Raw genomic sequence first — 270,541 nt, forward strand, 5'->3', positions numbered from 1 at the left:
CTTTCATTTTTAAAATAACTTCTGCTTTTCTAAAAAACCGTCAATCAGAAAGTTGACTTTGAGAATTTTGTCAGGTCGTGATATAACAAAAGGTATCAAGGAAAAAATAAATAAAAGAATCACCATTTGTGTATAGGACATGACTTTTAAGCTATATCAACCCGACGTTAGTAGTTTATTATCAAGATTTTAGTGGGTTATTGTCAAGATACTATAAATTTGACAGCATAAAAATGTGATTTTTTTTGACCACTAAAAAACTGCTTCAGTCATCCCAAAATTTTCACCCAAAAGAGTTACTGGAAATAGTGCCTAAACATGAGAACAGAGAATAGAAAAAAAAAAATGACATTTATGTAATATTAGATTCAATCTTGACAAAAATATTCTTTTTTAAGTTTTTTAATGTTTATTCATTTTTGAGAGAGACAGACGAACCGCAAGCAGGGAGGGCAGGGAGAGAAGGAGACACAGAATCTGAAGCAGGTTCCAGGCTCTGAGCTGTCAGCACATAACCCGAAGCAGGATTGAACTCACGAACTGCAAGAAGATGACCTGAGCTGAGGTCAGACTGAACCACCTAGGCGCTCCTTGGCAAATATATTCTTAATTCGTTATCTATTTTTAAATTAATTATCTCTTATTTTTTTAAATGAAAAGAGAACCAAAATATAAATACTTAAGACCTAAAGTTTACTTTAGGTTCTGGAAACTATGATTGGCGCACTGCGGTCTAAAATCAATATTTATTTTTGACATAAATTTACAATGAGCTACCAAGACTATGTGTACAAATCACAATGAGTGAGTCCTTTTGTCAGATTTTCCAAAGAATAAGATACAATGAATCTATTATGAAAATCTCCCACGTCATATTTCCCCTTAAAATGTAACAGGCATATTTATAATTTAAAACCAAAAAATTGTTAACATTTTACAAGTTTTTCAATAACTAACAGTCTTACTCAGCAGAGAATTCACTGTGATTTTGCAAATGCTTGTAGTGTAAATTTTGTTGTAGCTTTTTAGCTACTGAGTTTCCTCACAGAGGTCAAGTGTGTGCTTATATTCTGCTGAGTCTTCTATGCAAAATATGTCCTTACTCTTTAAGAAGAAAAGTGTATAAAAGAAGAGAAGAAAACTACAATGTACTTAATTCCTAAGATACAATTGCCAGTAAACTGTACACATCAAGACATTTGGAATTAGAGTCTAGTCACTTTAAACCCAGATGTGTGTATTTTGAGCACATTTTTTTGAGCCCTGCATAGTCATAAAGTAACCTAAAATAACAATGAAAGAAAACTGAGCTCTGCTGATAAAGTACACTTTACTTTTTATGTGGTGTTAACAAAATGACTTAGATGGAAAATGAAATCTGCCTTAGCTTAAGACAGAAGCACAAAGACATTTCCCTTCTGGACAGCAGACTTTGGCATTGAAAGATCAAAGGAACAATTTTATCTGCATTGTGACTACAGACCCAAAAATTTTACAGTATTCCTGTCTCCATGCTAGAGCTTATGTGTCTTTAATGGCATTTAAATTATAGCCCTTCTACAGTCAAGCAGTCAAAACACCACGTCATCTGATGAGACACCATATTATAATCTGTCAGTATGTCTCATTTAAAAATTCTCCTATACTGTACTTGTCCTCATTTTTCTCTTTTGCTAGAAAAATTGAGCAAATTGTTTTTTAGACAGGGTTTATGAGTTGACCTAATCAAGCTAGATAAAAAGCATACTTTGGTTTATGTTATTTTAATTTAATTAATTTAGACCAATTTGTAATTTTTTTCTTCCTTTCTATTATGATAACCCCTCTCCATAGTTGTTGGTTGTTTGTTTTTAGGGTTTTAATCTTACATATGAAATGATATATGGTTTATTATAGACAGATATTAAATGAAAACAAAGAATGAGTATCCATTAGAGAATAATAGCTAAAATATTTTTTCTTAAAGCAAAGTATTTTATGCTAAGCTAAAATATAATAGAGTGACTATTATGTATAAATGAAATGAGCTGTTCTTTGAATTCTTGTGTACAGTGCAATATAGATGGTGTTTCAAATATCACTGGAAGACAAGTTTTGAATGTGTAGTTTTAAGGTAATGTTTATTATAGTGATTTAATAATCAAAACTGCCTGAAAATGAGTATTTCACTTAGAATGTTCCTGCAGACAGGAAAATAAAATGTTACATTTCAACAAAAACAGTGATTTTTTCCCTCAAAAATGTAAAAATTGTAAGAAGTTTGTTAAAAAGATATCAGCAGGAATATGTAATCAATTATCTTTCACCTTAATTACTGGTATCTAATATTTTATAAATTTATAGAAATAAGTTGATTCTGAAATTTCCAAACAACTTTGAACTTATATTGCTAGTACATTCTCTGTGTAGAAAATCACAGAAGAGTATGCTATGTGATACATGCTGAATAGTAATGGAAGGAATCACCAAACTACAAGAGGTTTCAGGAGTTAGGTTTCTTTCCAAACCTAGAAGTGCCACGGATCCTTCCAGATATTTTACTTACATGAGGAATTGCAGAAGATGCTTACTGAGCATGGGATACTTTAATATATCATTTTTTTGTGGAATACAGAATAGATGTCTCTATACTTAGTTGACATTTGACAAGAACTCTTGACAAGCATTTTATTTTCAGAATTTGATGTAGCTAAATGGGGCCACATGGTATAATATTTTGATTTAAAATATGTATTTTTTATTATGTAGCAAAAAATAGTGATTTTTAGGGGTGAAAGAATAGAGTAATATAAAAAATTCTCCATGTATGCAAAACAGTTGACTTTATATCCCCACTCTCTTCTATTCTGAAGCCCAAAATGTATCCTAGAATTATTCTGGAAGTCTATTATTTGATAAATACTAAAAATTATACACAATATAATAAATATTTATAAATCTACTACCCAATTTAAGAACTAAACAGTACCCAAACTAGAACAGTGCCAACAGTATTCTCTCTCCCTTCTTCCCCAGAAGTTACAGTTATCAAGACTATTGCATACAGTTGTACAAAATGTGTACTTTACAAATATGCAAGATGTGAACTTTCATATGCAGCTGGGCCTGAGATGAATGATACCATTTTAAGTGTGCAGTGTAACCTACACAGATTTTCACAATGGCTCTGCCGCTTTTGTGACTTGTTTTGGTATTATCTTTTCATGTATCTATGATAATTTTGTTTATTTAAAGCTTTGCGAAAATAACAATATTTTCTATATAGCGTTCCTAGATGTAGCCTTTTTCACTCAAATTGTGTTGCTAAGGGTAATCTACATTGTTGCATATAAGTATGTTTGCTTACTTCACTGCTGTATAGTATTCAATTATGCAAATACCCTCAATTTATTTTTCTCTTCTTTGACATTTGAGTTATTATCTGCTTTGCAATTGTGTATGCTGTTGCTATAATTATACATGTATATGTCCTTTGGTGCACATGGGCAAGAAGTGTTCTAATGGACTAGACTAGAAATTTCTGAGTCTTAAAACTTGTGGATAGAGTAAAGGCATATGTGAAAAGTAAAGCTTAAAAGTTTTACACTGATGAGTGTATGTAGAGAATATTATGATACTCGGCTATACCAGCTTTCTTTAGAAGATCTGAAGCTGTAATACTTGTAGCATTTGTATGAACACTCTTTGTATTTAGACATCAGTTTCATTTATAGGTAGCTATCTGGGCGTTCTATAAGATTCCTGCCTTGCTGAATCAATTAATTATTCTAGTCCAAATCCATTAGCTAGAAGATGAAGCAAACCAGAAGCCATTTTGGTTATCTTAACATGGATTAAATGAATTTATTTTAAACTCAGAAAATGGGGATTAGAATGAGACAATTTAATCAAAGCAAAAATGGTCAAATTTACTCCCCTTTCCAAGTCCCATTCAAATTATCTTTGGAAATACTGAATACACAATGAAAACTGAGGATTGTGGTTATAATTCTAAGTATGAGGAAGCAGAAAAATATACAGACAATTAATAGATGGGAGATATTTCATGGCGTAAAATGTATGTAACATAAAGGTTGCTCCCACCTTTTGGGTCTTGTCAATAGTTTTGCTAAGAACATGGATGTACAAATCTCTGTGTTCCGGCTTTGTATTAGGTTTATTTATTGATTTTGAGAGAAAGAAATAGCAGGGAAGGGGCAGAGAGAGAAACAGAGAGAACCCAAGCAGCCTCCACACTGTCAGCACAGAGCCCAATACAGGGCTCTAACCCACAAATTGCAAGACTATGACCTGAGCCAAAATCAAGAGTCAAACACTCTGAGCCACCCAGGCACCCCACTGAGTCCCTGCTTTATATTCTCTTTAGGTATGAAAAGTTTTAAGAACTCCCATAAGTCAGCCTCTTGAGCAGCTACTGACTTCCCTTGATGTCAAAAGAAAGCCTAAAATTACTTCCTTTAGATTGACAGAGGATAGAGACAATACATTCTCTCTCTCTATATATATATATATATGTGTGTGTGTGTGTGTGTGTGTATACATATATATATATTTGCAATGTTCTCAAGTTACTTGAATGCATCAATTTCTTTTAGAAATGATAGATATTTAGGATATTGATAGAATTTCCAATTTGCTATACTCTAACTTAAATGATATGTAATTGCTTGAGAATTTTAATTATAGACATAAAGTTGTTACTTTGAAGGACACATTTGAGAAAGACAATTTTTCTCATGCTACTTCCATTATTAATGGGTTATATTTTCATGGAACGCTGATCTGCAAAATGCTTTCTTCTACTTTATTAATATTTTCCAGCAATCACAATGTGATGATTACTTGGTAGATGAGTACATATGTAGATAGAAAGATAGATGATTGATGGATGGATGGATAGATAGATAGATTATCAAGAGATAGATAGTCATTCTGGCTCAACTTTTTTATACCCATTTGATAGAAGGGAAAACTGAGATTTTTGAAAGACCCTTCAATTAGAAAGTGGCTAAAGTCACCCTTCAAACTTGGTCTTCCTGGTACCAAAGCCCTTTTAACCGTTATAGATTTTGTCTTCCCTTAGCTAACCTAATCCTCACCACAGCACCATGAAGTCCATTGGGAAGTTGAGAACTATTTATTTTCTTTTGAGGAAAGGAGTTCTGAGAGATTAAATTATTTGTATAAGATTTCAGGGGTGCCTGGGTGGTTCAGTCAGTCTTAAGCAGCCAACCTCAGCTCAGGTCATGATCTCGCAGTCTGTGAGTTTGAGCCCCACATCGGGCTCTGGGCTGATAGCTTGGAGCCTGAAGCCTGCTTCAGATTCTGTGTCTCCCTCTCTCTCTCCCCTCCCCTACTCAAGCTCTGTTTCTCTGTCTCTCAAAAATAAATAAAATGTTAAAAAGTTTTTTAAAAATTTCATAGCTGATTGGTGATACATCAAAGAGGTCTTCTGTTCCATTCTTTATACTTCTTTCTCTACCCCCATAACCTATGCCCCCCATGATTGCCACTAGTTTTTGTTGAAGTGAACATATTGGATACCAAAAGTTAAAGTCTGAGCCATCTACCTTAAATATACATTTTTAAAAATAGGCAAAGTATGTAACTTGTCCTATGCCATGCTTCTTTTCAGTGGAATGAGCATCATATTTTAGAATTGTTGAGTTTATTTTTTTCGTTTACTTATTTATTTTGAGAGAGAGAGAGAGTGCACACAAGCATGGGAGGATCGAGAGAGAGAGAGAAAGAGAGAGGGAGAGAGGGAATCCTAAGCAGGCTCCAAACTGTCAGTGCAGAGCCCAAGGCAGGGTTGGAACTCACAAACTGTGAGATTGTGACATCAGCTGAAACCAAGAGCCAGACACTCAGAAGACTGAGCCACCCAGGCATTATCTGGACTTTAATCTCATTACACTTAAGAAGAATTACTGTGAGAAATTTTCTTAAATATAAATTTAGGGTTCATTTATGCTTTGGTAATATTAAAAATACTTTTAAGCTTTGATGCAAATCCTGCTAGTCCTGAGCTGATATGATAGGTGCTTCAAAACTGGATCCTTCAAAGGGTTCCCACCAAAGCTTGTCTTCATAGATAACCCTGGATAACTAGCACTATTCAGTATTTTCCCATGTGCTAGGTTTTAGTCCATGGAAAAATTCAGTAGTTACTGCTAGAACTATTTGTAACTTAGCTATCTTTGAATTTTAGTATATAGAAATGTTATTTGTGCATCAACACACAAGGAGGGGGGTATCACTCATTACTTTGAGTTAATCCAGTTTTGTGTCAAAGAACTGGGCTATAATTCCCACACATTCATATGCAAATGAAGAAGTACAAATGTAATGAATTTACGTTTCTTTTTATATAGCCTAAAAAAACTCCTCCTGTAGTCACTTCATCAAAATATCTGCACCCCTTTTATTGTAACGTCTTTTCAAATAGAAGGGGGAGAAATGCATTGTGAATATTAAAATACAAGCTATGTAAATGAAGTGCTTTAAAAAACAATCCAGACCCAAACCCTCTTAGGTTTCTATAAGAAAACAGATATTACACCCTCTTAATACAAGTGTGCTTGTTACCACCTCTCCCACTGATGGGCTTCACTTCCACCTAAAAGCATCTGTATCCTAATCCCAGCAGTAATGTCTATGTTCTAACAAGCCGACGCTCACATGGCCCCTCTTTCCTGGAGGATGAATTGTTATTATTTAATGAATTATTAAAATAATCTCTACTTTTATCCAATTGATTTCATGTCCTCTACGTTTCAATTTCATTAGCATAAGAGAGAACAGAGCTTAGCAATTACTTAAAACTATAATCAAGAAAAGGGAAAAAATATATTGTTGGTAAAAGATGGTTGGTAAGAATATAGAAATATTTCAGATGCAAGCAGAGTACTAGAGAAAGACAGAAACATGCCCATGTTTATACTGTCAATATATACACTACTTTAAAATTTAAACATTCTGAAATATTTGTATAACACAATTTCATTTCCAAAGGAGAATAGATATTTGTTCTCATTTTTCTCCATTTAAATGAATAAACTTTGTTCGTCTCATGATGGATTAGATAATTGAGTAGATTTTTTCCCACACAAAGTATAAATAGTTGTCTCCCAGACATCAACTTTACAAAAAGCCTGCCATTGACAGCTGATACAGTCATGTATGGTTGGAAGAGCTATGTTCTGATTTCCAGAAGATACTTTACTAGACTCCATTTGTTTTCAAGTTTGTGAACTGGCCCTTCCATTATAATGATATTCTTCCTGTCCTTTCCAAATATTCACTGTACAAAGGTACACAAAAAATGAGAACCAGAATGTTTTTACAAGTTTGAGCAATTTGAAGGGGTGGCATATTCTAAATATATATATATGGGGATAGATGAGTAAAAGAAGGCATTAATTAAAACAAAATATGGATGGTAGTCAAGAAGACAGAGAAAGGGAAACAATATTGGGGAACTAATGGGGGTTTCTGTGGTCACTGCTTAGGAAATATGAGGATCTATTGGGGAGGGGAACATTAAGTTGATAGATGACCTGTTAATTTACTTCTATAAAGCTCACTTCTTAAAGCAAAGCAATGATATTATTTTAAATATATACAAGTACGTTACAAAAATGTAGATATATGTGATCCACGCATACACACATCAGAACCATCAGTGCAACAATCCCTTTGTTTCTCAGAAACACTCACTCTGATACACATGAATGTCGTTTTCTGAACCCGGTGCGTTAGTACGCACTGTAGTAATGTCTAAAACTTGGCCACTCTTCTTTATAGTGATAACTTGGTTTGGCTTAGGCTTTATTGGTTCAGTATGTGTTAACTTAGCTACTGAGATCTGAAAGTGGCTGAAATTTTCTAATACAATCAAAGTCTGGAGTACCTATGCTTTTTTTTTTTAATCTATGTTAAATGTATTTTTTTTTAATTTTTGACTTATCTGTCCAGAATTGTATTTCTACTATTTTCTTAGGTGCATTTTACAAGCTATTGCTGAAAAATATATATTAATTTTGTATTGACTTATACCATAGATGTACTAATGTGCTACCAGCAATGTGAATGATATACAACAACTCTAAGAGACAAACACAATCTCCAGTTACAAATGAAGGGCACACATGGGGTATCCAACATATGAGTCATCAAGAAATGCAATACTGTGCAAACACTGGCAAATCACAGTCTGTAAAGGCAGCTTTTGAGCTTTTCACACAGATGGCTGTTGCAAAGCATAATAAGGAGTAAGGAAGAGGAGGAGGTTGGGGAAAGGAAGGGAGGGGAAAATACATGGTGGGGGGGGGCTCTCTGGAAGCAGTTTTTATTGTTCCTTAATTTGTTGACCAATGAACCAACCACAGAAGGGAAATTTCCAACTCCTTTTTACAATCACCATTCTCATATACTTAGTGCCATTTAAAATTCTAAAATTGATCTTTTTGTTTTAGAATTATTCCTTTAAGTCTTATACTCTATACACTATAAGGTGATTTGGGGTGTAAATATCTGTGTTGCTTATTTAATGCTGTCCTCCACTCTGTGCAAGTTACATGAGAACACGGACCATATGACTCACAGTGTACAATGACCTAGTGCAGGAAAGAAAGAGGAGAGAAAGGAAGGTCTTCTAACAGTATTTTAATATCTGTGAAATTTATTCAGTTTTTAAAGCTCCATCCCTTCCCTGTCCTCCTCATCTTGTAACAATTCATGTCAAACAAAGCATCTTAGCACAAAAAACAGTAATTGTTGCTGCAGCCCATAATGTAGATGTACCACTGACCATTCGAAATATAGACAACAAGCCTGGTGATTCTGTGTAGAAACTGCCCATACATCCAACTACCTGTCGAATAGGATCCAAACTCCTTACCAAGATGCTGAAAGCTCTTCATATTCTAAGCTCTGAAACTGAGCACCTTCAAACATTCCCTTGGCCTCTCTCCTCACCTCGTGACCCAGCCATATTGGTCTAATATCTGTATACTATTTCCCTAACACATGAATTGTTATACCCTGTTGCCTTCTCTTCAAAACTCTTTCCCTTTGGAATGGCTCTGTGTGTACATTTTTCTTTGCAGGTAATTTCTACTCATCTTAGTGGATAAGAATTGATCAAAACTTTCCAGAGTATTTTCAGGGACTTTATATTTAGAGAAAAGAAAACATTAAAATAGAAAAGGATTTAGGGACTTTCTAGCCCAGCCTTTCCATTTTGCAGCTGAGGAAACTGAGGCCCAGAGAGAGGGTACTGCCCAAAGTCATACACTAATGAATGATATGGATGAGACTACCTACCGGTCCCTTTATCAGTCTCTTCAGTGGTGATCACAACTGCCTTCAATTCAGACAATTCTGGACTTAACCTTAGGAAAAGTGTTAACTTTTCTGAGTCTAAGTTTAAAATTGGACATAAAAATGGGTAATCTGATTAGTTTCTTTTTTTTTGTTTCTTTTCATAGCCTTTTGCGATTCCAAGTTCAGCCATTTGATGCCATGTAGACTTTCTCACTTTCAAAGAGAACTGGATTATGGCAGCAGAAGACAGTAGTTAGCACATAGACTACGGGCTTAGATTTTATTTATTTATTTTTGGTTCAACTTTTAATCCACCTGGGTACTTTGGGCAGGTTACTTAACTGTTGTGACTCGGTTTCCCCATTTGTAAACTGAGAAAAATTAGCTAATTCATTCGAACATGCTTAACGATAGCTTTCTTTCTAGACAGGGAACCACACAGATAGAAGCCCTGCTGTAATAGAAGTTCCACTCTAGAGGAGAGAGAATCAGCTGATAAACTATTCCTACCCTTCCCTTTCTCCAGCCCAGAGTGTTCTTTCTTCTGCCTGGGGGTTCCTTCCTGAAGCTGTCTCAAGGGCTAACTTCTTCCCAGCATTCAGATTCTAATTTACAAATCACCTTCTTTGGAAACCTGCTTTACATTTCAATCCCACCTAGTCCAAGAGTTCAATGCCCTTTCCTGCTCTATTTTTAAATTTAATGATTCCTTATTGCTAACATATAATATTTTTAAAAATTTATTTTTCTAGTTTATATTGCATCTTCCTTACTCAAATGTAAACTCCATGAGGTCAAGGGCTTTTGTCTATTTTATTATCTGCTATATCCCAAGACTCAAGGCCCATCTTAGTATGGGCTTATTGTGGGCCTGATATCTATCAGGTATTCGTTATCTATTTATCAAATAACTGCATTAATATCTATCCGAATTTCCTATGTTGATATTTTCAGTTAAGCAAAATAAAAGAGAGTAAGTATGCAGAGAGATCCAGGCGCTATTTTAGAGAGAGTGGTGAGGAAGGCCTTACTAAGAGGATAACCTTTGACAAGAGACATGAATGGAGAAAAATAAGCCATAGGAATAACTGATGGTCCGACATTCTAGAGAGCAGGAATAGCCTGTGCAAAGGTCCTGAGGCTAATTCACATTTAACATGCTCTCTTAATGGCAAGGAGACACAAGTGACTAGAACAGAGTGAGCAAGTAGAAGAGAGGTAGGAGACAAAGTGAGAGAAACCATTTAGACCATGCACGTACATCCCAGTGAAGACTGTGGATCTGATAGTAAGAAAGTCAACCAAATTGAGGTACAGAGAGATGTTGAGAGTTGAAGTAAAATGTTTGACATGTACACATATTCAGTACAAGTTATTTACTGTATCCTAGGGATGGATTCACATGTATAAGTTACAAATGAAGGCAATGAAAAGAACAAAGAAATTAACATTCAATTTCCTTCCCAGTTTCTACCCTTTATGACAACAACAACAAAACGCACAGAAGGCAACTTAGGATAGAAAGGGACATGTGGAAAGTTTTATTTAAAAAAATTATATATATGTATAAAGACTGGGTCTATATATACACAAGATGGGCTATAGTTTCATTTTTAAAAAGGCATATCACATGTAGCAGTCACACTCAAAAAACCTGAAATGTTTTAGTTCTAGTCTGTTATGGATTTTTCTACACTTACATTATACTCTTACAATATACAGCTGTATTTTATCAAATAATCAGTTAATGAAATGACAATAGTTTTCCATCGCAGAATTTGTTTATTCCAAACTATTGCTTGATCTCACAAACACACCAAAACATTACCAATCAGGCCATTTAACCTCTTTAAAATATCCCCCCTTGGAGGAAATGATTTTCTACTGTTGATAATATCAATCCAAATTCAGTATATGCTCATATGCATCTTAAAGCAAGAAAGCATGTGGTAACATTAAGGGCTGTGCTTTACTATATACCTTATTGATCAAAATTTCCTATTAATTAGTTTTTATGTTCACCACTTTCTCTGGAACTTTCAATAAATATGATGGCATTTATTAAGAGATAATTTTCAAATCACCTAGTAATTATTTCATTGTCAAGGTGGCAATAGATTCAGTGTAACACCAGAGCAAGTTCTTTCAACCTCACCAGAGAAAGAAGAAACTGCTCTCTTGACTCAAACTAGGACTTTTTGAGGGTTTTTTAAATTAAGGACATGCTTATACTTCATTATTTAGTCCAATTCTTGTGTAATAGCAAGCATCTAATACATTTAACAAATTATATTTGTCAAGCTAAAAAAGCATATGCTATATTTAGTCCCATCAAGAGTTGTAGAAATCAGTTGAAAAATTCACTTAGAGCTGGTAGGACATGTAGACTTTTAATTATTTTACTTTTGTCCAAAGGGCACAGCAATTGGGCAGACTGCCTACTATACATTATAAATTAATTCCATTTGTCCTGAAAACTTATTCATTATTTCAGTACTTTGAATTTTGGCTGCCCTAATTAATCTCTGTGTTATAATTCAGGCGCTTGAACCTCCAGAAGGGCTGTGTTTTCCCAGCCTATAATCACACCCTCAATAGACAGCCAAGTGCTGCAAACAATGGCTCCTTTACCCTCTCATCTGTACCTTGGCTTCCGCGGAGACAGACTCTCTGTCTCTGATTTATGTGCGAAGTCCTCCTTGCGAGAAATGCCTGGGTGAGGAAATGTACACCCTTAAGGCAGATGACTTGCCTTGGTCTTTGGAGCTATCGCCTGAACTCTGTCATTGCTGGAGAGCTAAAAAGGCGCCTTGGAATATTCCCTGGAAGACACAAGCCACCCCCCACCCCCATCAGCCTTTTCAGGTTACATACGCTTTTTAAAAAATCCAAGCGCTGTGAAGTGTGTTGTACTCAGGAGTCTTAATGCTGCGTTTCCTCACCACAGCCAAGCAGACTGGAGCAAAGAGACATGGGTGGGCACCCCCGGCCGTCTCAGACCTTGCAGCATTAAAGGATCAGAAGTTGCCATCTTTCAATTCATTTTCAAAGTTCTCTTACTTCATGTGAGTTCTTTTTACGTGGAAAAGTATTCTTAGCTTCAGCTATTGTTCATTTAGAATGAAAAAAAAAAAAGTTTCATCTGACCTTGTCTGATTATTTTCCTTTTACTTCATATAATGATGCAGAGAAATTCCTTACAATGATTCTGTGTTCAAACAAACAAACAACAATTTACTTGTCACCTAGTACGTCATTTATTTCTGGAAAATCTATTCCTTAAATCTTATCAAGAAATCATGGAGAAAAGCTAGCATGTTGTTTTGCTTATTGATTCTTCTGGTAATTGTAGTGGTAAGAATAAGGGCATGACTCTGTCACAGATAAGCACAGGAGTCCAGGACGGCTCTTGATGCCTGATGTTATAGAGGATTGCAGACCTCTGAAATGAGTTTTGTTCTTGGTCAGACAAGGCTACAGAAAATTTGTTTTTCCTTATTTCTATGGACTTCCCACTTCTCTTCCATCCTATTTTCCTATATATTTAGAATAGTTTTATATTTTAAGAATCTAATTTCTATAATTTGTTGGGTATAGATTGGATTGAGGGTAAAAGGCAAGAGACACAGCCATAAAAAGCAAAATTCAAACTAGTGTAATATAATAGCTAACCCATAACCTAAGGATCTATATTAATAATAGAGGTTGGTGTCTCTCATAATATATTTTTTTAATATTTTTATTTANGAAGAGGTGGAGGAAGAAAGAAGATAAAGTATCCAGGGATTTAAGAATTAGATCAAATAAGTGTTTTATTATTATTATTTCCTTTTTGGGGGAGAGAGAGAGACACACACACACACACACAGAATCTGAAGCAGGCTTGAGGCTCCCAGCTGTCAGCACAGAGCCCAATGCAGGGCTGGAAGTCATGAATCATGAGATCAGGACCTGCACCAAAGTTGGATGCTTAGCCCACTCAGACACCCAGGTGCCCTGATAAAAATTGTTTATTTATTATAAAATATAAAGCATTCAACTTCTTGCCCCAAAGAAAAATAGCAAAGGAAAAAGTCCGTTAAACATCCTTGCATCCTAAAGCAAAATGAATGGAAGTTTGTTTTATGACATTTTGAAGTCAAATGTATGTCCTGTAGCTTTTGGGAGATGCGAGGGAAGGGCTGAAGGGAGAGATTGGCTGTCCATGTGGCATGTGACACCAGCGTGATGACACTAATGTGAAGGAACTGCAAAGTTCTAGATTCTTAAATGCATTTTTTTTAAAAAAANCCCTCCCATAATATATTTTTTAATGATCTCCCATATAAAGCAAGTAGAACTTGAGCTTTATAGTATTTTTTAAGAAAATCAATATAATAATAGGAAAATATACTGAGAAAATTTAATTTTAAGGTCCAATGTATCATTCTGTGGGTAATGTATTCTTTTGTTTCCAAGTTATGCTTTATTTCAAATATTGAAAACTAATGTAGCTATTTTTGAAGAGGAGGAGGAAGACGAAGAAGGAGGAGGAGGAGGAGAAGAAGAGGGAGAAGAAGGAGGAGGAAGTGGAAGGAGGAGGAGGTGGGAGGGAGGNTGGCTGTCCATGTGGCATGTGACACCAGCGTGATGACACTAATGTGAAGGAACTGCAAAGTTCTAGATTCTTAAATGCATTTTTTTTAAAAAATTTAAAAACAATTTGAGTAGGAGATAAATGATATTAGAATTAAAGATTATAAAACCCTAGGTGTTATCTTTGATAAAAAGATATTTTATGAGACAATGTTTGTGTTTTTATGAGACTGTATGTCTGTGTTTTTTGTGAATATGAGATCGTCCAAATTTATACTCACTTCAGCTAGAAATCGATCATCAAAGAAGTAGTGCATATCTGTTTACTTAAAGTATAATATATACTGTATGTGACGTCAAGTCCTCCTACTAATAGCCTCTGAAATTAAACCATAGACTATTATAACTTTAAAGTTTACAAAGGAAAACCAAGATAAAGCACGTTTAAAAGGGTTTTTTTTGTTGTTTTTACTTTTTGTTAAGATAGATTATTGTTGTTAGAACATTCCATTTAAGGGGTGCCTGGGTGGCTCATTCAGTTAAGCGTCCAAATTCAGCTTAGGTCATGATCTCACGGTTCGTAGGTTCGAGCCCTGCATCAGGATCTGTGCTGATAGCTAGCTCAGAGCCTGAAGCCTGCTTCAAATTTTGTGTCTTCCTCTTTCTCTGACCCTCCCCTGCTCATGCTGTTTCTATCTCTCTCTCAAAAATAAATAAAACATTTTAAAAAGTTTTTTAAAAAAAAGAACATGCCAGTTAAAAATGTTTCCTTTTCTTCCCTCCCTCCTTCCTTTGCTTCCTTCCTTTCTTTTTGGTTTTTGTGTTTCATTTTTGGAAGAAAACGTTCTAAGTTATGGTAAGTTTAGATGGAAAAGAATTTTATTTATTTGTATTTGAGGCTTTGACATGCAGTTACTAAATTAGCAATAGAAGTAAATCCTTCAAATTTCATCTTTGCTTCTAAATTTAAGAAAAACTGGTTTTTCTTGCTTGGAATTTCAAACTTCAGTTTCCTGCAGACTTTCCTTATGTTTGTATGGTTTTGTAACAACTACCTGAGAATTCCATTCTACTGAGAATTCCAAAACTAACTTTATAAAACCATAGAGTAAGAAAATTGATGCAGCCTCCACAATCAGCCTTATTCTTGCAGAAAGATACTTGAAAACAGCTCTGGCATATATTTTTATGCACCAAGCCCTGAAATCATTAAAAATATAAAAACAAAGGAATGAGCGCTGAGCAAATACTTTATAGATAGACATGTACAAAAGCATGAAAATAAATCAGCTTGAAGCAAATTACCAACCTTTATTCTCTCAAATATTCCCTCAAATGGAAATGTTCTGTTACACTTGGAATAATTGTGAAGACGCAACCTTATGAAGCTTTCATTAACCAGAGAACTTTGAACAAAATATATCTTTCTTCTCCCTCCTGCTCACCATCCGACAGACACACAAATTGTCCTAAAGAAGAAATGTCATGTTTTTGGAAAATATACTGTTTACAAGCATGTAAATATACTGAATTTCAAGAGACATCTGTTATGAATTTCTCGGTGTGCTCTATACATATATTTTTTATTTCATTATTTTTCCTAAAGTATTCAAAATTTGTGATAATGGATGTACATCTAATTTTAAATTTTATTATCCATTCCAATAAGATATCCTTAGAAACTATAGAAATTTATGAAAATTGTACATTCAATATAATACTGGTTTTAGCTAAAATAAAAGTGATATTTAAAGACTGTAGGAATACTGAAGCCCCTTCTCATTTCTTCTGCCATGTGCCTCAGGCTATTTCCCATAAGAGAAAGGAAAGCTTATTTATTATCTTTTGTTTCCAATCGGCCTTTTTTTTTGCTTTTGCTTTTTGATACTAATTTTATATCCCAAAGAAAAGATAATATTTCTTTGGAAAGCCTCCCAATATTTCCAGTTTGGGATGGAAAAACTGTGGGAAGCCTAAAAGTACTCATGGAAAGATATTTCGTGAAGCTAATCTTGTTTATTAGAGTTACAGTCTTGTAATTTGTGTCCATAGAATTGTGTGCTTTTATGGTTGTTTTTTAAGTCCTTGTAAGTTAGCAAACATTTTATATCAGTTAGGTGATCTTAACAAAACTGAGAAGAGTATGGGATTGAGAATGTGAAAGAACCTATTTTTAAATGAATACTTAGGTCAGAAACTCCATTTCGTTAACCTAAAACAACAAAAAAGAATTGAAGGGACTCTTTAACAAGTTATTGCCAAAATATTTTTTTTTTGCCAGAAAATAAAAGCTGAAAATAGACTGAAGCATAATATATTTTTATAGCTCTCACTCTAGAATGACAGAAATTTCTGTAAATCTCATTATATAAAATATGCCTTCCCTGTGGTAAGTATGAGGTATAGGGAGAAGCTAATTGGATTGCTTAAATTAGTCAGTATGTTTGAAACTATTTTGGGGAATAAAAACTATAGTTACCCTCTTGGGTAACTATATAATACAATTTGTTGCTTTCTTGTGAGAATTTTTCTTCTGAGCAACAAGGAGATATCCAGTGTAAACATGAAGAAATGCATTTTTTCCACTGTTGGTGATACATTGATTTTTTAAAAAAATTTTAATATAATTTATTGTTGAGTTGGCTAACATACAGTGTATACAGTGTGTTCTTGGTTTTGGGGGTAGATTCCTGTGATACAACACCCAGTGGTCATCCCAACAAGTGCCCTCCTCAATGCCCTTCACCTATTTTCTCCTCTTCCCTGCCCCCAACCCCTCTCCCCACATCAACCCTTAGTTTGTTCTCTGTATTTAAGAGTCTTTTATGGTTTGCCTCTCTCCCTCTTTGTTTGTAACTATTTTTTTCTCCTTCTCTTCCCCCATGGTCTTCTGTTTAGTTTCCCAAGTTCCACATGTGAGTGAGAACATATTTTAGACACAAGAAGATGACCATGGATGACCACAAAGTTAATAGACATCTCAAAGAGAAAGCTGTACTGAAAGATAAAGAGTGGTACCATGATGATGGAATTATTATCAGCTTTTCAGACATAGATGTAAACTGAATTTAATAAAACCAAAAGAAATGTTAGAGAAAGAACACTTTAGAATAACTTAATTTGTGATTTGTTAAGGTCTTTCTAATGGTATCTTCTGGAGAAATATTTTCCAGCTAAAATGATTTTAATTAAAATAAAACCAAAAAGATAGAATGTTTTCCTTTAAAAATATTATAATTGATAGCTACTTAACTATTAGTAAATAAGCCTGTGTTTCTTTCAAACAGCTGTGGAGGTGTGCCTGGATGACTCAGTTGATTAAGCATCGATTTGGCCTAGGTGATGATCTCACCTTTCCTGAGATCCAGCCCCACAAGGGGCTCTGTGATAACAGCTCAGAGCCTGGATCCTGTTTCAGATTCTGTGTCTCCCTCTCTCTCTCTGTCCCTCCGCAACTTGCCCTCTGTCTCTATCTCTCAAAAATAAATACACGTTTAAAAAAATTAAAACAGCTGTGGAATAAATATCCCACTTGCTGAGATTTTTAAATAACAATATCTATGTTAATATGAATGACTCTTGGATAAACATAGTCCTTCCTATATACACATCAGAACTCCATTGGCCCCTTGGAGTTAACTGTCTTGGAAGATGACACCACAGGCCAGAGAATGTGCTGAGCAATCACACTTTCTGGGAACTGTCTTTAAATCTAACTCCACTTATTCTTTATTTTATTTTTCTTGTGGCTTAAACAACATAAATTTATTTTCTCAGACTACTAGAGGCTGGAAGACTTGATCAAGGTGTTACCCAGTTGTCTCTTCTGAGTCTTTTCTCCTTGGCTTGTAGATGGCTGACTTCTTCCTGTGTGTTTTTTGTTTGTTTGTTCGTTTGTTTTGTTTTGTTTTTACTTAAATCCACGTTAGTTGACATAGACTAATTGTGGTTCAGGAATAGAATTTAGTGATTCATCACTTACATATAACACCCAGTGCTCACCCAACAAGTGTCTTCCTTAATGCCCATCACCCACTTAACCCTCCCCCCACCCAGCACCCCTCCAGCAACCCTCAGTTTGTTCTCTGTATTCTTATGGTCTGTTGGCCTCTCTGTTTTTTATCTGATTTTTCTTTCCTTTCCCTAACGTTCTGTTTTGCTTCTTGCATTCTACATATGAGTGAAATCATATATATTTACCTTTCTCTGGATGACTAATTTCACTTAGCATAATATATTCTAGTTTCACCCATGTTGTTGCAAATGGCAAGATTTCATTCTTTTTGATCACCAAGTATTATTCCATTGTGTATATGTACCACATCTTCTTTATCCATTAAACCCTATTTCTTAAAATATTGAAAGAAGAAGACAAGTTTCCATCCTTTGAGGGTGATTCAATTTTTAAGACTAGCTGGAAAACCTATAATGTTACAAAATTTTGTGCATAAAATAGTTTGATTATTGACTCACAAGGACTAGAATAAAACAACTAATCTAATTTTCATCTGTGCTGAATGAAATACTTCTGAAGATCATTTTGGTGAACAGAACCAGATTAGCTGGATATTTGTCTTGAATACTCATCTAGAGAATACTAAAAAAGTAATGAAATGGGAACATAATATTTATTGGATCTCAAGGAGGGAACAGTATGTGATTAATATATTTAGATAGAGGGCATGAAACTCACTTATACTGAAGGTATGTTTTGGTAAGAACAGATGTAGGTAAGAAGAACTTTTATCTAACCAGAGCAGGTCACTACCTCTCTGCTCTCCTTTATACTGCTTTTTACTAAACAAAACTTGGGAATGGTTAAAGAATAGCTTTGAAAGGGTCCTCAAAAGATTATACTTTTCATTGTATTCACATGTCTTGTTCAATTGAGATAATATATATAAATGTTTTCAAAAATGAAAATATTAACAGAAAAAGTATACCTTCCTTCAAGAGGTATTTTAGGGCTAGAGACATAATTATGACTGCAAGGTTTAAAAACATGATTTTCTTTGTTCATGTCATTTGAAGACAATATATGGCCCTTTGCAGAGAAGAGTAAAATTCTTAATTTTATGAAATACTTTAATAAAGAGAAAAAAAATTGTCTGAAATTTAGCCCTGTGCACTGCTTTATATCAAGGATTCTGCTGGTCACCAAGATCTCTGATGAGTATTAACCTGTTTGAATTTTCCCATGTCAGAATCTTTGAGGATGATTAGCTTCTGTGACTTAGATTGTAGATTCCAGACCATTCAGATACCTAGGGCCCCAACACGGAAGCTAGCTGCTTCTACACTTTTATATAAAGCCAGGAAAGTGAGGGATAGACAGGACATAGATCGTGTCTGGCAGAGCAGCTAGATATAGATGTGTGCCAGAGAATTAAGGAAGAGGCAACAAGTTCACATTGAACACCTACTGTGTTCAAGGCAATATGTTAGGTCCTCAGGGTCCATAGATGATTAAGGAACAGTTCCTGACCTCAAGGGTCTCACTGTCTAGTGGGTAGAAATAGAAAAAGAAAGAGAGAATACAAAAAGTACTACCATAAAATTATTTGTGTATCTATTTTTCATTTTTAGAGTCCATTTTACAGAGAAAAAATATATAGTATTGAATCCTGTGTCTTCTTGGTGTACGTGTTTTTAATCCATTATATTTCCCTATTCTCCCGTCATTTTAAAGTTCAACAGGAAACATCAGATGGTCTTTAAAAGTCTCAGAGTATATATATGGAACACTTTATTGTCTTCTTGTACAATTAACATCATTCTTAGCTAATAATTAACTAGCAAAAAGCGTTAAAAATAGATGTAATTATATACAGAGAATTTGATAAGGAGGTGAGGTGGGCAGTAACCATAGAACTCTGTCACTGCTTGTCTGAAATCATTCAGCGCTTTTGAGTCTGGTGAGTATATAATATAATTTAATATTTTTTAGAAATAAATATTTGTCTTTATTCTATGGTTATATTCTAAGTTTGACTATTTGCACAATAATCATCTCTTTTTCTAAAGTGTTTAAAATACTTGTAGGTATATCTACAGTCGTATGTCTGAAATTCTTTGACTTCTGGGCTTGTTTCCTCCCCTCCCCCAAATCCATGTCCTTATAGACCCTTATGCAGAAGAAATGTAACAGTATTTGCATTTGTGTAATTTACTCATTGCTAGCTTCATGCTTGGAATGTTGCAGCTGTTTAACAACTTCCAGGCAACACTAAAAAACAGTTTTAAGACAGGAAACTGGGAAGAGTAGTATATTTAATTGGAGTTTCAGAGGGGATATAAAAAAAAAGCACCTAAATTGACTTTGATCCAAGAATATCTGATTAATACCTTCAGTGATTAAAAATTATAAGCTACAAAGCCAATCCATTATTAATAGTAAATAACTAATTGTTAAAAAAACAATTCCAACGGCATGTCATTGTGTTGGTTTCCCTCAACATATTCTCTAATAACCATTTATGATTAATACAGGAGAGAGGTTGCTCATACATTGAGTCCAAAAGGAATAGTTTCAAAAAATATACTACAATTATATCATATCTTTACCAGAAACTACGAGTTTGCTAGCAGGATTAGTGGTGGTGGGAGGGTGTCTTTTTCGAGTTGCAAATAATAAATTCATAAAGATCGCTTAAATCAAATCACAATTTTCCACTTTAACCTAACAACATCAAAGATGGCTTACTTCCATTTCTGATTAACTTTCATATATTTCATGGTACTTTTCTGCAAATTTAAGCCATCCAATTTTCTGTAAATATGTAAATACGAAAAGAAGGCAGCCCCAAAGTAAAGATTTGAAGATTGAGATGTAAGGAAACTTTCTTACTATGAAGTCGCTTCCTCATCTCTCTCTCTCAATCTCAAAACGTTTTTTAACATGTAATAATTTCCGTGTGACATTTTTTGAAGAAGAAATAGTTATAAAGAATGTAATTAGGAGTATAAAATTATCAACATATCTGAATTATTGCTACACAATTAATAAGGAAGATTCTTACCTTGGTACAAACGTAAAGCAACTCTGAAAGAGGGTTTGTTTTTTCTCTCTAAGTTATTATTTTAGTGATTGAGTAGACACTGGTCCTGTTGTTCAAAAAACAAACTGATCTATTAATATTTCCTAGAAGAGAAAAATACTGTGAATTTTTAACTAAATATTGGAGTTTTACCTGTTTAGTCTTTTAAAATGTAGAGTGGAGGAAATATTAATTAAGCTCCATAGAAATTGTTCTCTTTGACTAAGAAAAAGAAAAAGAATAGAATAAAAGCTCTAAAAAATCACAGAATCTCGGTTTAGACAAGGTTATTTTTCAGGGTTCAAATCAATGCATAAATCCTTTAGACAATTAATCCACATATGTCATATGGCATATATTTGATGAATAACTTGTGCTAAGGCATTTCATTTTCATAAGATTTATTAAGCCATATCATATTTAGCTGTAAGGGACTCTTGACTTTTGGCTGGAATCCTTTCTCAGCCCCAAAGTCACCTATGGAGAGAACATAGCAACCTGCTGGTTATATTAGGTAAGGTTCTTGGATGTCCAAGTTTACTTTAGATTATTCAGTCTTAAAGGATAAATACTTATAAAGGTGATTTTGATGGAGTAAAACAAAATCCATGTAATGCATATCAGAACTCAATATCCAAAATATTTAGAAACTTCCCTATTTTCCAAATATAAGGAATTATATAATATAGGAGCCATAAAAAGTAAATGTTTATTAGAGATGCAGTTTTGTAGTTAAAATTATCAAGTTCTGCTAATCTCATTAATTTTTAAATCTCTATGTAGAACAGAAAGCTAGAAAAGTATAGTATAGCTACTTTTAGACCATAAATTCTTTTTAAAATTTTCTATCTTTATTCTATTTATTCTATTCTATTTATTCTGTTTTACTTTTTCAATGTTCCCAGATTGCACTTTGTAATACATTTCTTATTTATAATTTTTTATCTCCTCTCTACTATCCTAATAATTCAAACATTTTTTTTTTTACTTCTAAGTCGGTGCTTATTAAAAGCTCATGGGAAATAAAATAGCATTATATACATTGTTTCACACAAATTGATGTAAAAAACATTTGGTATCCTGTTGATTGAAAGAACAGATGCTTGTATAATTTATGAAGCCAGAAATACCTTCACAATATCTTCCAAAAATAGTAAGGTATTTTAATAACAAAGTTAGTGGGGAATGAAGTCAAAAAGCTTGGAAGAATTTAAATTGTAGGCTGAATTTTGAATGGAACCTAAACAATTTGAAAGATGTTACCAATACTCAAAAAATATTATTGTAATCATTTGTGTGTAATGTAACATAATAAATCACAAATTAATATTTGATTGTTTCACATGAAAAATTTAAAAAGCCTCACATTTTTTTTGTTGTATTATGCATCTCTGGTCTCCTCCATTTACAAATTTTAAGCAAGAGGTCTGCCTCTTTTCAGAAACTGATATATTTTTCCTGGAAAAAAATATTTATTTTTTATAATACATCTGTTACTCTTAATTTTCCACAATTAATTTACATGATTAATATCAGCATAATAAGATAAGTTGTATAACTAACATGGTTGGTTTACTGGGGTTAGTTCTCACATTATTTTAAATATTAGTCAATATGTCCATTCTTTACAAACTAGGGGATTAATCAGCCACTCCTGCAAAACTCTTAGATCAAGGGCACTATATTTTCTATTTTTTCTTGCCAAAAATAAACACTGCTGACCATGGTGTTGACACAGTTTGTGGAAGTCACGATGTTTATACTGTTGTCAAAATGAATCTTCATTATGAAAAAAAACCTTTTTTTAGTTTAAACTACAATTCAAATTTTTCATTTATTCTGCTCACTCCAAATTTCACGTTATCATCGTGCCTTTACTGTAAAAAAAAAAGAGGTTTTATTCTAGTAAAAAAAATACATTCTCTGATAAATTGTTTATTTACATGATTTACATGTTTATTTATTCATAAAGGGATAGTTTAAAAGCCCAATATAATTTAATTACAAAATATGCTCATGATTTTTGGAAAAGTGTAGTAATGTATATATTTTCTTTTCTTTTTTTTTTCATTTGCTTCAGGAAGAAGTTTAAATTTCAGAGCAAAGAAATACTGAAATATCTTTCCATAGACGAGCCTTCAAACATTACAAAATATGAAGATTTGATGAATGTTTAAAAATACAGTGATACTTAAATACAAATCTGATTCTATGGATAGCCAATTGCGTACTTATTTAATTTAAAATAATTTAGGACATCAGCTCAAAAACAAGAAACTGTATTGAAAGTTGAAAAATCATCCTGAATACACTGTAGTCGCCACACAGTGCTAATGTTGGAGATTAAGACATGGATGCATTAGGTTAATCTGGGCTCCTAACTTCAGGAGAGTTTAAGATTAGTTGTAACTTTTAAAGTAGACATCAATCCTCTTTAAAACTCACCTACCAGGTAAGGAAGTAACACAGAGAGTGCTGATCTTATTGGGAATGTTATTATGCTGGTTTTTTTAATGCTGTATTTTGAGGAGAAGTCTAACATGTCTCTCTTCTTTTTTTCATCTTAGAAATGGGAAAGCAGCTGTTTTTAAGGAGAAGAAGCATTAGAATCTTAGAAGACCTAGATAGAAGTCTTTATCCCTTAACTAAAAAGGAATGTTATGCTATCCTTTGCAGAATATCTATTATAAAGGATTATTTGGAAATAAATTGAACTACTGTAGTGAGGATGATTCTATTATCCAGATTGTGTGTAGGAAATTAAAGCTCAGAGAGTTATGTAACCAAACCCAGTGAGTGGCAAATCCCAGTCCATTGACCCACTTATTTTGCTCTTTGGTTATCATACTGTGCTGTCCAATAAAGTATATCTTTCAAACTGCTACAATTCACATACATGGAAAGCCTTTTTATATATAAACATAGTTTGTATACATTTTCTGCAAAAAAATAGAAGTTTTAATCCAGCTTGTGATAATGGTTAGTTTAATGAAAGTAAGAAAAGCAAAAAAATATCACTAATCCTAGACTTTTATTAAAAGTGACATTTGTGTTGGAGTTATGCAATTTCTTTTTTAAGCTTCTCTATTAGATTTAACTTTGATTTGAGATAGTATATAGTTTTTTTAATTTTTTTAATGTTTATTCATATTTGAGAGAGAGACAGAGTGTGAGCAGGGGAGGGGCAGAAAGAGAGGGAGACACAGAACCCGAAACAGGCTCCAGTCTCTGGGCTGTCAGCCCAGAGCCCCACGCAGGGCTCAAACTGAGGAACAGCAAGGACCTAAGCTAAAGTCGGATGCTTAAACGACTGAGCCACCGAGGTGCCCCAGTGTTTTTAAGTAAACACACAATATTTATGTATGAACACTCCCAAGAACAAATACCACAAAGATGCCTAGTCCATAGATTTCCAAATCTTCCCAGAAAATAAAATTTTCTTTTAAAATTATAAGGGCTCAATAAGTGTTAGTTGGACTGATTTGTCTGTGAAAAAATATTTTAAAATCATTCACAGTTTATTTTGGAACATATACACCACATGGGTTACTTATGTATAAATCCAGCTAATACATATATTAAAAGGCAATCAGTTTTTATTCAATTGTTAGTAACGTTGCCAAATAGTACAAAGGTTGTGCTGGAAATGTTTCTCTTCTCCAAAAAGAATTCATAAAACATTTTACAAAGTGAGTAGTGTTGAATTATTTCTACAGTATTGAGGGGGAAGGAAAACTAGGAATGTTCAGGCCCTTTCCTGTCACCAGGGGAAGGGCTATCAGGAATTACAAAGCTGTTGGAAAACAAAATTATAGGCCCCTCTGGGGTGTCAGTATTTCAGTAGTAAAAGATGTCTAATCTGTGCCAAATTCTGACATGACTTGTCCCAAGTTTTCTGCTTTCTCAGTGAAGAACCAGGTCTAAGTGTTCAACTTGGCTTTCTGTCCATTGAGTCCATTTCTGACCTCTTTGATGCTTTCACTCTTCCTACCAAAGTTGCCGGAAGGCCCAACAATTGCAATCATAATTACCAAGAATGAACATTTTTGTAGTAGGCACTTTAACTGTGTAATTGAAAAGGTGAAAACGTTGGTGCTAAAACATTTTATGAGATTTCATATCCTAAATACAGAAAGAAATCTTCCAAGAAAATAGGTAGGAAAATGGAAAAGGGATCTAGGTCCCCCCCTCCCCAAAATACCACATAAGCTGGCATCTCATTTATTAGGGGTGTCAGAGATAGTGTCATTTTCCTCAAGGGGAACAGGGGAAGGAACTGCAATGGCTATTTTTCTAATGCAATATTTTCATTTCCTTTTTGAAAAGATTCATTTCCATAAACAGTAAATAAGGCTGATTAAAATATGAATCTATTCGTGGCTATATGCTGTCCCTAAAATGTTCAAACCAACGAGAATTAAGAAAACTCATGTGGTAGCAAATATCTAATTCTCTTTCATTTGTCCAGATCAATGCCCACATGCTCAATTTAGGTCAAGGCATCAGGCAGAGGAAAGGACTGGAGGCTGACAGTGAGATGCTCTATTTCACACACTTGCCCTCTGGAAGGACTGGCAGAGGCAGTCACTTAAATTAAATACAGGTCATCAGACAAGATATATAATCTATTCTTAAAACAGACAACTTCAGCATCCCAAATCCCTATGGCCTTTTACTGAGGCCCATCACACTACTTATTCCTGTTCCTCTGTCAATTCATGTTAGTGTTTGCTGTGTTTAAAAGTGGTATTTCATGTATTCTGTGACCCTTTTGCTCAAAGCAAAGAAATTGCTTTGGTTTATTTATGACCTACTAACCTTAAGCAAAACTGAAATATTTAATGTTCTTGCAAGGCTTGAGATGAGAAATAAAGGCTAAAATAAATCTGGCCTTTTGCAAGTTGGTCTTATTCTGTCCTCCAAAATCATGAGAAGATGGATAGAAATATATTGATCCATAAGGGAGCTACTGCTGTAGCTCCTTTTATTTAAGAAAAGCTGTGCAAGAATGCAGATTGCCAGCATCAACTTAGAATCCAGGAATTATGAACAATGTGTTCTTAAAGAATGACACTGCCCATTATCTTCCAGAAAATGTAAAATTCTGGTGCTGTTGAATCGCAATATTTTAAAGATCAATGTTTTATAGCCAAAGATTAAGTCATGAAAATAAAGATGTGGAGGACAGAGAATTAGAAGATAAGAGATAATAATTGGAAGCACATGTGAATTAGCAGAAAACTAAGTTGGCTAGCACGTAGAACACTTTTTCCATATGGAACAAAATAATCTAAATTGTAGGGCCCAAAAGTTTATTCTCTTGTCTGATAGTAGGGAGCCTGCAAGCAAGAACACAGACATCATATTTCTAGTCTTGGAATGTTTACACTGCTCATAGAAGAGATTTTACCATCCACAAACTATAACCATATGAAGCATGCCTCTAGTTTATCTTAGAGAAAGAAGAAATTAATCACTTTATGTACCATTGCTATATTATGTGTACATGACATGATATCTAATGCAATTTCTTATTGTCATAAGTGAATCATTTTTATAGTTAGGAATTTTAAGTTTAAGTTAATTATATTCTGTAAAGGACTTGTAGGAAAATATTTTAGAAAACAAATAGGAACATAGCTATGCATCACAATTAATGTTAACTGCCTTAGAGTTTTGCATAAGCCAAACTCATATTTTGTGTTAATGCAAAATACACAACTTAGAGTCTTTTATCACAGAATCTCTATTATACAAATATTAGCAGATGTAGCAAGAGACACATAGGCATGATTGAAAATGGTTATATATTGACCTGACACTAATATCACAATACACAGGCGACAGAACAGGAGTGATATGCCTTCCATTGTGACCGATAATGCAAACAAATGAATCCCCAATCCCTTGATAATACTCTTTCCTGCAGCAGCACAGAAATACCTACTGATAAAGCATTCTCTTAAAAAGTTTTATTCTGTAGGAAAAATTTGGTTATTTCAAAAGAATTAAACATTGCAAAATTTCAGATTAATCACTGCTTTATATTCTAAGATTGTGACCTTAGTACATGCTCCCTGTAGATCACTAATCCTTCTTCCCCTAAAAAATCAGTTTCCACATAAACATCTTACCTAGAAAGCATTAAACAATCTGTGGCTATAAAATATTCCATGTGAGTAAATTATTAGAATGTATAACCATTCAGAGTACATATTTCACTTATATTTTAAAAACAATTGACTTGGTCCAAAGGACCAGAGTCACCTTCAAAGCAATATTCCAAGTTGTGGTGGTGAACCACCCCCAAAGATCATTGTAACCACACTGGGTGCCAGTTAAATGCATGAAGTAGTGATTCCTATCTTGGTTTTGATACGTCCAAAGCAACTTGTTTTTAATTAATTATAGAAAACTATTGTAAGTGATCCTATAAAAGCATTCAATTGAGTTTACAATAATTTAAAAATAAGCATAAGTCACAAAGCACTCTTAGGTAAAGGAAACATAAAAAGAACCAAAAAAAAAAAACTGTTAAGATTTTCATATCCAAAATAATTAGAAACTAATGGTGTTAGAACATACCTGGATATTTTTCATCTTCCATAGTTTTAATGCAGCCTTTGTGACACAAGCTAAGGGAAATGTATTGAGGTGGATTCTTCACTTATTATTTTCAGTAGTTTCTTAATAAGAATCTTTAAGAAAATGTACTAAATTTTATTATCTTATTTTAGAAAAAATAAATATAAATAGGTAACACTAACATTATTGTGATTTTTTTAAATTTAAGAGAATTTGGTTTAATTTATGTAATCTAAATACCCCATGTGTAAACATGATACTATAAGCATCGCGATATTTAAATTATAAGATATTGTTTTGATTTGATACTTCAAGCTACTTTGAATAACCAATTCTNATTGAGTTTACAATAATTTAAAAATAAGCATAAGTCACAAAGCACTCTTAGGTAAAGGAAACATAAAAAGAACCAAAAAAAAAAAAACTGTTAAGATTTTCATATCCAAAATAATTAGAAACTAATGGTGTTAGAACATACCTGGATATTTTTCATCTTCCACAGTTTTAATGCAGCCTTTGTGACACAAGCTAAGAGAAATGTATTGAGGTGGATTCTTCACTTATTATTTGTTCAGTAGTTTCTTAATAAGAATCTTTAAGAAAATGTACTAAATTTTATTATCTTATTTTAGAAAAAATAAATATAAATAGGTAACACTAACATTATTGTGATTTTTTTAAATTTAAGAGAATTTGGTTTAATTTATGTAATCTAAATACCCCATGTGTAAACATGATACTATAAGCATCGCGATATTTAAATTATAAGATATTGTTTTGATTTGATACTTCAAGCTACTTTGAATAACCAATTCTCACTGTCATTAAGAGTGAGATAATTTCATCTCTGGAACTAAGCCAAGGTAGGCATTTTTTTTTAGCTCAATGAAACAGATCCTTTCCTCTCACATAGTGTGATGTGGAGGTTTGCCAAACTGTTGGTTGGAAGAATCGCATTCTTCTTGCAGATTTTTTTAAATGGCTTAAAATGCATAAAATGTGGGACTAAAATTACTCTATTGTTTCTGTCTCCCACCCCCTTCAGATACTTATAGATACTATAAAGTCAGCGGGATTCTGAGTTGAGGTTGCTTCAGTGAACATTCAACGCTGTCGGTGAGTTTGGAATTAAAATCAAAACCATCGACCGTTGATTGTACCCTATGGCTAACCATCATCTACTACGCCATGGCTTGCAGAATTTGCTGAAGACAGGAAACCAAAGCAGGACACACCAGGATGTTCTCTTCCTTGTGCAGAGATTATTTTTTAAAAGGTCACAATCAACATTCATTGCTGTCGGTGGGTTGAACTGTGTGGACAAGCTCACTGAACAATGAATGCAACTGTGGCCCCGCTTTTTGCCATCCCAGTCAAGAAATATTCTCCTTGTGAAAGATGTAGTGAATGTAGTAATGTTGTTCTGTAACTTTTCCAATCTGCAGCATCTTCAGGATTATCTAGTCACTTTTTACCATCTGATCAGATTTAAATGAAAAAGGTACTGGTGTAAACAAGAATGATAATTTCCTACATTTCTGAATGGTACGGACAGAGCACTTTCTTAAAAAAGGTAACCCATTTTATTCATGGAATCTAGAAGATAATCGTCTAAGTTAGCACACCTTCCTACTGTCTTGGTGTGGGTGGAAAAGAAGACACGAAGAAGCACATCAGCATCCATACCATCTGGCACTCATGCCTTCATAACAACAGCACTTAAAAATATCATTCTATCTTTTGTTAGATGTCCTGGTCAGATTAGGACAGAAACACCAGGTAATTTTATATTTCTGCTGCACTGAATGGGGTCTGACTCAAATAATCCTTCCTCTTGTTATAGCATTTGCTAAGGAGGGGAAAAATGTATGAATAACTATGTAACTATCAGAATACTTGTGAGAGTCATATGTTAGATTGATTTCTCTAATTAAATCTAACTTTAAGATAGAACTTTCCCTAGTCTCTATGTTTTGCCTTTCAAATTGCTGATCTGTATTATTGGACTTACAACTGGGGACTATTGATTCATGTTACTCATCTGACTTTTCCACAAAAAGACTTTGTATGTCATGGTTTTCCTGAACTGGTTTGGCTCTATGTTTTTACACTGAACAAATGTCATTCCATTTTACCACAGCAGTTTTAAGCTTATCATTCGAAGTAACAGTTATTCAGGCACCTGGGTGGCTCAGTTGGTTAAGTGTCCTACTCTTGGTTTCAGCTTAGGTCATGATCTCACAGTTCATGAGTTCAAGCTCTGCATCGGGCTCTGTGCTGACAGTGTGGATCCTGCTTGGGATTCTCTCTCTCTCTCTCTCTCTCTCCCTCTCTCTTGTCCCTTCCCCTGCTCGCTCATGTGTCTCTCTCTCTCTCTCTCTCAGAGTAAAGAAATAAGCTTAAAAATATTTTGAAATAATAGTATATTGTTATCTGTAATAATAGTAATTATAATAATATAAATACTTCAAGAGTACCTACATTTGGAATATTTGGAAAGTTTGAATATTCATATTTTAAAATCTGTCATATACATTATTATTTTTCATTCCTTATCCTTTTCAGTTATATTTTCCATCAAGTCTCATTGCAGAAACCCATTCCTGAGACCCTGCTCCAGATCTCATTTTGACCATAAAATTTTTCACCACAACCAAGATTGAAACTGTGGTATCTCACTCTCTGCCTATCATTTCCTACCATTGTAGTTTCTTACTCTCTTATCCATGAGGCAACTGTCCTTTCAGTTTTGATGTTGCTGGAAAAAACATTCTAATAATCATATGGATGTGAGTCAGTACATATCCATGGGCTTTCAATCCCTTAGTCCCTCAATTCTGACTAGCATTCTTCCACCCCACTCCCCCATTGTCAGCCCAAACATCTGCCTCCTCTGTCAACTGCTTCTCTCCACCATTCCATTTCCAGCAAATGAACTGACCTCTGGTTTTCACTGAGCAGCTTTAGTTCATCTAATTGCTCCCTGCACTTCCTTGGTTGCCGTCTACAAAACTACAGGCTTCTGCCCCATGGTTATCTGACTTCCTCCTGCTTTGTTTAGTACCTACCTTCCTCTATGATATCCCTCTCCTCATTCATGTGCTTCCCATTTAACATGTGACAGGTTATAGTTTTTTCCTTTCTCAAACAAAAATCAAAAAAAGTTTAATAAAAATCTTCTCTGTACTTGCTTTATCGCATGTGTTTTCTCCTCTTTAAAGCTGAGACTTTGAAAGTAGTATACAGCACTGTCTAAAGTTGTTGGCTTTCTATTTTCACCTCAACTCTCTGTAATTTGTCTTCTCCTCCCATTCATCTCTCCCACTTAATATATGATATTATTGTACTGTTGGTTTCCTATTTTCACCTCAATTTTCTGTAATTTGTCTCTTCTCCCATTCATCTCTCCCACTTGTATATGATATTGTTGTACTGAAACTGCCCTTGGCCAAATCGTCAGTAAGCTCCATATTGCCAAATAGAAGTCATACTTTCCTGCTTAGGCTCCCCTTGATGTCCGTCACTGCTGACACTTCCTCCTTCCTTAAACTCCAGTCTCCATTGACTTTTGTGACCCTGTTCTCATTTGAATTTCTGTCTTCATAAAAGTGATGTCCTTTTTTCTATTTTAGAGGCCTTAGTCTGTCATTATGTTCCCTTGTTATTTTTCAGAGTTTCTTCTCTTTTCATGCTTCTCAATCTTTGAAGAAATCTCAGCACATGCATGAAGTTTATATCTACTTAGAAGTGCTGACACTCAAATCTTTATCTCCAGTCTAGATATCCCAAATCTGTGTGTCTGTCTCCTGCTCTTCCCATAAACCTACATCCACTCATGACAAGAACAAACGCATCATCTTTTCCCCAAGGACAACACTACCCTTCATCTACTTAACTAGCAACCTGTATATCATGGCATCTCCTGCCTCTTGCTTTCTGTTCTCTTCTGCACATATAATCACAATGTCTTAAAAATGCTTTTTTCTTGTTATCCTGCTAAGATTCCATTTGTTCTGTATACTTCTACTATGTAGTTTAGAAACTCATACTTCTTCCTTGGGCCATTTTAATAGCGTCTTAACTAATTCCTGTCTACAATTGAAGATCTGTTCAATATTTTCTCCACAGTATTTTTTTAATTAAAAACTTGATTATGTTGTGGAACTCTTTAATTGTTCTCTAAATAAAGTTTTCTAATATATTTAATAGATGGATTGTTCTGATGGAAAAATGTAACTATTAACCAAGTAGGGAAAAAAGAAATTTTACCTGGAATTTCACATAATCTCTCAAGATTTAGTTCAGAAAATTAAGGAATTCATTGAAATTGTAAAACTGTTTCTAAACTAAATGCAGTTGAAGATTTACTAATCTTGAAATGGTGAAGAACTTCCTCAATATTAACATAAAGCAAAAAGAAAAAAATTATGGGAAGATCCTAATCTTCAATGTGTTTGTAGCATGTTAAAATATATAAAAATATTCTTAATATAGAAAAAACAATGAAGGAAAAATTAACATCTCAAGAGATAAATGAATAACAGATCTGGACAGAGAAGTCACAGAAGAAATACAAATGGGTGATGTAAATTTTATGTGTATTATGTAAAACTCAGCTATTGAAAATTCAAACTTAAATGCTGAGAAGTAATTTATCTTTAGTAAAGCTAATTGATAAATAAAATGAGACAGAAGCTATTCATGCTGAAATGAATGTTCTCATATCCTAAATATGATTATCTTTGGTTTCTCCTGATAATTACTTCCAAGCCTGATCTTATTGCCTCTTTTAAACATGTTATCTCCCCAGCAATGCCTCATTGGAAGAGGGGTCTTTACCTGTCCCCAAAGAAATCAATTCATAGGCTTTGCAGAAATTCTTATGCCTTTTTTTTTTTTTTTTTGGAATTTGAGCTAAAATATACTAAATCAGTCACGAGGTAGTAGGTATGTACAAGATCCATAATGTCACAAAAATATGGAGTGGACTGGCCTTTTACCCCACTTATAGATCCGTAAGTCAAAAATAGAAGGTGATCAATGAAGAGCAACAATAAGAAACAATTATGAGATGTTGTGGAGTTCCCTGGAAGACAGGGCAACTTCAGTCCACAAAGTGCCAGGTCTAGAACTCATTTTCCCAGCTGTCTGCTGTTTTTTCATGGCTTTTCAATGTCTATAAAATGACTGAAGCCTTGAAATAACCCTAGTTTATTTGTAAGCTAATGCCGTGTTTATTCTTTGCCGCCAGAACCATACATTACTCATGCGAGTGTGGACTGATACCAGCTTTATGAAAACAATTTGGCATTATTTATCAAGAATTGTAAAATGTTTTAAACTTTCAACTATTATATTTCCAGGATTCTCTTTAATGTATGTACATATGAAGATATACAAAGCAACATTACTTTTAGAAATTTAACAATGTTACATGTCCAACAGTGGAGAATCGGACAATGAATTATGACAGGAATATAGTAGGAAGCAATAATAACCCAAAGCTGTTTTAATGAATGGAGAGTCTGCTTATAATTAAGCAAAACTCAGAATGAGCATTAAATCCCAGCTTACTAAAGAAGAAACCATGAAGAAAATAGTTAGCCTTCCTAATCCTCAATTTTCTCAGCTGTGTAGTTGGTATAATATTCCTTACCTGATAGTGTTGTTTTGAGGATAAATAAAAGTATTCATGTGGTGACTTTAGCATAATTCTTGTCAATTAGTTAATAATAGGAGTAAGTAATAGCAGTAAATTTTATCCTATGTATTTCACTTATTATTTTTATTTAACTCAGTGTTGAAACTTTGATCATCTTTCTTTTCAAATGCATTTCTTCTCCTTGTTTTGCTTTGTTATTGTTTGTTTCGTTTTATTTCAAGCTGATAACACATACATCTTTACTGTCTTAAAAGACAGTAGGTCTTGGCCAATTGCAAAAAACAAAGTTAACTACAATTATCACTTGATTGAATTTACACAATGATCTAGGAATGCTGTGTCCTTTAATCTTTTTTTTTTATTTTTTATTTTTTACAAATAGTTTATTGTCAAATTGGTTTCCATATAACACCCAGTGCTCATCCCCACAAGTGCCCTCCTCCATGCCCATCTCCCCCCTCCCCCCAACATCCATCAGTCCTCAGTTTGTTTCTCAGCATTCAAGAGTCTCTCATGGTTTGCCTCTCTCCCTTTCCCCCACCATTTCCCCCCTTCTTCTCCCCCATGGTCCTCAGTTAAGTTTCTCCTAATCCTCTTATACGTGCAAACACATGATATTTGTCCTTCTCTGCCTGACTTATTTCACTAAGCATAACACCCTCAAGGTCCATCCATGTTGCTACACATGGCCAGATTTCATTGTTTCTCATTGCCATGTAGTATTCCATGGTATAGAGAAACCACATCTTCTTGATCCATTCGTCTGTTGATAGGTGTGTCCTTTAATCTTTACAAGAACCATTTGAGGAAGGAAATACTATTTTGAAGATGGGGGACAAGACAGTAAATCATATGACTGCTGTCATAGAACTAGTTGAGGGATGACTCTAAACTATACTACTGAGTTTAAATTCAAATTTTAAGAATCTAGTTTTCAATGAATAACTATTGTGAGAAAGAATAGTGTATTTCCTTGAAAATGATAGATTGGCCAAAATTAGTTTTTGTTGGGATTTATGTAAAATCCTAAGACATGATCTGAGAACAAGGTATATACTCCCAGACTCCATATTTGGAAAGATGATACTATAATATAAGTGATTTAAGGTATGGCTTTTCTTGTTCATCAGAGAAAATAAGTCAGAGAGCCTTAACTTATTTTGTGTGTTGCTCCAGTTTGGCACTGAGAGCAATGTCAAACACATAATAAGAGCTCTATAAATATTAGTTGAATGAATGAGTCATGAACATGACTACTCAGCAAACAGTATTTTCAATGACTGACTCATAAAATATAATACTTTAGACTAGATGCTGTGAGTCAAAGATGAGTCTTTTGAAAAGTAGTTTTTTCAGAAAACTATATACAGAAGCAGCATTTATTTGTAGTCTCTAGAATGGAGTCCTATCATTTTACTTATGTATTTACCACATATGAATTTAACTACTATATCTCTCAATCTAATAGATTATTAATGACAAAACATACTATTGTTGTCTAAAGTAATAAGAAAGGGAAGAAAGAAAGAGGATAAGAAAAAGAAAACAAAAGAAAAGAAAATAAGAGAAGAGAAGGGGAAGGGAGGAAAGGAGAGAGGAGAAAAAAAGAGGAAAGGGAAGAGAAGGGAAGGGAAGGGAAGGGAAGGGAAGGGAAGGGAAGGGAAGGGAAGGAAAGGAAAGGAAAGGAAAGGAAAGGAAAGGAAAGGAAAGACAAAACCTTATGGAATGCCCTAACTTCTTTCATCATGTGAGGACACAATAAAAGGCACTGACTTGACCCAGGAAGAGGGCTCTTATCAAAATGCAACACTGCTGGCACCTTGATCTTGGACTTCCTAGCCTCCAAAACTGTGAGAAATAAATTTCTGTTGTTTTTAATTAACTCAGTATTTGGCATTTTGTTGCAGCAACCTAAATGAAGTAAGACAGACAAATGATTCAAACTAGATTTTAAAAACATAATGCAGAGAATTCAGTTACCAGAACCAGAGTAGAACCTAAAATTTAACCAAGATTTCAATTAGTTTATCAAAGCTATTCCATGATTCAAATGAAAATTCAGAACATGGAGGATAAAGCAAACATTCTTAAGTCTGCCAGAGAGAAAAATTAGCTGACATATAGGGATCTAGAATTTAAGTGACCTCAGACTTCTCAACAACAATTCTGAAAGTCAGAAAACAATGGAAAATTGTTTTCAACATCTTGGAAAAAAAATGAACCATTCCAGAATTCCACACTTATAAAACTATCATTAAGTAGAAGGGACAAATAATGGTACTTAGTAGAAGCCAGCTTGAGGGTATCATGTTGTGAAGAAGCCAAACTAGATCACATAGAAAGACCAAATACACAGGCCTTAAAGTACATAGAGAGACGCCTGACCAGCACCCAGCTACTAGAAACCTCCTATAGTTCCAACCGCAATCTAAATGCCACTTCAATGAGCGACCCCAGGCCAAAAGTGCCCAGCTGAGCTTTTCCTAAATTCTTGTCTTATGGAAAACAAGAGATAATAAGCAGATGTTGCAGCATAAGGCCAGTAAATTTGGAGATGGTTTGTAATATAGCAATAGCGATTAGAAGAGTAACTCAAAATTTTTACAGTGTATGAATTGTGATCCACCAACATGAGGAACTAAACCAAGAAAAAGAAAATTTTTAGAGACAGAAACCCCAGATTGGAAATCTGGGCCTGCAGGCCTAGAGGGCTGCTGGTCCAGATTGGACCAAGAGAACAGAAGATTCTAGGAGAGAGCAGGATGAGAAGGGAACAAAGCTGATAGAATACCTGTGACATTCACTCCTCCGATGAGGATTTAAGTGCCTTCTCTATGCCAGAAACTATTCTAGACACTGGAGCTACAACAGAAAACAAGCCTGTGTTCTTTGAAACTTGCATTTTGGTGGAGGGTGAGACGCAATAAAGGAATATATGAATAAATTTATAAATATATCTGAAAAAGAACAAAGGAAGGAACAAACCTTGACCATGATAATCTTAAAATGCAATCAATCATAAGACACATCTCAATTTCAGATACATTAAAATAAAAAAAAAAGATGCATCTTGGAGTCAACTAAATACAGTGTTTTTCCTCCACCATTGATGGAATGCATTCCTTATATTAAGAGATAAGTACAGCTAAATATGAAGAGATAATGCAAGTAAGAAAATGGTAGAGAAGTTTTGGGGATGATGTTAACCTTTCTCCACTATTGATCACAAATTAAATGCATGGTTTGAACTTTACACATGGTTTAAGGATTTTCAAGGGTTATTTTAGCTATACATGATTTTTATTATAGGTGCTAGCTTTAAAATCTGTTTCCTCTTGACCTTAAGGTAAAAATAACTCCTGGGTATATAAACAGTCTTTTTTCTTAATATCTAAGATGATACATTACAGTCTAGAAAGAGAAGATTACATTTGTTTAGCAGCCAAATTTGTATTTCACAAATCCTTTCTTTTACTTTACACAATGCCATCACAATTCAGTGTAATTTTAACAGGTCTTAGTCACATTTTCCAAGTCATGCCCCATCCTCTTTAGACAAATTCACTTTTTGTTCCTCCTCCCTCTAAGAAAGCACTTGTGAATGCCTTCAGACTCCTTTAAATCACCCCCCCATGCCAATTTTCCTGAAAAATCAACACCAAGTAATAAGAATAAAAGATTCCACTATATTCACTGCCTGAATCTCTCTCAACCCCGGACAGACAGATTGGACCCATGCACGCAAAGCCTTAGCTAGTGGCGCCAAATCACACAAAGCCATTTTTAAGATGCCTGGTCTATGCTATCAATCCTCTTACCTTAGGCAACCCCCTCCTGCTGGTTAAGTGCTAACACATGCTTTACAGCTGCAGGAAGGGATATGGTTTACAGATTAAAATTAGATGCAGAATTAAATTGCTTGAACACAGCAAAAAAGAAGGGGGTAGTAGAAGGGGTGGAGAAGACAATTTGGGCATGCCAATACTCACACACACTTAATTCCAAGACTTGTATTTCCATGAATTTCCATTAGAATTCTTGGGTTCAGGTTCTACTTTATTACTGAGAGTCACTTTCAGAGCATTAAGACATAGGATCTGTCAAAGAATATGCAGTCCCATGAAAATGCATGTTCAAAATGTGGAATTTACAGTCATGAGAGATCTCTCAGTCAAATACCAGAGCTCCTTTTAGAAAGCCAAGTTGAGTAATTTAATGACTACTAATGACATTTGTAACTTTTCAGGCCACTATAATAAGTGTAATCAGATCTCAGGCTTCGGGGTGTAATATGATCACCTGTGCTTTTCAGAAAGGAATTTCTGTACACATGGACAGTGCTGCACAGCTGGCCAAGCACATTATTGGTAATGTCAGAAGGAAGGGGAAGAGGGATCACCTTCTCCGCATCATTACATGCCTTTTGCAACTGGTAAACACAAACTAACAAGCAGTAAAGATAGAGGTGTCTTTATTAAATTAAAAAACAATGCTAGTTGTTGCCTGAAAATCTAAGACCTAAACAATTAATTTAAAAAAAAAAAACATAAAAGAAAGAAGTTCACAGTATGTACTTTCTTGGTTTAGAATATAAGGCCATAAAATGAAAGTTATTTACTCATCCGCTAAACAAATATGCATTGAGAGCCTATTTATTTACTAACATTTTGCTAAGTGCTGGGGGGATACCATGGTAAGCACAGTTATTACTTCCTAGGAACATGAGGTCTAGTGACAGAGAAAGATATTCATCACATAGTTGTATAATTAGAGGGCTCTAAAGTAAATGGCTAGAAAATAAAAGGAAGACCACCAGAACTTAGAAAACAAGAAAGAAAAAAAGATCAAAGTTGAACCTTTCTTAATTTCCAAAGTAAGACAATACATACCAGTGAAGACATTCACTAGATCATTCACTGACATGGAAAAGTTACAGGTTTTTAAATGCTAGACAGGGGTATTCTTGCTGACGTGCCGAGTAAGGCTTGAAAACTAGCTCTCTGGATAAGAAGATGAATAAATCCAAGGTCTATACCCATGTTGAGTAAGAAAAATTCTCATAGTTTGCTGGTCAGTAATGGGTTCTCAGGTCAAGTAAGGGTTTGGTATACCAAGGTCATTCAAAGTTTATGATTTTTACAAGCTTCAGCTGGTTTGAGCTAGTTATGATTAAATTTAATTTTGGTGTCTTTCAGGCAAGTGCTGCTGTAGTGGAAAAATTTCCATTTACAGATGTAAAAGATAATTGGTAAAGGAGTTAGAGATAGGGGGTCAGGGAAGGAAGACAGAGCATCCCAGGCAGAGTGAATAACATGTGAAGACATCAATTGTGGGATAAGGACAGTTCAAGGAAAGGTTAGGGGCCAGTATTTTGTGACTGCAAGGAGACTGCTTTCACTTGAGGCTGAGGAGGTAGGCTATGGACAGGCCATATAAGATATATAAGTCATGTTAAAAATTTTGTTCTAATGTCCTAGAAGCATTAAGAGTCTACTGAAGGATTTTAAAACAAAGAGTAGGAGTGGGGATTAGAGAGAAATGGATGATCTGATTTGTGTTTCAAAAAACCCACTTGTTACAATATGAAAAATGAACTGAAGGGTTTGCTAATTGGGCTGATTATGACTACCTGGGAAGAAGTCATCATTGTCTACAAAAGAAATGACAATTTAAGAGAGGGTTCTGGTAAATCCGAATGGTTTCAGCAATGAAAGAGAGTAATGGTGTGAGAGGGAAATGATAATTAGGGCACCCAGATCTCAAGCTGCCCAATTATTCATCAACATAATGCTTAACCCTTGATCCAGTCCTTTCCCTGTCTTAAAGACTGTGGTTGGAAGCTTCTAAAAATGGGCTCCAAAGATCCTCATCAACTGGTATTTATACTCTTGTATATAAACATACACAAATCTCCTCTTAAGTGTGGGCTGGACTTAGTGACTTAATTCTAACAAATTAGATGTGGTGGTGGTGATGGAGTCACTTCCAAGATTAGGTTGGATATTATATATATATATATATATGGTTTCCATCTTGGCTGTTCTCTTTTGATTTCTCCTGGATCACTCCCTGTGGGAAAAACAACCTGCCATATCATAAAACAGTATCATGGAAAGGTTCCTGTGGCAAGGGACTGAGGCTTGTCAACAGCCACTTGAGAGAGCTTGCAAGTGGATCCTCCTATAGTCAAACTGCAACCAAGAGGAACCAAGAGGAACCCAGCCAAGCCAAGTCAGATCCCTGACTCCAGAAAATGTGAGCTAGATAATATGTTTATTCCTTTAAGCTACAAAGGCTTGGGGTGGTTTGTTACACAGCACTAGATGACCAACATTAAGCAACCAATTTGTCCTTATGTCACTTTCATTTAAAAAAAAAAGCTCCATGTGCACTTCATTACACTCCTTCACTGTTTTATTGATTTTATTTCTTATCACTTTTCTTACTGAATCTTTTCTTAAAATGTTATTTTTACTGAAATCACCATACAGCTAAGACATGATAGGAAATTTAAATAGTTTAAGTTTTAATGATTTAAAGAGTGGTTAAAAAAGAGAAGAATAGGAATGTGATATATTTATAAATTCAACTCTATTAAAAGGCTAGGAGGTATTCTGTCTCAATAAACTCAGCACTTTTAAAGAATAGATAAGCTGAAAGAACTCAAAGTATATTTATGCTCTCTGTTTTGTTAAATTTGAGTTATTTTTAGTAAAAACTCTAGTTGTACTAATTGAGTAAACATAACCGCCTTCTATATTCTGCTGTAATTATATAATGATAGGAGAAAGACCTTTTTTTGTATCTCATTCACGGTATTTGGCTACTACAAAATACGAATGAACTTTGGGCATTTATAAAATATGAAATTAACTTATTTCCATAAAACTATTGCCCTCTGGATACTGCAGGAATTTAGTCTTCAGTAATTCCCTCCCTCTCTCTAGGCTGACCTCAAAATATTTCAAGGAGTTTCTAGGAGATTTGACAAACCCAATCAAATTTTACATTGTACTAGCCACCTTTTTCCACATCTCCTTTCTGCTGAATTATAGCCATTCCCATGTAGCATCACTGTTCTTTTGGCTGCGTGTAATCACACCCAGCAGACACGGATTTCTCCTGCTGACAGAGCAATCTCATTGGGTAACAACAACATGGCTGCCAAGTTCTGCCACTTCTGGGTACCACCTCTCCCCTGCAGTGCTGACTCAAGCTGTCAAAGCTTTACAATATGGAGAGTTAGAAAGTTTCTTTCATTTCTCAATGTAACCCTCCAGTAAAATGCTACCAAAGAACTGCATTGTTTTTCAATACCACAAAAAGCTTTAATGGAGTAGCTCTTTATGTTTATTCAGAGAATCAAGCATAAATCCATAAGGTGAAGCCAAAAGACTCCTCTACATACATGTCAAGCACCTTACTAAATTCAGATTGTCCTTCATGTTAAGGCTAAGGCTGAGGGTAAGGTTTTATGATTGGGCCTAGCCTAAAATATTTTTGTTTTCTCCTTCTTAGAATGAAGCTCTGTAAGGAAGTTCCTCAGTTCTCGATACAGAAGATTTCTGGGAAAGCATAGCCAGAATCATCTGAATCTCAGCAAACACAACTACATGGCCTCAAACTGTTCTGCAAAGGTGACTACCTGACCTCAAAGTGGTTCCACACAACAGCAAAGTAAAATAATCCTTAACTCTTTAATTTCTCCTCTTAAGAACAATTAGATACAAGAGCTACAGTGAGAACAGAAATAATAAATGTCTCAAGATTTCCCAATAAGAGCACTGAATTAGGAAAATAGGAGATTTGCACAAGCCTAGTTCTACCATGAACTACTTCTTTGATGAAAATCAGACTGACAACTCTTCCAGAATCTTCCATGCCAAATGATTTCCTCATCTCTACATAAAATATCTGGACTAGTAGTTCTCAAAAGTGCCTTGCAACTCTAAATCTCTACAATTGAGGAAATAAAAGAAAAATTTAGAAAAATTATTTAGGCAAAAAGTTATATATCTTAGAAACTTTGTTTTGCATTTGTCTTTATTGATATCAGGATTTTTAATTTTCAGTCATTTGTACCATTTATTCAACTGAGACATAGAGAAGAAAGTATTAGCTGGTTTGCATCAATAATCAGATTGATCACTTATAAATATATAGATGAGATTTTTTAAAAAACAAGAACTTCAAATAAAATCAAATAGAAAATATATATTAAGGCAGGGCAAGTATAAAGAGGTGTGAAAACTGACAGTAAGAGCAAAGGGAATAAAGGGTAATCCCAAACTTTGCATTTTGGGATCCATTTCACTTCAACACTGATGAAGTCAGTAATAGGTTATTTATATATATATATTTTTTTTCCTGTTTTCTTCACACTTATTATTCCCAATGTAGTTGAAATCTCATTCTAGCCTAATTGAAAAAAAGAGGAATGATTCAGATTCTGGATTTCAAACACAGGCATCCAATCTGACTTATAATGCTTTTATTACTAACTTATATTCTACAAATGGCAGCCCTAAGGGAAATAAAACATGCCAAATAATTATACATGTAAACTATCAAGAAGCACATTTCTTTGTTAAATATTTACTTGATCTTGTATAGTATTTGCATGGGTACACAAGCTCTCCCTGGGTAATAGAAACACTATGTGTCTTCTATTCTATTTGACTCAGTGCCATCAGAAGGAAATGTCAGACACAGGGGAAAAATTGGCACTTTTATTCAACAAAAGTAACTTGCTCCCCCTTGCAAATCTTTACTGAAATGTCCAAAAAAAACTAAGAGTAGAGCACAATTGAAAAAAAATAGGGAATAGAAAATTTTCATACTCCAAAATTTTTGAAGAATTCATTCTTTTAATTAGGAATAGAGGCCAATGAGTTTAGACTGACAGAAAGATTGGCATCTTCATACTTTACAGATGGAAATGCAAAATAGTGCAAGCCCAGTGAAAGAGAATTTGGCAATGTGTAATAGAATGATATATGCATTAAATATAATTAAAATATTTAAGAAACAGTTTATAAAATTAAAAATGAGCTGAAATGGATGAAAAAAATTGCATATCCAGTTGGTATAAAAATAATTATTTCCTACTGACTGTACATAATACATAATGTTATGAAGATACTACCTTTGTGGAATATATTCTATACAGAGTTACAGAGCTCTAAATAGGTGTTAAATTTCACACAATAGTTTCATTTTTAGTATTTGGTATTAGAAAACTAGTTTATATAAATTATAGAATAATATAAGTAATTTACACTCATACATAATAATGTTAATGTTATTAGAACCAAGATTTTCAGTATAAAAGGAAAGAGGTACAAATATAAAATCAAAGAATTTAATTACAATTATTTAATGCTATATTTTAATTGGAACTATTGGTATAAACACATATTAAAAGCCAAACAAACATGTGCTCCCAAACTTGTCCACACCAAAGCCTAGAAGCAACAAAAATCTTGGTAATTTGCATTATTAATTCAAACCATTATCTGTCCCTTTCTACTCAATCTATTCCTTCAGGACCCCTCTCACACACCCCTTCCTATTGGAGAAGCAAACTTTCAAGGAAGAGCACTACCACAGCTTGGAGAAACACCTGCATAATGTCCAAAGTATTCAGCTGAAAAGAAATAGGCAATGTCAGCAGAATACCCCCAACAAATTAGGGACCTAATTTAAATGTGAAGGGATACTTTGGGGTTCAAATATATAAAGAAGAATAGAAGAACTGGTAAAGACATTTTAAGTTTTTCAAGGAAAAACTGGTTCTTTTTCCAATTATAGTTTCTGAGGAGAGAGTATGTACATAGAATGGGCTTGCTGTCTAGGTGTGGGAAAGATGAGAATCATCTCATCATTCATCCCTTGATTAGAGAGTTTTCCTCGTTGAGCTTTATGATTATAGCTGGTAAACCTGATCAAAAGACATTGATTTTTTCTTTTCTTATTTTTCTCTTCCTTCCCATTTACTTACATATAACACTAATCCTCCCCAGGGACTATGACTAAATTTAAGTTGTACTAAATTGTGTACTGGTATTATATAGAACATAGCAAAGCATGTTCATTTGATCTCTAGGCATAGCATGCTTACTTGATAAATATTACTGAAGGAATTAGTAGTTAAATTTTCAATAGTTGCCATGGCATCATTGTTACGAAGATGTGATTGTGTTTTCTAAATGTTGGGCAAATAGGAAGGGTTCCATGGATCTTTTGAGGCTCTGGAGCACAAGGGTAACTGAGAGATGAAGAGATGCTGAAGGAACAATCCCTTTCCCAGTGGAAGGTAATTGTGGCTATATCTGCTGAAGAAGAAACCAGAAATCATGTAGGCACCTCAAATAAGATTTGTTTTGATGAAGGCAAAGTAAGAGTAAGAATAAATGATGATTTTACACATATTATTGTATTTTCACATCTTGGCTGTAAAAATGGAAATAAATTAATTTTATCAGATATTTAGACTTTCTTAAAATAAGAAATTCATCCCAAATATAAGTTGATCCTGACCTCATTTCTGTCAGCAAAAAAAATCCTCAAGATGTGTTTGAACTACTTTAAATATCTAAAAAATTTAAGTGACTAAAAAAGATCTGTGAAAAATATGTAAGTTATTTTTTTAAATTACATATCCTCTATTTTCCCAAAACGTTTATTAACATTCTAAGACACAGGTGTCCTATGGGCAAGTTTAGAAAATGTCTTTCTAGAGGAATGTCTTCTGCTGGGGTGGACTAGGGGTCTCCAGTGAACTGTTAGTGTCCATAAGAATACCAGCCTGACACCTTCACATGTGATGTTATTAAACTTCATAATTTTCAAAATAAAAGAGGATCATGGTGAAGGCTTGTCAGAAGATAATCCCTGCTTGCTAATTATTTTTAACTATATTAAAACATTCAATATTATAAATTAGGCTAAGATTTCAATAAAGTAGGCTAAGCACAAACCTTAACTGTTAGTGGAACAACTATGGCCACATGGAAAACAATGAGTCCAGACATAGTCCTTACATCCTTCACAAAAATTAACTTAGAATGCATCACAGGTCTAAATGTAAAATGAAAAACTATTACACTTCTAGAAGATAACATGAAAGATAATCTGATAATCTTGGATTACGTTATAATCTTGGATAATGACCTTGGGTTTGGTAATGACATGTTAGGTACAACACCAAAGGCATGATCTATGAAGGAAGAATTGATAAGCTAGACTTCATGACAATTAAAAACTTCATAAAAGTAAAGACTTATGCTTTGCAAAAATTTCTGTCAAGAGAATGACAAGATAAACCACAGACTGGGAGACAATATTTGTGAAAACCATATCTGATAAGAACTGTTATCCAAAATAAACAACGAATGTAAAAATCAACTGTGAGAAAAAAGACAAACATTAAAAAATAGGCCTCACTGAAGAGACATATAGATGACAAAGAAGCATTTGAAGAGATGCTCCACAACATTGCGATCAGGGAAATGCAGATTAAAACAACAATGATGTATCACATCATACCTATCAGAATGGCAAAGATCCAGAACACTGGCAGCACCAAATGCTGGCAAGGATATGGAGCAACAGGAAATCTTATTTATCGCTGATGGAAATGCAAAATGGCGCAGCTACTTTGGAAGACAGTTTGGCAGTTTCTTATAGTAAATATACTTTTCCTATACAATCTAGCAATCAAGCTCCTTGGTATCACCCAAAGAAGCTAAAAACACATAATACCACACAAAAACCTGCACATGGATGTTTATTTATGTGAATAAAGTTTGGCACATCCAGACAATGGAATATTACTCAGCACTAAAAATGAATGAGCTATCAAGCCATGATAAGCCATATAAGCGAAAGAGACCAATCTGAAAAGCCTACATACAATAATATTTCAACTATATGACATTCTGGAAAAGGCAAAACTATGGAGACAGTAAAAAGATCAGTGATTGCCAGGGGTTAAAGATGGAAAGGGTGAATAGGTAAAGCACGGAGGATTTTTGGGACAGTGAAAATGCTCTGTGTTATAATTATAGATACATATCATTACACATTTGTCCAAACCCATAGAATGTAAAACACCAAGAGTGAACTGAAATGTAAACTATGAACTTTGGGTGATAATGATTATCAATGTAGGTTCATCAATTGAACAACTGCACTACTCTGGTGGGAGATGTTGGTAATGAGGGAAGCTGTGCATGTGTAGGGACAGGGATTTTATGGGATAGCTCTATACCTACCTCTTAGTTTTGCTTTGAACATAAAACTGATACAAAAAAAGTCTTAAAGAACGATCATAATAATTAATCTTGCATTAAATTTCTTATCAATACAAGGTACTAGAAAAAAATGGGAACAATACTTTCATGACATGAGAGGTAAAATACAATTTTCAGTCTTAATGTCCAAGCCCAGACAAATATATCAACCATAATTTAAGTATGAGACTACATAAAAGACATTTTCAGAATCTGAGGACCAGACAGCTCCCTCCCACATACTTTCTAAAATGATCTACAGGAATCATGGAATCCAAAACAGAACAACTATTATAGATGGAGAAGCCAGATAGCAACTATAAGGGGAAGGAGGGTCTGAAGAATACAACAGAAAAGTGTTGTTGGAGAGAATTCTGAGTATTCTAATTTTTAATTGAAATCTGAGGGGTAAATCTGAGTTTGTAAAAACACAGAATACAAGAAAAAAAAGGCATTATAAAGGAGAAACTTAAGTGAGTTTAAAAAATTTTTTTAAAGTTTACTTATTTTTGAGAGACAAAGAGACAGAGCACAGGTCCAAGAGGGACAGAGAAAGAGAGGGAGACACAGAATCTGAAGTAGGCTCCAGGCTCTGAGCTGTCAGCACAGAGCCTGACGCAGGGCTCAAAGTCATGAACCATGAGATCATGGCCTGAGCTGAAGTCAGACACTCAAGTGACTGAGCCACCCAGGCACCCCTCAATTGAGTTGTTTTTAAGTTTATTTATTTATTTCTGAGAGTGAGAGAGAGCTTCCACGCATGCACAAGAGTGCGTGTGAGCTGGGGAGGTGCAGAGAGAAAGGGAGAGAGAGAATCTCAAGCACTTCCTGTGCTGTCAGCACAGAACCTGATGTGGGGCTTGATTCCATAAACCAAATTATCATAACCTGAGCTGAAATCAAGAGTCGGACTGAGCCAAACCAACTGATGGAGACACCCAGGTGCCCCATCAAGTGAGGTTTTTTTGAGGCTCAAAATATGATGTAAACAGCTCAGAATGAGACAAGCATTCAAAGGTCTTCAAAACAAGAATGGAAAGCGTCCCATTAAGTAGGTAGAATTAACAAGATACTGGAAAATAATATGGATGTGATAAAATATATAAACTCACACAAACTCTTCCGACTTAAGAACAAACAAGAAGACAAAGAAGGATGGTGATCCAATTTTGAAGGAATAACAGAAACTGCAAAGGAAAAATATGTTGAAAAATTAAGCATTTGTCTTGATTTTGAGCAATCGGTAGACGGCAAGAATAGAGAACCCATATGGTTGTTTTCCTTAAAGAACACGTTAAGGCAGTAAAGAAGGATCCTTATAGTCTATTATACGACTGTATTCCAACACACATAAATAATACTAATAGATTCATAGTAAGGTGAATGTTATTTTCAGCTTCGAGGTGATGCACATAAGATTCAGTTGGTTTTCCAGAGCTTTTCAAAGATGTGTGTTACCATCCTTGATGATTTGAAAGTAGCCATAAGCCTGACAGAATGCGGGAGGCATAAGAAAAGCTAGAGAATAGAAGTTTGGAGGCATTTATATCTTCCTTTGGAGAAGTAGGATGTTATGATACACTGTCACTGATGATGGAAAAAGAAACAGCATTTTCAGTATATAATTTAAAGCCATAAAATTACCAGTCGAGGAGCCATATCCTAAAAGGGTGGAGAGGAAGAAGTTAAGGAAAATCACAGCAAAGAATCAATAAATTATGCTAAAGGTAGATAAATCAATAAGTAGTTGCATAAACATATCATTTAAAAATATAGGAAAGACAATAGAAATTTTAAAAAAACAATTATTTCTGAGAAGTGAAACTTCAGAAATTTAATATTGCTTTATTTATGAACCCCTCTATACATGTTAACCTTTTTAAAACCACAGTTTATATCTTTTTCTGAAAAAAATATTTTTAAAAATACAAAATATATTAGACTGGTATAATCTGTGTTTTCCTAGTTCTCAATGAAAACAAATGTGCCATTAATTTTAATAACTCATGTTTGCATGACACTGTTCACATTAACTAAAGAGACTTTTCCACGCCCCTCCCCCATTATCCTGCATTCCAAAACTTCACAAAATTATTCCTGGGAATCTCTAAGACATTTCACATGATTCCAATAACAATTACGTTCTCATTCTCTCTGACCCCTGCTGTCCCCTGCTGTCAATATCAACTATGAAGGTTCTGGTGTCCTTTCCAATGATGCTATTGCCAAATCCACTAATGACTTGACTCTGACTTGACAAATTAGTGTTAAACAGACACCATATGGTCCTCAGGAGTAACTGGGGTGGCTGCCCCTCTTTCCTACCCTCTCACACTCATACCTCAAGGTTTCAGAATTTTCCTCGTAAAGAGAGAATTCTTTCAGCTTCCAGCTGCAGTTTTTCTCCACATAAAACTCAGGGAGAGGTGGATCTAAGGGGTCCAGCAGGGGACTCCCCTGGGCAGGCTCTGCAGCTTGCTTTCAACTTGCAGAATGACAAGGGTGTGGCTGGCCTCAGTCCTTTGAAAGATGCCAGAATCTACCAGTTCCCTCATTTCAGATTCTCTCTTCAGATTGGCTTTATTTTTTCAGACACAAGTTCTCTACACAGTAGGTGTTATGACCTCATAGTTACCAAAACATACCTCTCCCAGCTTTGCAAACAGAATGGGGCTAAGAGTGACTCATAATATAGTCAAATTCAAAAATCTTAGGGTAGGATTCCTGCTGAATCAGTCAATCTAGGCCAATCAATGACCACAATCTAAGTGGCTGAGAAGGCAGTCATGTAAATCCATTACAGTTCCAACTGAAATCCTGTTATCAACAGTGTGGGGGAGATCATTTTCCAGAAGAATGGCAGGGAAGGGGCCATGTTAGTTCTCTGCAGACAAGAAGATGCATCTCAGTACAGGAAACGCCCCAACTGCAAGGTCTTAGAATGAAAAATTAAGGAATATAAGTTGAGTGGTTTATAAATTGAGTGCTTTTAGGATATGAGCTTCCTCATAGATAGCAGATATGTGTTCAGATGGTGTAATTTGAGATTGGCAAAGTTAGAACTATATTCATTTTCGATCTTATTCTGGAGCCTAAATTTTCCACAGCTATTTAGTGTTTGGTTTAAGTAAAGGCTCTTTTCAAATGTAATAAAGGGCAAGTGCAAAGTAGAAGGATATTACATTATTCTATTATAAATATTAATAACGTCCCTCATATTGGTTTCTTAGATTAGCTGGATAGTCAAGGAGAGGCTTGGATGGAACGAGTTATATAGCAAGAGTTTTAATGCCTATTTTTGTGATGCAATGCTTAGAGAAAATATCAAAGTATTAAGTCGTATAAAAAATAAAAATTGAGCCTTAGAAAGAAGCAGCTCAGAAAATATGAAGCATGTGGTAGGGCTCAGGAGGAACAGGACGGCCCCCACATGCACATACTGGTTAAATGTCAGTCTTTCGAATTAGAATATCAGATTTGAATTCCAGTGATGTGAGCTTAAGCAAGTTCCTTCACACTCTGCTTCAGTTTCCTCACTTCTAAGCTACAAGTGCTTTTAAAAGTAACCTCAGGCGGCTATGGTGAATTTAAATAAGGAACATATATAAAACACAGAGTAGTGCCTAGCACATAAGACTTGAAAGGTATTAGCTATTACCATTAGCAGGAATCAGGTACTCTAAAGCAGCAGTGGAGAAACTAAAAGGGAGGGGAGGAGTTCAAGAGTCTGAGAGGCACCCATGGTGATGTTTTCCCACAGTATTCCATTTCTGTGGGGAGCTCGAGCGACTATGGAATTGGCCTGGGTGCTATGGTGCCCAGGGCTTCCCATGACAGGTTGTGAGATGGACTTTTGAGGTTTTTGCCATGCTGAGGGAGCAATGCCTTATTAGGCAGTTTACTGCAGAAGTCATACTTTCATGTAAACTGGATACTTTCTCTCCTGAATGTACTCAATAGCTGCTTTTAACTAAAATCTAACATGGATGTTATTTAGCCAATCAGTGAGAATTTTGCAAGAGTCTTTTAAAAGAAAAAAAAAAAGTGTAGGGTTTCCCCACTTCCCCATCATGTGATAAGAAAGTAGTATGCACACACACACACACACACACACACTGCACTTGGGATGCTAAGATTGAACTGAGTTTCAGACCAACTATTAACAGCCATGATATTGCACGAGTCACAGACTTTTTGGGCCCTCTGTGGGTTTTTTGTTTGTTTGTTTGTTTTGGGAAAATAACAAATTGTATTAGTAAAAATTGTTTATAAGCATCTTTAGAGGACAAAAATCTTACCCGGAGGCCCTGTGTATAAAATAGATATGAGTGATGTTTCTTTGGTTACAATGGGAAAGAGGTCATAGAGTCCTGAAAATTTAGATCTCTTTAAGCCCTCTCTGTTTTTAGTCAAGAATTTCAAGGAGAGTGCCCACTTCTCTGAAGTTGAGTTCAATTAAGGTGCTATAGAAGTTCTTTACCACATCTTTTGCCTTTTCTGTTCTTTTCTGTATATTTTGTCTCTTCTGCACTTCAAGCCTTCTTAAAATATATTTTTAAATACATCTTAGTATATTTTAAATAGAATAATCAGTAAACCATGATAAGAAGCCATTTTAATGTATGATAAAAATACAAAAATGTTCATATTAAGCAATCATAAGTGGGTCACTCTCAATAATCGGATTATTCTCAGTTTTCTGGCCAAAAGTTGGTTTGGTTTTTTTTTTTTATTGCAGATAAGAAAACACTTTTCTCTTGTAATTCATGTTTGTAGGGTTTTTTGTTTTGTTTTTGTTTTTTACTTTTGGAACAAGTATGGTTTATCCTCTAGGCTTCCAGAGTTTGGAGGAAAACACTTGGATTTAAAATCAAAGAGCTGGTTCTAAATCCAATTTATACTACCTACAAGTTCTCCAAAATTTAATACTATTGTTAAACTTTTTAAAAAATGTTTATCTATTTTATTATTTTTTGATGTTCAGTTTTGAGAGAGAGGGAGAGAGAGAGCAGGCTCGCACATGAACGAGCACAAACCTGGGATGGGGAGGGGCAGAGGCACACACAGAATCTGAAGCGGCTCCAGGCTCTGAGTTGTCAGCACAGAGCCCAATGCCAGGGCTCAAACTCATGAACCATAAGATCATGACTTGAGCTGAAGGCAGATGCTTAACTACTGAGCCACCCAGGAGCCCCATGATTGTTTAAGGTTTTGATCCATACATATCCATAAATAGTGTTCTTCTCTGCACGCAGGTTCCTTTGAGAACACCATACTCCTGGTCATCCTCATGGCCTATCCTCCTCTCTCCTTTGTCGCTCCCTCCAGCCCTCTTTGATGGTTCTTCCTTGCCTCTTGTCCTGGCATGTCCCTGGGGCCCAGATCTTGGCCATATGCTTTGGTTGTGGAAATCACTTGGTGATCTCACACAGACTGAAGGCTTTGAACAGTATGTATATCTTGGCGGTTCCCAGAGTTCATCCGTAGCCCAGCCCTTTTCCTCACTCCAGACATGTATATCCAACTGCTTCCATAGAAGTTCCAACGATATCATATTTTTGCCATATTCAAAACAAAAGTCCTTGATTTTCACCTCTAAATCTTTTCCTTGTACAACTTTTCCCATCTTAATTCAAACAACTGTGCCATGACTGTGGTTTAGGTCAAAACATGAGAATCATTCTTAATGCCACTTTTCCACCCTTGAAATCAGCTCAGTCATGGAATTCTATTGGCTATTCCTTACAAAGGCTACCATTCTGGTCAGGGCTACCCTCAGTTCTGCATGTGTTGTGATTGCTTATTTATTTTAATTTTTAATGTTTATTAATTTTTGGGACAGAGACAGAGTGCAAGTGGGGCAGGGGCAGAGAGAGAGGGAGACAGGGAATCTGAAGCAGGCTCCAGGCCCTGAGTTGTCAGCACAGGCCAAATGTGAGGTTCAAACTCAGGAACCTGAGATCATGACCTGAGCCCAAGTCGGATGCTTAACTGAGCCACCCAGTCACCCCTATTCTAATAGCTTCTAACCTTATCTTTTTGTCTCCCTGTTTCCTTTGACTACCTATCTATAGTCTCCTCTTTATAAGGCAAAGATAAAAATATTTTTGAAGTATAAATCTGATTATGTCACTCCTCTCCTTAAAAGCCAGTGACAGTGCCTCATTTTAGCCAAAAAGAAAGTCCCTGTAATGACCAACAAGACCCTACATGGCATTCTGACTTCTTCTATTGCTCTTCACCTTGCTTACTTCCCTCCAGCTGTACTGGCCATCTTGCTTTGTTATGCTTACAGGACAGTTATACTTTTGATTTAAGATCTTTTGTGAGCTATGCCCTGTACCCATAGCACCTTCCCACAGATAATCTTATAGCTTATTTCCTTGTCATTTTCAAAATATCACCTTGCCAAAGAGACCTATTCTGATCATGCTATTTTATTGGGCAGGCTATTCTCCACTCTATTCTCCAAACCCCCCTTACTTATATTTATTTTTCTTTGTTTCATATATTCAGCCTTTCTTAATATATTCCATAATTTATGTGTTTATTAGATATACTTATTGGATATTTTTCTCTCTCCTACCACTAGAATGTAAGCTCCTTGAGTGCAGAGATTCTTGTTTTCTTCACTGATACATACTAACGTGAGTAGTGCCTGGTCCATAACAGGAAATGAATAAAATCTTGGTTGACTGACTGAACAAATACTGAATTATTAAATAAATATATTCTTTGACGTGATTTTGTGAGGCTTAAATAAAATAATACCTCTCACGGTATCTACCACAGTGCCTGGCACAGAGAAAATATTAACAAATATTTTTGTTCTTAAGCAATTTGCTCAGAGTAAGTTTTCCGTCTATAAAGCTTTATACGAATCCTGAATATTGAATCCTGGCTTTCAATGAAAAAACTTAATTTGGTGGATTTTTGTTTATCAAATCTTGTTTGATGTCATCATGCTTGTTTACATGACGATAAGATTTTTGTTGTAAAAAAGATTTTTCATGAGCATTTTCTCAGAGCAAGATTGGTTGTACTGCAATTTTTCTGCCTGGAAGTGAATAGTACATCATTTGGCTGTCTTGCAGCCTGTCTTTATCTGAACTTATTTAAAAGACAATGTCTCAAAAAAAATTTACCACATTTTGAAGATTTTGAAGAAGTAACTGTCAACATTTCTTAGATGTATTTCATTAGGAGACTGACAAAGGAAAGAATTTCGCATTTTGCTGTTTTGAAAAAAGAAAAGATTTTCTTAACGTCAAGCCACTACTCAACTCCTCACTGTTTGTGACAGGCAATGCTTGTCAGATCATAGGAATCATCATCACCGGCACTTTGGGGTTTGCAGCCCTTTGGTTTTCCACTTGGAAACAATGTTTAGGTACATAGGATAAAGAACAGTTTGGAAATTCCTCTGTGGAGATGATCCCAGAATGGGTGATGTCAGTATTACCTGCAGCTTTTCAGGAATGTTTGTAAGTATTTGGCAGGCTGCCAGGTGCGCCTCTTCCCAGAGTTCTTTCCAAGAGAGACTGGGGGTACCTTGTAGGTAGAAAAGTTCAGTAAGGGAAAGGCCCCTCTACCAGAGCCTCTGTTGTGGGAGGAGGGTAAAATCTCACATCTGTCAGTTTCCTTCTCTTCCCTGACAATATGCAAGACTTTTAAGAATGAATCAAATCCCCATGTTTATTTTAGGTATTAACATGATATGGACAGGGCAGATAACCGATGTGAATCTTTGCAGCTACAATAAAAAGACACACACAAAAAGCAACTCACTGTCACCTTTTCTATTGTTATAGATATTTAGAGCTGATAGCACAGATGGAATCAACATGTGGAAAACAAGATCCTGATCTAAAACGCCTTATTGAAAAAAAGGAGCATTTATCATCAGTTTAAAGGGTAGTGAGTTAACAAGGCTCTAGTGTGAACACGGCCTGACCATGGGGCAGAAGGTTTACAGCAGTGTCACTTCCAGCTGCCAGCAGGTGCTGCTCTGGATGTCAGTCCCAAGACCTGATTCATTAAGTTCTGCCACTCCAGTACTGGACTCTTTATGACAAGAAAAACAAGAAGGAACAGTGAGTCGCTTATATTTAACCCATAAAACTTAGCACTCTGACCTCAACCATATAAACCAGAAATGAAAGAGGCAATTGCAAATCTGACCAATAAAACTGGTAAAGCACTTACATGCTGGGATTAAAAGACTATATGTCTAGGTTCATGGGGAAAAGAACAATTTGCAAATTCCTCTGTGTAGGTGATCCCAGAACCAACGTAGTCTGTATTCTTTACAGCATTTCAGGCATGTTTGTGAATTCTTGGTTGGCTGCCATGTGGCACTCCCAGGACCTGGTTTACACGAGGGACTGGGGAAACCTCTTGGATAAAGAGACATGGTAAGGGAAAGAAAGGCCAGCCTGCCAAGCCGCTGTTGTGGGGAGAAGGTAAGATATCAAGTCAGTCAGTTTTCTTCTCCATGTTGGGAGACCCATAAGTGTTCTAGAAAGAGGAAGACCTCCAAATAGAAATGAGAGAACTATTGTATAGTAAAATGTTGACACAGGTTACATGGCAATGCTACAGGGGACATGAGAGAACACAACGGTGTAGAGAGGAATTTTCCAGGCCTCTCAACAAACATTAGGCTTTTAGTGCACAAGGGCTTCAGCTTGCACTGTTCCACTTAAACACACTTAAAAAACTGATCCTGAGTTTCTTTGCTTGCAAGAAAACAAACAAAGAAAATGTACTGTTCTTAATGCTTTGTTGCATACAGGGGTAAAATAAATATTTTTGAAAACCCCTTTCCATATTCTACTGGAGAGGAGGGCAGGGAAGGAAATCATTGATGAGAATGACGACCTGGCTGATGCCTCTTTTGCTCAAGAAAACTCCAGAATGTGCTTGGGTAACTTGATAATTTGGGTAGGTGATAAGCTGTAACCTTGTCTTCTAAAGAAGTCTTAGGTAGCTAGAGCATGGGAGAAGGAAGAAAGGGTCTTTAAGAAGAAGAACTTACCTTGAAAAGATGGTCATGAAGCAAAAACTAGGACCTGACCAAGAAGAAAGTTTAGTAATTTCTCATGTTTATTTAATTTTTTTTTTGTATTTTTAAGCTCTGATATAATCACATAGTAATACCCCAGCTGATAGTAAAGCACACAATGTATAATAATTTTTTATTGGCTGTACCACTGATGAATCTAGAAAAAATGTTCAGTATGGGACAAGGCAATGTGAGGAAGAGGTGAGTAGAGCCGAGGGGCTCAGGAGAAGCAGGCAGTATGAGCTGAAGTAAGCCTCCTCAAAGTACCTGTGTAGTAAGCAGCATTTTAAAATGACTCTCTGTGGATTTAATAAGGTGTCACTATCATGATTACATTACATGGCAAAGTAATTTTAAAGATATAAATAAGGTAATTAGTCAGTTGACCTTAAGAAAGGAAGATTCTCGGAGAGAGGGCAAGATGGCTGAGAAGNTCTCAAGGTTGGCCCAGTCTAATTACCTGAGACTTTTAAAAACAGAAAGTTTTCTCCAGCTGATGGTAGAAGAGGAAGTCAGGGAGATTTGAAGTTTAAGAGATTGGATTTGACGTAAGGTTGATTCATTGTTGAGCCAGGTTGGTGGGGAGACAGATGGAAAGATCTAAAAGCACACTTTGAGGAATTAAAGTGACCCTTAGCTGACAGATAGAATGAAGACTGGAACCTCAGTTCTACAGTCACAAAGAACTAAGTTCTGCCAACAACTTGAAAGAACTTGGAAGTGGATTCTTCCCCAAAGCTTCCAAAAAAGAGTCTAATCTGGCCAATATTTTTATTTCAATCTTGTAAGACAGAGAGCCCCACAGAGCCTTCCTAGCTTTCTAGGTGTCTGACATACAAAACTGTGAACAATAAATGGATATTGCTTTAAGGTGCTAAGGTTGTGGTAATTTGTTATGCAGCAGTAGAACGCTAACACACCTGAGTAGACGTGAAGGGCAAAAGTGCTGGTTTCCTTTAATAAGTGGCAGGTTTTACCACTGTAATCGTAGGACAGGTTGAATCAAAGCATCCCCACCAATGCGAGAAGAGCAGGAGTCAAAGAGAAAGATTGAGAGCAAATATCTGCCCTTCTGCCTAGAGTTTAGTCGGTAGTAACTCTGCTTTAGCTGCCAAATGGGTCAAAATGGTAAAACCTTGGGAGAGAGAGAATGACTGACTCTGTCTAGACTACCTCAGCTCCTAGTCTGGTTGGATGGAAAGAGGAAAGAAATTACGATGAGAATTTATATTTTTATTTTCTTTAAAATATCATCCCATAGAAAACGTAGCCCAATTCGTGGGTTGAAACTGACCAATCTATCAAGATTTCTCCTTCTTGGGGAAGAAGTGGAGACAGGAGTATAGAGAAGTCTTGAGACCTTTTTCCCTGGGAGTTATTGTGTAGCTTGAGACTTCCAATGCTTTAGCAGTCCCAGCACGGGTATTTCCCATAGTGACATGAGAAGACAAGGCTCTGTGAGAAAACTGAGTCTTTTATCCACCTACCAACAGCAGTATTAAGGTGAGAGCCTCTCACCCTAGCAAGCAGCAGGGTGTCAAGAAGATGCTCTACCATCTCAGGGGCCCTGGTCAGGAGAGGAGGAATTGCTAAATATGTGAGGATAATGTAGGACTGGACACACGCAACTCACCCTAGGAACACTGATCAAATGACAACTTAAAGGAAACCCAACATCCCGAAGCAGCAGACATGGGTTGAAACCGGGGTTCCATGAATTATACTTATTTTGAATAATCCTTGGTAGACATAAAAGTATTTATCTGCTCATAAATATATTTGAATTTCATGAATCTCACACTTTAAAACAAATTCAGTAAATACACTTTCAAGTACCTACTCCTCAGTTCAACACAGGCATATTAATCAAGACATTATCCTTGGGTGAGAAACGCAGCACAAACTCGGTGCTTCCTTCTTCCCTTCAGACTTAGCAGGAATTCAGTTCTCCTCCCTAAGATGGTAATTCCTATGTTTTCCAATAATATATATGCATTCAAAACTGATTTGGCAACCTCTTTCTTTTTATCAGTCACAACTACACTTTATACAAATATTTCCAAATGGTAAATGTTTTTGAAAGATGAGATTTTTAACTGAAATCTATGCCCAACTCTGAGAGAAATGCACCACACTGAACCATTTTATATAGTAGGATTTTTCTTTCTTGGCCACTGGCCCTAATTTTCTTGAGTAGAGAGTAAGAGTCAGAGGGATATAGTAGGGAGGAACCCATGCCAAGATATTGGATTGAGAAACTGGTACCATCCATTATGTGTTCTGTGAACTTGGAGTTTTTTAATCCTTCTCAGCCTTGTTTTCCCCATTTACAACTGTGAAGATTAAATATTATAATTTAAATGATGGCTTGGTACTACACAAATGTTAGCTTCTATTATTAAAAAAAAAAAAAAAAAAAAAAAAAAACAACTCTGGGGTGCCTGGATGGCTCAGTCAGTTAAGTGTCTGACTCTTGATTTTGGTTCAGGTCATGATCTCATGGTCATTGGATCGAGCCTTGCTTTGGAATGGGCTCTATGCTGGGCATGGAGCCTGCTTAAGATTCTCTCTCTCCCTCTCCTTGTGCCCTCCCCCGCTTGCACAAATGCATGTGCACATGTGTGTGCTCTCATTCTCTCTCTCAAAAAAAATTTTTTAATTAAAAACACAGAACTCTGTAGTTGAATGATTAATTATTTCATTATTCAACTATTATTTTCTGGGAAACTACAATATTCTATTTAATTCTTTTCATAAAAATAGTATGAATTCACAATCTATAAAATATTTTAATGAAAGGAAATAAGAATACATCAACCTTATCCTAGAATTCATTTCTGAAAATCATTTGCCTATTGACATCTCTAAAAATGTCTTAATTTTTAACTTTAAAACAATAAATGATGTTAACACATCATTATGAAAAAAGTCAAATTTTAGTAAGTGCCAACCAACTTTTAGCATGGTGTCTTTGTATGAAAATGGCATTTCTCTTTATTGCAGGGGAAGGGACGGGGTGTTCATATACTACAGTTGACAAGATAGTAAATTATAAATTAATAGTAGAACTATTGAAAATATACTTTTGATGAGAGAACCAAATTTACCCCTTAAACTCAATCTAGAAGGCATCTCATCTTTCAAAGACTCTTCTGCATATTATCTGACTAAGCCTACTGAGAGGAAGTACATTATTTGGACAATAAAAGTTCACTTTCAAAGACTGTTTTCTAGTACATTCTTACCAACATACATTTTAAGTAATATGTGAAAACACATGTATAACAATGGGGAAAAATAAACTTTGATTTTGAGACTAGATCAAGGCTTCAGAATCTGAAAGATCAACAAAACCAAACTTGATATGAATAGGCACCTTAAGAGAAATTGTTAAACCTGATTTAATATTTACTGCTACTGTTGTTCATTCTCACAAGGAATCAGCCTAGAGGCAAGTAGAGAATGCTGGCTTGCTGTAGGGTACAAATCACAACTCTGCCATTTGCCTTGTGTTACCGTCTAGAATTCAGTGCTGCTATGCTTCACCCTGAAAGCAAAGGAGGTAACACATATGAGGATGTCTGACATAGAATGAAGGGTAACTAGTCCCATGTTTTGGGTAATGCTATTTTTTCTGATGCCACTCCTCCCGTTCTTCAGTGAACTCTCATTCATAGCAATGGGGTTAGTTTTGGAAGCCAGGAAGGTGGAGGGAAGTAGGAAATGCTGAGTAACTGAAACTGATTGAAACTTCAAGATTCTTAGAACCTGCTTTAACCTAGACTTTAATAAAGAAACCAAACAAAGAAAAACAAACAAACCAAAACCTAAATGTTTTGTGTTTTTTTTTGCTTTTGTTTCAAGTTCACTTATTTATTTTGAGAGAGAGAGAGAGAGAGAAGAATGAGAATGAGTAGGGAAAGGACAGAAAGAGAGGGAGAGAGAGAATCCCAGGCAGGCCGCCCACCGTCAGTGTGGAGATCGTTGTGGGGCTTAAACTCACCAACAACCTGAGCAGAAATCAGTCAGAGGCTTAACTTGACTGAGCCACCCCGGCACCTCGTTTTATTTGTTTTTACTCCATTTCTGGAGACACCAAAGCACAGTCAAGGCAGAAAGAAAACAACAAAAAAACTAAGAGACAGGGATGGTATGAAGGGAGGAGGGAAGGGGGAAATGTAGTGTATGTAATTCACAAACTGATTATCAATACTAGACATTTGAGAGTTGACTACATTTATAGGATTAAAAGTTGCCAGAAGGCTAAGAGGGTCCCCCTAATGTAAAGCAAATTGTATACATTTTGCCAATTTTATGGTGAGCCAAGAGAGATAATTCAACTAAATAATTTCCCTCCATAGGCATGTGATTGAATTGTTTAATAGTAAAACAGTAAAATCATTTTATGAGGTTGACTTCATGTTTGCAGAGAAGCCAGTGTACTAAGTAGTAATGACCAGGTATTATACATTCTATTACAGAAGAAACTATACAGAATCTAATCTCTTTTTCTTCTTATTTCTTTATTAAGCATGAAAGATATTTACTTTGAACTGAGCGTGTTTTTGTTTTAGGCTTTTCTGATAGATTTATGATAAAAGACTCTTTGTTCCTTTCATTTAAGGTATTTGTAAATGTTTTTATTTACTGTCTGAGCAATTCTGGGAGCTATTCACCTGTAGTTCATGGTATTGACAGGTCTTTATAACACAGCACAATTTTCAGGACGATTTTGAAGCTTTTGTAATTTTCTGAAAAATCTCTGCTCTTGTGGTAGGAGTACTAGAAAGCTGCCCTGCTCTGTCTGATACTCATAAAAGGAACCTGCCAATTGCAATGTAACCGTAAGTACTCAAAAAACCGTGTGGAAATAGGAAGGAAAATATTTAAGCTAACAGATTTAGTATGGAGATGATGTATATGGAAGTTTAATGGGATGGGTGCCTACTCAGAAGTTGCTTCTGATCAATGTTGAGCTTATATAGACATAAACCTCAGCTTAGAGGAGGGAACCTCTTTGCCCAAGAGGGGCCTTTCTCCCTCTCACAATGGTGGGAGCCCTGATAATTATTGAACTCAGTACATTAGTTGGTAAACTCAAATGAGGATTACAAAAGTTTCTTCAAATGGACCTCTAGCAAACCACTCCCAATCAATGACAATTGGAACTTTCAATAAATGAAGATTCAATGCTTTTCTGAGATTATGATAATCTTTATCATATAAACAATGAGCCTACGTGGATCAATCTTTTATTTGGGGAATTAAAAGCAGACTTGGGGCTGATCTGATGTTAGGACTAGATTTTGAAAAGAACAGTGGTAGGTTTTTCTTCCACAGTGTATCATATCTACCCAAGCCATAAGGCCGACTGACACTGGTATTGTTGAATCTTAATTTCCTGATTTGTTAGAGTGTGACCTATACATGCACTGATTTATCTATATCCATCTACTTGGTCACTCTGGGCTTCCAAAATTCACAAAACTCATTTGGTATTTCCAAGGAATCAATGCACTATGAGTTTTTTTTTTTAATCGAAGTATAATTGACATATAACATTATTTTAGTTTCAGATATACAGTATAGTGATTCAGTATTTTTATGTAGTATGAAATGATCCCACCAGAGACCTAGTTTCCCCTGTCATAATTCCGCTGTGTCATTAACTAGAGTCACCATGCTGTCTATTATCTCCCCAAGACTTCTCTACTTTATGACTGGGAATTTGTACATCTTGACCAGCTTCTCCCATTTTGCCTACCCACCACATTCTTCCCCTCTGGCAACCACTAATCTGTTCTCTCCATTTGTTAAGTTTTGTTTGTTTTGTTTTTTAGATTCCGCATATAAGTGAAATCATACAGTATTTGTCTTTTCTCTGTTTGATGTATTTCACTTAGCATAATAATATCTATGTTGTCCCATATGCCAAGATTTCATTCTTTTTTAAAATGTTTTTTAATGTTTATTCATTTTTGAAAGACAGAGAGAAACAGACCATGAAGGGGGAGAGGCAGAGAGAGAGGGAGACACAGAATCCGAAGCAGGCTCCAGGCCCTGAGTTGTCAGCACAGAGGCTGACATGGGGCTCGAACTCACAAACTGTGAGATCATGACCTGAGCTGAAGTCAGATGCTTAACTGACTGAGCCATCCAGACATCCTAAGATTTCATTATTTTTTATGACTGAGTAATATTCCAATCTTATACATATATATATATGACATATGTATATGACATTCATTCCTCCATTAATGGACACGCTAGTTATTTCCATATCTTGGCTATTGTAAATAATACTGCAATGAACATAAGGGTGCACATATCTTTTCAAATCAATGTTTTCATATGTTTTGGATAAATACCCAGAAGCAGAATTGCTGGATCATACAGTGGTTCTATTTTTAGCTTTGGGGGAACCTTCATACTGTTTTCCATGCTGAGGCACCTAGGGTTGTGATAAAACCTCTGGGTTGTCTCTGACTCCTCTTCTACCTCTCACATGACATTTGTTGGCTGGTTGTGACATCCTATCTCCTCCTCTTCTATCCTCATTTTTAAAATATTTATTTATTTTTGAGAGAGAGAGAGACAGGGAGAGAAAGAAAGAGAAAGGGGGGAGAGAGAGAGAACAGGGGAGGGGCAGATAGAGGGGGAGAGAGAGAATCCCAAGTAGGCTCCACATTGTCAGCACGGATCCTTACGTGGTGCTCGATCCCATGAACTGTGAGATTATGACCTAAGCTGAAATCAAGATTCAGACGCTTAACCAACTCAGCCACGGAGACAAGCCAGGTGACAGAATGAATGATAATAAGTACTATATTTTGAATTTCAACATTGTGCCAGGTTTTGTAAGATCAGTCTCATATCTTATTAGTCATACCTTCCAGATTACTAAATAAAAACTCAAAGAGGTTAAGAAATTGTCTAGATCCATCTCACTCCAGAACATTCATGTACCTACAGACAAGTGCTGTGGAAGGAAAGAGAAGGTGCCATAATTAAAAAATTAAGAAAGTCTTGGTGATAAGATTTTCTTGCTTTCAGTCTTGCCCAGACTCCCAATCTGTCCATTATACTCCATGAGGTACATTAGGAGAACTCGTTTTTAACATGAGAATTATATTTGGACGAGCAATAAAAAAGAGTACCGAGTTAGACTCTCACTAGATAAAATTATTCACACACAAAATTACTTTCCTTTTTTTATTTAAAAAATTTTTAATGTTTATTTTTGAGAGAGAGAGACAGAGTGCAAATGGGGGAAGGGCAGAGAGAAAGGGAGACATGGAATGTCTCAGGCTCCAGGCTCTGAGCTGTCAGCACAGAGCCCAATGTGGGGCTGGAACTCAGGAATGGCAAGATCATGACCTGAGCCAAGGTCGGATGCTTACTCGACTGAGCCACTCAGCCCCGCCCCTGGCCACGTAAAATTACTTTTTGATTGTAGAACTGCCATTTCAGTTTAGATGTACATAAGTATGCATGTGTGCATGTATATGTTTGGAGACCCACCATTTGGACTTCTTCAATGGATTTAACTGAAAAGTCCCCTGGCAGAGAAAAACCAGTACTACACATATGAGAATGGCTAGAATTTAGTGCAGTTTGCTCATTGCATTTTGAGAATGCTGTGAATTCTTTCTACTCTGGACTTGATCTACTAGCCGGTGCCTAAAGTTCATTACATGATGCGTTCTAGAGTATTTAAAATAGCTTATTTGTATCTCATCAGGTGTTGTGAATGTTGAGAGTGACAATTTGAGATTCTTTCTCAGACTGAGAATTCCTTTCAGAATCAAATCATAAACTCTCATGTACAACATGTGCTCGAAGAAGTTTTGATCAATTTGTTTTGTATCGCATATTTTGGAAAAGTGTTAATGTCTGGTATATTTGCTCTGTTAGAATTTACTTTAAAAATAAAGTTTAATTCTATAGGCATCCTCCTGTTGTGTATTGGTGATTCTGGTTTTACTTGCTTGGTCAACAAAAAATCCTAAGTCAATCGATTTGATAACACTGGTTGTAGAATCACCCCATTTCCACAGAGGAGTTTGCTATCATTCACCCAACATTTCTTAAGAGTTTTCAGTATAGTAGGAACTGTTTGGTATGTTTTCATCTCATCTAATCCCCAGCAAACCTGTAAGTTGAGTATCATTATTTCTATTTTACAGATAAGGAAGCTGAGACCCAGAAAACTGAAGGGATCTGACAAGGTCAAGCATTTAGTAACAGTAGGAATCCTACCCGGGGCTTTTTGAGAACAGAAGAGAATTATATACATTGTTTCCGTAAACCTCAAGGCCTAATAGCTGTTACATATCTGTTTTAGCAGTTCCTTGTGGGCTCTGAAGTGTAAAGGCCATAAAATATCCAAAACACTTTGGGAACTAAACAGAGCCAGATTCCTAGCCAGCTAAATAGACCAGAGATTTGAATAACATAGCACTGTAAGTACAGATTCAAGAACACGAAGAAACACAATGCATGTTTAATGTGCTTCCTCAATCAGTGATTAATATTAAACCTTATCTACCAGTAATATAAAAGAAAGTTTTTAACTGTGAAGCTCACTGATAAATAGCTCGAGCTGTAGGGCCAGAAGTTTAAGGGATCATCTTGACTTTGATACTTTTTAGCTTTGTGACTTTATGCAAGTTTCTTAAGCTCTCTGTTTCAATTTCCTTTTGTGTAATATGCAGATAATAATAGTACTTATGCCATAGAATTGTTATAATTATTGACTGAATCCTCAATGAGAACTATTGTTATGATGGTTATTAGCATTTCTTTAAAACTTGGAAAATATAAGTTAGATGATAAAAATTTTTCCAAAGGCTATTATTATATTTCAATATACATGGCTGTAACTGTGGTATAAATAATCTATGCAATGTATTACTTTTCCCCCTGCAATTTACATTGCCTAGGAGATAGAATTACTCCTTTACTTTCTGTTTCTCACAAAAAAAACATTTATGGGGAAGTTAATGCAAAGCACTCTTCTTATCTCTAAGAAGCATTTTATAAACTATTCTGAGAGGTCAATAATTTCCAATAATTTACATAGACTTTAAAATTTCTTGATGTGTTTTTACACACTTTACCTTATATTTACAAAATCGCTGTGATGTTGGGAAGCTAAATATTACAATTCTTATTTACAAAAATAGAACGTGAATTTAAAAGAGAAGTTTCAGCAGAAGGAAGGTTGCTTTGCCTTCTAATTCCTCTAGTCCCCTGTGTCTTCCTCTGAGAGGAGAAATGAAATAACAATGCCTTGTTTATCAGTAAACTGAAGTATCCCCTCTTAGCCCATCTCAGTGAAACATTTCTCCTAATGAGGAAAAGAGAACACCAGAAGAAAAGACCTTAAAATCACCTCAAATCACCTTTAAAAGTACTGGAATTTTTTCTCTCTGATGTTAAAGCCTTCTGAAAGCTTCTCAAGGAAACACAGAATTAATTATAAGAGCGAGGGCCCAATATATTAACTATAGATAAATTCTTTTCTCCTCAAAATCATCATTCGTAATTCCTTCTCTTATTGACTAAAGATCATAGGAGAAACCAAGCTTACAAAAGAATTCTATAATAAATCTTCCCAAGGAACATCATTCTAGAGTTACCTTAACTTGCATCTTATAGAAGCGCCTAGATGGCTCAGTCAGTTAATCGTCCAACTTCGGCTCAGGTCATGATCTCATGGTTCGTGGGCTCCAGCCCCACATCGGGCTCTGTGCTAACAGCTAGCTCAGAGACTGGAGACTGTTTCAGATTCGGTATCTCCCTCTTTCTCTGTCCCTCCCCTGCTCACACTGTCTCTCTCTCTCTCTCTCTCTCTCTCAGAAATAAATAAAACTTAAAAAAAAAAACCACATTTTATATCTTTGCATTTTGCTTCAGTGTCAAAATAAAAAGGTAAGATATTATAGAGTAAAACAATATTGCAGATTGGTAGCTTGAGAGATTGCTACATTCTCCTGGGGGGACTGAAAGTTGCAGGGTCATGTGTTCAGCTTCAAGTGTACAAATTAATAAGAAAGTAAAAAATGTAAACATTGAATATAATAGGTCATGAGGTGAAGGAGTGCACATGCTGTGATGAGCCCCAGGTGTTGCATGGACCATGTTGAGTCACTATATTGTCTACCTGAAGTACGTATTACACTGTATGTTAACTAACTGAATTAAAAAAAAAAAAGACAACGAAAAAATGTAAAATAAAAAAGTAAATAAACACACAACCAAAAAAAATTAACAGAAACAAATCACAAGTGTTTCTTGCTTCCTTTGAAGCCAAAGGAAGCCATTATATTCTCACCAATAAGATATAAACAGAAGAATCTGGATAGGTTTGCCAAGATATTTATTTATTTATGCCAAGAAACATTTTATTTTATTTTATTTTTCTTAAATAGTTTATTGTCAAGTTGGTTTCCATATAACACCCAGTGCTCATCCCAACAAGTGCCCTCCTCCATGCCCGTCACCCCCCTTCCCCTCCCCCCACCCTCATCAATCCTCAGTTTGTTCTCAGCATTCAAGAGTCTCTCATGGTTTACCTCCCTCCCTTTCCCGAGCTAGTTTTCCCTTTCTTCTCCCCCATGGTCCTGAGTTAAGTTCTTCCTAATGCACTTATATGTGCAAACATATGATATCTGTCCTTCTCTGCCTGACTTATTTCACTCAGCATAACACCCTCAAGGTCCATCCATGTTGCTACACATGGCCAGATTTCATTCTTTCTCATTGCCATGTAGTATTCCACTGTATACATAAACCACATCTTGATCCACTTGTCAGTTAATGGACACTTAGGCTCTTTCCATGTTTTGGCTATTGTTAAGAGTGCTGCTATGAACGTTGGGGTACATGTGCCCCTATGCACCAGCACTCCTGTATCCCTTGNGTTTTGGGTCTGGAGTTTGGGGAGTTCCTTATAGATTTTGGATACTAGCCTTTTATCTGATACGTCATTTGCAACTATCTTTTCCCATTCCGTCAGTTGCCTAATAGTTTTATGGATTGTTTCCTTTCCTGTACAGAAGGTTTTATCTTGATGAGGTCCCAATAGTTCATTTTTGCTCTTGATTCCCTTGCCTTTGGGGATGTGTCAAGTAACAAATTGCTACGGTTGAGGTCAAGGAAGTTGTTTCCTGCTTACTCTTCTAGGGTTTTGATGGTTTCCTGTCTCACGTTCAGGTCCTTTATCCATTTTGAGTTTATTTTGATGTATGCTGTGAGAAAATGATCTAGTTTCATTCTTCTGCATGTTGCTGTCTAGTTCTCCCAGCACCATCTGTTAAAGAGGCTGTCTTTTTTCCACTGGATACTCTTTCCTGTTTTGTCAAAGATTAGTTGGCCATACATTTGTGGGTCCAATTCTGAGTTCTCTATTCTATTCTACAGATCTATGTGTCTGTTTTTGTGCCAATACCATATTGTTTTGATGATTACAGCTTTGTAGTAGAGGCTAAAGTCTGGGATGGTGATGCCTCCCATTTTGGTTTTCTTCTTCAATATTACTTTGGCTATTTTGGGTCTTTTGTGGTTCCATACAAATTTTAGGATAGTTTAGTCTAGTTTTGAGAAGAATAGGGATTGCACTGAATATGTAGATTGCTTTGGGTAGTAGTGACATTTTAACAATATTTATTCTTCTGATCCATGAGCATGGAATGTTTTTCCATTTCTTTGTGTCTTCTTCAATTTCCTTTGTAAGATCTCTATAGTTTTCATCATACAGATCTCTTGTATCTTTGATTAGGCTTATTCCTAGGTATTTTATAGTTTTTTGTGCAATTGTGAATGGGATCAGTTTCTTGATTTCTCTTTCCGTTGCTTCATTATTGGTGTATAAAAATGCAACCGATTTCTGTACATTGATTTTGTACACTGCAACTTTGCTGAAATCATGGGCTTCTGGTGGAGTCTGTGGGGTTTTCTATGTAGATATGTAGAGTATGATGTCGTCTGCGAAGAGTGAAAGCTTGACTTAAGAAACATTTTAAAAGAGAACCAACTCATGTCCTTTGTTTTTCCTTTCTGTTTGTCTGAAATGTTGACCGGATGAGGTGCAGCAGAAATAAAGGAGAAATCAACAGAGTACAAACATGTTCAGTCAGGGTATCACTAAGCTACTGCCCCAGCCTGGAATTGCCTGCCTCTCAGTTTCTTATTATCACAAAATGAATGAATGAATTTGTAAATGAGTGAGAGAATAAATAAACTCTGATTTTTATTAAGGTCACGAACACTTGGGACCTCCATGATATAAGGCCACTCCCAATTTTTAAGTGAAATAACACACCTAGACAAAAGGGCCCTCTAACAGTAGCTCAAGGTCAGTGAGTCCATCCCCTCAACACACACTCACCATCTGTGCAAAGAGACAACACAGGTCAAGCTCTGCCATTTGTGGGAAATTCTCAAAGACATTCACAAATGTGGTTTCCCATGTAAGAAAAAAAAGACACTTTTAAACATGTGTTTTCTATTCCTAAGAAGATTAGCTCTGTAATGACTGTTCGGACTACAACATAGCAATTAATATTTGTTTTTGTTGACTTTAAATAGGATATGGCAGGCAAATGGTACAAAAAGCCTTTTTATTATATTAAAGTGGTACAAAGACAATATGTTTGAGAAACTCAGCCCAGAAGCCTGGTTTCACTTCTAATGTTTGCTAAAAGCAAAGATTGGCTGGGCCTGTGAGCAGTGAACACTTTGTTGGGGACCTAGATGCTGACATCTCTCAGGTCAGCTATTGTTCAGTGTGCTGCTCCAGCACCCATTCTCTAATTGGCAGTCCCTCTCATTTCCAAGGACATAGAAAAACTTCAAAGGTTCCTCAATTTTATCAGAGCAAACTCTGGGTATTTTTTTGGTCTCTTTTGAAATCTTGCTTTAGTAAAAGATTCTACTACCCTCAAGGTTTTAAAATAATATTAAGCTTTATCACAGATAAATAATAAAGTCTGCAATAAATGAAAACAGGTTGAATTTAAATGGATCTTACAAATGATCTATTCTTCATATACAATACTTGGGGAATGTAGATCTGTATGTGTCAGATTATAAAATAAGAGGCTAATTTGGGGGGAGCTATTTGATAATGAAGAATGAGGATAGGAAGATTACCTGGGTGGGTCCAGTGTAACCCCAAGGGTTCTCATAAGTAGAATAGAAGGTCAGAGCTAGATAGAGAGCTTTGAAGATGTCATGCTTCTGGTTTTGAAGATGGAAAAAGGAATTCATCCATTCCATGAGACAAGGAGAGCAAGGGACCTCTAGAAGCTGGAAAAGCAAAGGAAATGCATTGTTCTCCTAGGGCCTTCAGAAGGAAGATAGCCCTATTGACACCTTGATTTCAGCGCAGTAAACCCATTTTCCACTTCTAACTTTCAGAATTGTAAGATAATACATTTGTATTCTTTGATGAATCTAATTTAAGGAATTTTGTTACAGCAACAATAGGAAATGAATATAGGGCTTATATCTAATTTGAATTTTGAAGTTTGAATTCAGTAGAAAGTATGTATTCCCATTCAATGGAACAATAAGTTCTGAAGCACTGAGGCTAGAAGGAGAATGATGAGTTTACTGGAATGAAATGAAGATACATGTGAAAAAGAAATACACATGCACAGGATGTGAAATTAGGCTACAGGAGGTGTTCACATCCCCCCAAAATGTATTTGACATTCTAAGGAATTTGAACAATAGGGAACCATGGAGAATGATTTAACTGGGTTTGCATTTGAGCAGATTTGAAAAAAAAAGCAATCAAGTGAAGTGAAACTAAAAAGCAATGATACCAGTTAAAACCCAAGGTGCATCATACCTAATGAAAACCATGTATAGGAACTCCAGGATACAGCAAAGGTAGAGCAAAGGTGATGGTTAGACACTGAAGGAAAACTTGCTTCTCGTTCTGATTTGTATTTATAGTAACTGAGAAGACCTGGGAGGATCAAAGGAATAACTGATATCCAAGGTCTTTAGAAAGCTCTCTTAGGGCCCCACCGCCACCAAAGATGACACACAGGAAGAATGTTCAATAAGCTGGAGACTTCACTTTGCAAAATCAGTCTTTATTTATTTTTTTTTTTTGGAAATGTTTTATTTATTTCTAGGAGAGAGAGAGCGAGACAGCGTGAGCAGGGGAGGGCCAGAGAGAGAGGGAGTCACAGACTGAAACAGGCTCCAGGGTCTGAACTGGCAGTCAGCACAGAGCCCAACGCGGGGCTCAAACCCACGAAGCGCGAGATCATGACCCAAGCGAAAGTCGGACGCTTAACCGACTAAGCCACCCAGGCGCCCCAAAATCAGTCTTAAAAGTATACAGTTTAGGGGCACCTGAGTGGGTCACTAGATTAAGCATTCTACTATTGGTTCAGCTCAGGTTATGATCTCACAGGTTTGTAAGACTGAGCCCTGCTTCAAGCTCTGTGCTGTCCGTGAGGAGCCTGCTTGAGTTTCTCTCTTCCCTCTCTGTCTGTCTGTCTCTCAAAATAAATGAATAAACATTTTTTAAAAAAGTTTAAAAGTACAAAGTTTAATTACTATGGACCAAGAAAAACAATACTATTTGTGATTAGAATTCATGAACATCTACAGGCAAAACTTTAATTTTCTAATTATCTTAAACTTTTAACTTGTTGAAATGGATAGGTGAATTATATCAATTTTTAAACTAACATAAACAAATAAAATGTCATTTTTACAAGTTTTTAAGTACTAATTAGTCAAAATAGCTACTACAACAACCCTCCCCAGGAGAGCTTTCTGTCTTATGTATGTCATATACACAATAATTGTAAGTCATTTGTTTTGACATATAACATAATTTGAATCTGCAATAGTTTTTCTTTAGTTGAAGAGATACACATGAGCACATGATACTAAACCATGCCTCATATTTATTCTTTGTTAAAAGAGAATTTCAAAATATTTAACCAACCTTTCTTTTTCTACAACTGAAGCCCAAATTTTTATTTTTCAGGCTTTTGCCAATTTCCAAAATGCCTTGACAGAGAGCAAACACGTACTCAAATTCCCTCTCAGGGCACATGTCCATGGTATATGTATTTGTGACAATCTATTTGAATCTTTAACCTGCATTTTGAAAATCACTTATCAATGCAACATATTATCTAAATAATTTTAACCTTCTGTCTTCTCTACATCACTCATCAACCTATCTTTGCACTCAATAGAAGTGTGGGGCAGTAATTTGATAGACCTCGGTTGGTTCGACATGCTTCTAAGACTTATGGAGAATGTGTCAGTGGAAACGTTGTTTACTATATTGAAAATTTTTTTCTTCTCCACAGATCTCTGTAAACTATCAATAAGGTTAATCCTCTCAGCATACTCATTTACTAAAAGAAATTGCCATTATGTCCACTTTGCATAATGACAGAACTATAATAAGATGAATTAAGACTTATTACGATGATTTTAACCTCATGATAATGATATAAAAATGATTAGACAGAACAGAAAATTGAAATTAGAAACATGTGGAGACCATCTCTCTGGTCCTCGGGTTAACTTTAAATTTTCTAGGAGCATTACTCAGCTGGTTGCCCTACTTTCTATAGTCCTATTAAACTGTTAAAATCAACAAACACATTTCCCCAAGGAATCAGGCCAGGCTTAGTTCAGTCCTCCACTCAGAGGATTTGCAGATTGAAAAAGAGCAGAGACATGCTTGAATTTGACATATCAGAGCTTTCCGTGTGGTTTTAATAAATATGAGCAACTGGATTAGGCAGTGAGTTAAGGGAGGATATGATGTGGATGGATGGATGATGATGATAGAGAGAGAGATAGATAGATAGATAGATAGATAGATAGATAGATAGATAGATAATAGACAGGTAATAGATAGATAGTAGATAGATGATAGATAAATAATAGATTATAGATAGATGATAGATAAATAGATAATAGATGATAGATATAGATAGATAGATAGATAGATAGATAGATAGATAATATATAGGTAACCAATAGGTGATAGATACGTAGACAAATCTAAGAATAATCAGCCAGGGCCTAGGTAATGCTCTGAGTTGGTAAAAATAGGAGAACCCACAAAGAATGAGGGCAAGTGGAGGTCACCAATTTCACTATGATGAGAGATATCACCTTGGAACTATTATGGCTCTCATTATTGTGTTATCTGTATTATGCTGTTTATTATCTTCTATTTGTCCCTTTCACAAGACAATAATCTCTTAAGATAATAGATAAGAAAACAGGTTTTAAAGTCTAACTTAACTGACTTTGAGTCCTGACCCCACCTCTTTTCAGTTCAGCAACTTTGGCCAGATTATTCCAAAGTTTAATTCTCAGTTTTCTAATCTGTACTGGAATGGAATGATAATACATGAGGAGTCAGGGCTTACTGTGAGCTGACATTAGAGGGAGTGTTGAATAAGAGAGTTTGGGGCCTAAATTTCCATTCAGCTTCAGCCTAGGTCAGTGGAGGACTGCATAGCCTAAGTACGCGTACAGCATTCTCATCAGAGGCCATTGATGTGCTTGTGTATGATCAAGGATTGTGTGATCACTGAGAATGCCATCATTACTGCTAGACATCTCAACAGTAGTAAGATAAATGAGGCATAGCTTACAATTTGTCACTAATATCTACTCTCTTTCAATTATAAGTAGATGAGCAATCATCTATAAAGTATTTGGATTGACCAAAAAAAAAAATCTCTTTATGCATTAAATAGATTGAAATTCTATTGATCAATTGAAAAATATATACTATTGATTAGCAAAATGATGTAGAAATTAATGATGGCAAAAGCTAATCTCATATGCAAAGCAAGACTTTAATTGGTTTAATAAATAGAGAATAAACCAATGGTTAATACAAATCTTAAGTAATTTGTTGATACATAACTTTATAAGAAACAGTATATTCTTTAAGCCAAAAACTGTTATGAAGATTCTTATGAAATAATAATCCAAAGCAGAATAATAGAGAGCAGATTATATTTAATTCTAAATATTGTAGAATCTTCTGATGTAATAGCATTCATAAATAAAGCAAAATGCTTTCAAGAACTCAATTTAATTTCATTAAAATCAAGTTAGGTCCTGCCTCTTTTAAAAGAAAAACTGTTGGGGGGCCTGGGTGGCTCAGTCAGTTAATCCATCGACTCTTAATTTCTGCTCAGGTCATTATCTCATGGTTCAGCATTGGGCTCCATGCTGACAGTGCAGAATCTACTTGAGATTTTCTCTACCTCTCTTTCTCTCCCTCTCCCCTGAATTCACTCTTTCTGTCTCTCTCTGTCTCTCTCAAAATAAATAGACATTTAACAAAAAATTAAAAAATAACTATTTGGGAATTTTACACATCTAAGGATCTATAAAAGAACAATACGTGCTTTGTTATTTTAAAATTTCCTAAAGAAAAAGTTCCAAATTTTTCCAACATCTATGATAAATCATCTTTACTGAATCATAAAAAAGAATGTAGAGAAATATAACAACTAATTATTACAAATAATAATTTATTAATTTTATTAACTTGTTTTTTATAATTATTAATATAATAAAAGCAGAATGCATGCGTTGTTATTTTAGAATTTTATAAGAAGAAATATTTCAAAATTATGTAACATCTATGATACATGATCCTTTATTGAAACAAAACGCAGAAGAGAGAACATGAAGAAAAAAGGTGGGCTTATGACTGTAGAGAGCATGAGAAGTTGACAGAGTAGAGGATTTTGAAGCTGGATGTGGATGCGACAAGAGAAAGGTGACATTTACATCTGTGGCTTAGAGTTGGGGACATGGTAGTGTCATCCACTCTAGCAAAGAGACTGCTAGAGGAAGATAAAATTCAATGGGAAAGAGCATGAGTGTAGATTGAGTGAAGCTAAGATAAATCCACCTATAACATAGTAAGATGGCTGGAATGGATGCATGTACTTTGCATTTCTGTGTAGACATAATAAATTAAGCCATGAGTATAAATGACATTACAGAGATGATCAGGCAGAGCCTACAGGAGCTGCAACATTTTTTCTGAGAGTGCCCATGGGTTGTGTCCACACTTACACAAAATATTAATAAGCCATTAAACTCAGATGTTTTCAGGTGTATTTTAGCTCTCAGTAGGAGCTGCCTAAAAGCTGTGCACCTGGGTGGCTCAGTCAGTTAAGTGCCCGACTTCGGCTCAGGTCATGATCTCCCAGTTTGTGAGTTCAAGCCCTGCATTGGGCTCTGTGCTGATGGCTAGCTCAGAGTCTGGAGACTGCCTCTGATTTTGTGTCTCCCTCTTTCTCTGCCCCTTCCCTGCTCATGCTCTGTCTCTCTCTCAAAAAGAAATAAACATTAAAAAAAAAAAAAAAGCCCGCTGCTACAACCTAAAACTCTTGAGTATAACGGCTTTATCAGTCCATACGTTTGCCTGAAGTTTCCTTCAACTCATTCATTCATTCATTCATTCATTCAGCAATACTATTTTTTGAGTAGTTGTTATGTACCAGGTAATCTTCTAGCATTTGAGCCATAGCAATTTAAAAAAATATACATAATTACCACACTCAAGGAACTTACTTTTTTTAAATAAGGAGTTGTACTATTAAAACAAATAAACAAACAAACAAACAACTATATAATGTATCAGGTTAAGTCTAAAGGGAAAGACTGGGATTGGAGGTATAGGCTATGATGAGGATGATACTTTATGTAGGGTCAGAGAAGGTATCTCTGAAAAAGTGATTTTTGAATAGAAACCTGAATAGAAGTGAGATGGTGAACCACCTGGGCCATGACTAAATCTGTAGAGAAAGGTATATCTCTCAAATTGTAAATATGGCCTTTACACAATTCCAGTTGGATGGAACCAGATTCATAGACAACCTAAAACGTTTTTAAGGGAGCTATATCAGCAAAGTGCTGCCACACTAAAATGGAAAGCATTCAACAATCAAAAAAGCCTTGGCATTTGACTTTCTATTGGCAAGAAAAAACTGTAAAATGTCCTCCAAGGCCATATTTTCCCGTGTTGTCTTCAGAAGTGATCAAGGAGGGGTGAAAGGGCAGCAATCTTAAAGAGCAAAGCCAAGATCCTACAGAGGAAGACAAAAGCCATAGAGAACAATTGACTAAGGGAATATTTCCAGATGCAAGAACCAGGGCCCAATCAAGGAATACTCCCCACTATCAGAGTCCAGAATCTGATAATATTTTCAGGATGCTATGAATCAGTGACTCATATGCCTCTTATTCATAAGCTTTTCAAATGAGAATGCTTGTTAAAGGTATCAAAGTCCTTTTCCACATTTGTATGTTAAGAGGATGTGGGGAGATATCTTGTCTTTCTGGTTCTTAAATCTCTGGATCAAGAGATGCCCACTGAGGACCTGATGTAGAATCCAAGATCCTGAATTTTGCACCTCGCGCTGCAATGGATTAGCAATTTGGGGATACTTGGAGGAGATGAGGTAATTTTGTATGTAGAAAGGATATGAATAGCTATGCCGGAGGTAGATTGTTTCATATCAATGACAAAAATGGCCACAATTCTTCACCCTGTCCTCTATGCCCTTTGTAATGCAAAAGCTACTTCAATCTAGAGAATGTTGTAATTTCCAAGGACATTTCTAACTTTAGGCCAGTAAGATACTATTTTGATTACTGTTGCTTGGTAGTTAATTTTGACATTAAGAAGTGTGGGTCCTCCAACTTTGTTCTTTCTCAAGATTGTTTCGGATATCAGGTATTGAGCTGTAATCTGAATATACAATACCCAGGGTTTAGTTAAAAGTAAAATCAATATCTGATCAAAGATATGTAATTTACATTGGGAAAGATAGTACTTTTTTACTTTCTCTATAAATATGAAAACGTTTAACACACTGCCAGTTACATGATATACGTATAACAAATGCTAATTCTCATTTAATTGTACTTTCTTTTCACACACAAGATAACATTCTCTAGCGTAGGACAGATTTGGGCAGCTATTGAATATTTTGTGTGTATAGACATTAGATAATGAGGTTTTCTATCTTTCAATGCAAGAAATAGGCGTAACCGCTAATGAAAGATTTGAGATCATAAAGTTAAAACATGGGAGGCTTAGCAATACATGGTGAGAACTTATATCATCTGGTCTGGATGGACGGTACCCCATGGAATAAGGCAGGGCCAGATACCCACAGTGCTGACTGAGCTAGGAATGATAATATCTGACTGGACTGCTTTGCTTGTCGATATGGAGATCCCAAGAGAGCTGTGAGGCATTTTATGCCTGGTGAACTGTAGAACAGCCTGCGCTTTGCTGACTGTGTTTTTCCAGTCTGGGATGTGGGGAAATAACAGACACATAAACCCTGGAAGCTCTATTTAGTGGCCTGGAACACGGAGTTTCTTTCTAGGCTGATTTCTGGGTATTGCTCAGATTTCTTAGAGAAAGCAAGAACCACTAAAATCAATTAACTCTGCCTAAGGGTTTCTTCTTGTTCTTCAAAGTCCTTTTTTCATCCCCACTTTTTTGGTCAATACCCATCCCTTTTTTGTATTTTCTTCTCTTTCTTTAAGGTTTACTTACCGTAAGTACATCTTTCATTGGATTTTGTTGTACTCCTCCTCTTGGTCTTTATCACTACAAATACCCTGGCCCTCCATTTTTCCTTCCCATTTCCACCCACCCCAGCTGAATGTCTTCTTTTTGCAAAGGCTTCCTGAAAAGGAATATTTATAATGAAACCTGAGGAAGACGGTGACAATTTTGTAAAATAGCCACACATAAAATGTGCTTTTAAGTAGCTTTTCTAGGCATTTTGCTAGCTGCTGGAGACACATCTATAGACAGGATGGCTACCTCCCTTTCTGCACTATTAAACATATATATACATGTAATAAATACTGTGAAATGTGTAGGATTCTACTGGGTGAAGCATTTGGCCAGAGATACCTAGAGGAAATTGAGACCTGAAGGACAAATAAGGGGAAGATGATGGAAGAAACATTCCAGCCAAACAAAATAATGTATGAAAACCCTGGGGTGAGAGAAAACAGTCTGTTTGAAGACCTGAGAGAAATCCAGTATGGCTGGAACTTAGAAGAGAGAAGGAAGATGAAGCTGTGTTTTGGGAAAGAGTTAGATGAAATCAGTACTTGGAGACCACTTGTAGGATTTTACCCTAATGTCTAGGTGAAGACTGATGGTTTATCCAAAGGCTGACATGATAGGAGTTATATTTTCAAAAGAGTCTTTGACTTGTGGATGGACCAAAAGGGGGAAAGATTTGGTGTAGTTAGGAGGCTATTTCTCAAGTCTAGAGGAGGAATGACAGTAATGTATATGTGTCGTGCAAGTGGATATAAAGAAAAAGGAATATATTCCTTAACTCCTTCAGATTGCAATGGCAAATATGGAGTTTGGGGGAGGAGAAGGTGTGTGGGTGTGGGAGAATAACACACCAATGCTAGCCTGAGAAAGTAGGGGCATATAAAAATCAGATATGTCATGCTCTGAAGGTTCCAGAATGCCAGAATAAGAAGGATGTGCTTATTAGCATAGGCAGTTGGGGTCATTAACAGTTTAGGGTATGGGAAATGGCATGACTGGAATAATACTTTATAAAAGGAAAGCACACACTTTAAAACATTCTTAAATAGTAAAGTCTATTGCGTTTAAGCTTTTACTAACTTCGAAATGTTTTTTTCCTGCCTTACCTCATCTCATATTGGACTTCAATAAAGTAGACCTTTCATTTGGGTAATAAAACTCAGTCTGCATTACTTGTAAAATTTGAGGATGTATCCCCACAAGGCATAGACTGAGGAAGGAGACAGCATGAGCCAGGGTCCTTGAAGAGAATCAGAAGACTGGTGACTGGGAAGTCTCTGAAAAATATATTAATTTCTATTTTTACTCCAACTGGACCTTGGAAGAGATGGCTGTGAGACCAAGGATGAGCCAGAGCAGTGCCCTTTACTGACAGAACTTGGAAGTCCTGGCCTTGGACTCCTAATAGAACTGTCATGGTGATTCTCATGTTTTGATTCTCTGGAAGAAGGCACAACATTTAAGGGCAGGTCCATGTCATGTCATATAAAATAATATAAAATAATTGTGGGAGGAGAGAAGGGTTGAAAAATAATAGTGTCAACACATTTATTGTAACAATCAGAGAAAGACATTTAATTTTCCCAAGTGAGAAGTGAAACCAGAAAATGGGTCTTCATTGTACATTTGTGTTGCCTCCTCTTTCTTTTGTGGTAGAGAAATAACTGTATAGGGTGATTCATATGTTCATAGGCTCTACAGAGTTTGTTTTGATGAGCTGTACTATTTGATCCAGTAAGGGTAGGTAGCCAATAATGCTTGCCTTCCTGCCTCTCCAGTGTCTCCTCTCAATTCCTGGAAACATACTGAGAAGTTATAATTTTGTTCCCTAAATCCTTCATGTCTGTTTTCCTGCTGTGTCTGTTATATATATGAGTCATTTTCCAAATGTTTAAAAGACAAAAATATTGTGTCAGAGCTCATTGCAGCATCTTGAAATTCCTTGAGGAGACTGAAGCCTCTAATGGAAACAGTCCTGGACCAGAAGCCTTGATATTAGCCTTCTAGTTTACTTTGTCACTCCTTGCTGCAGGAACTTGGAAAAACCAATGTGTCTCCGGAATTTAGCTTACAGTTCTATGTGCAATGAAGGCATCAGATCAAATTAACTCTAGACATGTTTTTATAGTGTGTGTGTGTGTGTGTGTGTGTGTGTGTGTGTGTGTACTCCTGTGAATCCACTAGATGTACTCAGGGACTATAAACATACTAACACAGAGGTTATCACTCCAGAACTGTTCATAGAAAGCAAACTGAGAGGGAAAGAAAGAAGGAAAAGAGGAGGCGCAGAAGGAGCCAGACCCTAGGTCATGTGATTCATTTTAGTATCTGAACTATATTTGGACCAAATTAGATATTTCATTAGGGAAGTTGTATCAATCAACTTAAACTAGATTATGCTCAGTAATAAATGACCCCCAAATTATCAGTGGCATACAACAACAACAAATTTTTTTTCACATTTATATTACATATCCAGCATGATTTGGTTTTGTGTCTGCTTCAAATTTTCTTCATTCCTGGGCCCAAACTGAAGGAACAGTCTCTATCAAGGATATGCCATTCCTTCTCACTCTCTCTCTCTCTCTTTTTATAATAAAACCCATTTTATTTTTAAGTGTTTATTTATTTGTGAGAAAAAGAGAGTGCACATGTTTAGAGAAGGGACAGAGAGAAAGGGAGACAGAGAATGCCAAGTAGGCTCCATGCTGTCAGTGCAGCAGACATGGGGCTCGAACTCACTAACCATGAGATCATGACATGAGCCGGTGACCTGGGCTGAAATCAAGAGTCTGACGCTTAACCCACTGAGCCACACAGATGCCACCAGGACATACCACCTTAAGCTAAAGGAAAAGAGCAAATGGTGATACCACATGAAGATTCTTTAAGTTGAAAGAAGAGCTTTTTCCTTCCACTCCCATTTTATTTGTCAAAATGAGTGACATAGGCAAATCTGAATTTGATGGGTCAAGAAGTACAGTCCTCTTACAGGGAAAGCATCAAATAACTAGTCACAAAAATGCAGTCAACTACAGTAACATTTTTATGAGCGCCAAACAAAATGTAGTGGTACCACAAGAAAAGTTAAGGCCTTTGACCACTGACATTTGATAAAAGTCAAGTTGTGCCCTACACAAGTGTCAATTGACTGTCTTTATATAGAGTAAAGAAAGTAGTGTTAAGTTTTCCTAGTCCAGCTTTCTCACAAACTCTGGTTAAATTATACACCAATCAAAGCAACAAAACAACCATACTCTGTTCATTGGATTGTCTTCAAATGTACAAAAACCCCCACCATGGCTGTCCCTCATTTCCTCCCAATACGTGGTGACTGTTCTTACTTCTTTCTTACATATATTACTTATTTGGATTATGTGTACATTTTTTAAACTCAACATTTCACAGTTTTTCAAAGATCTATGAAGCACAGTATTTGTTCAATACATGTCCATGGACTTGGCTTACTGCAAACCAGTAGCAAACCAGCCTTCATAGGAAAGCTAGCACTTGCATAAATGGAAAATGTGCAATTTATTTTGTATATCATTATTTTAGGTTTGCAATACTTGAGTCTTTAATCATTTATATCACACCTGAAATACTGAAAATATTAAAATAATTTAGGGTCCTTTAGCTTTATAGCCTTCAGAAGACTTAAGTTATTTAGTTGAATGAGAGGAAAAAATTATAGTGGAGGAAAATGGACTTAAAGTTTTGCTACATATTCAAAGCCAACCAATAATGGTCTTCCAGTGTTTGTTGTTGTTTTGTTCTATTTTTTAAACAGGGAGGAACTTATATATGAACACACACAAATGTACTCCCAGAAAACATTCTTAGCAGGGCTGTTTAATATTGTTTTACTTATAGGTGTAAAGTGTAAATCTTCTACTCAATCCATATTAAACTGTGATATACTTTCATTAGCCAATTTAAAAACTTAGAATGATCAGAAATTAGCCACTTTTCCAACACAGTTCTCTAGAAGAGGCAGGGTTGGAGTCCATTAGACATTCTTGCTCTTTTCTCTCTGTCACCTGATATTTAAAAAGCCTCATTAACAAGGTTCTGGGGGTGGGTGGGTATATGCCCAATTGTGTTAAACTTTCTGCTGATTAGATGGTTATACTGCAATCTTTCCTTTACTGCCTCATTTCTCATCCCCTTTCTGCTTCAACTCCTGCAGATGTATTTGAAAAATTATCGGCAGACAAAATATATCTCACCCTTTTCCCAATTTAGTCATATTCTTTTCATTTACTATGTTTTTGGTATTTGAAGTATGATGCCCGTGAGGCCAAGGTCAGATATTGGCTCATTGGAAGACTTCCTCCAGTGAAACATTTCCAACTGTTATTTCCAACAACTCTGCATTACTTGCTGGCTTTATTGTGTGATGATATTGTTTTCAACTTCCACATATTGATTTGTTACTGGCTGCTGTTTTTAGCTGTGTGATCTTGGGCCAGTTATTTACATTCCTTGTGTCCCACTCTCCCTATATGTATAATGAAAAACATATGCGTATGTACCCATTTGTGTTGTTATGAAAATAAAATAAACACTAAGAAAGTATTTGAAGTAGTACATGCTCAATAAATATTAACTGTTACCATGGAGACAAGTAGATGTAATAATCTCGAGCTTTAGCATTTGACTCCCCCACTAATTGAGCCCTTTCCATTAATGCTTTTGAAAATAAGAACATTTCCAATAACATAATAAATGTTTTAAACAATTTTATTTATAAAGCACTTTGCGTGTGATATTTGCATGAGCTCTATGAGCTTGGCTTCCTGTCTTGGTTACTGTGATGGCATGTACCTTGGTATCTGTTTGTTGACTGAATGAATAATAGAATAATTTATTTTATCCTTGCAACTCTGAGTCTCGTGGAAAAAATGATGATACATTAAGCTAGTTACAAATAATTTACATAATTTGGTAGGGCTACTTAACGGAGTGCAGCAACTGGATGGTTAAGACAAGAGACATTTATTTTCTCACAGTCCTAGAGGCTTAAAGTCCAAGATCAAGGTGTGACAAGTGTTGGTTTCTTCTGATGCCTTTCCCCTTGGGTTAGAGATGGGTGCCTTCTCCCTGTGTCTGCACATGGTCTTTCCTTTGTGCATGTCTGTGTCCTAATCTCCTGTTCTTACAAGGACACCAGTCATGTTGGATTAGGGTCCACACTAAATGCTTCATTTTAATTTAATCACCTCTTAGAAGTCCTTATTTCCAAATACAGTTACATTTTGAGGTACTGGGGTGGGGGGTGAAGGATTAAGACTTCAGCGAATGAATTTGGGGAGAGGGGACAGTTTTCAGCCCATAATACCATGTGACTCTCTCATTAGAGTCTCATGTGGAACCAAATCTCTTTAATCAACAGTTTTCTTTTTCCTCCATCCAAATGTGCTTTATCCCAGTAGCAGGGGGTATTGGTAGGCAAACATTTAGCAAAATCAGGCATGGGAATAGAGGTAAAGAAATCAAATCACAATAAAGACACATAGGAAGAAAGATGATAGAAACAGCATAAAGTGAAAGGAAGGAAGTAAAAGAAAAAGGAGGTGAAAAAAAAGAAAGAAAAGGATTGGCTAGAAAAGTAATTTATTGAATGTTTTAAGAGTATTTTCTTATTACTTTTCTTAAAGGTTAACACCATGCAATCTGAAAAGGAAGAGTATCTATTTTGTGCCAGGAATCTAAGAATTAGGAGAAAAGGTCACTTTGGCCATGAAATGTTCACCATCTTTCCCTACCATTAATTCAAAACCTCCCTTGCTACTTTATCTTCCCATTTAAACCATTTCTGTTATTATTACAGATCTTAGTCTGAAAGAATTGAAGAAATTCATTTAGGCCATCTTACATACAGCAAACATCAACAAACAAACAAAACTAATTTGTAGGGTTTCTGTTAACTGCCCTGTTACTGGCTCTGTTCGTGTCGGCCGGCAGCCTGTCACAAAGCCACCACCATCATGTTCAAATCATACAGCTGAAAGCCTCAGCCCTTGAACCAGTGGTCTACACACAGCTTCTGCATTAATCCATGAACTTAATAAGCATGTGTCTCCCTGGTGGTGCCTCGCTGTCTAACTGAACTACTTATATCCTGTAAATTTGCAGTCTGTTTGACTTCTAGAAAACAAAGCAGTCAGGCTTGCCTGATCTCATCAGTTTAATCTCAGAATATCTAAGCTACTCAACAACCCATGTATCTTTATGTAAGAAAAAAAAAGTCACAATGAGAGCTGTTATTAAAGACATGTGTTCCAGACTGTGATCAGAAACTGTTAGTCTTTCTGGATGAACAAGAAAATGGGAAATTAATATATTAAAAATGAATGTGGCTAGTGAATTACTGTGTGCTGAAATTACCACAGTCATCTACAGTGTGATGTTGTTGTTGGGGTCTTGAGGATCGGTCAGAAAATGCACTTTCCCAGGAAAATGGTTAGTCAGGAGATCTGTCAGATAAGCCAAGAGAATGAGTATATGTGAGTGCTTCAGATATATTAATTATTCTTCTATCTGAAAGTTTCTTAGTCCTGTTAAGTCTGAGAAGTCAGGAAATAGTATACACTAACCAAGGAGGCTTGATCCCAGAGATACCTGTGAACAAACTTGTACCTTTTCCTGAATTGCATCCTTAGCGGCTTGTACCTTCTTGGAAGCAGGCAAATGGTACTGTTATCATATAATATTACAGGAAAGTGGAACACTGAAAAGAAGGAGTATCACTCATTATAAAAAGGAAAACCTTATCATCTTCCTGTTTTACCATTTGGGAAATACATCACAGAACTCTTCCCTGTGTTGTGCTTGGTGCAGGGAAATAAAAAGAATGGCTAGCATTGATCAGATCACTTCCAATTACAGGATTCATCAAATGTAATCCCCATAATCATTCTGTAAATTGAGTATTATCATCCTTATTTAAAAGCAGAAAAGGGAAGATTAAACAACTTGCTAAAGATGGCATACTCAGTGAGTCGTAGATCTTGGACTTGAACTCAAGCATTGAATACAGGAGCATCATGTTAACCACCATGCTATATAGCAGTTTGGGGCATAAACTTCCAGTTAATGAGGACTTGACTAAAGACAGAAAAATTCTGAAATGGGAATTTAAAATGTCCCGCCTATACCACTTTCCACACACAGTAAGACATGTGTGAAGCAGTCTGAGTAAGACAGAGGTCAGTTTCTTTCAGAGAAATAACAGTCGGATTTACTCCATATGGGCCACTTATTCTGTGAACACTCCAAGTACCTTTTATTTTATTATGTTTTAAAATTTTAAAAAAAAATTAATGTTTTTATTTATTTCTGAGAGAGAAAGACAACATGAGCAGGGGAGGGTCAGAGAGAGAGGAAGACACAGAATCTGAAACAGGCGCCAGGCTCTGAGCTAGCTGTCAGCACAGAGCCAAATACAGGGCTCGAACCCACAAACCATGAGATCATGACCTGAGCCAAAGTCAGTCGCCCAACCAACTGAGCAACCCAGGCTCCCCTGTTTTAAAATTTTTAAATGTTTATTTATTTTGAGAGTGAGAGATAGCATGTGCATGCATACATGCACGTGGGAAAGGTGCAGAGAGAGGAGAGAGAGAATCCCAAGCAGGATCCACACTCACTGCAGAGCCCAATTTGGAGCTCTGTGAGATCATGATCTGAGCTGAAATCAAGAATCAGACACTTATCCGACTGAGCCACCCAGGCGCCCCTCCAAGTACCTTTTACACATCCATAAATAGTAAGGGCTCGGGGGGGGGGTCACAGGATAGGAGCTCTGCCTCTCTACCTGTGGGACATTGAGCAATTCTTTTACCTCCTTTGAGCTTCAATTTCTTCACTGTTTACTAAAAATAGTATTCCTCTGCTACATTGAAAAAGTAATAAAAGTTTCCTCATTTCATCTTCTCATAAATAGTGCAAATACTACCAAGAGGCAGACTTTGTAAAATTTGTTTGACTGATGAGAAAATTAGGAAGTAACAAAATTTAAATTAAACTCAGTAATTTCTATATTTCATGCTTTTCCTCCAAAATCATGTAGCCTACCATAAGGCACTTTTTTTCCCCTAAATTTCTAAAAACTTCAATGGGCTGGGAACCATCTGGCAAGGAACTAGCATTTAATTGAAACAAAAGATATGTGAGCCTCTTCTGAACCTGAGATTCCTTCACTTTACGACCACCCAAGGTCTGACCATGTATGGTCCTGACTTCTTGGAAGTTCCCTCATTCTACTGTCAAAGTTCTTTCATGTAAGCAGAAACCGGTTGTTACAGAGTCTCTCTGTAGCAAGTTAACTGGTTATTTCATGCTTCTAATTATACTGAATCACTGAGTCCAGGAAAATATATTTATTGTACTGTGAGCCAGAAGTTTTGTATTCCATGACTTTAGGTTAAATCCTTAAACTCATCGAGATTCCTTGAAACACAAGTGTGAATGGATTACCTCCAATCTATTTCAAATTCTGGGAAACAAGGGAAGATATATACACCACTAAAGGCAATTTGGTAGCCTTATATTATTTCCTTACCAAAGTATATTATTAACCCTTTGGTAGAAACAGCTCACCGTCAAAAAAGCTACATTTTATGGAAGGTTGTTTCAGTTTTATCAGTCAGTCCTAACGTGGATCTGCTTTCTTAAAATCTAAAATAAACCTGCAAGTTTATGAGTTTATACTTAAGCTACACCTGCCATCCTATGTGAGTTTATTCTTAAATAGAACTTGTGAGGGGCATCTGGGTGGCTCAGTCGGTTAAGCGTCTGACTTCAGCTCAGGTCATGGTCTCACATTTCGTGAGTTTGAGCCCCATATCCAGCTCTGTGCTGACAGCTCAGAGCCTGGAATCTGCTTCAGATTCTGTGACTCCCTCTCTCTCTCTGCCCCTCCCCTGCTCATGCTCTGTCTGTCTCTCTCTAAAAAATAAAATAAACATTAAAAATTTTTTTTAAAAAAGAAGTTGTGACCAAATAAATAAATAAACATAATACATCAGAACACATATTTTAATGTAATTTACCATCTAATGCCATCTATTGCCTTTTGTAGGTGTTATGAACATGTCAGGCTGAAGGTTGATTCAAGAAGAAACCAGAATTCACTTTAAACTATTTTATTGAAACTGTGTCTTCTGTTTCCATCAGGTTATCTACAGTTCATATAATTTTTTTTTTGAAGAATCAAGCTTCTCATGAAAGCTCTATTTTCTTTAATTTGTATTTATTTTTATTCTTTGCCCTTGTTATTCTCATGCTCAGATGCCATCTTCAGTAACCATTTCAAATAAACAAGAAACAATCAACTTGCAAAAATTGGAGCAAAGAAGAAATATGTACATACACATACTTTCTACCTACCAAGATACGGTGGCATCAACTTTGCTCTAATTTTTAAGAGAGTTGAAAGTAAGATTCATACCTAAAAAGAGGGGCAGATTCTTTAACATCCAACAATGTACATGTTTTAACTTCCACTTCCAGACATGAGGGAGTGCTGCTATTGGACTTGACCACCTACTCACTCTTTGCCATAGAAAATCATTTTAGAACTAAATAAAATGTGCAAAGCAATGCTGTAAGCTCTTGGACAACAGAAAACAGAAGCGTGTGATCCTTGAGAAAAGAAAATACACAAAGGAAACTCCATGCTCCACTCAGATTTTGCATGAAGGATCTTATAAGACTGTGGTGCAAGAAGGTAGAGACAGGGTCGGTTCTAGCAAAGAGGCTAAGATTGGAATTTGTGGGGTAAGGTATCAGAAAGCTGGGAATTATCCAGAGTGTGAGGTCCTTTAAGTTTTAATGTGATTCCCTCTCGGGCTTTCAAGTGAGAGCCAATTTACACACACACACCAACAGGCTCCACAGACTGAGCAGAGTGCGGTGCTGAATGGAGACACCAGATGTCGTGCAGTGCTGAGAGATGCCAGATTTTTGGCCCAGATGTAGAGAATAAGGCTTGCTGAGCACATGGGCATTGAGCTGAGACTCTGGAAAGATCACACCTTAAGAATAAGGATCATTGTCTAGTGTAAGGGATGAAACCCATAACCAAAATCAAAACCAAGATTGTGAATTTTATTTTTTAGTTTATCTAATTATTTTGAGAGAGAGAGAGAAGAAGAGAGGCAGCTGTGAGTTGGGATTTCAGGGGAGCAGGCAGAGAGTGAGAGTGAGAGAGAACCTCAAGCAGGCTCCACACTGTCAGTAGGGAGCCCAATGTGGGGCTCGAACTCACAGACCCTGAGATCATGACCTGAACTGAAGTCGACACTTAACAGACTGAGTCACTCAGGTGCTCCAAGATTCTGAGTTTTACCATGACCCATCACTTTTGTGATGTCATTTTGCATACATATTCTTTACTTTTGATTCATTTGATAAATAATTTAACAAGTTTTCAATAAGTTCCTATGATACACATCAGGGCACCACAGTAAGCATGCTTTATTTTAGTGCAATATGTAAAACACATAAACAGATATACAAATATAGTATACATATAATATGCATTATTTATATGTTATATATTTATATATGTATTTATATAAAATATAATTTTAATATAAAATTGTATAAATATAGTACATATAAAATATATGTAATATTAAATGTCTAAAGTATCTTCATGGTATTGCCTTCTTCTCATCCATTTATTCACTATCTGCCCACAAAAACCCAAAGAAATTCATCTGAGTTCATCTGAATTCATCTTTTCACATTCCAATTTGGACACGGTTAATCTGAGAGCACTGTCCCCAAACTGGAATGATGCAACAATCACAAAGGCAACAGGGAACCAGTCATCATAAGTCAGCATATCATGCATGTTTGTTATGTGAATAGAACCCATACCTGACTTCACTGTCAACTATTCCAGGCCACAAAAAAGCAAGCCTTTTCACCCAATCTGAAATGACAAAATGGGAAATAAAAACTTGTATTTTAGGGGTGCCTGAGTGGCTCAGTGGGTTGAGCGTCCGACTTCGGCTCAGGTCATGATCTCACAGTTTGTGGGTTCGAGGCCCGCGTCGGACTCTGTGCTGGCAGCTCAGAGCCTGGAGCCTGCTTCACATTCTGTGTTCCCCTCTCTCTCTGACCCTCCCCTGCTCACACTGTCTCTCTCTCTCTCTCTCTCAGAAATAAAAAAAAAAAAAAGACATTTAAAAAACCTTGTATTTTAAATGCCAACTTAAGAGCAAAACAAGTGAGGTGGTATTTTGAATTAATTAAAATTCTCACAGTCATTAGAAGACGTGTATTAAGCAGATAAGTTCAACAGTCTAAAATTATTGGGTATGTTCTCTTTATGTGTACGAACATAAAGAGAATGCAATGACTATTGCTTCTCTTTGGGAAAGTTGAAAGCAGAGGTCACACATCACAATGATCACATTATACTCCCTTAACATTTTCAAAGCAGATATTTTTACCATTTTACAGATGGAAAAACTGAGATTAATTTTGCACTAAGTAATAAAATTCAGATTTCTCAAATCCTTCGCAGAATGCACTTGCTTCCAGCAAAACAGCTGCTTGGCTTTAGATTTTCAAAAGAACTGTTTTTTATTCCAGGCTTACATGCATCTGTTGTTGGAGAAATTCAAAAAGGCAAAAGGCTCTTTGTGTACAAGCTTCATTCTGGCAAATGTATCAAGTGGATTTTGCCTTAATGTGGGATGTAACCAGAGAAAGATTGGAGTTTATTGATTTTTTATTTAATGCAATGATAAGACTTGGGTGAGTCACCTCTTACAATCCTATAAACTATAGTGATATATTTCAGTAGAAGAATAATACAACTAAAACTGCATAGAAATCAAATGAATTAGAAGTCATTGGCTATTAGGAAAAAAAATGACAGTTTGTCTAATTTATTATGAAACTTCCCTAAATTTATCAAACTTTTATAATTTGGTGTTTTTAACTGAGATTTGCACATTACAAAGTGTTTAGTCTATACACATGTTAAATCACAAGAAATCCTAACTTCCGGAAGCCATCGTGTATTACTTTAGCATTCAGTTCTATTAATTTAACAAACAAACAAACAAGAATCCCTGAAGCTTAAGCCTGATTGGCTAAAACCAATCAGTGACTGTTTCTAAAGCTATCTATCTATGATGACATTTGGGAACAACTGTGGCTTGGGATTAGTGTTATAAGGACAGAAATTAAAGTCTTATATTTCTCTTTGGAAATCCATGCACCTGTGGACCAGTGGTCTTGAAGCACCCTGACAATGTAGATGCCATATATTAAGGGAGGATACCAACAGTGAACACTGCAAACAGAAATTTACATATTAGACCAGTGATTATCGGCCTGGGGTAAATCTGTTCCAGGGGGACTTTTGGCAATGTCTGGAGACATTTCCGATGTTGCAACTTGGGAGCTGTTTCAAACAAAACAAAACAAAAAACAAAAATCAAAAAAAAACAAAAAACAAAAAGCAAACCACAAAACAACTGTCCCAAAAGGGAGTCGCTTATGCTAAACTCCAACTAACAAGTGATTTAACCTAACTGAACTTTTGACCTTTTGAGAAATAGAGTCTTAAACCATCACCAGGAATCACCTGATGGGCACTGAAGGATAATCTGCCTGATAGACGCTTGCCATCCCCTAAAGGAAAGTAACGTTGCAATAACCAACCCTTTTTTTTTTTTTTTTTTGCCTTGTATAACTTCCTTGTTCTCTGCTCCCTTGTGCTTATGAAAATATTTCACTTCGTACTTGGAGCTCTTTTCTGTTAGCTTGGATGCTGCCGAATTTGAATCAATTTTTGCCTAAATAAACTCATGCAATTTTTAATATGCCTCAGTTTATTTAACCATGTGTACCCAGTATCTAGGGGATAGATAGAGGTCAGGGATACTGTTAAGTAACCTTCTTTTTTCTTTCTTTCTTTCTTTCTTTCTTTCTTTCTTTCTTTCTTTCTTTCTTCCTTCCTTCCTTCCTTCCTTCCTTCCTTCCTTTCTTTCCTTTCTTTCTTTCTTTCTTTCTTTCTTTCTTTCTTTCTTTCTTTCTTTCTTTCTTTCTTTCTTTCTTTCTTCTTTTCTTTCTTTCCTTTCCTTTTCTTTTCTTAGAAAACTCCTATGAGCAGGCTCTCCTCTCCAGTGAGCCAAGAAGAAGAGGGAGGGAGGGAGAGAGAGAGATTGATGGAGAGAGAGAGAGAGAGAGAGAGAGAGAGAGAGAATCTTCAGCAGGCCCCATGCTCAGTGCAGATCCCAACTAGGGGCTCAAACTCACCACCCTGGGATTATAACCTGAACCAAAATCAGGAGTTGGATATTCAACTGACTGAGCCACCCAGACACCCTATTTTTTAGAACCTTCTGTAAACAGGAAAAACCCCTACAACAAAAATTATTCAGCCCTAAGTGTCAATATTGCTGAAGTTGACAAGTTCTGAAATGAAACTTACCAGTCACAAGGTTTGCTTAGTTTTAGCATTGAAATAAACCTATTAAATGTAAATAGAGTTTGTGGAAAAAGGGGATTTCTATGGCTCTTTTGCAGGTAATTAAGACCATTATCAGCTATGGTGCAGAGGTGAAGTAATTGGGATTCTTCCTTGATTGAAATCAAAGGAGTCTTTGAATAAGAACAATGAGATAGTGAATTAGCTATGGTCAAAGTGTTGCAGTTTAGGATTGTATTTAAATTAAGTTCACTGAAAATTGCAGAAAAAAATAAAGTGTTAGTACTTTTTAGTATGATCTTTAAATATAAAGCATATTTTAAAACATTTGATTTCCCAGCTAACATACTTTAAGAGGCCACAACCTCACTAAAAGTGCCAGGAAATCGATGCAGATTAACCAATGCTCAAAATAATGTGTACTCACTGATCAGGTTGGAAATGGTTTCTTGCAAAGCTCAGACTTCGCTTAGATGCCCTTCTGAACACATTCTTTGATAATATGCCTGGAAAAAAATCTTACTCTATCAACATTTGTTGTTGAAAATGGTGTTATTGATGATTACTACTCCTTCTATTCTTGAGAGCAACAATAAGTTATTAGTCCCAGACCAAATATTGCAATTGTCAAAACAAAACCAGTAGACATAAAAAGGTTGTGTAAATTTTTGAAAACTGCTCTAAATTCATCCAGACTGAATGAAAACTAATTTTGAGGCTGAGGATAATAGGAATGACATGAGTAGAGACATGAAATCCGTGTAAATTACACACAGCTTATGCATGCTGATGAGGAAGGAGCAAGACGTGCTGAATTTCCCCCTTAAGCTGAGTGTGTACATTCTTGCTTTTCCTTTGAGACATTGTTTTTTAAGACCTGAGATAAATTGATAACTTGATTTTCAATAATATATTTTTATTCACAGCAAACTTCAATTATTCAGTCACTTTGATAAATTACCATTTCACTCTCTGTATATGAAGTGGGAATGATATTGTGACTTTCCCCAGACAATTCAAGGGTGAAGGGTACTATGTAAACGTACAGTATTTATCATGAGACTAGGCCTTATAACTTTCATGGTGATTTCATTTGGGCTTAACTAATGGCTTTTCCATTCTTGCTGGCTAACCAGTAGAAGGAGGCAGGATACCATAGGACTGCCCAAACTGAAATAATCTAAGGTTTCAGCCACCAGGGTAAATGTGCTGTCCTAGAATCCGGTGGGCCCTGTGGTTTATGTTGATTAATCACCTTTCACTCCTGAGCTTTTACATTTAATATCAAGTGTTTTAAATATTCTCTCTGAAGTCATTTCCAAGCTCTTTGCAGTTCTAACATGCTGAGATTCCCCATACGTACAATCGTTTCTCTTTTTCCCCTGCATAATTTCTTCCCTCTAGTAGATACTACCAGATGAATCAATTCCTGAGATATCATCAACATCATATTAGAAATCACCCTGTTGTCATAAACTCAGGCACAAGAATTTCAGGAAAGAGTCCACAGGATCAGGATGAGGCTTACCAAAGTCTGAATGTGAGAGCCATTCAAACACAATGGTTTTAAATGTTCAGAAAGTGTTTGATGTAAGGCATTTGTCATGTCTTCTAAATATTTCTCTAATATGAGGGCTAATATGTGAAAGAGTACGTTAAGAAAACCATAACAGGGAAAACTGGAGTTATTTAGACATATGGCTTCTAATGAACATTTATTCTGTTCTAGGGCAATTTAGGCCATCGAGAAACTCCCCAGCTGGAGCCATACATGGTTACTAGAATCCACTGGATCCGTGTTCTTAGCCAGAACCTAAAGACATTTTCTTAAAAAGGAATTTATGAAACTCTTCACCACCAAAGATGGATTTCATTTCAGTCCTTGGTTGGAAGAATGAAGGGGATTGCATATATCTCTAAGTAACTCGCTTTATTAAAACTATTTCTGCTTGACAATACAAAGAAAAAGAAAGATAAGCCAAGAAGAAAAAAGATAAGAAAACAGAAAAAAAAAGAAAAAGAAGAAAATGTTGAGTGGAGGAGAGAGAACGAAAGCAAGAGCCATTCAAAAATATTCATGGACTACAGAGAAATCTGGAGGGCTCTGCTTTTAATACTCCACATCTGTCTTTAAAAACATATCAATCACATGATCACTAACAGCTGTTGCATTAGACTTCTAATCAGCCATGATTTTCAAAAGGGAGAAAGAATGCCGTTGGATCAGTTGATGGAAAGTTATTGCTTAGAATGCACCAGCTTGGTACCGGCAACCAATGCAAAATTTAAAGAGACAAAACTTTACTAAGCACCGTAAACACTATTCATGTGTAAAGTGCTATGCTATGAACAGCATAAATGGTCCCACATGTTTGGAAGCCTGAAGAAAACAACACAGGTTGCACCATGTATTCAAACTGATACATTTAATGTGATATGAAGTGTGTTAAAAAAAGGGCGGAGGGAGGAAAACAGTCTCTACATTCATAAGTCAGGGAAACACAAAAGCACCACATATTTTAATCAGTGAACAGAATGGGTCCCCCAAGTTTGGGAACCCTTTTCCTTCCTAGGCCTCACACCCATGCTATTGGGAATTAATAATCCATGTGGGAGCGAGACCATCAGGGATTTTGGCAATTTTACATTTGGTGGGGAAGAGGTTATTCCTGTTTTGAATTAACTTCAAGCTTTCTTGGAGACAACTTGTCAGGTCTGTAACATTTACCTTTTCATGCTAAGATATAATGGCAACACAGGAAAAATTCTTGCATTGAAGTAGGGCATGTTGTTCCAAATTAAGAGGGAGAAAAGTATTCACTTCCAGCACAGGCTATTTCTTAATTCATCAATCATTTGCTGCTCGAGCTGGTCACAGTCGAATCACTGGTGTCTAATAAGATTGAAAGAGAATTAAATGGACGTGTGACTTTCTCTGGAAAACCAACTCTGTTTATCACACCCCAGGAATATGTAGAATGGGCCGGTTTCCTCCAGTGTCATATTCATTGAGACCATGGAGGTGTTAATATCTCATGTGTGATGGCTAAAATAAATTGCAACTGAATTCCCTTTTAAGATAGATTTCTAGTCAGAAAGTTTTCCTCTTCAATGACCAAAACTACTAATTTATCTTTCCTCTTATTTATTATAAATGAAAGGCTTAGAATAATTATAGACATGAATATTGCATGGTACTTAATTTCTTTGTTATAATATGAAATTATTTATTGTAATGACTCAATTATCCTACAATATTTATGAGGATAATCATAATTGCTAACCATCATATTCTGCTCTAGAGCACAGCAAATATTTATTGCAGACATATGTGTCTGGGTTCTATATTTGAAAATGATGATAGACAAAAGTACGCAAGGACATGGGCTTCACATCTCTGGAGTTCAGGCATAAAACAAACCAACAATTGCAATCAGGATGCAAATGGAAATGAAGAGAAAATAAGAGCTTCTGTCTTGGAGAGGTGAGAAAATAGTGGGAGGAGAACCTGACAGAGCTCTACTAATGATTGGATATTTGTGCCAGACTTGGCGCTGGATCACAAGGGTGTCCTAGAGATAGGAAAGCGTGCAACCAGTGGCAAGGTAGACCACTGTGAGCATCCAATGTGGCTCCAGTGTGGCACTCATCTCCACGGAAGGAAAGAGAAAGGATGGACCTGAAAGTGAACACCTAAATTGGAGATGGATTATATATAGTCATCAGTGCCATGCTCTCATATTTTAACTTTTTAAACAGACTTTGAGATTCCATCTGAATAAATCATTTACAAACTCTGCTTTGAGTTTGAGAGGCCAAAGGATTTATCAAGGGACTCACCAAGGACTCCCAAGTGGGTGAGATGAGAAGAGAAATAAAGTCCAAGGATCCCAAGCCCCATTCAGATTTCAGCCTGAGAGAGATGAGCCATGTTCACCCACGAAATGTTACTGAAGAAAGGGTTCAGCTATGTCAGAAAAACAAATAAGAGAAGGAAGAAGTTGAGAAATCATTACATTAAATATTTTGAAGTGGGAAAACCACAGATACACAAAGTTTCGGTTTGTGGTTGGTGGGTTAGTCTGTAAAGCCCTTCTGACAGCTGTATGAACAATGGATTTGAGGAAGACAGACCACTTGTGAAGTCAATGCAACAATTAATGTGAGAGGGAACAGAAGCTGAAAATAGGCCAAGTGGAAATGGAAAGACAGATTTTCGGGATAAATCAGAGATACACTACTTAGCACTCAGCAAATTGGAAGGTGAGGTAGTTTGGTGGTACATGCAGGGCTCCTCACAGTGTCGACTCAGTGAGCTTGCCTGAGTCTCAATCCCCACCCTAGCCTCTCTGAACTGGAATCACTGGGGCCAGGGAGGGGTTGGGGAGAACCTTAAATTGGTGTTAGGACAAGTCTGCCTGTTGATCCGTATGCATGCTACAGTTGTAGAAGTGCTGGTAGAGAGGGTGAGCCAAAATTCCTAGGTTGGTATGTGCGGAGTGAATAGTGATTGAAAATGAGAAAGACATGTTAGGAGACCAGGATAATTGTTTCAGTTTGGATATGTTGTACTTGACTTAAGTAAAGAATAGCCAAGTAAATATTTAGAACTATGGGTCTGGAGCTCAAGACAGGAGTTGGGATGGACTATTGGTTAAGGTAGTGCATGTTATTTCAAGGGGTAAACTCCAAAATTTCAGCGCCTTAACTTGCAGGCATTTTTGTTTTCCTCATGTAAAGTCCAAAACAGATATTCTTGATCAATAGGTCACTCAAAGTTTCACTGATGGGTGGTGTCACCAGTGTCAACACTGACTCCTGAGCCTCAGGCTGCAGAAGAGGAAGGTCCTGGACAACCACACATGGCCAGCCTAAAAGAAGTGTATGTCCCTTGCGTTCCTGTTCAGAAGGGAGAATATAACCACTTGATCTCATTCTACTGCAAGGAAGATGGAGAAATCTATATTCTGGCTGGGACTTCCAGAAACAGAATTGATGAGAAATTGGCCAGTCTTGGCCACTCTTAAAGATAGCTATTTGGGAATCAGAAATACACAAAGTGCTTTCTGAAACCATGGAAGAGGCCAAGATTGCCCATGGGACATATATTTTGCCAGTAAGTGACATAAATAACACAGTAAGACATGTTGATAGGCCCATCAATGACGAGCCATGTTGCATACTACTGAGAAATAAATTCACAACACTCAAAAAAAGAATGTACAAAGTTAGGAAACTAAAGTAAGGTCAGCAATATTTGGAGTAACAGACTCGTTTTTGTACTCTTTAGGAGGCAGCTTGTTAGCAAGACATTTGTGATAGTTTGTGGAGGTTGAAGAAAATACAAGTAGTCTTTAGTCTTATTCTAAAGTTGATTATTGAAACATAAACAGTATATACTGTTTTCTTGAATAGATACAACATTTATTTGAAATACGCCTTTCCATAGTATTGTATATGTTTAATGCTCTTGAAGTGCTAGTTTTTTTTCTTATATTATCTCATATATATATATATATATTTAAATCGTATACTTGATGGCTAGGATGGTAGATGATTTGAAAGATGGTAGAAAAAGGGCTTAACTGAAAAAGATTTTTATCTAAGGCACAAGGTAAGTGCAAATCAGTCCTATTCATATGAAAGGGGATTGAGAATTCCAGTGGTGATCTAATTTGATAACTGGAAACGATGATCCATGAAGCATTATGTTTTCTTCTTCAGAAAACATTCCACTTAGCGGTAAGCAGGGGGCTAAGGAAGCTAAAATAATTCCTTTATACCGTACGCAGAGCGTTTTCTACTGTTAATTTTCATCTGTCTCTGCAGACTTGCTCACTTTCACAACAGCTCACTGGTTTCTCACTGGCATTCTATGACCCCTCTCACCTGCCCCCACAGCCTTGAGCTGAAGCTTCATGAAGCTCAGACGGTTCTGCACAGCACCTTCAAAAACACCGAGCAATTGGGGTGCCTGGGTGGCTTAGTCAGTTAAGCGTCCGACTTTTGCTTAGGTCATGATCTCGTGGTTAGTGGGTTCGAGCCCCGTGTCGGGCTCTGTGCTGACTGCCAGCTCAGAGCCCGGAGCCTATTTCAGAGTCTGTATCTCCCTCTCTCTCTGACCCTCTCCTGCTCACGCTGTCTCTCTCTCTCTCCTAGAAATAAATAAAACATTTAAAAAAAAAATACACCGAGCAAGAGAGGAAAACAGACAAACACGCAGACCAGACTTGCAATACACATTTGTAAGATTTTCTCTGTAACTTTCCCTTGTAAGCTAAATATCCAAAGGAGTTCACTCTCCTTACACGCTGAATATATATATTTGAATATGTTGTATTTATATTTGAATATCACTTGATTTTAAATCCTTTCCTATACATGGGATGATACGGCTTTCAGACGTGTTGTAAAGTATAATAGAGAGACAACAACTGGCTGAGACAAAATAAGAACTCAGTAAAGACCAAAAACGACTTCTGTTTTATTATTCAGCTCCCACGACATCACTAGATGGAATCTCCCAGGAGAGGGGGCTAAGGTTGATTGGAGGGTTGTCCCGTCCATCTCTACAGCGACAGGCCATGCTGCTTGCTCACTGTGGGAGAAGGGTTGCTATGGTTATCTTAGGGGGCTGCTGAACTGGGAAGGAATTGTGGCAGCTGTTGCAATGTGGAGGAGCCCTTAACCTCTATAAACTTTTGTAAAAGTGGTTTCCTTTGTGATGGGCTTGAGATGTTACAGCGCTTAATTTCATGTTGCCAGTGTATACCATGAGGTCAATAAAGTTTCCTTAGACAGTGTGAGGCAGGCTGGTGTGTGCCTTCAATGCATTACCCAGGCAACCAGAGAGAAGCCACAGCCACTGAGAGGGGTAGGGGCATCCTAGTGACCTTTTGTCTAGAATGTGCTTTTCTCTGTTCCTGAGAAAACTCTAATCACATTTCAAATATCGCTTTTTTCCTCAGGTTTGCCCTACTCCTTCCCTCATGCTATTCTCACTCCCCACACCACCAAAAAAAAAAAAAAAAGTACTTCCCACTCAGGATTCCTATTGCACTTCATTCTAAATTGCAAACATAAAACAACTATGTTAAGCTATGGTGGTAGAAGGGGCTGCTTAAGAGTTTTACAGGTTCAGTGTCATCTCATCTTAGTGTCTCTAACGCAAGCAGTCATCTGTTCTTCCTGAAAAACCTGGGACAGAATAAAACTCATTTCAACTATAATGCAGGCCACAGTGAGTACAGGATGTGGGTGACAGTGAGGTGGGGAGATATAAAGCAGAGAGGAGGTCCACACAAATAGCCCACTCCAATGTTGATAATTAACCAGTGGCAGCCTTTCGAAGATTTACTGGAAGAAGGTTACAAACAAAAGAGAAATAAATGGAATGGGCAATTTTCTTTTGTTTGCAAATAATCACAAGAGCCCTAAAATAAGGAACAGGTGTTCCAATCTAGATTAATATCTATCCAGGAAACTTTGGGTTCCGGCAGGTAAAAGAAAAGGAAAAATCTTGATTGGACCAGAAAAGGAACAATACTTTTACCTGTGAAGACAGTGGGGTTTTCTTTTCTTGTTTGTTTTAGTCGTGTCATTATTGTTTTATTTTTTTCATCAATGTTGAATAAGGAATATTAGAGTAATAACTAACATTTATTAAGAGCTTACAATGTGCCAGATACTATGCTAAGGGTTTTATATTTCATACATACATACATATATGCTCATTTAGTTCTCAAATCAAGCATAAAACTAAGTCTTTTTATTATCAATATTTTACAAATGGGGGAACTGAGGCCTAGAGAGGCTACATTACTGGCTGAATGTTACAAAGTGAGGCCAGGGATGAAAGCTGGGATTTGAATCCAAACAGTTTGGATGCAGAATTTGCTACCTTCACCTCACCGTCATATTGGATTTATAAAGGATTGTCAAAAATTCCATTTGCCATCACTGTATCGTGGGTGGAAGAGAAGATGCTAGTAGCAAGCGCCAGAGCCAGAGCAAAGCAATGGAATCGCTGATGGGGTCAGGTCTCCAAAGAGAGAGAAATGGATGGGAACAGAGGATGATGAGTTGACTAGGGATAAAAGAATCTTCTAATCCAAAGAGAGAAGTGAGTGAGTGGGTGTGTAAGTTAGTGCCTTCCAAAAGGCAGCAGGTTGAGGCATGCTACTGCAGAGTCAGAGTCCTTATCTCCAGGCTCATGGTTGAAAGAAAGAGTGTGGAAGAGGTGTACCTTCATTAGTTACATTGGCCAGAAGGGCTCTGCTCACAGTCTACTGGTAAGAATTACTCATACAACCTTCATTCATATGTATGTGGTAGAAGAACACAAGGAAATTCAGAGATGGTCTCTAACAAACTCATTAATGTTTTATAATCCAGAATTAGATTTTTTTTTTTTACCAATTTTTCAGCCTCAGTTCAGCCAAATGGAACTTCTCTTATCCTCTTATATAACACCAGGATTCCACTCTACAGAGGGCCTTGTCACATACTGCTTTCCTTCCCATTTTGAGTAGCCAATTCTCCTGTATTCTTCAGAGTGACATTTAATTCTATCTTCAGGAAAGCTTTCTTGAGCTTTCTTTGCTAGATCAAATCCTAGGACAAGTTCTTACAGCATCAGTTACTACTTTTGTTACAGATAAACTTTGTAATTGACCAATTTTTATTCCTCCCCTTTCCCGACTGTAGTTTGAATAGAGGCTCTCTTTTGCTTCATTGTTTTATGTCCCAAGATTTACAATAACAGGATTTACAAGAAATGCTAGTTAATTGAGTGACTGGCTGACCAACTGACTGACTAGCTGAATAAATAAATAGACAATGTCTTTAAGAACAATTCTCTGTGACTGGAAGTCTTCAGAGACTGGAAACTCACCTGTGGGGAACACTGTAGAGGTGTTGGTGTTTTAGCTCAATGGATTATTCCTTTACCCATCCTATACATACATACTGCATGTCTAGTGTATACCAGGGACTATTAGGCATGAGCTCTCTCAGACTCAGTGAAAGTTTCCATGAGTTGAGATACTTGTCCTCATGTCTTGATCTTTGCATACTCTTCCTCTTGCTTTACCTTTTTATCTGATAATTCTTAAACATCCTAAGAGTCCTAGTTTATTTTTTACTTTTATTTTTTAAGTTTATTTATTTGCTTTGAGAGAAAGAGGCAAAGACGGAGGGAGAGAGGGAGAGAGAAAGAGAGAGAGGAAGAGAGAGAGAGAGAGAGGGAGGGAGAGAGAGAGAGAATCCCAGGTAGGTTCTGCTATCAGTGCAGAGCTCAGTGCAGGGCTGGAACACACAAACTGTGAGATCATGACCTAAGCCAAAATCAAGAGTCAGACGCTTAACCAACTGAGCCACCAAGGTGCCCCAGAGTCCCAGTTTAAATGAGTTTCATTCAGGTAAACTTCAATGGTCCCCAAAAAGTGTAATAAAGGCATAGATCGCTATATATCACCTATTATTGTAGCTCTCCTGGGGTTTATAGGATGACAGGCAAGAGGTGCCACAGAGTACTATTGATCACCCAATCTCCATTCTTCTCAATTCATATACAATAGACTTTTAGCTGCCCCAGACCCAGCAGGTTAAGGATCACATTTTCCAGCCCTCTTGCAGCTAGGTGACACCATGTGGCTACATTCTCATCATTCTCATCAAAGGCATATGAGTAGATGCATGTATGATCCTTTCAGGTCTTTTCCACATATATGACTGTCCTCATGGTCTCTCCTTGTGAATTCTCCCTTTACATTAACTGAAATATGGCAAAAAAATTGGAGCAGACTTCTTGGGTCTGTAAGTGTTGACAGTGATACTACCAGTCCATGAATAGAAATAAACACTTTCTAATTCATTTCTCTATACTTTGTCTCTTTGTTACAGAAGCTTAGCCACTACCCTACAAGTACAAGAGGACATATTTATTTACTTTACCTTTGTATCCCCAGCTTTTTCCACTGTATCTGGCATATAATGGGCACTCAATTATTTACTAAATAAATGAATGAGTGAATTGCTATTATCCAAATGAATGGTATAATTATTCTGGCTAGGGAATGGTCAGTGATCTGGTGAATGTCTGAACCAAGAAATAATGATTGGGCTTGTTTATGAAGACATATCACCTGGCCATTATATACATAAATATAGATAAATAGAGATAGAGATAAATAGATGGGTAGTGATGTATAGATAAAATTTGAATAGATCTGTATCTATAATTTCCCCCTGAAGGAAATCAGTTAATTACTTAAGGGCTGAGAGACAAATGGGAATAATTAGAATGCATAGGTCCAAAGGGGGAACAAAAAACAGAGTTTAGAAAGTTACTGAAGTTTTATTATCTGGTTATCTTTTTTTAAAAAGGATAAGATTCTTTTTTTTAATTTTTTTAAAATTTATTTCTGAGAGAGAGAAAGAGAGAGGATGAGCAGGGGAGGGTCAGAAAGAGAGGGAGACACAGAGTCCGAAGCAGGCTCCAGGCTCTGAGCTAGCTATCAGCACAGAGCCTGAAGTGGGGCTCGAACCCATGAACCGTGAGATCATTACCTGAGCCAAAGTCAGATGCCCAACTGACTCAGCCACCCAGGCACCCCTGGTTATCTTTTTAATATACATAAATTCATATTTGGATAAGCTTAATCTGTGAAAATTTTGAGGGTAAACATGGTGGTTTCTTTCTTCTATAGATAATTTGTGTTTTCTTTGACCAATTTGAAGCTCTTGCCATAATTTTGGAGTCCTGTATTTACCTCCCCAACTTGGCAGCTATACCTTGTCCATTCCTAGACACCGGAGCCTCAAGACACAATTGAGTATTATCATATGCAACAAAACAATGTCAATGTCTTTCATTCAGTTTTCTTCTATTTGTATTTGGACTTCATTTTCAACTGGTCTCTATTACCTCCTTCTGAGTCCAGTAATATTTTTAAGCACAGGCCTGCTTATCCAGGATCTAGTTAATTGTAGTAGAAAGGACCTCCAGAGTTGTCTTACTTTTCTGGCTACTTTTTATCCTCTAGATATAGTTTATTCATTCTTCATAATCTACCTTTAGTGGTGTTCTCTCCAATGTTGGTCACTACTACTTCTGTGCAATTACTTCCTTTATCAATCAATCCACTTGCTCATTTGACAAAAATCTTAAAGATCTATGCAGGGGATCACTGCAATGTAGTGAATACTGAAATAGAAGTATGCACAGTTCACTGTAGCTGCTGAGCATTAGGAAAATCCTTACTCTTCCCTGTGAGGTCAGGAAAAGAACTCTTCCCTGAGGTGGTACTCTGAACAGAAGTGAAAGTGGTGAGGTCTCTTAAGGCCAGGGCATGGAAGTTCCAGAACATCACTTCTACCAACCACAGGTTTATGGTAGAAGCTATTCACAAGATGAGCCTTGACTCCAGTGGATATGAAATCCCCTCCACCTGTTGATGTGAGCAGTGATGTGTGTACAGGGAGGGAGTGTGTGGTTGGCACCCAACATCACTATTTACCACGTACAGTATACCTTACAGATCGCAAAATGGATCTCCCAGTATTTCAGAACTGTGCTTCAATAGTCATTCTCTTCCATTTCCCTCTTTATTAACCACTTTTTTTTGTACATTGGATCCCATTGTTTATTTTCTGTAAGTGTCACATTTCCCTATTACTTAAATAATATTAAAATACGGATTTTTAACTTTTATGTTCTCTCTTAAAATTTCCCCATGTTCCTAATTAGATTTTCAACTCATTTTCCATTTTGCTTCTTGATGACTTTATTTTCCTCCTTTAATACTTTCTGGCATCTGTCCATTCCACAGTTTAAATGGCTTTTTTTCTTCAAGCTCTACTTTATTTTTTTTTTAATTTCTTTTTTTTTAAGTTTTTTTTTTTTCAGAGAGAGTGCATGTGCAGGAGGGGCAGAGAGAGAGAGAGAGAGGCAGAGGCAGAGACAGAGACAGAGACAGAGAGACAGAGACAGAGACAGAGAGAGAATCCCAAGAAGGCTCTGCACTGTCAGTGAGAGGAGCCTGATGCAAGGGCTCAGACTCACAAACCTGTGAGATCATGACCTGAGCCAAAATCAAGAGTCAGATGCTTAACTGACTGAGCCACCTAGGTGCCCCTTCAAGCCCTACTTTAAATAAAAGTCTTCCTTGGCTTACAATGGGGCTATGTCCTAATAAACATATTGTATGTTGAAAATATCATAACTCAAAAATGAATCTAATACACCTACTTATTGAACACTATAGCTTAGCCTAGGATACTTTATTTTTTTTCTTCCTTAAATAGTTTATTGTCAAGTTGGCTTACATATAACACCTCGTGCTCATCCCAACAAGTGCCCTCCTCCATGCCCATCACCCCCTTCCCCTCTCCCTCACTCCCGTCAGCCCTCAGTTTGTTCTCAGCATTCGAGTCTCTCATGGTTTGCCTCTCTCCCTCTCTCCAATTATTTTTCCCCTTCTACTTCTGCATCGTCCTCTGTTAATTTCCTCCTAATCCACCTATATGTGTAAACATATGGGGTATTTTTCCTTCTCTGACTGACTTATTTCACTCAGCATAACACCCTCTAGTTCCATCCATGTTGCTACAAATGGCCAGATTTCATTCTTTCTCTTTGCTAGCCTAGGATACTTTAAATGTGTTCAAAACACATTAGTCTACAGTTGGGTAAAATCATCTAACCCAAAACCTATTTTATAATAAAGTGTTGAATATCCCTTGTAATTTACTGAATAATGTAGTGAGAGGGGAAAACAGCATGGCTGTATTGGTACAGCATGGTTGTAAGTGTATCAGATGTTTACCTTCCTTATCACATGCCTAACTGGGAGCTGCAGCTGGCTGCCACTGTCCCATAGCACGAGAGCATCAGATAGCATATTGCTATCCCAGGAAAAGATCTAAATTCAAAATTCCAAGTATGATTTCCATTGAATGAGTATCACTTCCACACAATTGGAAAGTTGAAAAATAATAAGTTGAACGATCATAAACCAGGGACCAATAGACATTTTCACAAATCCGTTTGAGTTACTAGGGAATGTCTTGAAGTTTGTTATCCAACTATTCCTTAGTGGTGATATTTTTTCATATCTGTATTCTTCAATGATCACTTTCTGTTGCCATTCCTTCAGCTCTTTCTGAGTAATATTTGTGTATGCATACTACATTGCTCTTTTTTGAGTATTTGGAGGCACCACCATTTTTTGGAAGAATATTCTGAGTGAAGAGTCAGGGAATCAGGAAATTTATTTGCCCTCTGGAATGTTCTTCAGTGCAAGATTTTATGTCTATGTATTCAATTAAACTTTTCTTATATTGTCAACTGACAAACATCAGCAGCTGCTCATAGTTTATAAATCCCATCTTCTCCATTCTGCTTCTCAGTTGCACAGATGACACACCTGCACTCTTCCTCTGTCTCCCTAGATGTGAGCTTTCTTTTTTAATTTTTTAAATGTTTATTTTAGAGAGAGACAGAGAGAGAGAGAGAGACAGAGAGAGAGAGAGAGACAGAGAGACAGAGAGAGAGACAGAGCGTTAGTGGTGCTAGGGGGCGGAAGGAAAGAGAGAGAGAGAGACGCAGAATCCAAAGCAGGCTCCAGGCTCCGAGCTGTCAGCACAGATCTGGATGCGGGGCTGAAACCCACAAACTGAGCATGAGATCATGACCTGAACTGAAATCCAACATTTAGCTGACTGAGCCACCGAGACACCTGAGATGTGCCCTTTTGGAGCATACTCCGCTGCGGTCCTTGGTTTCTTGCTCTCTCCTGTCTTCTTCCTCCTCTGTCTCCTCTCCCTTCTTTACCCTCAGGTCTTCCCTACAGACAGCAACATGGTCCAGTATCATTTTTCCAAACACTAAGTCGTAGTTTTATCCCTGAGGACATCCAGTACACTTGGTAAAATCGGTGCTTTTCCACTGATTTCCTGAGTGGTCTATCTGAATGTTTTTATTTGCCCTTGTTTTCCTATATACTGAAGTTCAATTTTTTTTCAGAATCAGTAACATCAATACTTTTTAAAGCTTCAATTATTTCTTGAAATATTTTTGGATTACAACTTCAAAATAATTCTTCTACTCTATTATGTATATATGTATTTACATATATTACATAACATTTCCATATATAAAAATATATATATAACTTATACACATATATTGTATATACACATACACACACATTAAATATATAACATAAATAGGGGCACTTCAGTGGCTCAGTCAGTTAAGTATCCGACTCTTGGTTTCAGCTCAGGTCATGATCTCACAGATTTGTGAGTTTGAGCCCCGTATTGGGCTCTGTGCTGAGATCAGGGAGCCCACTTGGGATTCTTTCTCTCTCCCTCTGTTTGCCCCTCCCCTACCTGTGCCATTTCTGCCTCTCTCAAAGTAAATATACTTACATTTTTTTAAATAAATAAATACATAATGTAAAGGAAAGAGGGCACAAAATGCATGAGTTCAACTCAAAGAATCATAAAATAAATACTCAGTACCAACATCCACCTTGCAAAATAAAATACTAACAGTACCATTGAGGCTGCTGTATGCTTTCATTTACTGCTTGCTCCTCTCCCCTTTCCAAATGTAAGTGTGCCCTGGAGGTTGTATCAAGAGTTTGTTTGATTTATTTAGATAGCACATGTCTGTAGACAAGCAGAAGTTCATACATACGTAGAATCGGTAAACTGTATGTTATTTACTTTTATTTGTTTTTGGCCTGTATAAAAATTAAATGATTCAGTAAGCATTCCTCTATAGTTGCTTTTTCTTTACTTTTTTTTCATACCTGTAGCTGTCCTTCACTCATTTTCATTCATTTTATTATTATGCAAGAGATTTTCAAGTGTCTATAAAATCACTGGGTTATACAGCATGTACATCTTCAAACCTACACATTTAAAACTAAGCATTTGTTAGAGTGGTTGTAGCAAGGTACATCACAGCAGTGGATGAGAGTTCTCGTTCTTCACCAGTGTTTCAGTCATACCTTTAATTTTTTGTTTTCATTATTACTAATAAGGTTAAATATTCTCTCATATGTTTAGAAGCCATTTATTTTCCACTCACTGCCATATAAAACCTTCTCAATTTGTTTCTTTATTATTTTTTCCACTTTTCATGAGACTTATAAATATTTGTGTGTTTATATGTGTGTGTGTGTATTTAGATATTAATTCTGTACTAGTCATATATGTTACAAGCCTATACTCTAAGTTTGTAACTTTTCACTCCTAACACAGTATGTTTCAGTGAACAGAAGTTTATACTTCTAATCTTCTTTTTTAGTTTTATTTATTTATTTTGAGAGAAGGGGAAGAGAGAGAGAGACAGAGAGAAACAGGAAGAGAGAGAGACCATAAGTGGGGGAGGCGTTGAGAGAGAGGGAGAAGGAGGATCCAAAGCAGGCTCCATGCTGTCAGCACAGAGCACGACACAGGGCTTGACCTCACAAACTGCAAGATCAGGACCTGAGCTGAAATCGAGAGTCAGGTGCTTAACTGACTGAGCCACACAGGCACCTCTAGAAGTTCATACTTGTAATGCAATGGAAATCCTTCTCTATCCTGTTCAGTGAAGTTATGCCCCTATTTGTTTATCTAAAAGTTTAAATTTCTTCCTTTTGCATTTGAATCCTTATACTAAATGAAATTAATATTTGTGTATGATATGAGATAAGAATCCAATTTAATTCTTTGTCTATGGCTAATTAGTGACCTCAGTAGTTGCTCCCTTGATCTGCTTTGCCAGGTCGACCATGAATTATGTTTTCTACCTATCCACATATCTATTCTACTGGTCTAACCTAGTTCACTGCCACAGTCTGTTAAACTGAATGGCTCTAGTATATATGTTTATATCTAGTGATATGTTCTTGTATTGGTCTTTTTTGATGATCACCTATCTCCTTCATCTTTGTGGTCCTACCCCGTCTCCCCAACTTATTCTTCTCCATCCATTTACCTTTCTCTTCTCTTCTCTTCTTCCCCACATCCCTTCTTTCCCCTTTTCTTCTCTTCCTACAGTTCATTCTCTTTCCCTTCTCCCTATCCTTTTTTCTCCTCCTTTCCTCTTTATTCCCAGATGTCCATTCCATTAATTTATTCTTGAAGTCAGTAAGAACTGGATCACCACTCAAATAAATTTCAACTGAGATAAAAACACGAGTGAGATTTGAGTCGAGGGAGAAATTACTTCCAAGATGGATAAATCCAAAAGGAGATGGAAACAGGATCCAGAAATGATTCTCATAGTAGATAGCATTTGAGTTATGACTTAAAATGACAGGTCATTTTAGAGTTCACATCTCCAGGGGCAAAGCTTTCCAAGCAGGACAACACACTGAAATGAGTTCTATGAGCATAAAGGATAGGTGATAGTATGCAGTGAGTAGACAGTTCAGCTAGTACATAGGATGCAGATGGTAGGGTGTCAAGTCAGCAAAAGAGGGTGTGGCCTTGGTGACCTTCCCTGTGAGCCACTGGAGAACCACAAAAGGATAATGTTATGATCAAAGTTGTGTTACAAGAAAGTTATTGGACAGCCAAGTGTTAGATAAACCAAGGATGAGAGCAAATGGCATCAAGGAGACCATGAAGTGGTATTTAAATATTCTAGTCAAAGGGTAATAAGGGCTTCTATGGGGCTTCGGCAGCAAGTAACAAAATGATGGACACCAGCCAGACCCTTTGCAAAAGGAAAGTCAACTAGTTTTGTTGACCATGGGCAGTGAGGGAAAGGGATACATCAAAGAAAACACTGGGAAATTTTCAAGTCCATTTCCAAGCCTAAATGGAAATACCCAGTAGTGAATAGAAAATGTAAGTTTGGTCCCTCAGAGCAGTAGTTGATATCATACATTTTGGTTTAGAAGCTATACATATAAACAAGATACAAAGGGCACCATGCCCAAAGGAAAAAAAAGATCATACATTTCACTATATTAAAAGTAAGAACTTTTGTTCATTAAAATATATCGTGTTAAAAGTAATAGTATATTGTAGGGGAAGCTGAGGAAAAATTCACCTCATCATTGAATGTGGTCAAAATTGGTGTCATCATCCTACAATTAGGAAAGTGCCAGCAGAACATATTGTTCCTGGAGAAACTGATGTCCTTCTTCTAGGTCCAATGCTCAATGCCAGGCCATGACATTGAAGAAGGAGCAGTGGGTTGCTGGTGTCTCTAGGTCCAGGTGGGTAGGCATCTGGGGTGGAAGAATCAGTGTGTATGGTGCCATCTGCTATAGGAATCATGTAGCATAAAGACTAAAAGGAATCATTAAATTTGAAAACCATGAGGTTATTATTAAATTTGTAGAGGCTGGTTTCAGGAGTGGATTTATGGATAGATGTTAGATTTCAAAGATTTGAAAAGTGGTTAATGAAGAAATCTACATAGTTGATTTACGCCACTATTTTCAGAAATTGGAGTTGATCAAGAGGAAGCTGCAATGCGTGGAGCTAGGGGGAATGGCAAAGTAGACCATTGTTCTTAGAAGGGGAGAAAACTTGTTTGCAGTTCATCAAGAGCAAGAGAAGAACAACTTTGAAGAAGTAGAGCCTCATGAAGCTGTCGAGAGAATGTAAGGCCCTGGAACTAAGAACACAGGTAAAAGGGCCTGATGTGAAAAAGGATAGAGAAGTAACATCTACTTGAAGAAGAAGGAAGCTGAAGGAATTAAGACAGAGGGATTCTGAGTTAGGAAAAGGCTTGCCAAGGAGACACATGGAATTATCCTGCTCTCAGTGAAGCAGAAGGAGGAGTCATCTGCTTCTAGTGGTAATGGGGCGTGAGGACATGATCTCGGAGAATCACAAAGGATTGCAAACAATAGCTTTGCAAACTGTGGTAGAGATTTAACCACCTATCTGTGGCAAATCTACGAGAACACCTCTATTTCTCTTTTTCTTTTATTACTGCTCTTGATTTGCTGTTATCGTTATTTTTTTTCATAATTTCAGAGATTTACTTCCCTAATAATACCAACACTGAGAGGTGGAGGGAAAGAGTTCAGTTTTCTGCCTCACTGCTTATAGAATGTGTTAATAGGCAAAAATAGAAATCAAAGCCATCTCTCTCTTTTTTTTTAAATGTGAAAATACAGAGTACACATTTAAAAAACAAGTTCTTCTTTAACTTTAGAAGCAGACCTAAATCTTGAGGGGTATTAAAAAAAGGTTTCACATGGGAAGCTGGATTTTTAGGCTAATGAATACAACTCTATTTTTGATACTATGCTGTGTGTTTATATAAAATCGAGGAGCATTTTAGGCCAATTAGTGGCTTGCAAACCCTATACTTTTTCCAGCAAGGGCTAAGCTTGACGAACTTGAGAAGTTAATACAGAAAAGTGTTGGCAGTGAATCATGTGGTTGGCTTGATTCAAGGCAACAAAGCTTTAGCATAAATTAGCTTTTATTTGTTAAAAGAAAAACAAATTCTGTTTGTTTTTGTAATACAGTTTGTTAGTTCTTTTAATTTGGGGGAAAATTTGGGGAATTCCAGTTCTCACAGAAGTGAGAGGCTCAGGCCAACGTGAGCCAGGCCCCAGCGCACAGGCCCTGTGTAAACACCCACACGCGTCTCCCTCAATACACCTCGGTCAGAGGCAGCAGGGCGGGCCTGTTATGCCTGGACCTCAGCTGAACCAAGAGCACCAGCCAGGCGATGACTGCTGTGTGATCCACACTAGATTATTCAGACCACCAAAACGGAGCTTCTGGCACTTTCCCCCTCCCCGCCCTTTCATCCTGACTCTTATGTAGCGGCTATTGAAACCAAGATTTATGGATAGCTATTGCTCTGGTGGAATTTAAAGAGGGAGTCCCTTCCCTTAGTTTTGGAGATAAGAAATGTGAGAATCAGACACACAGTTAAGCGTAGTCAGAGCAGATTAGTGTGATACTGGACAAGGTCAGTTCCCAAGTGGAAGGCACTCTGGCATAAACTGAAGCATCAGCAGCCTCCTTTGTTTAGCTGGCCACGTGAAGAGAACAACAGGAAACAAGAGGTTTTTTTAGCTCCAATCCAGAGAAGATGACATACGTGAAAATCAAATGAGTTGCAGCACAGCTAACGGTAGAAACTTCTAAATTCAGAACTCCTGGGATCATTTTGCCCTTCCCTCGGCAGCATAGATCTGGGCCTCTGCTACACTTCCCAGCTGAAACGAAGTTTGGTGCTCCTGGGGGGAAGCTTGATGCGACTCTTGCTACAGTTTACCTATTTTTATGAGTTGGTGAACTTTCAGGATTTGTGGCACAAGGTGTCTTTAGAAGAAGCCTACACCTGGGGCACCTGGGTGGCTCAGTCAGGTGAGCATCTGACGTCAGCTCAGGTCATGATCTCACAGTTTGTGAGTTTGAGCCCCGTGTTGGGCTCTGTGCTGACAGCTCAGAGCCTGGAGCCTGCTTTGGATTCTGTGTCTGCCTCTCTCTCTGCCCCTTCCCAGCTCATGCTGTGTGTGTGTGTGTGTCTCTCTCTCTCAAAAATAAATAAACATTTAAAAAATTTAGAAGAAGTCTGCAACAGGACTTAGTTCAGTGTTTTTGCTTCAGGGTCACAAAGCACCCTCACATTTATAGTGTACTTGCTACTCATGACAACACTGAAGTGCTGTGGCAGAAATTGCTAGTTGTCTACAATTTCTGTGGGTTTTTTTCCTATGGCAATAGAATTTCTGTATTTGTCAGAAGAGAAACAGAACCAGTGGGTTATAGATATAGATAAGTATCAGTTTAGATACAGGGATAGGTACAGAGAGATGTAGATACAATTATAGATATATAGATAAAAGAATTGTAGAAATTGGCTCACAAGGTTATGGAAGCAATGAAATCCCCCATTTTGCCCCTGCAGGCTGGAGAACCAGAAAGTCGGTGTTCTAATTCAGTCTGAATCCAAAAGCTTAGGAACCTGGAGTTCTGATGTCTGAGGGCAAGAAAAAAAAACAAATATTTGGACCCTTAATGAACAGGATGACATCTGCCTACATTGGTGACAGTAGACCTATTAACTTGGTCAACTGAATCAAATGCTTGTCTCTTCCAGAAATGTCCTCACAGATGACCCCAGAAATAATACTTTACCCACTCGTTGGGCATCTCTTAGCTCTGAGAAGTTGACAAATAAAATTAACAATCCCAATCCCTAATTTTGATATGGACACAGATAAAGACCCCATGTGCTAACTTTTTCTGCCGCTGGGTGTGAGCATATAATTAAGTTCTGGCTGATGGGATGAGAGGGGAGGCAATGAAATGTGGGCGTAATCCATGTGTTATACTTCTGCATTTTGCCGTGAAAAGGCTGAGGCACACTCTTCTCCCCTTCACACTTGCACACCAATAGCACCCAGCTTGAGAAACTTTGTTCTAGGTGATTTAGATACATCAGTGAATAGTAAATGCAAAGATTGTTATAAATGTTAATAAGTATGTGACTTTGGGAACATTTATTTAATCATTCTGTTTGTTTCTTCAATTTAAATTTGAGGTACTAATTGTTCCCTTGAGGAAATAATTCATACGGGAGGGGTTGCATACCAAGTGCTGATCATAGTCACACTCTTGTTAACAGCAAGCTGAGCCTGATGTTGCGAGCTGCGCAATGGGAAGGACTGGATGGGAAAGATGGGGAGGGTACTGGCGGGTGGGACCAGGCGCTATGGCCAGGGCTGGAAGGTTTTCTTCTCTTCTGTGAGACCACTGCGGGGGTTTCCTTAGTGAGCAAGACAGGACTCTGTGGTCAGTGCTGGAACTCTTTGTCCTGAATTCACAGTAACAGGAAGAGTGAGTCAATATCCAGCCTCAAAGGATGGAGAAGCTGAGTCTGGTTTGGAACTTCCTCCCTCGAGTCAGGATAGGTCTGGAAACCAGAAGAGTATAGTGGAATGTTAGCATGATTCATAGAGAGCAGTGGGCCTGACTAAAGTAGTGGGGGATGGGAAATAAGGCAAAGGGAGTGAGCGGGTTCCCACAACAGGGATTTTAATAGCCAGTGGACCTTAACTTGAATCCCAGATCTATTACTTAGCAACTGTTATTGATACCAACTTCCACGCCTTTAAAGTGAAGATAATAACTATCTTTTGAGTGCTGTTAGTAATGACCATTATGTACTGGGTTCTCATTATGAGTCAATCACTCTTATAAATATTTTTGCACATTTTATCAGGTATTCACAACCGTGGGAGGTAAGAACTCTAGTGATTTCCAGGTTACAGATGAGAAAACTGGGGCTTGGAGAGTCAAAGCATAGGACCATTGGCATATTCTACTGCCTGGTTGCCTTTTCCATTTGGGATTAAATAAGAAAATAAAGTGCTTAACATAGAGCTTAGGTTATTGCCGTATAAAGGATAATTTTTAAATATTGTCCCAATTTCAAAGATGAAAAACCCAAAGCTAAGAACAGTTAAGTAACTTTCTCCAGATGATATACTGGGCTGGTAGAATGAGGCTCAAGCTTCAGCTGCAAAGCCTTAACCTGTCCCCACATTGTGCCTTGTACCTCAAGAGCGTCGAGCTGCCTCAAAGCAGCCACCTCGCCCAGGACAGAGTAGCCATGTTCAACCAGCTCTCAGAGCTGAGAACAGATGCCCGATTTCTTAAGGACATGACCTTACCCTTCTTAGAGAGGATGTTTTTGTTGTTTGATGCATCTCAAACACAGCAGCCAAGAGCAGTCTCCATCCCACTGCCCCTGACGCCCCTCCTTTCCACAGATCCAAGCTGCCTGGAGTGCTCCAGTCACATGATCTCTCCTCACTTCTGTTTATGGAGTTTCTCAGCCAAGAGGAAAACCATTAGGTGTCAAATTGCAAGTAGAAAGCATCCAAGAAGCCGCCTATTCCAGCACAAGTTCCTGCCAAAGAACCTTAAATAAACTTAGTGGAGGGAAGATGTCTAAACCTATTCTGTGTGCCGTATATTTAGTTTGTGAGATTAATACATAGAACTCGATTTCACTTAATTCATTAATTTGCATTCTAAAAGCAGATAAAAACTGTAAGCTTTTTCTTTCTTTCTGATTCTCTTTGTGGGTTTCTTTTGGGTAAAATGCTGGTCAATACACTACTTTGGGTAAAAGAAAAATCTATGTAAAGAGTTAAGTAACTATTTATTTATATTTTTAGCCAAAGGTGAGAGGTAAGTCAAGCAATTTCTCTAAGAATCAATGGCTGTATACAGCAGTAATACAGGCAGAAAAGAAGATTTGAACACATAAGAGGAAAAATCAATACAGTTGAAAACTATAATTAAACACTTAAGATGCTTTTCTTGCATTGAAAAAAGTCTATTGTTTCTACACAAAGGTTTACAAAGGAATCTGAACAGTTACACTCTTTAAAATATATATATTTATAACATATATGTTAAGGTCAAATTCCATTATGTTTTATGTGATTTAATGAATTTCATGCTACCTGACTGCTTTCCCTACCCCAAAGTGTAATAATAGAAGTGACTCTCACTAAGCTGTGGCAGCTGGAGTCAGACACCCCTGTGCCCTCTCGAGCTTCCCATTAGGAAGAGGGGGTGAGCAGAAGCCAGGCGAGTCCTGGTTCCTAAAACTAGAAATGAGGGAGAGCTGGCAAGGAAATGGAAGAAAACAGGATCTGACATTTTACCTTTAAGCAAAATTTATTTTCTCAAAAGAAAATTCACATGGGAGAAAGCAGATTTCCTCTACACTCATTTATCTAAATACTCCAGGAATCATTTTTGGAGGAACCTGGGTAGAGTTCAAGATAGATGCTTAGCCTTTCTGGAAAACCAGAAAGTAGTAAGTGATTATTCAGTAAGGAGAAGTCAGAGAGACTAAAAGGAGATGCTCCAAGAAAAGAAGGCAAGAGTTAAAAGTTGCAAGAATCAAGTGCAAAAGAAGTAGAAACGTGGATATTTAAATAGTAAGATGTTAGGGTATACAGTCAAGAGTGAAGCAGTGGACAACTACTTGAGTATAGAGCAGATAAGGTGTCAGAAGGGCAAATAAAACCCTAAAATAATGGAGTGGGAGGGTTATAAACACAAAATCTGTGAAAGGTCTAAAATCCAAGCTGTGAAATCAGTTGGTTCAAAGTGCCAGTCATGTATAGTGCATTAAGGAAAACTTAAAGTACTTAACAACTGATAAAAAGAGTATTCCTCTCCCAAGACAGCAGCAGTATGAAATGGAGAAAATGCATTTGTATGGAAAGCAAGGTCATTTTCCTTTTTGGCATGAAACTGTGGAAAAAGGGAGAAGGTTTGTGAAAGAAGAAAAGAAAAACACCTTAAAGAAAATGATCTCTCTCCCCAGGGCACGCTCTTCTGGGTGGCAGTCTCGCTCCTCCCCTGGTCTGAGGGCAGTAGGTACAAATAGTTCTCAGCACAGATGGAAAAGGCCAGAGGCTCTCAAACACAGAGTCTGCATCACTGGGATCTATAAATCGAAAAGGCCACATATAGATATATATATATGCAAAAGTGAGTCCAAAATCAATACAGTTCTTAAGGACAGATGGATTGATCCTAAGATGTTCTGCAGACTGCAAGCACTTGACCCAAATGATTACTGACCATGTGACTGAAGAATCACGCTCTCTCCTAAGGTACTGCTTCCCAAACTTGGCCATCTCATGAGCATAGAGTTAATGGAAGTAGTTAAAAGGCACAATGGAGTAAACAGCAAACTGAAGAAGTTGTAGTTTTTAAGTGAGGATTCTTATCCTGCAGGTGACGAGCCAGCAGATTCTGTCATCTTCAGAACCCTGTGAGGATGATAGAGATTAATGTCAAGGTATACTAACTTGTCCAGCTCAGTTGTTTGGAGAGCTTTGCCTTAGGGGAAGGTTTGAGATCTTCTGAGATAATTACTCTTAGAGGCAAATGTCCACGCATTAAAAGAATGGATAGACACAAACATCCAAGTTAAATAGCAAGTCTTGAAAAAACTGTTGTATAGAGAAACTGAGCCCAGCACAGATTAAAGTGATGTCTCAAGTGCAAAGTATAGCAAAAGAAGTCACTGTTTCTTTGAATGGAAAGGAAGACCCTCCTCTCCTCCTTTTCTCTTCCTCTTCCTGCTGTGGCTCGTCTTCAGTGCATGGAACGTACAGACTGGCCAGATGCGCAGAGGCAGATGAGGCGAAGAACAGAAGCAGTTTCATACAATAGAAATAGCATTTGTAACATGGAGTGCCGAGATGGCAAATGTTCAGGCTGCTGATGTGTTTTCCCGTCCCAGAGCCATGTTCTTAAAATAATTGAATTTGAGTGCTTTTAGGGAGGGTATGAGGTTTTTTTTTTTATGTTTTTGAAGCTGCCACCACTTAATATTTTATCAACATTTTTTCATTCATTTTTTAAAACCTTTTTCTAACCTTTGAAGATATCTGAGTCTGAACACCCCAGCTCTTGGGCAGTTCTGGGAAGACCTTGAAGCCAGCATTTTTAGAGGAATGACCTCTAAAAATGGTCAGCCCAGCAGAGATAAATCTGGAACCCAAGGAAAGGAATGTACAAAAACAAGATGAAAGCTAGTATGAATACAGAAATGACTTCTAGTAAGGAAAGGCTGTTATTAAGATTTATGATAACAGTTTCATATTTTTTATAATAAAACATACGGGTTTATACATAGATATTTTTTCCTAAAGACTATAGTCCTAAATTATATCTAATTTACCATCATATTTTATTTAATTATTTTTAATTCTTTTGTTTCAAAAGGTATCCAAAGAGGATGTTGAAGTATCAACACTTACACGAACTCAGTCTACCATCTAATAAATGTCTAATTGTCATGGCAGAAATCCTTGAGTGAGTCTTCCAAGTAGTCCAAAATATACAGTACAAGTAGGCTTCAGTGGATGTATTTCTATATGTGTTAGATACACGGGCTTTTGTAACATTGTTCTGATTTGGGGAAAAGTACAATATGAGTCAACCTGGAGCTCTTTATATGTTTTTTGATAGAAAGAAGATAACATATAGGATAGATAAAGGCATATGCTTATAGAGTAGGGAGAGTTATGGGGTCTACATAGGCAAGCTCTGATCTTAAAAGGCACCCTCTTCCCAGTGGTTCCCACAGTTAAAACAGAGGATAGGAGTGGATTTCTGTAATGGGTAAATGTAGATGTCATACCTCGCCCACATTGGAATGCTTGTATGGAATATGATCTAGTGAAAAATAATTTTCCACTGAAAAGGATGTGATTGATTTATCTCAGTAGTATCCTTCCTAAGCAAGGGTGAATGAACTTCATGTTATACAATACCAGCATGCACATGGAAACCTGGAATTCAAATGTGTATGAACATAGCATATAGTTTATTGACATAACACACACTTAAGTTGTAGCATTTAGAAGCACCCCCTCCCAATTCAGCTGAATAAAACCATTGCAAAGCTTTTAGCACAACCTGGTGGTCATTCTACAGTCTACAATAAGGTGATGGAAAGATTTCAAATATATCTATGTAAAAATACTTCAGCTTAAGAAAATTATACCAGAAAAAACGCAAATTGTTCCCACAAAATTTACTATTCGGTTACCTAATAGTAAAATAGATCAGTAAAATAAAACACACATTTTTCTCAAATTTGTTTTTATTCAGCATTCATGCAAAAGGAAATATGTATTTTAAATGAAAAAGTATCTTTGCCTAAAGTCTAGACTTCACACACAAATTTTTTTTTTTTTTGCTCAGAGAGGAAGTTATTTCCATAGAATTTATTTAAAAAATATTTTAAAGTTAATAATTTGGTCATAGTCAAAGAAAGGAAAAGTTGGAGTTTAAAATAAGTTAATGATAATTTGTTTATATTAAGAAAAAGTCTTAGTTCAAATTTAAACACTGAATATTTGTATTTTGTTTCACTAGTAAATGAACATTGCATTTAGGCTAATAAAAAAGTATAAAGTAATTCTATAATTTCTTTGTCTGCTTTTCTCACCCTAGCATACAAATTCCACTGAATTAATTTATGTATATGTAAAGTCCATTAATTTCAAAAATAAAGCTTTCTATTTTATTTCTCATAAAGCAAGGGATAGAATAACCAATATGGTTGAGGTAAGGATCAGATTACGAATGTAGAGATTTACTTTCCATACAATATTCAGGGACTTATTCCTCTGACATTTTGTATTACACATTATTGAAGTCCAAACTGTTTAAGTATAAGGATTTTGAGTCTGCTTCTAAGATGTTTTTTATAATTTTTGAAAAATCATGTTATTAAGCAAATGTATACATAAAGCTCAGACTTTTCTCATTGCGTTTATTGTGACTCCACAGGTACACCTCGTTGGTGATCTTTACATTTTCTTCAAAGATGGCCTGATGTGTAAAGGATTAAATACCAGTTTATTTCCAAATTAGTGAATTCAGGTTAAGAAATACTAGTAATATGACTGTTTCAATAATTCAAATATGACTATTTTACTAAAATTATATTCTATATAATGGGCTTGCCCAATGAAAAAGAATACAAGCTTCTTTTTTTAATACTATGAGGAAATCATTCTTTCTCTTGGTGAAATTCACTTATTTTGGAACTTATTTCTATAAAAGTGAGATATTTCAAACTGATAAATGCTTCATTTATTAAAAATACTTATGAAAAAATGACCAATGTTTTAAATGCCTATTCAGTAAAAGCCACTTCATTGAGACTGTAAAACTCAAGAAACATTATATTATTTGTACTATATGTTAACTGCAATAGTAATATCTGTGTAGTTGGGTAAAGTGGAATTAAGTGTGCTTCCAAATGGAAGTTAGTCACATAATTATTTTTGCATATGTCTGATGGAAAAACACCCCAATTGTGACATGAGGCATTATATTTTAGTAGTTGCTTCCAAGCAATCCTCATTTTTATTTATTTATTTGTTTGTTTATGAGAGAGAGAGAACACATGCTGGCATACAAGAGCATGTGCCCGCAGGAGAGTGTGCTGATANCATGCTTAGCACAGAGTCCAACATGGGGCTCCATCCCGAGACTCTGAGATCATGACCTCAGCCAAAATCAAGAGTCCAACACTCACTGAACAACCCAGGCACTCTCTCTCCCCTTCCATTTCTTCTCTTAAAACTTGGCAAGGAGAATGTGAAATTATTTGTGAGGTAAGAAAACTAGGCAGAAAGGACTTAAAACCAGATGCTTCCCTCCAGAACAAAAACTTCTAACAGAGGCAGGTCTCAGAAGGGCAATTCTAAGTGTATTTAGCATCATTCAGTCACTCCTTCAAGTTCCTCTCTGAGTTCCCCTCACTGAACCTACCCCTTCCTGTCTTAAGGCATAAAGAAGGCCTGCACACCACAGTGTCTCCTGAGCAGTTAAGCTCTGCTCTCTGGATGGGGTTTGTGGCAGACCACAGAGTCCCCCACAAAGATTCTTCCTTCTACTGAATAACCTTTTCATCAAAATGTCCCTGGAGCCTACCATGTGACAAGTACTTGAAATACAAGTGACAAGCTCATTGAGGCTTGAGCTCTGTCAAGGTAAATCAGGACAAAGAAGAGTTGCAGGGGCTGAAGGAGGTGTTGGAAGTGATTAGAGGAAGAGAAGAACTAGAGTAGTCAAGAACTCTAGAAGCTGGGGAGAACACCACAACTTTTGTTCTAAAACACAGAACTTAAATGTGGGGTACTTGGTTGAAAAAACATGATAATCAAGTTGAGGATCATCTATAGTAAATATTTCACATGAATTTGATATAAATTTATACTTACAAAAAAGTAACGCAGTGACTGAAATGTAAGGCAACATACAGCTCTTAAAATATGCCTATAGCCCATTGCAATGTTCTTGCTTCTGCAAGTTGCTACAGAAAGGATACATGGAGAGGTTCAGATATAGTTCCTGGTCTTGAGGAGCTATGTTTCCTGAGAAAGACACTTGTAAAAAAAAAAGTTACAGTGGAATGTGATCTGTACTATGGTGGATTTATAATCACTGTGGTGTAAGAATCAGATGAAGGGAGCAATAAACTCTGGCTAGGGTAGTAAGGACATATTTACATGTTTAGTGATATTTGGAATGTATCTGAACATAAATATTTACCAATCAGTGAACAAAGCCAATATCTGGAATAGGAAAAATAATTGTAACAAATATGCCTAGAGAACTATTCCCATCATAAAGTATCAACATAAGTTGATTAAAAATAAAGATTCTGAGAATAACTAAGAATCCTTGTAAATAAAATTATATTTCAGAGGGAATAAGTCAAAAAAGCTAGAAAAATAAAGTTGAAGACACTCACAGAAGTTATCAAAAGGACACAGAGATTAGAAAAACAGTAAAGTAGGGGCACCTAGGTGGCTCTGTCAATAGGGACTCAGACTCTTGATTTGGGCTCAGGTCATGATCCCAGGGTCCTGGGATCAAGCCTCACATCAGGTTCCATGCTGAGTGTGGAGCCTGCTTAAGATTCACTCTCCCTCTGCTCCTCTTCCCCACTCCTGTGTGCTCTCTATTGCGCGCGCGCTCTCTCTCTCTAAAAGAAGAAAAAAAAACAGTAAAGTAAATGTAAGACAGTTAGAAAATTTGGGGCTCAATTTAAGAAGGAAGGTCATCCTCACCCACCCCCAACACACACATAAAACAATTAAGAACCAGATGGAAGTAGGGAAGAGGAAAGATTGAGAGCTAGAGAATGGGAAGGAGGTAGGGACTGAACAATATTCATATAAATGGGCCTGCTAAGTGAGCAAAACAATGAAATTAAACATAAACTAACAAAATCTGTTCATATCAGATCACCTTGTGAAAATCGATTTGATGGCAAAGAACGATCCCCAAGATTTTAGACAAAACAAAACAAAAAACAAAACAACAACAACAACAACAAAAAAAACAAAACCAAAAAACAAGACAAAAGAAAGACCAGAAACCAGAATCAGGAATGAAGTGGCATCAGGAACTTAGTCTCAGAAACAAAAGTCAGTGTTGGAGAACAAGAGAGATGCCTTTAAGAATCTGAAAGAGGGGCGCCTGGGTGGCTTAGTCGGTTAAGCGGCCGACTTTTGCTTAGGTCAGGATTTCGCGGTTCGTGGGTTCGAGCCCCGCGTCGGGCTCTGTGCTGACTGCCAGCTCAGAGCCTGGAGCCTGTTTCAGACTCTGTGTCTCCCTCTCTCTCTGGCCCTCCCCTGCTCACGCTGTCTCTCTCTCNTGTTCATTGCATGAAGCCTCTATTTAGTATGTGCTTATGTGATTCATATATGAACATGGAACACAATATGTTACATATAAGAAAGGATAATGATTGGATTTTATTATGATTATTGATGTCAATCTCTGGTAAAAAGCAGTCTGAGAATTTTTTTAAGTTTTATTTAAATTCCAGTTAGTTAATACACAGTGTAATATTAGTTTCAGATGTACAATATAGTGATTCACTTCCGTACATCACCCTGTGCTCATGACATATGCCCTCCTTAGTACTCATAGCTTATTTAACTCATCGTCACACCTACCTTCCCTCTAGTAACCATTAGTTTGGTCTCTGTAGCTAAGAGTCTGTTTCTTGTTTTGCGTGTCTCTCTCTTTCTCTTTTTGTTTCTCTGCTCATTCGCTTTGCTTCCCAAATTCCACATATCAGTGAAATCATAGTATTTGTCTTTCTCTATCTGACTTATTTTGCTTAGCATAATACTCTGTAGCTCCACCCAAATCGTTGCAAATGGCAAGATTTCATTCTTTTTTTAATGCTAAGTAATATTCCATTGTGCATATATATCACATATTCTTTATTCATCAATCAGTGGACACTTGGGCTCTTTCCATAATTTGACTATTGTAGTCTACGCATTTGAGAAATTCAAGGTAAATGCACTTCTGTTGTGATGAGCACTGGATAATGTGTGGAATTATTGAATCACTATAGGTACACCTGAAAGTAATACAACAGTGTATATTAACTATACTGGAATTAAAATAAAGTAAAATAAAATGGATAAAAACAAAATAAATGTACTCGGGTGAAAGTCAAGGATGAAATTTAACAAGGAAAATATGCATGTGTTATATTACATTTCTCATATTAGGGTTCCATTCGATAAAAATAGCTAGATTGGGTTTCAAATGTAAATATTTCACACAATTACATTTGCATAATTCTATTTTTATCCTATGAACATTAATATATATTGGATTTGTTTAAAGATGTTTATTTAAATTCAACTGCAACACACAGAATTTTTGGTCAAAAGTATCAAGCAATGAATTTCACATATTATACAGAGATTAATCCATGCTGCAAAATTATAAACACCATGTGAATATAACAAGATAGGCTTGCTTGAAATTTTTAAATTAGATTAAATGAGCTTGAAAGATATGAACTAAATGCTAACATATGGAATGTAAGATTTCCAAATGTTAATATAGTTAACTTTCTTGTAGTAACTACACACACACACACACATACACACACACTACTTTTATGTCTATTTCTAGAAGTAAAACAGTAAACCATAAGGTATATATGAGTAGAACAAGGAGGACATCTTGAGGTCATTCTAGAAATGTACATTTTATTCTTAGATCCCACACACAATTTATGATTTGAAAAATAGGTCCTGTAAGCTAAGTTAATATGTTCAATATAAAATGTATTTTTTCTTCAAAAAAAGGCAAAGTTTCTCAAAAGCACTTAAATTCACTTAAAAGCACCCTCTCTCTCCCTTCATGTTGCTGTCTCTGTCACACACACACACACACACACACACACACACACATGCACGCAAAGTATAAAGAAGTTATTTTTTGTTGCACGGTGGGTAAAATTTTAAAATATGCAAAAGACTGTACAAAACATTTTAGCAAAACTGTCTTAAATATGTTTCTACTGTAGTAAAATAGAAACTTCTCACAAATATTGGTCCAATGCACTTCATTAATCCACTGTATATCTATTTTGTCTTCCTACTCCTAGAAAAAAAGAAACACAACACAATGAGTCCTGTATACATCTTTTCCTATGCACTTTGAGTTAAACTTGGACTTGCAGGACCATTGGCGGAATGTTCTGGCTCCTCAGGGCTACTTGTGATTTCAGCACTTTCATCTTCTTTATTTTCTTCACTGGCTTTATCAAGGGTACCAGGTGAACTAACACAATTAGCATCCTGTTTTGCTTTGTCCAATTCATTATCAAATTCAATTTTATCTTCTTGATTGTTGCTTTTCTTTATTTGTCCATTCTGGGCAGGATAGGTGCTAGCAATGACATCATATAGGAATTGGTATTGCTCCTAGTAAAAGAAAGAAGCAAGAAAGCTCATGTAATTAGTACAAAAGAGGTTTATGTAATTATTTTCATATCAGAGAAAATTAGCAAGAACTATTAATTTACTTGGAAGTATTGCTCATGCTTACTTGTTCATTCCCCTCACAGGCCACGAGATATCTCATTTCCATGACTTAGCCCATGATGCCATTCTCTGAGGTTAATGCTCAGAAAGCCTATCCTGATCCCCGTAGGTTAAATTAAGTGCTCTCATTTATGTCCTTCTTATACTCTCTGTCATTTCAACTACTACGTTGTTAAATAAATATCTGCATTTTCGTCACCCTAAACAGTGAGTCTCTTCATGGCAAGAGCACGTAAGAGGCACTCAGTACACTTTTAAAATCAATATATGCAAGCTCAATGTCATACATAATTAAAAGCTGCATATATTTGAGTGAGTAGCTAAGTTTATATGGTGACTGGTTATTAATTTCCAAACGGCCCTCTACTAGCTGCAGAAAATCCATGTTTGATTTATTACAAAACTGCCACACTTATTATCCTCTTTGAATCCACACTTCTTTTCAATGTGACTTTGCAGATCTTTTCGACCAGAGGTGGAGTCGATCTCCCTATTCTTGAAGCTGAGCTAGCTGGCCCTGTGACTTGTTTACATAAGAAAATGCAGAGGAGGACAGGTTGTGCCAGTTCCAAGCCGGGGCCTCAGGGGTGTCACACGCTGCCACCCTACTCCTTGGAATTCTACCGCTTTTGTGTGATTATGTGTGGACTGGTCTTTTAGAGCCAGAGACCTGCCTTCTACTCATCTCTGTTGCCAGAACTAAATTCCAGGGACTGTCAATCTGCTGGTAGTAGAGATCATTTGGACAAGCCAAAGCCTAGTAGACACAGCAGCAGCAGCAAACCTATGAGTGAGCCTGGTCCAGATGGGCTGAACCTGACGTCACTGGCAAAGGTATTTAGTTGTTCCAATAGACTATTGAACTATAATAAATGTGTTTTTTTTTCTGCCACTAATTTTGGAGTGCTTTGTTACACAGCAATACAAATTAATACAGGAGTAAAGATGGGGGAAATTAGAGAATTCATGAGCGCTTGAAGAAATGTCCTACATGAATTTCCATAACAAATTGCTAGGAAGCTCCAGTTAGCTCTCTTATTTATATTAATAATAGTTTGGGGCACCTAGGCGGCTCAGTTGGTTGAGCTTCTGACTTTGGCTCAGGTCATGATCTCACAGCTTGTGAGTTCGAGCCCCACATCTGTGCTGACAGCTCAGAGCCTGGAGCCTTTTTTGGAGTCAGTGTCTCCCTCTCTCTCTGCCCCTCCCCCATTTGCACTCTGTCTCTCTCTCAAAAATAAATAAACATTAAAAATTTTATATTAATAATAATGTGAATTGTCATATAAAAAAGGAATATAGGAAAGAATAGAAGAGTGAATAGAAGAGAAGAAAAGGAAAGGAAAGGAGAGGATTGGAAAAGAGGGAGAAGGAAGGAAAGAGAGAAGAAATCATCAAAATAAAAATATGAAACACATCAAAAACAGCTGTAAAGTCTACTTACAAATGTGGGAACCATTCCTGGTCTAGCTCTGCGTAGAGATTTTACTACTTGGAAAACATCTATCACCTCTTCTGTTTCTGCACTTTCCAAGAGATTTAACAAAGCACAAAATAGTCCTGTTTGCTGAGATCCATCTCTACAAAAGGAAGAAAGGATTTAAAAAGAAAAGAATTCTACATTTTATGGAGAAAGTGATATTAGAATAAAAACTGAAAGAGAAAGAGTGCATTATTCACTTCTTGTTTATTGTAATTATAGTATTCCAATCTCATAAGAGCAAAACATTTCTGCCAAAACCATTTTTTGGACAAACTTTTTCAGTTTGAGAATATAGTTAATAAATAGTTAAAAAGTACTTATAGTTAAAAAGTACTTGTCTTAGGTTTTAAACATATTTTTTCTTCTGTTTAGTACCTTATAGATTATAATGCATTTTTAGTACATCTGACACTATTAGTATAAATGTCATAATTCTAACTTGCAGATGAGGACATTGAGATTTAGAGAAAATAAAGACATGGCTACAAATCAAGAAAGCCAGAAATATTGGACCCAATATTTTGTATATTATTAGACTACATGCTTTTTATCCTTCTCTCTTCTGCTTCTCTTATGCTTTTTACAAATGTTCACATTTTTGCATGTATAGAAAAATGATACCTGATGAAATTGTTCATTAAAAAGAGGACAACTCGATAATTTATCTGGAGAAGCACATTATGTTATAATAAAGATTTAAATTAAAGAATATGTTATTAGCAGGATATTTATTAGTCTTTCAATTAATATATAACTTGAGATATGTTTGCTGATGGCAAAGTACTCATTCTTCTGGATTCTGTTAACACCTAATAGAGTGGATCAATGCATAAAAGCGTAAATAAGATGTAATATCCATCTGTCTGTTCATGCATCCTTCATTCATTCACTAATTCATCCAGGACATATGATATTCCAGATTCAGTGATAGGCACTGGGACTCAAAGATGATATGACCCTGGTAGTACAAAACTTACAGACTAAAACTATTACACTATAATTTTGTCATTGCTATCATATTTCTATAAGAGTTATGCTGTGGGAGCAAAACTGAGAGTGTGACTGATTCCACAAGAGGCTTTCAATGTGGTCATGCACTTTACGTATTAGGATAAATAGAATCTAGGATGCTTGAACCATGAAGTCAAGCATTATGAAGATTTTTTTTAGAGAATATCTTATGAAATCCCACCCACCTGCAGTGAATGAGGAGAGGCACATTCTTGTGATATTTGGATCCTTCAGTGGAATTCTTCTTGGGAAGTTTTTCCTTGAGATTCTGGATCATAGAGATTAATTCTTTGGGTTCTGGAGGAAGTTCACTGACATTCCAGTTATTATACTGGTACTGGTACACAGTCCGAGCATCTTTCCTCTAAAACCAGAAGAGAAAATTAACTCAAGTAAGATTCAGTCCATCTAATAATTTGATAGTCACATTTTCTTCACAATTATTTTCATTTAACTCATCTTAAAGTTATAATAAAACATTATATAAAATTTGCTTTACTTTTAGAGAGTAATGTATATTAGTTCTTCTACCAGATCAATCATCCCATCAAAAATATATATTCTTGAAATTATTTATGTACCTTAGAATGTCTCAGTTCAAATACACGGAGGGTATAAGCTGAAGACTGGTTGGTGTCTTTCATAGTAACTTGTATATCTCCATATGTCTGTTTTTCTTCTCCCCAGTACTGAGCACAGATTTCCTAGATAAGAAAGAGCATGAATCAATACCTTCTCCACAAGTGTTCTGTTTGTTTTATAACATATTCAGATCATCTCTTACTGTCTCCATCTCTCTCTCCTTTCTTTCTTTCCATTCTATTAAATTGAAATGACTAATTGTGTTCTAAAATTGAAAGCTGTCCCTAAAGCTCTAAAATCTATCTTAAGTATCTTGGACATCCATTCAACAATACCTGGTGTTTGCTTGTGCAAATCAAGGGAACTGAGAAATACCCAAAGTGACCAGGACATCACAGAAATGGAGAAATGGCTCTGTCACTGCTAGTGTAGGTCTTTGAAATTTGTTTCTCCCTTCCATACCCTTATTATCACCTCTTCAAAATTTATAGGTTGAGCTGATGTTGATCATGACCCCTGTGATAACCAGTCTCACTGTCCCTTCAGTGGTCCTTGAAGAAGGAGACTTCATCCTTTAGTGCTTTGTCTCTGTATCTTGATGACCCCCACCATGAGCAGCTTTATATAAATAAACTGAATATCTAAGTAAAGGGTCAGATTGAAGAGTCTGTGGACCACAAAAGTGTGTTCTCTCTCTGCAAATGGTTCAGTACCAACTGTCGTCCCACAGCTGCTAACAACAGGCAAATGCCTAAACTGCCATTTCATTTTCTGGTTTTCATAATTTAGATGAAAGAAAAAATTGCTAGAATGCCATGCTGGAATTCTGAACAAGTTATTTAAAAAGAGAGAGAGAAAAAAAATTCCACAAAATAAAAAACAAAGTTCTATGTCCAAGGACAGGGAAATAGAAAAGACAGAGAAAAAGAGAACACATATAACTGCAAACTTCTGAGAGTGTTCATTAAATAAGCTTTAACATATGACAGATAATGTGTTAGGTGCTAAAACTAAGTAAAATATACTACCAGAGAAATTTAGATAACTCAAGGTATTAAGGGGAAGATCAAATGCATGTCATAGGCATTAAGCAGATCAAATTAGATCTTAGGTACATGTCAAACTATAGAATTTTATAACACTAAATATTACATGAACATAAAGAAGGCAGGATTTAGATAAATTTTTCAGGAGTTCTATCTAAGTTAGAAGAAAAGGATCAGCATGGGGATAGAGGGCATGTTTAGATACATGAAATGCCAGTAAACTATGTTTCAGTGATAAAAATGCAGATGGCGTGTTAAGATTCAGTCAGGAAATCTTCTTGTCCAGAATAGAAATTATGGGAAACATAATAATACAAAGAAAAGGTAAAGATATATGACTGTCTGGTTATTGAGGGTCTCAAATATCAAATGAGGAGTCTGGTTTTCATCTTGAAGAAAATAGAAGGGAAATGTACTGGAACCTAGTTGTTTGACACAGAAACTGCTGTGGATTAGATGATCAGCAGAAGAAGGTGCCTGGGTGGCTCAGTCAGGTAAGCATCCAACTTTAGCTCAGGTCATAAGCTCACGGTTTATGAGTTCAAATCCCACATCGGGCTCTCTGCTATCAGCACAGAGCCCACTTCAGATCCTCTGCCTTCCTCCCTATGCCCCTCCCCTAATCTGTCTCAAATAAATAAAACAAGACAACAATGACAAACAAACAAACAAAGATGATCCGCAGATGGTGTACCGGACTAGAGAAAGGCCACGTGAAAGATGACAGACCTGAGTTGCTGGAGGCCAACACTGGGATGGAAGATGGTAAGAATGAACAAACACAACTATGTGACAGAAGAGTCAAAAATACTTGGGTATATCAAGCAAGTAATCCAAGAATAGAGAATGATATTTTATGACAGAAAGACAAAAAATATTCTGAAAAGCACAAACCTGGTCTCCATTCATCAGCTCTGTCAGCATGACAATAACTTTGACTCTTCTTTGGAATATCATCTGCCAAAAGTCGCTAATGGTCTCTTTTAGTGGTCCCTGAGTAGCAATCATCACTTCAGGTTTCCAGTAACTCTTTAAAAGAGAGAAAGAGAGAGAGAGAGATGGAAAGAGAGAGAGAGATTCTGTTATTCTCGCTAACTGGTGAGAGAGTAATGGGTTCTTAAAATAACTATTTGGGAGTATTTTCACTCAATTTGATATCCATGATGTTACATAACAACCTTAAGCTACTTAGGCCCTAGAAACAATGTGATATCTTTATGTAAAACACTTATTTAGTTTATGATAATACTCAGCTAATCGTGTGAAATCAAGTTTAGAACAAACTATCTTAACAAAACTGACAAGTTTTCCCTCACAAAAAGAAGTTTAAAAAAGTTAATGTGGGGGATGCCTGGGTGGCTCAGTCAGTTGAGTGTCCAACTTCGGCTCAGGTCATGATCTCACAGTTCCTGGGTTCAAGCCCTGTGTCGGGCTCTGTGCTGACAGCTGGCTCAGAGCCTGGAGCCTGTCTTTGGATTCTGTGTCTCCCTCTCTCTCTGATCCTCCCCTGCTCATGCTGTCTCTATCCCTCTCTCAAAAACAAATAAAATATTAAAAATTTTTTAAAAAGTTAATGTGGTTGAAAAACAAAATACATAAGCATTTCAAATTCTCTTTTATCATGTCTCTACTTAATTGATGTATTTTCTCATACTGTATTATTTTTCAGACCAATATGAAGAGTCATATTTGTCATAAATTATAACTAATAAGCATTGTTTTATTTTGTATCAAGCTATTAGGTTTTGAGATCTTTAATTATTTCAGTAAATTAAAATATATTATTAAAAATTGGCACTTTTTGTCAATCAATATATAGTTATGGCTAAGCTCATAATTCTTTTATAAAGTCACTTAACAAATGTCCATAATAATATAGTAGATTGTTTAAAGGGTTAGACCCTGAGTTTTGGAAATTTAAGTACCTACCATTATAAATGATGCATTGATGTATTTACTTGTTTCCTCTGAGTCACTGTCATCATCAGAAGATTCATCTGAATCATGCTCACTCTCTTTGCTCATCTCTAGTTCATGTTTAAGTGGCACTCTGTTAAAGTCATCTATGTAAAATAAATTAGTAGTAAATCTTTCTTTAAAAAGTCTAATTGTTTTATTTTCATGTAGAAATTAGAGGAGACACAGATTGTATTGTATAAATACACTAATCTACAAGAAATGAGACGCTACATAAAATTCAGTTCTTATTGATTAACAGATGATAAAAATGAAATCTAATTTAGATTTAAGTCTAATCCATAAAAGTTTTCTGGAAAAATATTGGATATAACTCCGTGTTAAACAGCAGATAGATCATAATATTCTATATATCATTGAATCTTTGCACATATGCTTTAGTTTTCCATGAAATATCATCATTTGGATAGATATAAATTTAAATATATATACATAATATAATACATATATTAAAGAGATACACAGTTTAGGTAGAAACCTAATTTCTCAATTATATCAATAACATCAAATTAATCATCTTAATTAAATAGGTATCTCAGGTGACTTATTATTCAATTAAGAAAATTATTTAGTTCCCTAATTTCTCACTTTCTCAAATTATTTAATCTATAATATCCTGATCAAATGATCTGATTAGCTAGATAACCATCAACTCTAGCTTTTGAACTAATATTTATAAGGACATCAGAAATTAAGTAGGTCAAGCACATACTGACATGATTTGTTAGGTTGTCTAGTTTATTAGTTGGGGGGATATTTTCTCCATGCTAATTTTAGGTTATGCCAATGAATAAAATTCTAGTTTTATCAGACATGATCCTATCATCATTCTTAAATAACAGAATTCAAGTATTGAAACTGTACATGTGTTGACCTGTTAAAATTGATGATTAACAGTTTATAAGGTAGTTTCTACTCACTATCAATCTCCCAGATAGAAGGAAGGGGTGAAGAGAAAACAGAAAGAAAAAAAAAAAGAAATAATTTTTGCTATTGGTAATTACCCTGAAGCAAACAACTGAAATTAACTAAAGATAAGAGAGAACTAGAAAAGAGGACTAGGCCTTTTTTTCTTCTAGTTTCAGAGATTATGTTTTTCTGACAACCCATTTCTGAAATAATTAGTAGAAAAAATATACTGAATATAGTCTATCCTCCAAAGTCCACTGTGAATGTTTGGGGTTCAAAAAATTTGCTATACTTAAATTAAACATCCTATTAGCTATACTCTACTGTCAATCCAATGTTGAAAATTTGCTTCAAAATAACTTGGTGTGTGTACATGTTACATTAAACAAGTCCAAAAGAGAGTTTAATTTTATCTGATACAAAAAAATAGCATAAAATGAACTACATACATGGAATGATGTTAGAACTTCTATTTTTACTTTTATTTTGTTCTTGATTTCCAATGTGCTGTGTCCTCCAGGTCCTATATGAGGGAAGTCTCTGAGGGTACAAAATAGAATGGAACACTCCTGTTAAAATGTAAATATTGCTACTGTTTATTATTGTGACATCAGATGTTTCCTAAAGAAAAGTATTTCATCAAGTTTTGTGAAATATGCATACATTCCCTAGAGTCCACAATTTTTACCTTTGCCTCTCAACTTTTCCTTTTAATTGTTCAAGTGTTTAATATTTTTTAAATGGAAGTTTTGAACTAAATGTATACAATTATATAACAAAATATGTTGCCTACGTAAGAGCTGTTGGAAAACAAAAGAGCATGGTTTGTTCTTGTATAAGTTGAAGCACTATGCAGATGTTGATTATTATCCATATTGCAAAAGGTAATGGGAAATTATTTTAAATGATCAGCAATAAATTCTCCGGATACAGCATTCACAAGAGAAGGCTCAGGCTTCAAATAATTCATAATTCATTTGTTTATTCCTTCCCTACTGCTTTTCGTCTCACTCACAGTTGGTAATCAGTCAGCAAGACCAATCATTTCTGCTGGTGAAGCTCTCAAATCCTTTTGCTTTCCTCTCTTTCTGCTTAGTACAGTCCACTTTCGTTTCTCACTTGAAAACATCAACAGTTTATTAACTGGCCTCTTTATCTTCAATATTTCTTGCTCTAATCCTTTTAAAACACGAAACAGAGTCCCAACAACAATTTCCAGGATTCTACAATCTTTGCGTAGGGAGGTGGCTTTCTACTTTGATATAGCTACTTCATATACTTTCCCCTTTCTTAAGCATAAACACTTCTTTGCCCTTCTCACTCCTGTCCCCACAAACTTTTAACTGATGATCTTGCTTCATACCTTTTTTAGAAGGAGAAGGCAATTAGATGAGAACTGCCTCAACTTCCTATCGCCAAATCTACCAACTAGCCAACATCTCTACTCTCATCTTCTTTCTACCTTTACGCATAGATGGAATAATTTCACTGTTCCCACCAGTTATAGTCTCTGGGTTCCACTCTCTCACTATGTCTACCTACAAATCACTTTTACTCTTAGGCCCAAAATTGTACTTGAAACAAATCAAAACCCCAATCATATTTGTTCAGTGAAAGAAGTTACTCTTTCTTTTAGTGACTTTACGTAAGAATGTTTTAGATGGCATTTATGTGTTTCCGAACAGCATATATGTGGGCCAGCAGAGTTCATGTACTGACTATGGTTGATTTATCAGTTAAAAGAGCAAGAAAATATCAATTAAACATCCTTCCACTCAAGACTACTCTGGTAACGTACTAGTTCTTCCACGATACTACAGGCCTTCTGGTGGGTGCGTTGTGTTACTTGCTGATTATTAGATGCTCCACCTCCACCCTCCACCTCATCCTTACTTTGAGCCAAGATGTTAAACAATTCTGCATCCAACTAAAAGCATGTTCCTGGTCTTGTGAAACTCTCCAACTTGACCAGTTTGGTAGTTCCCAGAAAGTTTCAGTAAACTTGATATCAGTAGTAAAAGAAAAAAGATACAAAACATTTTGTTTGGACACCTGAGCAATCTAGAGATAGCTCCATGAATTCTCTAAAAGTGAACTACATCCTAGGCTGGCTAGATTAATTGCCTAATAAATAGGTTAGGACACATGTATTTATCCTTTAGTTTCTGTCTACCAGCTCCAGCCAGTTAAACTTCCTAAGTAGTCATAAACTCCTCTAATTATTTCCTTTACAAATCAAAACCAGATGTAGTTTTAAAAGATGAGATGCTACATTGCCTTTAGCAGACCACTTTTATTTTGACACTTTGTTTTATACCAGGTTAATGAGAAATGTTTAAGGGGAGAAGGGGCTGTGGACACATGTCTAGGCTTAAACAAGTCTCCTGCATAATAACTGTGTGCTTTTAGATATTTCTCTTAAACTCCCTTTGTCTTAGTTTCCTCATCTGTTCTCCATTGGTTATGTATGGTGAGGCCCAAAATCAAGAACCATGTCAAAAGTACAGCACAACACCAGAAAATAACCTTCAGTGAAAGTTATCTTTTGTAACTATTATTACTGCTATCACATTATTACCTGGAATTCAGCCTCTAGGGGAGATGGTTCACTGGGGGGATCTCTTTTCTTCATGTTAAATAGATATGGATGTAATTCAGACAAACTCACTTCTGTTTCCCCAAATTGGTTGTATTCCACTAAAGCCTGATGGATCAAGATATATTGCGCCTACAATTTTAAAGAAAAATATGGATAATTAACTTATAACTTACAGTCTTATGAATCACATTTAAATAAATTACACATCTCTATAACTTTACTCAGATTAGGACAATGTTTGCAAAAGAAAACTAATGCCTATTACATTTGAATATTAGGGAATTTGGCCCTCACAATTCTCTGGAATGTGAGCAAATCCCATTTCAGATCATTTTTCCAGAAAAAAAAATATTTGGTAAATAGATTAAACTATATAGTGCACAGCTTTCATTTTATTCCTAAAAACTAGAAAGCATTATCTGTTACTTCCTTCAGTGACTATTATTGAGACAGTAAGTCAAATTACTAGTGTATAAAACTATAATAAATTTCACACTGTATCTAAGAGGAAAAAAAGCAAATTGATACTCCATACAGCACATTAAAATGTGTTTTCTAGAATCTTTGAGAGGCACCTGGGTGGCTCAATCAGTTAAGCATCAGCTCAGGTCATGATCTCGCAGTTCATGGGTACGAGCCCCGCGTCAGGCTCTGTGCTGACAGCTAGCTCAGAGCCTGGAGCCTGCTTCAGATTCTGTGTCTCCCTCTCTCTCTGCCTCTCCCCTGCTCATGCTCTGTTTCTCTCTGTCTCAATAATAAATAAACATCAACAAAAAATTAGAATCTCTGAAAATAGAGATGATTATCCAAAAACCACAACATGCTAAATCCACATTTAACAACTCTTACTACTTTTGTCATTTTTGAATCCACTATTTTTAAATAGGTGACAAATTTGTGATAAAGTTCAAGCTGCTTTAACCTTTAATGCTAGTTTCCTGAGTTTGACGGTATCCTTTTAGCCCATTTACTTTTTCCAAAGGAAATGATTTTTCTTTTGTTCCAGACTGACAATCCATCTTTATACTTCTATACTAATACCCGTGTAGTTATAAACATTGTACAAGTTTGTGTGTTTTTTAAAAATTCTGTAACTTGGGGTGCCTGGGTGGCTCAGTCAGTTGGGCATCCGACTTCAGTTCAGGTCATGATCTCACAGTTCGTTAAGTTCAAACTCTGTATTAGGCTCTTTGCTGTTAGTGCAGAGACCACTTCGGATCCTCTGTCTCCCTCTCTCTCTGCCTCTCCTCTGCTCTTGTTCTCTCTCTCTCTCTCTTTCTTGGTTTCACTCTCTCAAAAATGAATTAACATTTAAAAAATAATAATAAATACAATAAAATAATATAAATGATATCTTACACGTTTCATTAGGTGACTTTATTCACTCACTGTTTACATCTGCACATCTAACCAGATAGATAGATACAGACTAAGACTATTTTTTTCAACTGCAGCATAGCATGCATTGTGCAGAGTCCATCTGTCCACAGACTTTTTGCCCTTTATCCCATAGATATATAGTGTTTCCTTTTTTTTCCTTTTGCTACTCTATCAATGCTGAATTTAACATTCTTTTTTTTTTAAGTTTATTTATTTATTTTGAGAGAGAGAGAGAGTGTGTGCGTATGTGAGCAGGGGAGGGACAGAGAGAGAAGGAGATAGAGAATCCCAGGCAGGATCCTAGCTCAGAGCCCAATGCAGGGCTCGAACTCACAAACCATGAGGTTATGATGTGAGCCAAAACCAAGAGTTGGGCGCTTAACTGAGACACCCAGTTACCCTAATGCACATTCTTGCACATTTCTAGTTGTGCACGGTTACAAGTGTTTCTTTTGGGTATATACATACATGTGGAATTGCTGGGTCAAGTGCAGATATTTTCAATAATAACCATCACTTATAATAACTGGGCACATTCTTGTGCCAGACACTTGCCTATGTACTTTCCTTGGATTACCTTTTCCTCATAACTCTATAGGGTAAACATATCATTATCTCCATTTTACAGATGACTTAAATGAAGGCACAGAAACATTAGAAACTTGTGAAAGGGTATATAGCGTTAAGAATTAAAAGCAAGATAGGAACCTAGTTCCAAAATCTGGGCTATTAATCACTATCCTACCTCATCTCCCTAGTTTTAATTTCATGAGATGCTGTCAAATTAGTTTTCTGTGTTTTTGTTTATGTTTTTCCTTTCTGACATGTGTAAATGGTATTTTATCATTAATTGAAGTGTTTATTTATGTTTATAATCATCCTTCTTCTACAGTACTTTCAGCCACTAACACAAAATGCTTCTAACTATAATTGGTACTTATCAATTGATTTAGTTTCCATTAAATGAAAAGAAAACTATTTTCACCCACTGTTTACAGTTGAGAAAAATTTGGATTTCTTGTAAGATGCCTATTCCTACCACAAAAAGATTTCAGTCAAAAAGGAAAAGCGAGGACAGATACTGAAGTTGAGCACATACCTCCACTTGAACCATCAGGCACCTCTGTCGCCTTAGCTTGACGACATAACCATAAACATCCACTTTGTTCTCTGCCTCCAGGCCTTCTAGCATGGCATCAATTCCAATATAAGTGCCTGTGCGTCCAACACCAGCACTGTCAAAACAACACACAAAGTGAAGGCGTGATCATGGTGGGGAAGTGAAAAGACAATGGGAGTGAAGCAGAGGAAAAAACAAAAGTTTCTCCTCACAGACTATTTTCCAAAATAGCAATAGCCAAAGGGAAGGCTGTTTCCTAACAGCTCAAGAATTGGAAGAGCCCTGGGGCCCGCTGTGGGAGTTCTCCACGTACCTGCAGTGCACCACAATGGGGCCACTGAAGAAGTTACTGAAAGCATTCACTCTCCTCCGCAGCTTGAGAAGCAGGTGAGGGTCCTCAGGCACCCCATGGTCAGGCCAGCTGGTGAACTGAATGTGAGTCACGTCTCTTCCAGTTGCTTTTTCTTTTTTCTAGGTGAGAGGTAATATTTTCCTTGAGATGATTTTTTTTCCCAAGCAAATTACCTGATATAAATAACTGGGCGGGGGGTCGGGGGGAGAGTGTATGGGAGGGACCAATATCAAAAATTCTTCATGCAAGGTTTTCAGCCATTATTACATTTTTCTTTCCAGTTAATAACCAGTAGTTGAGGGGTCATGCAAGGGTGGCATGCAGTAATCAGCAAACAATAACTTACCAGTATAGTAAGCAAGGTACGGTAAGTTAGCGGAAACTGCTGGGAACTTTCATGTGGCCATGCCAAAAACAAACAGCAAAAACAAACACACACACCAAAAAATAGGAATGTGGGTGGGTGGAAAAAGATATAAAGTAAAGGCCATTCTCACAGCTCTTTGAAATACTTCCACTTGGTAGGCCAGCAAATTTTCTTCATGTGAAGAAAGTCTGATTAATTGTTCCGTTAATGCTATATTTCTTAGGCCGTCTTATATTAGAAAGGTCAGCTCAGACTATAGAGAGACAACTGAGGAAAGTCAGCCCCAGACTACAGCTTGTATTTGTCCCAACTTCAAGATAATCGCTACAAGATGAGTAATTCATTGTTTTCTGACCTGGTATGAAGAAGAACCATCTACATTTAGATAACAGAAGGAACAACAAGACTTGGGTGATTGTAAATTTCTGATGGTAAATAATTACATTAATTAAGATTAATAATGAGACCAATTAATGCAACCAGATCTACATATTACCCATATGTACAAACGGAGCGGGGGTCTCATGCCTGAGTCCATCATGTATTTAACCATGAACTATTGATGGCAGAACCATTGTTCTACAGCCCTCTGTGGCCATAGTAGTTAGTAATGCTGTGGGAACATAAGAAGGCCTTGGGAGAAATGTACAATTGAGAGAAGTCTTTTCTGCATCTTTAAACAGTTTTAAGATATATTCACATACCATAAAATTCATTCACCTGAAGTATGAAATTGTTTACTATATTCTCAGAGTTGTACAATCATCACCACTATCTGATTATAGGACATATTCATTACCCACTCCCAAAAGAAACCCTTACTGGTTACAGCCATCCCTCTTCCTGCTTCCCCTTGCTCAGTTCCAAGCAGTCCTAACCAGCTTTCTGACTCCATACATTTGCCTATTCTGGGGATGCCTGGGTGGCTCAGTCGGTTAAGTGTCTGACTCTTGATTTGGGCTCAGGTCATGATCTCGCAGTTTGTGGGTTCGAGCCCCACATTAAGCTCTGCACTGGCAGTGCAAAACCTCCTTAGGATTCTCTCTCTCTCCCTCTGTCCCTCCCTACTCTTATCTGTGTGTGTGTGTGTGTGTTGTGTGTGTGTGTGTGTATCTCCAAATAAATAAACTTTTAAAAATTTGCCTATTCTGGAAGTTTTCATAAAAACAGTATCCTAGAATATGTGTGAGGACCTCTCTTTTAACTATTATCTAAGGCCTCACTTTTTTTTTTCCGAACTAACATTTTATCTTTACTACGTAGTACTTTGTATTTCTTAAAGTAATCTTTAATTGTGCCATTTGTATATTCTTTCCCTAATGGTAATAGCCCATAGAGAATAAGGGCCATTTTATCATTCATTTGGTAATTCAATCATTTATTCAACACACTTAAAGTGCTCTCTTCTTTATATGTCAAGAGTCACAGCATTACAAATAAGTTTTGATATGACTTGGACAAATAGTACTTTCACCAGTGATTTAACTTGACCTTGTTGGCTTGTGTTCTAACCCAACTCCTCCCGCAGGCTGTTAAAAATAATTTTTCTTAGATATAATTTCTCACATTTAATTCCATAATTGTATTTTTAGACAAACCAAATGAAAATTGTAAAAAAAAAAAACATGTGATAAAACAAACTCACGTTTGTAACGTTCAACTTCTGAATGATATAATCGGGACATCTTTTGTGCTCGGTGATCTTTACAACAACATCTCCAAAAGCCCGTGTGCCCTCTTCCATGGAAGGCCAGTATTCTGCACACTTGTTCTGTATTTTTAATTAAAAATATTAATAATTTTTGTTTTTCACTTAAACAAATTTATTTACTAAAACTCTTTAAAAAACAGAACAAAAATTATTCATCTGAAATTCTCAAAATATTCATGTATTCTCCTTTAAGTACATATACACCGAAAACTGTGATGCTTAAAATGTATTTCATTTCCCATTAATGGTCCTGAAAGATTTCCTTCATACTACGTAGCCAGAGGATGATCTTCCCAGGCTCAGCTGCATATTAAAAAGAGATGTGCTCGGTTGTCAGCAGAAATGATGTGGTTGCATGTGGTTAATTTCAGGCAGGAAGATAGGGAGGCTTTCATGCTTCCTAAAGTCCCATTACATAAATTGCCACCTATCTGCACAAGCACAGTTTTTTTTCAAGTATTCACATATACTTGTGAAATTATTTCACTGCAATGTACTAACGTTATAACAATAGTGCAAAGAAATAGGACTCAAATGTAAGTCCAGCAATTAAGCAGAAACACTTAAATTTTATTCATTTATACATCTATTTAGGTATGGACACAATTTATTTTTCTACATGTATAAAAAGTTCAAGTCAAGTGTCGTACCGATTAAAATAGAGAACTGTCTGTTTTAGTCATCCAGCACATATATGTGTTTTTGTTTTTGAAATGTGATTCAAAACTCTCTTTTCCTAACCCCAACCTTTTTTTCTAATAGTTTATTGTCAAATTAGTTTCCACATAACACTCAGTGCTCATCCCCACAAGTGCCCTCCTCCATGCCCATCCCCCCTCCCCCCCACATCCATCAGTCCTCAGTTTTTGTCATCATTCAAGAGTCTCTCATGGTTTGCTTCTCTCCCTTTCCCCCACCATTTCCCTCCTTCTTCTCCCCCTTGTTACTCTGTCAAGTTCCTCCTAAGCCTCCTATACGTGCAAACATATGATATTTGTCCTTCTCTGCCTGACTTATTTCACTCAGCATAACACCCTCAAGGTCCATCCATGTTGCTACACATGGCCAGATTTCATTGTTTCTCATTGCCATGTAGTATTCCATGGTATAGATAAACCACATCTTCTTGATCCATTCGTCCATTGATGGACACTTAGGCTCTTTCCATGTTTTAGCTATTGTGGAGAGTGCTGCTATGAACATTGGGGTACATGTGCTCCTATGCATCAGCATTTCTGTATCCCTTGTCCTAACCCCAACCTTTAACCTATGAATCTTACCCTGTTTCCTTCTTCACATCGAGTGACCATGACAATGACTGTGGCTTTCTGTTCCCAGATCATCCTCCAGAAATCATCAACAGTTTCATCCCTGGGACCTAGGAAGTAAATAAACACAAACTGATAAGAAATATCTTCCTAAAGTGTTACGAAACAATTTTCAAGAATAATTTTAGACTATCAGATAAATTACCTTGGGCAGCAATGTATTTCCTGGGTTCTTTGAAGCCCTGTTCAAAAAACACACAAAGGTATATCATTTACGGAACACTCAATTACTTACTTATGTGCAAAAGATCATGAGTTAGAGGAAGTTAATTTAGAAACACCATCTCTTGGTTGTGGATTTCTCTGGACATTTTCAAATCATAAGGGGCATTTTTTTAACTCATGGTCACCCTTTAAACTGCATCAAATGTGTTAGCACTCACAAATAATATTCATGGCCTTCATGTGTCTTTGCTATATATCCAAAACAATTTTGAAAACTAGACTTCATTCTCATCTGGGATGGTGTAGCCATTTACAAAAGTAATCCAGACATTCTTATATTTTATGTCCTGGCAACTCTTAGAGCATTGTCTGTTACAGTTTAAACCTTTAAGCCCTATATTTGGTTTTGGGACTTTACTCAGTTTCTTTCAATAAATCATTGTGAAATTATCCTCAAACATCTACCTTTTAACTAGCTCTGGGATAGACCACCGATTCCCTAGACTCCTTTTCTGCCATTGTAGATAAGAGAAAGAGTGACTTTAATTTAATTACCTACAGTATTTGCTTTCTCCACTCCTATTACCAAGGCAAAGAAGGAGAACAGAGGCAAATAAGAGATTGTGCTAATTTCTTCCAAATTATCTCATATTCCTTAAATTCACCTCAACAATCAGAGAAGCCCTTCAGAGAGATAACCTTTGCCCATGAGATGAAATATTGTTACGTTGGCTACAAGAATTCAGGATTAATATTAGTAACTTCTTGAAACTTCTATCTCATGACATAGTATTACTTATACATTAACTCATTCAACACTTATTTATTGAGGGGCTACAACATGTCAAGTACCTATCTAAAAGCTGAGACACACTTTTCAGGAGCTCTTAGCTCTGCTGGAGACAAATAAGTAAAACTCAATACCATAATTCCCACATATATATGAATAGAAAATATAAGGTTTTTTTTAAGAGATTATATAAATCTTTATACAATCTGCTCCCAATTATTATACTTTGAAAAACAATGTTTGGAAGAAACACTATATACTAAAATAAAGTTTGTCAATGCTAATTGTGAAAGCCTACAGAAGTCACCTGCAGAATTGATTAAGAGGTCAAAACTATGACACAGTACTAGTAATTATCTTTAGACTATGACCTCACATTTGTAAGTGTTGCTTGTGATTATAAACAAGCCTTTTGAGGATCATATTAAAAAGGAATGAAATAGGAAATCGTATTGTGAATATCACGAGCACGTGTCATTTATTGCTTGGGATCGAGCTTACAAGAACAACAGTAAGCAAGTATACAAAAAGTGTCATGTATCAAACAAAGTTGATGGAAGGCAGGACATTAGTACAGGTTAGAGTGATGTCTCTACAGACAGAATACTTGAGAAGAAAAGGCTTAGCCCTGCTTCTTTTGCAAAAATGTTGAAGATGCATGTTTCATAAATGATCCAAGTAAAAAATATTTTTAAATGTCGTTTTCATTTTACAGAATATGCATGTAGTGGATTGAATAACATTTTACAAAAACTCACATCTACTCAGACTGTCAGAGTGTGAGTTTATTTTCAAATAAGGTCTTTGTGGAAGATGAGGCTATACCCTTCTGAGGTTGGGCCCTATATCTAATAACTGCCATCTTTTTTTTAAATGTTTTTTTAAATTTATTTTTGAGAGAGTGAGAGAATGAGTGGGGGAGGAGCAGTGAGAGACGGAGACAAGAATCTGAAGCAGGCTCCAGGGTCTGAGCTGTTAGCACAGAGCCTGACATGGGGCTCGAACTCATGGACCACTATCATGACCTGAGCAGAAGTGGTAGGCTCAACCAAGTGAGACACCCAGGAGCCCCAAATGACTGTTGTCTTTATAAGAGAAAGGAGACACAGGGAGATAGAATCATACAGGGAAGATCTTGTGATCATGGAAGCACATTCGAGGGTGATACAGGCACAAGCCTAGGAAGGCCAAGGATTGCCAGGAGCCACTGGAAGCTAGGAGAGGCAAAGAGGGATTTCCCAGACCCTTCAGAGGGAGTATGTCTCTGCTGACACCTTGAGTTTGGACTTCTTGTCTCCAGAACTTTGAGAGAATACCTTTATGTTGTTGTTGTTGTTGTTTAATTAATTTATTTATTTATGTGAGACAGAGAGACAGCGTGAGCAGGGGAGGGTCAGAGAGAGAGGGAGATACAGAATCTGAAGGAGGCTCCAGGCTCTGAGCTGTCAGCACAGAGCCGCACACAGGGTTCGAACCCACGAACTGTGAGATCATGACCTGAGCCGAAGTCAGACGCTTAACCGACTGAGCCACCCAAGCACCCCACCTTTATGTTGTTTTAAGTCATCTTGTTTGGGGCACTCTGCTATGTCAGTCCTAGGCAACTAATACACCATCTAAATAAATAAATAAATATACAAATATGATTTAACAGTTTTACCTTCTCCATTAAAAATGTATATATTCAAGTAAATTGAAATAAGCAAACCTCAGTTTCAATTCTTTTTCTTTAAGAAAAGTTTGTGAATTACCATATAGCATAATATATAATTTGTCTACTATTTGTCAAGAAATTTCTTTGGCACTCTTCATATATTGCTGGTGGAATGTAAATCGGTATGACTCCAGTGGAAGACCATTTGGAATTATCTTTTAAAATTGCAAATGTATATTCTCTTTGACCTAGCTTTTCTTCTTTTAGGATTTTACCCTACATATACTAAAACCCATTGTAAAATAATGAGTCAAAATTTTTCATTGAACCATTGTTTGTAACAGAAGATTAGAAAACACATTTAATGTCCATTAATGTGTCCATTAATGTTTTAGTTTAATAGGCACTTATTAACTAAATCACAATGCAGCTCTACCATGAATGGCTTATACATTATAAAAGATGTAAAATGCTCTATGTCCACAATNTGTATTTTCTATGGAAGTTGTGGCCACTAAACTTTAGAGCTAAGTAGTTGTGACAAAAATAGTATGTCCTGGAAAACTTAAAATATATGTTGCCTGGCTTCTTATAGAAAAGATTTGCCAACCCATATTCTTGTAATAATATTACTATAAGTATATTACTAATTCTTATAATAATATTATTGTAAGTATATATATTATGGTAAGTATAAGTCTTTATTGCATCATTTATATATAGTACATAAGTTTACAGGTTTTAAAGCATGGCACAGAAAGATGTGAATATTATGTTAACATTTTTGGATAAAGAAGAAGAACAAATATTGGTGTTTCTGGCTGATCAGTAAGAAACAATATAGAGGTTACCTTGTGTGGTAGGTGGAGGAATTGGGCAAATGGTGGATTGGGTGGAAAGAAGGTTTGTTTTCAGTCTCTCTGTTTTTACATTGCTTATTTTTAAAAAATGTGTTATGCAATACTTATTTAGCAATTATAATAAATAACATTTTAGAATCTTTTGGATAAATTAATCATATGCAACATTTATTTTTCGATAAATATGATGAACAAATGACTCGGGTTAATGAAGAATATCTCTGCTGAAATGCAATGTTTTATAACCAAAGCACAACAGTTTGGAGTCAGGTAGACCTGAGCTTGAATCCCAACTCAACCTTTTACTGATTGAACAAGGGTAACTAATTAACCAGATTCTCCCTGTCCTCACCTCTACAGTGAGCATGGTGCACATGGTCGGGGCAAATGTCTGGTTCTTATGAGAAATACATATGAAGATCATGTAGTTTAATATCCAACACACAGTAGGCACCAGAGTACTTTAATTGTTAGTATCATTTTCGGTAAAAATAATTCTATAATATAGATAGTATGACTAACAAATAATAAATAACTAAATAACTATTCCTACAGACAATACTGATTTTGTTGTTTATGTAAGTGACATTAGGAGTTTACTTCAAACTACTTCTAATAATATTTCTAAAATTTTGCCATGGCAAAGAAAGATGCATTTTTACTCACATCAATATAGCTGGCATTTATATAATTTGACCCTGCATCTCCATTTATATCAGAGAGTTCAACACGGTTATAATCATCTGTTCAAAGAAAAGAAATATAAGTAAGTGAAATAATGAATAATCAAATAGCCTAAATATATGGAAATCCAATTCTCAGTGAGTACTTACAAGGAAGGATGTCAACATAACGATTTTTGTTCTGGTTAAAGGGTTTTCGAGCATCCTTGATAGAAAACTTGCTGAATACCCGTGGAATGCTCTGAAAAACATAAAGATCCTTTGGGTCACAGCAGTTCCAGAAAAATAATTTTCCCCTTACCACTTACCATTTTGAGCAAATGAGACATCCTGGAACATGTTTCTTTTAGGTTGAGGAACAAGTTGTATGGAGTAAATGAAATTAACATTATTAGGAATCATGCAACAAAACACTTAAAATGAATAATAGGCTACGTTGAGAATAAAACTTACCAGTGAGAGCAAATTCGGAATTAATCACCTCTTTAAAATTCATTTAAAAACACGTACTTGGATAATTACCTGGACTACAAGTACAAAACCAGCCAAATATGTTTTGTGACACAATTTCATAACTAGTAATGACACACTAATGAATTATTTTGAAATATATACTAGTTTCATGACTATGAGTATCTCTTCTGGTCCATAAGTACCTGCTGATAATATCTGCTTTGACTACGTTGCGGTAATACTTAAGATAAATTATAAAGGCAAATCATTATAGAATACATTTAAAATGGAGTTGTCCTCATAATTGAGTAAATTTCTCATCATGTATCAAGAGAAGCACACACCTGAAATTCAGCCAGAAACAGTCTTCCTTCATCAGCAATCTTCCTCTTATAAGTTTCCAACAAAATATCTGCATGGATTGGCTCCACACTCATCAGTTGTTTTTCATCATCTTTAAACATATTAAGGATTCATGACTAGGGTTATGTCCATCTTTCAAGTGTTCATACAAATTTCATTAAATTTATAGCTTGGATTAATCCTTCACTTCTTCTCTTCTCACACATACTACCTGGAAAGTCTCAGTCACATACAAAGATTCACCTTTGACTCCTAAGCCTTGTGTTCCAGCCCTCTTCTGGGCTTTATATTAACTTTTCAGACTATCTCCCAGATTTTCCATACGGTTATCCCAGATGTACCTCAAAGTCAAAATGCCCATGGCAAAAATCATTTTTCCTTTACTCTAGTATTTCAAATCTCAGTAAACAAGATCACCATTCACAAACTAATTTACGATGCAAACTTCCACAGTTATACAAGATTTCTCCCTCCCTCTCCACATCCAGTAGGTTACTGGGTACTTTCCATCCCTTCTGCCAGTGCTCAGGAGCAGGCAGGCTTCCACATCCTTGTAACTACATCTTCTTAACTCCTCTCTTATCTCTAGTGTTTCCCATACTGATTTGTCTTTGAAACTGCTACAAATTAGTCTTCTGAAATACAAATGAGAGCATGTAACTTTACTTGTTAAAAAAAATCTAATACTATTATTAGTGTTTCATTGACTAAATGCTAAAGTTTGAATACATAATGTTATATAACAATTACCATACTTATTTATCTATATTATAGTTACTATTTTTTCCTTTCATTATTTCCCTGTTTAAGTTATCATGAAATTTTGGGGGCACCTGGGTGGCTCAATCTGTTAAGCATCTGACTTCAGCTCAGGTCATGATCTCATGGTTCATGGGTTAGAGCCCCGAGTCAGGCTCTGTGCTGACAGCTAGCTCAGAGCCTGTAACCTGCTTCAGATTCTGTATCTCCCTCTCTCTCTGACCCTCCCCTGCTCATGCTGTCTCTCTTTCTGTCTCAGAAATAAATTTAAAAAAATAATTAAAAAAAAGTTTTTAAAAAGTTATCATGAAATTTTGTAAACAGACAAATAAGAGAATATGATTAATATCCTTATACTCAGGACTCAGTTTAATTTGCTAATCCCTTTACACTAAGCTACTAACAAATCATTTTCATTTTTTATGCCTCCTTCATAAGTGTTATGAAACACTTTATATGCTACCCTTGCTTAATAGCTTACTAAGGAGTAAAAATACATATTAACCGTAATTGTGTATGGCTCCTAAAAAGCAACAGTTTCAGAAGATTAAGAGAATATAAACTGCCTCCCCCTCATAAAAAATATGTTTCTGCTGTTCATGTCAATGTTCTCCATCACATGTGAAAGTAGATGTCCATTAAGGTTGCATATTTATCTTACTGCCTTCAGAAATTTTCATCCAAATACAGTTATCAAATTGGCCATGTACGGTCACTTCTTTGGGTTGTTGGGAATCTCTGGTATTCATTCATTCTGAACTCAGGGTCACCTTTGAGGTTTTATAGGGTTTGGGTAAGTTTTAATGCATGCCAATGGACAATTAGTATGAACTTTGAGATAAAAGGCTTCTTTGACACTCCCTAGTCTGCCCTGACACCTCAAAATTGATTCCTCTTCTCTGCTCAGGTACTTGTTACTCTGTGCTCTTCATTTTTCCCTCAGGCTATCCAAACTAATCCTCAGAACATTTCTTCTCATTCATGTATGCATTCATTGACGTTTATTGAATTCCACATACTCACATAGGTACTGGGGATAGAGCAGGGAAATGAGAAAAAAAAAAAAAAAAACTTCTTACTTTTGCATCCCTAACTTACATTCTAGTCAAGGGAAGATAGTTAACAAACAAATAAAATATTTAATGCAAAATCGAGTAGTGATACATTTTGGAATGGAAAATAAAGTCAATGAGAAGTTCCAAAGAACCAATCCTAAAGCTTTTGCTTAATGATTTGGTACCTGCTTTTGCAGAGGGAAACCTTTCAGAGATAAGTTAAAATAAGACAGAAGTATTCTGACATTTTTCCCGTCTTGAATATGAGGAGACAAATCATTTTATTATTGTAAACAATTTCAATCTTTACCTCTGTCCCCTTTAATAGATCAAAAATCACATTTAAAAAATAAAGAAATAATGTAAAAGTTGAAAAAGAAGAGGAAAATGGGGAATTTCTTTTCCTCTCTTAAGTCAAATTGCAATCTTTTGTCATGTCCTTAAATGAGCCTTTTGCGGAAACAGCCACTACCCCTCCCTTGCAGGGACTTGAGCATACTTACTACTTCTATCTCTATATGACTTTTCATCTGCTTTCCCACTCCCTCATTTGTTGGTCTAATGTGTCCCCACAATCCTAAATGACTTAGAGGCCAGCCTTTGCCACTCACAGTCTTCTATCTTCTGTCTTTCTCTAGAAACATACACATTCAACCACTATGGCATTTACCAAATTGTTGTCATATTTGTCAATATTTCTCTCTTCCTCTATTGGATTTTCAACCCTTTAAGAGGAGAGTCAGTGGCCGATCACTGTCATATATTCAGCGCTGGCACAATAGTTGGCATGCACTGGGACATTCATAGTACTTACTGATTGAATAAATAGGTAAATGAATTTAAGTTTCATTATTGTATCAACAGAGGAAGTCTAGGTTAGATAAAAAATGTTGAATTCTTACTTAAAATGAATAGACTCAAATATGAGAGAGGTATTCATCAGTAAAAATTTGTATACTTACCCCTTTCAACAAGTTCCTGCTGTTCATCTATATCGCTGTGAAAATAAGAAACACGAGTGTATTTTTTAAGAAACACAGAATTCAGTTGGGATTCTATTTATAGTTAATGAATGTATTCAATAAAGGAGGGAAGGGAAGCAGGGAGGATAAAGAGAGAAGAAAGGAGAGGAGGAGGGGAGGAATGAGGATTGGGGAAGAGGAAGGAGATGGGTAGGGAAAGGAAGAAAGAATGAAGGAGAGAAGAGGAGAGGAGATGGAGGAGAATGGGAGGGGAAGAAAAAAAAAGTAAGAAATCAGCCAAGGGTTTTCTGCTAAACTCAGATAAGTGATTAAATTATTTTATATTAAAATTCTTGTTTTGCATAAAATGTAGTTGTTCCTGGCCAAAGAGGTACATATACTTCCCTAGATACTTCTTTCTTTTCTTTTTGCCTCTACCATTTCTACATTCTTTTAACCCGTTTTGAACTAAAAGAATAAATACATATTCTTTTCCTATGTTATTATTTTAACAAATCTATAGCAGTATTAGTCAGTGTAGACAATATTACTATTTACTGCAAACCAACAAGACCTCACGAAGTTTTTGATCAAAAGTTCCCTGATGAACTGGACTTCATCCTACTTACTCTTTACTTAACTGGTTATAAACTTGCCTCATAGACAGATACTTTCATCATTATTACTATTATTTTTCATTTTGAAATCAACTCTTACCTGGATCTTTTGTTGCGCAGGTCATAGATTTTGTAGAGAACAAAAAGCAGGGCTAGGAATGTCACAATGATCAGAAATACCAGAAATCCAATCAGTGCTTTAGAATTATCTAGATACAAAACAACACACGAAGAGAGACTATTATGTCAAATACTTTGCTGGGTTCTTTGAATAATCACCTTTAAGGTACTTTGATTTCTAATATGTTCATGTCTTTTGAGGCTTTCAAAAATTGAATTTTTAGAATAAAACCAAACACAATAAATTCCTGATATTGTAGTTTGTCTATATTATCCAAAACAAATAAAAACATCTTATATTTTAAGAAAGCAATCAGAATATAGAAGAGAAACTCTCCTTTCTTCCACAAAAAAACTATTCTTTTATGTGATCTTATCACTTCGATTTATTCTCTTTCTTTCACTCATTCCATTTTGAAGGGATCAGAGAGGGAATCTAGCTATTATAAATCTCAGAGAGAAACTCATATGGTTTAACTTTATGTGCATAAGTGGATAGCCTCCCAAAAAGATCAGAAAGTCTTCTGTCCCACACAAACTTTCTTACCTACTCATTGAAGTATAAAAGCAATTAATGGAGGGACAAAATCGTTTCATTCTACCATTAGGATTCCTTATCCTCATGTAAATGTTCACCAAGGTTTAAGGTGAAACCACACCCTTTCCTGGAGAAAGGGCAGAGAAAAGACAACATACTGGGAATATCCTTTGCCCTGTATTAATATCTCTTACTTTTCATATACAAAGGGCAGAAAGAATGCAGTGAAATTAGGGCTTCACTTCTGGAGATCAACTGCTTAGGTTCTAAATTCTATCTCTACCACTTCCTAAGTGGCGGCTTGGCTAGAATCTTCATTATTTTTGTGCCTCCATTCCCCATTTCCAAAAATGAGGCTAAATGAGTTGATTCACAGTAAACACTGGCACGGTGTCTAGGATATATAAGGACTAATTACTCACTATTAAAAAAAAATAGTTTTGAGTCTCACTGTATGCCAAACACCGATTTAGTTACTTAAGACACCTTGGAGAGCAAAACAAGGATCCCTGTCCTCATGGAACCGACCTGCTGAGGTGAAGACACTTAACCTGCACACAATAAATAAGCAAGTGGTAAAGTTGGTTAGAAGATGATAAAGACTTGAGCAGGTAAGAGAGTTAGCTAAGCAGATATCTGGAGGCTGCATGTTTGAGCGGAGGAAGGGTAGGGCAAGAACCCAAAGGAAGGAGCATGTCTGGCATGTCCAAGGAATAGTAAGAATGCCCCTGCAACTGAAGTGGAGCCAGCGAAGGGTGAGTAGCTAGAGCTGCCACCTAAGAGTATGACAGGGAGAGGGGAGAGGCAAGGGCCAGATTGGTAGGGCCTTGAAGTCATGTTAATGATACATTATTTTTTTATTTAAACAGGCAGCACTTGCAGGATTTTTGGGCAGAACAGGAATATACTCTGACTATGCATTTTACACTCATTTATGACTGCTTGTTGAGAATGCCATAATCCAGGCAAAATATGACAGTGGTTCATATCAGGTTAGTAACTCTAGAGTGAGGAGAAATAGTTCCATGAAGTTATAATTAATGGACATGAGGAAGATTGTGGGTACAGCGGAGAACAGGAGCTCCCTTTTGGATTTGTGAGTTTGAAAAAATATACATCCAAGTGGAGATGCCAAATAGGAAGCTGGATGTGCAAATCTGGAACTCTGATACCATAAGTCTTTCAAGAAAGAGTTTAGGACGGGACATAAATTTTGAGTATCTTCATCATGGAGCTGTTATTTAAGGCTATAAGATTGAATAATTCACCCAGAAATTAAAATTAGAAAGGAAAGAAATACCAAGACTAAGTCTTTGAACACTCCAATATTAAAAGCTTAGAGTGGAAAGATAGAACCAGGAAAGGAGAATAACAAGTGAAATAGGAAGAAAATCAAGAGTGTGTACAGGAAGCCAATTTAAAAGGAAGTATTTTAAGGAGGAGGGGGTAATCAACTATGATGAATGTTGCTGATAAGTCAAATTCAATGAGGACTGAAGGTGACCTTTTGATGTAGTATCAGAGAGGGCATTGTTGAATTTGACAAGAGTAGCTTCAGTGAAATAGGCAGGCCCAAAAGAAAAATAGCAGAAGAACCAGAGACAGTCAAAATACAAATCTCTTTCATAGAGCTTTACTGTTGGGGGGTGTGTGTGTGTGGAGATGAAATAGAGTGGTGGCTGAAGAGGAAATAGTGTCAAAAGAAATATTGTCGTTGTTGTTTGCTTTTAACAATTGCATACTAATTAGACTTCTCTAGCACGAAAGGGAAATAATGATGCAGGAGAGGAAAAAGAAAGCTGTTGGATCTGAGTATTGGGTGGTTGATGGGATCAAAGCATTCAAGAATAATTTCAAGAGTGATCATAATGATTGATTATGAATTTACATTGTAGATGGACATCAAGGGGATATAGAGTAATGCACCAGTGTTAAATATTGCTACTACAGTTTGCTATGGTTAATGTAGATAGGAAAGGAATTGATCTTCTTACTATTTTAGATGAGGAAATTGAAATTCAGTCATCCTAAATCATGTTTTTCAAAATTTTTTAACTTTTATTTACTTTTGAAAGATAGAGAAAGAGTACGAGCGGGGGAGGGGTAGAAAGACAGGGAGACACAGAATCTGAATACACCTATTTTCTTTTCCTTCTGAATCGGCTTTACCCACTGTTCAATGTAGCCATTGACTACATTGACTGAGATAAAGGTAGAAGTGAGGTACGCCTAGCGTTTAAACCCTCTGGAGAGATGCTACACTCTCTCTTCTCCAGGTGGCTGTATGGATATTGGCAGCCATAGCAAAACTTGAAGCCATATATGAAAAATGCAAACCCTATGTCAGTCAGTCTGAAGTTTTGAATGAATATGTAAAACAGAACCCCACCACCTACATGCACACAGACACCTACCAATTGGTATAGGGTAAGAAATAAATTTCAGTTCTGTTATGTCACTGGGATTTGGAGGTTTATCTGTTAAAGCATCTGTCATTACATTAATTCATTGGTACTTCTCATTCATCCCATTCTTACTGTGCAAGTGCTATGTGTCTACACTAGCATAGTCTCTAGGGATCCAACAGAATATAAGGCGTGAGAAGTTACCAGTTCTAAGGAAATCTTCGTTCTTTTGGGGGAAGGGGAAACAAATGCTAAACAGGTAAACCAACAAATAAAATAATTATGTATTTTCCTTAGATTTATGAAAAAGTGAGTAGGGTGGAAAGAAAGTAAGGGGAACCTATCTACATGTTCAGTAGCAGTCTTCTTGACCATGAGACTTTCTATAACCTGAAAGATGGAAATGACACAGCTAAACAGACAGCTGCCAGAGACAGGGTGCCTCATGTTCAAAATGTCTGTAACTGGAAATCTTAAGAGTCTGAATATAGAAAATTAATTTCAAATAGAGACTAGCAGATGTTGGACTTGAGTTTGAATTCTGGCTCCACCATTTTTTTTGACTCATAACAGAAGATAAATTGATTGAATTATCTAAGTTTAATTTCCTCATCTATAAAATGGGAATGATTTTTTCTTATTTAAAAGGATATTGTGAGGCTATATGGGTTGTATTGAATACTTTAGAGAAGAAGTTCTTATTGCAATAGACTTCCAAAATGACCCAATGTGTTTTTCTCAAATTCTTTTCACTAAAATTATCAATATACCCGTGATTAGTGGCAGATATATTGATTGACATGATTGTTTCCAGAATTTGTGGATAAAAACCTCATCAAAGGGGCAATCATCTAAACTCATCTACCTCAAGTAAATTACTAAAATGAAAGCATGTTACTAGAAAAATAGAACACCTTGAACTGAGGTTTTGCAAGAAACTGCCCCAAATGACTATGAGTAAGCATTCCAATCGAGAGCAATTAATTTGGGTTGGTTCTACAGAAACATTAAGTAGCCTTGATAAACTTATTAATGATAAAACAACCAAGCCTTCAGATTTATCTCATGACCTAAGAACACATCTCTCTCCCTTCTTTCCAGGAACTCTGCTAGTTTAAAGACCTGACAGTGGCATAGACCCATAATGCCAGCTAGAATGGGAGAAGGGAAACTAGAGTTAGAAAGATTTCAGCAAGTTTTGGAAGGTGGAGAATAAAGGAGAGAAAGCCAACACCAAAAGACCATACTGCATGGGATCTATACCAGTTACCAGGAATGCTTGAGTCTCAAATTTGGAGGCACATATACAGTGGAAACAAATCATAGGACCATAAATGGTAGTTGAATGTCTAGTTACAGAAAAATGAAATACCCTTGAAAAGGCCCTTGAGGGAGCAGACAGAAGTTTATTCTCTGAGAAAATTAAATGGAATAGGTTAAGAGACCCAACGTAATTTCAGACTCAGAACAGAGCAGGGATGAAGCCCAGGACTGAAATTAGGAGGGCAAAGTCTACGTCTGCCTATGAAATAGTTGGACACCTGTCCCTCTGCCCTACTGTGGGAAGAACCATTTCTCCCACACTGTAACCCTACTACAGGAAATAGTACATTGATTAATTTCCAGAGATAATAAATGGTACTGGAGAAAACAAATCATAAATAATACAGGGAATCTCCTCAGTCAACAGCCTCTCTAAGAGCCACAGAACTTCTAATCAATCTTCTCTATTGTCTCGCCATAACTTTGATCAAACTGCTGATAAGAACCAAACTGTCAAAGAAACCCTCAACAATAAAAGGAGGATTCCAAAATAATAATTTGACTTAGGAGTTCAAAAATGTGACCAGCGGGAGCTCCAGAAGGACTTACAGGAACGAAAAGAAAATGGAGTGAAAAAACATTTCTCAGAGGTAGAAGTCTCCAGGTCACAAAGTCCAATAGTATACAAGAAAAGAAGTGAACAAGACTCATGCAAGACCAAGAATAAAGAAGAAAGCCTAAAAGTCCCCAAGAGAAAAAAAAACTATGATAATACAGAAAAGAATGAGAAACAGGATGGCATTTGAAAGGAATGATGGATGCACGAGAACAAAACAGAAATACTTTTTCAATACTAGATTTTTTTTAATGTTTTATTTATTTCTAGGAGAGAGAGAGAGAGACAGCGTGAGCAGGGGAGGGTCAGAGAGAGAGGGAGACACAGACTCTGAAGCAGGCTCCAGGCTCCGAGCTGGGTGTCAGCACAGAGCCCGACGCGGGGCTCGAACCCAGGAATCGCGAGATCATGACCTAAGCGAAAGTCCAACTAAGCCACCCAGGCGCCCCTCAATACTAGATTTTTAAACTTGGAATTCTATGCCAGGTCAACGTAGGGATCAAGTGCGGGAGTAGAATTAAAGCATTGCATTTTTGAGTGCACGAATTAGAATACGTTCTTCTTACGCTAGAGAATATATACCGGTAATTTTGTTTAAAACAAATGGGACCCAGATGTAGCAATTCTAAAACAGGAAAGTAATGAAGGAAAATTTTACCACAGCAGCTAAGCTGTACACCTAGGTAGTCCAAATCAGTACAGGAAGAAAGGGGCCCCAGAAGCTCTCTCAGGAATGTTGTCAAAGTGAGGATAATGAAATCTTATGCTCAGCGATCCATTTCTAGTAGGTGTATTCTTGGCAAGTCACAACCCGAGACTTCGCCTGGTGAAGACATTACTATAACAAGTCATTCTATCATTTGCTTCTTATAAAAATGCCATTGTGAGTGAAGAGTCAATAAAATTTTTTCTGCTTTATGGAAAAGGGACCATGGGATAACACTCTAGCTCCACTGACATGGAAATCTAATAAAAGTGGAATATTAGCTGTGTTCCTAGGCAACGTCGCCAATGGTGAAAATGATCCCTGATTGCTAAACTGTATCTGGACAGGAAGGTGTATGTATGATCTACAGTGTCATGGTGGAAGCCACAGTTTAAGGTCTTCCTGAGTGGAGTAATGCAGTGCACATCTTATTTCTGGGCACATCCTTTTGTCATGTCTGGAAGCTACTCTCATGTCTGGAAGCTACTCTCTATTCTAAGAAATACTGACTCCTTCCCTAACATGGGACTTCCGAGCAAGGGCAGCTACCACCCCCACACATGTGACCTGGTTCTCTGACATCTCACTTGCCTCTGGGAGGGTCACAGAACAGTTCCGGGACTGCCATGTGCACTGCTATGACTATTGCCACTCCCTTGCTGGCACACTGTGTTTCCTGTTCTGTGTCTCCCTGAGTGAACTGGCGTCATATCTGGCCTATTCAGATATGAGTGAGTGTCAAATGTCAGACTGAGTCTATGACCCCCAAGAGTAGATGCTGTAGCTAGAAGTTATCTGCATAATCAGGAAAAAAATTCAATGGAGCTGTTTTTATTGTAAGGAATTATAAAAGAAAAGTATTTATATGGAAATAAAATCAAAGCTATCTGGTTGAATTTGGTGGACATTTACTATTAGGAGCTTTAAGCGGTCTCTGGGTGGCTCAGTCAGTTAAGCGTCCGACTTTGGCTCAGGTCATGATCTCACAGTGTGTGGGTTTGAGCCCCATGTCGGGCTCTGGGCTGACAGCTCAGAGCCTGGAGCCTGCTTCAGATTCTGTGTCTCCTCTCTCTCTCTGCCCCTCCCTGACTCATGCTCTGTTTCTCTCTGTCTCAATAATAAATAAACATAAAAAATTAGAATATTAAAATACATTAGGAGATTTTATTTAATAAATCTTAGCAGAAAGAATAGCAACTTTACAGAGGACTTTGGACAGCACTTTGGAACATAAGCTTTTATATCTTTCTTCTTTTCAAAGACTCTGGAAAATAAAGCATCAACGCTTGCACACAGGCATATGTGTGTAAGAGAGTAAGACCCAGACATTGCAAAGATAGCATCAGAAACTGTCTACAGTCAGGGCACCTGAGTGACTCAGTCAGTTAAGTACCTGACTGCAGCTCAGGTCATGATCTCACAGTTCGTGGGTTCAGGCTCCACACTGGGCTCTGTGCTGACAGCTCAGAGCCAGGAGCCTGCTTTGGATTCTGTGTCTCCCTCTCTCTGCCTCTCTCCTGCTCACTCTCTGTCTCTCTCAAAAATAAATAAACATTTAAAACTTATTTAAAAAACTGTCTACAGTTGGTACACACAGAGACTTAAATCACTTAATTTAATTTATAAACATGCAAATGGCTAACAACCTGAAAGACTTAAAACAGTGTGTTGTCTTCTTCCTCCATAGGATGAAATTTATGGGCAATGTTAATAAATCAGACAGAAGAGCAGCTAATATTCTTTGCACATATAGAGATACTGTAACAAGAACTGAAAACAGAAATGGTGAAAAGTGGTTGCTTTGGTGACCAGGACAAGGAGTGGGGAGTGCTGACACAGAGCTGTTATTTTCATTATTATAATGACATTTAAATTTAAGAGATTTTTTTCTATCTCCAACTTTATTTCAATATAAATAAAATATTTTTATAAATATATAAATATAAATAATATATTTAAAATAATAGTGATAAAAAATTAAATAGTTTTCTTGTTATTAAGCAATGATTATCTTAGCTGTAGTTAGGTAAATCAGGACAGATTTGTGTCTAACACCTGCTTCTACCAAACTTAGCTTTGAGGGACAGAATAAGATAAAATAGGTAACAGTCTCCAAACTGGTACGCAAAACAAAACTTATTTGTCAACAATCATGAAAAATGTCATAAACATAGTCATAATTGAAGTGTATACAGATATATCCTCTTATAAATTGTTTTTATGAAATCCACAATCCTTTAATACTTGAAACTCTTCATTGAATTTTAAATACTGTATTTTACCAGGGACAAAATGATGATTGTCAAAGGGAAGAGAGGTGGGGAAAGGGCAAAATGGGGGAAGAGCAGTGGGAGAGAGAAGCCTCCAGTTATGGAATGAGTAAGTCCCAGGAATAAAAGGCACAGCAGAAAGAATGTAGTCAGTGATACTGTAATAGTGCTGTATGGTGATAGACGGTAGCTGCACTTGTGGTGACATAGGATAAATTGAAGAGGAGTTAAATCACTACATCGTACAGCTGAAACTAATGTAGTACAGTGTGTCAACTACACTCAAGTAAAATATTAAAAATAAAAAATATTGTGGTTTATTCATCTATACAGGTTTTTTTTCAGAAAATGTAAAATATTATGTTTATGGAAAATATATAAACATTTAATAATTAAATATAAGCATGAATGTAAAATAACAAAGATTTGTAAGTGTTAATGTATATTTTAATATAATATAATAAATAGCCACATAATGACTTACAAGCTGTTGATTGAGACACAATTTCTGGAGGTCCTTTATAGTGGTTGTTGTAATAATAGACCTGAATTCCAGTAATAAAACAGAAAAAAGTTTTCTAATGTAAATTTATGTATCGTAATGAAACACATACATTATTTCTCATACAATGCTGTCTATTTTAATTTAAAGTGTACAGGTTAACTTTAATTTAAAATGGAAACCTCAAGATTATGTCAATATCTTATTACCAAATAGTTTTTAAAAGAAAATATGTAATAGTGGAAAAGACATAAAGAAATCTTAGCTTATTTAGCACAACAACAATAATAATATTTATAATCAGCAAGAGTAAGTGAAACTGAAGGAATAACTCCAACACATCAAAATATTCAAACTTAAAGTTATAATTCCCTAGTGATAGGCTAATATCTTTACATTTTATTTAAAAGAGAAACTACCATATACTGTTTATAAAAGTTACACACAAAATGAACATACAATTTGTAAAAGAAAATAGAAACTATTTTTATTATCACGATGCTTATAATAAAGTGATATTTAGTTCACAAGGGTTAAAATGATAAACATTGATATCCCCAAGTGATTAAGGATAAAATCTACAGTATCAACCTAACTACTAATACATCCTGTGTCTCATAATGTTGAAGACAAATAAAGCCAAAACAATTTAATTATACAAAGGAAACTGCAAAGAATAAGAAAGCAATAAGAGACTTTGTTTGGCAAAATAAAAAACAAATTTAGGTAAAACAAGTCCAAGTAATATCATTGAAAGATAAACGTGATAAATTTGGACAATATATATCTAAGTTTTTACCCTTTGGAGGATATATAATTTCCTTAGTAGTCACAGAATATTTATAAATATTCATTGTACATTGAACTGTAAAGCATACTCTATAAATTCCAAAAAAACAGAAATTGTAGGGCTGCGAAGTGGCTCAGTTGGTTATGCGTATGACTTTGGCTCAGGTCACCATCTCGTGGTTTGTGAGTTCGAGCCCTCATCAGGCTTACTGTTGAGAGCTTAGCATTCTCTGTCCCCTCTCTGTGTCCCTCCCCCACTTGCATGCACTCTCTCTCCCAAAAATAAATAAAACATTAAAAAATAAAAAATAAATAAATATTTAAAAATGGCAGAAGTTGTAAAAGCTAATTATCTTTTAAAAGCTAATAACTAATAGCAATAAAAATCCAAGCACTAGAAATGTAGAAGCACTCTCTTTAAAAAAAAAAACAAACAGATAAATTAAAAGTTCTTTGTAATTGCAATATAAATTCTTGGGAAATAATAATCAGAACATTCTACTCTAAATATCACTTATTAAATTTTATGTAGTCATTGAAAAATTAGCAGTAAATAACACAAGCATGGGATATAGTCAAAATTTTACCAAAGGACAATTCATAGTTTTAATTTTTCTTTTTTTGTTTTTTTTTAAATAATAAACAAAAGAAATTGGTTAAAAAAACCCACTTTCAATCTCAAATTATCAGAAGAACATAAAAGTAAATCTACAAAAAGAAAAGTAATAAATGAGCAATGATAAAAATTACTTTATCAATCTGTTAACCAGAGATCACAATGATAAATAAAGCTAAAATGATTGGTTCCTCGTGATGGCATAAATGTTGTAGTGGAGACAGAAAGAAACATTAAAATGAATTATGGTGCATGCAATGAAAAAAACAAGAGACGATCTTTTGAAGGCTGGGGAAAAGAATGAATAACTAAGTAGTTATCTACTAATTTGAATTTGAATGTTATATTTTAATATGATGTTTGTCTATATTTTTTCGGAATAACCTATCATATTGATGAATGGAAAAAGAAAATTCTAGAAAGAAAGAAGAACATCAGGTAAAGTACCTATAGAAAGTAAATCCTAGGTGCACTTGAGAAACTGAAAAGAAACTGAAAAGAAATAGAGCTTAATGGGTGCTGGAAAAGTAATGGGAGATGAAGTTTTATGTGCGTGATATGCAATAACAAAATATTTCTTTTCTATGGACTATGGGAAAAATATAAATCACACATTCACAAAGTGTAAAATGTCTGAAAAGAATAAAAGAACAAAAAAAACCCACATTCCTTTCTAATCTGCTTTATCAGGTTAGCACAACTTTTATAGCAAAATATACTAATGATTCCTGCCCACACCTATACCAAATGCCTATGCCCACCATCCCTATCCACTTATTGAATGATCTCATTTATGAATGTCTATTCATAAAGACTTAAAAAGTTAAGCCTTTGAATTCAATAATGCTTTCAATAAATAATACACAATAACAGAGCAAGACTTTTTTCTTGGAATGAGACATGGTTTATAATTACAAAACCTATCACTAGAATTCATCATATAAGTAAATCATATCATGCCATCACAACCATGGCATCATCTAATATAGTACAATAAAAACATATGATAAAGTCTAAAGTATGTCTGATTAAACAACCAAACAAGAACGATTATAAAATTGTATATATATGGTCAATTGCCAACATTATTTTGAATAGTCAACTATTGACTGTTGAAATTTTCATTAAATCAGAAATGCAACTGACAGATCCAACTGAATAAAAATAAAAGGAAAAGTTGTGTATGTTAAGTGAGCCTGAGTTCTGTGAGCAACAGCAACTAAGCCTGAGGAAAGGGTCATAGGAACCCCTGATTTGTAGCCAAATCAGACAGAAGTTGAGTGTAACCTAGAGACCAACTACTTTCAGTTGGGTCTGAAGTGGGGTAGAACAGTCTTGTGGGACTGAACCCTCAACCTGTGGAATCTGCCACTATCTCCAGGATAGTGTCAGATTTCAATTAAATTGCACGACACCCAGCTGGTGCCACAAAGACTTGCTTACTGTGGGAAGAAACCTCCACACAAATTTGGCAACCAGAAGCGTCCAAAGTGTGGTGTTGCATGCGAATTTTACAGGAGACTCACAGAGAAGAACACACAAGAGAAGACTGAGGTGCAGTTTTTCCCTACAACCAGAACAAAGATAGAGTTTTTCCATTTTAGAAGCAGATTCATAAGATGTAATCAGTAGACAGTAAGCTTATAGATGAGGTTTTTTTTCTTTTTAATTCTCCATGTTCACTGGTATTTCCTAACATTTACTTCTACTGTTTTCTAACCTCAGTGTACCTGAAAATATTTTGAATGTCATGTTAGTAAAGATAAAAAGTCAAGATTAATAAAACTTTTGGGGACAAAGTGATGATCTACTGTGCATAAAATGTTGTGGTTCTTGACACGGGCCCAATACTTTTGTCGTAAGTAAATTACATTAAAGGTAAAAAATATTCCAACAAAATATTTGCTTGAAACCATTGTTCTTAGAACTAAGGATAAGAAGTTCAGAATCAAACATTTAAGACTTTAAAGTGTGATTTCGTTAGACACAGAGTTTCTCAAGCTCATGTGAGCATCGATCAGTCTTAGTATTACTTAAGTATGACATAATAATCACTATAATGTATATCAGTACTATAGTTGAGTATAGAAATTATAATCTTACCCTAAATTCATATGTTGTTGAATATTGAAGATTTTCTACTTGGAAGTTGCAAACTTTAAATGAATCATTTTCAACCAAGGCATCTCCAGTTTTGACTTCCAGATAGTAGGAGCCATTACTGGGGCCATTCAAGTCCACAGGACGATCACAAGTCACAGACATACTATTATCTGACTTCAGAGAAACACGTAAGTTCTTGACTTTGGTTGGCTCTATCAAAATGAAGAAAGTTCTGTTACTTTAATCACTTTGTACAAGTATATTTAAACCACTTGGCAATATATGTGTACAATATAAATTATTATTTAAAAATATTTAATATTTATTCATTTTTGAGAGACAGAGACAGAGCATGAAGGGAGGAGGAGTAGAGGGAGAAGGAGACACAGAATCTGAAGCAAGCTCCAGGCTCTGAGCTGTCAGCACAGATCCTGAGGTGGGGCTCAAACTCACAAACCACAAGATTGTGAACTGAGCTGAAGTAGGTTGCCCAAACGACTGTGCAACTCAGCCGCCCCCAATATAAATTATTTTAAACATTAATTTGGGGGTTATGGATGATGAAACTTACAATAGTGCATGTATCAAAAAGCTGCAACAAAACATCTAAAAATAAACTACCCAAGCATTCAAAGAATATTAGCATATATGTTATACTTGAAGTCAAGGGAGTTTATGCCACCCCATAAGGAGAGCATATACAATTAGAAAATAGAAGGAAAGAGAGGGTAGAGAAGAGGGGAAGAAAAGAGCAGGGAGAGAAAGAAAGCTGGGGGGGGGTGCGGTTATGAAGGTCCACATACCGTTGAGCTCTTCCATTCTTCTTTTTAAAGATTTTATTTTTAAATAATCTCTATACCCAATGTGAGGCTTGAACTCATAACCCTGAGATCAAGAGTTGCATGCTCTACTGCATGAGCCAGCCAGGCGCCCCCAGTTCCCCTATTCCTGAGGTGATTACATTATCCTAGTAACCACCTACCTGGCTGCATTCGTTAGGAACAGCAACAAATTATCTTTGTTTTCTATGACTTTACAGAAATTTAGGAAAATAGCAAAACCATAAAGTTCAAGGATCTAGACTTTTAAAACCAGAATCTAAATTACATTAAATTTCATGAGTAGCATTCTACATCCAGCCCTGAATAAGACAATTTTTCTTTATGAACTTGGTGCCAGCTAAGGTCTTTGGACTACAGATATGCCTTACACAGGGGCGTTTCTTCTTTCCTGACTTAATGGAGTTAACATCCACCTTGGAGGTAGATCTAGCATTAGGTCTGGAAACTATGGAGACATCATACAGGTGGCAACAGGTAAATGCCTTTGAAAGGAAACTTCAAATGGAAAAATGTGCCATAAAATAAAACAGGTAGCTTGATGTACCGAAGAGAAGAAAATGCCAATAAGATATTATGTTTTATAAGGTTAGTGGGTAAGCAGAAGTTAGGAAGTGAATGCTTTGTGGGTGAGGTGTTATTAGGTGTTTCATTGGCAGTTAATAGTTCTAGATAATAAAGGAAACAATAGATAATGCATTTTTACCTATGTTGGTTAGGTGCTTAAATTGCTTGAAATCTTAAAATTATACCCGTTAATATGCCCTCAAGCTTCATTTTTACAATTCTATGATTATATATGAAAACTACTGAGAATCCAGGATAGCAGTTTTTAACATTATTGTATTTTAAATTATTATAATCCCTTAGATGTTAATAAATGTGCCAGGTCAATGTGTTTCCCCAATGAAGCATAAAGAAAGATGGACTGTATACTAAAAAGTTCATGCTTTGCCTCTCGTCACTCACAGAAAGCATCAAGGCTTATAACTTACTGTCTGGGTTTGTTTGAAATTTACATCTCACAACAGGTCCATCACGTTGCACTTTTCCCGTGGTGTAAGCATTTAATGACACAAAATATACTGTAAAAGCTTTCAAATTTGGAAAATTATGTATGGTCTTCTCTTTATCCAGTATGCTGCAATATTGATCTTAAGAAAAAAATGAAAACATTTAAGTCATTAAAACTCAAAATTGTCACATATTTAACTTGGTGTCTACATTAAATCATTTTGAACTGACTCTAAACTGAAGAATTAATACATATTATATCCCTGGTGCTCAGAAGTACTATACATACTATTATCAGCAAGTGTTGAACAAATTCATTTCCTAGAATTCAAATATTCAAAAATTACTGTCTCACATAGTTGCTTTGGAACATAATATATTCAATAAGGTCTAGTACACTTGTGAAGGTGGTCTCTTTCCTTTCTGAGAAAAGAGCCCACAGTGATACTTATGAAAGCCTTGAGTTGTATTGTTTTAGAAAGATTATCTTTTAGTGAGCCTTTTTCTAATACCTAACCTTCAAACTTTGAACATTGATGTTAGCTATTCTTATGGATTTTACACACAGGATCCATTCGAAAACTAATAACTAGGTCCAATCTACCATACTAATTTAAGCACTAAGTAATTCAAAGGGCAACAACAGAGAGAGAAAATTGCACACTGGTAGGAGACTGAGCTGCTCATTGACAAAGGAGTGTGTCTGAGTTGGTGTAAGGGGTAAAAGAAAGCATTACAAGTGACAGAAGGAGCATTCTGGTTTTTTTAAATTTTTTTAATGTTTTATTTATTTCTGAGAGAGAGAGAGACAGCATGAGCAGGGGAGGGTCAGAGAGAGACGGAGATACAGAATCTGAAGCAGGCTCCAGGCTCTGAGCTAGCCATCAGCTAGATGCCCGACGCGGGGCTCGAACCCACAAACTGTGAGATCATGACCTGAGCCGAAGTCGGACGCTTAACCGACTGAGCCACCCAGGCACCCCAAGAAGGAGCATTTTGAATATGGGAACAATGCGGGCTAGGAGAGCAGATTCTGGCCGGGAGGGCATATGAGAGATAGGACTTGGCTGAAATATGTTTTGACATTCAGGTAGCCATGCAGCATCAATCAAGTTGTATTAACGGAAGATTAGAGTTGGCAGCATGATGCTGGATAGCAGACACACTGATAATAGTGATGATGATGATAAGGAGGAGGAGGCGGGGGGGAGGAGGATGGGGATATAAACAATGAATAGTCACTCAGTGTGCCAAGCACTGTATTACATGGTTACATGAATTAATTAGTCGTTACCACAACCCTATAGGTTGGCTAAGCAATCAGTCCATGATCTCATGGGAAAGGAAGAACGCAGCCATGATGGGACTCAGGCACGGAGGTACCAGAGGCTCTCATCGTCACCACTGTGCATACTGTCTGGCCTGGAAGAAGGGACAAGGTTTTGCAGTGGGGGCAAGGTTTTTGTTTGTTTGTTTGTGTTTTGGTCTTGGATACTTCACTTCTCCGCTCCTGCTTGATGTACTTATGGACTTGCAGAAACAGAATAAGAAAAATTCTAACATGTACTAATTTCTTTTCTGTTACTTATTCATCATATGGAGATTACAGTGATATCTCTACCTCACCATGGCATGCTAAATAAGAAGTAAGATAAACTGATCTAACCTGATTAAGTGTCTATTTTCTCAGAAATCTCCAAAGCTGGAGTTAATTGATTTACACCTGCCAGCTCAATTCTCCCCTGTCCTAGTGAGAGTTCTCTTTGAGGGCAGGAAAAGTGTGAGCTCTAGAGAGGGGCAGGCAACACACCTTGACTCACGGCTCCTGCTAGCTCCCGATGTGGGAAGTGACTGCGAAAACAATGCCCAAATTCTTACTCAGCTGAAATCTAAGCCTCAAAATGCTGTTCTCAAGGTCACTCTGACTTCCATTCAGTGACCTAATTTTGTATGTTTGCATATGTAACCTGACAATCATTCTGTATCAAAATGATTCACTTATGTAGTTCTATGAAGATTTTATCTCAGCTAATTTCATAAGTCAAAACGTTGATTTGATTTTGAAGAGTATGCTGTTCAAAAGATATTGCTGTTTGGGGATTAAAGTCTCCAGTGCTTAGAAAGGTGGTTCAAAATGTTCACTTCCAATTGCAAAGAGTTTCAAGCTTTGTTTGAAATGGCAACATAATTTCATGAATATTCTTGCCTCCTCCATGGGTTTGAACACCTTTGCTGGGGAGGGACTCTGACAGCAGAAGCACAAGCTGTATGGAACACACTGAAAATTTATGTGACGTAGTGCTTGAAATGTCTTTTCTTAGAGCAACACAGACATGCCTAACCTTCAAGTCATGAATGTGGCACTGGAAAGGGTTAGAAAGATACTGTCTTCCTCACTTGCCACTTCTTTGGTTTTTAAAAAATACCTCAGGAGGAGCATCTGAGTAGTTCAGTCAGCTAAATGTCCAACTTTGGCTCAGGTTATGATCGCACCGTTCGTGAGTTTGAGCCCTACATCACGCTCTGTGCTAACAGCTTGGAGCCTGGAGTCTGCCTCAGATTCTATGTCTCCTTGTCTCTCTCTCTCTCACTGACACAACTCACACTGTCTCTCTTTCAAAAATAAAATGAACATTAAAAAAATGTATTTAGAAATATTTCAAGAAACTCATTAACTACCTAGACTACTCTAAAGTGTCTTCTTGAACACTATGCTAAATAACCAAATAATATAAACCTGATGTACTGGAAGAAAAAGAAGTAACTTTGTTTTCTTAAAAAAAAAAAAAGTATTACACAAAATTTCCAGCACCATCATTGTGATCTTGAAGAGTGCACACTTATTTCAGTAACTTCTTAAAAATATTTATTTATTTATTTTGAGAGAGACAGAGTCCAAGCGGAGGGGGGTTGAGGGTCAGAGAAAGAGAGAGAGAGGGAGGGAGGGAGGGAGAGAGAATCCCAAGCTGGCTCTGCACTGACAGTGGGGCTCAATCCCATGAACTGTGAGCCAAAATCAAGACTTGGACGCTTAACCAACTAAGCCACCAGGCACCCTTGATTTCAGTAACCTTTTAAAATAGTAATTTGAATGCAACAAAGCATAGAAGTCTCTTCCCCATTAGTGAGGGAACTTCATTGTCACTCAGCATCCTTAAGTTAATATAAAATACTTCAGTTCCATAAAGTATTTAATGTTAAAAACATGAAAAACATTGGGGTGCCTGGGTGGCTTAGTCGGTTGAGCGTCCGACTTTCGCTTAGGTCATGATCTCGCGGTTCATGGGTTCGAGCCCCGCGTCGGGCTCTGTGCTGACTGCCAGCTCAGAGCCTGGAGCCTGTTTCAGAGTCTGTGACTCCCTCTCTCTCTGACCCTCCGCTGCTCACGCTGTCTCTCTCTCTCTCTCCTAGAAAAAAAAATTAAAAAATTAAAAAAAAAAAAACATGAAAAACACAGTAGCAAAAAGAGCACATTTCAAGCTGTTAAATTTGAACACTTATCTGAAGGTCCGTGGTGTTCAGTTGTGTCATATGAGCTATGAACACACTTATGCACCTCCTCTTTCAGAGTTATTACTAAAATGTCGAACAAAATCTCAAAACATTATAAAAACATCCAAAGTACAGAGGAAACGAAACAAATACTAGTTACATTTTCCTCCTCTTTCAATCCCTAGCCTTCAGAGACACTGAAATGATCGAAAATAATGAAATCAAATGCAATCCCTAATTTAAAAGTAATACAAGCTGCAATAGTACTTCATAGACTATTCCTGTGGATTTTTAATAGTGATATTATTTGAAATAATGAAAGTAGGTAAAATAATCGCTTTAATAGTGTTAGGACCCTATCAGCTCTCTGACTCAGATAAAAAGGGAAAGGATCTGGTGGCACATGTTTGAGGTGAATGGGAACAATAGAATATCTTGCATGAGGAGTGGATTTTGATTGCTGTAAGAGAGAATGGACTATATACTGGCTGGTTCCAAAAGGTTTGGTAAGCACAATCAGTACACGATCTAGGGCAGAGGGTGGATTCAGTTACCAAACAACAGTTTTGGAGGAAAGGACACACATAGCCTGATATTGGCCAGCTCCACCTTCTCTTGCCCCAGTTCTGTTCAAGTGTTATACTTAGATATCCATACACTTGGGTAGCACTAAATAAAAAAGAGCTGTACTTGTTGCAAAGAAAATAAAACTAAAGTACAACAGAGCTTTCAGATTGCTAATAACTAATTACATCCTCATTAACCTGATTATTAAAATAGAAGACTTTTAAAAAGCTGTACAGAATGCAAAGGAACAATAAACCCTGCTTATAAATTTTTACCACATACTCTTCCATACAAAATACTCTCTAGTAAAGAACATGGAAAGGGAAGAATACAGCAAGGCCTACTGAGAAGAAGATTCAAAGAAGAGAAAAGAAAGCCACACCATGTGTTCCTCCAAAATCCAGGCCAAGAGAGACTGTACATTAGAGAAGGATGAAGCAGCAAGTATCTAATGGTCTTGCTGTTTTGTCTTCCTATAATTTCCATTTTTCCTTTCCCATAGACCTAACTTGAAAACACCACAGCATCAAATACATGGCATGTATTTCTCCATAGCCTTTGAGTCCTCTTATGCTAATCTGAAAACTACATGTATACTTAACTTTGCTTTAGTAATTTTATTATTAAGCTTCAAACAACCAGCAGAAACAATATTTTATTAAAATCTAAAGTAACGTGCTGAAGACAAGCAAGTTCAGAATATTAAATTTATGTCTGTTTCTTTCCCAGCAAACAAAGAGATAAAACTCTGTAGGCTATTAAGCTCAAACCTTCTCTAAGCTACAAGTAAAAGACAGGCAAGCGGGCTATCTCATGTGCTGAGTCTGCTTGGACAGGGTCCACTGATGCTCACAGTTTTCTTCAAGCATTTTGGATACTTTAAGTTATCCAGGAGATGTTTTTCTTCTTAAATAGTCTCTCATTTGGAGGAGTCATGGTTGAACTGTCATAGCACATTTTTTTGGACTACATTTGGATTACATTTGTTTCTGTAAAGTTTAACTTTAACTACAACCATGATCCAAGATTCCACCTGCCATCAAACTGGCCTCCGTGGCTAAATAGGTGTATGTTCATTTTTATTCACCCAATATTTTGTGTATATCACCTGGAATAAACTTTGAAAGGCATTTGTTTGTTTCTTTGTGGGCCTGAATAATGAGTTCAAACTGTGCAACTCATATAATATTTGGAAGACAATAATGAGTATTATCTTCCCGAGGTTTCATTTTTCCGGGCTTTAGCATGTAAAGATTGGAGCTAAGACAGATAGAGAAAGACAAGAAAATACTGGGGGTATTCTGGACTTTAGTCATGTCAGAAGCAGGAGAGTCCATAGTGAGTAGAAGCAATACTAAATGCATCATATTTGTACGAGACATCATATTTGTGTTGTTGCTCACTAGTTCAATCCACATTTCTAGTGCTTTCCACTTCTTGATTTATCTTTCCTGACATGAAATTAAATCATATACAAATTACCTGAAATATTCACAAAACAAAGAGAATAATTATCAAAATAATCTTGGGGGCTTGCCCAGGTGATCATTCCTTCAGTTGAACTTTTAGCACTGCATTCAACATTCTGAGGTTCTTTTGGACCTGTTAAAAATAAGAAAGAAATATGAAAAATAAAACATGGGAAAACATTCTTCATATTATAATTATGATTATCAGCAGCCACATCTTAATTATGAGTTAGTTATGAAATTAAAAGAAAGACATCTGGTCTTATTAAATTTGCTTTAGAGGTCACTTAACATAGGAAATATAGCTCTAGTGGCACTGTGGAGCTGAAGCATTCCACTGACCTAAAGATGTCTGAGAATACTCTCATATGTATTATTATTGTTCAGGTATCTTGGGATTTCTAGATTTCACTGTGCTGAAAATCTGGCACTGGAAGTACTAATAAACTTAACGGTCATTATTTGGAAATTTCCAATTTGAGATGAAGAATGTAATAAATGCTTAAATCAACTTGTGAGGTACAATTTACATTAAAACACACCAATTTGAGGTAAAATGTATAACTTTAGACAAATATATGCATCTAAATAACCACCATCACAATCAAGATATAGAACATTTCTATCATCCCCCCAAATTTCTTCTGTCCCACTTTCCAGTCGATTCACATTCCTTGCCCATCCCCAAGCACCCTCTGAATGGCTCTCTGTTACTATAGATTCAGTTTGTTTTTTCACCCACTTCACATAGGTAAAATCAAATAGTGAGTGCTTTTGTATGTCTATCATACTGCACTCAATATAACGTTCTAGAGATTCATTCATGTTGTTACATGTGTCAATAGTTAGTTCTTTTACTTCATGAGCAGTAGTCCATTGTAAGGATCTACCACATTTTATCTATTCACTTAACTGTTGGTGGGATGGGCATTGGGACTGTTTCCAGACTTTTGGCTACTAGGAGTGAATCTGCTATGAATCTTTGTATAGAAGTCTTTGTGTAGAGATTTTTTTTTTCTCTTTGATAAATACCTAGAGTAAAATTTCTGAGTTATTACTTTACATTCACAAATAGTATTGTCGGTCTTTTTAACGTTAGCCATTTTAGTGGGTGTGTCATCATCTTCTCATAGTTGTTTAAATTTTCATTTCCCATATGGCTAATGACATTGAGCATGTTTACATATGCTTATTGGCCATTTGCATATCTTCTTTTTTGAAGTAATGTTCAAAATATTTGCCTATTTTTAATTTGGTTACTGGATGCCTTATTTTGTATTTAGAAGAGTTCTCTATATATTCTGAAGAAATTTCTTTTGCTGAAAATTAATTGTGAATATTTTTCTAATCAAGCCATAATGTATGGCTTGATTATTTTTATTTCCTTAATGGTTTTATTTGAAGAGCAGAACATTCAATTTTGATGAAGTCTAATTTATAAAATTTATAAAATTCTTGCTTTATGTGTCCTAAGAAACCTTTTTCTACACAAAAGTAGCAGCGACTTTTTCTAATGTCTTTGTCTAGACATTCTATAGTTTTAATCTCAGCGTTTAGGTTTGTAAATCACTGACTTAACTTTTATATTTGTTGAGAAGTAAAGACAGAATGTTCATCTTTTCTTCTATAGGGATACCTGGATCATTTATTGAGAAAAAAATAACCTTTCCCTCACTGAATTGTCTTTACACTTATATATATATATATTCCCCCCATTTCTATTTTGTTACATTGATTTATAAGAATTGAAAAATTTTTAGCACCTACTATTCAAAAAGTATTAATTTTTTCTAGGTATGCTGGGGACATAGTTATAATGTACTTTAATTCTCTTCTTGTGATTTTGTATTGAAGGGTTCTTGGGAGGCAGAAGTAGGCAGCTCCCTTAGTCCTTACCTAACTCCTTCCATATGAAATTTAGAATAACTTTAGTATGTTCTATCAAAAATTCTATAATATTATCATTAATAAACAAGTTCAGTAATGTGACTGACGACAAGCTCAATACAGGGAATCAATTGTATGCTTGTAAAGTAGCAATAACCAATTTGAAAATGAAATTAAGAAAAATACTCGCATAGAATCAGGAATAAATTTAAAACTGGAAATAAATTTAACAGAAGAAGTACAAAATTGGTTCACTAAAAACTATCAAAAATTTTTGTTTAATAATGTAAAGAAGGCAAATAAGTGGGAGGACACCCATATTCATGGACTGGAAGACTAACATTAGTCTTTTTTTAACATTAGTAATTAACTAGTCTTAATAATTTATTTTTACTAATTAGTAATTAGATGACATTACTTCCCAAAGTGATTTTTGCAGGTTCAATGCAACCCGCTATCAGAATCCTAACTGGCTTTTCAGGGCAGGGGTGGTTCAATTATTTGAGCATCCAACTCTTGATTTTAGCTCGTCATGATCTCAGGGACATGGAATCGAGCCCCACATTAGGCACCATGTTGAGTGTAGAACCTGCTTAAGTCTCTCTCTCTCTCTTTCTCTCTCTCTCTCTCTCCACCTACACCAGTCCTCCACTCAGGCTCTCTTTCTCTCTCTCTCTCTCTCTCTCTCTCTTTAAAAAAAAATCCAGTTAGGCTACTTTGTATAAATTGACAAGTTGATCCTAAAATTCATATGGAATCCCACAGAAACTTGAATATTCAAAACAATGTTGAAGAAGAACAAAGTTGAAGGAATCACACTTCCTGATTTCCAAAACGTATATAAAGTAGCAGTAATCAACAGTGATACAAGCATAAAGATAGATATGTAGATCAGTGGAATAGAGCTTAGAATGCAGAAATAAGCCCATCATTATGATTAATTTTTGACGAGGTTGGCAAGACCATTCAGTGGGGGAAAGATGGTCTTTTTAGCAAATGGTGTTAGAACAAGAGAATGGTGGGCGGGTCACCTGGGTGGCTCAGTCGGTTAAGCACCCCGACTTCCACTCAGGTCATGATCTTGCGGTTCGTGAGTTCAAGCCCTGCATCGGGCTCTGTGCTGACAGCTCAGAGCCTGAAGCCTTCTTCAGATTCTGTCTCCTTCTCTCTCTGACCCTCCCCTGCTCATACTCTGTCTCTCTCTTCTCACTCAAAAATAAATAAACATTAAAAAAGAAAATAAAGAATGAGAGAATGGCCACATCAAAAGAATGAAATCAAACTCTGACCTCAAATCATATACAAATATTAACTCAAAATGGATCAATAGTGTTAAATTTAAGAAGTAAAACCATCACATTATTAGAAGAAAATGTAGGAATAAATCTGCATGACTTTGGATTTGGCACTGGGTTTTTAATGTGACACCAAAAGCATAGGCAAAAGAGTAAAAATTGATAAGGTTGACCTCATCAAAATTAAAATCTTATAAGTTTCAAAAGTTATCAACAAAGTAAAATGAAAATTCACAGAATGAAAAAAGATATTTGCAAATCATATGTCTGACAAGGCACTTGGGTCTAGAATATATAAAGAACTCTTATTACTCAATTTTTAAAAAATCTAAAAATAGACAAAGGATTTGAATAGATGAAAGATATACCAATGGCCAAAAAACATCTGAAAGCCATGCTCAAAATTATGAGTCATTATTCCAAGTCACAAGGGGGTACCATTTCACAACCACTGAGATAACTATAATAAAAAGAACAGACAATAAATGAGTGTTGGTGAAGATGTGGATAAGGTAGAACCCTCATGGATTCTTGGTGAGAATGTAAAGTGATGCAGACACTTCAGAAAACAGATGGGCTGTTCTTCAAAATTCAAAACACTAGGTTGTCATATGAGCCCCACATTCCAATCCTAGGTATGAATGCAAGAGTAATGAAAACATATGTATACACAAAACTCGTAAATGAATATTCTTGGCAGCATTATTCATAATGGCCAAATAAAGTGGAAAAATTAACCAACTGATGAATGAACAAACAAAATAAGCTATATCCATACAATGGAATATTATCAGGCTATAAAAAAAACCCCTAAAGTATTGATACATTTTACAACATGGGAGCACCCTGAAAACATTATGCTAAGTGAAAAAATCCAGTCACTAAAGACAACATATTATAGAATTCCATTTATATGAAATATCCAGACTAGGCAAGAGGAAGGCAAAATCCGTTGAAGCAGAAAGTCAATTGGCAACTGCATAGGTGTGGAAAGCAGGTGTGGAAAGAGAAATGAAGACAGACTGCTAATAGATATGGGGTTTCTTTCTGGTGTGATGAAAATGTTCCAAAGTTGATTCTGGCGATAATTGCACAACTCTTAATATATTAAAAATAACCCTCTGAATTATATACTTTAAATGGGTGGATCATAGTAGAGGAATTAACAAAGTTTTTCATTTTGTTTTTAAGAATGTAGCTTTTTGGGGTGCCTGGTGACTTAGCCATTTGAGGGTCTAACTTCAGCTCAGCTCATGATCTCATGGTTCATGGGTTTGAGCCCCACATCAGGCTCTGTGCTGTCAGCTCAGAGCCTGGAGCCTGTTTCAGATTCTGTGTCTCCCTGTCTCTCTGCCTTCATGCCCTGTCTCTGTCTCTGTCTCTCTCAAAAATAAATAAACATTAAGAAATAAAGAAGGTAGCTTCTTTTGCAATGATCTTGCAAAAATTCCCCCTTTCCTGAAGTAAATGATATGTAAAATGGTTGAATTGCTATTTTCTAATGCTGAAGGATTCTTACATTATTGGGATAAATCTTATTTCATGATTTATTATTATTCTTATTACTATTATAGACCTAACTTTTTAAGAACATTTTTAGGTTCATGGAAAAATTGGGCGGAAGGTACAAAGATTGCTCACATTCCCCTGCCTTGACACATGCATAGTATCCCCCATTACCAGCATCCCTGACCAGGGTTGTACAAGTCATGAACCCACATTGACACATCATTATCTCCCAGAGTCTATATTCATATTAGGGCTCCCTCTTCATGTCGTACATTATATGGGTTTGAGAAAATGTGTCTTATGATATGTACCCATAATTATGGTATCATATAGAGTATTTTTATTGTTCCCCAAATCCTCTGTGTTCTATTTATTTCACCCTTCCCTCTCCTCCCAGGAGCCACTGATCTTTTAACTGCTTCCATAATTTTGCCTTTTTCAGAATATCATATAGTTAGAACCATTCGGCCTTTCCAGACTTTCTTCCTTTCACTTAGTAATTAACATTTAAAGTTTCTTCATGTTTTTTCATGTCTTGATAGCTCATCTCCTTTTAGTGCTCAGTAATATTCCAGGGTCTGGTTGTACTGTGTATCCACCTACTGAACAACATCTTGGTTGCCTCCAAGTTTTGGCAAAAATTATGAATAAAGTTGCTATAAACATCCCTGTGCAGGGTTTTGTGTACCTCAGTACACAAGTACTAAGTACTTGACTTAAGTACCAAGTAAGTATTTGACATAAGTATTTGGCATAAGTATTTGAGTAAATACCAATGAGTGTGATGGCTAGATTGTAAGGTAAGAGTACGTTTCGTTTTGTAGAAACTACAAATTTCTTCCAAAGTGGCTATACCACCTGCATTCCTCCTCTCTCTGCCTTTCTTTCTTGGTGGTTACTCATAAACTGTCATACACATTATTAACATACTTTTTCTAGCAGATTCTAGATTGGAGTCCACTGAAAAAAAGTGGAATTTTAGCACTTTTCACTTCCTTCTTCCCTCCATCTCCCAAATGCTACTATTTTCCAAAATGTTTTTTTGCCAATTGTTATTAACTTTATAGTCTTGTTATTATTTGTATTGCTTGCATTTTAGTAACACTAATTATCATATTGCCACCAATACTTAGATTCTCCACTGCGTTTTAATAGCCATGTGCCCACCTCTATCAAAGGCAGAGTTTGCTTGAAGGGCAGAGGGTGCTGTAGTGCACCAAGAAAGGAACATGGCTGCAGGAGGAAATGGGAAGGAAGTGAACAAACCATTTCATGTACCTCAGTTTTGTGTCCACCACAACCTCACAATGGCCTATAATTTGCAGTTAAAAAAAAAAAAACCCAAACAACCAAACAAAATAAACACACAACATAACTTGATAAAGTTTGGATCTTCTATCATCCATTTTGAAATTCTACTTTAAAACTTGATACATATCCAATTTCTGAAACCCTTTCTCCAAATCTACAACATTATTTTCTTTGATTCTCAAACAACTATAAGAACATAAAAAGAAATTTTACATATAAGGTAAGTAATATACTCACTTCCAACATCTGTTTCAAAGGTTTCATTTTTGTTCAAAAACTCATGGGAATCGTAGAATACTTTGAAATTACAGGAATAATTTTGTTTAGGTGAAAGGGCTTCCAAATAAATATGATTCTTATCAGTTGAAGGAAATTTATCTGAAAGAAATAAGTATTGTGTACCAGTACATGTACAAATACAATAATCACATTTAACTTTCTCTTTAGATTTCATATCTGTAATAAATATCTATTACACTGAAAACTATAGCAAATAGGAAATAAGTAAAATATAATAAAAACTACTAAAATTATGCATGATTTTGCCACACTCAATTTTTTTTCCAGGGGAAAGTGGAAACATAGTCCCCCACTACCACAAATTGTGCATTCGAGTTTCCCACATTTGCGGAAATCTCAGGGGTCAGCACATCCGGAGTGCGATAGATAAGCCTCGTCCTGCGAAAACCACCTTTGTGATGATGGAATCTCCCCTTCCAGATAAGGGTGATACCCCTAATATTAAAGAAAATATTAAAAAGTTTAACTGAATTTGACAGTGTCTCTAATTTCACTGATGGAATGAGTTCTCTGCTCAGAAACTGATAATCCACCTGAGTTAGCCTTTGCCTAATAGATATTTTAACTACATCATTATTTTATCATCAATTCATTATAAATCTGTTCTTGCTTTCTTCATACCGCTCGTATCATAGTTGTGAATCTTCTTTACAACATGATGATTACATTCAGTGTCACACTGCATTCTTTGTGTAGTGTGTATGTGCCTCTGTGTGTCTGTTTGTCTTGCCAAATATGACTTAGCAAATGGCTTTACACCAAGGGAAGAGCTTCCACTTTAATAAATTCAAATAAAAAGAAAATAACATTAAATCATTAATTATTTAAAAGAACTGGTATCTCAATTATTGTCCCCAATTTGAACCCAAATCTATTTTCCTAGCGGCATTGACTGTGCTTTTCTCACTTTTCTTTCATGTAAATGTTCCTCAGGTCATCTATGAATTTTGTTGATGGAGGGCTGACCACATAAACTCTTGAGTCATATGATCTTACGTTTGTTTTTCTTTTTATTCTAACAGTATGTGTATCATAATTTTTCTATGACACCCTCCCCTGTAACATTTTCAACAATGCCTTATGTATAATAGTTGCTAAGAAAATTCTTACAAATTAATTGACTTTTGTTATTTCAAAGATTATTTTTTAGGGAAAGTATTTGTCTATTTTGTGAATTTGAGTGGTATAGTGAATACAATGTTTTGACTCCGTAAAACTCATGGACCACAAGAGAGTGAAAGAAGGTAGAGGGGAGAGGGAGAGTGGGAGGAAGAGGAGAGAAAGAGAGAGAGACAGGGAGAAAGAGAGAGAGAGAGAGAAAGAGAAGAAAGGAAAGCAAGAAGAAAGGGAGGGAAAGAAGGAGGGTAGAAAGGAAGAAAGGAAGGAAAGGAGGATTAGATAATATCTAGAACAACTTTCTACCATAAAAGTACTCCAATCAAAGTTATATTCTTACCACATGTAAGTTTGTATCTAATTTTATTTTCATCACAAGTAAAGTTTTTATTTTTTACCACTCTTAAACAAAGAGAAGTATTTGCTTTTATAGCCTCTGTACAAGTTTCCAAAGAGTAACTTTCAGGATCTGTCAAAAAGAAGGTATAGAAATAGATGATTAATGATTCATAATATGTGTCATATGCTCAATTAAAGTCACTGAGACTATATTCATGATATAGTCTTTGACAAACATTTAGTTTTGAAAGTTTTTAAAAACTCCAATAATTCAGGGTTTTATATGCTAAATTATATAGCTTATTCTTTTTTTAACATCACACATTCTGGAAAGCATTTAATTGGCAGCATTTTATTTAGAATTTATCTTACCTTTAAAAAATGGAACTCAAGCAAGTTTCTAGATGAAATTGGGTTTTTTTTTTTGCACATTTTAAAGCACTTCATTTTATCTTACTTATATCTTCAATTTTTTAATTTACTCTATGATTTTTTATTAAATTATTATTACATAGGTATAGGGGTTCTGTCTTGGTGACTACATCTTTAACTGTCGTTTTCTGTTTCTAAATAATAATTTATTTCAGTAATATTTAGAAAAAATGAATAAGTTAAATGTCATTTTTCAAAAAATACCAAAATTTAACCTAGTTTTTAAGTTTTTCTTTTAATTCCAGTTAGTTAACATACAGTGTAACATTAGTTTCAAGTGTATAATATAGTAGTTCAACACTTCCATACATCACCCTGTGCTCAACACAAGTGCAGTCCTTAATCCCTACCCTCTTCAGCCCATCCCTCCATCCCCTTCCACTCTGATAACCATCAGTTTATTATTATAGTTAAGAGTCTGGTTCTTGTTCTCTCTCTCTCTCTCTCTCATCTTTTCCATTTTCTTGTTTGTTTTGTTTCTTAAATTCCACATATGAGTGAAATCATATGGTATTTGTCTTTAACTATTTCACTTCGCATTATACCCTCTAGCTACATCCATGTCATTGCAAATTACATATCTGATACAGGGTTAGTATCCAAAATACATATAAAGAACTTACACAAATCAACACCCAAAAAGCAAATGATCCAATTTAAAAATGGGCAGAACACATGAACAGACATTTGTCCGAAGATGATATGCAGATGGCCAACAGACTCATGAAAAGATGCTCATCGTCACTTATCATCAAGGAACTGTGAATCAAAGCTATAAGAGCTATCACCTCACACTATCAGAATGGCTAAAATCAACAACACAATAAACAACAGGTGTTGGTGGAGAAAAAGGACACCTCATGCACTACTGGTGGGAATGCAGCCACTGTGGAAAATAGTATGATGCTTCCTCAAAAAGTGAAAAATAAAATTACCTCATGATCCAGCAATCTCCCTGATGAATATTTCCCCAAATAATACAAGAACGTTAATTCAAAGGGATACATGCATCTCTATGTTTAAAGCAGAATTATTTACAATAGCCAAGATATGGAAGCAAACTTTAACCTATTTGAATTTAACAAATCAATGTTCTTGAATTATTAGGTGATGTGAAAGAGCTGATAAATTTACACAGTTCCTGAATCCCTTTTCCAAAATGCATTTTGTTATATTCTTCAGTGGAGCGGGCTTGATTCCCCCATCCCCTCTTCTTTCCCAGCAGTAGGTGAGCTGGCAAAAGTGGCTTGATCACCGTAACATGATTATAACTCTCTTTTATTGTGTGCAAGTATTTTTGTTCTTTACACAAACATCGAATCCTTGACTTTGGGTTTTACCCCAATATACTCCAGGCACACTTGTATCTAGAGGAATAAATATGTGCACATATATATTCAATGACATGAACTAAGTAGGGAGGGGAAGAAAGATTGTGGGTAATCACTTATCCACGGTGGGATAAATAATACCTAATCTACACGAAACACTCTGTAGAAGGAGTATAGGGAGGGGGAGTAAGGGGTAAAGAAGGCTTATGAACTCCTAATTTCACTGGGTTAGAAGACCAGAAAGTTCACCCACTAGCATCCTGCTGACATCCTTTCCCTCATGCCTGTGCATTTACCTGAAAGATTCCTTCATCCACTAGAATGCAAGACGTGTAGAATTGTACTTTTTTGTAAAAATACAAATAGAAACCAATTTATATTTACCTGGTGGTACCTCCAATTTTAAAAATTTATATGGAGGAACACATGAAGAATGACTTATAGTAACATTCTTATTTTCACATGCTGCTAGGTTAGGGATCGTATTATTTGAACATGGGGGATTGTTACACTCCACTTCATCACTAACATTTAGTTTTGCTGTAAAGGAGTTAGCTTCATAGTCATAAGTCACATGGATATCTGCATATTTGTCACCTGAAAGAAAATAAAAGTGAGGATTCCCTTTTTAAAAATTTTTCAGAACAAATAAGCTTACTTCAAATGCAAGAGTCTCAACATAGATTTTCAAAAATATCAAGTATCTAACAAAATATCCCCAGAAACATGAAAAAAAAGAACAATCACATCAGATGTGTCCATATTTATTTTTTCAAAATTCCCTTTACATCAAGGACCTCAGCTTTTAAGTTTATACTTGGATGATTAATAGATTAATGTCTTATCTTCCTAACTCGATTATATGTTCTATGACGGCAAAGACCAGTCTAGTTTGAACATCACCACAAACCCAAATCATTACATAAAACCTGTCATTAGTAGGGGCACACTTGCTTGAATTACTTGTTGAAATGACACACGAATGAAACATCTGATGAATTTCTTCTTCCTTTATCATTTCCCTTACTTCCTAAAATACAGTTGTTGTTTACCTGTTTCTCCAAATATGTGGAACATTGATTCAGGGACCACAGGCCTCATTATTCTTTTACTTACGTAAAATTATTGATAACGGACCCTCCTAAGTACTACTCCTTATCACTACGTCACATTCTCTTCTTTATTTAAAAAACATTCTGTTAAATGGTAAAAATATCTTTCCAACAAATACTAATTCATTCCCTCATTTTTAATCCAAAGAACACTATTAAGCCCTTATTTTATGCTTGAGACACTGTCCCAAGCACTAGGAATACAAATGATCAGCTTTGTAGAGGCTAACGTGGAGACAGACAGATGAGTTGCTACAGATGTGCAAACCCCTAAAATAAGATTATGTGCAACATAACAATAAGGGATAAAGGTAGGGAGAAATCTAGTCAGAGTGTAGGGATAGGAGAGGCTCTCAGAGGAGGTGGGTTACTCAGTTTATATTTTAAAATATGAGCAGGACATAGAAAAATAGATGGTGGGAATCGGTGTGCTGGATGAGAATGGAGTGGAATTCTGAGTAGAGAGGAAGAAGAGCAGGAGAGAACACGGAGGCAGGATGTAAACATTATGTGTTCAGGAATCTTTGAGTAGTTTCATATTCGTTAAGTGAAGAGCATCAAGAGGCAATAATACAAGAGGAATATGATCAGAAAAGACCATATTTATTAAGAAAACATATGAAGGCTGATCTTTACATTTAATGCATGGGCAACTACTGAAGGCAGAGACTTCAGTGGTGAGATTTAGAAATGTGTGGAGGGTTAAGCCTTGACCATGAAAAACTCTACTTTCTCTGAGAAGAGAGTAGGAACATGGGAAGAGGGTTGTACAAACTGTTCTCAAACATCTGCTTTCACCCACACCCTGGCAAGACAGAGACGAAAACAGATTTTTATTGATAAGCATTGAAGGTATTCTCTACATTTCACATTTATCATTACAATATACCCTTACCTCCTGCCACCCCAAAGCAAAATTGCTATCTTCCACTTCACACATACCCAAACTGAAGTGGCTTCACCAAAGTTGTTTAGCTAGTAATTATTAACTCTGGTGTTCAAATCTTATGTCTGAATATGACCTCAAAGTTTCTTGCCTCTGAAGGACACAGGCTCTTAAGATTTGGAGCTAATCACTGATGTGAAATGAGAGCCAGTGAGTCCAGTTGCTAGTGGGTCTTGGAGATTTGGAATGAAGAAGCAGATAAGGAAAGTGTTATTCTAAAGTGATATATACTGTCACCAAATTAACAAACTTACCACATGATTGCTTAGGTGTAGTAGTAACTGTAACAGAAGAAAAAGAGAGAACGAAAATTATTAAGGTTTTATTTATAACATTTATAACATCTCTGCTATAGTCATTTTGGGAGAGGGGGTTTATAATGTTTCGACTTCAAAGTCTATGAGTTAGGTTTAACAGACAACTCAGGGTTTGCAGTGCCTAGGACCATGTTTTAGTCTCAAACTTCAAATGTTGAAAACTAATGAGCTAGTTATATAAGACATTTTCATGAGTTTAACCCATAATGATTGTAATAATAATAATACTTAATAATAATAATATAGAGATTTTTTTGAGCACACTTTTGATTATGGTGTGGTGACATGGCTAACTATTCATGTAACCAAACACATGTAAAGGTCCTCATCCCCTTGATTACTCTCAAAATAGATTTATATCATTATAACCCCTAGAGAGTTCAGTTGACACCTTTGTTGAAAAAAATCAGAAAATCAGCAAAGGCTGCTTCACTCTCCAGTTTAACTTTTGTAATTTCTTTGTACATATACTGGATGCAGGGTAATGAAGGGTCTTTCAACAAATTGAAACATATCGTGGGTGAAGCATATTTGTATTTAACTGAAGAAAGAGCGGAAATGTGCTTTGTGAAAGCTAAGAGATCCTGCTAATCTGGCCTTTGAGTTAGAAAAATTTGGGAGAGAACCATGGGCTTGCAGGCTCTGCCATGGCCGACCCACTGACTGTCTGTCACTGCCAATTGCCAAGTTCATTCAGATCCCTTGCCTTTGCTTTCATGCTCCATGACTGGAGCTCTGCAATCAACCCTCTGCGAGTCACCACTTGGAAGGCAAAGACCCGCTGACAGAATTGTTCTTTTTCATACTAATACCTAAGCCCACTCTTTGAGAAAGAAGTCCCAGTATCTTTGATCCTTTTTCTATGCATTTGCATAAAGTACACAACTCTTGGGGGATGTTATAATGATATGATATCACAGTAACATTATGCGCTGATCTCACCAGCTGTTCTACAGCTAAAATATGTGTTGTAAGATGAACTGCTATTCCATAGCCCCCCCATGATTAGAATACTCAAATGAACTTCTCCAAAAAAGGAGCCCACTGGAGAGCAAATGGAAGACCCTTCTATGAGCACATCCCAGGTACGTGGTAGTGGTATGATTGCATGGCTGAGGGTAAGGTTGTCACCTATTGTTGTGGGAGCAGTTGTTAAGGTAATGCTTGTTGCGGGTGAAGTGGACATAAGATTCAAATCTGCAAGGAAATGAACAGAGAAGACAAGTTAATGAGTTTGTCATAATGAAGGTCAAGGGAAAAACTCTTCAGCAAAGATTCTTTCTTTCCTCACTGAATCATTGGAATTGACACTTGCTTGTTTTTAAAATAAGAAAGTGAACCAAAGCTTTATCTACCAGTGGCCCTTTAAGATAACCAATAGTTCAAATAATTAGAGCTTGACATTCAATAAGTTGAGAGAAACTCTTCATCCGTTGGGGTAATTCTTACCTGATGTGCAATCTTCCTGAAACTACTCCTTTCTCCTTCAATAACCTCCTTATTTTAATTACCAATAAGGATCCCACTTAGTCTTTTTAAACATTCGCTGCCTCCCGGGCATTTTACATATTCAGTCCTCACATCCACCCTCTAAAATGAATATTGTAATATCCATTTTTACAGAAGGGAAAACCATCACACAAAAACTATTAGTAGCTTGTGCTAAAAGTCATCCAGAAGCTTAACGGGAATGGATTGGATCCCAGGGCCATATGACTCAAGTCTATTTTCTCTCTTCCTTGCCATGAGCATTCATTATATGAATAACAAAATAAGGTACGCCAAGAAACAAAGCTTACTGGCAAGTTTATTTTGGCTAATTTGATGTCAGTATGTGAAACATCACTGCAAACAACATGTGGTATGAAATACATAAAAGAACTGCATTCAAGCTTCAAATTTCCAGTTCGTTATCCACAACCTACAACCCCTAGGGCACCGTGGCCAAACCTGAGGAGTTATCTTTGGAGGTGATGCTGGAGATGAGTGAGCTAAGGGCAGCAGGGCTGCTGTGTGCGGGGCTGAGGGTCGCTACTGGTGTGAAAGCTTTGTCTGCAGGAAAGGTGCTGAGTGGAATCTTCTCTCCTGGAAAACCTGCAATCAGAAAGGCCACCATCACGGTCATCCATTTCTGCCACAGAAGGGCAACAGCCAGACACTCAGCGTAAACAGGGGTATCGAGGCTAAGCCAAGCAACAAGTGAGCACTTAGCTGTCTGCGTTCTGTAAAACTAAATGAAAACCAGCCGGGTTTGCAGAAAAAAAATAACATCATGCAACTCAACGCCTAGGCAGCTCTGTAATCAGAACACCACTTGTAAAAGTATTTGGCACCTGAGGAGATAGCTTGTTTGCACAAGCCAGCGAGGCCAAGCTTTCCAGCCAAGGGATGCCTTAGGTGATGGAGGAAACGCACCCAAGTGACAGAGTGGGGCGCTGGCTTGCTGGTGCTGACAAAGACGGGCCCGGAGCTCTGGGTGGAGAAGGGTGTGTGAAGGTTGGGAGAAGAGGAAGTACAATGTACCATGTGCCGGAAACCTCGCCTCGGGGGCACCTCCCTGGGGAGGCATTTCTGGGTGCAGGTGCTTAGGTCTAATTTTCTTACATTAGAGCTGAATGGGCTTCTGCCTGTACAGCTGCTGAGCTCAGGGTGTTTTCCTTTCCAGATGGAGGTAACAATTCTACTTTCACTATGTTGACTGCCCTTCCCAGGAAAAAATCAAATTGGTTTAGAACCAAAGAACTTCCACATCATGCAGACACCCTTTCCTTATTTTCCAAGCACACCTAGGCAAATACATATAGAATTAGGTGCCATTGCTAAAGAAACCGCACAGTGTATTTGGTTAGAATATGTCATTGCCAAGGTTCAAAGCACCTAAGGCGTGCTACACCCTCCTGCAGACATCACACGCAGAATTCCGGCACAAGAAATCAGTATGTATTCACTGGGTGCCTTCTAGAGGACTGGAACTCTGGAAGTTGCCATGGGAAAAAAAAAAAAAAAAAGAAAGAAATACTAACTAGCCTCTACAGGAGATTGTTTGGTTATCTCACTGTCATGGTCCCTGGGGTCTTCGGTTCAATGATATGAGATTAGTCTTGCGTTTGTAAGATTCTTAGGGTTTCAGCAGAGTGAAACAGGCATGCACATTCTGAAAACGGTTTCAGGGCAAGCAAGTGGGCATTGTCCAATTACAAACCGAGCCATTAGCATTGAAAAGGCATCTTCCAAAAATTTGAGTTTAGGTTCTCAGCTCAGTCTTCAGAAGCCACTACCTCCCCTGCATTTAACTAAACCATAGAGTAGAATGAATAACATAAAGATCTGTTCTGCAGTTCTGTATCCCCAGAGAAGGTCTCCAACAGAACATAGAGAAGAGTAGGAGGGTTTAATTTTTCCTAAAACAAAGTAAAACTTTAGATGCAGAAATGACCCTCTGCTGAGTTTTAAAAATCAGAGGTTTGGGGCACCTGGGTGGCTCAGTTCGTTAATAGTCCAACTTCAGCTCAGGTCATGATCTCGGGGTTCCTGAGTCTGGCCCAAAGTCGGGCTCTGGGCTGACAGCTTGGAGCCTGGAGCCTGGATTCTGTGTCTCCCTCTCCTTCTCTGCCCCTCCCCCACCTCTCTCTCCCAAAAGTAAAATAAAAAACATATTTTTTTTAAATTCAGCTGGTTTGTCTTCCTCGTTCCTCCACATTCTTTCCTTTCTTCTCTTTCACATGCTTGTTCCCTTGGCCTCCCCCAAGAGCCCCCTGTCCTCATGCTGTTCTAAAGCCCCTACTGTCTCTCCCCAACTTCCCTGCCTTCCCCCTTCGTGTGAAAACTATTTCCTTGTGCAGGTAATCTCAGTGCTGATTTAGGAGCGGCTTTTTCAATTTTCATTAGGTTAATGAATCCTAATCAGTTTTTAATTAGTGGAATCCACCACTATGAGAGTAAGCATTTCTTCAGGAGGACAAATGGAGTGGGTTTTGCGACAATCAGCCGCTGCACGCCAGTCCTCTAGCTATTTTACAGCTCCATCTCGTCCACAACTTCTGAGCCTGTGGCTTTGCTAAAAGCTCCAGAAATTCTTACTGTAGCTCCGCAGCTGGAGTGGATGGAACAGGGCAGGGCGGGGAGGGCAGCTCTTTCCCCAGTCACTTCAAGTTTGTGCATTGCCTGTAATGATTTTGGTGCCAAGGGAAGAGTTTTAATACCTCATAATTCTTCTGTTTGATATGTCTGGCTTCCCTATTTGATTCATATTTAAAGAAAGGCCACTTTAGTGCCTGCTCTGTGGGCTCTCCCATTTAATCTTTAATTTTCAGGCATTGAAGCCACTACGTTTTTATATATATTCGTGTGGATTTTTGTCTTTCAGGATTTTAAAAAAAGGCACCATGAAGCCACTTAGACCCTGATTTTGGAAAGATAAAGGAGGAGATATTTTGCACTGTTTTATATACAGAGATGGAAAGCTGAAAGAATCTTAATGTTTGGATGGGGAAAATGGAGCCGCTAGTTTTTTCCATTCATTTTTTTTATGTTTTATATTATTTCTGAGATAGAGAGAGAGAGAGAGAGAGAGAGACAGCATGAACAGGGGAGGGTCAGAGAGAGAGGGAGATACAGAATCTGAAACAGGCTCCAGGCTCTGAGCTAGCTGTCAACACAAAGCCTGGCTCAGGGCTCGAACCCACGAACTGTGAGATCATGACCTGAGCTGAAGTCGGTCGCCTAACCGACTGAGCCACCGAGGCGCCCCTCCATTCTTTTAAAAAACAGTTAAACTGTGGTTACAATTTCTTAGTGGCCTTCATTGATAATGGAAGTCATTTACTGTTCATGATTTTGTTTATTGGTTAGAAGTCTATCAGTAACATTTCCTACATATTATTCTTCATTACTAGCAAAAGTTTTCACTGTGCAGTGGTACTTGCCCCAATATGAAGAAACGTACAGAATACCCTGAATAACTGTTTATTCCAGAACAGGTTTTTCCTTTATTCTCCTAAGTCTCATTCTTTATTATTTCATCTGTACTACAAGGGCCTTAATTAGGTTTCCTCGTAAATCTAAGGCTACCCAGGAAAGTATGAAATCCCAAATTAACCAACTAGCAAGTGCTACACGTTTAACAAGTGGTTGGATTCCCTGACACCACTCTGAAACACAGGCAGCTGTCATGCTCTCTTCACAGTTGCACAAATCTAAAAGCCCGGCAAACCTGATGTGTCATTCCTCCCCGGAGCAGGGGTGAGTGCGGGAGAGGCAGCAATGCTGCTAGGTGTCTGCGTGTCAGATCCGGCAGAGGGCGCCTGCGAGTCTGCGTGCGTGGAGAAGGGAGCCGGCTGTGTAGCTCCTAAGGTAAGAAAGTGAAATCATTTCAGTATTTCCCTACTGCAGAGGAAACATTTAAATACTGAGACGTTATCAGTATATTTGTTTACTAAACCGTGAAATGACCCAATCTATTAAAATGTGTGTCTGCCTCTATTTAAGTTTCCTTGGCAGGAAGGTGGCACCTGAGTTCTTCATTTACATATTCCCAGAGGCTCCCTGGGGCCCAGTTGACCCTGATTAAGTCATAGATGACTCAGGTTTCCAGGTGGCTTTCTTTCTTTCTTTTTTTTTTTTTCCTCCAAATCTCTGTGAGCTTTTTGAATTCTCCTTCAACTTTACAAACTGAAAGTTGGGGTATTTCTTCGTGGGCAGAATCAGTAAAGAAGTCCTCAATATACAATATGCAAATCATAAAAAAAAGAAAAAGATAGAAAAATGGACAAGACATGTAACAGATATCTGATATACACAACGACTAAAAAGTATATGCAAAAATGCTCATCACTATGAAATTTTTTAATGTTAAAATAAAATATTTTAACTATCACACTGGCAGAGTTTTGAAAGATTAATAATATCTAGTATTGTAAAAGATGTGGGGTAACAGTTCACACACACCCACATTCTCTCAGAGACTCACATGTCTAGAGTCTGGAGGAGATATCACCACAGATAAAATTGGATCTTTAAGGGTCAGGGTTTGGAGAAACAGTATTTTCATTGTGTATGTGTGTAAAAAAAAAATACTTTATATGTAAACTAGTATATATAAGCATGAAGTATATACTTTATGTATACTTCTATGTTGATGTTTTGCAACATGCATAAAATATTTTTGTAAAAATAATATTACATAATTAAGTCTAATGTTATGCAAAAGCTGCTTATTGTATTCATTTTTGAAAATGCTTGAAAATATTATAGTGTTAGAAACATTGATTAAGGAAATTTCTACTTATATATATCAGTAAGCAGGAAAATTGGATTGTATTCCATAATACAAATCAATTACAATCATAAATTAAATCACACATACAGATTTTATCCCAGTAGATAATTCAAGTATCACTGGGTAGCAAAGTTATTTTGTAGGGGGATAAAATGTCTTATTTTATCTGAAAATGTAGGAAGTCTTCCAAGCTAACCTCACCATCGTATTATTGTGTCAGTGCAAGTTTGTATTTTAGTATTATTCATCCTTATTTCCAGTCTATTCCATTTTAAACATTTTCTCCTCACATTCTGCTTCATAAGGAATAGGATATGTGTGTGCTTGTGTACATGAAGCAAAATGAGGAAACTTTAAAATGGAAAACTGTGTGACATTACTCAGCCAGTAAAACAGTTTAGCCTGGAATGTTCTACCTAACCATTAACATCCTCGTTCTCCCATTTTTTTTGTTAATATTTTGGGCGATGGATCCAAATGTTTGCAATGTTTAGATAGATCCTAGCCACTACTCTGCTAAGGTGGAAGGAAAAAATGGAGCAAAGACTGAATTTACAGTTCTGTAATCAACATAAGGAGACATTTATCATTTATTTAACTGCTTATTATGGCCAATAAACTTCATCATTATGGTACTCAAAACATTACAATGTACCCCTCTGCCAAATTTCTGAGATAGTGTTAAATTTACTTGTTTTTCAAACTAAGATTAATAGTACTGTTAGGCAAATAGCTTATTCTCTAATCAAAGTATGTCTATAAACCTGTTTGCCTCCAAAAATGACAACATAGCACGTTATTTCAGAAAAGGCATAAATAACCCTCATGATGGTTGACTTATGTGCCAAATACACTGGCAGACCTAACATTAAATATATAACGAGCAAATCACAGATTTACTGGAATTCTGAAGAGTGTCAGTGGTCTTCCCTGGTAAAACTACCTCCCACATCACTGGTATTTTGCTATGAAAGTGGCCACATTACCTAAATTCCACCATAAGACCCACAACCTTGATTATTTTTTAAATGCCAATATCTCTGGAGGAAATTCAAACAACTAAGCTGGATTATTGATCCTCAGTGTGTTTTTTAAAAAATAAATTGTTTATCTCCAGTAATTTTCTGATATTGAGATTTTGGAGTTCAACAATGAAAGATTCTACTTTGGAATTACAGCCAAGGAGGGAAGACTGACAAAGTCCTGAAATGAGTTCTGACAGATCTGGCATCACAGAAATCCCACGTGAGCAGAAAGGGGATGATGACTCAGGGCATGTAGTTCAGTGGCTACTGAAGAAACTCCCCTCCCTTTTCCAACCAGTCTTCCTTACAGGGGCTTCCCTGTCTCCCTAACCATCATCTCCTTAACAACGTGCCTTCATTACTTTGATCAGTCAAAATTTCATGAACACCTGGATGTTCTACACTTTCTGTGTTTGAATGAAACCACATATGTAGAAATTGCACACTTATTTGAAAGAAAAACAGTTCTGATAACTTTCAGATTCAAAAAGAAAGACAAGTTCTCCTAAACTCATTTCAGTTAACACCTCTGTGCCGACCTGTCACATTAAGAGTATTAGCATTATCTGAAGAGTTCAGGAAGTCTTCAGTTGAAGGATGGTCTGGACTAAGAGTAGGCGTGGTCTCTTCAGTTGAAGGATTGTCTGGACTAAGAGTAGGCGTGGTCTCTTCAGTTGAAGGATTGTCTGGACTAAGAGTAGGCGTGGTCTCTTCAGTTGAAGGATTGTCTGGACTAAGAGTAGGCGTGGTCTCTTCAGTTGAAGGATTGTCTGGACTAAGAGTAGGCGTGGTCTCTGAGGAGTTATTTTCTCTTTCAGAGATGCTTGCAAGTGAGAATGTAGTGATGCGGGCAGGTAAGGGGTCGCTTGGAGTCAGAATATTGGGCTCATCTGTTGAATTCAGTCCTATGATATTCATGGGAGATGTAAAAAGGAAAGCAAAATAAATACATGAATCATATCCTGCAACATATACTCATCTGAGTTAACTAACTCCCCAGTTCATTACAGTGTGTATATAAATATATATATATATATATGTGTGTGTGTGTGTAAATACACAAAACATATAGACATGATTTTTACCATGTATATTTTACCAAATACATATATACATATGGATAGAAGACAGATAGATAGATAGATACATACATACATACATACATACATACGTACATACAAAGACTTAGATGTAGTGGCTAAAGATACAAATGGGGAAATAAAATTGAAAGCAGCTTCCCTAACCTCTTCCCTTTCAGTTGCTGGTTTCCTAACTGTCCAAAGCAGTTGGGTTCAAAAGGATGGAGCAAACATATAAAGAAAATTGATAACAAATTGTAAAAAAACAAAACAAAACAAAACAAAAAAACTTATCAATGAGCACTAGAAAAAGATAGTTTAAAGGAGATTGNACCCTCACACTGATTCATTTTCGGAAATCAAAAACAAAGCAAAATTGGATAGAAGACAGGGAAACAAAATTCTCAAACAGATACACAATGGCCCAAGTCTACAAAAATGTTTTCGACTTTGTGATAATATAAGACACACAAATTGAGATATTGCAATAACACTTTCCACTGTTTCAATTCACTTCAGAAGACAAAAACAATGTGACCAGGTAGTGCTGAAATAGGGAACCCATAGCTGATAGAAGTATACAACTGATAAAAGCCTTCTGCAGGGCACATTAGCAACGCATATTAAAAGACTTTAAATCTTTTGTGTTCTTTTACTCAGAAGGTGTATTTCTTTATAGAAGAATGGGGAGAAATACACCAAAATTGTTATTTAAAAAAAAAAAACACATTGTGATCTCTGGATACTAAGCTTATGAAGATGTGGGTTTTTCCCCTAAATTTTCTATGTTTAACGTATATTCATTTCAGTGAATCATCAAATTTATGTTTTTCAATATTTAATTAACAAAAAATTATATATCACACAAGTATTTTAACAATTCAGTCCAACAAAAATGAGTAAGACAAAAGGGACCAATTATGGAAGGAAATTGAGGATGGGAGGAACTGGAAGAGATGAAAGGATTTTAAGGGAATTAAGAAAATGGAAGTAGAAAGGACACAGAGAAGTCCTGGCTTCATTCAAGGTGAAGTGAAATCAGTGTTGACTAAGTACAGATAAAAACCATCCAAGCCATAGTGAACTGCCCCAACGCCCCAAGCACGTAAAATAATGTAGAACTCTTCTGTGGTTACTGAAATCCAAAGTGATAGTACATTTGTTACGGTTGTTGTTTTCCAAGGAAAATTTTCAGTCTCTAGAATTTCGTAATCTAATAACACACAAAGCCACGTATTTACTAGCAAACCTCTGCCCGTAACACACGCCAACGTATCTAGTGAAGTGATAGGCAAGTCACTCCTTCCCGTCTTCAGTGTAAAATCCTAAATCCTACTTGACATATTCTCTCACCTGCTCTATGTTGAATAAAAAGAAGGGGCAAGGGTGGCGGCGGCGGCGAAGACAGGAAGAAGAAAGACAGGGAGAGAGATTAAGAAGATGAAAAGGAGAGGAGGAGGTGCTTAAAATTCTGTGCAAGAGCATTAATGTAGTTTCCTCACTATAGACTTGAACAATTATTAATTTGTTGTTTTTCGGTTAACCTGTCTTTGGTTTTGGCACAATTCCAACGCTCCCCTTTGCTCTGAGAGAAATGTGACATTTTCCCTTTATCACCCACGCCCACTTATCTTTTAGAGTTGAATTACAAAAAGACTAGAAGGAAAATCACGCCAAATACCTCCCATAATAGTGTTATGCTTTGTTGAAGAGCAGCATTCCTAAAGATTGTATCTCATCAAGTAACTTCAGTCCAAGGTCTATGAAAAAACAGTATTCAGAAAACTACCTTTCCCCCTAGAAGCCTTAATATTCTTGCACACATCTTAACCTCAGTTCACCTCCCCTGGTTAAATAAACAAGACTTTAATTCAGGATGAGAAAACATGCTCCAATTGTACATTGTCCTTTATCTTCATTTTGGAGATATCACTGGTTTCCACTGATCACATTTCCTGTTCATAATATTTGCAAGAGGCCATTCTCATTTGCATTTGGGGGCACTATTTTGACTTACCTGATGTCATCATTTGGAGGCTTTTTATAACAGTGCAAAGATAATGGAAACTTTCTCAGTAAGGTGATGAGCCATCTAGCATTTTAAGCGTTCATCCCCTATTTCTACCTCATTCCCATTCCCCTCCTGCAGCAATAACCAGTTTATATGATTGGAATGAACTTCATCATTTGTAAAAGGTGGAGATGCTAAAATGCACGAGAGTAGCTGGCATAAACCAATCATATCTTGCTATGCATTAATGACTTTCATGTATTTATAAAACTTCTCTGCCATAGTATACAAACATAAATTCCAATAGTACATATTTTAAAAAATAAGAGAATGTGCTTCTTATGCAGGTTCAAGAGCATTTTGTTAGTATTCACATACTTCCTTGTTTCCATAGTTCAGAATGAATTTTCGTTAATTACAAAACCAATTCCTTTAATAACTCAATTCTCAGAACATTTTGAATGTACGTAACTACAACTGTGCATTATAATTATTAAATCAGAATTGTCTTAGTGGCTTTACTTACCTTCTTAATGCATACTATCAACTGTATGATGAATCAGGAAATCAGTAATACATTTTATATTACAATAACATTTAAGTGATATAACTTATTTTTAACCACATGAAATGTACTTTCCTCTCTTATTTTTGAGTGTAATATGTACGCATTTGTTTTTAACATCTTCATTGTTTAAATTTAATCTATCTCAGGATTAGAATACTCATTATGACTATTAATTCCATTGTGACAATAGAATTTGGAAATGATTATTATAAAACATCTTACTACTCTCAAAGTTTTTTTTAATATATTATATATATGTATATATGTATTTAAGCATTTATATATATACTTAAGCATATATAATATATTTAGAATTCTAATTTCTCAGAAAATTCCTATGCCAATTTTTGAGTATAAAATTTTGCAACCTAACTTGAATTATTTGTAATGTTAAAATTTAAAAAGAGATTAGAATCCTGTTATGCAATTTGTTGTCAAGTTTAAGAAAAGTTATAATTTATACACAATAACAAGTATACAAATAATACATTCAAGTAGTTATCAAACTTTATATCTTATAAACAGGAATATTAAGAACAAGAAAATATCAAGAACATTTTTGTAATTCAAGAAATAATTCATAATTATAACATGTGTCCTTATAAAATTATTTTACTAGACAATAATGGAAAACTCTATTAACATTAAATATATATATATAAACTTTGCAACAAAATAATAAAATAAGTAAAATGAAAATATTAATTCTTACCAGTATTGGAGCGAGTGCTGTTTTCTCCTGAAAAAAGGAAAACAAACATCTCTTAGAAAATTTGAAATTTCATTATATATATGTAAATATGTTAGATTTACATATATACATCATCTCTAAGTTAGCATTCACAAAGTGACAATTTTCTGTACCTTTTACCACTGAAACTATATTCCTCCTCTTAAGATCATGTTTACAGTGTCCAAGTGTGTCAAAACTATGCTATTAGTTTTTTAATTCTCAGGTAAAATAAAAAAGTATTAGAGTAAAGGAGAGCTATTAGAATTAATTTCAAGCCTGCAAAAGATTTTGGACTTTTTCCTCAAATGCATTCATTTATTTAGATAATAATGATTATTTATTGAGTGCCGATTATGTGCTATATGCCACATACTAGTGATATAATATGACCATGATAGAGAAATTTCCTGCTGCCAAAGAGCTCAGTTCAGTGTGAGATACAGACCAAAAAATAAAGAAAAGGAAGGAAGGAAGGAAGGAAGGAAGGAAGGGAAAAAGAAAAAGTCTTACAGTGTGATGGCCAATGAGACAGAATGCACTATAGCAGCACAGTGGGGATGGGGGCACCTGGGTGGCTTAGTCAGTCAGTTAAGCATTCGACTCTTGATTTAAGCTCAGATCATGATTCTAGGATTCTGGGGTTGAACCCGACATCAGGCTCTGCACTGAGCATGGAGCTTATTTAAGATTCTCTCTGTCTCTCCCTCTGTCCCTCTCTCCAACTCACACTCACTCTCTCTCAAATAAATTTTTAAAAATTAAAAAAAAAAAGAAGCACATAGGGAGATCACCTAATTTAGACTTCCAAGGTTGGTGGCCAGCTGGCAGAAAAGGTGACGGAGAGGGTTTCTTAGATACATTTAAGGCGTGACTTAAAGGATTATGGACAGCTAGCTCAGTCCTAGAGGAATAAGATGTTGACATTTATCTTAAAGGCTTTAAACAGCCATCAGAAGAAGGTGTTCAAGGGTAGGTCTATTGGAGAAGAATTTCAATTTTTGATTGACCTTGTTGTAAAATGGGAAATAGATTATCAGAAGGCAAAGCTTGGGACAGAACCATCAGGAGACTAAAATAAAAGCTTATGAGAAAGATGATGTTCTACGTGAAGAAAATCATGAAAGAAAGAAAGAAAAAAAGAAAGAAAGAAAGAAAGAAAGAAAGAGAGAGAGAGAGAGGGAGGGAGGGAGGGAGGAGAGAAGAAAGAAAGAAAGAAAGGAAGGAAGGAAGGAAGGAAGGAAGGGAGGGAGGGAGGAGAGAAGAAAGAAAGAAAGAAAGAAAAAAGAAAGGAAGAAAGGAAGGAAGGAAGGAAGGAAGAAAAGAAAGAAAGAAAGAAAGAAAGAAAGAAAGAAAGAAAGAAAGAAAGAAGGAAAGGCAAGAAAAAAATCTGAAACCCTTTGGAAGTAGTCATCATGACCTTGTAAATCTTTAGAAGTAAGAAAGGCAGAGAATGAGTAATAAGAGAAACAAGATTGATAGTTTAATATACTAGGCAATTGCAGTAGGTACATTGTGGAAGCTTTCACTAAGCTAAAGAAGAAAAGCAGAAGAGACAGGGACAGGAAATTTTGATATTCTTGAGACCTCTATGTAAAAATGTTTAGTAATATTTGGAGGTGGAGGTTGGCAGCTCAAGATATCCATCTGGGCTGAGGCTACGGATCAGCATATAGAAGGATATTGTAGCTATGGTGGTGCAGGAGACCCCCAGTTATACAAAAGGAACGTTCAGGATACAATTCTGAAGTTGAATAAGCATTTAAGGAAAAGGCCAGCAAAGGTGACCTAATCTTCTATGTAGGAGGGAAATCAAAGTCAACATGAGTTACTAATAGAGGGTGTTTCAAAAAGGGAATTAATGAAATCAAATAAGATGAGAGCTTAACATGGATCACTTAGGTTTATCAGTGAGTTTGTGGGAATGTTGCAAAGGCCGGTTTTATTGCCGTGATTGGAACTAGATTCAGTCTGCAGTGAGTGAGACATGTTTCATCCCCCCTCTTAGTAAATGACTATGAAAAAGGTCATAAAATCCTTTCCCAAATGACAGTCAACTGATGTGAAAAAGAATCAAACATCAGATTAAAGAAAGGGTTGGCTAGTATTTAAGGCACCTTGAGATTTTATTTTTTGAGGATAAACTGATCCGAAAACCTTGTCACCCCTCAGAAGTACCATCAGATGGCTAGGACCCAGCATTTTTCAGTGACATTCCCTGGTTTATTCCTTGATATAAAAAGTATTTTTGTATTTTATATTATATTACATATATTATATATAAATGTGTATTAAAATATACATCATTAAAACATATACTGTATCAAATATTTTCTTATTTTCTAATTATAGTTCTCTATTTTTCTTAATCATTCATACTTAATATTGTTTTTAATGTACATGATTTGGATTTTTGTCCCTCCTCTTGTTTAGTCAGCTATTATCTTTCTATCCCATATAAAATAATGTTTTGATTTTTTTATATTATTTTTATTTTCCTGTTAGTAGTTTTCTCTGTTTTATTTTTATTTCCTTCTAAGTTAAGTTCTTAGAATTTTTTTCGATTTGCAATAGAAGTATTAAGAAAAATTTTAAAAAGCTTACTATAGGAGTGACTAACAGCTCTTGTGTTTTAAGTGAAAGAAGAATAACCCTCATGATAATTGTAAAGAATTTAGCAGATTGCCACATTCAAAGTATTCGAGTTAGTTCAAGTGTATAAATACACTTCATAGAATACACCTCTCTTCTTTATTTAGGAAGTATATAGGTTTTTAAATATCTAAAACTATTTTGATATATCCCTTCTCAATATAAACACCTAATTCCTTGGAACTTCAAACAAGTTAGTTTTATTTAGTTAAGTTCAAAACCTGTCTATTGTTTTGCTGTCCTGATATTAAGCGCTGGGTTTGAACATGTAACATGCATGGTCCTTTGCTCTAGGAAAAATTACAAACTGTAAGATATGTAAGCATAGTTAGATATCTACATATATGTAGCTCCAATGGTTTGAAAGATAGATGACAGATGATAGATAGATAGATAGATAGATAGATAGATAGATAATAGATGATAGATAGATAGATGATAGATAGATGATAGATAGATAGATAGATAGATAGATAGATAGATAGATAGATAGATAGATAGATAGCTGATAGATAGCCGCTCCAATATTGTGCAAAGACATTTAAGTCATAGGTGAATCTGATTATGACTAATAATTAAAATTCCTTTCTTTGGAGATCAGCAAGAATGACACAATATGAGGAGGAAACGAGGCAGCTGAAGCTTCGTAGCTAAAAGTCTTGCAGGTAATAAGTGGTAGATATGTAATTGTTGAATGGCTTTGAGTATGTGTAAATGCAAGAGAGAAATCAAACAGAACTGAGGACAATACCTTTGGGAGAAGAGCCAAGAGCAAGCCCTTATAGACCATGAAAAAAGATTTAATTTTTTCCTGAGAGTGATGGAGGCCATTGAATCAATAAATATGAAAGAGAAAGTGAATAGATTTGATGACAAAGAAAGGAGGAATTTTAATGTTGCCCTTACTAGACCCATCACTAACTCCACAGACCACTATACTCTATTATTCTGATTTATTAGTTACCACCAAAACATGTAGCATAAATGATATAGAACATGTTATGAAAAGGAATTATGATTTGTCACATATTCATTATGGAAATAGAAAAAGACTATTGGGATAATAAGGAAGCTTTCTTTTTAACATTAAAACCATGAATAGTAGAGTTAAATATGCTAGAAATGTTCCAAACAGTAGACTATTCATCAGGCCGCATACATGTTAAACGCCCCAGAGATGTTAACTTAATTCTAAGTGGTTCAAAACCCATGAATGTTTTTAAAGAAAATATGTGATATATAGTATTTCAGTTCAAGTTTAGAAAAGGAGACAGGGTAAATTACCAAAATGGGGAAGATGATTTCTACAGATGTATCTTTTTAAAGAATAATTTAGAAATGATACGTTATTATTATTAATTGCTAATATGTATGGAGAGTTCATGGTGTACAAGGCACTATTGTAAGCCTGTTGCTTGTATTTTCTCTCTTAAGGATCACAACACGCTAAGCTAAGAGGCTTAGTCAAGTGTCTTGGCTAAGTTCGCAAGGCTAGTGTATGCTAGCCCAGGCTTGAACCGGAGCTTGTCTGACTCTGCAGACATTGCTGTCAGTCCTCAGGCCTCCAGCTTTCCTCATCAATTTATCCTTATCACCTTTCTTCTACATCTGACCTTTCAATGTGAAAATTCTTTTAGTCAATGCTTTAGGCTACACAGAGATTGATTTTTTTTAAAAGCTCATAAACTAAATAAAGAAGCCTCTTAATCAGGATTGGACTATAGAATAAATGACTAATAGTATTACAAATGCTAAAATAAACTTGACCCTAAATACAGACGTTTGGGCTAAATTCGTTTTCTGGATAAATGCTCTATGTATGGTATAGACAAATGATAGAGAAAAATCAGAAGTGTGTCAATTTAAGTTACTAAAAAATATTATTTTGACAGGAAAGTCAACCAAACTACAGTGACATCAAAAAAAAGTAATATAACTAACAGACCTTGTGTTTATCTGTGAAGGGACTTCCATAGCTTAGAAACAGCAAAACAGCTTATCTCTATATGTGTATCTACATCTATGTATTTCTGTTCTAATCACGGCCCCATTCAACAGTTCCCTAAATCCTTTAATCTCCAATGCAACAAAATTTAACATCCATGGCAAATAACAAATAACATATCTAAGGATGGATCATATTCCTTTCATGCTTACTTCCCATAAAGCTTCTCAAATTGAACATGCATTTTCCTTTACACCCCTTTATCTCAGAATCTGATTCTAAATTCCTCCACTGAGTGATTTTGAGATGATTTTGAAACCTGGGAGCTTATTTTATGTTTTACTTCCTTCTCTTTATAGAGTGTCACACACACACACACACACACACACACGAGTCTTTTATCTGTTTAAAAGAAAATCCACAGTTTAGACTCAATATAAGACTAAACTTACTTATTCTCATAGTCACAAAATCCCTATAAACAGATTTTCAATCTCTGTAACACTTTTAGTTAACATGATAAATCACATGAAAATTACTTGGACACTCAATAAATCTCACAGAAGTACACTAAAATAAAAATTTCAAAGATGCAAACCACTTCCAAATTCAAGTTGATGTCCTCAAGTAAATATTCAGGAACTACAGCAGTGTGATTGACATTAATTTCAACAAGCCATATCTCCTAGATTACATAAAATACAAATTTTTTCAATTATTTTTATTTATTTATTTTTAGTGTTTGTTTTTGAGAGAGAGAGAGAGACAGCACAGACACGCACACACATTGGGGAGGGGCAGACAGAGGATCCAAAGCAGGGGTCCCGATGACAGAACAGATCCTGGTGTGGGGCTCAAAACCCATGAACCGTGAGATCATGACCTGAGCTGAAGTGGGACACTGAACTGACTGAGCCATTCAGGCTCCCCAATTTTTTAATTTTTTTAAACTTTTATTTATTTTTGAGAGAGAGAGAGAAAGTGTGTGAGCGGGGAAAGGGCAGAGAAAGAGGGAGACACAGAATCCAAAGCAAGTTCCAGGCTCTGAGCTGTTAACACAGAGCCCTACCCAGGGCTCAAACCCATGAACTGTGAGATCATAACCTGAGCATAAGTCAGCCCCTCAACCAACTGAACCACCCAGGTGTCCCTCATTTATTTTTTAAAATATCAAAAACCTACAAATTCAAAGTCGGAACATATGTAAAGACAACCTACATGAAAGAACCTAATTAAATATCTAATATCTAAAGGAACTATCCCCTCAAAAAAACATCTAATGACTTCCATAAATGTAAGCGTACAGTAACAAATACTTCCATTGAGACTGTTTCTACATATCAGGTAAGATAAATAGGTGAAGTTACTTAAATATATAGAGGAAACTGCACTACCAAATGTCTGCAGTACTTTGTTGATATCTCTATCACATTTTGCAATTCTTCCTAAATTATATGAACAATGACTTTAATTGTTTATTATATTTCCATATGCAGACATTATCAGAACATTACCGAAACATAGGAAGAAGCAACTGTGATGTAACCTCATCATTAAACAAGAAGACCCTTTCAGACTGGTTATATGAAATATTTATTTCATGACCTACCCATTCTGCTGCAGTATATGGTCAAAGAGTGATCTGCTTGGCCGATGCAAAGCAAAAGAACTAATGTAGTTATCTCGGCTGTTTGCGTGGGCAGACAGCCCTATACTCTTTATGCTCCAGTTCACATATAACTTAAAAGCAGTCATATACTGTTAGTGGAGTCAAATAGACTTGGAAAAAGCAAATAAATGTCTGCATAAAGTACTTAATAACTAGTGCATAATAAATACCTATTTAATATTAGGAGATTGTATTAATATAAATAGCATTAGAATACATGTAAACATTCTATAAGGACAATTCTGGGAAGGTGTGGAAAACAGGTTAAGAAAATAGCAGTGGGGATTAAGAGGGTGTGTGTAACCATGTACCCCAATGTTTNAAAGCATTAGTACTTCTAAAAGCATCAACTGCATTGAGCGCTTTTAAATTCTATAAACACAGGAAACAAATATAATAAAATAGAGCATAGTAATAGACTTAGTATTTCTATATGTTATCTTTTGACTTCAGTCTTCTGGGATAACATTTTCTACATTTTTTTTTTTTAAAGGAAGTGACTGTTTTCATGATTTAGACAAGGGAATATTTAGAAATATTCCAGTAGGTGGCACCATAGCTCCAAAAATCTGTAAATCATGGTACAAGTGCTCTTTTCCATTATAATCCTATTGTGAATCACCAGTGGAATTGACTCAGTACATTATTAAACAGATGAACATGCAGATAACAGAGCACTTGATCTTCAAAGCTGTGTTATTCTAACACATGTATTGTTGCTGAATTTACCTTTCCCATTATGTTTCCTTTACAACTCAAAATGTTTAAGTGATCACAAATCAAAGTTACCTTGAAGTCACGCCCCTAAGCCCCTGATCAGAAATTTCATCAAAAACTGGGAATCAGTAGAGTGAAAATGACATTTCAAAAGACATACTTGGGCTTTAAATACCACCCGTTTTCAACCCCATCCCTACTGCCACCCTACCAAAAAAGGAAATGNTGACTGTTTTCATGATTTAGACAAGGGAATATTTAGAAATATTCCAGTAGGTGGCACCATAGCTCCAAAAATCTGTAAATCATGGTACAAGTGCTCTTTTCCATTATAATCCTATTGTGAATCACCAGTGGAATTGACTCAGTACATTATTAAACAGATGAACATGCAGATAACAGAGCACTTGATCTTCAAAGCTGTGTTATTCTAACACATGTATTGTTGCTGAATTTACCTTTCCCATTATGTTTCCTTTACAACTCAAAATGTTTAAGTGATCACAAATCAAAGTTACCTTGAAGTCACGCCCCTAAGCCCCTGATCAGAAATTTCATCAAAAACTGGGAATCAGTAGAGTGAAAATGACATTTCAAAAGACATAGTTGGGCTTTAAATACCACCCGTTTTCAACCCCATCCCTACTGCCACCCTACCAAAAAAAGAAATGGAGTATCATTTCCAAAGGGATTTAAACATGTCTAATTCTAATTCAGCAAATTGAAGAAAAGTGCAAGGACAGAAGGGTGAAANACCACCCGTTTTCAACCCCATCCCTACTGCCACCCTACCAAAAAAGGAAATGGAGTATCATTTCCAAAGGGATTTAAACATGTCTAATTCAGCAAATTGAAGAAAAGTGCAAGGACAGAAGGGTGAAACAGAACAGATGAAATAAATACTTATTCTCATCATCTGCCGTAAAAGAACAATGGCATGTTTTGAAGGTTAAGAATGCATATCTGACCTCTGCAAATGTAAAGACCAAACAAAAATGAAATAAGCACATCATGATAAAAATTAAGGGTCAGTTAAAACAGATATGCCTGGTTTTCCTTGTTTAGTAAGGCATGATAATAATAAAGCACATAAAGAAAAATGAAAGGATTCTACTTTTACTTACTCTGTTAACCTAGTATATGGTCCACACACAGCAAATCCTACAAATCACATCAAATTAATAAGTATCTATGGAGTAAGCACTCTGAGCAAGGGACAAACAAGGTTTTATCTAGATTTCAGAGAAACATAGGAAATAGTCTGTCCTCCATTAGCTTATCAGTAAATATAGTAACGACAGCAGCAGTTTTACTGAAATGTTATTATGTATCAGACACTATGTTAACATCTTTGCATGTTTGTGCATTTACCCATCCAAACATGTCAGTGGGTTAGCAATTATTTTTCCTATTTTGTAGAGAATGAAAGTGACATGTGGCGTTTAGTAAATTGCTCATAGTCACACACCTAGGAAGTGTTAGCTTTGAAGGAGTGTCTGCCTAATCACAATTTTCTTCTGCTTCACCCAGACTTTATATTAAAACATTGGTTGTACTGTTAAAATGCTTGGAATCTCATAAATGAAACAGCTACTGTTTGTCACCAAGAAATAATTTCAGAGATTTCAACTTACACGGAAACATAGGATGTTAATATCTATTGACATGTAGTACATTTGATAGATAAGGAGACTAAAACTCAGTGAACTTAAATGTCTTTCTGATTTCATGCAATTTAATAAGACATGTGATTTCCAAGCTCTGCCAATTATCACAGAATTTCAACACACTTTAAATAGAAATGGACATTCAGGGGGGACCTGGGTGGCTCAGTCAGTTGGGCTTCCCACTTTGGCTCAGGTCATGATCTTGTGGTTCCTGGGTTTCAGCCCCACAGCGGGCTCTGTGCTGACAGCTCAGAGCTGGGAGCCTCCTTCAGATTGTGTCTCCCTCTCTCTCTGCCCCTCTCCCACTTGCGCTGTGTCTCTCTCTGTCTCTCAAAAATAAACATTATAAAAAAGAAAGAAATGGACATTCAAGAAACAACTAGACCAAAGTCTCTAAAAAGAAAGACAGCAGCACAGATAAGCAGAAGAAAGACTTGGGACAAACAGGAAATGCAAGGGAGCAGAAGAAAGCCTGAAGCGAACTGTAGTTCATATTGTCAGAAATGAGACAACATGGCATCCATGAACAAAGAACAGGGGATTATAAAAAAGCAACATTTCAAGATTAAGAAAGGAAGCTAATAGATACTGGATAAAATATTTGAAAATAGAAAAAAAAGAAACAGTAGTACAATAGAAAATATCATTTAAATATTTAAATGTCAAAATATCTTAAACTATTTATGTTTGCTTCTGGAAAGCAAGAATTGAGGATAGGAAGTGGGATGGAGACAAAGGATTGACCTTATTTATTATAAACCGTATAGTACTATTCAAACTTTCAAATTACACACACACACACACACACACTTGAATAAAAATACAAATAAAGTTATCAGTATGTAAAATTGAGGATAAAGACGGCAAATCCATAAGGCTTGGGGTAAAGAAAAATCAAGAAATTCATTATTTTAAATATAGCCATCATTTCTAGGTGTTCCCTAAAGAATTTTTATGCGAAACATCACAGATATACTTGTTCGATTGTGAGTACATATAAGTTTTCAAACACATTCACCTCTAAAACCAGATGTGCATTTATATGTTTTTTATATCTGGCTTAAAACATCATATTACAGTTTTAACCATGTTGATTAAACAAATAACAATATTAATAAATCCAAGATGGTCATCTATAAAAGACTGGTTACTTTGCCTTATTTTTTAATCTTAAAATATTTATTTATATGCCACTGCAGGAGGGCAGAAGGGTTTACAAATAACTAGATTATCACTTCCTGTATAATGATGGTCAACCCTAGATCTTTGATTTAGATTCACAAGTCTTAAAATGTCTCACAGTCAAATCTGCTTCAGAAATATTTCATACTACATGTCACTCAGAGACATGTACAAAGTGTTAACATGTTAAGGGCAAAGAGAAGTTTATATAGCTTTGTTTAACCAGATTCTCCCAGAGGTATTTGCCACCAACCCATTTTTTCCCATGTACCTACTGTAGATACTGCCATGAAACAAAAGCACTGTGGAGCCTCAGTGGAACACAGTTTATGATCCTGCTTTGTACTCATTACATGTAACCTCACATCTATATAAAGAGAACTAATAACCAGTATTATAATCCTGATTAATATAAAATCAGGATTTGTATTTGCCCCAGACTAAACATTCAGGTTAAATCCAATGAACAGTTCTGAGCTCCATCTCTCCACATTCTGATTCAGTAGGTTTGAGGTGTGATTTGTGGTCTAGTAATTTCTCAAAGCTCTAATGGCGATTATGGTGGGAAACAAAGCTTATGAATGATTGATAAAGCCACTTTCCTTATGCGTGTACAGTTAACCCTTGAACAACACAGGTCCACTGATATGCAGATTTTTTACAGTGCAGTGCTGTGAATGTATTTCCTTCATATTTTCTTAAAAACGTTTTCTTTTCTCTAGCTTACTTTATTGTAATAATACAGTATATAATACATGTAAACATACAAACTATGTGCCAATAGACTGCTTTTGTTACCAGTAAAGCTTCTGGTCAGAGTTGACCATTAGTATTTAAGTTTTGGAATAGTTGAAAGATTTACTCTGATTTTCAACTGCAGGGTGGCCAGCACCCCTCATCCTCCTGTCATTCAAGGGTCAGCTGTAATCTAAACAAATTTCCCAGGATAGGTTTACAGGGCATACCTCAGAGATATTGCAGGTTCAACTGTAAACTGCCACAATAAAGCAAATAGCGCCGTAGGAGAGTAAATGACTTTTTTTAGTGCATATGCTATGTTTACACTACACTGTAGTCTATTAAGTGTTCAATGCCATATGTCTAAAAAATGTACATACTTTAACTAAAAAATACATCAGTGCTAAAAAATTCTAATCATCTGAGCTTTCAGTGAGTTATAATCACTACTCAAAGGTCACCATAACAAATATACTACTAATGAAAAAGTTTGAAATATTGCAAAAATTACCAAAATGTGACAGAGGGACATGAATTGAGCAAATGCTGTGAGGAAAATGATGCCAATAGACTTGCTGGAAGCAAGATTGTCACAAACCTTCCATTTGTAAAAAAAAAAAAAGAAAGAAAAAAAAATCCAGTATCTGCTAAGTACAGTAAGACAAAGTGCAATAAAATGAAGTACACCTTTATTTTCCCATTAAATATCTTTTTGTTTCTTATGAAAATGTCTGTTTTTATTTCTCTAAATCCAGGGATAAGTATCTAATTTATAAAATATACCTCAAGTAGCAAAAACTTTTTAATTATATTAATCCCAGGGGCGCCTAGGTGCCTCAGTCAGTTAAGTGTCTGACTTTGGCTCAGGTCATAATCTAAGGGCTTGTAAACTCAAGTCCCCACGTCAGGCTCTGTGCTGACAGCTCAGAGGGTGGAAACTACTTTGGATTCTGTGTCTCCCTCTCTCTCTGCCACTCTTCCACTCACACACTCTCTCTCTCAAAAATAAATACACATTTAAAAAATAATTATATTAACCCCTTAGTAAGTGTATGTTTTTGTAGCTTTTGGCTTTCTCTGGGATAGAGTAAGATTGTAGGCAAAGAAATACAAAGAATCACCAAAGGATGTTTGTATAAGTGGTGAAATAGTTTGATTAGTGTCCTTAGTAGTATTGATAATATTTACTATTTAATAATCAGCTACTATGTTGATGGCATTCCTCTTTTTACAGATGAAGCCTCAAAAAATAAATTTGTGCAAGGCTAAAGAACTCAGAGCAGAAGAGTTTGATTTCAAATGCACGTCTGTCTGACACTAAAAGCCTCATGCTGATTCAACTATACTGTGTTTGAAGGGAAAAATATTTATGCTAAATCCAATAATTGTGCAAAAGACCCATCAGAGACCCAAATATGAGTAAAATATCACGGATGAACCATTAAAATGGGATTCAGAGTTAAGACACACATTAAAATGTATTTTTAAAAAGTGCAAATTGCTGAATAATGACTCTAAAAGAGTTAGAAAAAGCATTTCTTTAGGGAAAAAAGTGGGGGAGGAAGTTATGAACAGGCCTGTGACAAAGTAAAACCGGGTATGGACTTATCCTTCAGTATTTTTACCCAAATCCTCAAGAAAGGAAAAATAGAACAGGTTTTGAAATGGTTTACTCTTATTACATCTGTGCTTAAAAACAACACAACACAGCACAGCACAACACAACACAACATAACACAATAAGCCTGTGCTGATCAAGCCTATACCTTGTAGAAGAAGTGAGTACAGGAACGAATGGGTGGGTGAGTGAATGGGGTGGGGGTGTGAGTGAATGTGAGGATGAAGGAGTGCTGGGTGAGTGAATGGAGGGTGAAGCACAGCACGAGGAAGAAGTCTACAAAAAGTGAGCACTGTGTGTTTACTCCGGGTCTGGAGTCAATGACTTACAGCATGACCCACAGACCTCTCTAAATGAACCAGGACTGAACTGTATATGATAGTAGTGTGTGTGCATGTGTGTGTGTGCGTGTGCGTGTGTGTGTGTGTGTGTGTGTGTGAACCAAATACAAGACAATAAAAAATAAACAGAAAATAAATACTAGGCTGTAGGGAGTCCGCCTACCGAACTAGACTCTTATCTCACAAACAGAATCACATGTCCGATGAAGCTGCACAAAAATCTTCTAGAACTCCTGAAGGATTAGGCAATAAAAACAAAGGCTGCTAAATGCACCACTAACTTTTCATTTCCCCTTAATGAAAACTCTGAACAGAAACCTTTGATTTACTTTCAGAATCATTAAAGGAATCCCAGGCATAACGGGAAAAGCTACCCTTTCAAATAGAAAAGGTTTTCAAAATGTTGTTCTCACAAGTGTGCTGTTTGCACAGCTAAAAGCTAACAGCAGTGTCTTGACTGCTTTTGTGGTTTCTTCTCTTCGGTGCACTTCTGTTTTTCTGATTCGAAGTCTTTATAGGAAAGGAAGAGGCACAGCTCCTGCGGTTAAGCACACAGCGCTTCCAAATGGTGAAATGGGTTGCTATAGCACCAGCATAATCAGCCCTATCTCAGGGTTAAACCACAACTTCTCTAGTTTATGTTGAAGCTGTCTGATTATACATTTAACTGCTACCAAAAAAAAAAAAACAAAAAAAAAAAACACTGAATTTCAGGTTGATTTGTTTTTGTTTCACTGAACAGGTATTTCACAGGTAGGCTGATTATTATGATAGTGATCTATTTCACTGAGAAAGCACTTCATTTGAAAAGCATTTGCAAGTGACATTTTAATGAGGAATTTTAAAAAAGTTAGATCCAATCATATCCTTCATAACATAAAAAGTCACCATGTCTTTGGCCAGCAATTAATGTTGATTCATTAGTCACATAATGAAACGAAGAAAATAGATTACGAAAAAAAGACAAATGTGTTTGCTTATTTGTAAATAGATTTCACATTCCTTTTACTTCAAGATTATGAAATGACCAAACAGAGAGAAGGCAAGGACATTTCTCATAACATCACATGTGAGCACTGCTCTACCACTACGACCGTCTACATCACGCCCTGTGCAGACAAATGTAAATGAGTTGAGTGATTTCCTTAATATCACACTTGAAGCCTTATGAAAGGTAATGCCCAAAAACACAGGAATGGACAGGAGTAGTTTCCTGCCTTGACACATTAGCTGGCATGCTTCAGCCTTGGTTGGTAACAATTTTCTAAGCAGAGAATTTCTACCAATTATCTCACATTCTGACTAAAAACAATTGTTTCATGGCACAGAAAATATTAAAATAATATATTAACAGCTTCTGCATTTCCTACCAACTACATAATGCCACCTCGTGGGAGGAGAGAGTTTAGAACATTTATTTCATGTCATTCTCTGAACTTCAGAACCTAGTCCTTGACACCTGGGGTCTGTGCTTCTTTTTTCCTTTCCATCTTTTTCCCTAGTCCAAGGAGTTCTGTTTCACTGACTGTCTCGCTCTCTCGCTCTCTCTTTCTGTGTGTGTGTGTGTGTGTGTGTGAGAGAGAGAGAGAGAGAGAGAGAGAGAGAGAGAGAAAGCTTTATGCCCAACATGGGGTCAAACTCACAAATGGACATCAAGTTTCATGCTCCACCAACTGAGCCAGCCAAGTGCTCCTGTTTCATTGACTTGTATACTTAGTTTCTAAACTGCAACTTCCTCCCTCCCTTCCGCATGCATGTTAGAGATCACATCAGTCTACTTTTTAAATGTACTGCTACGTTTTTTCTGTTGAAATATTTTAGTAGTAAATTCCAAAATGTTTACTATTAAAATGGAAAGCCCTTGACATTCCATCTCCAACATGCCTTTCCAATGATGTTATCAATATGTTTAAATGAAGTCACTTTTTTCATTTGAAATTTAGCTCAAAGTCAACAGTTATTGTTACTGGTTATTGTAACCCAACAGAGTTTCAGCACATGACCTCTCTCTCCCTTTCAGTTTAACATTATCTTCACCCAGATTATCTTTCGTTCTTTTAATGACTCTAAATCATAGTCATTTTCAAGACACGGTTCAAATTCCAACTTCATGACCATTGTTCTGGTCTTCCCAGGCCACCGAGGTCTCCTAAAGTTTAGAGCAATAATCATGTGTACCACTCACAAGGATGCATATCATAAATTGACTTTTGTGATTAGCTATTTTTTTTACATAGAGTGTTCCAGTTAAGATCATAGACTTTGGAAACTGCACACAAAAGTTTGAATCTCTCTGTTGCAGTTCCCTCACTATGTGACCTTGGGAAAAATGACATACTGTCTCCGAGCATCAGTTCCTTATCAGCTAATCTATAATATCTACTCATAGGGTTGTTATAGCTTTTAAATAAGACAAGACAATGTTTGTGAAGTCCCTTCTAAGGAAGTAAGCACTGAGCACTTCCTCACTTAGGAGCTCAACAACTGGTAGCGATCATTGTTATTCATCATCATGATTACCTCCTTTAGGCATTTGACTTAACTCTAATTGTGTTTCTGAAGGGCATTGGTGAAATCAGTATCCCTCATATCCTATGCAATAGATAATTTATTGAAGATAAATAATAAAAATTCTTGGTTTTAATCTTAATATTGTTTGGACCGATGGTCCCATGTTAACAAAACTTTGAGCAATATAATTTTGAAACTCATTGTAAGATGTGGCATGTGTAATTTCTTATTTCATAAGATGGTATTGCATTTCCTCTTAGCATTTTCATATGCTTTCAGATTTTCATATATATCTACACTTATGTCATGCAAGGAAGAACAAAATGCAAAACTATACCCAGAAAGAGCTGAGCTTTGCATTGTACTCAAACCAAGGTGGGTTTGAATCCTAGCCCAGCCAGTTAGGGCCTTGTGTGGGTGAAAAGATGTTTGTGAGCTTTATTCTCCTTGTATGTGGAGACAAGATCATTATACACAGTGAATGTGTAGTTTGATAAGAGGATTAGATGGAGTAATACTTGCAGAGGACTTCACAAAATGGATAGCAGGCACACAGGTGGTGTTAAATAAATGTTCATTACAGTTAACACCAGTCTATCCCTCTGCCTTTTCCACTGAATGTCCATCGATGGACACTTTTCAAATGACATTCAGGAATCCAGTGATATCTTAAGAACCTATCGGGGCTGAGCCATCTATTTGTAGAAGTGGTACACAAAATCTCATTTTATTTTTATGAGAATCTATATGTGCCTACTATCTTGAATTCTAGATTTTTGCATAATTTTTCTATGATTATGCAATTCTTGCTCAGCAAGGAAGAAAAAAAAGTGAGTTACATTCCTAGATTATAGTATTTAGTGTGCGCCTTTGCTTGACTGTGCTTATCACATTCAATTGCTCTATTTTATCATATTCCTTTTGCACTCTCCCTCATCCTTTGGAAGGCTTCGAAGAAGTTTTATCAAAACCAAGGCTTAATCAATGATCAAACAGAATGAAAACTTGCCCTTTGAAACAATGTGGATGGAACTAGAATGTATTATGCTAAGCAAAATCAGTCAGAGAAAGACAGATATATGATTTCACTCATTTGTGGATTTTAAGAAACAAAACAGATAAACATAAGGGAAAGGAAGGGAAAATAGGATAAAAACAGAGGGGAAAGCATACCATAAGAGACTCTTAAATAAAGAGAACAAACCGAGGGTGTTACTGGAGGGTGTTGGGTGGGGGAATGGGCTAAATAGGTGATGGGCATTAAGAAGAGCATTTATTGGGATGAGCACTGGGTGTTATATGTAAATGATGAATCACTAAATTCTACTTCTGAAACCATTATTACACTATATGTTAGCTAACTTGGATTTAAATAATTTTTAAAAAAGGATTTTGAGTCACAATGATGATCTTAACTTTCAAAAACACGTGATTTTCCAATGACCTATCATCTATGATTCTATCCTCAAGCAAACAATGGAAATGGCTGCATCCCACAGATTCTGAATCCTAGGCTTCCCCTAACAAAGGTGCTCAGACAATATATGTGCCTTGTAGTCTTGAGGACCCAGCTTCCTGGCAACCATTCCCCAAATTACCTCAGAACCCCCTCATGGACTGATAGAGATCTACCATCTGTTTCTTAGGTTTGACAACTGTACACAAAAAGTATTTCACAGCCAGATGGGAAACGGTGTGGCCTCTTTTTAGACTCATACTTAGTTTACCCTTTCTCCTTATTGATTGGCTAAGGCATTCCCAAAAAGGCAAAAGAACACCTTAGGCTTATGGTACACCTATGTTTAAAAAGTCACCATTTTAAAATCTCAGGACATGACTCCTCTAGGCTTGGGTCCTCCATAGTGTCCAATGTTAAACTGGGCCTCATCCAGCACATCAATGCTCTGTGTATTAAATTAAAACTTGTTGTAGTAAATTAAGTAATTTTAAAAACAACCACAACAATTATAAGTCCCTCAATAACATTTGGAGAGTGGACATATAATGGCCTAAGTCAAAGGACTTATTACTAGTCTATTTCTTATTTCAACCATTTCTTTTACTTATTTGTGCCCTTAAGGTGAAATTTTAATCTCATATGTCACCTGTAGCCTCAGTTGTGAGGTATGCTGGTCATTGGCACAGTTCTAGAATAATGCTTCTAATATTCTCTAGTTATCCTTTTAAATGAAATCAGCAGTGACAACAGAAATTACCCCACTCATTTCAGATCCAGGAATGTAGCCACTGGTGGATAAACATGAAGGAAAGGGATACCTGCCTTCCTTTCATAGTAATAAAACCTCCCAAGAAAAAAGGACCCCATACTTTTTAATTGTTAATTCATTAACATATTTTTGTCACTTATATGTAATTTAAAGAGGTAGAAAATCTTGATACAATATGTCATTTCATGGCGTTAAACCAAGAGTAAATTTGGACTGAAATAATTCTTATGAGAAATCTTATAAGAAGTTCATGGATTTAGTTTCTTTTTTTTTTGTTTGTCTGCATTATTTTGTCTGTTATGATGATCTACTCAAGTTGATCATAATGAAGGAGGAAGTGAGGCTAAAATTAAGTAGGCTCTCATTGTTAGTGGGATATTATCAATGTCATATACTTTTTAAAAGAATAAAAGCTAAATGTTGACAATGAAATAAAGTTACATTTGAGGCACATTTATTTAGAAAGCTCCAGAATTTTTCATGTCAAAATACTTTTTTCATAGTCTATTACCTACGTCAACAAAATTACATTCTCTTGAACATTTTTTTTTAATTTTATTAATGTTGATTTAATTTTGAGAGGGAGAGAGAGAGAAGTTGAGGGGCAAAAAGAGAGGGAGAGAGAATCAGAAACAGTCTCCAGGTTCTAAGTTGTCAGCACAGAGCCCAATGTGGGGCTCAAAGCCACAGACCCAAAGTCTGATGTTTAACTGACTGAGCCACTCAAGCACCCCCATTCTCTCAAAAATATAGATGTTTGTTACTCACAAAAATTAATTCCATGTCAAAAACTACAATTATTCTATTCATAAAGTGAATAGAACTGAGAGAGAATCAGAGTTTTCCAACGATGACTACACAATTTGTTAAGAGTCATTTTATTTTGCTTAAAACCCTTGAAATCAGGCCTTCAGATTAGAAATTGGTGAGCTTCACACACTATATGACCATTCACAACTTGTTTAAAGAGTTGTGCAAACTAATAGTGGCAATGATCAGTCTCTGAAAGTAGAGTGTAAATTCCATGAGTCTTTTTAGAATATATGGTATAATTAAAATTTTTGGTATGTAAAATACAGACACATTGATGCATGCATGGGGAACAAAGTCTAGGAGCATATGCATCACTCTATTAACATCAACTATGTAATATTATTAACCATCAACATCATTATCCCTCTAACTCACCTATTTCTGTGTTTAAATTGTTAACCTGAACCCATTGTATTTATAATTAGAAAATTAATACTGAATGTAGGTGTCCAAGATAAGTGTCTTTAAAATTATATTTAATCTCCGTATTTTCTGCTAATTCTTTTTGATAAAATGATTGAAAGAAAAGAAAAAGAAAGGCACCTGGGTGACCGTGTCAGTTAAGTGTTCGACTTTTGATTTCAGCTCAGGTCATGATCTCAGGAACCATGAGATTGAGCCCCATGTCTGACAATGCCAGAACACAGCCTGCTTGGGGTTCTCTCTCTTCCCTTCTCTTTGCCCTTCCCCTGCTCATGTTCTCTCTCTCCTGTTCTCAAAATAAATAAATCAATCAACATTAAAAAAAGAAACATAATTTTTTAGAAGGTAAGGAACATGTTATATAGTATCTTTAATTTGTGGATGCTTAAATAATATGCTGACACATTTATAATAAGTCAGAACAGTTGCCTCATTGAGTATCAGAACACAAAACAACATCCTTTTAAAATGAAGCATATAAAATAGCAGAGTTAGGAAAATGAGAAAATACTTAAAGCCACTCAGAGCTTCTCCCTTGTAGTAGAAATAGTGGCAATAATAATAATAATGACGATGATGACAATAGCTAAGATTGAGCCCTCCCCATGTGCTAACATTACACTGACATGCTTAAACAAGCTCTCCCTTTATGAAGCATCACGCCACTCTCCATACATTCTTCAACCAGTGTTGATGATCTCTCCCATATATGTCCCAACCGTCTCTCTTCAAGATCATGATTTCTTTAATATATGTCCTGGGAGAGGCAAGGCAATATATTAAAATCGCCTTCTTATCTGAAAAGCCCCTTCTCTTGACTACATAATCCATATCTTGCTGTGGTGTGGTAAAGATTAGAGATATGTAAAGCATCAGATACGTAGTAAGCATTCCAACCAATAAATAGAGTTTTTCATTGCCAGGGAAGCAGAAAAACTATAGCAAATTTTGGTTGGAAGTTTGTGTAAGGAAATCGGAATTGACTAATATCTGTGGAAGGGGATCTGTGATATATGCTCAACTGTGTGAGTTTCACAGATGGAGAGTGGAATGTCAGTGAGAAAAAACAACTATGCTAATGATACAGCTGAGTGGAAAACATGAGACCAGGAGCGACAGATCCCTGAGCTTCAGTGTCATTGTGAAAATCAAATGACATACTGTTAGTGATAATACTGTAAATTACTCAGTCCTAAAAAATGATAGTTTAATAAAATTCTCTTGAAAATTACTTATGATCAGCATTTCTGTTGAAGAAAGAGCCTTGCAATTCAATTCAATTTGGACATCAGAAAAACCCAAATTCAAAGATGTTCTACAAAATATCTGACCAGTAATTCTTCAAAAATTTTCATGAAAAACAGAGAAAGACTGGAAAATTGTTGCAAATCAGAGGAGCCCAAAGAGACAGGAGAAAGAAATCCAAAGTGGGGTTCTAGATTATTCTAGATTAGATGAAGCAGAGTAAAAATAACATTGATGGGAAAATGGGTGAAATCTGAATGATTATTTCCTATTTTTAACAAGTGTCTTGTGAAATGTTAACATTAGAGAAAGTTGAGCAAAAAGTAAATGGGAACTTTCTATGCAATTTTTCTGTGAATCTGATATTATTCTTAAACTAAAGGCTACTTTTTGTTTCTATAGTTCAGAGAAAGATGAAGCAACTTTCATTTCGTTTAAAATAGAATATTTTTGAGATAGGCCATTTTCATCGCACATCTGATAAATGCAGTCATGGCCCCAGTCATCACACAGTCGTAATGCAGATGCTATAAGTGACAATCCTAAATTGTGTATATAATGCCATGTTTAAGGAATCCAAATTTCATGACTGAGAGGTATAATAAAGCTGACCTAACCATCTACCTAATGCATGAAACTGCTTTATAAAATCCCTACGGAAGGGAGGTGAGTGGGGGGATGGGTGAAAAAGATTAAGGGCATTAAGAGGTGCAAACTTCTAGTTATAAAATAAATACGTCACAGAGATGAAAAAGTACAGCATAGGGAATGTAGTCAATAATATTGGTGTATTGAAGTAATGTATTGCATTGAAGTATTGTATTGAAGTAATGCTGTTTGGTGACAGATGGTGACTATATCTTTGGTGGAGAGTACTGAAGAATGTATAGAAGTTTTGAATCAGTGTATTGTACCCCTGAAACTAATGTAACATTGGGAGTTAATTATACTTCAATATAAAAAAAGGAAAAAAATCTCTACTCACTAATTGTGAGTTCATTTTTTTTAATTGTTCATGTGTTTATTTATTTTTGAGAGAGACAGAGTGTGAGTGGAGGAGGGGCAGAGAGAGAGAGGGAGACACAGACTCCGAAGCAGGCTCCAGGCTCCGAGCTGTCAGCACAGAGCCTGAAGCAGGGCTCAAACCCACAAACTGTGAGGTCATGACCTGAGCCAAAGTCAGATGCCCAACCGACTGAGCCACCCAGGTGCCCTTAATTGTGAGTTCATTCTTAAACATCTTTATTGAAAATTCATTCACAACTGTTTGTGGATGTCTATAGCATTTCATTATCTAAATCTGAAATAACAATAAACATGAGATGCTCCTCCAGTCCCCATAAAAAAATGATATGATCTTTAGGCCAAAGAAGTAGTGTCATTTCTACTGTCCAGAAGGAATAAGCAATAGCAGGGAGAAAAGGTCTTTGGTTTAAGAAGATAAATCTAAATTAAGTTGAAAGCGTTTAAACAAAATTTTTTTCAAAAAAAATTTGTTTGCTGCTTTATGGTATACCAAATGAATACACAGAAGTTTACTGATCCATGAAGGAAGCCTCTTTTTAGGGTTTTTTTCTGCCACATGAATACATGACTTACCCAGAGCATAAAAATCATTTAGTTAAGACAATGTGTGGAAAGAAGTATATTGTGGATATCTCATGACTTCAGAATTCTTAAATTTGAGTTTGCTGTTTAAAAAGTACCAGCAAGCAGGGATGCCTGGCTCACTCAGTTGGGAGAGCATCCTACTCTTAATCTCAGGGTCATGAGTTCAAGCCTCATGTTGGGTGTGGAGACTTCTTTAAAAAAGAAAGAAAGAGAGAGAGAGACACAAAAGAAAGAAAGAGTAAAAACAGTAGCAAGTAAATTTATATATAAGTAAATATATATATATATATATATATATGTATAGATAGATAGATATTTATTCTACAGTATTCTTGGGGAATTTTTTTCACTCTGAGAGTATGTTATTTTGTAGTCTTTCATCATACTTTGTTTATTTTCCCAAAATATCGTTTTCCTTAATAACACTGGAAGAGTGAAAAAAATTAACTCTTTCATTTTTGTGAACTATAAACTGAGTGTGAAAGGGGGTTTTGCCTCCGTAATGGAAACAAAAAACAATGTATTTTCATTTATTTAAAACAAATACTTTACTCTTTATTCACTCAATAAATATTTTCAAACCTCTATTCCATATAAGTTACTATTGTTGGTGCTATAGACACATAATCCTTGACCTCAAACAACTCACAGCTTAATAAAAATAGCAAGTTATATAGCTGAAGTCATAATAAAAACTAATGTGTACATAGCACTTATTATGTATCAAACACTATAATAGGTTATCTATAATACCTGTAAATATTCCATATATATTAGTTTCCTCAATCATTGTAATCACATGAGGTATGAATAATGACAGTCCTGATTTAAGAGATGAGGAAACCACAAAAAGGCATACCAGATAACTTGTCCAAGATCATTCAGCTTGTAAGTAGCAGAGCCAGTATGGTTCATAGTCAATTCTTTAAACCACTAGGCTATAAGCAACCACATTGTGAGATGCTAAGTGCTATGGTGGAGTAAGCACAGTGTGCGATGAAACCCAAGAGTGCCTAACCCATTCTTGGGTTAAAAATGGAAGATTCACTGAAACAAAGGAATGTCTAATTTGAAAAGGAATTAGGCAGAGAGGAAAGATGAGTCCTTCAGAGAAAGAGAACAGTGTGGTCCAGAGCTAAAAACCTCATACATTTCAGAAAACAAAAGTTCTTCTTGGCTAGAAAGCACAATGTAAGGTAGAAAGGGGCTAGAAATGATTCTGGAAGGGAAATATGATGCTGCTGATAAAGGACATCCTATTATATGCTAAGAAGTTTGAACATTATTCACAGGCAACAGAAATTATCGTAGAGCTTTAAGCGAGGAGTAATCCAACTCATGGAATACAGGGTAGAGTTTTGGCATGCAAAACAAGGATATTGGTTAGGAGGCTGTTAGATGTTTTTAAAATGCTGTTGACATACTTTGGCCACAATTAACAGAAAAAAAATATGTCAAACAGAATACACACTAAGGAGTTTATTATTCCACAAAAAAGGTGAATTCAGTGGTTCAATAATGGTATCAGAGCCAGGGTTTCTTCCATATTTTTCCTCTGACATTCACAGAGTATGGGCCTAACTACCCTGAAGGTCTCAAAATGACTGGGTGTCACATTTTCATAAAATAACAGCCAGAGACAGGAAGGGAGCTTTGGCTTTCTTTTGTTTCCTTTTAAGACTAAGGAGGGCACGTGGGTAGTTCAAGGGGGCACCTGGGTGGCTCATTCATGTTAAGCATTTGATTCTTGATTTCAGTTCGGGTAATGATCTCACAGTTCATGAGTTGGAGTCCTGCATTGGGCTCTGCTTGGGATTCTCTGTCTCCCTCTCTCTCCCTCTCCCTCTCTCTCTCTCTTTCTCTCTCTGTGTATCTCAAAAATAAATGAATTTTTTTTAAAAAAAGGCTGAGGACAGTTTCCCCATCCCTTTTTATGTTTGACTGTTCTAAATTGCATCATTGTCAAAGAGAATATAGTCACCATGATTCATGTTGACCAATCAAGACCTAAGCCTAGGTCACACAGAAATAGCAAGATCTGATTGAACTTTAAGTCACATAGAAAAGCAGAAATATCTAAGTAATTAAATAAATGCAAAATAAATTTATTTTTTAAAAAGGAAGGTTTTATTAGTTAGAAAGAACAGAGGTATGAGGGATAGCAATCTCAGAGGCTACTCTAGGAAGAAAAGTGCTCTGTAGCAAGGCAGTGACAATGGAGGTAAACAAAAGTGAATATTTCAAGAGATATGAAGAAATTCAGAATAGGTCCTAAGGTTCTGGCTTGGGCAATAGTGTGGAAGCTGATAAAATTCACTAGTATAGGGAAAATTAGAGCAAAGAAAGTTAATGGAAAAAGATTTTGAGTTCAGTTTTGTTAATGTTGTGTTTGAGTTCAGTTTGTGTTAATGTTGTATCAATGGAATACCGTTGAAGGTGCCTAGTACCCAGCTGGACAAATGGGCCTTTAATACAGAAGAGACAGCAAAGCTAAAGATACCGATGTGGAAGTCACCACTTAATAGAAGCCAAATTAAGCACTGGGAGTGAGTGATATCACCCAGAAATGCCAACATTTAAGGAGCTATCAGGAAGAGAGGAGCCAGAGCACTGAGATGAGTAAGAAAACCCAGAAAAGGTGGTTTTAAGTTTTATGGAAACCAGGGGAGGAAAGAGTTTCAAAAAGAAAGAAACTGTCAATAATTTCCAGTGTCTCTGAGAGGTGAAGCACAAGTAAACACTCAAGCTTAGCCCACTGGATTTAATGTTTTAGAACCTGGGGGGCAGGGATAATGATACCTGTGTATGCATGTATGTACTTTCAGTGGCGTGCTGGGAGAAAAAGCCAGAAAGTAGTCGATTAGTAAGTGAATGGAAAGTGAGAGAGTGTAGACTGTGAGGCTGGCAAAAAAAAAAAAAAAAAAAAAAATGGAAAGAAGGGCTCTTTCCNGCCCCATGTTGGGTATAGAGCCTGCTTTAAAAAAAATTACAGGGGCGCCTGGGTGGTATAGTTGGTTAAGCGTCTGACTTTAGCCCAGGTCGCGATCCTGCGCTTCGTGGGTCCCAGCTCACATCCCGCTGGGTGCTGACAGCTCAGAGCCTAGAGCCTGCTTTGGATTGTGTCTCCCTCTTTTCTCTGCCCCTCCCTTTCTTGCACTCTGTCTCTCTCTCTCCCAAAAATGAATAAACGTTAAAAAAAAATTACAAAGAGTGTGAAAGAGAATAAAGAGCTAGAGATGAGTAACTGGATAGACACGTAGGGTGGAAAGAAGGTACTTATTTATTTGTTAATTGTACTCATTGGAATCCTCTTGAAATTGTGTTTTAATGATTATATTTATAAATTGTTTTAGAGTCTATGGAAGTAAAGGTTTAGATTTAACAAATGTAGTATAAAATTAAAACACTTAAAAAAACTTTAAGGAAATTCTCTAATTTTTTAGTATATAATTAATCCATCAGAAAATTTCATTTAAGTTTTTTTAAAGTCTTTGTTTTAATTTTAAGTACTGTATCTGTCCAAAATCTGTTTTCTATGTATTCCTTCAGTGTTGTTTCTTTTTATCGCCAATCTTTAAACTCCAAACTGATCAGGTTTCATATTTAGGAATCTTTATACCTAGTAGGGTTGTATAACAATAATAAATTATTATAAAAATGTTGTCATGGAGATTTTCTCTTCCAGTGTCTTTCCTTTAAAATGCTAAAGAAAATCAACAATAGAAACATTCATATTCAGTATTTAAGGCTGACTCTGTCATGTGGACTCTAGCTGAGCTTTGCCAGGGGTATATTTCACTCATGACCTAATTTATAAAAGGTCTGTATCACTGTCAAAACTTCTGAGATACATAAAAAAGTAAATTCAAAGCAGAAGCTAATAATAATACTTCTGAGTTCCTTTAGCATGAAGAAACACCACTTGCTCTTACAGTTCTGAATTAAGATGCTCATAATAGAAAAATAAAAGGGGAACATATCTTAATTCTTCTTTACCAAGGTCTTTTGAGTGAGGTCAAAGAAATATCTGATTTGAATTTATTCTCTTTTAAAATGTAATTTTAAGGATGATGAGAATGTGAAGAAAGGTGGAGAAGAAGAAAGTATACTTTGGAAAAATGACTCTATTATCCCTTGGACTTTTCAGCTCCAAGACTAGGTTATTAGTTCAGTTAAAATACAACTTGAGGTTTAAAAATTCCCCAATTGTATGTCATTGTACAAGATAGGTTTTTCATTTGCTTGGGGGAAGAAATGGGCTCTGGAGCCCTGGATTAGATGCTGGCTCTGCTTCTAACAGAATAAGCAAGTCAAGGATTCACCATATCCTCGGTTTCCATTGGATTCAGCAGTGGGATATTAAACAAAAGTTAAAGTTTAAACTTTACAAATGGAGGAAAACATTTAAAATATTTAACTTTTAAATCTAATTACATAATTTCTTTCAAAAGAAGTTAGTCAATTTATGTCTCAGACTTTATGATTCGAAAAATCTTGATCAGATAACTCCATTATCTTTCCACTCCCTACAAAAATGAAATCTATAGTTTCTAAGTCATCAAATTGTTCCTTGGAGAATCAAAGAAGTTAATTTTTTTTCTAAGCTTCTAGTTATGGTCAAAAACAAATGTGCTATCATTTTCTCCATGAGCATACATATATCCACAAACAAACACACCTTCATGTACTAAGAAGAGCAATTCATTAACAACTGGCCAGATGTAATAGTGAGGCTTAAGAAGATGAAGAATGAAGACAGGACAAGGCATCTTAAAAATCTAGTTTTATGAGTCCACAGACAAGTAGGCAGTAGGGAGGCCCACACAGCAAGCAAGAAAGGCAGAAACGCATAAAAGGAGGATGTTGGGTGCAGGTGGGTGGGTGTGAGTGCCAGAAAAAGCTGGCAGGCAGCCAATGTGAGCATGACCAGTCAGAGATAAAGAACCTTGCATAGGAATTTGGCGGCAGAGGAAACAACACTAAGATTTAGTCATTTCCAAACATACTCTAAAACCTACCACAATTTGAATTCTGAAAATAAGCATGTTCATTTTGTGTGTGTGTGGTTACTATGCAAACACTTAGCTATTTCTTTGTAATTTTTGCCCAGTCTGATAGTTGTGGGTACTGTTTCAACCATGTTATTTGTACAGAAGTCGTTCCTTTGAAACTATTCCCATTAGGCTAAATCATATAAAAGGGTTACTTTGTAGGTCACCAACAATGACCACATATCATCAGTTCCACATATTTTAGTCTCTGTGTCACATGTCACCCAATGAACATATGAAAATATCTTGGCTAAATATTTCGTAGCCCTCCAGTGATTGTGTTGCTGCTCGCATTCTATATGGACGTCAGGGTTTGGTTAAATTCTCTTAATCTCCCTTCAATATATATCTGTTCGCCATAGGGCTCCAGTTCTTCCATTAGGAGAAATGGATTCCTCAGTTTTGAAAAGCTAGAGTATCTGCATATATCCTTTGGAGCCTGATATCTCTACAACTCCATGTTTATCTCCTCCTCTAGAATTTACAGTCTTAGTTTTCTCTGCTCCTCTACTTCTACTCTTAAAAATATACTTCCCACCTAATCTTGAAGAATCTTTGATTTTTACTAGAGTACATTTTAGCTGCTGTTATGGTTTTGTCTTCTCTTTGAAAATCACTTTTCCTGTTACAGAATCTACCTAATGTCTTCTCACCCATTCTCATCTTGACCTTGATCATTTGTCTTTTCTCCAAACCATGCAATTGGGATTATTATCCTCATTTGGTATTTGCTTGCCGAAAGCAAGGGCCCTTTTATAAGTCCTTAGGAACCCTTACTTCCTTTTTTCTAAATACTGCCCATTCTTAGTGGTATGGAAGGTGCTTGGCAAAATTGAAGCACTCGGTTTGCATATAAGTCCATACATCATATGCTCAATGACTTCTATTTCTTCAGTGTGTTATGTCCTCCCTTGTCTTCTTCATCTAGCTAATTCCTATATGGTCTTTAAGATACTAAGTAAAATAAAATAAAGTAAAATAAATAAAATAAAATAAAATAAAAAATAAAATCCAAAGTTAGATGGCACTCTATTATGCTACCGTATCACTCTATGTATATGTTTATATAAAACTCATCACATTGTGCTTTTACTTTTGATTTGAGTACCAGGAATGCTGTTCCCCCAGGCAGCCATATGTCTGACTCTCTCCTTGTCTGTTCTTTGTCCAGCATCTACTTCTGTAAGGCCATGCTGACTATGCCACAATTAATATTCTACTGTTATGAGGGCACATTTTAATTTTAATGTCTGTATCTAGGGTTAGCTCCACGCTAAATCCCTGAGTAGTTTTCTAACATTTCGTCCTTTACTCTGCAAGCAAATATAGTGCCAGCTCACTCACTCTGCCTTGTGTTTGTTTTTATTATCATATTTTCTCATCCTGTATTCTGCCTAGAATTCTTATGATGCAGCAACTATTTATCCAAATCTTAGGATTTAAATTTCATCAATTACTTGGATATTTCTCTGAACATTCCAGTTTTCAGTAGTATCTTTTTTCTGTATTTCTAAGGCATGTTGTTAATTGCTGGTTTGCATACATGTGTGTGTTATCCAGCATATTGAAGAAACATATTTTCAAGGCAGATACTGTGACTTTTCTTCTTTGTGCTCTTCCCTGTGTTGAGCTCACTGCTTTGCAATTAGTAAGAATTCAATACCACAGCTGGAATGACTGAATGAATGGATAATTGCCCCCTCTTTCTGTTGTGCCTCAGTTATTACTGACTGACTCAGTAATGATTGATGACTGATGGAGTCATTATAAGCAAACCAAAATCTTGGCTTTCCAAATTCATTTGGCCAAAGAAGTTGGAATCTTACATCACCACTAATTGTAAGATAGAATTGTTCCCATCTGAGGCAAACTTACTGTTTGTCTTTGATCTTTGTATATTATGAAGCTTGTCTGATAAAATGGCCTCTTATAGATTCAATCATATGCAGTGACAACTAGCTATGGCAACTGACAACAAGAAATATTCAAAAGCTATTCATAACCCCAGACTTTTTTTTATCTAACTCCGCAACAGAGTCTGGGAAGCTAACATTTTCTTTCTCAGTGCTTCGCTCTCACCCTTTACAGCAATGGATGGCCAAATGATGTATTTCTGGCCAATAAGAGTACACAAATCTGGGAAGATTTTCACCCCTGAAAAAACATGCAACAGCTCATTGGAAAAAATCTCTTGCCACTTTGTCTTTCTCTTTATTCTTGCCTGGAATGCAGATGAAAGGTGTGGATGCATAGCAGCCATCAAGAGACATGAGATGGCAAGCATGAGGACAAAAGGCTATAGAACAGGATGATAGAAAAAAATATAAAAAGAAATTGGGTTGCTTAAGTCATCCTAAGGCCTTTCTGCCAGACAGGGATTAAAGTCCTCTAGATCTCTAGTTGTGTATCTCCTCTTTATTTAAACCACTAGTGATTATATTCTATTTTGCTTGTTAAATGAAAACAAAGTTGACTGATCCAGTAACTTACAGGATTAGGACTGAGTTTTCTTATAGTCATCCGTATTTAAACAAGACTGTATTTAACTTATAAAGATAAATAAAAATGAATCTACTATTTTAAAAGTAGTTCCATGGTAGAAGTATTTATCTACCTTGAAAATAGTATTACGTTAATTAATATCACTTTGCTCATAGAATATATTATGGAATTAACTTCTGTGTCTGATCTTACTGAGACTGGATAAAATCTGTTCACTCCCATCTCTGGGACAAAACTTCTGCATATGTAAAACCTGCTCTTAAATCATCTCTTAAGCAAAGTTTCATAAATTAGAAGAACTCTTAGTTTTACATTTACTTCAGCATCTAGACACATTTAGCAAATGCTCTAATTATTTTCTTTTCTTTATAAAATAGAACAAGCTTGCAAGTAGCTTCGTTAAGAAAAAATTGGCCCTGAAAAGATATGCTAAACTAGAAGAATCTGTTTTGGGGCCACCATGATCACCAAAAGAGTCTTTTCCCTGTTCCTGACCTCTCCTTCTAACTCATGTGAAAAAAACATACCACTCCAGACACACATGTTTGTCTCCTGTTCCAACATCTGTGAGTAGATGTCCACAATTCTCTCTACATCTTTCAGTGGGAATATTTGAGCAGATTGAGGGATCTCAATTAATATCACTTTGCTCATAGAATAGATTATTGAATTAACTTCTAGATAAACTAATGACAACAGAAACAGTGCATGGTCTGGAGTTTTCTTCCCAGGACTAGAAAGAGATTCACTCATATGTCTCCATACTCTCATTTTATCCTGCATGTGTCACTCACAATGTATTTTTCAACACTTTGCCAAATATGCTTCTCTGTCTGTGTCACGGTATTTATTGCCACGCACTGTATTGAATGTTTCTGCTGTGTTTATCAATCAGATGGAAAAGAACCAAGGAAAAGGGGCACATGAACCAGTTCAGAGTTTTTCTGTTCTTGGAGACACATGAGTTCTTGGAGTGGTGATGAAACTATCATTAAAGTCACCCTAGTTACCTTGAGGTGAGAATCTGGGTCAAGCTGTCATGAGAGCCAGCCACCCAGAATATCTCTGCATGTATTTTGGGGACTTGGCTCATTGCGCTGCTGACTGTCTTTACCTCCACCTGGCTCTGACTCCACTCATGACTAACTTGACTACCTTGGCCTTTCTGATGTCAAAACATACCCATCCAAATTATAATAAATAATAGAATGTATTTCCTTATGAAATATATTCAAATGATTTATTAAACTGCTACAAAAGGCTACAGGAGTACTCCAAAATTGTACCCCTTGTACTGGCTCCAATTCCATTCAGATTTAACAGATACTTTCCAAATTGAGAGACCTGAATTTTTCATGATAGGTCTCCCAGAACATCAGCCTCGAGGGGGTAAAGATTGTATTTTTCTTTTTCTTATCATAAACCACTATTGATAGGTGAGTATCACAAGGTCCAAGGGAAAGAGCTATTCAAACATTTCATCCAGTGTTAGAAATAGAAGGAACATAAGGAGGAGGGCCAGGGAGGTGGGAGAGTTAAGTCCTTGACTTGCAATTTGGCAACCCTCAAGGTCAAGTTAGCCTGAGAAGGGAGATTTTGTGTTCTTTTCTGAACAGCCTGTTCCAGAGCTTCACACACACAAGCCTGAAATAAACTCCTGAGACAAAGATAGAAAACAGCTCATGGCCTTTCTGAGTTGGAATTTTCTAAACTTTCAAAAAGTATTCACTTAAATATCATTAAAGGCCCTTCTACTTGATGTTGTCATCAAGTAACATGACTATTACAAATTATTGGTTGACAAAGAGAAAAAAACAGTTGTTTTCTGTAGGGAAACCGTTTCTACAATGAGATAGTTATAAGGGTACAAAGAAAACTCATGTGCTCTGAAACCAGTTCTCAGAAATACAGATAGGCACTTGGTTTTTCTACATACATAGCAACTTTAAATTGTTTCTTGGCAGCCAAATAATTTTTTTTTTTTTTTTGCTGTCAAAACACTTCACGACTACAGCAGAAATCATGTCAAAGAGACACTTTGAACAAATATTTTTCCATTTTTATACATTTCCCTTTCAAAATGTGGGAAGATGGCTTGTTCCTTATTTCTCACAGAGGCCCACAAGGACTGTCTAAGAGAAGCAAAATGAAAGCCGACACTCTAATTTCAATTATCCACTCAACAAGTTTCTTAAAACATGTAAGTTTCTCTGGACATATAAAAATTATAGTAGACACTTCCTTAAATAATACTATTTTCTTCTTTTTCACCCCTATAGAATCTTACTATTCTATATATTACTCTTTAGGTGAACTTAAAGGCATGTGGGGGTGGGGGGAGAGAAGATACTTCCAAAGCATTGAAAGTGTTTATTGGTATTGGAAGTGTTTATTGTTGAAAAGTTATTTTGTTTGTGTTCTCTTATTGTGTTGTAGAGAGGTAACATGATGTCATGCAAAAAGGAATAGTAATGAAAAGAATAATAGCATAACAATGATCATGATTAGTTACTAACATATACTTAATACTTTGTATTTAAATAAATTCTTTAATACCTATACTATAAAGTAGATACTCAAATTACCACCATTTACTGATGAGGAAACTGAGGCATAGAGATCAAGCAACTTTCCCAAAGAAATATAGTAAGTGGTGGAGCTACAATTTAAATCCAAGAAGTCTAGTTATTAAAATCCACAATCTTAAAAAAGTAAAAAAGAAGGAAAAAAGTCCACAATCATAACCAACCACAAAACTACGTTGTCATTGATAGTACATATATCAAGGCCACCAGGTCATCTCTGCATTAAGAGGAAGGCCAGAGGTCTCCAAGTGTCCAGGGCTAGGCATTATCTGTTAGACTAAGTAGGTTTCTTTTTTTCATTTTTTTTTTTCATGTTTTATTTATTTTTGAGAGAGTGCTTGTGGGCGATAGACAGACAGAAATGGGGACAGAAGATGAGAAGCAGGGTCCACGTTGACAGCAGCAAGCCCAATGCAAGGCTTGAACCCAAGATCATGACTTGAGCTGAAGTCAGGCACTCAACCGACTGAGTTACCCAGGGGCCCCAGACTAAGTAAGCCTCTAAGTGAAATTTCCTTTGACTGGTTCCAGAAGCTTGCCAATACCTCAAATCATTCCGACCCAGGATTGTTTCCATCTACTTCCACAAACCCACCTGTGCCCTTTTATACTTCACAAGAAGTTTAAGCTTGTTTAATTGGATGGAAGAGCCTTATAGCTAAAAGTGTTCTCAGAGTTCTGTTTTTTAAAGATAAAACGTTAAAGATCGTTATTATTCAAATTGTTACCACTCCCAGCTTGGGTTTGCTCCTTAATGGGCTGAAAAGAATGAAATTCAGCAAGGTGTAGAGGAGAGCAGGTGTACTCAGCAGGGCTCAGGTCTAGGGAATTCAGAATTACATACAAGAAGTAGTCGTAAATTCAATCCTGCCTGCAGTGCAATTGTGTTCGGAGAATGTCTTCATTCAACAATAGAGTGATCATGGACTCAGTAGTCTGTTGCATTTCCTAGGTGCAGAGACCTGAGAAGTAACACAGAGCAGCTTCATTTCTCCTAAGGCAAAGGTGTACTGGCTAGGACCATGGTGACTCCGCGCCTCTCTCTCTCACATTTGCACAATGGACACAGGGCATAGTTACCGCAACCGCACGAAGGGAGTGGTTACGCCAGAACAGGGACATGATATAAAGTCCTCAAAGTTAAAAGAGAAACTACAGTTTTCATAATTCCTGTGAAAACATCTAGACAAGACAGTTACAGAGGCAGGTATGTTAAAAGAACACAAATGTAGCTGTCAAATAGCTCAGAAAAACTGTAGTATCTGTAAGGGTGTCCTCAAAAAGGACAGAAGAAAACTGGTCAGTGTGTGGAAAGTCATTGTAGATTTAAAGCTGAAAATAAAAAGACAAGAGTATCCAGAATAAAGATAACTATTTGGGGGGGGGGTTTCAATCTTCAGAATTACTTTTTCTTTCTTCTGTGTCTCTCCATCCTATTCTATTTTTCTCAGTGCTACCAAATAAACCACTCTTACGTATGACATCCCAGTTTTAGAATAAATATTGATACCTCTGTTTATACTAACCTAGGCTTATGTTTATATTTTTATATACTTATCTGAACACACAGCTCTTAGAAAATTCCTACTCAAAATGACTCTGGTATTGAGCATGGGATCAAATCCTGAGTCTGTTTCCTATTAGCTGTGCAATCATAAACAATTTATCTAATTTCTCTGTACCTCACATTCTTTAGCTGTAAAATGTAGGTAGTAAAGATATGTACCCATAAGATTATTGTATAATTTAGGTGAGTGGTTGAATATATTGCATTAATCACAACATCTAGCACTTTCCAAATATCATTGTCTGCCTGTAATTTTAATAATTATACTTACTGATATTATTATTAAAATAACCAATACAGCACAGAGGAAACTTTACTTGAACCTGATTAAGTTTGACTCTGAAATTGATAGTGTTTAGTAAAATATAAAAAGTTGGCTAACAAGATGAACATGGTAGCCTCTTGATAGCCATTATTTTTGGAATATATATGTTTGTTGAGTCAAGGTCTCAGGTTCCTGAGTTGCTGTGCTTAGTCTAGGATAACACGCATTAAGAATGTAGCTGAATTCCAGAAGTATTCAGAAGAGGTTAACCGGAAGGCAGGAGGCAGGAACGGATGTCATCTAGCATGCCAAATATAGAAAGCTGAAATGAAAATGTAGGCTCTCTTTTTCTAAGAGGAAATGTGTTAGAATACAAGAAATACATTTGAATACTTAAAATATAACTAGATGGAAGAAAGTATATGCAGCTGGGAGGGAGAGAGTTTTATCCAGTTTCAGTCATTGGTTCTCAAAGTATGTTCTGGAGACAAAAGGGGTCCCCAAGAACCTTTCAAGGTACCTTCAAAGTCAAATGATTTTTAGAAAAATACTAAGATATTATTTGCCTCTTTTTTCTCTTACTAGTAGAAAATGGATGTTTTCAGAAGTTTTATGACATATAACATTACAACAGATAGAATGTAAAAGTAGATATAGAAATCTGGATATCTTCTACTAAGACAGACGTTAAAGAGATTTGTAAAAAATGTGTAACAGTGCCATTATTCTTATTAAATCTTTGTTATGTAAAATGTCTTTTATAAAAATATGTTGTTTACATGAATATGTGTTGGCTTTATCCTTATTAAATTCTTAAATTAGTAGTAAATAAATATATTTAAAATTTAAGTTTTAATATTCATATACATATAATCCAAATCAAGAAAAACTCTTCATGGTATATAATTATGTTTAGGAATAAAGTTTATACTCTTTTTAAGAGTATAAACCATTTATAGTATATTACTATATACTATATATATACTATATATTACTATATATAGTTATATGGTATAGGTATATGGTATATATACCATATATAGTATATATATAGTAATTATAAATATACCATTTAAAGTATATTGAGATTAAAATGTTTGAAAGCCACCAGTTTCAACTATAGGGCAGGAGATTTAGGAACCACAAATTGCAAATAATTTGAGAAATTCACCATTAAACTAGGCTTTTCATTTTTAAAAAATAGTCTTTAGAATATATTAAAAAATGAGGGTTTGTTGTAAAACGCATTACATACATTGACCTTACTGGCCTCTAAGATTTCTTTCGATTCAGACTGTACAATGAAAGGAATTGAGAAAGGAGCTTCCTGAGAACATTGTTCTCATAGGGCTGGTGTGAAAGTTGGCAAATAGGTGTGTGGTTAGGGGTGGAAGTTTTGGGGTGAAGCAAAAAGTGAAGAATCTCAGTGCAAGATACTGGGATCCCAGTGCAAGTCACCCAGAATTCATAAGGGGATCTGTTCCTGGGAGATGAACACTGACTTCCATGAGGACCCCCCAGGTATACCTTAAACATTCCAGAAACTAATAGTTGACAGTCTGAAAAACAGAAACACATCCTCCTCTAGACTGTGTCACAGCTGACAACCTAGTAACTACTACTTATGGTCCTGGTTCTAACATTTGTATCAACTCAGAATATTAGCTATTCCTCTCCTCTTCCATATAACTTGGGACAAATTTAAACACAGCTGCATGAAAGATAAGCATGCAAACCATATGAATGCAATTCACAGAAGCAGATGCAACTGATGATATACAGATGACAAAATAATAGAAATCAAATTAAATGCAAAATCGAAATTTTAAGAATTACCAGTTGTACTTATAAAATCAACATATGATTTTCAAATGAGGAAATTAAACTCTAACAAATGTGTGCAGAAGGAAACTCATACGTTGTCAGGAAAAGCCTAGGCAAGAAAATTTTTCTGAAGAGCTGTTTGTAAAAAAGCACAAAGAGATTTCAAATGTTCCCAGGTTTTGACACAGAAACTCCAGGTCAAGGACCCCATTATAAGCAAATGGTCACATATCTGTAGACAAAGGTTTCTGTATAATCATATGCACTTTCAGGAAAAACTGACAAAATAGTCTTCTTTGACTGCAAACTAAGGAACTAATTCCACAGAAAAATAAAGTAAAATATCCTTCAGGCCCAAATTGGTTTGGTCATCAAATACACATTGTCCATTTCTTCGGATAAGCCCCACTTATGGTGCCCTGAGAGAAAACAAGGGCCCCCTCCGCTTCTCCGAGTGGAACACCTCCTTCCGCATCGAGAAGGGCACATGTGTTACCAACTTCTTTGTATTCTGTTCCCTGCTGTAGAGTGATACCCATGTTGAACATTTGTAGGAAAGGTGTCTGTCTTTTCTACAAAATAAACAAATGATGACCATGACACAGTATGTATCTAGTGGTGACAAGCAAGAGAACAAGGCAGAGGGCAGAAAACGAAGAAGCTACTACCTCCTTAGAAACTGAGGACTTAATGTGGATATGACCTTATGCCCAGGTCTCACTGGTCTTAAGCAGCCTCTGAGTTTCTAACCTTAATGCAATATAACGTCACATCTCCAAAAGTGGCCATTTTCCTTGAAATAGCTTAGTTTTAATTTCTTAAAATTTTTAAGAACATTTTTAAACATTGTAAGAACATTTTTAAAAAATGTTCATTTTGAATCATGTCGTCTGGAAGAAAATTGTTTTTTCATTGACCACTGCAAAGGCAGAAGGCTGCCTGCCCATGCAGGCATTTGCTACATGCTTCTGTGTCATGTATTCAATTTAATACTTGCCAATGGTGAGACTAAAAACTACCTTTTCTTCTGAAGACTTTTACTCCAAAGGAAAGGGGGAACTAGGTTTCTTTTCTGATTATTATGAAAAAAGGCAGAAAACTGTGCTTGTCTCTCTAAAGTCTTCAGAAGGGGGTTCATATTATCTTAATTTTCCAGACACTGGTATAAGTACAGAATACAAATTCCACTAAGTCTTATTGTGTATGTATTTGTGTGTGTGTGTGTGTGAGAGAGAGAGAGAGAGCGAGAGAGAGAGAGAGAGAAAGAGAGAGAGATATGTTCCATTTAATATCCCAAATACCAAAGTGTTAACCACCTTTTTGGGGGTGAGAGGTACAGGAAAGGGTGGAAGAGGCATAGAAAATGTGTCACCTTCATCTGTAAAAGGTCAAGCAAAGAGTTTCAGCGCATATACCACTTCACACAGAAGAAATATTTCTTTTCATATACTAGAGATTCTGTCTCAGAAAAGGAGAGTATTTATGTATTGCATTTTTTTTCATGAGTATAATTACCAACATATTGCCTTATTTTATGCCCTCCTTATGTAAGAAAATAACATAAGGATGTTTGGGTGGCTCATTGAGCTTCTGACTTTTGATTTCGGCTCAGGTCATGATCTCATGGTTCATGGGATGGAGCCCCATGTCAGGCTCTTCTCTGACAGCATGCAGCCTGCTTGGGATTCTCTCTCTCTCTGCCCCTCCCTTGCTCATGTGTTCTCTCACTCTCCCAAAATAAAAGAACTTTAAAAAAAAAGTAACATAATAAAATAATACTGAAGTTCAGTAGTTTCTATTATTCTATCAGAATATCAGTCTATTATTCTATCAGAATATCAGTCATCAATACCAGCCTATCCAAAACAGTCTAAAATATTCCCATGATACTGAGTTATCTCAAAGACTTATAGTTCATTCATTCATTCATTCATTCATTTTATTATTAATTAAGTAAATCTCTGTGTAAAGGCTACTCTGCAATGTCAGGCACTGATGATACAAAAGCAAATAAGGAAAAGTTCCTCCCTCAGTGGAGCTCACAATATTGTACAGAGAAACTGGAAGGTAAAAAAGAAAGGGCTTTCCAATGAAACAAAGATCAGAAAGATACCCCTGCAGGCATGTGGGATAGTAATCTACATGACTTCACACGTCTTCCCTGGGAAAGTGAAAAACAAAAAAATGAAAACGCACACACACACACACACAAATGCACAACTGTGCTATTCCACAAAGCAAGTTACGTGGCTACAGCTCAGTTTACCACATTTATTGGGTAACCATAATTAGACTATTTCTGTATAATTTTGGAAAAGATGCCACCAATGTATATTTTTATGGGGTATCGAGGTAGCTAATGGCAACAAGAAACCTAAAAGAATTCACTCAGGATGAGGACAGGGATGTTAAGACATGAGCAACAATTCCGAATGAAAAGAGGGAACTGGAGACACACAGTAAAGATACAACACCGACTAGGGCATTTAGCAAAAATGGACTTTCCTCTCAGACTTCTGTTATTTCTATATGGGTGGAGATTGAAAAAAAAAATACAGCAAAAATTTTCTCACAATGTTTTGCAACTTCTGCTTCCGGACTCAGAATCCAGAAGTAGCAGCAGAGGTAAAAATGAAAACATTATTTATTTTTTAAAATGAGAATTAATTTTTATCCACAAAACTGACTATACTTTATTCAGGTATGTTTGGGATTGTAGATGAATATCTATAATGAATCTATTTTATTTAAAATGAAATAGTAGTTTATTTGTGACATCCTTTATCTTAGCTAGGGGAAAAAAAATAAAATCTCCACTGTTTGACTCCAGTAAAAACAGAAAATAGTAAGGTTTACAAAAGCTAAATTTCTTTAATGGAAAATATCTAAAGCACCAGTAATCTGGTGAGAGTATTCAATATCAGAAGAAGGTTTTTTCTTTGTTAATATTTTATCGTCTAGCAAAATTAGAATAATTAAATTTCTGAAATATTATCAACATTGTGATTAAGAAACAACTCAGCTAATTTCCTCTGCTCTGATAACCAAATATTTTGGGTCTCAGTCTAAATTTTGCTTTACTGGAGAAAGATAAATCATAATACTTACTTTAGATATTAATAAACATATATACAGTAAGTGTAAAATGATCTTAATTCCCTCATATGATGGTATTAAAATATCCTATAAAATCAAGAAAAAGATCTTCCAATTTAAACAAAATTGATTTCCCCTCTTAATCTCCTTGTCTTGTGCACTTTACTGTTATTTCTGGATCGAAGTCTACCTACTTTAACTATTTGTAGTCACAGGATGTGGCTGCCTCGAGTTTTATCTCCATCTGCCAAAACATAATCAACCTATTTGAGCTCTCAGCTCAGGTCCCACTGTATAGCACCCAAACTTTCTTCGTGCACCCAGCCTCCAGACCACCTCCCTGACCTGCGTTTCTCCTAAAACCATAAATCAGTAAACTTTCCTTGGGGAATTTATAGCAATGTATGAAAAGTAACCCTGTAGTGTGTAGAGTGTAGAGTTCATCAGACTAGCTCTCTGGGCTCCTACCAATTGCTAGACACAAATTTCCAGGGTCCTTCTGTAGCTCCTGTGCATACACTGTCTCTAGGAGGCTCTCATCCTCTCCTGGCAGGTATCTGGATCCACCGGTGGGGGGTGGGAAATGTGGGTGGAAGAGGGAAGGAAAGGCAAGTAAAAGAATCTTGTAATTTAAAACTGAGGATGATATGAGTCAGTCTATTTCGTCCCTGTACAAAGGACGAAAACCTACCTGTTAATGCTTTTCACTATGAAATACTTAACATTTCTTCTAGAAAACCTTACCAGAAATAACTGTCCTATACAGCTGAAGTGGTCTTAGAAAGAAATATATCTAGGGGTGCCTGGGTGGCTTAGTGGGTTAAGCGTCCGACTTTCGCTTAGGTCATGATCTCACAGTTCGTGGGTTCGAGCCCCACGTCAGGCTCTGTGCTGACTGCCAGCTCAGAGCCTGGAGCCTGTTTCAGTCTGTGACTCCCTCTCTCTCTGACCCTCCCCTGCTCACGCTGTCTCTCTCTCTCTCTCTCTCTCTCTCCTAGAAATAAATAAAAAAATATTTAAAAAAAAGAAAGAAAGAAATATATATAGTGGACACCTATATTTGAAGTGAATCTCTACTAATCTGTGAAACAATGACTAAAGTGTTGCTGTACCTTTTGGTACAACTGGTAAATACTAACATAAATCTTACATGAAAAAAATTATGTTAATTACGTATTTTAATATTGTTAACAATATTTAATATTGTTTTAATGTTGTTTTGTGAAGTCTTCCTAAGCTTTTCTAAAATTTAATATTTCATTGCTACTATAAATACCTTACCTGTGAATACTTCTGATCTTTTATTTTAAGTTTCCAAAATTTATATGATGTCCCCTTTGGTCACTATAATAAGTACACAACAAACTTCATGGAATAATACTTAGCAAGTGCTTTTCTAATGAAGCATCTAAGAGTTGACCATTTAGTCTAGAATAGCACAATGTTATTGCTGGGTGAGTCCCAAAGAAACTATTCTAAATAAATTAGTGGTTCTAAAGGAAGATTATAAGAGCTGGATATTTTGTCTTCAAGGGACATTGATTTCCTGGAGACGTTTTTGTTGATTGTCATGACTGTTGGGCAGGGACAGGGGAAAGGTGAGCTACTGTATTTAGTTTGTAAAGGACAGAGATGCTGCAAAACATCCTTCAATGCACAAGACAGCTCATTTATCCAAGCCAAAATATCAATCAAGTTGAGGCTGAGAAATTGAACTAAGTAATTCATATCACTGAAAAGGGAACTGAGACTTAAATAAGTTAGATAGTTTGCCCAAACCACACATCAGAGTATAAGTCTAATGAAAAGAAATTAGTGCTAGACTTAGTATTCAAAGCTTGTCCCTGAATATCTAATCTAATATTCATTTCATTATATCAGGCAAACCTGATAAGTGGGTAAAACTTTGTGATACACTGGAGGAATGATGGCCTGCGTGCTTTCATTTTTGGTGTTGTACAGACAAGACATTAAATATCTTTGAATTTCAGTTTTCCCATTTGTAAAATAGATGAGTTAAACTAGATGATATCTAGTCTCCTTTTTCTCTAAAATTCTACTACTGTGTAAATAATGAGGGCTTATATTATTACAATATCCAAATTTCCAAATCCCCTTCCTCTTTCTTTAAAATTTCTTCTCTAGGAATCTGAACTCAAATAAAAGTGGAAAATATTACTCTCACTTCACTAGAATACTGTGTCTTGAACCATACTTGACTCTCAGTAAATAGTAATAATAATAAAACTTAACCTCATTATTTAGGGGGGCCTGGTGGCTCAGTCGGTTAAGCGTCTGACTTCAGCTCAGGTCATGATCTCATCATGGCTTGTGGGTTCAACCCCGGTGTCCGGCTCTGTGCTGACAGCTCAGAGCCTCGAGCTGCTTCGGATTATGTGTCTCCCTCTCTCTCTACCCCTCCACCCCCACTCCTCAAACTCACTCTCAAAAATAAATAAACCTTAAAAGAATTTTTAAATAAACTCATTATTTAAAAATAAATAGGCATCTTCATTGTTTATTGTTTTAATGTTAACACAAATTCTTCCAGTTCTTTTATATCCTGTGCATATATTAACTTATTTTGACTATATACTTGGAACACAGAGACCATAAACATAAAAGAAAATCAGCCCTGTAAATAGCAAATTGTTGTTAATTAATTCACTGGATTGGTTTGAAAGATACAACCCATTGATATAGTTCCTGAGGAAAAAGGTTCCCAAAGTATTTAAGGATCTGTAAATGCATTCTTAGCAATTTAAATATTATAGGCAAAAATTATTGATCAGTTTTTAAATTTTTCATTCTAATACTCATGTATTTAGAGCAAGGGAAAGACCAAAGTTGCTTGTTATATGTTACATTTTGCAGACTGAAGAGTTCAGTAGATCAATTGCTACGATTATAAAATAAGACAATAGATAAAAAGAGAAATGCATACTTGTCCTCTCTCACTGAAAACAAAACTACATTGTTTTGTTTTGTTTTTTTAAATTTATTTTTGAGAGAGAGAGAGAGAGATAGCGTGAGCAGGGGAGGGTCAGAGAGAGAGGGAGACACAGAATCCGAAGCAGGCTCCAGGCTCTGAGCTGTCAGCACAGAGCCCAACGTGGGGGTCGAACCCACGAACTGTGAGATCATGACGAGCCGAAATCAGACGCTTAACCGACTGAGCCACCCAGGTGCCCTCAAAACTACTATTTGTAACCTGTGTGAATAAATTTTGTTAGTGCCATATGGCCCCTCAGTCCTAATTTCAAACCTCCTTTCATTATAAAACAAGAGAGTGAAATTTTAGATGTCAGATTACTTTGTTCTACTAGCTAATTTTTTTTTCAATTGAAAAGAAAATAAGGTATCATTTAATTTTTTTCACAGAAAGAATTTTAATCTGCCCCATGTGCCATCATTATTGTTAATGTCTGGGCATTTTAACAACATGTTTATGGATCTTAAATCATTAAACACTATAGAGGAAAACATCTGTGGTTCTAATACTTTTTAGACTGGCTTTTAATATCATTTTCATACATATTTTAAAGTGATTTTAAAAACTAGCCATTGAAAATTATCTTATTCATTGTTAAAACATTAGACATGAAAATTATATCAATTTTACAGACAAACATGAAGCATGTGTATCTGTTAGAAACAATTATTAGAAAAATCAGAGGAATGAAATGCTTCCTTGTCCATCAAATCCAGATGTTCAGCCCATAAAATGGAGGCTTAGAGTGAAGGACAAGCTATGGTATCTGAGATCCTTCAGAAGTGTTACCTCAAGGAAAATTCATGGATGAGGAAAGCCAAAATAGATATTTAAATGAATTATACTTTACTTTTGTTTTAAAGGAACTATAGAAATATATTTTAAATAAGGAATAGACTAATGGGTGGATTAAAAAGCACCATTTTTCCCCCCAGAAACACTATTAGTTACGTATGTTTATTTAAAATCTAGAGGTCCTAGTTTAGTAAAAAAAAAAAAAAAAAAAAGGGCATGAAAGCTCANGAACAAAGAGTCTACAAAATCATGGCATTGTGGATTGCGCTGATTCTTTCTCCTCCTTAGTCTATCAGCTCTCTAACAAATACAGATGTTTGTAGGATAGCTTAATTACAAACGAGGAATCCACATGGACTGTAGTTTGAACATTTCATATTTCTGTACTTTGGTTTAGAGCTTCATATGCAAACCATTTCTTATTTTTTAAATCAAGATTTCAACTTGTGTTTCAACTCTTGAAGTGAGAAACCAAAGAGAAGCTAATTATAATGGTCATCACAGAACTTCTACACTCCTTTATAGTTTTGCAAACACTAAAGGCATGTAACAATCCCTTTGTTATTTCATTTCATTCTACTTTATGTAGCGATTTCCCATTCATTTGCTAAAGCCACCCTATCCTTAGAAATGTAAACATTAAAATTTAGTTTAAGAGAAGGTATTCTATTAAGGGTCACAACAACAAAAAGGCATTTTGGACTCTGAGCATAATATATTTTTTTTTCTTTTGGAAAATTGACTAATTAAGATAGATGAGAAAAATATGTATAGTTAGATTGATGTTAACAGAAAATGTCTTTGGTTTTACAGTGCTCTTGAAAAATAAAATGTGACAAAACTGGCACAAATTTTACATTTAACAACTAAAGATATTTTTATGATTCTTGTTTCCTTGTCTTTGAAGTACCCCTTATACTGTATCTGACTTGTTCCACTTCCAGAATTTTGAGGTTCTACTTGCCTTTGATCTCCCCCAAACCATTCTCAATAGCTCTTTCATCATACCTCTCGCTGCCCTCAACATAAAAACCAACTTCTTTTCTTAGAACAGGGATAATCATTTATTTCAAAGGCTTTGGTGATTTTCTGTTGTAGATCACCCTGAAAATATCTTTAATCCTCTTCTGTTGTGAGAACCTCTTTTCCTGAACCTGTAGATGGACTGGTGGGTTCCATTTGTTCTAAAGTCACCAGGTGGTATCATAGCTCTTCACACTGAAATGATACTGACTTCTTTTTTTTTTAGATGGAAAATTATTTCCATCATTCAAACTTTCAACCTTGAAACAGTGAGCAAAAAAGAAAAACATAGTGATATTTTCTTGCATAATTGAGATAATACATCTTAAAATGGATTACTTAGGTTTACTAGGCTTCCCCCCCAACCACTTACATACAGCTAGATTTTTATGCTTCACAGTAAATTATGCTTTCTGACTAACTGATGATAGTGCCTGAATGCATGACTATCTATTTTCCACACACTAAAATTTGTTTCCGAAAAACTGATTCGCTTTCTCTCATTCCCTCCGTCGGCCCCCATCCTGCTCTCCTTCTCTTTCTTTCTCCTCCCATCACTCTCTCTCTCTCTCACACTATGAAGCAGATGTGCTTAACTGCTGCTTTATATCCTTATGAAAATGAAGCAGGGCGGGAAGAGAAAGCTGTGCAACTTTCTCCCATGCTGAGCCTCTTCAATATGATTTCATTTTTGAGGTCATAGTAACATCCGACATGTTCATTGTTCAACTTAAGCAAAATACTATAACAATAAAAATCAATAATATTTAGATTATTTATTCTTTTGGTTTAACCACAATTCTGTTTCCCTCTATTTACACTTGTGACCAAGGTTTACCTGAATGTTTATTTACTCTGAACAATTAGAAACAAAATGTAGAAATATAAGGCTGAATCATGCAGTGCAAGCATCTTCTAGAATGTCAGGCACAGGGAGGAAGCTCATTATTACTTCCCTTTCTTCACTCCTCTCTCCATTTTAGTATTTAAAATTAGAATAAGAAAAATTAAAATTTATCAATTCCCTTTTAGGATATGATAATCAGTAAATTTTATAAATATGGGGAAACAATTTAACAAATGTACTTACGTTAAAGACAAGTGTAAGCTAGATTCCATAATGATTTGTATACTTAAGTTAAATGAGGTCGCATTTATAAAATGTTGAGAATAGTGCCTGGCACATGGTAACACTATTTTCTTATGAATGAACAATTTCTTATTAACTACTTACACCTGTTAGTGCAAAAATAAGTTGCTCTAAAGCTGTATCTTTTTTAAGAAAACCTGTCAAGCCTGAAATTAAAATATTATATATATATCATTTAATTCTATATATATAATTTATCAAAATGCATCAAAAATATGCCACGCAAGAGATTCAATACAGCATTACCTTTTCAAGACACTTTCAGGTAAATTTCTAATTCATTATGAAGTTTGAATGTATTTTACATAGTTTTTATTTAAAAAGTGTTTTAAGTCATGGCTTTCTTTTTTTTAATAGATAAACTATCAAAGAAGATATATATATCTATATATCTATGTATATATATACACATACATATGCATATATACATGTATAGACATACATATGTTTAATTCTTATGAATATTGTTACAAATCATTTTCATACTGACTTTTGTGGCAATATTAAAACTAAATAAGGATACTTGATAATAATTAGTATGTTAACAATCACTGTTCAATCAGCTTTTCAAGATACATGATTTTTGAACTTTTATGTGAAATTAACTGGATTCTTATTATATACCGGCAAGCATGCTAAACCCTTTACAATCATCAGCTCTTTTTCTCAACATCCAAAGCAAAATATTTTGTTTTCCTTTCCCACTTTGGCTAACCCTTCTCACTTTCTTTTCCTAGGCCCTCCTCCCAGCCCCTCCAAATATGAAGTGTTCCAGGGCTTGGAATTAGGTCCTCTGTACTCCATCTAAGCATTCTTCTTACACTATCACATTCAGTCTCTTGGCTTTAAATTCCATCTGTATACAGTGACTTTCAAATGTATGACTCCAATCAAGAGCTAATGAGCCCCACACTCTTATCCCCAATTGAAATCTAGATATCGCAATTTGAATGTCTAATGAGAATTAAAACACTAATATACATTAATATAGATAAAACAGAACCCTTGATTGCCTACCCCAGCTGGGGTGTTTCTCATCTTAATTGCTCATGAGAAAAAAATGAGTCGTTCTGTAGAACTTCCTGTTTTTCTAGCACACAGCAACTTCTCTTGATCCTATATACATCTGTTTTTTATTCCCACCTCCACTGTCAACACTTAGTCCAGGGGCCATCTCTCTTCTCCTTTCCACCAATCCAAATGACTCCTAACTGGTCTCCAGGCTTTAACTCACTTCTCTATTTTCACAGCAGCCAAGGTAGTCCCTTTAATATCGAAATACGATTACCTCATTCTATGCTTAAAGCTTCCGCATAGTTTCTTCTGTTTACACTTAAGGTAACAATCCAAATTCCTTCCATTTCTAACAAGGCCCTATAGAATCTTCCCCTCTGTGTATCTCTCCAACTTCACCACAAACCACTCAGCCTTTATCCATCATGATGCAAACACCTGACCAACTTTCCTTGCCTTGCACTTTTTTGCTTTTTCTGAAGGACCTTTGGACCTGCCAGTTCCTCTTTACATAAATCTTTACATTCTTGTCAGCCAACATTAGTGGCCTAATGAGACACTACTTCAAAGAGGCCTTCTTTAATCACTGTCTAAAGGGCCATTTGCTCCTCCCTGATCTGGCCTTCTCTATCATATCACGCACACTGTTTTATTTCCCACACTTATCAATATCTGAATTTTTTTCAGTTATTTATTTGGTTTTTGTTATCTCTTTTACTAAGATGTAAGCTTCAAGAAAGTTGGTACCTTTCTTGTTTTATTTACCACTGTGTCAGCACTTAAAATAGTTTCTAGCACATAATTGGGGTTCTTTTTTCAAAACAATGGCTAAATCAATGAGTAAGTTATCTCACTTAATAGCTATTGCTATTATTCCTGTCATATAGATATGGAAACTAAGGATTTAAAAGGTAATTCCCCCACTGTTTCTAATTGGAAAGCTCAGAATGGAATCCAGGCAACATTTCAAAGACTAACTTCTGACTCACATTAAAGGTGGAGCTTCTTTGAATCCAACATTTCTAGTATTATCTCTTTAAGTTATTTTCATCAGCTTCATGACCCTTTTTTTGCTTGTCTACTTCCCACATATCATCACTCCTTCTCACAGTCAATGCTCTGAACTAATATGTTTTTAGCCATTATATTTTGAACATACTTAAGTTTCAGTAAGTAAACTCAGGAAAAAATAAATCATGGTCACTAAAAAATAGAAAGATTTAGGGCTCATTAGGTATAAGTAAAAATCTTAGTTTAGAAACCAAAACAGTGATTTGGAAACCTAAGTCTAGAATTCAAAGTAGAATACTTGACCTAAATTATTTGATTGACAGCCACATTTATCATAGGAACCAAACAATAAACACATTTTTTTCTTTGCTTTCCCTGGAATTTTAACCAACTTGTCCCTGGAATAGAAAACTGTAAGATAGCTCTACCCAATTCACTTAATATGCCTCTTGGATAACTATAAAAACCTTTTCTGGTGTCTACACTTCCTGGAATAAGATGAGAACCTCATGTGTTTTCCATGATCAGAGTGGTTAACAAAGGTCAAGTAACTTCCCTTGTACTTTAAAAAAAATGTAGATACTTTGGTAAATTATTCAATGGTTTTCACTTTATGTAACATCAAAAACAAATTAGGTTGGGGAAAATCCATTTGTTCCATCATATCACTCACCTCCAGATAGACTCAGTGGTATACCTTGTACAGCTCCTTTTCAAGATGATGGTAGCACATTACTTTTGCATTACTAATGTAGCATCAACACTCAGAGTAAATACAAGTTAATCAAAGGTGTCTTTTGCTTTTAAAAAACAAAATCTTAGATGATTTAGATCTTGCTAAGGATATGGAAGTATTGGGCGCACAATGTTTCACCTGTATAGCTAAATCATCTGGATGGGACTGAATTGTATGTTTCCCATACATGACCTCTGAGAAACTATCAAGCACCCTTCGGTCTTGGTATGATTTGCCTACCATCAAGTACTCATGTCCTCAATTACCTTGTTATTAGGCTGGACACTAAGAAGGCTGAATAACCCAGTGAAAAGAGAATAGACCTAGAGTCAGACTAATCCAGGATGAAATATCAGCCCTTATTAGCTGATAACCTTGGATAATTACTATGAAAGATCACCCAAAAAACTTAAAGATTTGTTTGTGTGGTATGTGCATGTGTGTATATTTTAACATGTTTTTCTTTCCAAATAAAGCCTTTATTTTCAGCTCAAATTACAAAGCAAACAAACCAAAGAGAATTGGGACTTTGGCTAATTCTTCTTTGCATCTGCCACCTTAATTTATTAAATATCTAATAATATCTACACAACTTAGGGGCAGCCTGAGAACTTCTAGAACTGAAAGACTACAGAAAAAATCCAGTTGGAACAGAGGCCTAGATATTGTCTGGCAAGAACAAAGTGGTGGTGTAAGGAAGGCATCAGTGACCCTAATCCCTATTGTTCAAGGGTCAACTGTATAGTGCATGTCACAAAGTAGTTACAGATAAAACTGGAAAAATCTGGAGGATTCAATTTAAGCTGTGGATGCCATGCTAATAGCATTTATTTTTCCTAAATGCAGAGACAAAAGTAGAATAGTTTGGCACCTTATGTTGATCCCATCCAGTGATATACACAGGACATTAAACTTATCCTCTTGATTCTTCACTTTAATTTTTTATGTATCAGTTAGCAAGAAGTTGGCACAAGATGAATAAGCTAGGAAGAATGTTATACAAATGCACCTGGTGGTTCGGTTGGTTAAGCGTCTGACTTCAGCTCATGTCATGATCTCATGGTTCCTGGGTTTGAGACCCACATCAGGCCCTGTGCTGAAAGCTCAGAGCCTAGAGTCTGCTTTGGATTCTGTCTCTCCTTCTCTCTCTGACCCTCCCCTGCTCACACTCTGTCTCTCAAAAATAAATAAACATGGAAAAAATGTTATACAAATTAACAAGAATTAAAATACAATTCTAGACTCTACAATAGTCTTTTAAGTATTTCTAAAGTTTTCACTGGCTACCTGAGAAGTTACCAAAACTTGTAAAATCTCAGAATGAATCTTGCTGAAAGAACTCTCAATCACAAAATGATTATTACTGATAGAAATAGCAGCACAATATAAATTTGAAGATGTCTAATACTGCCCAATTTAAAATTTGACAAAGGTAAATAATTGCATTAGATCAATTATATTTTGTACAGCATTGAAAGTGGAAGGAAGGAAGGAAGGGAGGAAGGAAGGAAGGGAGGAAGGAAGGGAGGAAGGAAGGGAGAAAGAAAGAAAGAAAGAAAGAAAGAAAGAAAGAAAAGAAAGAAAGAAAGAAAGAAAGAAAGAAAGAAAGAAAGAAAGAAAGAGAGGGAGGGAGGGAGGGAGGAAGGAAGGAAGGAAGAAAAGAATGGAGCAATGGCATAACCTGCACATAAGTAATGCTTCTGGCTAAAATGGAAGAATTAAGACTTTTGGGGACATTTAGTTCTGTACTATTTGACAAAAAAAATACATTTAGAAGTGTGATAACCATAAAGGAAAATTCCCAAGGGCATAAGTTTATAAACAGTAAAATTGAATGTGAATAAAAACTGATTCATGAATATAACAATAAACTGAAAAATTGAATGAAAAATAATGCTGTTAAACACTTGTTGAGTAAAATTTTTAATAAAAAATTGGTAATGATTTAATCAGGCTATATAAAAGATACTCAAGGAATTAACTTGGCTTAGTAGAGATTTTTTCTGTGAAAGCTGTTCTCAAGGAAAACTCATAAATGTAGGTATATTTTAATTAAATGCTTATTTTCTTAAACATCCTTAGGATCACATCATAGAATCAATATGTTCTCTATCCAATACACAGCCAATGAAGGGAAGATGTACAAAGATGAGATTTGCCTTTTACAGAGATTATCCCAGTAGAGATATGTATGAGAACACTAGGGATTGAAGGGAAGCAAGATTGCAGGCTATTTTTGCAATAAAAAATTATAATAATCTCTAGCAAAGAGTCGATTTACAAACTATTTAAGAGATAGAATCCAGGGTAGCCTGAAAATCCCTAAAACAGGGGATGCAAAGTTAAAAGATTGAAAGATCCCTAAGGGTTTATTCCTCTCCCATATAGCCTAAACTATATCTCCTCCAAGTCTCTCAAAGGAAGAGATGTGATTTGGAATCAGATGTCAATGATAAAGAACTGATGACTGTGATTTTTATGGAATCACATAAATAAAATATACAACTTTGCAGGGTACCCCTTAGTTTCAAAGCATTTTCACAAATATTATCACTTTTAATGCTTACAATACTTTATAAATGATGAAACTGTGTATCAGAGATGGAAAGTGATTTGAGTTGAGATCATAAAATTTGTAAAATTGGATTTCTAAATTGCTTCTCAGTCCAAATGCCATCTCCAGCACAGAATGGCACCTGCTTCATTTCCTCTGATGCTTAGTATTTCTTTTATAAGTAAGCATATTACTGGTTTTTTTTCTTTAAGTGGAGATATTTAAAATATGGTGACCACACTTTATTGCTGTGATATTGTCCCTCTGCATTCATCTCTTAACATCATTGTTATTTATATAGGATTCTCTAATCTATTTTGATGCCTATCAGGACAATTTATTATTATTATTATTTATCACGCAGTGAGTTTCTTTTTGCGTATCAGTGCTTTTTGTTAAGTTCACTAGAATAGCTGTTCATTTTCTTTTTTTTTTTTTAATGTTTTATTTATTTTTGAGAGACAGAAAGACAGGGTGTGAGCAGGGGAGGAGCAGAGAGAGAGGGAAACACAAGATTTGAAGCAGGCTCCAGGCTCTGAGCTGCCAGCACAGAACCCAAAGCAGGGCTTGAACCTACAAACCATGAGATCATGACCTGAGCTGACGTTTAACCAATTGAGCCACCCAGGTGCCCCTAGCTGTTTATTTTCTAATACATATGAGTATGATGCTGAATTGCCCTTAGCTCTTAATTTGTGCTCTGGTATTAACAGACCACCTCTTTGGAGGGCTCATGATTTTCCTGTACTTGTTCACTTTTTGGTTGGAAGCAGTTTTTTCTACTATATGACTGGCAATCATTTTCATTTGAATATCATTGCATATAGTTATAATTTTATCACACAGTAATCTATTAGGAGAAATTGAAGTTTTGGAAAAATCACTTTTTCATTTCAGATATTTGTGCCTCATTTTTAGTAGGAAATAAGTGTTTAATCTTTAAACATTGTATAGCTAAGTACCATAGAAGAATTTAAAGTTTGAGTTTGGGTTTTCAGTAAAGAATCTAATTAAAAACACTGATAATCTTGCTAATTATCTTTTCAGAGGTTATCAAAGGAAGATACTATAAATGCATATGGAAAGTACTTATATATTTCACAAACATTGACTTTATATATATATATTATGTTACAATTTTGTTTCTTTCTTTATCTTTTCTTGTTTTCATTATTATTCCTGAACATACAATACTCTGCTAATAATAGTCATTCCACAGACTCTTGACAGATTGAAATTGAAGTAGCACATTGACATATAAAAATGAATGCATATTAAAAATTTTAGGCAATGATTAGATATTTTCTTATCTAAATATTGGCTATGGCCATGTATACAAAATATGTCTATATATTTCGGTGTTATGTAGAAATAGATGACATCATATGGCTAAATGAGTAGCCTGCAATATTTTACTTTTTCTTCATCCTTCTCTAGGGTGTTATCTTTATGTATATAAAAATCATATCATTATCCTTTAGTAATTGGTAAATAGTATGTGATTGGATATCTAGAAACAAAGCTATTAAGCCTAGACTGAAATTAAGCTTAAACCGAGATTTAGCTCCATTTCCATTTCTCCTGTGTAAATAGTCCCATAAATTTACAAGATGACTGAAAAAAGATCAAAGGTCTGTGGTGATAACAAATTCCTTTCGCTGCACCAAAATGACTTACATTACATGATCTGAACAGAAAACCTTATCTGTGTTAACACTGTGCTTTCACCAACAAAATTAATCAACCTGACCATAAATCTCTGCTTCTTACCTACTCAAATTGACATTGGTTATCACATTATCAAAGAAGAAATGATACCCAGGCTCTCTACAAATTTTCTGTGTGTACACGATGCAATACCATCTTCCATCCACCCTTGAAAACAGTCCCACAGCACTACCAGTGTCCATGCCTGTATTTGCAAGGACTGGATCTGATTCCATTTGTCTTGTCCCCATTGATGAGTATGCCCCTGCTTACTTTTCTTCCTGTAGGCATCTGTATTTGAAGAACAAAACTAACCCATCAAATGAAATGCCATTAGCAAAATGCCCAAAGAGTAGGCCAAGTAAAATTTAGTAGTAACATTCATGAGCTAAGATTTTTAAGAAGTTAGGATGGTCTTTCAAATAAGAGGGGAAAAAAGGAGATGAAAGAAGGAAATAGCAAAATAATAATAATGAACTACATTTTTAAAAAGGCAAAGCCTATAAAGTCCAGATCCAAAATTATTTTATTTAATCTTGATGGTATTATCTATCTTTCCACTTAGCCTTTGGCTAATTTTTTCATCTCATATTTGTCTCTTTCCTGTTCTCTCTTTCTGAAATTCTTTGTACTTGTCCTCCTTCACCTCCATTATTATAATCTTAAGTTTTGTCAAAAAAGTGTCCATTATTTTTTCAATGTCTGGTAAGAAATCAGGTACAGATGATACCGAAAAAGGCATAAGACATAGTTTCTGCCGTCACACAGGTTACAGTGGAAGTAAATGCACTGATTGGTAAATGCTAATTACCACCACCAGCAACAAATTGAATTAGTAGGTGAAAAACGCCACGGAAAGGTGGTAAAACGTGTACAATTTCAGTGGAGATATTTTGTGGCATGAGTGACAGAAGAGAAATAGGACTATCACAGAGAATTAGAGGTCCTGAGGAAGTGTAGACGAGCCAAGCCGGTGTTGAAACTGCCTGCTGCAGGTTCTATTTTAATGAATCACACAAGAAAAAAAAGACAAAACAGTCTCTGCCCAGCTCCTAGCCCAGTGGTGGACCCGGTCACTCAGGCAAGGAGTTTAGCGCGTATACCAAACACAACGAGAAGATATCAGAGGGTTTTTTTTCCTTTGATATTTAAGGTGCAGAATATGGAAAGAAATGGATGAGACTGGAGATAGATTAGGAAACTATAATAATATTCTAGGCAGAAAATGATAAAGGCATGAATTAAGGCAATCCGATGGAATTGAAGAAGGGGAAATATTTTAGAGACTATTAAAAATTAAAATGACAAGACTTGAGGAGCTTTTAAATGTATGTTTCAGATTTTGTTTTACACTCAAAGGAATGAGTCTGGAGATGAGAAATCGGGATCATCAACACGTAGGAGGTGACGATAAGGAACTCTAATTATAGAAAATAAGAATACAACTGGCCAAGAATTAAAGCCCACAGAACCCCAATATTTGAAAGTAGACAGGGGCGCCTGGGTGGCTCAGTTTATTAAGCGTCCAAATTCGGCTCAGGATATGATCTCACGGTTCGTGGATTCGAGCCCAGCGTCGGGCTCTGTGCTGACAGCCAGCTCAGAGCCTGGAGCCTGCTTCAGATTCTTTCTCCCTCTCTCTCTGACCCTCCACAACTCACGCTGTCTGTCTCTCTCTCTCTCAGAAATAAATAAAAACATCAAAAATAAAAAAATAAAAGTAGACAAATATGAAGAACCAGAAGATAAATAAATAGATATATGTGTGTATTATAACTCATATATTAAAGCTAGATATATATGTGTGTATCTGTATATGTGTATTTATATGAAGAGTGTAGAAATATCTATATTACTATACTAGCTAATTGTCACTGGTTCAAGTATATGAAATTGCCCAGAAAAGAGAAAAGACCTAGCTCAAGCAACACACTCTAACCCTCTACTTAGCTATAGAAAGCAAGGGAGGAAAAGGAAAGACAGACTCCTAAGTCCATCTTACTCTCTCTCTTACAAAATATATTTCAAATTCTAGCAATGATAAGGATCACAGGCAGATTTTGTAAGAAAAATATCTATTAAAAAGTTCATAAAAGATAATATTCATATGCCCCAATCTCTAAATTGTGGATTTAGAACTTAATAGGATTGCTCAAATTTCAATTCATAATTTGTATTGAAAACCTGTGATGTTCAAGGCATAGTACGCATGTAACATGAAATATTTCTTTTAATGTGGATGGAAAAATGAAAAATTATGACCAGGAAATGACTCTAAACTCATATGACTCATAACTCACATAACATAAGTCATATACTCTAGCTGGTATGGTACAGAGTGATAGATTTGGCTGGCATTACACCTGGTTTAGAGTCAGAGAACACTTGTCTTTATCTGCATTCTCAAAGCCATCATTATCTGCTAGAATTATTTAGAAATGTTCAACAGACGTTTGGTTTCCAGCTCTCATGGCAAAGAGGCACAGAGCAAAGGGATTGCAAACTTTTGTGTAAAACTCACCCCAACATTGTTGCCGCGGCCAAGTTTAACTGTATTTGTATTTTAGATATTAAATAACTTATCTGAATTGTGCATATATTTGTCCATTAATTGATGTCTCTCTACATTGGCTCTATTTTTTATTCCATTAGAGTATACAATATAAATGTGATGCCTAAAATCCTAGTATTTCCTATGATCCCTAAACTCAATTTTAACACATCAAAATAAAACATAAACTCATTTGTTGCTAGTAAAGAAAAATATGTAATTTAAAACATTAGTAACTTCTCAAATCATACACTGAATGACAAAATGACTCTCAGATCTTTAAAGGATGATAAATTAGATATGCAGACACAGATGATTATATCTATGTATTTTTTCCAAAAAGTAAGTATGGATTTCAGGAAGATATCAGTGCCTTTTAGAAAAATTTGCTCTCGATATTTACATAAGCAATTAAAGTTAAACTTGATCCGTCAAAAATAAATCTATGCATATCTTTTCACTTGTTTAAGTACAAATTGTTCAGCACAATAGATTTAAAAGTTTCTAGATAATTTTATATTTTCCTAATTTGGCCATATTCAAAGGTATTTTTTTGGTAAAAATCCTTAATAGACTGAGTTGAAATTTTATAGTGGTTTGCTCTGTGTCCTACAAAATATTTCAGTTTTCTTTATGCTCATTTAAATGCTTTGCGACCATTCTTGAGCGAGGATTTTTAATGAATATTCATTCTGACTTATGATAATATACATATTACCACCCTGCTAAAATCATTTTTCATTACAGTTTGCTTTTGATTATGATAGCTAACTTTACAGGGAAGGTAACTTGATAAACATTTTCCATACTAAAACAAAATGCTGTATCCATACAAAAAATTTTGACCGTCTTTACAGTTAAAAACAAAACACTATCTTACGCTGCTTTCCACTCTCCCTAATTATACAAAATACCAATAGAGAGGTAACAAGATCAGGAGGTAGCTACCCCCCTGCCTTTTAGAGGAAAGAAGGGTGGTGAAAAGTCAAAAATAGATTTCAATGAATTCCAGTAAGTGAGACTTTTCTTTCTTTTTCCTTTTTTTAAAACTTCTTTGGGATTTCTGCAAAAATCTCACTTTCAGTGTCCCCTCAATGGTGAAAAACAACCTTTAGATACTACATCATAAGGAGTAAACTTTAATATCAATATATTAGCTATGTTTAACAATCAACTGAAATGCACTCATGATTCAAATTGAAACTCTTCAAGAAATGTCCATTAAAGAGCAAGTATACAAAGATCTCCAACTTAAATGAGTACTTGAGATTCCCATTCCATTTTCCTACCAAAGACAGCATTTGCATGATTCTTAAGAGTATTTTAACTTCAGCAAGGCTCTGATATTTACCCATCACCCAGGAAGGGCGGTGGCCGCATAAGAATTTCCAAAGCAAGTAATCATTAAAACTATTGAGAAGAAACCAAAAACTTGATTTAAAATACATTCTGTGCTAAGAATGTGAATAAAAATACTATTTTACTAAATTCCCAAATGTATTATTTTAAACTATCCTACAGATAAGTATTCAATAAAATTTTTCAGTAATAATCAAAATTGGAGGAAGCAAAGTCCAATTCAAAATGAAAGAGTGGCTTACATGCAACCAAAGCTATAGTAGGACTCAAAAAAGTCATTTTCTGCTAAAAGGGTGAAAATTCACTTATTTTGTCATAAAGATTTCCTCAGATTTTCATAAACTTATGTTTATGTACTTGAGGGTTAAGTAACAGCATTGCTTTTGTAATATCCTAGAACACTTTGCGAACAAAGATACAGATAGACAAGTTTCTTTTAAATTGTGATTTTTCCCCCAAACATTTACTCCTTTTTAAACAGAAACAATGTATTCTGTCACATAGCAAGTCAGGTCTCTCTGAGCTCCAGTAGCCTTGACCATTTTCTAGTGAGCTTCCTCATTTCCAGTCACCAACACTTAACTATTTTTATGTCTATTTCAAACCAATATCCCTCCACAAGGAAAAAAAAATCACTAAGGACATATTAATATACTTGTACTTACCTGTAACAAACAAGCCTGTATCCAGAAAGGCAAAGCCAAATGCCAAAAGTTTAAGCCACAAGAACATGGTCATATCTGGAAATCAGCCGTATTCCTAGGAAACAGCATGCGTCCTTCTGAAAGGCAAAATAATTGTTATCTTTGCAAAAGTTTTTCTTTGTGAAACGGAATCAAAAATAAAAGAAATGAATGCATACTCCTTGCTGTTGTCTTATCAGACAGGGAGCAATTTCCTCCTCTGTTACCCTAAGAACAAACCACTTTGCTAGCTACACAAACTGCTAGGTAGTGATGTCAGATTCGGTTTTACTAACTTCTCCAAAAATACTGTAAAGGATCTTCTTTGCAGGAAGTCAAGAAAGTTGTTCAAAGTCAGTGCAAAAGCATCTCACTTCCTTAATTCAAGTAACTAATTACTTGAATTAGTTACTAGGGCTTTGAAAAGATTTTTTTTCCTTAAGAAAGATGTTTTTTTAAGCATCCAAATAATACTCCCTCACAATTTTCATTACAACTTAAAAAAATAATATCCCCACCCCGAAATAATCAATAATTCTCTTACCTAAGAGAGAATGAAACAGACCCAGGATGGGTGTAACAAAATGGGGGTTGGCAAGATGACACACTGATTGAATTAGTAAAAATACCTGTATTTGATTCAAAACGACCAGATGAATAACTTATCAGTGTCATTTACCAGACAGGCATTCAAACTTCACCAATAGGACAGTTTTAGCAGTCAAACCCATTTTCTATGCAAACGCACTCTCAGAAAGCTGAACAGGTTTGCCCCAAATTTTTCACAGAGCTCTTCATGGTGTGAGAAATGGAATCAGAAGGTCACTTCCTGCTTCCATAAAGGAATGCTTTTTGTGACTTTGGAGATTCTTGGTGCTGTTGATGAGGGAAACAAGAATAATAAAATTGAGAGCTGTTCTCTTTTAAACAGAAGTGAACCTTTTTTCCCCCTTTGTCAATACTTTCACAGTTTTTCTGATTAAAAGAGAACAATTTAATATACAGCACTTTCCTGATTCTGATGATGTTCTTCATAAGTCCATTGATTAGGAAAATGCATACTGGTAAAAAGCTGCTGTGAACCCTGTGATACAATTAAATAAACTGACATCATTATCACAATATCTGGCTCATCTAAAAAGGAGAGTGCAAATGTACACTAGGATTATTATTGGAACCATAGAGAATACATAAGGGACTTACAGACAAACAGTACCCTTGTGGTAACTCTGCAGTCCTCGGTTAGAAAGCACCACTGCAGGGTTCTTGTGTTTAAGTGAATAAAACTTTTCATATTTACAAACTTATTTGTCTCACTCTTATGTTGACTGCTGGGAACTACAGAGCCAAATTTGCACACCTCCCCTTTAAGCAAATAAAAATAATCCCACATCTGAAATTCTGAGTAATAACATCTCATTATACTCTCATTTAAAAAAAATCCCGTTACAATGAGATTGTTGGTATGATTTTGATTTTATTATTAAGTTCATTACTAACTTACAGGGGTGTTACCAGGGCCAGGAATGTGCTTAGCACTTTAGCTGCATAATCTAACTTGGACAGCGACACTGCAGACAGATAATGTTATTATTCTCCATTTGACCCATAAAGTTCAGAGAGGTTAGGTGATTTGTCCAGGTTCTCACAGCTCAGTACACAAAGGATGTTTTGAGCCTCCCCCAAATTTCATGTTCCCTTCCTTTCCTGCTTTACTATCCTTCCTTTTTCTCACTTCTTTCCCCAATCCTTTTCACTATGTATTTTCATTATTTTTAACCCCTAAAATATAGAACATTGATTCGATAAAAATAAATGATGCTGTCCTCTTTTTGCAAATGTCTTCCTAAATAAAATAGCTGTGAATATAAGGATCACTCTTCAGTAGCTAAGTCTAATGAAAACTATGTGTCAGGGAGTCACAAATGTAGTACTCAGCTACAGAGCCTATTTCTTCAAATACATTTGCAATGGAAAACTATCTGGGGGTTAGCTTTAAATATCTTTAAGCAAATACTTGCTTGCTATTGTGGCGGAATATTTGCCAAACCTAGAGGCCAGGAAGAAAGTACATGACATTCAAGGGAGTTAAGTATAAGAAATATACTCTATAACAAGCTAAAGATAGGAAGGATTTAAACCATTAAAGAGATACCTTTGAAAGGGCTTTGCAGATCATGAGATTCGAAGAAATAGTAAAACTTAGGAGACTCAACTCCATTTCACACTAGTGGGCAGAGAGATTCTACCCAAGAAATACTGAAGTTAATTAATAATATATGAATTGAATTGTATGTGTTTGCTCTAATGTGTTAAAGTTGAGTTTAGTATCTACAGGAAGTATGATTTGGGGTAGCAAAATTTATATTATATATTACAAAGTTATAAAGAAATAGAGCCTAATGTAGACAGATAGCAAAGGATAAATATGCACTCAATTCAGATATCCTCAGAATGAAGGCAATAGTGAACTAGAAGGTTGATACAAACTGTCAGGAAGGAGACAAGAAGGAAGACCCTAGAAGTTTGCTGGGGGAAAGACCATAGTTCCCTTTTGACTTTTGGACAGTGGACAGTATTAAACTGGATGATCTAGGCACGAGCCTGGTTAGTAGCTGGCCTTTCCACAGAACATTGAAGAAATCTCTGCTTTATCACGTATGAACCTAGCATCCAGACCCTAGGAAGGCAGCACCAAACTCTCATAGAAATAAGACTATTTGTGACAAACTGAAGTAATCCACTGTCTTGATTTTGAGAGGGAAAGTGGGTAGGCTGCTGATAAATTTACACACACACACACACACACACACACACATATATATATAAATGATCTCACAGTTTCATGAGGTCGAGCCTTGCATCTGGCTCTTCACTGGCAGCACAAAGCCTGCTTGAGATTCTCTGTCTCTGACTCTCTCTGCCCCTCCTCCTCTTGCTCTGTCTCTTTCAAAATAAATAAATACAGTTTAGAAAAATGTATATGTAGTAAAGAGCATCGTACTTTCCTGAGTGGTTGAAATAGTGTGTATCCAGAACAATCTCGAAGTTTGATCAATTAAATTTCGAAATAATCACAGCTCATTAATTTATAATAGATATATAAAGCTGTCATATTAAATAAGTAAATAGCACTTTATTTGAATCAATCATTATTTTCCAGATATTTTAGTCATATTATAACATTATGTGGAGATAGAAACAGATTACATGAGATTGACTCCAGAGGCAGACATTATCCATTCATGTATTCAACAAATACATAATGATTTCCTAACGTATAACACAGTTATTTTTTGTAATGTGAAGAAAGAATGGTGAGCAAGAACAGACACATTGCCTGCCCTGATGGAATCTATACTTTGGTAGAAGAGACAATAATTAATTAATTAATCACCATGACAACTTTAGCACACAGGAAGTACGTGATGTTATGATTTGAGGATATAAGAGAGTATTTGGTCCATTTGTGAGGTGAAGTTTGCCTGAAATAAAATCAATAAAGGTAGACCTGAAAAATAATGGAAGTTAAGTGGGCATGCAGATAAAAAAAAAAAAAGAGCATTATGGGCAGAAAGAATCATATATTTAAAGGATAGTTTGTTCAAGAAACAGAAAAAGGCAAGTGTGGCTGGCATAAACAGAGGCTGGAGCTGGGAATGTTGCCATATATAAATGTATCAAATCCATACATTGTACACCTTAAATTTACACAATGTTATATAATAATTATATCTCAATTTAAATAAAAAGAAGAGATAAAAAAGAAAGAAAACAACAACAAACATGAATTGTCAGAGGGAGATGATAGCCAAGCTCTGCTAGGTTTTGTGGTTCCAGGGGATTTAACTTTATCTTAAGAGATATGCAGGGCTCTTGAAACTTTTTAAACATTATTCTTGAATCTTCTTGCCAATGATATCCATATTGCCAGATCTTATACCATCACTTATTTCTCATCTAATGTGATTTCTCATCAGCATTAAATATGGTTAGCCTCTCCTCCAATCCTTATATTTTGCCAGTTTTCAAAACACCATTACCTACTGTTCTTTCTTGACCTTCGTTGTCTTATCCTCAGCAGATGCCATGATGAGTTCTGTTCCTCTTTCTGATTTCTAGTTATTGTGATACATTCAAGTTCAGTCCTGGGCCTACTTCTCTCTTTCTGAGTGAGCTCTTTCATGATGATGACTTACAAATACAAACCTCAAGTCAGATCTACTGTTCAGGTCTTGGGATTCACATTTGGTATTGCATTCTTGACATGTACATTAGATTACATCACAGCCAACTCAGTGGAATGAGAAAGTCTTCTTTAAAAGACTGCCCTAACTTCTTTACAACCTGCCCTAACTCTCAATCCGTATCTGCAAATGCACCAACAAACATCATATGACTAATGATAAAAACCTTAGTGTTATTTTTTATTTCTCTTGCTCTGTCATAGATACATTCAGTTTATTATCAAGTCCCATTTATTCTGTCTCCACCATATTTTTTTAAAGTTTATTTATTTTTAAGGGGGACAGGGGCAGAGACGGGGGCGGAGAGAATCCCAATTCTCGATGTGGGGTTTGAACTCATGAACATGAGGTCATGACTTGAGCTGAAACTGAGAGTTGGATGCTCTCCACCACTCAGGCAACCCTCTATCTCCACCATCTTAACTGTACTCCATTTCCAATTATATCACTTAAGACCAACCCATCATCACTGCTCAAATAGCCTTTTAACTGATCTTCAAGCTTCTATCTTATCTTCCTTCAGTGTATACTCCATGGAGCAACAGATTTGAACTTTTCTAAATGCAAATCAAGATGTGAGAAATCCTTAAAACCTCAGTGGTTTTCCACTTTGCATGTTGAATAAAATCCAACTTTGGCACACATTTCTCAACTCATTTAATGCCACTTTCCATCTTGTTCACTATATATGCTGGCCACCCTGGTCTTTTTATTCTTTGGAATGCCAAGCCCTTTGCTATTTGGGGGCCTGTGCCCTTCATTCTGCCAAGGATGCCCTTCCGTCTTCTGTCTCCACTTCCACCATGCACTCTTCACATAGTTTTCTTTAAGGAACAGCTTAAATGCCCCTTTCTAAGTCAAGTTTCCTTGACCATCTATTGTAAAAGGGGCCCTTCTATGTTCTTTTTTGTTTCAAAATTATGTTTGTTTTCTCCAAATCTAGGATATACTTATTTATTCATATCCACCTCCCCCTTCGAACATTAACCTATGTTCTGGATGGTAAATCATGAGGTCTAAGGGAAGCTTAGTATAATGGTTGCCATAAATGATATTCATTGAAGAGTGAATGAATGAATGAATGACATACATATGAAGCCGTAGCGTGGCCAATATATTGGGAGTTGGCCAGAGTAGGGCCAGCAATATGCTTGGGAAGATTTGCTATAGTACAGACAAAGGGTGATAGCAGGGGAAGTGTTTACCAGTTAAATAAGTGACTGAATTAGTTAACACCAGCAATTATAAAATTAGATATGCTGTTGTCAATTAACAAATGTTCTAAGAGCACAAAGAAGGGAATGATTTTACATCTTTATGATTTCCTCTAAAAATACATTCCTGTATTCTACCATTTCGCCTTTTGAAAATTTAGGTATTAAACAAAGAAATCTGTGTTACTTGATAAATCTGCCCCTCTGTTTTTGTGTAAAATGCAAATCCAGACAAAAATAAGTCTCACCAGCATCAAGCTAAATAAGGGAGAAGGCAGTGCTATTTTAGCAGACATTCTTACTCTGAGCACAAGAACCCTGACTCTCTTAGTGAGCTTAGGTAAACCTGATCCATGTATTCCCATACACCAACGCCAACTGATGTGCAAAATACAATACTGATGTAAATACTGCCATATATATATATATAAGTTCTAGCAAGTATTAAATCTCTCTGATATGGAGCTAATCATACTACCTCAGTGTTACTTTGAGAACGAAATTAATTAATGAAGTACTTACCCAATAATGTTTAATAATGTAAACATACTGGATTAGAATTAAAAGCATATACAATAGAATATACATTGTATTCCTCCTTCGAGCTCCAACAAAAAAGAGGAGTAGAGAAAAGAAGGAGAGGAAAGGAACTCCCCTCGGACCTGACTGTACGAGCTCCCTTCTGCAAATCACAGGTGGAAGGGTTTGATTTGCTGGAACAAACTTTTTTTGCACTCAAAAGTAACTAGGAAGTTATGAGACCTATCCTATATATTGTTAAGACATGGAAAAAGGAAATTTGCTATTCCGTTTTCTTTAATTGACTTAAAGGCGGTGTCAATTGCAAGATGCATCCTGATTTCAGCAATGTTAGAATGTGTTTTATAAGATGTGTATCTTTGAATCAATGAGATGTAGCAGTATATCTGACCAGTGGCAAGGAAAATATACAATTGTTACATGTTTATATCTCAGTGAGTTTAGACTGTTTAATAAACTGGTAAATATATATAAGGAATGAACATATAGGCAATGAATTATGATACAAGTTTCCAAATCTGCCTCACTAAGAAAGTCTTGTAGTTGTTAACAAACTAAATGAATATTTCATTCTGGCCTGATCTCGCACGGATTCTACATTATTCTTGTTCCAAAAGGTCCAAGCTGAGATGTGTGTGGTTCACTTCAGGCCCCACATTACTGATTACAAGCCATGTTTAACACTTGTTGATTCCTTTGAAGGCTGCAGGAAGCTGAATGTTCTCTCTCTGTGCATTTTCTCTACATTGTCTCCTGACAATGAATGACTTTCTTTTCTGGACTCTTCCAGTTGCATAGCTAGATACATGTATAGGATATGTAGCAAATATAGCACTGTAGATGTATTAACTTCCAAATGTAAGATGAAATATAATATTGGAAAATATGGGGTATGATAGAAGTCATGCTTCCATTTATAATCTATTGTGGATGCTTTAATTATCACACATTCACTTGACATCATTTATTGCCATGCTTGCTTAAATAGTTAATTTAGTTTCACAGCTGCACTCCAATAGTATTATTATTTTTTCAACAAGATAGAAAATAAAAGACAAAATATGATGTACACTTTGCTCTACTCTCAACTGTCATGGATGCCTCCCTCACAGCCTGTGTACCCAGATGCTTGGATGTGTGTGCACCTGCACGCAGTTTTCCATCACTTAAACAACACTCAAATTTTTCACCAATTCGGCATGGAAACAGTGGTCAGTGGTGACTTCTTTCTTGGAAGCTCTGAGTATTTGAAAGTGATATTAAATAGTAGTCTATGTTTGACATATTTTTCCTTAAAACATTTCTAAAGGCCCATCTTTGAATCACAAGGCAGTCTGGACAGCACTGTGAAAAAGCAGCATAACATCAAAAAATAATCAGTGGACAATATTATAAACTAAACAAAGTTGCAGAGAATGTAGTTTAAAGTTAAAGTTTCCGAATCCAGCTTGAACTTAGTCCAAATAAACAATGGGGAAAAAAAAACATCTTTTTTCAAAAACGTTAACGGCAGATCTCAAAATTTCCAAGAACATAGGTGTGCAGGTGTTCCCAAGTTGTAATAGAGTCACAAAGTAAACAGTGTTAGATTAGCTATGGATTGGACTCTGCTAAATTAAATAAAACTAAATTAAATAAAACAAGGACCAAACACAGGAGAGTATGTATAAATTTGACGCAGTGTGTTCCTAGAACTTCAGTCTGTTAAAATTCTTAACAGCCAAGTTCTTGGCATCTTACAGCCACTGCACATTGCGTTGGCCAATCACTGAAACACATTGAAAAGACTCATTCTCTACTCTGACTTGTCCCAAGACTTTAACACATAAGCCCTGGTTATGCTGATTTCAGTTAGATGCAATCTTGAGTTTCTCTTTAGGGTGACAACATGGAATACAGCATGCTATTTTGGGGGAAATCCTGTATTATTAAAAATCAACTTGGAAAACCTAAATTTCTCACTTTGTTTGCTTACTTGAGGCCCATTTGTAGGCTTGGTCATCTGGCTGCTCTCCAGAAAGCCCTTATGTGCAGTATTATAGTCTTGTTATACTTGTGCCCACACTAAGATAAAACTTCATGACAAATACTGTATGGATTACATTGGTTGTCCATGAGGAACAAGACCAATGCCATGTCTAAGTTCTACATATTCTTTTCTATATATTCTCCATCCAACCAGTGAATGGAGAGTTGCAATTATTGCAAGACTCTGCCTAACTAAGCCTCATAACTGCTACTTCTGAGAATAAAACGGTGAGAAAACCTACTGCCTGGGCCACTGAGTTGGCCAAAAGTACTTCTTAGTGTGGTTTCTGAGAAGCCGAACTCCTCTGGAGAGTGAGAAGAGACATGTGGTGTAGAACTTTGTGAGTCACGTGTGTAGGAGACCCACACTCAGCTTTCCCTACGGTGTGGTCTTCTGTGCTGTTTATCTCCTACGCTGACTTTGTATGTTTTACTCTGTCCACTGTACTTAAAAATGAGAGTGTCCCAAGATGTCAGGAGAGAATCCAGGAAAATAATTAGATTTCTAGCAGTGTAGCTAGGACTCAAGGGAACTTACAGGCTTTTAAAAGGTACCCAGTGGACACACTAGGGGAGAGATTAATTTAGTAATCTTTCTCCCCCAAATAAGACTTTATTCTAATGTTGTCTACCTCCATCTGTGTCACCACCAGCCATCCCATTGTGAAAATAGAAACCTCAGGATCAATCTCAAAACTTAATTCCTCCAATCCATCACTAACTTCTCTCCGTGTTACTTTCTAACTATATCTCAAATTCATCAACTTCTCTCCATGTGCACCACCACCATATCAGTCCAAATTACTAATATTGCTTGAATAAATAATTAAGATAGCCTTTTGACGCTTTTACCTATATCTGCTCCAAAATGATTTCTCACTTGCCAATCCATCCCTTTACTCAGAGAGGTCTTTTCTAAATGAAATTGTTATCTTATGCACTTAATCCTCATCCTGTCAATATTTCTCCATTGAATCTGACTTTAAAAATGGTTAAGAGGACCCCAGGACTCTGCAGGGACCCTCATCACCCTCGACAAGCCCGTTTTTTCACCCTTTCCCTTCTCCACAGTCAGGAGGCACTGACTCAGATCTTCCTGTTTACCATAACCTTATCAAGATAAGAGACTTTATATAAAGGATCCGCTCTATTTTAAAAGCTTTCCTAGGGGCACCTGGGTGGCTCAGTCAGTTGACCTCAGCTCAGCTCACAATCTCATGGTTCGGGAAAGCCCTGCATCAGGCTCTGTGCTGACAGCATGCAGCCTGTTTGAGAGTCTCTCTCTCCCTCTCTCTGCCCCTCTCCCACCCCTCAAAATAAATAAATAAAACTTTTTAAAAACTTAAAAAATAAATTAAAATAAAATAAAACTCTCCTATGTAGCATTATTCTTCCAACCCTGTAGATAGGGTCTATCATCCTTGTGTATAAGAAGTCTTTCTTTATTCCTATGATTAGGTCAATTAGGCTCCCATTCTTCTCCCAGCTGTTGTTTTTTTTTCTTCTCATCTACTTCATGGCACTTGTCATATTGTTTGGGTAATTATTTCATTTCTGTCTCTCTCTTCCACCAAAGCATTTGTTCCATGAGGATTGCTACTCTAGCCCACGGCTGGAGATGTACTGTAATTAGTTATTAAATACATAAATAACTACAACACCCTTCTTAATGCTTCCTGGCAACCCAAGGTTTACAGAATCTTTTTTGCAACCTGCCATAGTCCTTCCCTTTCTGGTATAAAATCGGCAGAGTATTTAGATCTAGATTGAGTTACAGAAAATAAAGAAGTGGGACGATTTTTGGACACCTGAATTAAGGTTACAAAACTATGTCTGCTATACTTGCTTGGCTGGGTGGCTTTAATTCCTCCCGTTTACAAAGACAAATTCATTTTCTGCACTGTATACAAAAGGAAACAGAGCAAGCATATCTTCCAAAGATGTAGCTCTGTTTTAATGCAAGTCCCTTTCACTCTAATGAGCTCCCTGTTCGTCAGGGTTAATGCTACCTGCTGGAACAAATAGCCCCTCACATCTACAAAGGCTCAAACACAGAGGGAGCTTTTTTCTCCCTCACAAAACAGACCAAGCTGCCATTCCAAGGTTGTCCATTGACCTTCTCCACATAGTGATTCAGGGTCAGGGGCCAGATCCTTTCCACCTGAAGACTTCACGGTTCCCTGGCCTTGCTATTGTCTGCGTTTAGTAGCAGAAGGGGAAAAAAGCCTGGATAAGGTACACACAATTCTTAAAAACCTTGGCCTGGAAGTGACACAGAATACTTTGCCACCCACTCCAATAACTTGTCATATTGTCCAGCTGCAAGGGGAAGGGAGGATGTAGTCTCCATTTGGGCATCTACTATCCAGCATGCTATGGAAGAGGAGAATAATAAGTTTTGAGGGACGGCTAAGACATTTCTACCAAAAATACCCTGATTTTGGATAAGAAAAAAATTTCTGAGAAAACTTGGTAATAGAAACAAGAAAGTGCCAAAACATTGTACTATGTGTAGAGTACAGTGCATATAAAGTGCATATAAAAATAAGTTAAATATTATCCATGCCTTCTAGGAGTTCAGGTCAGGGAGAAAAATGACAAATGTACAAGTAAATATAATATAATATAATATAATATAATATAATATAATATAATATAATACAATATAATATAATATAAATGTAGGTGATGTATGTATGAACAAATATATGTGCATGTATGTGTGTGTTTGTGTGCGTGTTCAATTTTTTGATGAATATAAGATGGTTCAAATCTTCAGGATACACTTAGGTCTTAAGAATTATTTTTGTTTAGGGGTGCCTGGGTGGCTCAGTCATTTAGGCATCTGACTTCAGCTCAGGTCATGATCTTGTGGTCTGTGAGTTCCAGCCTCGCATCAGGCTCTGTGCTGACAGCTCCGAGCCTGCAGCCCGCTTTGGATTCTATGTCTCCCTCTCTCTCTGCCCCTCTCCAGCTTGTGCTCTGTCTGTCAAAAATATATAAACGTTTCCAAAAATTAAAAAAATATTATTTTAGTTTAATTTTTAGTTTAGTTAGGGGATCGCTGTAGGTCAAGTGGCGACTCTTGATTTCAACTCAGGTTATGATTTCACAATTTGTGAGTTTGAGCCCTATGTTGGGCTCTGTGCTCACTGAGGGGAGCCTGCTTGGGATCCTCTGTCTCCCTCTTTCAGACCCTCTCCTGCTCTCTCTCTCTCAAAAATAAATAAATGTTAAAAAATGTTAAAGAATTATTTCAGTTTTCTTTCAGATGATTGTCAAACCTGAATTTTTTTGGTACCGAAGGAATATTATCTTTATAAAGTTATTTGTTTTACAGGAGAAGCATAGTATTTGTGATACCTTATTACCTGTCAAGTAACCTTGACACTTTAGTTTTTATGGATTGCTCATGTACTTAATATGTAATAAATTTTCATGAAAAAAAAAAAGCAAACTAAGCACTATAACAAGGATGCCATAGTGGCTAGTGAACTAAAGTAAAAAGGAAAAATATCATGTTCCTATACAATTCTATAGGACAAGATTATTATTTAAAGTACCGAAGAGGAAGTTTCAGCTTTAATTAGTTATGTTTTCTCAGATACTGCTGCTACTAACCACAGTATCCTTCTTGGCTGTAGAGGTGGTGGTAGGGTAGAAATAATATATTCAGCATTACTATGTACCAAGTACTATGCTAAACACTAATGTGAATTTACCCTCTTGAGCAGAGCACCTGTATGAGGGAGTAGTCTTGTGTCATCATTTTTTCAGATGAGTCAACAGGCTTGGATTAGTAAAGAAACTTTCTCTAGTTCATTTATAAGAGAAGCAACTTAAATTTGAATCCAAATTCTGAGTTTAAGAATCTGAACTCAACCCAACTCCCCAAAATTCTGCATTAATGAGCTTTCACTTGCAAACAAACGTAAATCTATGTAATGTAAATGGAAACAGAAATAACACAGAATCAAGTAACATTTTAACATCAAACATTTGATGTACTAACATCAAACCTTTTAATCAAACATTACCAGTCCTTTAGAAGTAATCAGCAGCCCGAACACATGTAATATAAAAAGCAATTTTTCAGGGGCTTAATTCTTAATCTCTTCTATCCAGCTGTTAAATTTTATAGTTCAAGGCCTTCTTCTTCCACACTTTCTCCCAGGATTATCTTATTGACTTCCATGAACTGAAAAACCATAGATTTCCACAGATTCGTATATCTGTTCATATTTTCTATGCTCAGCCTAAGCCTTACCTCTCTGCCTCTGTTTCCTATTGCATAAAATGTCAAGACACTTGGTGTTCCACAGACAACCATAATCTGACCTCTTGACTTTGCAGCTCCCCACACCTGCTATACTGCCCCAGTATACTTCCCTATCTTGAGGTAAGGTACAGACACCTACCCAGTTACTCTCAAGTTAGATGTCTGCAAGTCACCTTGCATCGCCCTTTTTCTCATCCTTCATCTTCATGTTGAGCTACCAAGCCCATCCAGAAACACGTTTTTTTCAGTTCTGCGTCTAAGACTGTAACAACATTATCTTCTTCCTGTTTCTGCTACTGCCATGTCTATAGGACACCACTTCTCTCCCAGGGTGCTAGTATAGCATATTAACTGGTCTCTCATCTTCCACTCTTCCTTTCCTCCAGGCCAATCTCCACACTGCAGCTAGAGAATTTCTTAAAACGTAAATAAGTCTGCATTGTGTCCTCGCATTGAGCCAGTTAATGGATTCATTTGCAATTCAAATAAAATCCAAACACCTTTTTAGAACCCACAGGGCCCTGTAAATGGCAGCCAACGCCTGGTTCTCACACTTGACCCTACAGGCTTTTGTTTCATGGTTCTCCCATTCATATGCTGTTTACTTGAATAATGCTCTTTTCTTCCCAGCCTCCCATCATGTCTTTCTCATTTTTATATCACGGTTTAAGTATGAGAAAGGTCTTCCCTGACCAGGTTCTAAAGAAAATGACCAATTTTCATTCACTCCTTCATCTCAACCTCTTAATCTTTCTTTTGTAACATTTTTCAATAATTGTGATATTTTATTTGTGCATTTATTTACTAGCCTTCCATCAGTGCATTCCACTTAAATGTAAGCTCCATGAGAGCAAGGGCCTGCCATTGAGTCACTGGTGCCAGGAAGAGTGCCTGTCTTCTAGAAGGTGCCCAGTACATGTCTATTAGTAAAGGAGAGAATGATGGCATAAATGAGCAAGTAGATTAATATGGGAATACATGAAAAAATGTGTGTTTCTTTTTCCCAGATGAGGACACTTTAACATAAATATAATTTTGTTAGATAGAGATACAACATAATACATACACAACTTATACTTTCATGACAGTTTTCCTTCCTAAAAATTTAAACACTACCACTAAGTTTTGAGACCTTTTAAAAAGTTATTTTGTTATCTGCATCTAGTGGCACCTTTTTTCTTGGCACAGTTTCCTCAATATAGATTAGTATAAGGATAGCATTAGAATGTGAATTAAATGAAATGTTAAACAACTAGCCCAATGTCTTATACATGGAAGGGGCTCAAGAAATGTTAGTTCTTTGGAGAACACAGTTTGTGGTCTAGGCATTGATCCAGGAACCAGAAGACCTGCCTTCTATTCTTGGATTTCACACTTATTTGCTTCCTGACCACTAAGTCATTCTTTCTCTTATTTCTCTATTTATGGGAAATTATCCACCTCTCCCTACCTATAAAATTATCCCTCATACTTTAGCTTCCTCAGCTAATGATTGGACAATTCATTATTGTCTCAATTGGAAAAGTTTAGGAGAGTTTCTAAGTGAACCTTAGTGTTGGCAAAAGGGGAAAAATTAAAAATATTAACTTTTTCCAAGTAAGACTTTAGTCAAATTTCCAAAATATACAACTCATAATTTGTAACCATCTTTAAATTTTTTTAATGTTTTATTTATTTTTAAGAGAGAGAGACAGCGTGAGCACGGGAGGGTCAGAGAGAGGGGGAGTTACAGAATTCGAAGACAAGCTCCAGGCTCTGAGCTAGCTGTAATCACAGAGCCTGATGGGGGGCTCGAACCCACAAGTCCTGAGGTCATGACTTGAGCCGCGGATGCCTAACTGACTGAGCCACGCAGGTACCCCAATTTGTAACCATCTTTAAACATGAATTTCAAAAATCTACAAGTCCACCCTTTCCAGCCTCTTCCTTAAGGATTTAGTAACTGAATACAAGCTCTTCAGAATCACTAACCTGAGAGAATCTGCCCCCAGGTGTTAGGATGACACCTGTGTTTTGCTTTCGTATGTAATCAGTTGGCTCAGATGGACTGTTAGGGGTTTTTTGACCTTTGTTCCTAATTGCTTCATTATGTTTTGGGGAAATGGTCAAAGGAAGCTACCCACCCACTTTCTAGTCAGCAGACTGGCCAAGAGTCATAGTTAGATTTCATTGTTAAGTCTGAACACATGAAAGTATTTGTTACCATCTAATAAAATCATATTTCATTGTGATTTGGCACAAACTAGAAAATCCAAGGGATTGCTATTTAATAATCAATAACTTCGTTATTAAAAAGGAATCGGTTATTCTAGTTTGGAAACACCTGGATGGATACTGGATATACTCTATGGTGAGATCAGAAACAAACTGTTTTTAAAGTCTATTATAATGAGGTCAGAACACTGAGAGAGCCATTAAAATTCCAAAATCTTCAGTTTGACATTTGATCTTCATTTCCAAATTAAAGGTAAAAGCAAGATAAAACTAGCTTTTCTGTTTTGAGGCAAAGAAATTTTATCAAGGCAAAAAGATTTAATCACTTTAATAACTGAACAGTAATTACAAAAATGTTCACTTACTTGGGAAAAAATAATTCAACAAATGCCCTCTGCTGTCCAAAATTTTTCTCCTTTGGAAAAGGATTATAGGTCAAGTGCGAGAGATTGAAGATGGACACACCTTCTTTGCTATTACTTGAAAAATAGAAAAGCTTTCAGAAAATGGCAGCTTCCATTTCCTGTCTCTTGAAAAGTGACTCTCAAAGCCTTAAAATTAACCTAGCCACATATAGAAGTCACTTAAAGTAGAAGTCAGGAAACTTTTTGTAAAGGGTCAGATTATAAATATTTTAGGTTTTGCGGGAAATAAGGTTGCAGAGAGTAGGCAATATTTAAACATATATATGTTGGCTGTATTCCAATAATACCTTATTTTTGGAGACAAAATGCTCCAAACCTCATTCTTCTTTAGGTTTTTTTAGTATTAAAATTTTTTTAAATCTTATCTCATGGCTGTATAATAATAGGCTGCTGACTGGGTTTGGCAGAGAGAGATCTTGAGAGAAAAAGAGATTTTCAGACAGTCTTCTATTGTTCTAGCCCTCAGACATTTGAGAGATATCAGCTGAGGCTCCAGATAGTAGGGCAAGATAAGTCAGTGGTACTGTACCCAATCCAAATTCTTGGTCCCCAGAACCATGAGATATGATAATAATAAATTGTTTTAAGGCCTAAGTTTTGGACTAGTTTGTTAAGCAATAACGGGCAACTAGAATAACTCTTATCACAAACGCAATAATTAAAAGCTACATTAAATTTTTTTTAAAAAACTGTGTCTACTTCATCAGTCATCCCTTACAAGTGCCCTTCCCCAGGGGCTACATGAATCAACAATTTTTACTGTATTGATCAAAATAATTGGTTTTCTTGGCACCAAAAATACAATTCCCCTATCAAAATAAACAAAGTTTCTATTTAAAAGACAGACACTGGGTGGTAAGAGTTACACTAAAATCAATAGGAGATGACTTCTCAGATTTTGCCATTGGCAATTAGGCAACAAATGAAGCTTCCAACTTCCCAAATCTTGGTTTAAAGGAACAAAGCATTTCCTTCATCACCCTGTAATTGCCCTACTGTTTTTGCCACCCAGCTTTCTAGCTTCCTCCTGCTGGTGACTCTGAGTTTGTCCTCCTCTCCGCTGTCGGCCCCCGTGGCTCTAGAGAAGCGTCCTTCAGGGTGAAGCACATGGCTTGGCCCTGACCCCAACAGGGTAGAACACTCTTCTGGCCAGAGAAATTGGTTCAATGGGCACATAAGCCAACAGGCAAATTTAACTGGTATTTCTGGGAAGGAACTTTCACTTTTTTTTTTTTTTTTTGGTCTGCTAGACTAAATGGACTGAACATTGAAAAAATTAACACTTTTTTAATAAGGTTGGAGTTTGGACCTTCCCTTGCTACTGCACTTTCAAAAGCTAACACCAAAAAAGCAAAAATGCAACTATGGGGTGCGAACTGAGCTGTGTGGAAAAACATGGTATTTTCATATGTTCAATCTAGTTACTTCTAATCTAGTGATATCCCTCAGTGTTTTTTCTTATGTTAGCCAATAATTTACCTCTTTGCTTAAATTTTGTGACAGTTGCAACAGAAAGTGCCCTGAATAACCACGTGGGACAAGGCTTTCTTACAGTGGAGTGTTCGTTTATTTACTCTTAAACAAATACCTCTAGAATTATATCTAGTATAGTCTAGACATTGGTAATAGGACATAAGAGCATAAAAATAAGTAGGAACAAACTTATACCCACCAGCAGCTTACTATCCAGTAAGGAAACAGATTTATAAACAAATAATTAAAATGTAGTGTGATAAAAGTGTAATAACATTGTGGCATAAAGGAGGAAGTGATCAACTATGCTTGAATGGTCTGGACAAAATGCACGGAGATTGTTGAGCTGGCGTGGGGGTTTGGGGTAACAGCACTGCACAGAGGTTTTCAACAAAAAACTTCAATTTCACAGAATCATGGTGTGCAAAGTTGGCCATTTGGAGAGGTAGGTCATTCTTGGGCCAGGAAAGGCCTTGGATATGTTACTAGCAGTTCAGATTTCAGCCTGCAGGTAATGAAGAATCAGCAAAGCAGTCAAAGTAGGGAAGGAATATAATAAAATGTATTGCTAAATCATTTTTGTCAATAGCATAGGGAAGATTTGACTGAGTGAAGGGACAATAATCATGACACCATGATGAGGGCCAGAACCAAAGGAAAAGCCATAGGGCTGATGGTAGAAACCAGAAGCAAAAGATATTAAGTATTTCTCATCAGTGCATTTGAGATTGTCAATTTCAGTCAAATTGAAAACTCTGAGTAGTCACCAGTATTTATACTTATCAGACTGGTAAGGTAAGGTATGGTAAATGTGGGTAAAAGGAAAGATCTCCCTATTCTTTGGATGCCTGGATGGCTCAGTCGGTTAAGTGTCCAACTGGATTTCCACTCAGATCATGATCTCACGGTTCATAGGATTGAGCCCTACACTGGTCCCTAAATTGGGCTCCATGCTGACAACAAAGAGCCTGCTTGGGATTCTTTCTTTCCCTCTCTCTCTGCTTCATCCCCTTCTCTCTCAAAATAAATAAAAATAAACTTAAAAAAAAGAAAGATCTCCCTATTCTCACTCAGTTCCAACTTCTCCTGTTTTGCATATTTTAAATGCTTCCCTTTTTCGTCCTCATGCTATGAACTCATTTTCATTTTCTTTCAAAAACGAATGTACAAGTTGGTAACATCTCATTTTTAAAATTTTATGTTATGTCATGGCCCTTTTAATAAACTTTCAGTTGATTCTTTCTCTTTCTCTCTCTTTATCTCTCTTTTACTCTTTTTGTCTCTTTTCTTTCTTTCTTTCTTTCTTTCTTTCTTTCTTTCTTTCTTTCTTTCTTTCTTTCTTTCTTCCTCTCTGTCTCCTTCCTTCCTTCCTTCCTTCCTTCCTTCCTTCCTTTCCTTTCTTTCTTTCTTCCTTCCTTCCTTTCTTTCTTTCTTTCTTTCTTTCTTTCTTTCTTTCTTTCTTTCTTTCTTTCAGCACTCAACATATGTCTAGTGACATAAAATCCCAAGACGGAGAAGGTAGTGGAGTTTATTTGTGAAGAATGTCGCAAGAAAGCAAATGTGAATAAGGAAAGATTTCTCAAAGCCATAGCACATTTAGAGCTAGGTCCTCCTACGACACTGTGTCCACGTGGTCACCCACTAACACATGGTGTAGGAAGTGGCATCTTGGTCTATGAGATGTAAAACAGCTAATGGAGGGCTCAAATGTAGCTCTCCACAAACTCCTCTGTTGCTTCTGATGTGGGCGGAAATGAGCTCAGCCTAAAATGCTCCACTGGTTTCACTCCTCCAAGCTGGGTGTTACAGCTGCAAAGTGTGTGCTGTGAACCTTGTGAGTGAACTCCTGAGAGCAGCAGATTCATGACTTGTGGCCATAAGTTAGGGATATAGAAAACCAGAGGCATGGTGATCTTAATAAAGGGAATGTGGCATTTTGTCTCACTACAGAATGCCTTCCTTATCCACTACTCAAAGCTCCTTGGAGCAACACCTTCAGCATGCTGGAGCACTTCCTTTGTGATGAACTAAACAACCTCAACCCTGCAGCAGTACAAGGGTGAAACAGGACGGCGCACTCACAGGAAGTCAGTGGTTCCCTTTTTAACTGTACCTGCTCTCAGTTTGGTATTTAGTAACTGCCTTCTAAAACTTCTCTGTTAGATGAACAAGAGGAGCTGTACTCTGTGCCCTGCCTTCCTGGGGGACTTCTGTGCAATAGCTGATTGGAGGGGAAGTTGTGGGGCAGGAAGCAACCACTTGAGTGTCACAGCACTGGTTTTCTCAAGGGTGAGGCAGGGCTCCAAGCTCACAGCTGCAGGAGCTGAGTTCCATGCCCAGGTTAGAGTCCCCCTGTTGGGGCGGTAGAGGAGAGCACACAAGTGTTCTTCCTTCCTTACGACAGCAGATCAACACTCGCATGTCTTTTATGTGCACAGTAGGGATGGCAACTCCACCTCATCAGGAGAGACCTCCTTTCCTCCCACATACAGAGCTGACATTTACATCCTAACTCAAGACAGGATCTTTCCTTTGAATAATATCTAATTGGAGAAGAGGTGGAAAATGTCTGCTGTGCTTAGAGCTATATGTGAGCAAAGACCTCTTTCCTTGTTACCATGTTGTTGATGGTGTCTGCAATGGCAAACTAATGACTGGAAAGAAAATAAAAAATGGGGGTGAATACCACCACATCAATGACCAAATTGACTTTATCTCCTCAATTATATTATGAAGGAAAGGATCTATTTTGGTCCCAGTCTGCTGAAGGAAATCCACTCTACTGAAGTTATCTCTGTGATCCGAAGTGATTCAGTTGAGTAAAGTTCTTGGAAACCAGCTTGTACTTGTTGCCTGTTGCTTCAATCTATGTTTCCCTGCAATACAAGAACCAGGCCTGTGTTTTACTGTGTTCAAAGACAATGACCCACTACCTGATGTTCTGCGGTAATAGTTTTAAAGGGCTGTAAGTGAATCTAGGTTTTCTGAATAGAAGAGGGGCTAATTGCACAACCATGTAGTACTTCCATGTAAAAAGATATAAACAGCTCTTTTACCTTAAAGCTTACAAATGTTGACACCCGGTGGATTCTCTGTGTATATAAAAAATGAAGTGCCAAGTAAATTATGGGCAAAATTTGCACCTCCAAATATTCACTGGAAAAATTTTCATCATGAAATTAAAAAGATCTCAATAGCACACATGTGCACACATTGTTATAATATTTGTATTTATGTTCACTGGGAAATTATATAACACACTTACAAGATAAAACCCATGAATCAATGGTGGTTTAGAGTCAGCTTTTAAAAAATGATTTGTATGATAGAGTGGCTAAAATGAACAAATCAAGAGACTATAAATGCTGGAGAGGATGTGGAGAAATGGGTACCCTCCTACACTGTTGGTGGGAATGTAAAATGGTACAGTCCTTCTGGAAAACAGTACGGAGGTTCCTCAAAAAATTAACAATAGAACTCCCTTATGACCCAGCAATAGCACTGCTAGGAATTTACCCAAGGGATACAGGAGTGCTGATGCACAGGGGCACATGTACCCCAATGTTCATAGCAGCACTCTCAACAATAGCCAAATCATGGAAAGAGCCTAAGTGTCCATCAACTGATAAATGGATCAAGAAGATGTGGTTTATCTATACAATGGAATACTACATGGCAATGAGAAAGAATGAAATCTGGCCATGTGTAGCAACATGGATGGACCTTGAGGGTGTTATGCTGAGCGAAACAAGTCAGGCAGAGAAGGACAGATACCCTATGTTTGCACATATAGGAGGATTAGGAGGAACTTAACGGTGGACCATGAGGGAGAGGAAGGGGAAAAATAGTTGGGGAGAGGGAGGGAGGCAAACCATGAGAGACCCTTGAATGCTGAGAACAAACTGAGGACTAATGGTGGGGGGAGGGGAAGTGGGATGATGGCCATGGAGGAGGGCACTTGTTGGGATGAGCACTGGGTGTTATATGGAAACCAACTTGACAATAAACTATTTAAGAAAAAAAAATGATTTGTATGAAAAGAAATCAACCTGGCCAACTGGAAGGAGAGGACATTTTTTTCTAACTTGTACAAGTTGGCTTTCAGACCAAGTCAATTCTCAATATTCAATCATGTTAAGGAATTTGTGGTAACTTGGTTAGGTATGTGCTATTGGTATGATAATACGAATGCGAATGTAGGAGAATGTTCATAATTTTTTGTTGACTCCAGCTGAAGTCTTTAAAAGCAAAGTGTCGGGGTGCCTGGGTGACTCAGTCAGTTAAGTGTCTGACTTTGACTCAGGTCATGAACTCATGGTTCGTGGGTTCGAGCCCCGCATCGGGTTCTGTGAAGGAACCTCAGAGCCTGGAGCCTGTTTCAGAGTCTGTGTGTCTCTCTCTCTGCGCCTCCCCTGCTTATGCTCTGTCTCTCTCTGTTTCAAAAATAAATTTAAAAACCATAAAATAAAATAAAAGTGTCATGATGTTTTTCTAATACTTCAGAAACAAAGTCGAGGAGACTAAATCAAGAGTTTGAGAGACAGGCAGGCAAAGAAAATACAATGAAATGCTAACAATTGGTGATTCCAACTACAGGGATGTGGATGGTCACTGTACAATTCTTTTTCTTCTTGTTTAAATTTTCATAAGACAAATATTAAAAAGGAATAAGAGTAAGAAACATGCAAATTTGCTTCACAGATGGAGTTTCCATTAATGCTATCTTATTGTAACTATTTGATTTTTACCCTCTGCAATACTATTATTCAGTGTTATATTACTCAGTAATACTCACTTTGCTGCTGTGTTAAAAGCATGTAAAACTGAAGCTCAGTTAAGAAGGAGGCCACTTTCAAGTGCACATGTATGATGAATTTATCCATCTTCCTGTGAAATGGACAAGTCTGTTAATGGATGGAAAAGGATTCTGCAGAACACATTTTGTAAGGTTCCATTTATGTAAAAGTGTGTGTGTGTGTGTGTGTGTGCGTGTGTGTGAGCACAAATGTGTGCATAGAGGGATGTCCAGACGCATTTATCACAAGAGGGAAACCCTAATTCTCTCTGAGCATCAAATTATCGAGTGATATTATTCTCTTTGTACATTTTAGTCTCATTTAGTTTTTTGTATGAGTTTAATATCATTTTAAAACAGTTTTTTAAAAAAATTTTTAAATGTTTTATTTATTTCTGAGAGAGAGAAAGACACACAGCGTGAGCAGGGGAGGGTCAGAGAGAGAGGGAGAACCAGAAGCCAAAACAGCCTCCAGGCTCTGAGCTCGCTGTCAGCACAGAGCCCAACGCGGGGCTCAAACCCACGAACCGTGAGATCATGACCTGAGCCAAAGTTGGACCCTTAACCAACTGAGCCACCCAGGCGCCCCTAAAACACAAAAGTCTTAAAAAGTTTTTTGGCACATAAATAACACATTAACTTTAATCCTGTCCTACTTGAAAAATACATAAACTTATTGAACAGCAACATGTTCTATGTACACAGCACACCTGCATGCTATTGACTTTCTCAAGAAAAATGCAACGACATTAAGCTCTTTTTAAGGCTATGTTTACACACACATTTCTTTTCCTTTTTCACTTAGGATGGCATTTGAGTGTGTGGTTTTTATTTCAAAGAATTTGAAATTCTAAATAAATAACTTCTTTAACACTGTATTTTCTTCCATATCTAAGGAAAGACTTATTCATACACTGTAAGCAGGCTTAATCATAAGAGAAGTTAAGTCAAACTGACTGTTACATTTTCAACGAAAACCTCTTTCTACTCTTTAAAATATCATTAGCGAGGCAAGTCTATATAGAATCGGAGAGCTGACACTTGACTTTCATTCCCACCTCATGGCATAGCTTACAAATGAATTGCATATGTATTGCTTTCATATAGGTATACCTAATTATGAGATAGAATAAACTCAAAATCACATTATTGCATAGTTTATACTTTCCTTCACCACATTTATGAAAGTGATGGAATTTATTCTTAATTTTTAACATCTATAGTCATATATGTATTAGATGTTCACCATGGCTGGACTTGGACCCCACTTACAAAGTAGCACACTTAAATATTTAAAAAGTTAGCAACATGCAATGAACAGAATAAGATACCAGTTATTGCTTGGAAAGAACAGATAACTTTTTCTACTTTCTTCCTTACTGGATTAGAATGTGTTTGATGTTGTTCATACAAATGCAGTCAGGGGAGTTCAAGCAGAAAACAGTGAGCTGACACAGTTACTAGTGCCATTCTTTCTGGTTTGTTCCACTCATCTTTCTGAGTAAACCCATTCTCAAGAAAGGATCATAAAAATTCTGTAATAGTGATATAATAGACAGAGTCCTCAAGTGAAAATCAATAGACTCTAGTTTTATTACTTCTGCTATTAGCTGAATGACTTCTGCAAACTGGCTATCTTATCTGATTGAGTGTCAACTTTGTAACTGTCAAGACAAATGCTTTGGACTTGGGGGTTCCTAATGTTCAAATCTGGGAAACGTTGTAAAACTGGAAGGGCTGACTTCCCCCGAATAGAGGAACATGACGCGCAAGGACAATTCAGCACGACCAGGTTCTGGAGCCATGTCCAGCCCTGGTGGATAAATCAGTTCCCTCTGATGCTGGCAGATCTCTTCTGTATCAGTTCAAGGTAGCTGAGTTCTAAGCCGCTAACTCAAGCATCCCCCCTCTTGTTTGTTTGCATCAGATATGGTAGGTAACCTGGTTGAAATAAGAACATTAGAGTACAACTTTGGTTCCCTTTGAAGCCATTTTTCCTCCTTGAGGCAAAAGAGATTTTTCTATCCCTTTGTTTCTGGGGATCTTGTATTTTTTAACTTGTATTTTTTCTGAAGCCATTTTTCCTCCTTGAGGCAAAAGAGATTTTTCTATCCCTTTGTTTCTGGGGATCTTGTATTTTTTAACTAGACATCTCCCTCCGGCCATTCCCTCTTCCCTGTGTAACAGTATATATTGTTTGCTAAGATTTAGCAGTAGTTCAACCCCCTTGGGTTCCTGTAATGGAAAGAGGATTACAATGAAACATGGAACTGAAATCTAAAAGTGCTATGGTAATTGGGGCGCCTGGGTGGCTCAGTCGGTTAAGTGACCTACTCTTGACCTCAGTTCAGGTCATGATCTCACAGTCTGTGTATTTCAGTCCCATGTTGGGCCTTGCACTGACAGTGCGGAGTCTATTTGGGATTCTCCCCACCCCCCCACTCTCTCTCTCGGCCCCTTCCTTGCTCATGCTCTTTCTCTCATTCTCTCTCAAAATAAATAAATAAACTTAAAAAAAATAAAAATGCTATGGTACAAGGTGTCAGAGCAATGCTGCTGGCTGCTTCTAGAGCAATAGGATATGGTGCTAATCGTTTCTACTATAAGACTTATGGCCCTTGGCATAGACATTGATAGCCTCAGGAGTGTACATCGGCTGCCTTGATGTGTGTGCCTGTGGATTTCAGCAGCACTGGCAGGTCGCACTGGCCCTGTCATCAAGGATTGGAGTGAAGGAGATATGTCATCAGAGCCTAAAATTAGGAAAACCAAAGATAGGAAGCACTGGCGTAAGTGGATGAGTCAATGGCAGCACATGTGAGACTACCTTCTCCTGCACCACACGTGATGCTCAGAACTGTTTGAATGGAATATGGAGAATGCAAGATGGAGTTCACAAATGGTAAAAGGTATATTGTGAACCTGTTCTAACCAACTGCTCAAAATGGAGTGGGAAACACGTTTTACATGTTTTAACGACACACCTAATTAACTCCAGCTGCCAGAAAATTATCTATAACTAGCCTCTAAATTTTCCATGATCTCCAGAATCCTAACATTTTTTTAAATGTTTGTTTGTTTGTTTATTGAAAGGGAGACAGTAGGGGAGAGGCAGAGAGAGAGAAGGAGACACAGAACCCAAAGCAGGTTCCAGGCTGTGAGCTGTCAGTACAGAGCGCAACACGGGGCTCCAACCCATGGACCATGGATCATAACCTGAGCCACAGTCAGACACTAAACCGACTGAGCCACCCAGGCACTTCTCCAGAATCCTAACATTAATACAATATTCCATGATATAGTATATGCCATCAAAATATTGTCATAATGCTTGGGTGAGTGTATTCATTATTAATCAATCAATTCACATGTATTTAAGCCTCAGATTTGTATTAAATATCTACTTTATGGCAGATGTGATGCTATCATGGTAATGGTATGCAATTTCAGTAGAAATATCCACCAAAATAAAGGATCATTCAGATAAATTTTAAGAGACAGATTATGATTCCAAACAGCAACATATTAATAGCCACCATTTATCAAGCACTTGCTGTACACCAGGCATTTTAATAAACCTTTCCATACGTTTCTTTATTTAAGTATTAAAATCAGTAGTGTTTAGTATAGTATTATCCATGTTATAAAGCTGAGATGAATTTCAAAGCAAGCACTATAAACTTGTGGCTATTATTATTTTGGCCCACATTGTTGTTTTTGTGGTTGTTTTGATCTGAGCTGCTAGCATTCAAAAATAAGAAGGATTGGGGTGCCTGAATGCCTTAGTTAGTAGAGCACTCAACTCTTGATCTCAGGGTCATGAGCTCAAGCCTCATGTTGGGTGTGGAGCCTACTAAATAAAGTTAATTAATTAATTAAAGTAAAAAGTAAAAAATAAAGTAAGAAGGATTTATTTTAAAAATTCCTATTTTTATTTTCTATTGAGACACTAGAAGACCGTGCTGTACTGGGGCCTACATTTTTGCATAAAATAATTTGCTAAAGTCGAGTAACGGATGCCTGCTCTAAACAAAGCATCCAACTGCCCACTAATGTAACTTTTAGAAAAATGGAGAAAAAAATCACAATCAACTTGATGAATTTTCAGTTAATACAAAATTAATTTTCAGAAAGGTAAGAAAAGATAAACAGATCATTAGCAACATTTCCAACCCCCCTGTGCTTATTCCTAGTTATCCCCATCCAAAGTCACTGATATTTTAACTCTAGCACAATAAGTTATTTTTGCTTCTTTTCAAAATTTTTAATGTTTATTTACTTATGAGAGAGAGAGACAGAACATGAGCAGGGGAGGGGCATAGAGAGAGGGAGACATGGAATCTAAAGCAAGGCTCCAGGCTCTGAGCTGTCAGCAGAGAGCTCGGCAGCAGGCTTGAACCTTCGTACCTCAAGATCATGATCTGGGGTGAAGTTGGACACTTAACCAACTGAGGCCACCCAAGTGCCCCTCTTGTTTTAAACTTTTACATAAATAATATACAATTTATTTTGTGTGTATGGTTTCTGTCACTCATCATTGTAGTTTTTGAAATTCACTCATGTTGCATTGTGTCTTTGTGTTTTAGAATTCCATTCATGAATATACCACTTGTATCTCTCCATTCAATTGTTGGTAGACATCTGGCTCTTTTCTACTTTTTGGCTATTGCAAAGCTTGCTGCTGTAATATTCCAGTGCATACATTTTGGTGAACATACACACAATTGCTTATGAAAATTAGCCTTGGACTAGAATTTCTCGGCCATATGCTGCACATATATTAAGCTTAGTTAGATACTGCTGAAACTATTTCCAAAGTGACTGTACCAGTTTACACTCTCATCAGAAGGGTGTGAGCATTGCAACCGCTCGTAGTTCTCATCATCACTTGGTGTTGTCTTCCTCTCCTGTTTTCCCTTCCCTTCCTTTCCCTTCCTTTTAGTTATTCCAACAGGAGTGCATAGTGTCACATCATACTTTCAATCTGCATTCACCAGATGATGAATAAAACTGAATACTTTTTATAAATCTATTGGCATATTTCTCTTTTGTGAGGTGTGTGTCAAAGTCTTGTACTGAATTTTTTAGTTGTCCTTCCCTTCCTAGTTGATTTGTAGAAATCATTGATGTGCTCTAAATTTAAGTCTTTGTCAGACATATGATTGCTTCTGAGCTCTTTGGCTAATATCAAGTGAAGACATTGTCGGACATATGTATTGCAAATCATTTTCCCCCACTATAAGGCCTGACTTATCCCTTATGTGTTCTTTAACGAACCGAAATTTCCCTTTTAATGTAAACCAATGTGCCATTTTTTATTTCATTCCTTTTTCAATCATTTCATTCATTCATTCATTCATTTTTCCTTCTATTAATTTTTCTGTCCTGTTTATAAAATTGTTGTCTATCTGAACTTCATGAAGATACTCTACTGTTTACTTCCTGAATATTCATTATTTAACTTTGACATTCAGATCTACAATTCCTTTGGAATTGACCTTTATCCATGGTTTTGAGGTATGGGTCAGGATATATTTTTTCTATATGGATGTACAATTGTCCCAGCATCATTTATTGAAAAAAATCATTTCTCCTACCAGTACAATGGAGTGACAACTGTGTCATAAATAGTTACATAATTAATTAATGTTTGGCTCTTTTTCTGAATTCTTTTCAGTTCTTTGTGTTGTTTATTCTTACATGAATATGACAGTGTCTTAATTACTGTAATGTTACTTGAAAAAATTGATATATACAAATATCAGCCCTGCAGTGTTGCTCTATAATATTGCCTTGACTAATTTTGGTCCTCTGAATTTCCACATAAATTTTAGTACTTGCTTAGAAATATTTCTCAAAATATATTGTGGGATTTTGACATAGATTATATTACCTAGACCAATTTTGAGATCGTTTATATCTTTACATTATTTGCCTTGCAAAGCCATAAATAATACAGTATATACGTCCATTTATTTAGATTTTCTTTAATTTTTCTCAGGAATGTTCTGTTGTTTTCATTGTAGATGACTTGGACATTTTTATTAGATGTATTCCTAAAGATTTAATCTTATTTAATACTATTGTAAATTACATTGTGTTTTTACTTTCATTTTCTATTTGTTTGGTTCTGACATAATATAGAAATGTAATCTGTTTTTGTAATGACTCCATATTCAGCACTTGTAGTTTCCTTATTGTTAAATTCACTTGTGAATTTTAGTAATTTGTGGGTTCATTTGGATTTTTCATATGCTTTACCATATTTCTTTCATTCTTAGCCTTATGTTTTCTTTCTTTCCTTTTTTTTTTTTTTTTTTTTTTTTTTTTTTTATTTATGT

General features: G+C 36.1%; 1 protein-coding gene and 1 non-coding gene across 6 annotated transcripts; both read right to left on the reverse strand.

The window, feature by feature from the left end:
• Nucleotides 1-119,601: 119,601 nt before the first annotated feature.
• Nucleotides 119,602-243,271, reverse strand: PTPRC (protein tyrosine phosphatase receptor type C). Of its 5 annotated transcripts, XM_077775147.1 has the most exons (33): nucleotides 243,165-243,271; nucleotides 242,968-243,083; nucleotides 187,143-187,169; nucleotides 183,312-183,677; nucleotides 180,683-180,817; nucleotides 177,421-177,564; nucleotides 176,602-176,667; nucleotides 175,408-175,434; nucleotides 173,480-173,692; nucleotides 171,334-171,462; nucleotides 169,815-169,955; nucleotides 163,589-163,708; nucleotides 158,029-158,187; nucleotides 156,195-156,406; nucleotides 152,669-152,729; nucleotides 144,367-144,475; nucleotides 143,650-143,684; nucleotides 140,855-140,964; nucleotides 140,208-140,298; nucleotides 140,041-140,117; nucleotides 136,051-136,087; nucleotides 135,858-135,955; nucleotides 134,512-134,637; nucleotides 132,461-132,618; nucleotides 132,127-132,262; nucleotides 129,627-129,776; nucleotides 127,498-127,588; nucleotides 126,092-126,225; nucleotides 125,057-125,191; nucleotides 123,116-123,238; nucleotides 122,720-122,898; nucleotides 121,485-121,620; nucleotides 119,602-119,920 (listed from the first exon to the last, which is right to left on the reverse strand). In XM_077775147.1, the coding sequence occupies exons 2-33, from the start codon at nucleotides 243,038-243,040 to the stop codon at nucleotides 119,645-119,647; spliced, it is 4,074 nt and encodes a 1,357-aa protein (XP_077631273.1). In that variant the 5' UTR covers nucleotides 243,041-243,083; nucleotides 243,165-243,271; the 3' UTR covers nucleotides 119,602-119,644. The 5 variants fall into 5 exon arrangements, with proteins under 5 accessions (XP_077631273.1, XP_077631274.1, XP_077631275.1 ...); XM_077775148.1 differs by lacking the exon at nucleotides 177,421-177,564; XM_077775149.1 differs by lacking the exon at nucleotides 183,312-183,677 and having other exon boundaries at nucleotides 243,165-243,270.
• LOC144240753 (U1 spliceosomal RNA) lies at nucleotides 170,142-170,305 on the reverse strand. Its single transcript, XR_013337841.1, has one exon. It is a non-coding gene; the product is annotated as a U1 spliceosomal RNA (small nuclear RNA).
• Nucleotides 243,272-270,541: the final 27,270 nt, after the last annotated feature.

The sequence above is a fragment of the Crocuta crocuta genome, unplaced genomic scaffold, assembly GCF_008692635.1.
Source record: "Crocuta crocuta isolate KB4526 unplaced genomic scaffold, BGI_CrCroc_1.0 scaffold207, whole genome shotgun sequence".
Taxonomy (NCBI): Eukaryota; Metazoa; Chordata; class Mammalia; order Carnivora; family Hyaenidae; genus Crocuta; species Crocuta crocuta.

What these genes read in the sequence shown, in the direction of transcription:
- PTPRC (XM_077775147.1), bottom strand. Translation starts at nt 243,040, where the DNA reads ATGACCATGTTCTTGTGGCTTAAACTTTTGGCATTTGGCTTTGCCTTT. An exon ending in AAAATTGGAGGTACCACCAG is followed by an intron (nt 171,463 to 173,479) that starts GTAAATATAAAT and finishes TCTTTTTGACAG; the next exon opens with ATCCTGAAAGTTACTCTTTG. An exon ending in TGTTTCTGGCTGAATTTCAG is followed by an intron (nt 140,299 to 140,854) that starts GTGTGTGCTTCT and finishes TATGTTTTTCAG; the next exon opens with AGCATTCCACGGGTATTCAG.